Here is a 288,358-nt window from a genome sequence, read left to right on the forward strand (position 1 = left end):
ACAGCAAAAGAGTTTATTTTTCATGGCTTGCTCCATGTTATTCGTACTTTTGTTAACTGAAGGCGCCTCTTCTTGGTTCAGAGATATTTCCTGTGGTATCATCTTAGTTCTTCTTTTGAACAGGTTAATAGACACATACAACTTGTGGGTTACTGTGTATAATGCTAATTCCTTTGTACATATATTGATTTTCATTATTTTTCTAGATAGTAATTTGAACGGTTTGCAAAAAGGGATGACATCTTCCATGCCACCACTGAATACGCTACCTGTTCCTCGTCCCTTCTGGTTTCCCCTACAATGTGATAGTTATTTTTCTAATAACCTCAGTTCAGCCCAATGGGGAAAAGGGGGACCCTTTATCTGCCATCACCCTTGCACAGTGACAAAATATTACATTACAATCTGTGACCAACAGTTAAGCTGCTCAATGCAACCACACAAGGTCTGATGTACAAACATTTTATTTGCAAAAAGTGGTATTAAAGTGCACACCGAATTTTTAAGAAATGAAAACAATTTTGCAAACCAACTTGTCTTCTAATAGGTCGGTTTACATAATCATAGTGGGTCACAATCTGACCTACCTCACGAGGTATGGGTCGAGAACTGCAACTCGCTACAGGTGGCCATCGTCACAAAGATGGTGTCCTACTGGGGTCAGCAGACCACCAGGTATGCAATCACATATGTTATATGTATATATATATATATATATTCACTGAAAAAAACATAGGTTTCCGGGGCGTTTTAGTTAGTTGGACATTTCACTCGCACAAAACAGCATTCTACATGCGGCCAGCTCGCACCCAGCACATTTGATCTCCAGCATTCCCTATGGGGAAATGTTGCGATTGAGACGAATTTGCAGCAATCCCCGAGATCTGGAACATGCGCAAAAAGAGAGCGAAGCTCGCTTTCTTGAAAGGGGTTATTCAATCCAAGTAATTAGGAGTGCCATACAAAAATCAATGGTCCTATCGAGGGATGAACTCTTGGTCAAGAAATCTGAACACCAAATAACATCTGTTGAGAGCTCTCAAGGTGAGAAGAAACCAGGGGCAAACTGTTTTAGAATAATAACTGGCTTTAATAAACAGCACAAACAGATTCGTAAAATATGTGACAAACATTGGCCTATCGTTACCAAGGATAACGTTATAGGCAAAGACCTCCCCAAAAGAGTATCACTCACGTTCAGTAAAGCGCCATCTATGCGCGACCATATAATGGTAACCAATTCAGAGCCTTATGCAAAATCCCCATGGTGGCAGGAAAATAACGGTTTTTACAAGTGCAAAACTTGCAAAGCCTGCCAACACGGAATTAACACCAGGAATTACAGAGACGGTTTCACTGATACACAGCACACAATAAATCAAGTGCTAACATGCAAATCAGAATTTGCAGTGTATATTTTACAGTGTCCCTGTGAAAAGAAGTACGTAGGCAGCACCAAGCATGCTGTGCACAGGAGAATCCTCCAGCACCTTCGCGCTATTAGCAATGGGGACAATACCTATCCGGTGGCTCGCCACTTTAGGGAATGTCACCAGAGCAACAACACCAATCTTAAATATTGGGTGATTGATGCGATTATTAACAGCAGAAGGGGAGGTGACAGGGAAACCAAGTTAAGGAGACTGGAAACCAAGTACATTCTATTACTTAACACTAAGGCCCCAATAGGCCTCAACATCACGGAGGACCTCTATACTTGCTTGCCCTGAATCCCATACTATTCATGTCTCCTCTACATGGGAGTCATGCGCGAGATGAACCCGGCTGGGAGAGTCTTGTGCAGGCACCATGAATTGGCTGCGACAGAATAGATGTTCCTAAACATGATCGACTTTAGCTGCTGCTTTCTGATGAGCCACTAACAATGATTATAAGAATCCACTATGCACTGGTTAACATTGTTTAGTTTATTTATTTTTTTGGTTTTAGTAATCACTATATTTTTTCTTTAGTAGCATGCACTGTGTTCATATTGCTTTTTTAAATAATCTACAAGTAGTAGAACTACGATCAGAACATGAAGGTTGAATCTGACTTTGAAATATAGCACTAGAGTAATAACCAATATGAGTGGAAAAGGTATAATGACAGTAGGTTTTGACAAAGTCTGACTACAGAATATGGGGGTTAGAGTTCCATTAGTAATATTGGTCCTTAGGAAGAGAACAAATAGCGTATTTGCACATATTTATTGTAGATAGGTTATTGACATTCGCTTCATTTTGCACATTTCATGATATTTGCACATGTTATTAAAATAATCAATAATGTATATATATAATGAACTATGCATTTGCACTTTATTTCTTGTATTCTGCCTATTACCCTCATATGTACAATCATAAGCAGACTTGTCATCTCTATGTATTTTACAGTGATTATTGTTGCCATTAAGGATTCGCTCATATGAAGATGTGCACATATATCTATGACGTTGGTATCTACTTAAAGTATTTGACTGTTATGCAATGTATTTTATAAAAGTTAAATGCTACCATTTAGTAGCTGGAAGTATATCTTCAATGTCTATGCTAAGAATATTCACAGGTGATACTCATTATTTATCGTCACTAGCACTTTAAAAGGGCTGTCCCACTATCAAAACGTTGTCATGTGAACAAGGCTCCGTTGAGCCGAAACGTCTTTGACAGTACCTCTGCAATAAAAAGAAAAGCAGGAGCCCATTTGGTCCGTGTCCGAGTTTCTTTTGTTGGCTGGCGAGAATCGGTGCAGCGCAATTTGAAAGCGGCATTTCTGATATATATATATATATATATATTCACTGAAAAAAACATAGGTTTCCGGGGCGTTTTAGTTAGTTGGACATTTCACTCGCACAAAACCATAGAAATGTCCCTGTTATAGTTAGTTCAGCAAACTATAACTCGCGCGCCCGGAATGCACTGCTGATGACGTCACACATTACATCACTCATGACATGGTAAGTGCCATACCTCTTGAAATCTCAATTGACATTACTGATGACATCATCCAGTGAATGTTTTTTTTCCCTGACAATTAAATATGTTTTATATATGTATATCTCAAGGTCGATGGAAGAATAAATGGGTATATAAGTGTCTAAATGGATGATTTTTTTTTATTGATTGTATAACTGAGTGATTAAGTGTATCTTAGTGAATACACGGGTTAGTGAATAATGTTTAAATATGTAAATATCTGTATCAGTCTCTCACTTTGTGTATAAGTGGCTGCATGGGTTGGTAAGTAGCTACATGAGTGTCTATATGGGTTATCTAGCATTTTTAAAAAACCTTAGAAATTCACTTAAAAAACCCATAGGTTTCAGGCACCGTATAGTTAGGAATTAGCATTTTAAAAACATTTGAAATTCACTGAATAAATCATAGGTTTCGGGTACGTTAGTTAGAAATTAGCATTTAAAAAACCTTTGAAATTCTCTGAAAAAACCATAGGTTTCAGGCACGTAATAGTTAGAAATTAGCAGTGAAATAAACCTTAGAAATTCACCGAAAAAACCACAGGTTTCAGGGGCGTTAAAGTTAGTTGGACATTTCACTCGTAGAAAACCATAGAAATTTCCCTGTTATAGTTAGTTCAGCTAACTATTACTCGCGCGCCCGCATTGCACTGCTGATGACGTCACATATTACATCACTTATGACATGGTCAGTGACATCTCAAATGACAACACCGATTACTTCATCCTTGTGATAGAGTGGAAAACCTCCTCTCACCCTGATCTAACCTTTGATACACACACTCAAAAATAGAAACTAACATTTTCAAAACAATGGACACACCAATACCAGTTACAACACACCTATTCAGTAATTCCAAGATCTACACACATATTCACTAATTCGCCAACAGTCCTATACAGTCACTCGTACATGTACTCACTGATCATATCTACTCATATACCTATACATCCTGTTACACACCGCCACTCTTCCATAGTTACTAACAGTCACACATGCAAACAAAGTATCAAACATCCATTTACTTGCATATACGAGTTATACACATACACCACCACACTTACTTCTACAGAAATTACACATAATCTCTTAAACAATCACTTATAGAAACACATACTTATTTTATACAGGAACTCTCTCACATATACTCACTTATATACACCGATACTCACATATACTACTTTAAAACATATGTATTTACTCATAAAGACACTATTGAGACAGTCATTCACTCACTAACACACCCATACACACACTCATCCACCCATACAGTACTGCACACGTTGTCTTCAACACATACAAACAGTGAGTCACTCATTCATGCATCTATGCACTAAGTAATACCCCCCACTAAACCATACAGACACTCATACTGATCCTCAAAAAACCAACTATTTCTAACTATGCCTACAGAGGAGAACATGTGAAGAAAGAAGAAAAAAACGCACAGAAAGGAAAAGAAATGCAGAAAAAAGCACCAGAAGTCCTCGAAGTCGAAGAAAAGTGCAGGAAGAAGCAAGACGTGCAGAAAGAACCAACAGAGGTGCAGAAAGAGGCCTTGTTACAAAATTATCCTGTACCCTCAACTTTTTCAGACAGGTACTGGTGATAACTAACCAGGCCTAGAGCCAGTGGTATGCTAAAAGACACTTAGAATACAGTGAAAACAGCTACATACACTAGGGAACACTATGCGTTGGGGTACCGCTGTGATTAGAATGACCTCCTCTGAAAGCCCCTAGTATATAATAGGGCAGGAGGATTAAAACTACCTCGTAAAATGCGCTACAGGGTGAGTTTGCCCACTGGTTAAGGGAGGGACGGCCTGAGATGACATGTGTGCAAACACGCCCTGTGGGAGTTTTAAGTTTGGGGAAAAAGTCCCCTTGAATCCTGAGGGTCAACTAAGCCACCAGGTATGTACAGTAAGTGCCACAGAGTTGCATTGCAGAGAAATGTAAAATGGGGCATGGCCTCGGACCACCTCTCTGCAACGCAGCTCTGTGGTGCTTACTGGAGATACATGGTGGGCTAGTTGGACCCAGGGTCTCTCAGGATTAAAGGGGACTTAATTCCCCACATATGGCCACAGGGACCCCATCCCCCGGGGCCGGCTCTATCCGCTGGGGACTGTGGGGGGTCCCCGGTCCCGCCGGCTCCCCGCGTCCTGCGGGAGCCGGCATTGCTTTTCCACACGGGGAACTGCTAAGATGCAGCTCCCTGTGTGGAAAAGCAATTGTCTTTGGTCTTTGGAAGAGAGAGCAGGATTCCCTGCTCTCTCTTCCAAAAACCAAAGCAGTGTGCTATGACAGGGCGGGAGCCGCGAGGCTCCTGCCCTGCCATAGCAAACAGCAGTAGTCAGCCCTGGGGGTTGGCAGTCCCCAGGGCGCCCCTCCCACCATTTACAAAGCCCCGGGGAGTGGTGGTCCCCGGGGCTCCGTCACAGACCCCCCCCCCGATGGCGGACCCCGGGTGTGTGGGGGGCATTCAAGCTGCAGGGGAGGGCATGAGCCGCCGCAAATATTTTAAAAAAGCCCCAGGGCTTTGAGCCTCCACCCTTTTATTTCAGACCTGGGGATGCAGGGGGGGGGCATGTGCCCCACCAATAATTTAAAGAAGAAGCCCCGGGGGTGGCAGTCCCCGGGGCTTGGGGGGCCTTTGAGCCCACCCCCATGTATTAAACAAGCCCTGGGGGTAGCAGTCCGCGGCGCCCCTTTGGGCCCCCATTATAATAAAACCATTGACCCCGGGACTTGGCCCACCTGGGGGCTAATTTATAACGAAGCACGTTTTTTAGGTTGAGCCTGCGTATGCTGCGCATGCGCAGTCTCGCTAGCGAGATCCTATGATCTTGAGAAGCTTTCACTAGCGGGCTTTAAGCCCCACCCCTCTTTCCCATTGGCTGGCGTCACCGTTTATGCTAAACGGTGGCCAGCCATTGGGAAAGAGCACTTGGTGACGTACAGTTTTCTCTATTTTTGCCGTCCCACTTGGACGGACTGACCTGACTTCCTCCTGGCGTAAAAGGTTTGTTATTTTTATGGGGCTAAACACATGGCCCATAAAGATAATAAAAACCTTTTACGCCAGAAGGAAAGCAGGCCGTCCAAGTGGGACGGCAGACAAAGAGAAAACTCAGCATCATGGCGACCATCTTGGTTTCCGATGGCCCTGCTCCCGGGGTTATCATTACAGCACTCTTCGTGTCAGGCATGTTTTCTGTTGTTTGCCCAAACTCGAGGCATTTCCCTATCCACACTTCTAATTTACAAAAACATCTGCCAAAAAGAAAACTATTACATACGGTAAGGCAGAAATCGCAGAAACCATAGAGGAGGAGTCCTGTGCCCTCGCAGTCTGCAGACCTTGGGAAGAGGTTCATGCATCTTGTGATTCTGGATAAACCAGTTGATTTCCTCGAGCCTATTTTTTTTTTTATGAATGTGTCCATCTCTAAAGCCACAAAAAAATAGACTGTACATGCATGCATTCCCAAACACAGTGCAGAATCAGTAACTTTGGAGTCCTAATACACACAAAGAAGTCCCTGTGTGCAAGTTACCACATTAATCGTCCCTTCCTGCCTGCCCCTCCCCTGCGATCCCTGAAGGGTGGAGTCAGTGCCTTCACCAAGTTCCTTCCACGCTCTTCATCGAGGATACTTCAAGCAAAAGCCACTAATGCAAATGTGCGCTTTGTGCATAAGTGGCGCCCCTGGTGCTTCAGCCCCTAATTGGCCACGCGAGTCCGGCCCTCCGCCACACCTCCTGGTGCTGCCCCCTGGCTGCGTGTGCGCTCCTTTAATCCACAGCCTTTTCTTCAGCTCTTGTGCTCCTACTCCGCATTCCGCACTCTGCTCCCTACACTCAATACACACTACTCCCTACTACACATACTAGTCTACTTACTACTACTCCCTCCTACATACTCTACTCCCATTTACACTACTCCCTCCTACATACTCTACTCCCTCCTACACACTCTGCTCCCTCCTACACACTCTGCTCCCTACTACACACTCTGCTCCCTACTCACCCTACTACACACACTACTCCCTACTACACACAACTCCATCTATACAAGTACAAATATAAATGCATGCATACATATGCATGTTATGTACATGAAAGTTTGAAAAATACTAATAAAAGCAAAGCTAAAAAGCCACCTAATTACAAAACAGAATTACTTAAACGAGGGCGAGACCTATTGCATTTTCAATGCTTGTTTTTTTCACAGCCAGATCCGTCGCGCATATTGCCCTTTTTAAAAACAAAATCTTTTTTTTTGGTCCTGGGGGTCCTTGTGGGACCCCCCTAAGCAGGCCTAGGGGGTCAGGGTGTTTCTACCCTGCCCCTTTTTCTTTTTTTTGGCGTTTGTTTTCCTGATTTCTTGTGCCTCAGTTCCAAGGCACAAGGAATCTTTTTTTTGGTCCTGGGGGTCCTTGTGGGACCCCCCCTAAGCAGGCCTAGGGGGTCAGGGCGTTTCTACCCTGCCCCCTTTTCTATTTTTTGGCGTTTGTTTTCCTGATTTCTTGTGCCTCGGTTCTAAGGCACAAGGTGGCTGCCAACACTTCCTGATTTGGAGTGTTTACAGCCAATTCGCATGAAGCTCGTGCTCGGGAGGGTGCGCGCATCCTCCGCGGCCATAGATATCGAAACTTTTTAGGTCGAGCTGGTAACAGCTGGAGACCTAATGTTGCCTGTCACGAGGGAAGGAGGACAAGAGGGTGTTACCCGCTTTTCCCCTGGATTTGGGTGCGCGAACGCGCACGTCGCCTCCGTCCACGCGTGCGCACAAAGCCAGCCACCACACAGACTGAAACACACGCGCGCTGTTTACTTTCACTTTACATCCCCCCACCAGTCATCGGATCTTTTTACACACGCATGCATGCATGCATACATACACACACAGACACACGCGCACACACAGGCACAAACACACACACACACACACAGACACACTCGCACGCACACACGCGCGCACATGTCCCCCCCCCCTCCCACCCCACTCACCGAGTTCTTTTCGTGTGTCCCTCTCTCCTTCGGCAGGCAGCGGGTCATCCTCAGCAGCAGGCGGGGCTCTCCACGAGCACGGGAGCCCCGCTAGCGGACACGCAAATCTTCCGGCTGACGGGCACAGGAGCGCTTCAGCACAGGAGCGCGGGGTAGGCTCCCGTCTGCTTCCTGTCTTTTTGCGGCCCCGCCCCCGTCCCAACACAGGTTGCCTGGCTTCCTGTTCAAGCCGGGCTGCGGCGGTGAGTTTTTATTGTACTTGTTTAAGAATGGAACAAAAAGAGAGAGATCTCACACCATTTAAAAATCCGAAAGGTGCTAATGAAACACTTCCAGCTGCGTGCTAACTTGAAATGTAAAACTAGACATGGCGAAGGGTCAGGGTGTCGTGGAACTCGGGGTGAGAGGGGGGCCTTCTCGAAAGTCCTTCTCAGATAAATAATTGAAAGTACCGAGTACGGTAGCCTAGAAGGCCATACTTTATGCGTTTGACATATCAGGAAGGGACACACGCTAAAGGGGTGACCCCTTTTAAAATCACCTGTTTATTACTCTGTGACCAGGAGGCCCGCCGGCACCGCCTCCCTGTGTCCTTTTATTCTAAGAGCATTATTAGCCATCAAACAGCCCCCCATGCCCCGCGACTCTCACGTGCGGCAAAGATACGAGTTTTCGACGTTGTTGTACTCCGTGCTTCGATAAAAGTTGTAGCAGCGACTAAATATTTTATGCCCGTCTGGGAGTCAATTATTCATTGGTTGTTGAATCTCACCGGGCTGAGTGTTGATGAATATGTATCATATTTCTAATTTGCAGTGTTACTGTCCCGGGAATGTAAAGTACAGGTACCGGCCCCACAGTACGCCCCTGTCGGATGAGTTCAATATATGTACCGCTGTCTTTCTGGTCCCCCCCGGTAATTCTTTTTGAAACCAGAGATATTTAGCGGGAAACGGGCGCTTACTCAAGGAAATGCGCGGCCGCTCTGTCTGTGAGCTAGGAAGCAGACAGTGAGAGCAGTAAATGTCCAAAATGTAAAAAAAACAACAGTAAACACACACAAGCTTTATTTCCAAACACATAGAATAGTCCTGCAAGTACTTAGTCAAATACCTACAGGTCAAGGACTCCCGTCTAAAACAAAAACAGCAGTGACGTTCCAACTCCTGGACCATTACTAACATCTTTTGTAATTGATATACTGGCCCGGGGACAGGGAATCCATTTATTCTTCAACCCCCATCCCAATTTCTAATAATCACACTGTGGATACTTTTACACCTTGTAAGGCCTGCCAGACCAGAATGGTATGTTTGGCAATCATGTATTTTATTGCATTTTTAAAACAGTAGCATAACTTACCTGCAATGTTTACAAAAGGGTAGAAATATTTAAACATTACCAGTTTAATAGAATAATTATGACATTTTAGAGAGGGTGCCCAAAGTTATTTTTTGGGTCAATGGACAGGGCCCAGCGTTAAAAAAGTTTGCGAAGAGCACACTGGTTTCGAGGGAAGCCTGCAACACCCAGCACCCGCAGGGTGTGCCATCCATGGGGAGGAATGGCAACTTGCAAGCTGGTGAACCAGTATGAATTTTTCGAAACACCACTTATAAATCAGGGACACAGGAATTATATGGCAGTGGAGGACTAAATTATGTGGCAGGATTGACTAAATTATGTGGCAAGAAAAGGCTAATTATGTGGTGTAAAGTTGTACAATGTGTGTCTATACCACTTTATCATGTTGTCCTCTTTAGGTCGAGCTGGTAACAGCTGGAGACCTAATGTTGCCTGTCACGAGGGAAGGAGGACAAGAGGGTGTTACCCGCTTTTCCCCTGGATTTGGGTGCGCGAACGCGCACGTCGCCTCCGTCCACGCGTGCGTACACAGCCAGCCACCACACAGACTGAAACACACGCGCGCTGCTTACTTTCACTTTACATCCCCCCACCAGTCATCGGATCTTTTTACACACGCATGCATGCATGCATACATACACACACACACACAGACACACGCGCACACACAGGCACAAACACACACAGACACACTCGCGCACACAGACACACTCGCGCACACACACACACACACGCGCGCACATGTCCCCCCCCCTCCCTCCCACCCCACTCACCGAGTTCTTTTCGTGTGTCCCTCTCTCCTTCGGCAGGCAGCGGCAGGCAGCGGGTCATCCTCAGCAGCAGGCGGGGCTCTCCACGAGCACGGGAGCCCCGCTAGCTGACACGCAAATCTTCCGGCTGACGGGCACAGGCGCGCTTCAGCACAGGAGCGCGGGGTAGGCTCCCGTCTGCTTCCTGTCTTTTTGCGGCCCCGCCCCCGTCCCAACACAGGTTGCCTGGCTTCCTGTTCAAGCCGGGCTGCGGCGGTGAGTTTTTATTGTACTTGTTTAAGAAGCCTCGTATTTCAATTCTGTTTATCAACTTGATATAATTTTACAAGGCCACTACTCTAATCTTGTAGGGCAGAAGGCTATTGGCCTTATCTCACTCCTTGTAGTAGGTTTGATTGACATTGTTTCTGGACTGCTTCTTTCATTTGAATTTGTTCCAGTTCCCTTCTCAGTCTACCAAAATCTTCGTTCTCGTCGAGCCCCCTTTTTAAATCGGTTCTTGAACCTGGGAAATTCGAGTTACTAAATCTACCTTACGTTGTTTGGCAAGGTGTTCATTTGTCGTCATGTGGTATGTGAGTTCCCCAAGAAAAAAAAACTGACGCGTCCTAGAGGGTCAGGGGAGATACTGCAACATTGTCATTTTCAACTAAATAACATTAAATTATTTACCCAATACATTCCCTTAGGGTTGGATCTCTTAACCTGATTTGGTTTACAACCCAAGGTTTTGGGTATGGCTTTTGTGGATGAGAGGTGTTCAACAGTCAGACCAGACCGGTGCATGATCTGACAGTAATTGGATGTCAATGGTCGAGTCTATTAGTCTGGGTAATAAGATCTGACAGATCAAGAAATAGTCAAGGTGTGGGTATGTCAAAGGACGTTGGAGTGAAACTTGTAATCCTTTTTATGTGAGTGGTGGGAACTCTACGTCCTCAAAGTCTATATCTCATCAACCTTGTAACAGCGTGGCCAGAGAGTGGGGCTTGCCATGTCTGGGGTGGGAGCAGTCCAACTCTACATTTAGTGGGGTAATGAAACCCCCTCCCTTTATGATGTTGCCTATGGCAAATTGAGAGATTCCAAGAAAGAGGCAATTGAAATAACTTTCCCTGTCCTAATTGGGGCCACAGAGGGAGATAATTATTGGAATATAGCCTAGTGTTCCCCATATCCCTACTTGATGACCCTCGCAGTCTGTGTGTGTTGTCTATATGAAAACACAGACCTTTGCGTAGGATGATAGCTACCCTGTGAGTCTTTGCGTGTATATTAGGAATGGTACTGCACAGGGAACCAGTATGAATGCAGGCGTTTAGTGTCAGCTTTGAGTAGGCGGGTTTCATGCAATAGTGCCATTTGCACCTTTTTCTGTTTAAGGCAAAGCAATAAGGCCTGGCGTTTGATCTGGGAGTTCAGGCACTGCATTTTAAGTTACACCATTTTGAGAGGCATCATGATAGCTAGTGTGAGTGTGCGTGGTCATACGCTGATCCTGTGCATGGTGCCTCATGGCCAGTGTGTGAGATGTCTGGAACATGGAGATCCAGGAAAATATTGAGGGATGAACAACTACCTTTAATAAGGTGGATAAGATTAGGATCAAAACCCCACACCCGACCAAGGTGTTAAAAGTCTATTAGGTGCACAGAACTTTAGGTAAAACAAGAAGCAGGGGTAGGCTCCTAGGTCGGGTGTGGGAGCCCTATCCCCGTATGCCAGATTCCATGAGAAAAAGCAACCCATACCAGCAAAGCCAATGTTCAAAATCGTAGTCACCAGTGTGTTTACCTTTGCATTATTGTCCCTTAACAATCTCGAACACAAGTGCTAGACACATGCGAAAATAGGCTTTACTACTGCCTAAGTATGACAATAACAGCAATTGATGGGTCTGACATAGACAGGGTTACTGTTTTCAAATGAAAATATGGAACTGTTAAATAACTTGCTAAATAGGCTAAGTTAACTCACAGATTGTGAGTGCAGATTGTGAGTGCAGAGTGCAGATTGTGAGTTCAGAGTGCAGATTGTGAGTGCAGATTCAGAGTGCAGATTCAGAGTGCAGTTTCAGGGTTCAGAGTGCAGAGTGCAGATTCAGAGTGCAGATTCAAAAGTTTAAGCTATTGCCATTATAAATTACAATAACTTTTAAGTATTAATTATTTTAAAAAAATTAAAAGCCATTGTTATTTGTAATATCAATACATCTAAGTCACGTAAATGCAACACATATTGCATTACAAATGCTATCGGTGTCACATTTGCAAAAGTTAAAACTATTGGCATTGTAAATGACAAAGCTATTAATTTCGCTATTTTCAAAACCAACACATAAATAAAAAATGGGTCATTTACAATACCAATAGCTCAAACTTTCCTAATGCGAGACCTATTGCATTGCAAATGCTTGTTTATTTTTCTCAGCAATGGTTGGATTTGTAGAGGCCTTCCTGGTCATGAGAAACGAGCCTGTCGCTACAGCGGATCCTTGATGGTATTCAGATGGTGCTGTCATTAAAGGAGTGAAGGCGGAGCTGTAATCTTGCAGAGGAGGCCAGCTCCGGTGCCCCGGTGAACAGCACGCAAAGCGGGGCAGGTGCAGCCCTGGAAGATTGACTTTACAAGGCTGATTTCTCCATGCAGGTGTGGAGGCGCGCCCACTGTGGATTATTAGGAGAAGACTACATCACCCAGCAGGCCTCGCATGAGGCCACGCCTACCTGAGCAGGGGATGAAAGACGGAGTGTTCTCCTGTAAGCGGCTTCAGCCGGCATTTGCCAATTAACGCCACTGATGAAAGGCACTTTGCCTGAAGCGCGTCTGGCGGCTGAACTATGGACACTTATGCTTCCTAAATGAGCCTGCTGGCAGGCTGTTTGTTACCAATAAAGTGGGCTTTACTTTACCTTCACGAGGCTTCATTTTTAAATGGGATTCTGCAATGGTTGGATAGATATAGAGATATAGATATATATATATATATCTATCCTGTATACTCATATATATATATATATATATATATATATATCCTGTATACTCTTCTCCGACTCCTAATCCTTGGAAAAGACGAGGCAAACCCAATTTGCAGTGCTCTTTTCTTTTATTGTTTGCCCAGCACTGCTGCCATTACGCGTTTCGATCTTCGTGAGACCTTGATCACATGACACGTTACTAGGTACAATATCTTTTTTTTCTAAAACTTTATTTATACTTTTTCAGTGATAAACACAACAATTGACATGCTTCTTGTGATCCATCTCAGGAGGCGTATGACATTGTATTTTTTTACATTCCATAGGCAAGCTGCCCCTCCCATCCTTGACGACACCAATGGTGACCTGTGCCCTCCCGGTGGGATTGTAACTTCAGCAATACACAGTTAACCACACCCATTGAACACAATAGCATAAGGGTGGCTCCGCAGTCTACAACCCTTTAAACAGTAATATATGGGACTTTACAATTGATACATAATGTGCTAAGGCAGGCACATCGGGCATTCAATGCCTAGGTGGGCCCAGACATTCTTCCCCTATCCGCCAGGCCCTAAGCAGCATCTTGAGACATCCCCACAGCATCAGTGTCTCTTGTACGTGTGAGATATTCCTGTAGAGGACCCCATATGTCGCTAGGCCTCGATGCGATTGGTTGAGTCTCGGCATATAGCATATTTTGTTCTTGACAATATATAGCATCTTGCAACCATTCCTTGAACTTTGGGCCTCTCCCCCAGCCCCATCGACATGCAAGCCGTCATTTAGCCAGAAGCAGCAAAATATCCAATAACTTTCTACAACCTTGGGGTATAGTGGCAGTGTAACCTAGCAGTATTAGCAGCGGATCTCTATCAATGGTAATGCCGAACACGTCTTCTAATGCTATGTGTATCTGTGTCCAGTAATCCCCTACACCCGGGCATTCCCAAGCGAGGTGTAGAAAACCAGTTCCGGGGCTCCTGCATCTTTCACATCTGTCATGATCAGCTAATGGAAACCTATATTTCCTTGCCGGAGTGTAATATATCCGCTGTAGATACTTATAATGAATGACCTTAAATCTGCAGCTAGCAGAGATAGTCCCTGTGAGTCCACAACAGTATGCCCATTGTTTGTCAGTGATGTCTCTCCCTATATCTTCACTCCAATGTGATCTAGCTGTCCCCTCTATTTCCTGTCTACTCGTTCTTACACTATTATATAAACTTGATACGAAGTGTTTCCCATCTGCAGAATTTAGCATAAGCTGCAATGGCGCCATATTGACAGGCTCCTTAGGAAAATCTTCCAGAACCTCCCTCATTCCTTGTCTTAGCCGTGTGTAATATAATACATCCAGGGGAGTAGGAGCCATATCCTTAAAAAACCTGGGCATGGTGCGAAACACTCCATCTAGAAATAAGCCCCCCCCCATGTAGCTATTTTGACTCATCTGCACAAGGCCCAAAACCCCGCCTCCTGCAATAAAACCATTTTCGGGTGATAAGTGAGAGGCAGTCGTGGCGAGTACAACAATGTGATCTGCAGGAGCCTTGCCATACGTCGCCATGCATCAACCGTGCATGTGATTGTGGAAAGCTGCGTATCTATTACCTCCACCGGGCCATGTATGATGCCGTTTAAGAGGAACGGTCGCGCCAGCCAATCCTCCGCCACCAATTGTGGCATGAACGGGGTGGGTGCCATCCAATGATACGCATAGTGTCCCTGGAAGGCTGCGTATCTATTACCTCCACCGGGCCATGTATGATGCCGTTTAAGAGGAGCGGTCGCGGCAGCCAATCCTCCGCCGCCAATTGGTGCATGAACGGTGTGGGTGCCATCCAATGATACGCATAGTGTCCCTGCATGCTCATATAATAAACTTTGACGTTGGGTATATCGAACCCCCCCTTATCATAAGGTTGTGTCATGACTGCCCATCGAAGCCTTGGCTGCCTCCCACCGCATACCAATCGCATCAGTTCTGTACGTACCGTTTTAAAAAAGAAAGCTCCTGGATAATACGGGATATTAAGAAATAAATATAAGAAACGAGGCAAGACCACCATCTTAATAAGCGAGACTCTACCCGCCATTGACAGGGGAAGGGAGATCCACCAAGTCACACTGGCGGTCAATTTAGTAATGGCAGTCCCATAATTTAGTCGAAGTGTTTCTTCTCTGTTCTTAGAGACCTGAATACCTAAATAGCGAAGGTCACTGTGACACCATTCCAATGGATAATCTAAGGAAAAGTCTGTAACTGCTGGCGTAAGCAGAAAGAACTGCGATTTCGTCCAATTTATATGCACTCCTGACATGCCGCCAAACATCAGAAACTCCCAGGGCAATGGGTTCAGATTCCGTTGAGGATCTACGACATATAACGTGACGTCGTCCGCATAGAGTGATATCGAGATTTGGCGTTGGAAACATTTAAACGCACTTTCTCTATGTGGCTGCCGCAATTTACAGGCCAGCGGCTCTATAGCGGTAGCAAAAAGGAGCGGGGATAGTGGGCAACCCTGTCTAGTGCCTCGTTACTGAGATTGCTGTGGAAAGATGACCGTTGATGAGTACTCTAGCGGTAGGTGCGTTATATAGTAATTGCACCCAAGAGATAAAAAGCGGAGGGAAACCCATGGCTCGTAATACAGCAAACAAATATCGCCATTCAACAGAGTTGAATGCTTTGGATGCATCAAGGAACACTGCCGCAACCGGGAACGTAGGGTCCACAGTTTGCATTAAGGAAAAGAGGGTATGCAGATTATTTGTAGTAGCCCTACCCGGCACGAATCCCGATTGATCTGGAAGTATTATCTGTGTCATTAGGAGTGACAGTCGGTTTGCTAGCACTTTGGCTAAGATTTTCACATCGCAGTTTATTAAAGAAAGTGGGCGGTATGAATCACAGACCTCAGGGTTTTTACCAGGCTTTAATAAGGACGTTATGACGACCTCGCACATTGACCGAGGCAGCACCCCCACCTCCAGAGACTCCTCGAAAACCTTTAGCAACACCGGGCCATGACGTCTATATAACATTTAAAAAATTCAGCAGGTAATCCGTCCAGCCCTGGCGCTTTACCATTTTGCAGGGACATTATCGCTTCTCTAATCTCGTCCAACTCAATCGGAGCACTCAAGAACGTCCTGTGTACATCACTCAACCAACAAAGGGCAACATCTCCCATGTAGGCCTCTACGTCCACCTCCCCAGCATTCTGTGTTGTACATAGTTGGGTGTAATGTGCAGTAAAAACCTCTAAGATGCGCGCAGTGTCTCTACATGTCCCCCCCACCCGGTCATATTGCCACAGAAGCGTGGGATACAAGTAATCTCCGAGAGAGCCTTAGCCGGTCTTTCACCTTCCCCGTAAGCACGTGCTACCCAGTGTCGGCCTCAGAATTTCGTTTCTCTTGCGGCCTGCTCCTCATATTCCGATAGTTTAAGTCTAAATTCCTTATGTGCCTGTCCTACGTCACTCCCTGTCATTCGCCGTTCCAACCCTTTCAGTTCCCGTTCTAACTTACTCATCGTCTGCAGTATGTCCTGCAGAACCCCGAAGCTTTTAGACATGCAATATCCTCGCACTGTGACCTTAAAGGCCTCCGATATGACTTCAACAGTCTCCACTGAGCCTTTATTGCATGGGAAAAAATCTTTTATCTCTTCCTCCAATTCCGTTTTAAAAACCACATCTAAACGGACAGTTGGTTGAAGGCGCCATGTTGGCCTGGGCCTATTATAACCAGGTATCTGCAGTGTACCTACCAGTACAATGATCAGAGTACGTCCTGGCCAGTTGTGCAGCACTAATAAGTCCGGTAGCTAGCCCCCTAGGTAACAAACAATAGTCCAACCTTGCCCATGTACCTGTATATGAAGTAAAATGAGTTCCCTCCGTCCGCCCAGGATACAGACTTCTCCAGCTATCCACAAGACCTTCCTCCTCTACAATTTCTCGCAACACTTCCCGAGCGCTACTATTGTACTGCGCCACCCCATCTGCCCTATCCAGAACGGGCACCATAGCAACATTAAAGTCCCCCCCCCGAGTATATGTGTAGAGCCAATGTTCACTATTTTGCCCCATAGCATAGTAAAGAATTCTGGCGTATCTACATTAGGGCCATAGCAGTTAGCAATAGTCACTGAGTCAGCCCCTAATCGCCCCCACATAATGATATATCTTCCCAGCGGGTCCAGAATCTGTCCTAGAAGTGTAAATGGGACATCCTTTTTAATCAAGATGGCTGTACCCCTTGCGTATGAGGAATAAGAGGAGAAGTTCCTGATGCCCGCCCATTTACTAGCAAAAGTGGAGGTAACATGGAGATGTATGTGTTTCTTGCAATAGTGCTATCTGCACCTGATGTCTATCTAAATAGGCCAACACCTGTCTGCATTTCCTCGCATCCTTAAGTCCTTTAATATTCCAAGACATTACCGTTAAGTTCAAATCAGGACCTTGCATAGCCATGGTGTGTCAAACAATCAACATCGCATTTCTGCCTTCTAGTAGGATAGAGCAGCCTCTTCCGCAGTCTATGCCACATCTCAGTGGTACCAACAAGTTGCATGTCATAACCATCCCTGCCCCCCCCACCCACTGACACATCCCAATCATGCCAGTCTCCCCCCAACTCCACCCTCCACCCCCCCCTTCAAAAAACTAAAACACAGTACTCCCCCCCCCCCCCCCATTATCCCAACCCGAATGCAGTAGGGGTACTCCGATTGGGGTATCACACCAGGTAGCGCACGCAAACCTTGCCTCTGAACGGGAAACCAACTATTACCGTCAGCGACCATTCATCGGCAAGGGTGTCCGGTGCAACTCAGAAATGTGTTGCTCAGTCCAACATGTACATAATAAGCATTCAACACAGCTCTATAGTTCCAGGCCAGTAGGCCAAGCAAAGTTAACGTTCAAGTGGTACATATCGAGAAACCATATCAACATTCCCAATGTCAGTTATTAGTGGATCACACAGCAATGCGTCTCGCTCCCGCACAGCACATCTCATCACTCCACATCAGAAAGTAGTAGCTCATCTGCATTCTCCTGCGCGGCAGCTCTCCTCGTTTGACTTCGTAGTGTCTTCAGGAATTTTTCCACAGATTGGGGCGACGTGTGGATAGTCCGTTTCCCTTGATGCGTCACCCTTAACCTCGCGGGGTATAACAAAGCATAGTCCACTTGTTCTTGTCGAAGCTTCTGCTTTACATCAATGAATTTCTTCCTCTCTTCTTGCACCCGCATGGTAAAGTCAGGGAAGATGGTAAATGTAACCCCCTCCTAAGTGAGTTGTTTCTTCTCGCGGGTCGTCTTCAACACTACATCTCTGTCTCGATGATTCAATAGACGAGCGATTATGGGTCATGGGGTTGCCACAGGAGGCGGCCGCGGGACCTATGCGCTCGCTCCACTATGAATTGAGATGAGAGCAGTCCTTCATCTGTCGTCGCAGTCAACATTCGTTCAACATAGTGCTCCAGGCGTATTGGTGCTCTCCGGCACGCCTAGGATTCAGACGTTGTTACGCCAACTGCGAGATTCTATATCTTCGTTCTTGTCGTCAATAACACGCATAAGTTTATCCATTTGCGTCATAGCCTTTTTTAGCTGTTCCGTGACATCTTCAGTGTCAGAAATACGTTGTTCCGCCTCCTTAAGCCGATTTTCATGAGCTTCCAACTTATGGGCAATAGAATCCATTCCTGTGGTGAGGGTGTCTACCTTATCAACAATTGTGGCAAACCCATGTCACATTTGTTAGAATGGTCTACATATCCGTGTGTGGACCCTGAGCGTTATCCGCCATATGTCCCGTCTCGTCCCTATCAGTGTCCACTTGCGCCTGTTTTGCTCCCCTTTTGGTCTCAAAGGGGAGGCGCGGTGGTCGTGCATCCAGGTTTTCCCATGATGCAGTACCACTGTGCCAAGGGGAATCCCTCCGGGTCACTAAGATTTTAGCAGAATTTAATGATGCCCAGTCAAACGTGGATCAAGCCGGCGAGGCTCAGCCTCCTGGTCAGAGATGGCGCAGCGCGAGCTCCGCTACTGCCTAAATAATGATGTACCTAGAGGGCAGAGGCCCTATAACGCCACAATGACAGCCAAGTCAGCCCCAGTGCTGTGCAGTCCAGAGGTTTCTATCCCAACGCAGTCACAGGGACGGCTCCGCACAGTGTGCAATGCGTGGTTGACAGGCCGGTCATCCAGGGCCCAGAGCACATGCCGAACCACGAAGCCGATACTGTCCTTCCAACTCCTACAGCGTGTGCAATAAGGAGCGACTTCAACAAGACCAAGGCATGGTATCAGCCCCCCAGCGTCGCGGCAGTTGTGGGCAGAATAAATGGCACAATCTCGCAGTTGTGCTCACTAGAAGGAGAGCATCCCAGGCTCGGGTCTCCATCGCGGCCATCTTGCCATCCACATGGGAACCGGCACACAGAGCCACGGCTTAAACACCATGGCAGCCGTTCCTTATAGCCTGCAGGTCCCCACACAATGCCGCCAGAGCTCTCGCTATCTGCCACACAGTACCACTGTAGTGCTCACGGTGCAGCCGTCTCCGCAGTGCGAGCGCGCGCTCTTCCGCGCGGCCTGTCCGCCTCGTGGGGACCCCGGCACTCCCGTGAACTCTCCAGGCTCCACACCCCAGAGTGCCGCACCCCGCAGGGAGCCAACAGTTCTCGGCCCACCGGCAGTACGAGGGGTGGGAGGCTAAAATTCCGTCCGCTGCTTCCCCCAGTTGTCCTCTTCACAGCGGCGTCATTTGCAGGCAATTAGTAAGGCTGGAAACACAGGATAATTATAGGATTTAACACCGGACGGCTCACGTCGCCGCGGCCATTCCGCATGTGCGCCACCACAATATCTTCTTTTTAAAGTGAAAGTGCTTTGAAAAAACAGTGCTTAACCAAAGACATAAAAAAAATTGGATATTTTATAATGTTTTGTTTGGCAAAGCAGTTCTTATTGCTAGTATTGTGCAAAACCACGAATAATAATAGTATAAATACGTTGATCACTCGACCCTCTCAGAATGAACTTGGAATAAATACAAGTCAAACCTGATAGTACTGTCAACATTATCATCAATAGGCCAGTCTAAGGAATTAAACAACCAAAATATCACATATATGTACAGTTGTTTAAAAATAGTTATATGCCTATGCCATAAAAAGATATAAAAATAAATAATATCCTTTTCTCATCATGAATGATGTAGCAGCATTAAACTTTTCATATTGCACAACAAGAACTGTAAACAATGCCACAATTAGACAGTGCCAAGTAAAGCCCAAGTGGGCAATGAACCTATAGACCAAGTCTACGGATAAAGTGCTAGTGCATAAACAAATGTGTCACCTAAACATACCTAATGTGCAAAATATGACAAAATTGGTATGAAAACATGGATTTCAGAAGCAGCAGCATGGAACTATGGATACTTGCAAATATACACAAACTGAAAATGAGATATTATAAATGCGCATATAAATCCTCACTGGAATTTAACCCATTGGGAGTCTATGAAAACCAAATACATTTTTTATTTTTATTTATTTCTTTATTTCGGCCAAACGGCCATAAAAGACACACATATATACATACATTAAATCATATATCATAACAATATACGTGCATCAATTCATTTAAAACAATAATTTCAGTAATGGAGTGCAAGTTAATACATTTTAGAAATGGATACAGTTTTCTCAAGAGTTTCACGGTCTCCACCTCTTATCAGAGAAATTGAATCCACCACAAAGTAACGCAATTCACAAGATTTTTTGCCATGCATTTCATCAAATTGACGGGCAACGGGATAAGCCACATCTCCATTGTTGATTGTGCTGCAGTATCCTTTGGTGGATCTGCAGCCTAGTGCTGCCCACAAGGACACTCCAGCACATACACCGCAAACTCCGTCTTACAGGTGAGTTTTTTATCAATCTTGGTAGGCCTGCTCTTAAATGGTGTGGTGAATTATGTCTTACTCACACCATGTTTGCATGCTTTACAGACTGCACATCTGACAAAGCCTGTACTGCCTAGCAACCAAGTTGTATTTAAAGCACCTCGGGACTACTTGTGACTAGTGAGTTGCTCATCGAGCGGGCTTTTCTACATGTTAAGTTAGGGGACCTTGTTAATTTATCACCAAGCACAGGATCATTCCTTACTACTGCCCAGTTTTTATTGACAATTTTTCTGATAGTATGATGTTGGTTGCTATACGTCAAAATGGGTCTAGTGGGCTGCTCTGTGCCTGGAAGATTGTCTTTAGGTATTCTACTGACCAATGCCTGTGCTCTGCCCTGCTCATTAGCTTTGGCCATGGCTTTATCCACTACACTAGGAATGTAACCTTGTGAGAGGAACCTTGTCCGGCATTCGATCTGTGCTTTGATACATTCATCATCTGTGCTACAGATTCTTCTGATGCGCAGCAACTCCCCGAAGGGGATGCTGCGGATCAAATGCACTGGGTGAGGACTCGCTGCGTGTAGCAGTGAGTTGCTAGCCGTACCCTTCCTGTGTAGTCTAGTGTGTAGCTGTGTATTTTTAATGAGAATCTCAACATCAAGAAAGCAGATCGACTCGCGACTTAACTGGCCTGTGAATTTCAAATTCAAATTGTTCTCATGGATATGCTCAATAAACTGTAGGGCCCCACTCTCCGTGCCCTTCCAAATAATGAACAAATCATCTATGTATCTGTACCAACGTATTAAGTGGTTACTCATGATTTCCTCATAGGCGGACCTGTTCCTCCCACAGCCCCATATGCAAACAAGCATAGCTGGGGGAGAAACAGGCCCCCATGCCACGCCCCTAATTTGTTGGTATACCTGTTTTTTAAATAAGAAAAAATTGTTTTCCAGACACATAGAAATAATGGCCATTAACATTTTGTTATGTTCATAAAAGCATATGGATTGTTTGTTTAAAAAGTACTCTACAGCCTTAAGTCCATCTCTGTGATGGATGCTCGTGTAGAGCGACGAGACAGCCAAAGAAATAAGCAAAAAATCCTCATACCAAATAACATCATCCAATTTCCTAAAAAAATCCCCTGTATCAAGTATAAATGAAGGCAATGACCTCACATGTTCTTGTAAAAAGAAATCCACGTATTTACTGGTGTTTTCCATGAGGATGTTGCAAGCCGATATTATTGGCCTACCGGTTGGCACTTGAACATCCTTATGAATTTTGGGTATGAAATACACTTCCGGCATCACAGGGTGATCGTTCTTGAGGAAACGAAATTCATCTGATAACAGGCCTGTACTGATATATATATATATATATACACACACACACACACGTATTTTTTGCAAAGTTTGAGAGCTGGCAGTGTTTCCCTGAATCCAACGCTTTTTTAAAAACATTTACTAGACAGAAGAGGTCCATTTGTGACCTCCTTTTCTTTTGCAAAAGGGTTACCATCCCAACACGGTAGCCGGTAACTCTTTATGGTTTTGCAACCAGTTTAGTTTCAAAAGATTGATACATCTCTTAACAAATCGTTATTTGGAACGGACGTGCAAAACACACACCTTAAAAAGTAGTGATTTGTAACCCGTTAGCAAATTGCAAAATGGGTTTAATGCATAACAATTAGCCATTTTGTGGGCGCAAACCTAATGATTTTTTTTAATTGCAGGCTTTTCAACAGAAATTGCTTTGAACACCAGGGCCAATGTTCCTTAATTTCATGAGTTAACTGACTGGTAGAACAAAGATCTTTCACACAGGCCATCCCAAGGTCGATCATGCCCACTCAGTATGATCACTTCACCGATATCCTCCTCTTGTTCAAATGACTGGCAACTAAATCAACATACATTTTCTAAGGAAAGACACCACTTCAAAATCTGCACTGGGTCCCAGTACACAAGAGATGCAACTTCGAGGCTCTGCGTTTGGGTCATAAAACAGATCATAATACAAATCAGATTACTTACATGGCCACTTATTCATGGTACATCCCTTCTGGAGACTTACTATCCAAACTTTGTCCGGACAAAATCCCAACATTTTGAAAAGCCAGACAAGGAGGATAATCACTGGACATAACCTCTAGAGGTTGGAACTCCCTACCACTATCTGCAACCAAATTGTCTTGCCATTAGGTAACAGCTTAAGACTTTCCTGTTTACCCATAATCTTTGGAACCCAAAGGAGATAGGTCTATGAAAACATGGTTAAGGCTAGACCCGTATTAGGCATACAACATGAAAATTGCCTCAACCACTCTTACTTGAACGAAAAAACGTTTTTATGTTAGAAAAATATTTATTACATCCCAACCAGGCATACTTATTCAATGCCAATTATTTTTAAATTTTAGAAATATATTTTAACATCAATAGACAGAAATAAGGACTGTACATTCAATTTATATACAAATGGTTTGATACACATAGAAACAAAACAGTGTCAAAATAATATTTAAAAATCCAACATCTACAAAAAAATTAATACATAACAGAAAACTAATATCACATACAAATAGAATCAATCCTTCATTGATTCTATATGTATGTGATATTTATTTTATGTATTAATTTTTTTGTAGGATGTTGGATTTTTAAATATTATTTTGACACTTTTGTTTCTATGTGTATCAAACCATTTGTATATAAATTTAATGTACAGTCCTTATTTCTGTCTATTGATGTTAAAATATATTTCTAAAATTTACAAATAATTGGCATTGAATAAGCAATGGTTGAATAAGCCTGGTTGGGATGTAATAAATATTTTTCTAACCTGAAAACGTTTTTTCGTTCAAGTAAGTGGTTGAGGCAATTTTCATGTTGTATACCCATAATCTTTAGCATTTGACAGCTTCAATTACTGACAGTGCCTACCTAGCATTGCTGTTCGCCAACTTAAATTCTTCTTATAGTATAAGGACACCTGAGGGATTTTTTTGTTACTTTTCATTATAGCGATGTACCACTTTGTTTGAAGTCGCTGTTTGCCCTTTATAAATGGCTTCAATCGGGTTCTTCTCATCACCAACAAGAATATCAATTACACCAGACCCAGCTTCAACAAAAATATCAGAGATGCACCTAAAAAGGGTGCTCTTGTTAGTCAGAAAACTTTTTTTTCAGCCGATCATGTCCATAAAAGTTCAGAATGATAAAAACATTTCATAAATATCACATCTCAAGGTTCAAGAACACATACATGGTAGTGAAGTTATATTAAAAGTTTAAACGGGGTCAGTTCTTAGAAAGACTTATGACAAAGGGTAGGCAAATTACACTGATCCCTATCAGTTCCTGACCAAACCCTCCCCCCCGGCAGACAATACGCCCCCACCACCAGATAAACATTCTCATACTCTCGCCTTAGCAGTTGCTCAAAAGCCTCCTTAAGGAAATTCATGTTAAACGAGCGAAAGAAAGGACCAAAAATCGCTTTCTGGCATAAGCATACTGAGCGCAAAATACAACAAAGTGCTATGTGCTTTGAGTGGTAGTAATATTGCACGGACATCTAGACAATGGTTCTCCCCAAGCTATAGTCAAGGAAAGGCAACTACAAGGTGCAATAGGCTTATTCGGAATATAATTAAATGACACCCAAGGTTTCAATTCAAAAACCAAGAAAGGCAAGGCTCACACCTATGTCAGATTCATTAGATTGTAAAAGCGGCTCACATGCGATTTGTTAAAGGCTGCTTGGTAAGCTCTGCCCTGCTTGTGCCTAAAAGCCTCCATTGCTCTGGAAATAGCTTGGGTCAACACTTGCCAGGTTTACAGCGTTTTCCTGCAGACCCAGCTGTACGAATGGTTTCCTTATATAACTAAGCCAGGGTATAATAAATGCATTGTCCAATTAAAGACAATCCTACAAAACATCCATTGATAGTTGAGCATCAGAGTTCCCCCAAATCCTTAACCATAAAAGCAGTGGTGCAGACATTCTTATCCCCTATTGGTACCAGACCCAACTCTAAAAAGCACATAAACGGAGGACAAGATTAGGAGTAGCCAACAACCTACGGGAAAACTTATTTTCTACCTGCTGAATCGGCCCGGTGCCCTTATATATATATATGTCGCCACGGAAACACATTTACTCCGATACATCTCAGTCAATTCTTTGATCTGTGTATGACCCAGCCTTCTTGCAAACATGAATACAGCCTCCACAGCTCTGAGTATAAGCAGCCCTAAATTGATTTAGACACTGCCAGGTCAGGCTTTGGTAAAAAAAGAGCCCCAGATTACTACAACACTTCTCTCTATGGATTTCTATTCCAACAGAAAGTCCCCGTTTTCACATAATAGGGCCTAACCTCATTGTTAAAGAATTTTGTAAGTTGGGTTTAAGATCAAGTGTTTTTTCCATTCTAGCCAATTCATTCCTGCGCTTCAAGAAATTATATGGTAATGGCACCTTCTTCTTGATGTAAACAGCCACGCTCTGGAACGTACTGCCATCAAGCATTAGGAACATCCATGGGAACAAACACTGAATTCAGAATGTCTAAATAAATCTGGCTATTCTCAAAGAGATGACTCACTTACCCATGGACACGTCAAGATGACGACATCACTTGCCCATCCTAGCATCTCAACATTTCACAGCTCAGGAGTGTGGAACTGTATAAAATATCCACTTGTGCTGGGTAGGGGATGCTTATGAAATCTACTTATCCTATAAAAAACATAGTTATCAGTTTTGGGGAAATACAGGAATGCGACAAATTGCAGCAACATTGTATTAATACTCCAATAATAGCCTCTCTGTTTATATCTAGGACAGGAAGTCTAGCTAAGCTTTTATATTACAACCTTTCCGCGAATTTACAAACGGGGTTTGGAAGTAGGTGAGCATAGTAGTTCCAGCGTTGCAACATCTTATGAGTCAGTGTGCAAACAAACTAACATACCCAAGGGTGTTCAGTAACTCCTCTCCAAACTCTTCTCACACTGGAAAAGGTGCTAAATTTACTCCTAATATGGGCAAGAGTAATCTTTTTTCCAAAGTGGGGAAAAAAAGCAGCGTAGAGAAAGTGCATTTGCAATCGCCCAGCAGATTTATGCTTGGGCACGTAAACAAATGGGTATCAACTCACACAAAAATGTAGTACATAAGTTAGTTTGTTAGGAATACAATTTTTAGGGGTGTCAGTAAATGCTTAAGAATTAACGTTGTACATGTACACCAATGCAATGACCTGAATATGTAGGTGCACTTTTCAGACTTTTCGCTCCTTTTAAGACTTGGGCCACTGATTTAGTTTCATATTGTCCATAACGGTTTTACACTGTTTAGGTATCGTTCTTCTTTTGTTTAGACTGGCATACATCAAAATTGTTTTACTATATGATACCTCACAGAAATTATTCTTGAAGTGTTGCAAAACACTTTGTTAAAAAAAACTATTTCTTTACTTTTTACGCAAATGCGGCACCCACCCTTTATGTGGCTTTACATGTTTAGAGATCAGGTGTGGGTGATGTGAATAATTTTCTCTTTTTAATCACAAACCCAATTTGCAACTAAAATGAAACAAGTGGAGGGCGTGGCTTGGACGCCGAGAAAGATGGCGGTCTAGAGCGTCTCTCCTCCCGTCAGGAGCCTTTCCATCGGGAATTGGGACGCTTTTTTGAGCCTGCAGCATAGATGTGACCAGAGATCCGAACACTGGATCACTTCCTGAATGCGGTGAGCTGTCCTGCGTGGCCGTAGCTGCAGCAGATCAGGAGTTGTACCACAAGAGGCTCCGGACATTCATGGCGGCAGCCCAAGCAGAAGAGAGGAAACGAGGCACGGAGTAATCCCAAGCGAAGCAGTGAAATCCGCCGTCACAAAGGAGATTGAAATATGTGGAAGCAGCAGCGCTCAGCAATGTTTTTGAGCTGCAGGACGAGGACAATGATCGCGTGAGTAAAGTGCGATCGGCCATGTCGGGGCTTCCTTCACCTTAACCAAGATGGCGGCCGCCACTCGGTAATGCCTGAAAGTTCGAGAAGTGACTTCCACACTGCTTTCTGTCCAAATTAGCCTGAATAAAACGCCAGGCAAGCAATGCTGGCAAATGTACTGGGGGGAAAATAGGGGCACATTTCTAATCTGGCCATGGGGCCTTCATGTGTGCGCTGGGTGCCTGGACTGCCTGACATCAGATCACGATGAGCTCTCCAATATCACAGTGATCTCTCCACAGTGATTTCCAATCTGGTCATGGGGGCTTAATGTTGCTGCGGAGCGCTTGGATTGCCTGACATCAGACCAAAGTGAGCTCCCCAAAGCAATAGTGCTATCTCCAATGATAATAAGTGCCTGGGGTACCTGACATCAGACCACGGTGTTCTCTCTAATGACACAGCGACCTCTCCATAGTGTTCTCTCCAATGACAGTGATGAATGTATGTTTGTGACGCCTGTACCTCCGGTCCCACTTGTTGAAGGGATATAGCTACCAGTGAACTGAGATCTGGCCGACCACTCTCTTCTATAGATCTGTGTTGCCTAAATCTACCCCACGTACTTGCCGAGAGGGACTTTCAGGGCTCCGTTCTAGGATCTAAGCAGATCTAGGATCTAAGCAGCCATGATGGAGACCAAAGACCAGGGTACCCTTAAAAGACTTAAATCGGAGCACTCGAACCCGGGATCACCGAATAAACCAAAGAAAGTCACTCCGGACACACTTGATATGATATTGAATAGGCTAGATGAAGTGAAGGACCTAGCCACGGTCACTAAAGAGGAAGTGGTGGCAATCCGTCAAGATATCAGAGACACTAATGCGCGTTTGACAGAAACGGAGTCCAGGATTAGTCGTTTGGAAGATATAGAGGTTAGGACCTCAACGGCACTGAAACACCTGCACATCTCCTCTGACCAAACTACTAGGAAACTAGCTGAGTTGGAGGATAGAAATAGAAGAGGGAACCTGCGCATTTTTGGGGTTCCGGAGGGGTCCGAAGATTCAGAAGGGTCGTGTATTCAGTTCTTGGAATCATGGTTTGCTAAAGCCACAAACCTAACTTTTGCCAACCCTCTGGAATTCGACAGGGCACATAGAGTGCCAGGAAGAATCACTAAGACGCAAAAAGGTCCAAGGCCCATCGTCTGTAAGCCACTGCGCTATCAACATGTGGAGCAAATACTTGCCTTTGTTCGGAAACACTATCAAATCCTGTGGAGAGACGCAAAGATCTATATCTCTCAAGATTACAGTAGGGAAACTGTAGAAATCAGGAAGGCCTTCTTAGCCCTACGGCCACTACTAAAGTCGAGGGGATACCAATTTGGCTTTGTGGGCCCGGCAAAGTACAGGGTAACAATACGTGGATCGCCTCACTACTTCACAGATGTGTTGTATGTTATGGTTTGCATTTTTACTTTTACTTCCTCTTTTTTCTTTGCTTTTCCTTTCTCTTCCAATCTATCCCTTTTCTCTTGAATGGACAAGTTGTATCATTCACATGCTGTATCTGTATATCCGGTCTTGGATTACTCATGTATCATACCTGTATGCCCAAACGCCTGCTCATGGTTTCAGTCAATTTAGCCACATAGTGGTTAAAACAGGGTACTCCTCATATAAGATGTTGTATGGCACGCTACTGCTTGGGATTTATAATGCACTCATGATACATGTAATAATATAAATGTTACACCCTACGCTCACCACTCCGCTTGGAACGACCTCACTTGACCAGCTAAAAATTCTGTCTATGAATGTTAAAGGTTTGAACCAACCCATAAAAAAACAAAAGATATTAGACTATGTGCGTAGACAGAGAGGGGACATTGTTCTGCTGCAGGAGACCAAACTAGACACTAAACAGTTTTATACTTTACGTAATAAGTTTTATTCTGAGGTTGTTGGGTCAAGTGCACTTGGTAAAAAGAATGGGGTTCTGGTATTATTATCAAAACGATCCAAGATAGAACTATTGTCTTCATCATCAGACGAAAAGGGACGCTGGGTCACAGTAAAGCTCGCCTAAGACCACACAGAATTCTTTGTCACGAATATCTACGCACCTAACACTAGTGATCTAAATTTTTGGCAAGACTTAGTCAAACAGATTGAAACGATACCTGACACGGCGGTACATATACTAGGGGGTGACTTTAACCTTCCACTTGATCCTGTCCTGGACAGAGATTCGAAGTGTGTGTTTAAACCGACCAAATCACATAATGCTTTCATTAAATTGTGTCAACGCTTTAATCTGGTTGATACGTGGAGAATACAAAACCCTACTGACAGGGATTACACTTTTTATTCTTCCCCTCACGATTCGTACTCTCGCATTGATTACATCCTTATTACACAAAATGGAGTTGCAAGGATAGAGGATACTTCAATAGAACCGAGAGTACTGTCAGACCACTCCTGCATTTCCCTCTCCATCAGCAACATTAAACCCTCCCCTAAACAGACATCATGGAGACTTAATGAAGAAATTTTAAACAAAATAAGGCTGCCATCCAAACAGCCATCCGATCATATTTGGATATAAACAGGAGAGGGGACACCTCAGATCTGGTGAGATGGGAGGCATTGAAAAGTACCTTAAGGGGTGTGTGCATCAAAATCCGCTCGGGAATGAACAGAGATTGTAATGCAAAATTAGAGGCGTTGGAAACAGAGATAGCTAATCTAGAAAACAGGCACCAATTGACAAGGGATCGAGAGACGCTTAATACCATGACTAATAAAAAATACGAATATAACAAGCTAGTAAGCGAAAGGGCGGGAGTGTGGCTGACCAGAAGGCGAAATTTTAAACTCTGCGAATCTAACAAAGCTGGTAAAAGCCTGGCTGCATATCTATAATTCAAAGTGCAGAAAAATTCTATTAATGTCATAAAGGACTCTACGGGAGTAAACCACTCTGATCCCCAAAAAATAACTGAGGTCTTTAAAGACTTTTATGAGGACCTGTATGCTAAAAATGACTTGGTTGATGAGGATAAAATTCAAGGGTACTTGCAGGAGAGTGATCTGCCAAAGCTAAGTCCGGAAGAACAACACAGCCTCAATGAGCCGATCTCAATTGGGGAGGTGGAGAAAGCAATCAGAAGGTTGAAATGTGGGAAGGCACCTGGCCCTGATGGCTTTACAGCTAAATTCTACAAACGTTTTGCAACAGATCTAGCTGAACCTCTTCTGCATCTTTTCCATGAATTCACTGAGTCAGGTGAAGTAAGGGGTACCCTGGCAGAGGCGACTATCGCAGTTCTACCAAAGGATGGCAAGGACCCATCGTTACCAAAAAATTATAGGCCAATTTCCCTGATTAATTTAGATTGTAAGTTGCTAGCCATGATTCTAGCAACCCGGCTACAAAAAGTTCTCTCTACCCTCGTACATCCATCCCAAGCAGGTTTCTTAAAACACAGACTGTCTAGCGATAACACCAGAGTATTAGCCCACGCCTTAGAAAAAGCAAAACTTTTGAGTACCCCCACAGTGGCAATCACATTAGACGCTGAAAAAGCCTTCGACAAGGTAGATTGGACCTTCCTTGAGGCAGTTTTACACAAATTTAATTTGGGGACGACATTCACTTAACTTGTAATGGCTCTGTATGCCGGACCTACAGCTAGGGTTAGAGCGGGTGGATCCTTTTCTTCATCCTTCTGCTTGAAACAGGGAACAAGACAAGGATGTCCATTATCACCATCTCTGTTTTTACTAGCGATAGAACCTTTCCTATACCATATCCGGAATAATGAGGCCATTGCTGGTGTTCCGTTTGATGACTGCACTGTGAAATTAACTGCATACGCTGATGATGTGCTCATTTTAACGGAGAAAGCTGACGAGGCTATCCCGGCTTTAATGGACACAATTGGCGAGTACTCTAAAGTTTCAGGGTACAAGCTGAATAAGGACAAAACGGAAGTCAAGCTGCTAAATAACATCGGGAGTAGAGAAATACTTGGTTCATCTGGCCTCACCTGGCAGCCAAAAGCTTTTAAATATTTAGGCTTAGATTTTGAGAAAGACTTAATAACAACCCTAAAGGTGAATGAGGGCCTAACATGAACAAAGATCTCTACGTTATTAGATAGCTGGTCGCCCAAGTTTTTGTCCTGGTGGGGTAGGGCTGAGACCCTTAAAATGATGTGCACGCCTCTGGTTAATTATCTGGCTTGCATGCTCCCAATGACTTTTTCCGACGAATTCATCAAAAAAGTAGATAGACTGTTTGGAGAGTTTCTGTGGCGAGGGAAAAAAGCCAGGATATCATTGAAAAAGTTGCAATTGGCAAAAGAAAAGGGCGGCCTGGGCCTACCCTCGTTCAGGGACTACCAGACGGCTTTCCTTTGTAAGCAGGGGGCTCTTTGGCTAGTTGATTCTCCATCCTATACTCCAGTATGGCTATCTATTGAGCGATCGTTAATGGCTCATGCACCCCTCTCGGCTCTCCTCAGCATGGACTTGACCCATTTACCTCACTCCAAATACATCCTATTAAATACCAGAAGGGCGCTCCTCAGGCTTGACCAGTCCCATAAAACTGATTCGGTGATTAAGAAATCCACCCTAGTCTCGATATGGCATAACCCTATGTTTCGGATAGAGGGGAAAACCCTTTATTGGGAGTTGTGGGCTAAACATGGTATCCATATGGTGAATGACCTCTATGAAAACGGTATGCCCATACATTTTTCGACACCGCAAGAGAAATTTAATTTGCCACCCATAGAATTCTACCAATTCTTGAAACTGAAAGCCGCCATCTCTAGACGTGCCCTCACTACTGGTTCACCATGGCTATCGACACGTCTCCGGCTACTGTACAATGCTGACCATTTTGTATCCAGAATATATAAATTGCTCCTCCCCCTGCCCAAGAAAGCACATAAATTAACTGAAAGCAAGTGGGAGTCGGACCCTAACTCGACAGGTATATCGATTGATTGGGAGGTAATACACAAAACTGCACTATCAAATAAGGTGTCCCCAATTCTATGTCAAACGAAATACATGTTGTTGAACAGAGTGTTTTGGACCCCTCAGAAGCTGTTTAAATGTAATCTGAAGGATATGCCTAATTGCTGGAACTGCCAGGCTGCACCTGGAGACCTGGCGCACATGCTTTTCGATTGTTCCCTACTAAGATCATTTTGGAAAAAAATATTTGCATATATTCAACAAGTATTTGGAATCACACCCGTTCAGGAATTTGTATATGTCATTTTGGCCCCTTTAGAAGCACAACTACCTGACATACATGACCGACAACTGCTAGATATCATGTTGACATTGGCGTGCAAGGTCGTCCTCTGTAAATGGAAGAATTTTGCTGAAGTCAACTTTAAAATATGGCTGGAATGGCTTTCCTTCTTGAGAGGGGCAGACAATCCGGCACTACAGTCAGCCACATGGAAGCCTTCTAACAAAAAACTGTGGTCCTCCTTGGACGCGTCATCCTCCCACTTTGAGCCTCCGTGATACAAATCTCAACAGACTGTCTGCTTTTATAGACTACAGTGTCTCTGTTTGGCCCCATATTTTCCACGTTTAAATGCTCCCCATGCCTGAATGCTTACTGTATACTTATTGTTACCTGCAATGCGTCCCATGCTTCTGTAAACCGATTGCTACTGATATATTGATACATCTGTCCTCTTTCTCTTCTTCCTCCTTTTTCTCCTATTCCTCCTTTCCCTATTTTTTCTCTGTTCAGTTCATTATTGTAGGCGTCATTGTGCCAATGGTGCATCCATCTATGTACTGAAGGATTTATTGTATTGTCTTTGCTTTCATTTTCTCCAATCTTCAATAAAAACGATTTGAATAAAAAAAAATGAAACAAGTGTAAAACGTGTTTTATTGAAAACTAGTGTGGGGTAAGCAAAATGGGGTGACGGGATAGCTACACTAGACCATCTTCTAGACCTTATAAATTATCTGAAGACAAACATACTTCGGAAATGCAGTTTTAGAAAATGGCGACTGGAAAGAATCCAAAAGCAAAGTCTGCAGCGGGTTAAAATAATCCTGTCTGTAGCGCATGCTTTCACTTCTAAACATTTCACATTCATGGAACTGAAGGGGATGGAATACCCTCCCCTTGGCAAGAGCAAGCGGAGACGAGAAGCATGGGGAGCACTGTTAAGTCTTTCATTCTACCAATAGGAACAGCCTGTGATCTGCGGCGTATTCTCTCACTACCCACAGTGCAAGTAATATAGCAATTTTATTGGGCCAGTCACATTATATGAAGAAAAAGGTAATAGGAAAAAAGAATATTTTGTTCTTGCCAGCTCTGGAGCCTTTTTTCTCGTTCCAAAATTGGCCTTGGATAGTGTTTGTTGAAATGGAAAAGAATGCTTACTAGACCATGATTTTTCTTGATTGCTAATTTGGCTTATGAGGAGTCCTTGACGGTGGTATTATTTTCGATTTACACATGATTTAATTGTGATTATTAAATGTCAGCCTATGTTTCAACATACACATCTAAGGGAAAGCTGCACTTTTAGAAAAACACGTAACCTACTTACATTTAGTAGTTGAAATTATTGTAAATATTAAAGTTTGTCATACCCCGCATGCACCACAACACAATTTCGTACGTCCTCCATAAACATTCACTGCGATGAACATTCGTGTTAAGTTGTCCCTTGAGCCTACGACCTAATATATTTCATCAGACCAAGCATTACATTGGGTATTACTTTGTTCCAGTAAGCATTAAGCACTGGCAGTTATTTTAACAGGGGAGAGGTTTCCCATGTTTATAAGCAATCTCTGACCACAGAGCAAAATGAGTTTGTAAAGTTTGGGATCACCCCTCACTGTGATTAACAGGTCTTTATTGTTCCTGAATAAGTGGTACTGAACGCTTGCTGGTTGAAGTCCTATACCAAAATAAAAGTCTGGCCTGGCAGAATGTTTGCATTGCCAGCATTCTGTCCATTTGTTTGCTGTAACACTTTTTGCCCTAAGTGGGATGGGGATGCCCAGACGTGGGTCCCTTGCTCACTGTGCCACTGGATTCAAGCTAGCCTGGCTGATGAAGGGTGACATACCCTGCAACCGGTCCGAGGATGCTGGGGTGGCATAGTGGGCAAAAGAACGATGGATTAAACAGATCTTTTGACTGAGGGGAGAATGTTTGCATTGTCAGCATTCCGTCCATCATTTGTTTGCTGGAACACTGGCAGGAAGCAGAGACAACACAGTAAAGGAAGGGCAGATCAACTTTAGCTGCCCGGCAAAAAAACATTGGTTCCAAAGGTAGTGCCTATTTCAAGCAGATTAACATTTAAGGGAGTATTAGTGAGAAACATTCTTCTTTCACAGAAAAGTACTGTGGTAATCTAACAAGCAAGGTAACCGGTTGGTCTGGAAGGATGTTGGACCTACTTAAGTGGGCAAAAATAAATGACAAAATGTTGTCCTTGTACCCAAACAATAGGATTTGTACGCCGAGAAAAAGAAAAATCCACCTATTCGTTGTTGCTGCAAATGTAAAGCTTTCTGCATCCTTTATGAACCTAGTACGGGACATAAAGCAACAAATAAATGAATAACCCTGCATAAAAGGAAAGTTACCACAAATAAACACCTTTTTGCGCCCGGTGACAACTTCCACCCAATGTTCATGTATTACAATAGAGAACTACTTACTGGCACTCGTTAAAAAACCCAGACCGTACATTGCATACAACATTATAAAAAACCCAAAGCGGATTAAATTTGCGATCTCCATAAACGCGAAACCAGTTGCACCCTGTTCACGGATGTTAGCATTAACCGCCCTCTCTGTTAGCTCCAAACTCAAACAATATTTCCATTATACATCAGTGGAGTAGTGCAAAGTAAGCGCATGCGTACAAGAACCATTCGATTCCCAATTTCACGGCCTATGAAAAGTTTAACAACGCGGGGAACGCGCGCGGCCAAGGAAAAAACACACCACCGCTTCTCGTGCACGCGCCTCGCTCCTCGGCTTTTATCTTGTGCGTCAGCAACAGGGCGCGCGACACGACGGTGCTCGGGCAGAGACCGGCGTCCACCGAGGTAAGCGCTGCGCGCCTTCTTGCTCCCGGGGCTCCTCCCCAACGCTTCCACCGAGCCCACGCTCTGCCTCCCCCTGCCCCTCACGCACCGCGTCCATCCTGCGGTCCCTGCGGAGCGTGAGGACGTCGCGGCGCTGAAGACGACGACGGCCAGGCGGCTGCGGCGTAAGGACGGCGCGAGACGGAGCGAGGTGCCGCTGTGCGTCACTCGGCAGCCGACGTGCTCCATTGCCCTCCCCCTTCTTGTCGTCTCTTGAACGTTTTGTGCGTGTGGGGTAACGGCTCAAAGGGGGTGGGGGCACACGTTCGGCCAACTGTCTCATGATCGTCCACAATAACGTCCGTTGAGGAAAAACGCCCGGGTTGGGCGGGTTTACGAATTATGTGGAAAACCACTGAAGGAGGGATTTCTGAGGAGACACATTCCCCGGGCGCCCTAAACGGAAACGTCGCGCCCTGCTTTCGGGTTGGACTAATTGGCTGTCGATTGTCCTTTAATATTAATAAAAAGTAGATTTTTCTCAAAAAACTATGCGGATTGTTGAAAATCACCAATAACACCTTGCTTGATGTGTAGTAACATGCCTCTTCTGACCCCCCTCCCCATTCCTGGTTCTTTAGTCGCGCCTTGCATCCTGGGAATTGTTGTTTTTCGCACACCCCTTCAGAAAACACAACAGCTTTACTACTCGAATGCGAAGTATTTTTAACAACACAACATTAGTTGTTACATGGGGTCGCTTCTCATCGACATTCCGTCAAACAAAGCTAAAACATTGTCCATGCGTAGTTTAGGTTTAACTGAGTTACCACCCCAGGATAGGATCTTCGAAAATTATCAAGTTGTTTTCAAATGGAAACTTACCTTTGGATTCCTATTTACATGCCAGAAGGATCTCATTAAATGCAATACTTATCAAGTTGCGAGCTGTGACTTTTTTGTGTGGAGATGGGTCCAGGAGGACACACTTATTAACTGTCTCACATGGATTAATCAACCTATATGAACAGTATAATACGGACCCCACCTATTTTTTATTGTATTTTTAAAGTTTTATATAGCGCTAGCTTAACCCGTAGGTATCAGCGCTTTACATACACACAGTAAAACAGCAGAAGGACATTACATTACATAGTAGGCCGGCAGTAAGGAAGCAAACCAAAGAAAAAATACAGCATGGGAAATAAATATGCAGTGCAGCGGAGGGGGAGAGAGCAATAAAAAGAAAAAGGTGAAAAAGACATAGTCCGGTCACCCACTATCCTTGAATGACCAGGGAGAGAGGAGACAACTCTGATATAGTAGGCTAGGTAAGTTGACGTTGGTCATGAAAGTATTTGTTTAGGAGATGGAGTTTCAGGTCCCTTTTGAAACATGAGGAGGAGGGGTTGCATCTGAGGACTCCAGGGAGAGCGTTCCATATCCTAGGAGCGTTGCCTGAAAACGATAGGTATTGGGTGGTTTTCTTTTTCATTTTCGGAGGAATTAGGAGTGAGTTGAAGCTTCTCAGCGTTCTGGATTGCCCTGCTCTTATCAGTTTGTTATTTAGGTAGTTGGGGGCAGGAGAGTGAAGGGTTCTGTGTGTGATGCGGCCAGTTTATGTATACATCTCCCTTCCATGGGAAGCCAATTGAGGCGGTTGAGAGCTGGAGTGATGTGTTCAAATCTTTTAACTCCAGATACGAGTCGAGCGGCCATGTTTAGCACTGCTCTTAGAGGGGCTAGGTGAGCTTTTGGAGTCCCTGTAAGGATGGCGTTCCCGTAGTCGATTTTAGAGAGAACTAGGAATTGGACTACTGTCTTGAGGTCATCGTGGGGTAGAAAAGGTTTCAATTACTTGAGGTTTTTCCTTACTACAACCATGTCGCAAACATACTGAATGGTAAATTCTGTTATATTCCGATACATATTGAATCGCCCATTTTGCAGTTACGCATTTTCTTTATTAAAAAATAAGTAGAGTGTGGAGGTGAATACATATGTACTCTTCTCGTGCTCCGAATGTATTCCTAAGCCACTCTGTTTTTGTTCATCAACAAACTCTACATTACAATATTTTGAGCTCATACTCTATAGGCAAAAATAAACTAAACGTGCCAGGATGCTTAGTCGTGTTGGCTAAAATGTACACTTACGAAGTATAACCATTTGACAGCTAGGTAAGTTGTGTTTATATCATGCACAGTTGCCTACAGCAATGTTGCAACGCAGTAGTCGTACATTTTCCCTCACATTTTACTTCATGAAAAATCACAAATGAGTGAAATGGACACAACAAGGTGATGAATAAAAAGAATCACTTTCACTCACACCAACCTGGATTCTTGTGTTGATTTCAAGCATGGAATTATCATTTTTGATACGAATATAACGCTGGAAAGGAGGAACACCTGTTCACAACCCCTCCTACAACTTTTTATTCAAGGCTGTTCAGGTCCCGAACCTTGAGCAAAGTTCCTCCACTTACGTTAGGGATTCATATCCAGTATCAGGATCCCTGGGCCATTCACCCTCCCTTTAACATCATACCTGCGAGAGAGTACATGGTGTTCTTAAAACAATACACCTTTAGTGTGTCTTTAGTCCATAGTGAAGATAGGCTACTCAGACGCATGACATCCATATCGCACTTCTTTTTTCCTGAGACATCCAGTACACAGCACTTACATATCCAGTACAATTCATGAAAATAAGGCCCAGGTTGCCTATTGGACAAATCAAAGCACCATATTTGCCTACATTTCATATTCAGCACTCCTTCTCTCAAAGTAGTAGATCAATCTGTGACTCATAACCCCTTAAGCCCTCCAACCCACACCTCTGCTCCTGGCACCCCAGGTTTCTGTGAAAAGAAAAAAACGAGGAGCCAGAACTGATAATAATAACTGATAAGAACCGCAATAAAAGTGGCAATATCCAATCTTGATTCCACACTGATAATTCTTATTTATACAACAGAAACAGATTCAGGCTCTTAACTGGAGAAAAAATGTATGTCCATGGTACTTATCTTGTGAAAATGCGTACCAAATGAACATACGTAGGGGGCAGTTTGCCCCTGGATTAATCAAATTACATACCAAAGAGACCATAACGAGGTGCCACTTTAATAGGCAATAAATGGGATGGCACTAAGTATGCCAAAAGCAACTCTTTATCTCCAACAACAATTTTATAAAGATGATTTTCAGTGGTAATTATCTACAATTTTCAAAACTTTCCCTGCGATCTGCAAGTTATGGCCCACTGCAGTTTCAACAATTGCTACAAAAAAGTTGAAGCATCAGAAGAACCATATTTTCAATAGGGAGAACCTGATTTTACAAAGTAAATAGAGATTTGCTATGGGCTGAAGGAAACCTTTTGGATTCGGTTTACAGGAGGAGCAGCCTGACTAGGATGACAACAAAACAAAGAAAGGGAGCCACCAGGGAACTACAAGGACATTTAAAGAAGCCCAGCTCATCATGATCAGATAGACTTTTGAATAGCATGTTAATGACTGAGATGTAACTTTGAAGGACTGTGCCTGTAGCAAGATTTCACTGACCATTGGCCCTTGTGGGAGCCTGTATCATCACATTTCCTTCTGTTAGAGGAATACTAAAGGCCATATTACAATGGCTGGGGGGTCCGCAGTGGACAGAAAGACCGTCCGCCGCTTTTCCGCAAGTGGACCGGGCGAAAAAGGGTTCAATATGGTGGTGTTGTTCTAAAGACACAGCCAGCCATATTACACCATGGAAAGGCATGCAGAGTCTGCTTGCAGGGGCCCATTGCGGACCCCCAGGGACTCGAGGGGGGGGGATGCACATGGGGGGTATCTATGGTACCCCCCTGCCTTTTAATTAACAACGTGGCCGGCACTGCGCGGTGCCTGTCACATGCATTTAGACGCACAACCTGCCTTTGTGGCATTGCGGAGGGCGGTGCTCTCTGCACCGCCCGCCGCAATGTTGCAGATGCGCCATGCGCCCGCCAGTGTGGCGGGCGCATCCTAATCGGGAGTGCGGGACCGCCGCACCCTCAGCGGGCGGTCCTGTTTCCTGAGGGTACCGCCATACTAATTGGGCCCTAGGTGTCTACCCTTTCAACTATTACTCAGCGGTGCTCCCTTGTTTGAGGCTGCTCACACTTATTCTGAATGTTTGAAGAATGTGTACTATTCAAATTCTCAGCCATATTACCTTTTGAATGTGCTGAACCTTAAATACAAGTTATCCAGTTGTCTGCAAGAACTTTTGTCTACCCTACGTTCTGTAAGTGCACCAGCTAACTGAACCGTGGACACATAACCCCAGTATGTGCTAGGACCCTTTGTGTTTTTAGTTTACCTTACACAACCACAGACCCTCGTTTGCCACTGGAGTGCTCACCTTACAACTGCAAAGTATCCATGGACCTGTACAAAAGACATGGATTTAGGGAGCTAAGCTTTTTTAGTTAGCTTGCATGTTATTTACAAAGTATTGTAGCCAGTGGGAGAGACCTTGAAGTGCAGTTTTGCCATTAAATTGCAGATGGCAAGCAGGACTGTAGGGTAATTCATTTCCTAATCCTTCACATACACCCTTTTCAACTTAAATATACAGTAAAACCCACAATTCGATATTAACGTGAATTACAAGAGAAACGTTTACAATTTTAAAGAAGCTATTGATGACAAGTACTCCGGTAATCATCTGCATAGGTGAAAATGGACGGTTTTAGTTAAGGTATAAACCAATATTATAACTGTTGTAAAACCTTCATGCAATGAAATGCTCTTAATAAATGGGTATTGCTTGTCTTGGTTTAGGAATTTTAGGTACCCGTTGAAGAAGACCCACTTGTCTTTGATGAGGAATGTTAACCTGAGCACACACAGGACAAGTGAGAACACATGATTTAATAAAAAAAAAGGTGATCCAGCTTGAAAGTAGAAGAACATCCTTTATTAGTATCAACCAAAGACTTATTACCTTATTAAAGAAATTCTTCCTGAAGCATCTTTAAAAACAACCAGGTCTTATTCTTTGAAAAAGGTTCTTCTGTCTGGGGAAAATTTAGGAGCTACACTGGTACCAGTTATCTAGCTCACGGAATATAAGTAGGAACATTTCAGCCCAACAAACTTAATTGCATGTAAGCATTGTTAATTTTATAAGATTTTTCTGCCTGCACAACAAAGATAAATCAATGACCACTATATGGATAGAGTTTGAAAGTAAAAACCCTGGTATATAGAGGTAATACAACTTTATATTGAAAATAAATTAAGCAAGTCCAATGTGCTTGTCTACTATTACAACACCGAACATGATATAGTTCATGCAGATTTGTGTCATCTGTTCATAGCTTACATTAAAAATCAAGCTTCCAGTAACATATACCCCCAATTCAGCTCAGTCAATTTTGTTGGCATGTTGTTCAAAAAGAGAATCCTTTTTATAAACCAAAAGTCTGTGAGGAAAAACAAAAGTAGGCTGCGCTTGATGAAGTATCAACCTCAACTTGCTATAGGGAAGTGCCAGTAGCTTTGCCAGGAGTGTCAGCCCTATCATGATTTTTTTAGTATGTTCAGGATGAAGAAGAGCCCAAGGAGAGGCAGATGCAAAGACTTATTGGGGACATTCAGAAGGCTTCCCGGGGAATGCAGTCTATCCATTGGTTATTATTGGCTTTGTGTTTGTTAACTCACAGTTGCTTGCTTTCAATTTGTTGGCTTTGTTTTAGACCTGTCAGTATGTCTTTGTCCCTCCTGTGGAGCATAGCTTCTTTACAATATTCTTCCACAAGTGCTCACTTTATGTAAATCGGCCTTTGCATTTTTTTCTTATCTTTTCTCAGTTGCTGTGCATTCAAAGACAGAGGTCAAATATTGGACTCTATCTTCTGAGGGAGCTTGTTGTTTACTTTTCTTTTTCCGACTTCAAAGTGAGAGGATTTATGTGACAATCATGCTGGGTACTGGGGGTGTGCTGGAGGAAGCCTGTTTGATGATATTTGTTTGTAACACACAACAAAATATAAATATCTGTACATGAACTGTGCAAATATTTCAGAATGTATCAGAATTATCAAAGCACTAATGAAGCAATTTTTTTGTAATTTGAAAATGGGGTGGAAAGAAATATTTTAATACAATCAAAACTGATTAATACATTAGTTGATGCCCGTTCCACACACTATCATTTGTACGCTGGACTTATCAGTAAAACTGAACGTCCGTGCAAATGTAATGGTTGTTTCAATTGAAAAATTGTTGTCTGTAATGGCAGTGTGCTACCTCACCCACTACCCCACTCCACTCCACAACACTCTACTCCTCTTAATACAACTACTCTACGCTATTCCATGACACACCACTCTACGACTCTCTTCTCCACTCTACTTTATGCCACTCCACTCTATTCCACTCCACGTCAATCTAGGACACTCAACTCCACTCTGCCACTCCACTCTCTGCCGCTTTACGCTACTACACTCTACAACACTCTACTCTGACACTCTATGACACACTACTTGATGACATTCTGTGCTATTCCACTCTACAACACTCTACACCCCTGTTTACCTCTTCACTCTAGGCCAATCTACACCACTCCACTCTTTGGCACTCTGTGCAACTTTAGGATGCTCCATGCTATGCCTCTCCTCTCTATGACAGTTTTCTCCATTCTACAACGCTCTACTCCACTCTGTGATACTTCACTGTACTCTACGCTCCCTTACTCTGCACCACTGTACTCCACTCTAAAGCGCACTCCTCTCTATGAAACTCTACTGTGATATTTTATGACACTCCACTTCTCTCCAACCTTTTCCAGTTGTTGGAACACCCTTTGAAAGGGTAGGGATGGACATTGTGGGGCCACTGGATCCCAAGACAGCCATGGGCAACAGGTACATCCTGGTCTTGGTGGACCATACTACCCAGTACCTAAAAGCAATCCCTCTCAGGACAACGACGGCGCCAGTGGTGGGCCGGGCGCTAATGCGGATCTTTTCCCGCGTGGGGTCCCCCAGAGAGGTGGTTTCTGACAGGGGGACCAATTTCATATGAAGTATATGACATCCCTTTGGAAGGAGTGTGGTGTAACCTACAAGTTCACCACCCCTTACCACCCACAAGGTAACGATCTGGTAGAGAGATTCAACCAAACCATGAAGGGCATGATTTAGGGTCTAACAAAACCCATGAGGCGTAAGTGGGACGTATTCTGGAGATGCCTTCTCTTTGCGTACAGGGAGGTGCCACATAAGTGTCTAGGGTTAAGTCCCTTTGAGCTTCTGTATGGTCACCCTTTGAGAGGACCTCTGAGTTTGGTAAAGGAAAGCTGGGAGGCAGCTCCCAGGAAAGCTTCCCAGGGTGTGTTTAGTTACATGCTGGCCTTCAGAAACCAAACTGCCCGCTTCAGGAAACTTGCTCAGGCAAACCTGGAAGCAAGCCAGGAACAAATGAAGAAGTGGTATGACCAGAATCCCCCTCTGGTCGAATTTCAACCTGGGCAGAAAGTGTGGCTCATGGACCCAGTGGAACCTTGTGCCTTGCAGGACAAGTGGACTGGGCCGTTTGAAGTGATGGAGCGCAAAAGAGATGTCACCTACCTGGTGGATTTGCGGACCCCAAGGAACCCTTTGAGGGTCCTCCACGTGAACCGCCTCAAGCCACACTTCGAGAGGTCCGAAGTGAGCATGCTCCTGTCGACAGATGATGGGGTGGAAGAGGAGAGTGAACCTCTCCCTGACCTCCTGTCTACCAAGGAGCACGATGGGTCAGTGGAAGGTGTGATCCTCTCCCATACACTGACCACAGAGCAGCAGAGCGACTGTCACCAATTGTTGGGATCGGTTGCCCCACTGTTCTTCCTGACCCCAGGTGTTACTCACCGGTGTACCCTTGACGTGGACACCGGTTGACAGCCCTCCTGTGAAGCACAAGATTTACAGGTTAACTGACCGGGTCAAGGCCAGCATTAAAGAGGAGGTCTCTAAGATGTTGGCGTTAGGGGTGATCGAGCCTTGGGCCAGCCCAGTGGTCTTGGTCCCAAAGGCTGCTGCACCCGGTGCCACTCCAGAACTGCGGTTTTGTGTGGACCAACGTGAGCTCAGTGCAGTCACCAGGACTGACGCGCACCCCATCCCCAAAGTTGATGAGCTCATTTATCGGTTGGGAGCTGCCAAGTTCCACAGCACGTTTGATTTAACGTCTGGGTACTGGCAGATTACCTTGACCGATAGGGCCAAAGAGAGGTCCGCATTCTCAACCCCATAAGGACATTATCAGTTCCGGGTGATGCCATTTGGATTGAAGAATGCCCCTGCCACCTTTCAGAGGTTGGTCAACCAGGTGTTGGCTGGACTGGTGATTTCAGTGCCGCATACCTGGATGACATCGCAGTGTTCAGTTCCAGCTGAGAAGAACACTTGCAGTACCTCAGGGAAATGTTGAGGGCGCTGCAGAGGGCAGGCCTCATGATCAAGGCCAGTAGGTGCCAGATCGGGCAGGGTTCTGTGGTGTACTTGGGACACCAGGTAGGAAGGGGCCAGGTGGCGCCCCTACAGCCCAAGATTGTCATCATTCTGGCTTGGGAGCCCCCCAAGACCCAGACAGAGGTGAGAGCCTTCTTAGGTCTCACCAGGTACTACAGAAGGTTTGTTAAGAGCTATGGCACCATTGTTGCCCCCTTGACAGAGCTGGCTTCCAGGAAGCAGCCCAAGAATGTGATCTGGACTGAGTCCTGCCAGAAGGCTTTTGATGCCCTGAAGGCCGCCATGTGCACAGCACCCATGCTCAAGGCACCCGACTTCTCCGAGGAATTAGTCATACAGACTGACACTTCAGAGCATGGTGTGCGAGCGGTGCTCTCAACTGAATGAAGAGGGCCTAGACCAGCCTGTAATCTTCCTTAGCAGGAGACTACTCCCCAGGGAACAAAGGTGGAGTGCCATAGAAAGGAAATCTTTTACTGTGGCCTGGTCACTGAAGAAGCTGAGGCTCTACCTGTTTGGGACTCACTTCCGGGTTCAGACAGACCACAGGCCCCTCAGATGGTTAATGCAAATGAGGGGTGAGAATCCAAAACTGCTGAGGTGGTCCATCTCCCTACAGGGAATGGACTTTACGGTGGAACACTGTCCTGGCACAGAACACGCCAATGCAGATGGTCTGTCCAGGTTCTTCCGCCTTAGTGAAGAGAACTCCCAGGAGGGTGGGTGGTTCTCTCTACTTTCAGCTGGAGGGGACATGTGTTAGACTTGGCATCTTTTGGCGTGTTTCCCCTGAGTTTTTGCTTTCTGACCTCCCGGTTATGACTCTGGCTTAGTGTTTCTGCGCACTTTTCTCACTGCTGATCAGTGGTAAAGTGCAAGTGCTCCTGTGGTAAAATGTGTTGTGGATTGGTGTTTCCATGATTGGCCTGTTTGATATATGTGTCAGTCCCTAGTAAAGTGCACTGTGTTTGCCAGGGCCTGTAAATCAAATGCTGTTGGTGGGCTGCAGCACTGGGTTGTGCCACCCACCCAATCAGACCGTAAATGTAACTCCAGCCTGCCATTGCAGAGCCTGTGTGCAGTCTGGCACTGCCATGTCGACTTGGCAAGTGCACCTACTTGCCAGGCCCTCACCTTCCCTTTTCTTACATGTCCGTCACCCTGAAGGTAGCCCAAGGTAACCCTATGGGCAGGGTGAAGTGTATGTGAAAGGTAGGACATGCCCTGGTGTGTGTGGCATGTCCTGATAGTGAATTACTGCCAATTTAGTTTTTCACTATTGCAAGGCTACCTGTTCCCCATAGGACAGAATGGGGAGGTTATTTATAACATCCTATAAACATAACTGGCCCCAGGAACCAGGTAGGAAAATTAAGTTTAGTATGCCTGAACTCAAAATCTAAAGATGCATCTTTTAGTGAAGGTGATTTTTAGGTCTCGCCTACGCAGCGCGCATGCACAGCATAGGAGACCTTTAGCTGTCGCTCTGGTCATTTTCGAGCACACACTCGTGCTTGTGGCGGCATCCACCTTCCCGGAAGCGAGCAGGGGCGCGCCACAAGCACAAGTGCAGTGCTTGAAAATTAGCAGACTGCGCACGCACGCATGCACCACTCCTTCCCGAAAACAGCTGCTGCTTGTTTTCCCAAGCACCAGATTCCGCACTTTACCTTCACTTTACCTTTAACTGGGGCGCACCGCTATTAAAGTGATAGCCAGGAGCGAGCTCAACTTCTTTCAGCATTTTCTGCCAGCTTCTGTCACCGTCTCTGCGATTGCGTTCCCCGTGCGTTTTTCCCACGAAGTGCTACTTTAGTGCCTGCTTTCATTAACCCAGACAAGTCAGTCCAGTCTTCCTTGTAACCCAAATGTGCCTCCCCATTACTTGAGCCACAGCATTACGTATCTCTTGTAACTCCCTCGGACTGTTGCTCGTCCATATAATTTAGCATTTGCTGGCCGCTGTCGCTGCTGCTGGTCAGTGCTTGTTGTAAATTGCATTAGCTGTCCTCTCGACTCTCCATTAATGAGGTCCCACGACGGCGGTGTCTGCCCATTGATCACCCGCCTCGCGCCCTGGCAATTAGTGGCAGGCGCCGTGTCGCTGCCGCAAGATGTCAGGGGTGGTCACCCATTACATCCGCACCTCCGTGGCACTCCAAGCCCTCGCTTACTTCCAACTCAGCCTGACAATTAATAACCTGCTATTTTTATTTTCTTAATTAAATGAACTTGAATCAGTTTTTTTAATAGGGGCTGGGTGTATGGGCACACGCAGTTGCTACTCTTGCCTTCCCAGAAAATTAGATCGTTCAGATAGCGCCCACTGTGAAGCGAGCAGCCTCTTGACGCTATGCACTTATTGGCTGTCCTTGACATTCCAGTAGGGATAAACCTCACACTGCAGGTTTCGGATTGGCTCTGTGTCATAATGTTGTGATAAGTAATGCTGTGCTGGTGCTTCTGACTTCGTTCTGGTCCATTCATTCATTCATCTTTGCGCCAAATACGTTTTGCTTTTCTCTTTCACACCGTGTTGAACAGGGTGGAGGGCGATTCCTGCCCAAGGAAAAGGTGCATGTCTGTTGAAACCAAATGTCATCAGCAAGGGGATGGGTAGTCAATGCTTTAGTAGGCAGCACCGAGGCATGCAAACTTTTGAACTGCAGCATTACACTGTGTCATTTCTATAGCATGTCATGATGACATCATACCTCATGTCGGGCCCCTGAAGCGCCTTGCAGAAGAGGGATCGGGGTTCCTCTTCTGAGGTTCTCGGATAAGAGGGAGGTGATGGTAGCTGTGCTATCAGGTCTTGGTGGTAGCATGCATGTGATGCCCAGAGAGTGCTCCAAGCTTGGCGCAGTGGCGTTTGATCACCTTCTACGCATTTATAGTGGAAACAAAGACGTGTGAGTTTAGCAGAGCAAGTAACATATATCACCCAGTTAGGGCTGTACCCTTAGAGGTAGCCCAGTATTACATTCTAAAAAGAGACTGGACTTTATATCTCTTCTGAAATTCAAGTGAACCTGGGTAGATCTGTTTTTTTTGGGGGAAATTATTCAATAGTGTGCATGTCTGTATGAACTGTACTGCCTCAAATGCAGGTTTTATGAACTGTAAGACTTATCAGCAGTAGGGCATGGGTCTGACTGGCTGTGGCGGGCCCCGGACATTTTCCCGATGGGCCAGAAGGGTGTGGGCTAGTTTTGGACCGGTGGGGGCGTTTTTAGGTCAAGCCTGGGCAGCGCATGCGCTGCTCTGCGAGACATGCTGTATTCAAGTATGACTTGAAGCTCCGCCCACTCTCCGCCCATATTTTTCATTGGCTTGTGTCATTGTCCTTTGTAAATGCTTGCTTCTGATTCGTTAATAGGCTTGTTACTCCTGCCTTAGTATCGCCTTGTCTTTATTTGTAACCTCCCATGAGGAATGGCCCTTTTACTTCTGTTGGTACATGCTATGTCTGTAAGCACTATTTTCTTTAATTAGTTTCTCCTACTGATGGCATGACATGCTTTCCTGCACTATTCAGCGCGCCATGCGCACGTTCACTTTCCAAGCAGCCCGGGACAATGGCTGCAGCTTCTTTGAAATTAAATAGGTCTCGCATTTACAAGAGTTTGAGCTTTTGCCATTGCAAATGACAATGCCTTTTATTTATGTGTTAATTATTAAAACAGATAAATGAAAGGCATTGTCATTTACAATGCCAATATCTTGAACTCTCACAAATGTGAGACATATTGCATTGCAAATGTTTGCTACATTCTGTGTTTGAAAATAGCACTTTTAGAAAGTAGGTAAGTTCTTGCCTAACCATCCAGTGTGCCTCTGCTGGGTTTGTGGATTGACTATCTGGGTTTTGGATGACAGGGGCTGGGGAGCAGGAGTGACTCCGGATAGTCTAAGTGGGTCAGGAAAGGGGGAGGAGATTTCCTTGCAACTGAATGGGCCTGGACTGCCTCTGATAATGCCGTCTCCACCTCCTGCCAGGAAGCCACACCAGAGAAGGCAGGACTGGTTTTGGCTGGGCACAGACACTCTGTGCCTAAGAGATCAATGGATTTTGGAATATAAATATTGGGGCCCATACCCCTGAACTTTAGAACTCTTTTGGACCAAGAAGACTGCCAAGAAGAAGAGCCAGAGAAGCAGTGAGGAGGAACTACCACTTTGCTGTGTGCTTTCCTACCTAGTTACCAGGGCCAGTTATGTTTATAAGATGTTAGAAACAACCTTCCTATTCTGTCCTATGGGGAACAGGTAGCCTTGAAATAGTGAATTCCTACCAATTGTGTTTTTCACTATCAGGACATGCCACACACAGCAAGGCATGTCCTACCTTTCACATTCACTGCACCCTGCCACAGGGGCACATAGGGCCTACCATAGGGGTGACTGACATATAAGAAAAGGGAAGGTGAGGGCCTGGCAAGTGGGTGCACTTGCCAAGTCGACATGGCAGTACCAGACTGCACACAGGCTCTGCAATGGCAGGCCAGAGTTACATTTACGGGCTGTTTGGGTGGGTGGCACAATCCAGTGCTGCAGCCCTCCAACAGTATTTGATTTACGGGCCCTGGCACACTCAGTGCACGTTAATAGGGACTGACTCATGAATCAAATGGCCAATCATAGAAACACCACCCCACAACACATTTTACCACAGGAGCACTTGCACTATACCACTGATCAGCAGTGAGAAAAGTGCGCAGAAACACTAAGCCAGAGTCATAACCGGGAGGTCAGAAAGCAAAAACTCAGGGGAAACACGCCAAAAGATGCCAAGTCTAACAACCGACTGCTACTGCAAAGTGTCAGGAGCCAAAACACTAATTGATCTTCCTTCTGCTTCCAACACAATACAGCAAGACGAAAGACTGATAAGCTGCCCATGTCCCTTGTGTTAGAGAGTGAGGTTTCCATCTATCAAGTATTGTGCTGTTCTCCTTTTTGATAATCAGAACCTGCTAGATAACCACTAGTCTCATTTCCAAATACAAAAGCACTAGCGTAGAACTTCGGTACATACATACAAACTGGTGCAAGGCTGCCATTAGACAGCCAAGAACCAGAAAGAGGATGCTTTGGTATAGATTCATTTATGAACTGAAAATATACTACAGCTATCCTTATAAATCTCAACTTGGCAGGAACTAGGGTGAACCATAACCAGCCAGGCCATGGTCCCCTGCAGACACATTGCTACGGGAAAAACCAACTTAGACAGACTTCACAAAGCTTCTAAATTCTAAGATGGGCAATCACTAGGGCCCAGATGTATGAACGTTTTTAGCAGTCGTAAATGGAGATTTGGACCGTTTGTGACCACGAAAACTGCTTTTGTAATGTACTAACCCTATTTTACAAATCGGTAACCTATTACTGACTCGCAAAAACGGCTATGCCAGGCGCTATTATGAAAGGGCATGCCAACACCGGAATGCGGTCCCAAAACGATTGCAGTTTACCACCTACTTCTACTATTTTTTGTGTTACACGTCAGGGCTATCCCCTCTGGCCCTTACTATTCCTGCTAGCCTTGGAGCCCCTAGTACAACATTTACGATGCGCTATGACAACATATGATATTCCGGTTGGCTTGGCAAATCACCCCGTGTCGCTCTATGCCAACGATATGTTATTGTACTTTAAAGACCTACGTATGGATATGCAACCTATAGCCTCTTTTTTTCAAGCAATTTGGGCAAATATCCGGCCTACATCTCAACACTTCAAAATCTGTGGCATACTCCTTTTATGATACTTATACTTCACCCAGTCTCCAGTTCGGTCAACTGCAGTCAGGGTAGAACCAATAACTTTTAAATATCTGGTCATCCATATTTACAGAACCACTTCTGATACCATAGATGGAACTGTGGTCCGAACGCTAAAGTCCCTAAAATTTCAAGTGGTGTTCTGGAACACCTTCCCACAGATGACCGCTAGTCGACTGGCTGTATCTAAAATGGTCATGCTACCCAGACTCTTATACCAATTTGTTAACCTCCCTGTAGCCCTTCCAGCATGGATCTACAAAGCACTCTCCACATTACTAACTTCATTGCTCTGGGGACCGAGTCGACATAGATTGTCCTTGCCAAAATGCAGTTGCTGAGCACCGAAGGGGGCATGGGGGCTTGGGATTATAAGGGATACTGTTTAGCCGGGCAATTACAATGGTTGGCGTACTGGCTGGCCGACCATAACTTATTCGAAATAGGTTTCTCTCCTGAGCACTTAAAATTTGTATCATTACAGACATTACTATGCCCCTGTGCAGGACGGGTAAGCGATCCTACCTTCCTTCTCTTTATAGCACTCCCATTACTGGAAGCTGGCACTGAAATATTCCAAAATGCCCACCCCATATGCCCCAAATGTTCCGCCGTGTGGCCTAATAACCTTGCGGGGAATGTTATCAACTACTAAGTTGTGGAGTTGGGTGGAGGCCGGAGTTGAAACAGTGGTGGATTTACTCCTAGACCGTAATGTAATGCCCCATGATGAGTTTACACAAACTAATGCTGTTCCAAGTACACTGTTCTTAACTCGCGCTGCAATTACACATAACATATGCTGGCACTGGTTGGTGGACCAGAAGGAACCCCCTACCTTCCAACTACTGCAAGCACTACACATAATGGGTTATGGGAGCCATCTGGTTAGATGGTTATACCGGGGGATACGTATAAATATGGGCATTTCACTATTGTCCCTTCACCAGAAGTGGCAAACTGCGATAGCCAGGGAATTCACTGAAAGAGAATGGACGCAGATCCTAGAACATCCCAGACGAGTCTCCCGCAATGTCCAACTTAAATCTATACAGTCGCTAATGCTACACAGGGCTTACTTAACACCGCAGGTAATACAAGGCTGAAAGAGAGATGCTGCAGCGCGAGGAGTTTAAGGGACTGAGGAAAAAGACGGTTTCAATGTAACGGGCCCAACTTTTAGAAAATGTCAGGGTACATACCGTAGCCGAACCTGAAGATTGAGGGACTAGCAGGGCCCCCCCTCCCCCTTTGTGTTTTCAGCCTGTGCCTAATTGCCTGGGCACCTGTTAAAGATAAGCATTATGTATTGAATTGATCATGTACCCCCTCCCTTGACATGTATCCTCTCTCTCCCTACCTCTCTCTACCCCTACTGTTCCAGCTCAGTCACCCCGTAAGGATATATTATAATACTCAGGCACTCGGAACATAGCAGCATCGCTTTAATGTTTTTGTAAGGGATTTATATTTTGTGGGAGGGGGTTGAGGGGTGAAAGTTGGAGTTATGAAACCTAATCACCTGAAAAGCATATCCAGACAATTGTATGTAACCCTCTCATTATGCACACAAATGTGAAAAATCTACTGTGATGACTGGCTTAAATATGTGAAGGAGTCCTTTGAGAAAATGGGATGTGTAGACTTATTCACTAATTCTTCTAAAATGAGCATGCAGGATAAGGCCTTGGTCAAGGATCGGCTCCTCAAGTACGCTTTGATGCTTAGGGAAGACAGAGAGTTAGCCAAACGGTCGGTGAGAGAACACCTAGTAGTTAAGTCTTCGAAGGGCATTGAACCATACCTGTCTTGCTTAAGCAGTGCCCATGATAGATTCTTGATGACCTGGTACAGGTTAAACCTCTTGCATCATGTACTAGCAGAGCCGGCAGGGTTGACATCGTCAATAGAAATGAAGGGGCCCTGTGGCTGCAACCACAGGTCTCCAAAGGACACCCTTCATTTCGTTTTATTATGCACATTTTATTCATACCCCAGAAGTCTTTTTCTGGAGGGTATTTTAAAGAAAGCCAGATTTAGACAAGTGCGTGTGGCCTTGTTATTTTTGAAATTGGCCCCAGATGTTTTTACACTTTTTTGTATCCTTAATTTTTAAAGGGCTGCATCTAGATTAAGGATCACAAGGGGCAGCGGAAGCCCATAGATTTCCCGCTTGCGTTCTACCAACACTGTGCCTTTTTAAAAACATTTTTCCTTTCTATCCGTAACTTTTAAATTATGGTGTGCTATAGGCCCAAACCAAGTTTGAAGATGAATTAGAGGGGTGAGGGATAGGTCATACGTGATGTGTAAACGCATTACTTAATGGTTGAAGTTGTATTATGCAGAACCCAGATTGATGAACTGTATTTTAAAGTATGTACCTGTAACCTTTTTATTTTTGATATATTGTATCTTTTATGGTATTGATATATTGTATCTTTTATGGTATTTCTCCATGCCAAATAAAGACTGAATTATTATTATTACTGCGATGACTGAGTCTGTTAAACATGTAATTGTACCAAATCTTGAAATTATTAACCTTGCAATTTGTTAGTCAGAAGATGTAACCACTGACAGATGTAATGTGTTTATACATAAAATGAATAACATTTGTGTAAAAAATATATATATTGATGAGGCAGGTCACTTGCGACCCCCATTGGGAATCGCTAATGTGTCTGAGACAAATTAGTACATTTCATTTTGTGAGTCTCTAATTTCGAGTCACAAAAAATTGCAATTCGAGACTCCCAGAATGAAATGTTCGTACCTCTGGCCCCAAGAGGCTAAGGAACTGGTGAACACTGTGCTCTCAAAAAACATGTAATGTTACATAATAGCTTAAAACTTGTGGCTAATATTATAGGAAAAATATAATTGTTCTTCCCTGATCAGAAGACTTTCCAGAGAAAAATATGAGTATTCTTTCCTGATTACAAGACAGTAAAGTGGAAGGTCTTTGTGTTGTTCCTATCTGCAGCAATAAACTCCTCTAAGACTGAATGTATGAAGAGAATTGTATAGCCCAGCACTATAAGTAAATACCCTCAAATCATTAACCTTAATACTTTAGTCACATCTTGAATCGTTGACTACATGGAACACATGGTGCTTAATCATACTACTGTTAAAACAAATATATAACTTCATATCCTCACTGCTCATAATTTAGCACTGTCTTTCAGTGATCATAAGGGCACACTAGTCTTGCACACAGTGTGCTAGAACATCTCTTGTCACTTATTCCTGCTCCTCTTCCTCCCCTGTAAATATTGTGTGAAACTGTCCTGCACATCTGTACCAAATACTTACAAACCACAGAGTATGTAATCCACCTCAGTTTCACACAGTTGATATTAGGATCACTACTTTCTTCCATAGGACATGCATACTTGTAATTGGTAGAAGCACTTGGGAAGATTAATATATATATATATAACCTCTTGATATGTGTTCCTACTGGATTCAGAAACAACAGTTGTATAGAAATGGTAAATGACATCAGCAGTTGGTCCATACACACATCTTTAAAATGCTTCTTTCTGGATTCAGGGGATTGTTCCCCATCTAAGATCCAGTAAAACAGAAATGTTATACTATCAATTGTTCTTGCTTTTTTAATTCAGTGGCCAGAGAGAAGATTGGCTGGGTGGAAAAAAGCATGTACTGAATATTCTGCTTAATTAGGCTTCTAGGAATCCACTGACTGTACCTTGTGCATAATCGGTTGCACAACTGCTACTCTTATTCCCATATTTGTTAAGCATTGTTGCACATTAACCTATACCTGGTGTAAATTCCCTGCTCCATGACAAATAATATTAATGTATAGTTGTTGGTATTCATTGTACCAAATTTGCACTCATGTAACTGAAAAAGAAATAGCATGCAGAAACAGTAATTGGCATGCAGTTACTATTTGAGCACTGGTTTGCATGGGCAGTTGCCATCAGGCATAACTGATAGTAATTGCCCATGCAAGCTTGGAGCGAATGCTAGTGGCATTTATTTCCTAAAGGAAGCTAATATAAACCCAATTGCAAATTGGATTTGCACCCCGTTTACCATTAAACGGACGGGTCTAAAACCCCCCTAAAAAGTTGTCACTTCACTTTCACCCATGAGGTGACTGTACATGATACAATGCCACCGACTCATTGCCAGTAATAAACAAACATTGCTGAAGATTCTGTAACATCTTCAATTCCCTTAGGATGGGTAGAGGTGGTATGTGTGATTTTGTCTACATGTTTTGAGCATCTAATTATGCGTTAGTGTAATTGGCTACAGCTGTGAAAGTGGGGTTACAAACTTTGTATGTGATTGAAACCTATTTTACTGCTGTTAGAGTAGCTGTCCTTCAGAACAAACCCACAGGGTGACCCCTAATCATAGGCATAAGTTGCTCCATTTTAAATTCATTCATAGAATCATGTGACCCTTAGCCATATTTGACCCTTCTAAGCAAACTAATTGCCCCAAGTGTGACGCCTTGAATGCCGATTTTGCTCATATGTCCTGATCCAGCCCCTACATTTTAACATATTGGCAGGAAGTGTTTGCTGTGTTAGCTCAAATAATAGAAACGCCTCTGGCACCCTCGCCGGAGTTGGGACTGCTGGGGCTGGTTCACCAAATCAAACTGTGCTACAGGCGCTTTACAGCGATTGCCTGATTACTGGCGAAGTGCGAGATAGCTACTCTCTGGGGAGCTAGGGCTCGCCCAACCAGGTCGGCCTGGCTCCGGAGTATGGCGTATTGCAATGTTCAGTCCGAGATCTACGCCTCACTCCAGCCCCTCTGACATTTGGTGCATGTATCGCACACACCTGCAGCGCACGCTTCACTCGTCACAGGCTGCTTCCACACCACCGGTCCCCCCTCATGCTGAGCAGATTATAGTCAGATCTTCTGATGCACTTGATAGTTCGATGCTCCCCTAAGTGCATCTCTCACGGCTACAGGATGGCTACCGCATATGCACTATCGACACCGCCAATGGTATTAGACCGGTACTTCGTACAATGTTGCTCACGGAATCCAACTAACTCAATGAGTCACAAGTTGTGTATTATTTTTTATAATTGCATATAAAGTTATATTTTATTTCCGATCTGCACGGTATGACTGTCTCTCTGCACTACTTTAACATTCTCAGTACTGCTTTGACCCATTATACGCTCCATGATATGCAACGCTGTAGATCTGTCATACATTTGATTTGATGTTAGTGGTGTCCTTGTGATGATATGTCATAACTCTTTATTTTCCAATAAAACAATTAAAAAAAAAAAGAGTAGCTGTCCTTGCTTCACTAACATCTTTTCTTCACTTTGTACAGAAATCCAGCTGCGTGACGCACATTGTCAGCGCTGTCACAGCGCTGACTAACCATGGCTACCCCCGACGTCAGCATGCATGTGGAGGAGGTGGTGGTGGTGACCACACCCGACAATATGGTTGATGGCTCAGGGATGGAAGATGTGAAAACTGTATTGGTAGCTACGAATATGACGCAGCACCGGTGAGACACAGTCTTTATTTTCCTGCATAGCTTGGATTGGGGAACTTAATCAGAATATCCTTTGCCGAATGAGTATGCACCTCATACCATGGCCCACTCTGTCAAAATAATAATGCATCCTGGATTCATGTGAATAAGACGCGTTACAATGCAAACTTTTACAACACAGTTTTTACATCGCAACATCCATTACAACACATGGTTTTACAACGCATGCCATAACACATTTTTAGAAACTAAATTTACAACGCATTCCATTACAACGCATTCCATTACAACGCATACCATTACAACACATAATACTTTTAGGGCAACAGTAGTGTAAGTGTTGAATGTGTAGTGGTAAAAATGACTATTTCCGCTCCAGTGAGTGCAACAGTAGGGTAAGTGTTGGATAGTGTAGGGGTCAAAATTACTCTTCCCACTCCAGTGAGTGCAACAGTAGGCTAAGTGTTGCATAGTGTAAGGGTAAAAATTACTATTTCCCATTACTTACCTTTTAATGCGTTGTAATGGCATGCAATGTAAAAGCTGTTGCGTTGTAATGACTGCGCTATAAGATAGTGCGTTGTAATGGTTGTTTCCCGAATAAGAGCTTCTATGGTTGTTGTGAGGGAATAATTAAATGTTCATAGTATGTGTGAATTATAAATTATTTGGGCTACGTGTTTAGAATTATTAAATTTCCTTTATAAACAAGAATATGCCTCATTCTGGTGCAATTTATCAGATAACATTATATGCTCTAAGCACTGTATCCAAAAAAGAAGTGTCTGTGAGCAACAACATTGTGCATTATTGGCCCCTTTGAGGTTAATAAAATGCACTGCATAATTGTTCAGTATATCTTGTAGGTCGCTGTAGTTGATAAGAATGTTGTCTTTTGTGAACCACTGTTTTGGAATAATTAAATGTGCTGTACAACTGAGCGGATTCAGATCCGATTAATCAAATGCTCCTGACAAGTGAGTGTGCTACGTGCAGTATGTTTCACATTAATTAAATGCACTGAATAAGTGAGAATGTTATCATCGGAAGATCATTTCCAACCAATGCGGTGGGTGATGGTGAGTGTGCCGCCATGGGTGTGGAACGAACATGCGTTTCTTTAGCACAGCAAATCGCACAGAAAGGTAAAAAATTGCTTACACTTTACAGAGCCCTACTGTGCAAGGATGCACTGACACATTTCCAACAATCCATCCTAGCTAATTTTAATATATATTGGCATTTTACACCTGGGACACTTAGAAAATGACTTGCAATTTATGTTTTTGCAAAAGGGCGGGAGGTTTAAAGAGCTAAGAGAAACATATTGAATGGCTTAAGACAGAGATTGAGATGGGAGAAATACACCTTCCACATGTATGGAAGGAAGCAAACCCATCTTAGGGAATCAGTGGCAGCTAAGCAACAGGACTGCTTTGTACAAATGGAGTATAAATATAGGCATGCCTAGCTCTTGGTATTTCTACCTAGGATGCAGTATGGCTGCATCTAAGCAGGTCCTGGTTTTTTCCCACCTGCCACTTCCGGTAACACTCGCTGAGTCCACACAATCCATCCGTGCACGTGTTGACGCCCTCTATCAAGACTGGGAGGTAACACTCTGATTAGAGATCCTTGCACAGAAATCCCTTAAATGGCTTTTGTATCGCAGACTTAGAGCGCCACTACATGCGATTCCTGGGTTTCCGCCACAGACTCCGCCCTCTTGTGATAATATAATATTGAGGGCATTTTGTTCTAGTCTGTCTCAGCTTGAGTGGCAGTTTCAAGTTAAGTGAACTCTGTCCATGCCTTTTTGGTGTCCGAGAGGTCTCCCAAGGGCGTTAACGGGTTGCTTACACATGTCTTAGGGAGGTAACATATTTCTCCAGTGTCTAGAGATAGTTTAGGTATGGTGCTGTTGGCTGTCTGGATGTTTGTGTTTGGTGTGGTTTTGTGGTGCATGGTTGTGTGCAACATGTTAAAACCCCATCTGGCAACCTACCATTGTGTGTGTTGGATGCATGTGTGGTGTCGTGTCTAGTGTATACTATTGAACGTTTGCAGGTGTTTTTGCATAGTGGAATTGTTTTAATGTTTTGTATAGGATTTATCAACAGAGTGCAACCCAAACCAGAAGGGCAACAAAGCACTGATGATGTATGCACTAAAAGCTTGTAATCATCCCCTTAATGTCTATAGTGACCTCATCAGAAGGCTCTGCGACCTTTTCAAGGCTAGGCTACAGCGTCTGCTCTACGCTTACACCAGATTGGTGATACTATAATTGTAACAGTAATCGCAGTAAGTCACATGAGCAGGCCCAATATAAAACCTTTAAACGTGTAGATTTTACATGCAACCATGGGCTAAGAGTGACCAACTTTGGCTAAATCTCACAGTTTCATTTTTAAAGTCGTGTGGGTTGGTCTGATACTAGGAAACAGAGCAGAGCTGAAATACTCTTGTTAAAAAACAAAACACCATTTTTAAAACTAGTTATGCTGAATCATATGTGTCTGACTGCTTGCTAGGAGTGGCTGCTTTAAGGTTTTTTTTTCCTGTGCCTATTTCTAATTGCAGTTCTGCAACAACATATGCTGAGAAGCGAGCCTGTCTGGATATGATATGAGTCAGGCTGATTAGCTTTTCTTTTTTTCTCTCTCCATATTTTATTTGTTGGAGGCGGAGTGAAAGAGGCTTTGGGCGGAGGTTTGCTTGTGCATTGCGTATGTCTTTGGAAAAGCTTTGCAGGCACATTGGGCGCGCTCTGCACACATATCGAGGCGAAGAGCTGTATGATACAAGACTGAATGATTTTGTAGGGATTTCTCGTCCCCAAGGACTCTGTGCGCAATCTGTACACTTGCTCCTGTTTCATATTTTTGGTTTTCATGAGGAATAACTGGTATTTAGGGAGTAGTCAGTGTGCATGGTTGTATTTATGTGGTTGGAAAACGAGAGGAGAAGATCTTGCCTAGAGGTATTGTTGTTCATACAGACTGAAAAAACTGGGTAGGGCGTCCATTGTAGCGCTAAGATGGCTTGCCAAAGAGGAGTTGTCAGTCTAGCATGCTGGTTTCACTGGGTAATACCCTCAGAGACCATAGATCATGCTGATTACATTGCTTTACTTTGTAAATAGGTATGATGTCATTATGTTGTGGATTGTCCTTCTGTAGACAAACCGCATCTCAAATGCTTTAAGAGTGGATATGCATACACTCACTTTAAATGCTCTAGATATTGTCCTGACCCAACATCCCCAGGGGAAGGACCCCACCGTCCCTCTGAGGTTGCAGACATCACACCTCAGGTTGGTCTTGGATGCGTTGAAATTGTTTTAGCGGGCGTCTTTAGAATTTGGGTCTAATTATATTCTGATCCGCCAGTAGTAACATTGTATATTGAACCAAATTTGGAAATTCTGATACTTCAGCAAATGATTGCAGGCCTTGTCCACTGTATAACTTGCACTAGTTTTTATCTCCGTAGCTAATTTCAACACCCTATGTGCTCCCACTCATCTGGTTTAGCGTAGCAGTAATCAATATTTTTGTCTGTCTGCGAAATAATAATCCTAGGACAACCTTTGGACAACACATTTTGACAGGAGACCTGGAAAAATACATATTTAAAACTCGTTTTTCAGCCAATAAAGCATGTATACCTGTTCACCTGTGAGGACCCTGATAAGGCCTACATACAACTTGCTTCTTGGGTTCCCAAAAACCTAGACATGTAATTTTCTTTGAAGCCGAGTGTTTAAACAAACCCAACCGGTCTTGGTTCATTAGCTCATTTACAGTGCACTGATAACTAGGCTAGCTGAAAGAACTTGTCAAAGTCCGTGTGATCAGTCTAAGAAAATGTAGTATAACAAAGTTCATAGTTTGTATGAAAAAGACCACTACACAAACAAGCATCGGCAAAGGCAATTGGTCCAGACTTCGGGACCTATTGGCTTTCACAGTTGTTTATTAGTGAAGCTGTACAGCATCCCTAATGCTGTGCGGCATAGCTAAAGAAAAATAAAAGAAGCCCATGGCACAGCTGCTTGCATAATTTTGTAGGCATGCCACCCATTCATACGCATCCCTACCAAATGATGCAGAAGCCTTTTTAGGTCTCGGCTATTATATCCCGCAGGGATTAATAGCCAAGTGTGTAGAAGGCGAAACAAACTCTTGAACAAGCACGGATTACGTGCAGTTCATGTGATGCACTCGTGTGAGACGCGCGTGCACAAACCCATCAGCCTCGCACCGCAATGGAATGCTGCCTCCCAAGCTGCTCCCCCGCCTCCCGCCATCAGACTTCATTGCAATGCGCTCCCGCCCGCCCCCCTACAGCAATGCCAAGAGTTTGTTTTATCGCGTTCCCTCCCACCGACTTCAAAGGAACGCCGCTCCCCTGCTCCCCGACCCCCCACGCAATCCCGAGAGTTTGTTAATCGAAATTTTTTTCTGTACAAATGTTAACCTTTTTTTCTGCCAATACTTAACAATAAGAAAATAGGTCAAAAGTGCCAGAGGAATACTGTCTTATTTGAACTTCCCAGGCGGCTCCAGTATCACGGGACCACTTTCTGGTCTTTTAAAAGCAAACACTTTTGGTTTCCCATTGCGCGGATGCTCCTGTAATTACGCTCTTGTCTCCGATACTAGAGATAAGAGATTAACCTCTTCCATGCGTCGGACGGCCGGCGGCCGTCCGACGTCACGGTGGGCGTGTGCGGAGGACGGCCGGGGGCCGTCCGAACCACGCCCATGCCGTAAATCACCCGCACCGCGGCAGAATTTTCACCGCGGTCAAGGGGTTAAAGAAGGACACCGACTCTGGCGCCCCTCCTGGACTCGAGAGACATCCTCTGATGCGCGTTTTGTTCATTGACGTATCTACAAAGCACTTCCCTTTCTACCAGGGTGTCTCCACTGATTCCAAAACAGCATCACAACTGCAGCATATAAGGGCACTGTGTCTGTGCAGGAGGCAGCCAGCGTCAGCTCTAATAGCCGTCACTGTCCCCTGTCAGCCGCCACCGTTTCCTATCCGTGGGAGTAAACTTCAATGATTCTAATAATATTCAGTAATAATACCTCCGCCGTTTCTCACCTGAAAGTCGCTCTTCACTCAGACGAGGGGCTGTCTCAGGCTGGCTTATAATAACAAGCTATCCCCTAAAGGATAACTGCCAGGCCACAAAAAGTATTTTAAATTAAGTACAATTGTATTCACTTCCCACTATTTTCCTTTGTCTTGAAAATGTCCGTGAAAGCAGATATAGCCACCTGCGAACGTTGTTAAACAGGGAGCGTTAAACACTTCCGAAATGTGCTCAAAATCTCGGATGCCGCTCGAGATTCCCATTGAAGCAAAGTCACGTGGGTGAACATATGTGAGATCACCAAAAGTCAACACATTGCTAAACATTATTGAATGGGCAACAGCATTGTTTACACTCGGTGGAATACTGACTGCAGGTTCTGCCCCTCTAACTTGGACACTGTATCATTGCAAAATGAGTAGCAACCTCATGGTTTCTGCAGAAACGTCTTCAAGAGGGTACAAGACAGTGCAGATACAGGAGGCTCGATTCGCAAAAAAAAAAAATCATTTATGTACACCCATACATGTTCTCCTATGCACAATGGTAAATTTTCGACTTTTTGGGAACTCACAGAATATGCCATCCACTCAAGAGCCATATTATAGCCCAGTCAGGAGCCACAGGAGGAAGTATACCACTAGAATAACTTTCTTCTGCATTGGATAAACTTTTGAACGGTCTTCCTTTTGAAGAAGTTTCAGAAGTCGATTCATGAGGTGTTAATGCTTAGTTTATGTATTTATTTAAACTATTTTGAAAGGACTGGCTTTAAGTATATGTCCACTTCAGAGCACTAAACTTTTCAGAACCAAATAAGCTTCTCATGTGGGGTCAGCTGCGACAACGAGTCCATAAGCTGAAAGTACCTAGGGTCCAGCACCATCTTAGCCAATGTCCAGAGTCTCCACCACATTGCCTCGATACTCACGGGCCGATGACATTTGGGGGCCTTTCAGGGCTTACACTCTGGCTAGCCGCCCAACTGCCGACTCTCAAGTTGAAGAGGGCATTGTTCTAGCCCGTGTGGGATAAATACTCTTTGCACCACACTCACCTATTTCGTTACCGCCTACAGAATTGCTTTCTTAAATGCATGTATGTGCCTGGATTAGATCGGTTGGCGGGAGGGATATGCGTGGGCAGTTGGGGACAACCTATGTATGGAGCATACATGCCATCTGGACTACACCCTCACACCCCCTCACCCTCACACCCCTTCACCCTCACACCCCTTCACCCTCACACCCATCACCCTCACACCCCTCACCCTCACACCCTCACACACACCCTCACTCTCACACCCCCTCACCCTAACACCCCCTCACCCTAACACCCCCTCACACACCCTTACTCACCCTCTCACCCTCACACACCCACTCACCCTCACACCCTCTCACCCACCCTCACCCTCACACCCTCTCACCCACCCTCACCCTCACACCCTGTCACCCTCACACCCCTTCACCCTCACACACCCTCTCACCCCCACCCTCACACACCCTCTCACCCACCCTCACACACCCTCAGCCTCAAACCCCCTCACCCTCTCACACCCTCACCCTCACACACCCACTCAACCTCACCCCCTCACCCCTCACACACCCCTCACCCTCACACCCCCTTACCCTCCCACCCACCCTCACCCCACACCCTCTCACCCTCCCACCCACCCTCACCCCACACCCTCTCACCCTCACACCCCTTCACCCTCATACACCCTTTCACCCTCACCCTCACACACCCTCTCAACCACTCTCACACACCCTCACTCACCCTCACACACCCTCACCAGCATAGCATAACAAAACATAGCATAGCATAACAAAACACAGCATAGCATAGCATAACAAAAAAATCATAGGCTAGCAAAACATAGCATAGCATAACAAAACAAAGCTTAGGATAGCAAAACAAAACATAGCATAACAAAACAAAACATAGCACAGCAAAACACAACAAAGCATAGCACAGCATAACAAAACACAACAAAACATGGCATAGCATAACAAAACAACGCATAGCATAACAAAGCATGGCAAAACAAAACATAGCATAGTATAACAAAACATAGCATAACATAACAAAACATAGCAGAACAAAACATAGCATAACATAACAAACCATAGCATAACATAACATAACAAAGCATAGCATAATAAAACATAGCATTGCAAAACAGTAAAACGCAACAAAACATAGCATAGCATAACAAAACATAGCATACATAACAAAACATAGCATAGCAAAGCCTAGCAAAACATAGCATAGCATAACAAAACCCTACAAAACATAGCACAGCATAACACAACAAAGCACAGGATAGCAAAACTAAACATAGCATAGCATAAGAAAACAAAGCATAACATAACAAAACATAGCATAACAAAACACAACAACACATAGCATAACAAAACATATCAAAACACAGCAAAACATAGCATAGCTTAACAAAACACAACAAAACATAGCATAGAAAAACAAAACATATAATAGCATAGCAAAACATCGCATACCAAACACAACACAAAATAGCATAGCAAAACAAAGCATAGCATAATAAACCACAACAAAACATAGCATAACATAGCAAAACATAGCATAGCATAACATAGCAAAACATAGCATAGCATAACAAAACACAGCATAGCATAACAAAACACAGCATAGCATAACAAAACAAAACATAGGATAGCAAAACAAAACATAACATAGCATACAGCATCACTCAACACGACCACAGCATCACTCAGGGGCACCACAACATCACTATGCGCTACCACAGCATCACTGAACGCCACAGCATCACTCGTTCGCCATCACAACATCACTCAGCCCCACCACAGCATCAATCTGTGCAACCATTCAACAACACCTGGTTCAAATATGTTCTCTCAATGTTTCAAGCTTTATTACAAATGTAACAAAAAGATGTTAATATTTCACTTCTGTTCTTGGATTGTCGTCACAATAAAATACACTGAACATAATCTTCACAAAAGTTATTTACAAAAGTTTAGGCTATTGCCATTATAAATTACAATAACTTTTATTTAAGTATTAATTATTAAAATAAAATAAAAACCATTGTTATTTGTAATATCAATACATGTAAGTCACGTAAATACAACACATATTGCATTACAAATGCTATAGGGTCACATTTGCGAAAGTTATAACTATTGGCATTGTAAATGACAAAGTCATTAATTTCGCTATTTTCAAAAACAAAACATAAATACAAAATTTGTCATTTACAATACCAATAGCTCAAACTTTCCTAATGCGAGACCTATTGCATTGCAAATGCTTGTTTCTTTTGTTTACTGATCCAAGATGAATTAGTAAATATAAAGGAAAACATGCAAAAGTGTTTCTTTTTTTAAGTGCAGTGGGCGTAAGCAAACCGGTGACGCAGAAGAAATATAAAGGGCTGTGGGTGGAAGCAACAAAGGTTTTCGGGTGGGGCAAGCAACTTAAGGATCCTGAAAGGGAAGAAACGTGATGAGCAAGGGAGCAGAGAAAAAGCAAACAGGTGAGAGAAGCAGATTGGCGAGAGAAAGCAGCGTTGAGCTGGGGGGGGGGTAAAAAAGTGAGAAAGCAATGCGGGGGAGAAGCACACACGGGTGAGTGCAACATTGATATGGGCAGGGGAGAATCACACTAGTGAAAAAAAGCACCACGGAGGGGGAGAGAATCACACAAGGGTACCATCTAAAAAACACATGCTCTCTCATGGAGTGCTTAAGACAAAAGAAAACAGTAGTTCCCTAAATGGGAGCAGTGGAAAGTCACAAGCAAAATGACAATACTCCAGGGAAGAACAAACACAAGATGGAAAAGGCAAACTAGAGTAGAGTATAAGAAGTAGACAAATGAGGGGGGCGGTAAAGCTAACCAATGGTAAGCAATGCGCAGGCTGCAAGCCTCTCTGTGTTCTTGATAAGCCCACAATATGTCTTTTGCAGTCAGACAACTGTGCTGTCTGGTAGGCTTGATGTAAAAATAGCTACTTACCTAACAGAATATTAGAGACATTGAACAACCAAAGATACATTTTCTTTTTTCTTCAAGAGCTCATACCCCCCATGGTTTCACCCCTCTTCAGCCAGGATAGCTTGATTACAGTGGCACAGTGGGCCCAGGACCCACCTCTGGGCATACCTGGCGCACCTAGGGGGAGAAAGCAAAAGACACACAATTGATGGACGGAATGCAGAACAAATCAAAACATTCACTCCAGTCAAGAGACCTGGGTTAAATCCATCATTCTGCAGACTGGAAGGGTAGTGGTAAGACTGCTAATTCAACTTTGCCATGTAAACGAATGGCAAGCCCCCATCTCCCTACACAATGTATGTAAGTCTCCCCTAAGGAAGGCCTTTAAAGCCCCGAGACAGGGAGCTGTATATTATTAAGTAGGACATGTTTTTTTTATATATGTCTTAACAGCAACACTTCTACATTGTCATTTTTCTGTGGAAAGGCTAGTAGCCCCATTGGCTAACACAGGGTTACCAGCTGACCCATAGGTCTGGCTTACATATGAGTAAGACTACCTTACAGTGCCCACACTGTAAGGTATCAAATTACTTGTGGCATTAAACCCGACCTGATGCTCAGGTCGAATTTAATACCGCTATTAAACAAATGCAACTTGTAGAAAGTTGCCACTCTGTGACCCAGTTGTCCAGTAGCCTTTTACAAGGCACTGGCCAACAGACCGCATTTTGGGGAGTACTGTGAATGTCTTCTAGGCTTAGGAACAATAGCAGCCTGCTACAGGGGGGGGGGATTACCTCCCCTTCCCAGGACGCCTCCCCGGGTGTTAACCAAAAAGATAAGCTTCAAAGGCGAAGCCGCCTTGGGGGCAGATGGCATTTACACTGCAGATGGGCTGTCATTTGTTCAGGTAGACAGGCTGGTGGCAGGGACATAGAGGGAAACCCAGTACCCAATGCGGTTTTCCTCTGGGTGTGTAGCCCTCAGGTAGCCACGCCTCTAGGGTTGGCTACCAAGCTTCTGACATCCAGGGTCCTTACATCTTGAGAGGGGACTTTGGAATTGCTAGATGTCACACATAGCCATGGAAAAGATGTGCTCCAACCCAAAAAAGTGACTCAAAGTAACAATGAACTGACCCCCTGGAACCTGCACCAGAGTTAGCACAGCTAAAGTAGTCAACATCGGCAAGTTTCTAGCCCCCGCAGAAGATTTGATGCTAGCTGCCGTTGGGCACCCCCAGCGAATGATCCTCAACGGCCAAAAGTTGCACCTGAGTCAGCCGGACCCAGGAGTGTCATCGGAGTCCAGATTAGTCGCGCAAGAGAGGCACCAGCCCCCACCAAAGAATTTTGCGGGGGCCGCTGTACACGGAGATCGGTAGCCCAGCCACAGCTGGCCTTCTATGGTCTCAAAGAGGGCTTCGAGGGACCCCAACTTCTGTGGCCTAAGTTGCCCAACCTGACCCGTCGACCGAGCAGTTACCGCAAAGGCATCCCTGCCGACTGCACATCACCTGGAGCATCCTTGAGTATGTTCATCTTGGATAGCCTCAGTACCAATCCATTATTGTCTATGGCGGTCATGTTGTAAAGTGTGGAACTAGACTAAAAATCACCCTCCTCTCAGATGATCTCCCTGTCAGATGTGGTCGCTGTGCGCCCAATCCAGGTCGGAGTAGTCTAACTAACTTTTACAAACTTTTCAAACTTTACAGTTACCAATGCATGTTTGTGTTTGGATTAAAAATTAAGATTTGGTTAAAAATCTGTATCTCAGGAACCCCCCGGTGGTATTTGCTCATCTTGGACTCTAAAATCAATTAAAATATAATCTACTTTTTTAAGTTGGTGTTGTATTTCTTTCATGTTGCGTGGCTTTCTCATGTCAGTGTTTGACACTGTTAAATGCTTTACACTAGTTCTTTTGTTTAAACCTTGCTGTTCGAAGCCATAGCTACCCAGGGTTGAGCTTTAGGTTGTACGGATGGGCCTGAGTGGCCGCAAGACAGTTTTTGCGAGTGTATTCCATGGTAAGGTTTAACAGCCATACCATAATACACCCAAATCCTCACACCGTGTCAATCAGGTTACAGAGCTCAAAATATAGCCACTCAACAGGAACCTTTTAGCAACGCTGTCCTGGGGTTTAACCTCACTTTTGAGCGTGTAACTGAGCACACCCCTTTAGCACTTGACCCTCAAGGGTGCAGAGGAAATGCTCTAAGATTCAAAGTGGACATTTTTCTCCTCTCCTCCACACCCAAAAGCGAGACCTGTAATAATGAACACTTGGAATGTCCAGCAGGGGACTTCAATTCATATCTGTCAGGTAAGCTCTTTCTAACCCTCCATCCTGTGCACTACTTGGATGCTGCAAGTCCAAAATGGGTTCCAGTGTGGCTATGGTCACTAGTGTCACACAAGCTCAACGTACATCCTATACGCACACAGATACGTTTATATACATGACTTCCCTGTCCCACATGGATGGGTGCAGGAACCAGTTGCAGGGGACTGGAAGACCACTTTAAAAATGTGGGAGAAATACCACTTTAAAAAATACGGGAGAGGTTGGTAGGCATCTCTCCCAAGAAGGATCAGGTAAAAAGACCTGCCTTGCCACTGTAATCTTCTCCATATCATCACTTGCATTCATCTACATCCTGGTGAGTTGACCATAGTCCTGCTCAGTAGGTAGATTGCACATAGTGTGCCCTTCCACACCATAGAGAACCACTCTGGGTCTCCATCCGTGTGACAAATGCCGTAGGACAGACGCTTGATCATTGTGGGGGTTGAGGTAGGGGGTCAGTTAATCTACATCTTGCTTTGATAAACTCGAGGAAGGAGTGCATCTTAACCAATCCTTTTAGTGGTCCTTTCTCCATCACTTTTTGTGGTTCTTTGTATTTTTTTCATTGGCACAGTGAGCATCACAAGCTGTTGTAAACCACTTTGTTTGACCCACTTCATCAGTAAATAAAAGTGACACAATCAGAAACACCCAGGGCTACCACAATGGTGATTGCCTGCTTTTTAATACTATGGACCAGAACTTGTGGGTTGTGGAGGCTTCCATAGGGGTGATTTACTAATATTTAAAAGGGATTTTTTACCTTTCAAAAAAGGTCATTTTGACAGGCCGCGGTGCATTTTTTGCACTGTTACAGTTAGGCTACAGCAGTAGGTCTGAAGCCATGCTTGCTCTGCCACTGTAATGGATGGCAAAATAGGTACTGCAAAATAGGCATGGCAAAATAGTCCTGTGTATCCATCCACCCATCCCCATGTGCTTTGCGTAATTAGTTAAAAAAAAACGTAATAGTAATGGACCGGGTCCCAACGTTTTTTCTTGTGAGCCATCCACCAAAGTTGCTGGATAGAGGATTGACAAATACTAAAGCTGCCTATTCTTGATTCCACCTCATGTCGCTTTTTTCTACCACTTGTCACTTCCTATCTCTTTATCTTGCAGGTTTTTTAATTCTGCCTTCCATGATGGAAAGGAAACCCCTGTTCCCAAAAATTGGTGCATGTGCCCATCCCCTGCAACCACCTAAACACATTAGGGACTTTATATGCATCCATATTTTACCCACACCAGCACATGGCCCCTTCAGGTACCCTGCAGGGGGGCCCCTCAAGGTTCGTTACGCCACTGTCTTAAGGATTTAAGGGGCCCGGGCCAAACATAATTTGAAGCCCCCTGCTTGGAACAACTCTGAATTTATTATCCATTTTCAGCTCGTTCGAACCTTAAGCAACTATGGTCTGATCATCATTGACAAACCTCTGTCATTCAGGGGGGCCCCAGTCAGTGCAAAGCCTTTGTATATTTATGAGATATTGGACACCAGGGAGCCCCTTTTCATATCGTGAAGGTTGCCCCATCATTTTTACGCTATGCTACTGTCTGGGACTGTCCTGAAAGCCTAATGATGGGGCCCCTAGAAGGTTGGTGGCCGTGGGCTAGAGCCTACTTTGCCCATGCCTTAAAACATCTCTGGACAGCCATCCATTTACAACCATCCACCTCATGCACCCGCAGTCATCCAACACCACGCAGCCTTCGATCCATCCATCCATCCATCTATCCATCCATCCAATATTCACTTGTTGTCTTGTGCCCTTATCAATGTGTCTTGTATCAATGCACATAGATGTGTGGAAGTGTACCGGAGTGCATATTGGGTGTGTTTCTGTAAGCGTGTGCGCACGTCTGGATATGTCTGTGCATTTAGGTTCCTGTTTGTGTTCTTTCTGTTTATGTTCTTTCTGTTTATGCAGCCAAACCCATATTACAAAACGATAAATGGCCATTTTGACATAGAACACAGATTCCTAAAATTAGCAGACCTATTGGCTTTGCCAATGCCTGTTCGTTCAACGAGGTATTGGGGATGTGAGGCATGTTTGCAGAAGAGCCAGCTCGGATGCCGCCCACATCTTTGTCATGGCAACCGGGCACTGGCCTGTCAGGAGGAGGACTGGTTGAGCTCCCTGCTGGGACCTGGCCAGTGGGCGGCGCAGGATCCGTCTCCTGCTTTTCTCGCCTCCTTCCACTTTCTTTACTTCATCGCGTCTTCCTCTTCCTCCCTTCTCTTTTTACTGTCTCACGTGGGCAGGGCGAGAGAACCCCACTGTATCCGAGGAGTGCACATACAATTTCATTTAATATCTGTGAACATTTCTTGGTGTGCCTACGAACAGGGCCAGATGTAGGTAGGCTCGGTATATACCGAATCGGTAAATGAGATGTAGGAAGCACTGTAAACAGTGCTTCTGGGGCTAGATGTAGGTAATTCCGATTTACCTACTCTTAAATACCGAATTTTACCGATTCGGTATTTAAGAGTAGGTAAATAGGAAGGAGGCAGATGTAGGTAATTTTAAATTCAGAATTACCGAATCTGTAACATTCGGTATTTACCGATTCTGTAAATACAGAATCGGTATTTCCCATTGATTCCTATGGGCTTCAAGGCCCATAGGAATCAATGGGAAATACCGATTCTGTATTTACAGAATCGGTAAATACCGAATTCTGCAAGGGTGCAGGGGGTGTCACTTTGACACCCTCCAGCACCCCAAGTACAGGCTTGTGTGACATGTGGCACACATACATGCCCTAAGGGCATGTCTGTGTGTCACATTGCACAGGTGTGCATGCACAGATGTGCATGCACACCTGAATTCGGTATTTTACCACCCAATAGGATTGGGTGGTAAAATACCGACTCTTAAGGGCCTGTGGCACTGTAAACTGTGCCACCTACATTTGGAATTACAGAATCGGTATATTTACTGATTCGGTAATTTACCGAATCGGTAATTTTACCGAATCGGTAAATATACCGATTCTGTAATTTTCAGCCCCCTACATCTGAAAACCCTATTACCGGTCGGAAACGGCCGAAATCGGCCGTTTCCGACCGGTATTAGGGCTCCTACATCTGGCCCCTGGGCTTTAAGAATTCGTTATTTACCACCAACTATTAGTTGGTGGTAAATAAGGAATTCCTATGTAAATGCATAAATGTGCATTTACATCTGTGCCATGTGACAGACATACATGCCCTTAGGGCATGTATGTATGCCACATGTGCACACCAGCACTAATCAGGGGTGCAACAGGGTGTCAAAGTGACACCCTGCCACCTTTGAATTTTTCGGTATTTACCGAATCTGTAATTACCGATTCGGTAATTGACATTCATTCCTATGGGTCTCCAGGCCCATAGGAATGAATGGCAAATACTGAATGGGTAATTACTGATTCGGTAAATACCGAATCTTAACGATTCGGTATTTTTTACTGATTAATTACCTACATAGGATTTACCGATTCTAAAATACCGAATCGATAAAATTGGGTGTTTTAGAAACGGTGAAACCTATTTACCTAAATCTAGCCCTATGTTTTTGTTACTGCTAATCTTAATGTCCATGTGTTCGGAAAAAGTGCAAAGAAGGGAAATAATACCCCCCCTTTATGGATAGCCTTTAACACTTGCAATTTCAATTTACCGAGAAGAAACAAAACTGTACGTTTTTCTACTTCAAAGTACCGTCCCCTGCCCCCTGGCGCAAATCCCTCTATGTAATATCCGGGCTGATATGCACAGGAAACAGCGTCCACCTTCAAATTACGTCGTGATCGTGTGCAACACTTTTTGGCACCAGTTCCAAATTTAAAGTGGTTTAAAGAGCCTGTGAGTAATGTGTAATAGGAAGGGTGAGTTCCACTTAAATGACTTGAATTGCACAGGCCACGCAGGAAGACAGACCGGAAACCTCGGAAATTATGAAGTACCAAAAAAAGGATTTCTTTCTGTACTGTGCTGCAACTCAACACTTGCAAGAATTTGCTTCTTGCACAGATGTTACTTTTTTGTTTTGGAAAATGCAGAGCCCAGTGGTCCTCAAGAAAAACTGGGAAACATCCTTCAAGTTAGAGGAATTGTTGAATTGCCCCAAGGGAATCAGTGGAATTTTAGGCCGCTGAATAATTTTTCAGAATCGTGGAAAAAAGCTTTCTGTTGGCAAACTCCAAATCATCATGAAATGTCTTTCAGCTTCTCACTACTTGTCTCTTCACATAGTTGGGGTTGGTGCTGTTTTGCATCAAAAACATTTGTAGGACAAGACCAATGTAAAAGTCACATTGTGTACCATACCAGTTGGACTATCCAATTGTTGGTGCAGAATTGTGCTAGTCTAGTCTCTACCCACCAGATATGTACGTGCCAAATGCCGCCAGCACCAGTGCAATCCCAGTGGCTCACCCCCTTGGGCTCAGGGGATGAAGGATGCCTTGGAGACCCATAGCCTGGTTTTCCTTTGCTTCTCAGTTTGTTCCAGGGCAGGGTTTTTTCAAGGGACCAGAAGAGATCACAGAATCCACTTATTGCCAAAACAGGGGGTTGAACTCCATTGATCTGCGTAAAAAAACACTGGCTTTCTTGGGTTTCCTCAAATCAGCGACACATGCAGCAATGATCTTATTCAGGCGGTAGGCTCCTGATTCTTGAAGCCAAAAATGGCTTATCAATGTAACGCAAGATTTTCAGTGACGGGCGTTGCACGCTTTTTGATGTAACAGCTTAAAGCAAACCCTCTGATGTGTCAAAATCCAAGATGGACAGACTTCTCGAGTGGGCCTCTGTTAAATGCGAGGAACCCTCTAGTCTTACATTTTTGTTGACATATTATATGGATAAAAAAATGTATGTACTGTTGTAGACAGTATTCAGATAATGGAGGTGCTTTCACGTTTAGGTGGTGCAAGGAGCCTAAAAAAAGGAATACCCTCCAACTAGACTACCCATATTTAGGACAACATAAGCCAAAAAAATAATCCTTAACGGGTGTCACCATTTCAGTCTGGAATTCATCACCCCTACCCATAAGGAAACAACACACTCCTATAACTTTCAGAAAACATTTTATAACTCGCTTATTTTACCAGTTCTTAAACTAACTTCTTTCATGATATAAAATGATAGAAAGTCTGCCTAGTCCGTCTGATGATCATGCTCTTTTCTATGTTATTCCTATATACATTCGTACAGAGTGTGTATCTTTGCCTGCTTGTTTTTCATATGTTCTATTGAGTTTTATCTAATGTTTCCCAACACCTTAGTGCCAGGTTTGCATTGCAAAATAATAAGTAAATAATAAATTACATTTTGGCTGGACTGTGATTGCTACACATGCGGATGCACCAACATCATATTGGGTAATCTGAAGCCAGCTGGATACAGCTATGGAACTGAATGGGCTTGTATGAGTGAAAATAAAAAAAAAACTTGAAAAACTTTGACTGCTAGAACTATAAGATTTGCAATTACGACTTAATCTAGAGGTATACTCTTGATTCACCATCCCCACCATATGCATCTTCCTGAGAAATCCCTTAATCTATTAATGGTGGTCTTCATATTAGCTATCTTGCACACAAAAGGAAGAGAGGTAAAGAATCTTAGGAGTACAGTTATGTTAGAGAAATTATCTTAATTTTTTTATGTTGGTTTGTTTTACGAAAATGTAGGATCTAACTGACTATAGTTAAGTATTACATAGAGAACAGCAGTCTTCATGGCTATTTACCCCCTAAATGTGGGGTTTGTGGCACTTAATTAACCGGAGAGTATAGGTCCTGAAGAAGACCGCTGACCTTATTGGGCATATGTAGGACAGGGATACTAAATTCCTCATATTTATATATTTTGAATCCTTACAGGGCATCCACTAGTAAAATTAGTATATTAGGATAGTTCTAGGCAGTTTTAACGTTTTTCTTTCTTCATATCTCTGGTTGACATGGAGTATATAGTCCATTCTTGAAAACTATTCCTAAAACAAAAACCCTTGTTCCCACACCTCGTGTGCTAGATGCCACCTTGGATTTAGTTGCGTCTAGGGTGTGGAAGCCCGATGGAGAAGCATGCCACATCTCGATGTGGGTGAGGGCCCTGCTTTTCCCAGAGATTTCTACAACCACATTAATGAGATAATTTCAAAACCCTTTTAATGTGTGTACACTTCCTATTAGCTGGCCAAATCAGTTTGATATCCTCTTATTCATTTTATTGATTTATTTATCTAGCGGTTTTATATAGTGCATGCCACATCTCTATAGTATTGGAGTGCTTTACATATTGGAGATCTTTTTAACGTTAAACAATAATGGGTCCAAACATGCAAACATCAAGGTTACAATATAAGAGTCTGTGTAGAGGAAGGGGATACATAATTTGTCAGTTTCTGAATTTCTTAGGAAGATTTTAAAATGTAGAGTTTAAGATGTGTGACAGTAGGGTGCAGTGTGAGGGGCTGAGCACCAGAAACACCCTTAAAGAATTGTAGTTCAAATGGGCGTATGTGGGGTAAATGATGGAGAGGAGGTGATGTGGGAAGTAGTGTTAGTTTATGATGAGCGATTGAAATGGTGGAGTTTTCAGTTCTCTTTTGAAGGACTGTGTGTGTTCGTAACTTTAGTGGAAGAGAGTTCCGAAACATTACAGCACTTCCAGTGAAGGTTAGAGCAAATGTTTGCTGTTTCTTAGCGAGAGGAGTTTCTAAGTCTAATGAATCTGTGCTCATCAGGATCTTCGATTTCCAGATGGAAAGATGTTTGATGTTTAGGGGCTCCAATGTGGAGTGCTTAGTGGACTATTCATCCCATCTTGAAGATGCTTCAGTACAGATGTGACATGTTCAAAGTGTTTGGTGTTTGAGACCAGCAAGGCTGAGCATAAAGCGTTGGTTGCCTTTAAGGGAGTAAGATGCAGCTTAATAATTGTGAAATGTAGGGAAACCCCAAAATCTAATTAGGAGAGAACCAGGCTTTGAACCACTGTTTTACAATCACAATTCTTGTGTTGTCTGTTCATGGACTTAGCCGTACTCTTCAATCTTCATAAGTGTCATTAAAGTCAAAGCTTACTAGTGTAACATAAGCATTTGGCAGCTACACTGATTTGCCTTCTGACTTTTCTTCTTATCTTACCCATCTCCTTTATTTTTTTCATAGTTCGCTCTATTCATTTATTTAATGTGTTTATATGGTGCTCCCGCACAGAATTACTATTATTATGCTTTACATTTCAACAACTGATCTAGACATGAACAATGCACATTTATATTTTAACAACCTAATACAGACATAAGCACAACAAGATCTGTCGTATGAGAGAGCGAGAGCTAAAACACTGTCAGAGAATCAATCAATCAATCAATCAGCAGATTTGTAAAGTGCGCTACTCACCCTCTAGGGTCTCAAGGCGCCTCGGGTGCTGCTACTGGTGGAAGAGCCAGGTCTTGAGTTGCTTCCTGAAGGAGAGATGGTCCTGGGTCAGCCGAAAATGTGTGCGGGGAGGGAGTTCCATGTCTTGGCCGCTAGGTAGGAGAAGGATCTTCCCCCGGTGGTGGTTCTGCGAATCCATAGGACAGTGAAAATTCTTGCTCCTATTTTAGGCACAACTGCAAAACATTAGCTTTTTAAATGTCACCTAAATGATATGAAGGAAGGTTTGGTCCTTAGATCTGCTGGAAGAGGATTCAAAAAAGTAGTTGCAGCTTTTGAAAAAGATTGCTGTTAATCTAGGGCTGTTTTGGATTGAGGTACTTCTAAGAACTGGGAGCACCTGCTCTCTAGACTTCTTTGTTCGACCGGTAAGAAAAGATTACCTAGATATGAAGGTTTAAGTGTAGAGTTTTGTGGGGGTAAATATCCAATTTCATATTTTACTCCTGCTTCAAACAGAAATCAGTGTAGTCTGGGAAGGCTTGGAGTGATATTGACACACTTTTCTGGAGAAAGGTAGAAATCTGGCTGCAGAGTGAAATCTATCCTTTTCCTATTTCCTCTTCTTGAGCCGTCTTGTGACTTTATATAAATCTCTTGGTGTTTCATACAACTCATATTAATAAATATACACTCTGCAGTCACCCTCACTCTAGACCTAGCCAACATCATTACTCATCAAAGCCTTGAGTCACCCTTCAGCATGATACATGGTTTACACCTACCTCTGCACACACCCTAGGCATCCGCCTCCTTAGAGCAAAACATCAAACAGACACACGGCATAGACAAACCAGGAGGGAGACATGCAATCATATAGAATTGTATATATATATGTGATAGTTATATAGCACAAAAGTAACCGAAAAGCAGCTGATCGCAGTAGGGTCTAAAGCAAAGGCAGAGTCAATATGTGATTAGAGAGGTAGCTGATTTCTAAGATTGAAAGTGGACTCTCACTGCACCAATATGTAGTATTGTTTTGAAGAGGTGTGCCTTCAGGAGTTACCTAAATTGGAGTACTACAGGGGCACTAATGATGGATACAGTGACATTGTTCCAGATCCAGGGTGCATAGAAGAAGAAAGCCTGTTGCCTTGTTTTTTTCATTTTTTGCCCTTCTTTGTCTCCAGTTTAATGGTGTCCTGGCTGTGGGTGTGCCAAGAGCTACCAGAGAGATGGTGAGATTGTCAGCCAGAAAGGCAGGGGTATTAATTGTTATAGCTTTGTAGATGATGAAGCTGATCTTGAAGATAGTGCTGACTGGCAAAGGCTGCCAGGGAAGTTCCCTCAGGGCGGGGATGATGTGGTTGTATTTCCTAAGGGCCTTGATAATGCATGTTGCTGTCTATACCATACCCTTAATTGGAGCCAGTATGGAGCCTGTGCAGCCGCAAAGTAGTCAATTCCTGTCATCCATACGTGAGTACGATGGCTTGAACAGAATTCTGAAGTTGCTTTCTCTGAGAAGTTGTCTCACCTTATAGTAGAGAGAGCTGCTACCAGGCCATTTCAGTTGACCTGGCAGTGTCTTATCTGAGGATGAGTTTGGTGCCCAGAGTGAATCCGGGAGACTTGGCATTGGGTGAAAGTTGGGGTTCATATCTGTTCATATTAGTGTAATTGAGGCAGGTTTGGAATAGTTGTTCCTGGCACTGCACACTTACTGCACAATTCCACCTAAGTCACTCAAGCTTCTCGCCTTTCACTTCCTTCCCATAATATATGGGACAGCCTCCTTTCATAGTCTACAGACCACAGGCACCTACGAAGAACATAATGAGAAAATATCTAACCTCAACACTTCAGTCTTCTTCCAATACCGGCACCCCATATTCCTCTGTTACCTTCCACATATCTTGTGACTTCAGTATGAAATCCATGAAGGAGGCCTTCTACACACTAATCAACATGATAAAATTCAATCCACATATCAACAATCAACCTCACCTTGCATGGGTATTGACATTGTATCATAACATCTTAACCGCATGCGTGCGGGCGGAATTCCGCTCGCACGCTGAGATTTTTAAAACCGCACTTTACATGACGAGCTGGGCTCGTCATGAGCGTGCAAGGAGGCTACCTCATGACGAGCCCAGCTCGTCATGAGCGTGGAAGGGGTTAAAGACATTGTACTAAACTTAAGCTTGGGCCAAAACTGTCTTATCCATTAGTGACAATTTGCCCACTTGAACCGACAGCTGGTGTCTTTATGCTGTGGTAAAAATGTTTGGAAAGTGGATGGGTGCATAAATGGGGAATGATTATTTGAACCTACAGACTGTACAGGATCTATTCTTTCTGTATAAACTCTGCTGCCACTCACAAATAATCATAGGGGTGAGAGGAACTAACCAGCAACTAAAAAGTCTCAAGGACATTTTGCCCCCCTACTCTAGTTAGATAACTAGGTTGATCTTGGAAGGGCTTTAATCTTTTGCATATTGAACTACTGCAACACAGTCTTTGCTGAACTATCCAAGAAGTGGATCACAACATATCCCCAAGATACAATTCAGAGCAGTAAAGTAATGCTTAACCTTGCAAAATATGACCCTAAAACACCCTTTCTGAAAGCACTCTATTGTTTCATCTTCAACAAAACATTTATTTCACAATCCTATTCACACTGCACAAAGCTTTGTAGGTGAATGGACCCTTTTGAGTGAAGGTAGAGTCCTAGTTGACCCCAAGATTAGTCTAGGGCTTCTGATGGTTATATTAGGGGGAACAGTGAGGGTTAATCTGGATTTCTGCAAGAGCTAAGAGGCTATTTGGAGCATGGCAAAGCGCAAAAAACAGTAGTTAATAATCACCACAGCCTCCTGTTTGTCCATGATATTTTTCATGACACCTTGCTAAAGGTATAGAGGTGGTGTTTGGATACCCAACTAAGTAAAAGTAACACAAAGAGACAAGTACCTTGTTTTGTCTCAAAGCAAAGATGCAAGGTTGTTTCTGCATAAATTCGAGGGTGAGTGGGTTTGCTGAATACTGTGGTGATGGACTCCCTGGTTCCCAAAGTTTTTACCTTTATACAGATTGGGCATAGGCATTCGTCCGCTGTAGTTGGGGTCTAGTCCTCAGTACTTAACTAAACCCCTCATCATACTCCACCTCAATGTTGATTTAAAGTTGTTCCTTCTGCCTGTCTCACTCAACTATATGCTGTCTCTCTCACCTGTCTACTGTCTCCCACAACTGTCTGCTGTCTCTCCTAAGGGCTTGCTCACAGTTAATGAGTTTGGAATTGCTTTGTTTATTCCTGAGACTTAACGAAACATTTTATTATGGGAATGTGTTGGAAGAATTCAGGCAGCAAACTGTTACCTTCATTTGGTATTATTTGATCCTATTTTATCATTCTTGAATTTCAATAAAAAATATTAAACAGAGAAATATATGCCCTCTTCTCCCTGTCAGGGTCTCCGGAGGAAGGTAGTCTTCCCAAATCACCCAACAAACAGTCAGGTGGAAAATTCATGGCCGGGTTTCTGATTCTAGACCACGAGAGTCTTGTTCCTTACATGGATCAAAGCACCAGCATCGGTCCATGCAGGTAAGCGCGATGGGGCGGGGGTGGGGGTTGTCGACAGATGACAGAATAGGAATTATTTATTTAATTAATTTTCCCTATTCCGTCGACTGTCAATTTCCCTACCTCCCGCCCCAACCACCTGCCTCCTGCCCCACTGCGCCTACCTGCACAGACCGCTGCGGCAAAGCACACCGGGCGAGTTAAAAATGCATCAGTCAAAACGATGAACCCAACGTCTCCTTGCCCTCCTATACCACACAACTTCTGTTTGTTCCTACTAGACTGCAAGCCTACTTGGAACGTAAAATCAAGCCACTAAAAACCTGGCTGTGAGAGTAACTCGCGTAAAAACTATACATTTTAATTCGACCTCTAGCAAAAACAGGCATAACTAAGCCTTTTTGTGTAATTTAGAAATGTAATTTGTATTTAGTTAAATAGTATGCTACCTTCTTTCAGGCTACAATTTAGATCGGAGTTACAGTGCTCTGGTCTCGAAGGTAGGGAGTGAGCTTCCTTAATTTCTTTTACTGAGTCTCTCTCAATCAACCACATATCCCTTCATATAACTAGATTAGAATACAATTATATCTAGTGCTAGAGTTAACTCTTATGCTGCTATTTTCGATGTTTAACTTTTTCCAGTAATAGTCAACCTAGCATGTTGCAAGATTTCCATGGCAGCCTTTTTGACCTGAACCATTCTGCCTACTCACCTCCACTAAGCTGGGCTCTGTGTTGTTTCCTGCCATCCCTAACCAGTGCCACTTTGTTTGTCCTGCAGAAGTCTACTGGAAGAGAGTCTGGAATCTGAAAATGCAGCTGATGGCACAGCATACAGCGCTTCAACAGAACTGAAAGAAGCGGTTTTAGGTAGGGATGAGGCATTTCTTAGTTTCTGTGCAATTTGTACTTTTGAAACTACTGTTTTCTTCTACCTGTGACTGTTTACATGTTTCTCATGGTTTTCCCCTATACTGTGCTAAGGCCTCTAGAATGCAACCCTCACCAGCGCCGCATTTTAGAAGCAAAAAAAAAAAGAAATACACCCCAGACCCTAACCGGAGTGTGTTTAAGAGACTGTTTAATCTGCTTTGTGGTTTAAATTGTGTTTGGAGAGTTTATGTAGCACCTATTGTGGCTAGAAAAACTATTTGTTTAAGTGCACGAAAACCAGTATTTTTAGTGGCTTTAGATTTGGGCCTTACCTGTAGGGTTGAACAGGAACTACAAAGTACGGATTGAGCCTGTCTGTATCCAAGGGGATTCTGACTTCAGGAGTACCTCCCTGCCCCCTACACACCAGTTTATGCTTTACTGATTGGCCCCCAAGCTTCTAAGCATCCCTGAGTCCTTCACGCGCAAATGCACAGGCCCTTAAGTTTGTGGAGGAACCCCAAGGCAGTCACCTTCTTTTTATAGCCCCAGCTTCTCTTCTCTGAGTCTTAAACAGCCCAGGGAGCAAAGGCAAAGCGGGTGGTAAGAATACTGACTTTGTGCTGTGTATTTTGAAACTTTAATGCTTCTCTTTTTCCTCTACCCATGACTGTTGAAATGTATCTCTTGGTTTATGTACAATTTGTAATTTTAAAACTGCTGTTTTCTTTAGCCAGGACGGTTTACATTTCTCTCCTGCTTTTCACCTATGCTTTGCTTTGGCATCTAAAAGGCAACCCCCCTTTTTTCACAAGCTAAAAAGGCAAAATACACCCCAGGCCCAACCAGAGGACTTTTAAGAGACTGCTTAATCTATTTTGTGGTTTAAATTGTGTCTGGAAAGTATATGCATATATATATATAAGCAAACAATGGTTCGACAATTGTCTAACAAGATCCCATCAAAAAAGGGAGGGGGTGAGAGCGTTTAGTAAATTCACGCTAAGGAGCTAATTGCATGGGGATTTTATACAATGTTCATTTATTTATAATTTTAGTTTTTCATAGAAAAAGTTTCAGGTGCTCTCATAGGTGACAGTGTGCAGAACGTGACATAAGTGACCAAAAGTGAAACAAGACATCACATAATAACAAGATAGATCCACATAAATATATACAATAAAACAGGGGAATTTTCTTGTATTTGTCGACGACGTTTCGATCTATATTAATCTAGATCATCATCCGGGCGGAAAGGAGCTTCCTGAAATCAGAGTTTTTTCCTGACTTGTAATCATGTTACACAAGGAACTTCATGAATATTTACATTGACTGTCGGAAGTTTGGCGCAAATAAATTGAAGACTGCCCTGTTTTTCACTGTATTCACAAGGGAGCAGCTCGATTTCTCAGTTGTAACTTGTTTGTTCAAGTGAAAATTAAAGCCGCAACGGAGCCATAGTCCTCCGGGCACTAATCTCCCTCGATGGGGGCAGCACTTTGGGGCCTCAGTCCAACGGCGTCTCGCGTCCGCAGTATGCGAAGCTGAGATATCCTACTTCCTGGAAAGTATATGCAGCGCTTGTTTTGGCTTGAAAAAGTGATGTGTTGAAGTGTGCAAAAAGCAGTATTTTAGTGGCTTTAGATTTGGGCCTTACCTGTGGGGTTGAACAGGAACTACAACATGTGTATTGAACCTTTCTGTACCCAAGGAGAATTTGACTTCAGGAGCACCTCCCTGCCCCCCTGCACACTAGTTTGTGCTTTACTGATAGCCCCCCAAGCTTCTAAGCAGCCCTGAACACTCCCCTCACACCTGATCAAGGTGGAATACGGTATAGACAAACAACATTATGGCTATCTTCATACAGTTAATACAAACACTAATACTATCTCTAGACTGACTACTAATAAATGCTTGATCACTCTCTAAAAACAAGCACCACATCTACGACACACAACCTGACTTACTCTTCATAAATGAGTCATTGTTGTCATTGTTGGGAAATGACATGGCTCCAGTGTTGCATGAAGCCGTTTCTCCAGGCTATCAAACTGTCATGCAAAATTGCATAGGCAAAAGAGGAGGTGGACTAGCTGTTATATATATATATACAAGAAAACCAATAGATCTAACCAAAACTGAAGGCAACATTCCCGGGCACATTTCTAAATACAGTTTTAAATGTTATGACACTACACTCCAACCTATGCATCCTTGGTGACCTAAACATATGGTTTGACAAACCCAATATGCCACATCCAAGAACTATCATCACTTGCCTAGACACACTGAACCTACATCAGATCGTCCACAAACCCACACACATCGCTAGACACATCCTATATGTCTTTTTTGCTAATCCAGAAATAGTTGCCTTTCAAAGAATTACACCAGTCTCATGATCACAGCACCATCTGGAAGCTTTCTAACACAAAACATCACAAATAAACATACCTAAGCCCACCATAAATGCATCCACTATCGACCGCAGAACAAACTCAATTTTGAATACTTAGAAACACAACTAACTTCCATCACGGATAAATTCCATTCAATAACTTTGAATGGTTCCAGGAAGCGTGTGATATCTAATACCACTAACAACAACAAAACAGGACAAAAGAAAGCAAGCACCATGGAGAAATGTAGAACTGAAAAAGATAAAACAACACATTTCAAAACTGCAGAGATATATTTCAGCTACACAAATTTAGCAGAAAATACAAGTCTTTAATACAGAAAGCTAAAACAAAATTACTATTCAGACATAATTCAAAATGCTAAATGTGTAAATCAATTTTATAAAATTCTCAAAGAATTTCGTAAACCTAAATGCATAGAAGTCACTCATCCCATGACTCAAGAATTTACTAACAAACTGCCAAATCATTACACAACCAAAGCAGATCTGTTGCACTCCTATTTAAAAGAAAGGACAACCACCAACCCGCTTCCAACAATCCCCTCCAAAAGTAGGCTATCCCAGCCTCTGCATTCCTTCAAAGTGAATTTATGAATCAGGGGTGGGAGCTGACCCCACACCTGTTCAACTTGTTCGTGTTAGCTCTAACACCACGGCTGGACCAGACCAACTCCCATCCACCACGCCTGGGCAAAATAACCATATCCCATCTCTCATACGCAGATGACGTGGTATAAATAAGTGTTACCTAAGTTGTCCTCCTGAGGTCACTGGCTGAAATGCATGAATATGTCATTGTCAACAACTTGGAAATTAATATATTAAAAACCAAAACCATGTTTGTTCAAAATTGCTCAGGGCCTTTACTGAAAATCTGGATAGCCAGAAAGCTGCTGGAAGAAGTAACCAGCTACACGTATTTGGGAGTTTACATAGACAAAAGACTAATTTACCATGAACAGAAGAATTACATGTCAAAAAGGGCAAACGCGCTAGCATTCACTTTAGGCACATTAGCCAAAAACCTGGAGGGTCCTTTAAAACACTGTTGTCTGTAATAACAGCAATATGCTCCCAAATACATCCTACACTAGCATTGTCTTACAAGGAAAAGATTTTACACTTCTGAATAAGTTGCAGGTCACAACTTACAAACGGGTCTTTTAACTATCTCAAAATGCATCACAAGCACAGGTGCGCTTAGAATTCGTACTATAAATGAAACAGTAGGGAGAATGCACACAACCATAAAAAGCTGGTACAAAATAAAACTAAACTCAGTAAATTCGCCACTCTATAAGGCTCTATGGTCAGAAGCCGAAAATGATAGAAAAAATCCATATATAATCAATATCTTTTTAAAGCTTTGTCATCCACCAGTACAGTTGAGTTGTGGAAGAAGTACCTATCTTTTACAAACATGTTAGAAATTAAGCAGCAAAGTTTCACTCTCTGTTATTAGATAAAAACCGCTTCAGCCAATGAGCATACACCAGGATGGTGATTAAAAACTACAAGAATATAAAACTGCACCCTACTGAAGTCTGACCTTTCCGGCATACCTAAAAAAAAGATTGATGACACTTTGTTTTAGTCAGCTACCGTCAACAGCGGATCAACAGCGGATCAACAGAGCTGGAAGCAAAATGGAGCCACAACATGCAGACTTTGTGGTCACTTAATTTGTATATGCCCTTGTTTATATACAGCACAAGTCACTTTACTAAGGAAATATTTTATTGCCAGAGAGATCAGGATATGTAGGGCAGCTATTATACAAGGCCTTGATCTGTCAGATCCTCATTGGAATTGTAAACTGTTAAAGTACCTCAAGGCTCACAAACTGGCACTTAAAAACCATAGTCTGGCATGAACTATCCCTTTTACTATAAATGAAAAATTGTATTTGCTACATTTTATAAAGGAAGGGAATTATGCTACTTGATTATACTGAGAAGATGTAAAGACCTATTGAATGGAATAATGTTATGAGGAGCTATAGTGTATTTTATGAACTACGGGTTTCATGAATACTTAATCAAAGCATGAACATATGTAACATTGTTACCTTTTTAATTAACCAAACAACAAAGCTGTTGATGAATTTATTAATCTGGTCAAAGCAAGCAGGCCAGCCGGCTGCCGCTCTGACCCTTGTCCACCACATATCTTCAAGAACATTCTTTTAACTATCTCTGCTGCCACACCAGTAGGAAAAATCATCAATAATTCTTTAACTACAGGAATCTTACCAGAAGACTCAAACAAGTCATACATGCACCCATTATTTAAAAAAAAAAAAAAAAAAAACGGGACCCAGGTGTCTCAAACAACTACAGGCCTGTTACGAATGGACCTCTTCTGGGTAAACTGATAGAAAGAGCAGTATCCCCCCAGATGTCACAATTCATTGAAGATAACGCCATTCTTACTGACTTCCAAACAGGATTCTGTCCAGTAAGAAGCACAGTATCTGCCCTCATCCCCATTTGGGGTAATCTTAAAAAGACAGTAGACCGGAACTGGGTCGCTGCACTATTTCTCTTGGACCTCTCTGCTGCCTTCAACACAGTTGACCATGGTACGCTAATCCAAAGACTCTATGAAATCAGCATAGAGAGGACTGTTCTCAACTGAATCACATCCTACCTTCAAATGCTATAATTATGCAGATGACACATAAAAACGTATTGAACTGGAAAACCCCAAATACATTGGAAACTCAAAAATCTTCAGTTGCCTCAGAACCGTTGATCAGTGGATGACATGGAGTCACCTCAAATTGAATGCTTCCAAAACTGAAAAACTCACATGTGGAGATTAGAAAAATTATGACCCACTCTGCTCCTGGCCTGACGATCTGGGTCCACCTGCTAAAGTATCTAAGTAAGTAAAAAACCTTGGAATTACCATAGCCTCCAAATTATCAATGAAACTCCAAGTGGACAAGTTAGCAAGATTATATTCTATACTATGAAAACTCTGAGACGCATCTTCCCTGACCCTAGAATTTCCACACAAGGTCCAAGCTACTATTTCTTTAGTCTAAGCTTGATTATGCCAATAGCCTCTACCACGGATCATCTTTATTAATTATGAAAGACTTCATCGAATTCAGAACTCTCCACGAGCCCATATCTCCCCTGCGTTGAGGGCCCTACATTAGTTATTGGTTACCAGAAGATCCATCTTCAAGCTGCTTGGTATCGCCCACAAAGCAATACATAGAACAAGACTTGTTTTTTTCATCGGGAATAAAATCACCACATACATACAACAAAGGAACCTCCGCTCCAGATTGGCACCTGACCTCAAAACCCCAGCATATAATAAAAAAAACATGGGTGGTACAACTTTCTCTGTTAGAGCAGCCAGACTATGGAATACATTACCCCCAAACATGAGAGCCACGGATAACTATCTTGCTTTCAGAAGACTACTGAAGAGTTGGCTCTTTCCTACATGACCACCACACTCGAACACAAACGTACAGCATATGCCTATGCATGTAAACATGTATATTTTAATTATATGTATATATTTAGATATGTACATTTCTTTGTACAAATATATATACTACTTATGGTTTAAAAATATATGGATATTCTTTAGGTGTGCTTAACAAATGTATATATTACTTATGGTTGGAAAAAAAATATATACATATACGTGCCCTGTCTTGCTGGCTGTCACCGTGATCCAAACCAAAGGGCACGTCGTCTCATTCAGAATCAGCAATAGTCTGTAATTTCTCACCAAACCCTTTGTAAACAACAAGGATGACAATGCTTCCAGGAAAGTTTAAAGTGCATAATGCTGTGCGATCAAAAGTTTTTCGGTGGCTCTGCAGCTTTGTTCACCAATGGCGATGTGCCATTTTGCTTCTGTATTTACATTGTTTACTGCATGGCGTGATAACATACATTGAGAACAGACTCTGTTATGGTCAGAATGCTTAATGTCCATTCTGCCTTAAAATAAATCGTAATATTTGCATCAAGTATACTATTGCAAATTCATTTCTTGATGAAGCATATTACATCACAGCAATTCATATTGAGCGTCGTCATCTTTGTTTACGAGGGGTTTGGTCATATATGTATATATATTTATACATTATTTTATGCTTAACATGCATATAGGCACTGCATACTTTTCATATAAGTTATTTAACTAGATACTTATGGGTCTCTGTTTATTTTATTTATATATCACAATCTGTAAATATGAGCATAATAATTGCATCTAATAGTGCTTCACTATTTAAGTATTGAGGAAACATCCACAAATAAATTCGCTTTCATGTACAGCAACACCTGAAAATCTGAATTTCTAACTCTCTATCCATACTTGCACATATGGAACTTTATACAATACAATTTATTAGCTCTTTATTATTTTTCGTATACATGTACATACATTCAATGTAGTTCTTTATCTATATATTTATTACTTTACTCCTGCTGTTGAAAGAAAAAAAAGCCTTCCAACTCCCTTGATGCACTACTCTGTCTCATCCTATCGCTCACTCAGTATATCCTCTAACTCCACTCTCTTACTCATCCTAAACCTCATTCTACTACTATGATCTCCCTAAAAACCTTTCTTGAATGTTCCCTCCTCTATCCCTCCTTGACTCACCTGGAACCTCAATCGACTACTATGATCTCCCATATAACCCTTTCTAGACTCTTCCCTCCTGTGTCCTTCCTTTGACTGATCCCAAACCTCATTTTAAGACTATGATTTCCGTAATAACCCTTTCTAGGCTATTCCCTCCTCTATCCCTCCTTCAACTCATCCCAAACCTCATCTAACTAATATGGTCTCCCACATAACACTATCTAAACTCTTCCCTCCTCTGTCTCTCCTTTATCTTTTTCAATCAAACTTACAGACACATGTCCACCACTACTTGCTGAAAAGTGCTTCAACACCTCGTATTGGGGTAGTACGTGCTATATAAATATGATTACAATTTGCCTCTGCTGTTTACAATTTCCAAAAAGGTATTGTAGATAAACTAGTCTTATTGTGGGACTTTAAATTCTGTTTTCATTCTGTAACAAAAATTATCTGTCACACATGTAGATCAAGACACATATCCTGAGCCACGCTTAGTAACCAAATTGACAGAAGGTAGTAGCGTGGAAAGTTGATTCCACTGAACTTTCCTAGTCCTCCGCCCAAGCCTCAAAAAGGCCGCAAAGTAAAGGTAGAGTTGAGCTGCATGCAGTGGTTTGGCATTAGCAACACTAGAAATCTAAGTTTTCCTGACATGTCAGTGCCTCTGAGAGGCCATTTGGCTTGGCCAGTAACATTCTCATGTCAGACATTACAAAGACACTGTTGTGCCAAGAAATGCCTTTTTCTCTTACTGGCTAGTCCACCTCTTTGTATTGAACCTTTCCTTTGCATGCAGACACGACTCTTGGGATGATGTTCTATATTTCTGAATATTTGAGAGAATGTTCGTGGAAAGGAACTGAAATTGGAGAGCGAGATAAACTAAAAGGATACATATCCTAGGCACATTGAGCAGCATTTATGAATCAAAATGTGCTTTATATTATGTGTGATGCTACTAGCAGTAAATGGATCCTGTTCACACTCGTGTTACGTACTTGGAACATTAGTGTGAATGATTTTTTTTGTGAAAGCCCCTTGTGAACTGTATGGGCGTGAAAAGACATTTTACCAAAGTCATTTTCGGTTCAGTAGTAGGCTGGTGGTTAAAAATAATGTTGATATACAAAACCAGAAATAGCAGGTTATAATTAGTGACTAGCATTTTTGTGATCAGTAAAGACATTTAATAACCAAAGTGTGTACTTATAGATCGGACGGTAAAATTATGATTTTTAGTGTGTTGTAATCCGACCTACTGCATGAATATGAGGTGGGTCACGAATTGTGACTCACTTCGATTGGTGGCCGTCACTGGAATGGTGGCCTGCTGGAGTCAGAAGACCACCATGTGTATGATTGCATTCAAAACAAAAAAAAGTTTACTTTATTAAAAGGCAGACTGTTTTCCTTGAAGGAAGTGCTGTATTTGAAAAGAAAACATATTTGGTAAAAAAAAATGTTGAGAGTTGCCAGTGGTCCCTTGGACCACTGCATACTCCCCAACAAACTTTTTCTCTGTTTACACTCCCTTCTGCGACTGGCATACCAGCGCAGTAAGGGAGTCAGGGATTTTTCAATGATTTACTTTTAATTTTCGGTCACAAAACATTGATACATCTCTTCTGATTCAGTATGTGGAAGGGGCACCTATAACCCTCTCTATCCAAATACCGGATCTATAAGGGGGGGCCACAATCCTATTTTGGGAGTCAATCTAGGGGCTCCCGTTTCTTCCACATCAGCTCTTCTTAAGAAATCTGCTTGTTCTACTTTTGTTCCAAGGAGAATATTCTACTTTCAGAAACCAAAAATAAAATATTGACTGATTTCAAGGAAGAAACTAATGAGGTTGGCATACAATTGTTCTCCCACCCTCACAACTCGCCCATCTCGATGGAAGACAATTGGGCTGCCTGTGACCCAGACCCAGTTCAGTGATTCCAAACTAGCCTTTAACTTCTTAAGAGAATTCAGTGTTAAGGCTCTTTCTCAACTGGTTCTTGTTATACAGAGCAATAGTTTGACACCATTTCTATTCTGTTTAGACTGAATGTAAATTACATGAACATTGAGAGATTGATTCCCTTCATCAAACAAAACATTACTTTGTCTTGAGAATCATGGGAGTGAAAAGGGGACTTTTAGTAGAGAGGCACACACTGCAAATAAATAGCGTAGAGGCGTAGGAAAATGTAAGGCATGAAATTAGTGCCTGTGGAAAATGAAATGCTCGACAGTTGTCCTAGCTTCACTGAAGGTAATATAAGCAGCAAATGGACTGGAGCTGGTCTCTCTTGAGTACAGGGTCCTGGGATGGGGCACGCCCAGTAAATCCTTGATGGCACAACTGCATCAGCTGCTATTCAGAAGACTTCTGAAAAACAAACTGATCAAACAAGCCTTCACATCATTCTTCATACCATAGAACTAAGTGATGAGGTGAACTCCCTACCATTTCCAAGTGCAGTCTCCTGTTGGGAAATTGAGTGAGTGTATGAACCTGTTTTATATGCGCAGTTGAATAAAAGGTCTAATGCGGATGATTTTTGATGACTGTTCACCTTGGTTGATTTACGAATGTGAAATCGCCAAGTTCTCTATTATCTACTATCTTTTATAAGAAAAGTAACAGTGGGACCAAATGCTTCTCTCTTCAGCTGGCATCATGTGATGTAGGTCATTGAGAGCATTGTAGCCTGTACAAAGGCCAGCCATGTAGCCCATTCAGTTTTGTAAAAGTAAGCAATAAATCCCAAAGTTAATGAGACTTTTGTAGACCTACTGGATACATGTTGCAAGTTTCATCAAAACATACTGTTGAAAGTTAGGCTGAAACCGTCAACATTATCGGCGCCCTCTTGCTCTTCTCGAACCCTTTCGTGCACGTAAACAGCCGCCATTTTGAACACCATGGCTTCCCTGCCCTTTTCTGATAACCAGCGCGTCTCTCCCTCTCCTAGCCTCGCAGGCAGCCCCCACATGCCGACAACCCCCTGCTTGCACCTGCCTTGAGTCATAAACCCCTCTTCGGCGCTGCTCTGCCCCAGGCCCTCATCCTGTTCCCAGCGCGACACCTCCCTTCTTCCCTTTCATGATCCCCGGCCCTTAGATGCAAACCCCCTTTTCCCCGTGTGCCCGTTTGTCTTCCCCGTTCCCAGGCCGACACCCGGCTCTGCCGATACTATCCCTTGCCCCTCCCCGTGCAATAGAAAGCTTCCCTCATCAAAGGACCCCCGAGTTGATCAAAGCCCCCACCCCATGAGATCCGATCGAACCCCGCATTCCATGAATTGGCGGAATATCCAGCTGCGCGATAGTCATCACCTGCTGTGACCAGGGTGGGGACTTCTACTGTAGATATGTGTGGGAACGGGCCCGAAGGGGGATTCCGGGAATGTCTTTCCGTACATCAAAGCTTTATCATATGTATGTAAACTGTAATAAAAACCACAAACACTGTATATAAGGGGCCAGGCCTCAAACGTAAGTTAGAGCACCTCAGAACGATACCTGCTGTCCAACTGACGTGTTTCTCCTCCGGAGAAAATAAAACCTTGTTTCCTGCCTTCCAGTCTCCAGCGCCTGCCTCTTCATTTGTTAAATATCTTGTGGGTTCAAGAGGCGACACCGCCGGGCAATACTTAAGAACCTTATATTCTGGTTGGTAGCGTTTGACCCGTTTAGAATTGGCGTCCCAAGCGTGGGGCCCATCAGCGACTCGTGGATCCAGTGGGAGAGGTCCTGACGACAGAGTGAACGACTGCAACGATCGGGAGCGCGCCTGTCCGATAGACCCTCGTCTGACAGCCGATCATCCGAACTTCACTGGTTCCGAACAGACCTCTCTCGAGTGATCTACGGTCCTGACTGGGAACCATCAGGAGTGCCGCGAGGATAACGGAGAAGAGAGGACGATCGGGCGCTGGATTCGGAAGACAAGAAACTGTCCATGCGGTCCGGGTAAGGTCGTGTAAACACGACAAGTTGCGAAATAATTGCTTGACTGTTTAGGAAATACTAGTATTGCTCTTTTTATTTATTTGGAGATTCGCTGTCCGCAAACGGAGAAACAACAGGCTCTCTCTTTGCAAACAGTGGAGGATAGGTAAGGCAGCCGTCGTGCCTATTTTTTTTCTCCCCCACTGAATAATTACTTGAAACTGAACTGTTGTTCGCAAAACTATTGTTTTCTGGAGATTCTCTGTCTGCAAACAGGGAAGAGACCTCCCTTTTTGCAGATAGTGAAAGGGGTAGGTAACGCAGATCTTTGCGGACCTACTCATTCTCCCCATTGAATATTTATTGGTCTTTTTGTTATTTGATTCATGAGGTATTCACTGCCTGCAAACAACGTAGAATAGAAATATTCTGTCCAGTCTTTGCACACAGTGATAAGATAGGCAGTGCTGACTTTTTGTCCCTCGTTACGAGCCGTCATGTCTGTCTTCTCCCCACTGATTAGTAGCCTGTTTAGCCCGGACCGCCTATTAGAGATGGACCATCCAGCCCCACTGGAAGGCACCCCTAATAAGGACATGTTCACAAAGCATGGATTGATCTCTATAGCCTATAGCAAACTATGGCATAAATACACGAAAAAGGATCGAGAAAGCCAGTGGCCACTGATAGGATCCTTCGATGATGATAAAATAAAAGCGCTAGAAACAGCCCTTGGTAAAAGCAAGACAACACCCACTATGCTTGATAGTTTCGGCATGTGGCGCAAAGAAACTGAACAACGTAAAAAGAAAACTGAGAGTAGGTTGGGAAAAGAGCTGCGAAAAGCAGCCCACCTAGCCGCCCAGAAACTGGAAAAAGAGATAAAAGAAAGAGAGAAAGCTAAACAGAAACTAGAAATGGAAACATCGAGCCAGTGTCCGGTTAGAACTTCCTCCACGCTCTACCCTGATTTACCCTCGAAACAACGAGCCAACGAGGATCTGCTGTTAGGTCCTCCTATCATCTACATGCCCCCTCCATATGCCCCTTCCCAACCCCTAGCGCAGCACGCACCACCCCCAGGTGCAAACGAAAGTACCGCCACAGCTTCGGCCCCCATTGCCTCTGTGCCTGCCGAACCCTTTGTGTTAAATACTGCATCAACGACAACGTTAGGCGACCCTGAGACTCGAGGGGCTGGCCCTGCAAGAACAAACAGACTAAGCAAAGATGAGCGAGCAGGGATCGACCGGATAGCAAAAGCACTGATAGGAAGGAAGGAAGGTGAGGAGCACATCACGGATGTGTTTAACTCATATACTGGGAGTCACAGACGACATTTTACCGTACGACTGTGTTACCATATCTTGAATGCATACGAGGACCGATATCGAGACAAAGGTCCCGAGAACCTAACGGCTCTGTACCGGAAGGTCGATATCGGGGAAGAGGGCGAGTGTGATGTGTCGGACCTCCTTACGCGTACGCTTGAGGTTTTCCGCCACCTCACTGAACGAGAATCGGGGACTAAACCCGCGACACCCGTAGCAACCGAACCTCAAACTGAACAACCTAACACCATGATGCCAATACGAGAGGCTGCCCCTTACTGGGTACCACCCCGAGGTTCAGGGACTAACGATGATGCAAACCACCAGGATGCAAAAGGAAGGGTAGTGTACAACTGGGTCTACCAGCCCTGGGACCGGCAAGAGATTCTGACATTCCGGAAATCTCTGCCCGACCTACGTAAAAACCCCACTGCCTTTTATACTGAATTGGGTACAGCCCTGGGTTCAACGATTATGACCCTGGCTGACATCGACTTGTTCTTTGGGTTATGTCTACCAGCTGATGTATGGAAGCAAATCCGGAAAGTCGACCACCTTGAGCTGTTTGGACATACCTGGTCACAACTCGATGATCTGGATAAACAACGGGGACCAGGACAAAAGCCTTTGAAATCCATTCTAGACCTTCCGGATAGAATCGTAGAGAAATTAAAAACCCTGATTCCAGAAAAGAAAGTGGACTGGTCGATAGTAACAGCCTGTCGCCAGAAACCCCAGGAGGATGTATCGGAATACTTCTCCCGGTTTGAAACGGTGTTCTCTGATTACAGCGGCCAGGACATGACCACTGCAACCGGACACCATCTGTTTGTCCAGAATTATGTTAAGGGTCTGTCATCGGAGATCTCCCAGAAACTACAGGCCAGCGAGAGTAGTTGGGCAGCCTCCAAACCTACAGCTATTCTCCAAATGGCCCAATATTATGAACATCAGAAAAATGAAAACGATAGGGCAACAGAGAAAAAGAAAAAGGACCTGAAAGAGAGGGTGATGATTGCCAAACTGCAAGGGGTGACTATAGGACGAGACCAATATCGGGGAAATTACCAGACGAACGTCCCTAAGACTACATTTCCCCAGGACCGCACTCTGACTTCCTACAGTGGACGCACAGACCTTAGAGAGAACCAGTGTGCTTTCTGCAAAGGAACTGGCCATTGGAAATCCCAGTGCCCAGTTCTTTTGGAAATAATCAAAAACAGAGACCCCAGGGACATAGCAAATGGACTGAGAAATAAGGGACAACAGCGAGGGCCCCCAAATGACACGACTAACGACAGATCAGGCAGACCAAATACGTTTGATCGACCCAGGCAGAACCAATATCAGCAATCCGACTATGAGGACGCCCACGACTTCGCATAGGACAGCCAAGGGCAAGGGAGGGATCCAGTCGAGCTCTATGTTGACCAGCAGGGCCCTTACGTCACTGCTAAGGTCCTGGGTACCAAGTCTCCATTTCTGGTAGACACTGGCGCAACCCGTAGCGCGTTATCTAAACGACTGATTCCAAGGGCACCCTTGTCTGGCTCACTCATAACATCGACAGGTTTCGACGGAACGCCCTCAACTAACCCTTTGTCTGCCCCGATTCTCTTTGACGTAGAAAACAACACCACTGACACCACGTTTTTGCTCTCCTCCAATAGCCCTGACGCCATTATGGGACTTGACTTACTAAAACACTTCCGAGCGACGATCAGATGTTCTCAAGATGGAGTTCGGGTGTTTCTTTACGACAACCCCGTTCTGCTTAGACATTGCTCTCCCCAACACATGTTTTCCATCACCGACACTGACGCATCCCTGCTTGACACTCTGCCTCCGTATCTGTGGGCCAAAACGGATTCGGACGTAGGACGTATGTTGATTGACCCAGTGCACATTACTGTCCGACCAGACGCAACACTCCCAAAACTTCCACAATATCGGATATCGCCCGAGGGCGAGAAGGCATTGGTAAAGATTATCCAGTCACTGATAGACGCAGGAGTGGTAGAGGAAGTGGTTAGCAACATTTGCAACAGCCCTATCTTGCCCATCATCAAGAAACAGGGAGAGGGAGATGAGAGAGCATACCGTTTTATCATCGACCTCCGAGAGATCAACAAAGTGGTGGTACCTCAGTACCCTGTGGTCTCAGACATCACCACCATCCTGACTTTGATTCCTCCTACTGCCACCACCTTCACTGTCATCGACCTCAAAAATGCATTCTTTTCCATCCCCATCCACCCAGACAGCCGATATCTCTTCGGCTTTACCCTAAAAGCCCGCTCATATAGGTTTTGCCGAGCACCCCAGGGCTACACAGAAAGCCCTAGCATCTACAGCCAGGCCCTAAAACGACAACTGGATCAAGTCCAGTTACCCGATGGAGTGGTGTTGGTACAATATGTCGATGACATCCTTTTGGCAGCTGACACTACCCCATTAGCGGTTACCGCCACCATTCAACTCCTACACTTCCTTGCGGAAAGTGGTCACAAGGTCTCCAAGAAGAAGTTGCAATTCTGCCAACCCCAAGTCACTTACCTAGGCCACCTTTTGTCCAAAGAAGGAAGGAAACTCACTCCCGACCGGATCCGAACCATTCTTGAAACTCCTGTCCCTAAGACCCAGAAACAGGTTCGCTCCCTACTGGGCCTCACCTCCTTCTGTCGACAGTGGTTACCAAACTTTAGCCTCATTGTGAAACCGCTGCTTTCTCTGCTAAGTAAAGACATCCCCTTCCCTCTCCCTTGGACCCCTGAGTGTCAGACCTCCTTCACTGAACTACGAGATGCCCTTTGTTCGGCCCCTGTCCTGGGTACCCCAGATTACAGAAAGCCCTTCTCCCTTTACACTCACGAAAGGGAGGGGTGCGCTTTGTCCGTCCTGACCCAGGCCACTGGCCCGAGACAACGACCGTGCGCTTACTTCTCTGCCACTCTTGACCCTGTAGCCAGGGCCTTACCTGCCTGCCTTCGAGCCGTGGCTGCTGCTGCAATCTCTATCCGACAGAGTGAGGGGATCGTACTCTCGAATTCCCTCACGGTATTGGTACCCCACGCAGTCGACACCCTCCTGAACCAAACCAAGACGCAACACCTGACGAGCGCACGACTGACCGGATACGAACTGACTTTGCTTGCACCCCATATCACCCTGAAAAGATGCACCACACTGAACCCGGCAACTCTGTTACCCTTACCAGAGAACGATCCCAATGTTCACCCTATACATGACTGCGTGACTCTCACAGACGAACAGACTAGAAGTAGGGTTGACCTCAGAGACACGGCTTTCCCTGACCCCGACGGGGAGCTGTGGGTGGACGGTTCTTGCATCAAACTCCCCGATGGCACCACTTCCGCTGCCTATGCAGTCACCACGGCTCGAGCTGTAATCGAGACAGCCCGCATCACGCAACGATCTGCTCAGGCAGCGGAACTAATTGCCCTAACACGAGCTTGCATCCTAGCAGCAGGAATCACAGCTAACATCTACACCGACAGCCAGTATGCCTTCGGGGTGGTTCACCATTTCGGACTCCTTTGGAGGGAGAGGGGATTCTTGACCTCACACGGCACACCCATTCTACACGGGGATCTAGTCTCCGCCTTGATCGAAGCTGTCCTTCTCCCCAAAAAGCTTGCGGTCATCAAATGCCAGGCACACAAAAGGGTGACGGACATTATTGGACAGGGAAACGCGCTAGCCGACATCACTGCCCGAACGACAGCTGAAAATAGGACGACCACGCGTATGTACGTGACCAGGTCACAAGCAGAAAACTGGACTGACGCTAAGGACACTATCAGAGACATTCAAACGGCTAGCACACAACACGAACTGACTGAATGGACACGGGTGGGAGTGAAAGATGACGAAGGCTGCTGGCGGACAAAAGCCACAAACAAGTGGTTGCTACCTGACTCATACCTGATTCCCATTCTGACCATGGCACACTCCCCTGCCCACATAGGGTCAGCCCCCATGATCGAACTTGTCTCCAGAGTTTGGCACAATGATAAAATCCCAGATTCCGCCAAACGCCTGGTCCAACAATGCTTAATATGCCTGCAACACAACCCCGGGAAAGGAACTGTAGTACCCCGGGGGGGATTTGGGGTCCCAAACCACCCATTTGAAGTCCTGCAGATGGACTACATCCAGCTAGACAGGTGCCAGGGCCTAAAATATGTACTTGTTGTGGTGTGCGCATTTAGCAAGTGGGTGGAAGCATATCCAACCCGTGACAACACCGCTATGGCCACTGCAAAGGTACTGTTAAAGGAATTTTTTCCCCGTTACGGCCTCTGTCGTATCTTATGGAGTGATAATGGCCCCCACTTCATAGCCGAAGTTATCCAGCTCATCTTAAAGGGATTGGGCATAAAACAAAAATTTCATGCAGTCTTCCACCCCCAATCTGCCGGACTTGTTGAGCGACACAATGCCACACTAAAGCTTAAACTGGCCAAGATAGTGGCTACCACGGGTCTGAAATGGCCAGACGCCCTCCCACTGGCATTACTATCGATGCGCTCTACTCCCACCCGACATCACTTAACTCCTTATGAAGTTGTCTTCGGTCGACCCATGAGTGTCTGGTCTGCCCCAAAACCTACCTCCATTCATGACGTCCCGGACGTCCTAATGTCTGATTACCTGTATAAATTGACTGAAACTCTGTCTGTCATTCATCAGCAGGTGCAGCAGGCCATCCCCGATGCTTCCAGGGGTCCGGGCCACACCATCCAGCCTGGGGATTTCGTGCTGATCCGAAATTTTCAGCGATCGAAGAGTTTGGAACCCCGGTGGACGGGCCCCTGGCAAGTGTTAATCACCACCCGGACGGCTCTTCGTGTGGAGGGGAAACGGCACTGGCTGCATGCACACCACTGCAAGAAGGTCTCTCCGACCCTAGCCACGACGGAAAACATCGACAACCAAGAAGAGCTCCTGAACAAGGACCGACCGTCACTGGCCTGCTATCCGGATACTGAAGCGCTTGAACTTTCAAAATTCTCTGATCCCACTGTGCCATCTAGAGAAGGGTATTTCCTGCGTCGAAAGGAGGGAGCTTCGGCTAAGTAGGCCACGGACCGAGTTAAAATCTCAGAACGGTGACCTAGACACAACCAAGGGTCACCGGGAGAGAACTAAACAAAGTCTGTGGTTCTGCCCGCTACCGAGCACCTCGAAGATGATGGAAGCGCCAGATAAGAAGATGATGGAAGCAACAGGAAATACCCGCTACAGAAACCCAAGAACAGACAAACTTCACAGCTCAAAGACAATTGTACTCTTCATCACAATCCTCTTCTGCTTTCTCCTCATGACCACGCTCTGGATTATGGAGGAACATGCACCTGCTCACGAAGCATTCCTAACCACTGCTCAGCCTACCACCATGAAGGAACATTATCTGATTTCGCTCTCTCCTCAACTAAGAGAAAGGCGAAAGGAGTTCTGGAATAACTCTTTCGTGCAGCTACTTCACCAACACAATCTTGCCACCAATGCCACCAACTGCTGGATCTGTGGGTTGCTACCCCACGCCACTGGACACTCGATACCATTCATCCCTTCACCTTTCTCTGTTCACGGCTCCTGCCTTGCTTGGCTGATCCTCCTGCAAGAAAGCTATAAGGACAATGCCACCTCCAGCAGAACCGCAGCGCATTTTTCTCACGGGGTCGGGCGGAACAAAACAAAGACACACTTCTGCCCGCTGACCCCCCACGACTCAATCCACGTGGACATCCCTGAAAAGGAACGAATCGAAATGCAGGTGTTTAACAATCCATCCAGACCCACCTTCTCTTATCTGCGGAAACGAACGGCTGCCACTCTGACTGTAGCCCTGTCGGTCATCAACGTCACAGGCCACATGTGTGTAGAAGGACTTGGGACACAGCTGGTGGGCCACAGCGCCTGCCGCTTCACCAGAACTTTGGATTCCACGGATCCACCATCCTTTGTGTCATCCCCAAACATGTACTTCGTCTGCGGCACAAAGGCCTACACCTGGCTCCCCAGAGGCTGGGGGGGCACTTGTTTCATCTCCTTCGTCCTTCCCCCGACTTATGTGGCCCCAGCGGATCACCATAGACAAAAACGAGCCAAAGACATTGAGCAAGCCGACTCAACAGGAGCGCAGTTCCTCGATGCTATGAAAGGACTCGTCCCCCTCTGGGGCCCGATGGCGAACAGCCGCGCCATCCGACATCTGACTCAGGCAGTTGAAACAACCATGAACATCACAGCTGGTATCTTTGCTAACAACACTGCCGAGCTCCAAGCGGTCCGTCTGGTGGCTCTTCAGAACCGCCTGGTTCTAGATGTGGTTCTGGCGGACCGTGGAGGAGCATGCCGCATTATTGGGTCCAGCTGTTGTACATACATACCGGACAACTCACCCTCAGTGTACAAAGCCATCGAACACCTTCACAGACTCTCTTCGGAAGTCCACCAAGAACAAGAAGAATGGTCGCTTGGTGGTTGGTTCTGGGACACCGTTAAGAACTGGGGCTGGAGACTGCTCACCATTATCCTGATTCCTGTAGTTGTAATATGTGGTCTATGCTTAGGAATTCAATGTCTGCCACCTCTGTGTTCTTTATGTGCAAGTTGTATTTTCCCCAAAACTACGGACTTTGGAAGCGAACGCGTGAGGGCATTGTATGATACCGAGGTTAGGAATTTGATGAAAATTGACATTGAGTAAGCAAGTTGGCTAGATATGTTGAAAAGGGAGGACTGTTGAAAGTTAGGCTGAAACCGTCAACATTATCGGCGCCCTCTTGCTCTTCTCGAACCCTTTCGTGCACGTAAACAGCCGCCATTTTGAACACCATGGCTTCCCTGCCCTTTTCTGATAACCAGCGCGTCTCTCCCTCTCCTAGCCTCGCAGGCAGCCCCCACATGCTGACAACCCCCTGCTTGCACCTGCCTTGAGTCATAAACCCCTCTTCGGCGCTGCTCTGCCCCAGGCCCTCATCCTGTTCCCAGCGCGACACCTCCCTTCTTCCCTTTCATGATCCCCGGCCCTTAGATGCAAACCCCCTTTTCCCCGTGTGCCCGTTTGTCTTCCCCGTTCCCAGGCCGACACCCGGCTCTGCCGATACTATCCCTTGCCCCTCCCCGTGCAATAGAAAGCTTCCCTCATCAAAGGACCCCCGAGTTGATCAAAGCCCCCACCCCATGAGATCCGATCGAACCCCGCATTCCATGAATTGGCGGAATATCCAGCTGCGCGATAGTCATCACCTGCTGTGACCAGGGTGGGGACTTCTACTGTAGATATGTGTGGGAACGGGCCCGAAGGGGGATTCCGGGAATGTCTTTCCGTACATCAAAGCTTTATCATATGTATGTAAACTGTAATAAAAACCACAAACACTGTATATAAGGGGCCAGGCCTCAAACGTAAGTTAGAGCACCTCAGAACGATACCTGCTGTCCAACTGACGTGTTTCTCCTCCGGAGAAAATAAAACCTTGTTTCCTGCCTTCCAGTCTCCAGCGCCTGCCTCTTCATTTGTTAAATATCTTGTGGGTTCAAGAGGCGACACCGCCGGGCAATACTTAAGAACCTTATATTCTGGTTGGTAGCGTTTGACCCGTTTAGAATACTTGTCTCCAGTTTATCTACCTGTAATAAATGTTGCATGGCTTTAGATTCCAAAGCAAACATTTTCTATAATCAATATACAGAATTGAATCATAAAGGATTACTTTTTTATAATGGCAATGATACGTTATTACAGTAGTTGACTTTTTCTTTCTCTCTTGTCCACTCTGACATCTTGCCTGCATGGTCACCGAAAAGTGAAAATGGAAGAGGAAGAGGAGACCGTGGAAGCCGAGCTTGCTTATGCTATCACTTGTGGAGATAGCAAGGCGAACCTGATTTGGAGCAAGTTTGTGTGTCCTGGAATCAATGTGAAGTGTGTACAGGTGACAATGAGGGACTCTTTTCATGGGGAAAAAAATGTGGGGTGTGGTTGTGTAGGGGCTGTTTTAGGCAACATTTGCTGTGGTTTACAATGGCAAGACTATATTTGGCAAGGGTCTGTGCCCACTGTATGACTTTTGGCTCTGTCAGTTCAGAAGGTTGTCCTTAGAGAGAAATGGCATGTGCATCAGATTGAAAGTTTGTCTTTTGTAAGAGGCTGCCATTGTGTAGATTTGAAGGTTGTCTTTCAGAAATGGTTGTGATATTTTAGATGAAGCTTACATAAAAGTATAGGTATAAGGCGCTACTGAGTAAGAGTTTTAGGTAGTGATGTTGGTGTTGGAATGGTTGACACTAAGAAGAGGTTTGTAGATGGGTTGGATGAAATAGCTTTACTTGAAAGAGTTTTCAATAGGTTAAAGAGATACATTCCTTGGAGGCCATCGTAGTGGTGCTATATGGAAGAGCTGGTTTTAGCAAGATTATAAAATACTGTTGGGAAGAAATTATTAGTTAGCAATGCCTGTCAAAAATGGTTGCAGGTGGCCAATTAGTTTGGCTATCTAAGGGAAAGATGCATGTTTGGGGTGAAAGGATCCACTCTGGGAACTAATTGTGGAGGACGTAAAAGATATCCATTTGTTAAATGTTTACTGACATGAGATAGAATGGTCCACTTTGGAAAGGGAGTTCTTTCAGCAGAGTCTGAGAGGATGCTGACAGTAGAACTATCTGTGGGAATCAGCATGGTCTGGTGTGTTTGTTGTAGTGGGATAGAAAAGCTGTCCCTGGACTTTTGTAGTGGCAAGGTGAAAGTGCTAGCTTTGTTAAAGGTTATTGGTTTCAGGGGCTGAAATGCTATCTTTTGAAGAGGTCATGGTGTGAATGTTTTAACTTCAGAGATTGTAGTAGTAGTATAGGGCAGGAGGGATGTTATTCAGAGGATTTCAAGGGACTCGAGTGTGAATTGTGCATTATGGAATTGCCTAAAGAGCGTAAAAGTTGGAATTTGAAAGATACAACAGGCTTTGTTTAGGAAGCGTTTGTTGTTGTACAATGTGAACGGACTGTCTTTAGGACTGGCTTGTCTTGTGTGGTTTATGGCCATTCTTAAGGAAGGGTAGCTGATTCATCTAAAAAGCTTTCTTTTAGAAAAGGTTTAGGGGGCAGAGATCAATACAAATGTATAGTTTAGATCTGTTGTTGTGTGTTTGTGAGGAGGAGGGTGGCACCCTTTGGTACTATTAGATTTTTATATAATGTTTATTGAAAACTATTCATTATTAAACCCAGTCTTCCTTTACTTTTCAGTACAATGAGCATCTAATCAGTCCCAAAGAATTTGTCCATATAGCTGGCAAGTCCACTCTGAAGGACTGGAAGAGGGCTATTCGAATGAATGGAGTGATGCTCAGGTTTGTTGCTTTGCTATTCTCTCACATTCTTTTTATCCCTCTCTTTTTTATTTTCTCTTTCCTTTGCTTTCTCTTAATCTCCTGTGGAACCGTCCATCACATGGTGTTTTTGAGGAATTTGATAAAGCGCTCTTACCCCATGTGGATCATGGAGATATACGCTGTTGGTTTCATTTGGCTAGACACGTTCCAATCTTTCCTCATAAGTAGTGTGTTCTTCGAATGTATGTTTCCAAGCTGGCCCCATAACCATGAACCATTTGTCTCTTTGGCTGGAGCCAGGGCCAGTACTTCAGCTTCATATGTTAAAAGATGAAGTTGTCACTAATGTAAGTACCCACATTCCTAGTATAGGATATGTTATGACTTCCTTTTTAACCCTTATGCTGAAATATAAGCTCCACTAATACCCAAAGCTATCAACCCAAAATAAACTGTCTGTGCGCCTAGGAGAATGATAGTATCAAAATATCAACCTACATGTTTTGCTTCTAAAATTGTTCATCCAATTGTTGCTGTTGTTGGAGGATTTCATTAACATGAATAAATGAGGTTTATTTCCCTCTATATTCTAAAAGTGCTAAAATGCTTTTCTAACATGCTAACTTTTGGAGACATTTTAGAAATTAAACAACCTATTCTAGGTTTGACAAATATCCTCTCAAGCCCTAACAGTTATTAAATGACACCAAACACAAGGTGTTATTTCTTCAGAAGCAATCCAAATGGTTAAAAGTTTCATTGTCCAGCACAGTGTTGAGTAGAAATATCTGAGGAACATTTTTCCCTAGCTCACTGGCTAGTTGGCGTTCAGCATTTTGTTGCTTATACAAAGATGATCTTCCTGTCAGGCAGGGTCAAAACGAACTCACCTTTCCCACTATTGTAAATTTCGTTCCAGAATTTCTCTCTTGCAGGTCGGGGCAGTGTGATGTTTCAGTACTTCGTACAAGTTGTTTCTGAGTATTGTCGCTCACTATCAGGACAGGGAATTGGTAAAGATTAAAAAGGAAGAATGCCGTGCTATTGGGCAGAAAGTAGGTTTCCCATCAAGCTCTAGTAGTGCTGCATGTAATGCAACTTTGCAGCGGTCTCTTGCTGTGGCTGATGTGCAAAAGCCTTTGATGGCGCGTGCTAAACCGCTGGAGCTATTTACAGTGCTATCTGAGCCTACCCATTACTTGGAGCCTTCAATACTGTGCATGAAATGTGTTCCAACTGACACATTGTCTACAGTACAGGTCCTGAGAGTTGTATTGCAGATGTATGCAGTGCTGTTTTTGAGGGCCCATAGCAGGTATGTTCAGGATCTTTATTGAGGCGTGCAATGTTGGACCTGAGTGTGCTCCTGTTTTTCCATTTTTGTACTGTGGCCTTGCAGCACTCTTTGAATGGATGCGATTTGAGTTCTCAACTTTAAAAACCTTTAATAGATTCTCCATGCAGAGGAAAACTAAATTACGCGGAGGTTGACTTTTTGTATGTTGTTGTCTGGTACACTGATGCTTTTTCCTTTCACTCCCAGGAAGATCATGGACTCGGGGGAGCTGGACTTTTACCAACATTCCAAGGTGTGCTCCAACACATGCCGCAGCACCAAGATCGATCTGTCCGCAGCCCGCGTCTCTCTGAGCAGCCAGTCCTCTACGGAGTATATCCCCATCACTCCTGTCTCCAATGAAGGTATGCTATGCACAAGACCCCTGGTATTATGCCGCAGCAAAGGACCAAATTAGGCTGCAGAGTTTACTAAATTATGCAGTAAGCAACGAAACATTATGCGGCACTTACATAGCACTAGTTTCATTCAAAATAGATCTGCAAAATAACTTGGTACATTTCATATTTATAATGTGTTTGCTTCACTAGGTGGTACTTCAGGATTCAAGGCACAAGACCTTCAAAAGAGATTGTGTATTTGTGATTCTTCTAAAGTCTAACTGCCTTGTTGCTTCAGCTTTGAAAACAATCTCTGTGATGTGAGCATGACTTTCTGTTAATAGTTAAAGAAACACATCTTGGCAAAGAGTCATTCTATCCACCTTAATTAAATTACATTTAAGTGTTTTGGTTTTTTTTACAGACAGGTCCCCTCCTTGGTCCATCAAATGAAGGTGTTTTCAGAGCAGTTTAGTCACCACTACAAATGTCTGGTTACAGCAGTCCGCACCTGAATGGGATCTTTTGTAAAGTGCCTGCTCTGTGTGATGCTATTTCAGTAACGTTAGGTGTGTCTGAGATGCAAACCAATGTTTTCATCAAAATATAAAAAGTATGCCACAGATTATGGATTATGTAGTGAGTGCGGTAAATTCATATTTCACCATGGTTGCACAGTCCTGTTTTTTTAGGGAGTTTGGCTATTGTCTGCTTGCGTGGTTTCATATCATTTTTAAAATTATTCAGTATTTTTCACTTCGATTGTTTTCATGTGTATATTTGTTTAGAGTTTTAAATTTGAGTTCATAACAATCATGGTAAAGTCAACTTGCTCTACTATCTGGCATCAAACATGATGTTCTGATCAGTGCCTTAAAAACAAAACTATTTGCTTTGACGTTTGAGCAATTACCTTTACGTTATATTTCTTTCTGCTCCCATGCTACGTGGGCACACTTTTCACTCTGTCAATATTAAAGGGAGAGCATTAACAAAACGCACACGTTTTTAAATGGTGCATTTTTTTTAATTACATTATAACAAATCAAAAATGAAACCTTACAACATACATTTCATATGAAAAAAAGTCTCTATTCTCTGTCAATCTGTACACCAAAGAGACCCCCTGATTTTAGTGTCTCATTTGAACCTCGGGGAAAGGAGGCTTTAAGTGAGGAAAGTGAAGTGGATGACCACTGGCTAGTTCCCCAACTTGACCTGCTTCTAATCCATAAATGATCCCAAGTGGCTATACAACTAAATGCCATCACCGTGGGACATGAATAGAGGGCCACAAATGGGCGGAGCAAGTCAGATAAATTAGGTGCTAACCCTTATCAGATCTAAGGGTTTAAGCTGCATCGACTATTTTTCACTGGATCTGAGGCGATGGCCACTGTTGATAGACATGATCCATGGCACCACTGTAGACAGTGGCCACAACCCATTGTGTATGAGTCTCATATCTCCCTGCGGTGAGACTTTCAATAGGTTTAAAGACCATTTAGCAAGTAGAGAACTCCTCATAGCGAATGATAATCGCCACCTTAACTGGCGAAAGGTTATTCACGATGAGGTTAAGCTTCAGTCCCTCAACCAAGAACTGATGGAGTGTGTAGTAGACTTTAGGGCCATCCTCGATAATATGGAAGGGTTGGAAGATATAACACGCAGACACTCCAGTTTTTTCATTCGCCTGGATGGGCATTTTATTGACTCCTCGCCCCGCCCGACGTTCAATCCGTAGGTATCCCCCCAGACTGCCTGGTTCAACTAAGAATGTAGGCAGCTAAGACGGCAACTGGCTCTTGCCATTAGATACCACTCAACCAATTTAGTAAGAGACCTGAGAAGGTCCTGTAAAAAGGCACATGATAGAGCTAAAAGGGAGGTGCATGAGAACAGGTGGAGGCGAATTGGAGACGCCTGTGCCTGCCAAGATTCTAAACTGTTTTCAGTTCTAGTGAGAGATGCTTCCAACTAGTAATATTGCAATCTCGCACTGGTATGACCACTTTAAGCTTCTGTTCACAGGCACTTCAGACATAGACTCAAGAATATTCCAGCTCGATCACCCATTGATTTATTCTAAGGAGCTCTTTACCAGCTGTGAAATCCAGGCCTCTATTAAATCAATCGCACAAGCTATGACCCCCGGCCTGAATGGTATTTCTGGCGCTTTGTTCTTGTACTATGTCGACAACTAGGCGGCATATATTCTGATTCTAGCCAATGCCATTGCAGGGGCCACCCCTGTCCTGGAAGGGCTCTGAGGTAATTCCTATTTTTAAACAAGCATTTGCAATGCAATAGGTCTCGCATTATTTAAGTTTGAGCTATTATTATTGTAAATGGCAATGTTTTTTGCTTTATGCTATAGTTTTCTTATGTACATAAAAAGCTACATATAAAGTATTTGTTGTTAAAATTATTTATGCAGTATTTAAATTTGTTTGCATAAAAGAATTTTTTTTTGCAGTAGTTACATTTTGTTTTTATAAAAAGGGACATATAAAATATGTTGCATATTGACATATAATGATGCAGCCCACCTATGACTTATGCAGCAGCAAAATGGCGTCTTCTGCATGATTATAGCCCCTCCCCTCCACATAATTCATGCCAAATAATGTATCACTTGCCACATAATTCATCGCTTGCCACATAATTTATCACTTGCCACATAATTCATGACACATAATTTATCACTTGCCACATAATGTATCACTTGCCACATAATTCATCGCTTGCCACATAATGTATCACTGCCACATAATTCATCGCTTGCCACATAATGTATCACTTGCCACATAATTCATCGCTTGCCACATAATGTATCACTTGCCACATAATTCATCGCTTGCCACATAATGTATCACTTGCCACATAATTCATCGCTTGCCACATAATGTATCACTTGCCACATAATTCATGACACATAATTTATCACTTGCCACATAATTTATCACTAGCAAAATAATTTATCACTTGCCACATAATGTATCACTTGCCACATAATTCATCGCTTGCCACATAATTTATCACTGCAGGCACAGCCGCACAGTGCTAACACGGGACTTTAAATTGCCAAAACTAAGTCCGCGTTTGTGTGCACTGCATGCAGCAGCAGCCTGCAGTTACCGCAGCTAGTGATTAGTGAAGCAGGTCACACTGTCACAGAGGCTGCCGCATAGCTGCCAAGGTTTCAGAGTGCTGTGTGTGACATTTTCATAATTTCAGTGTAATTATGAGTGCCATTTGAAAGACTTTGAGTGACACTTTCTTGCGAGCCAAATCAAGCAATGAAGATAAGATAAAACATATAAATATCAGAAAGTACACCCGTCTGAGCAACGAGAAACTTTAATACCTTAACTGCTGCAAAGTACCAGAAATGGAACGGCACTAACATAGTGCCCTTATAATCTGAAGTGGCATTTGAGCTCCATTGCACTGACTGGTGATTGCTTGCCTATGATGCAATTTAGAGGAAGACTGCAAACAGCAGAAAACCGTCATGTAGAGATGGCAGGTAATGGAACATCCACCAAAAACTGATGGCTACAAAATCTGTCTTACCTCTCAGCACCCCCCAGTCCCGCCCCTCCTCATTCAGAGGTTGGGTACCGTACATCGGTGTGTTCGATCATGATTGTGAATTGTGGAGTAGCTCCATCGTCACTGAAGCCTAGCAGGAGTGGTGTGGGGCATCAGCTGCTAGCCTGCTACAATTTGGTATGGCATTACGTAAGAAGGCAAAACAAATCTGTTGTTTTTTTCTGCATACACGATGCAGAACATGGTGGTGCTGGTCATGGAAAAATGATCAGTGGCTGCTGACTTTGGCACTGGGAGCCAGGTTCCAAACTCGACTAACCGGCCCAAAATATTGTGATTCTGGGAAAATAATTTAATTTCCACGTGCCAAACAGCTAATGAACTTGACCTTGTAATGAAACTGTGGCGCTAGAATAACCCTTCAATTATACCATCGGGTCACCTTCGCGCCATATAAAAAACACTGCAAAAGAAAGCACGCCCTGGGACTAACTTTCCAGTATGTGTGGAACCCTGGCTGAATAGTGGACTGAATAAGGCCCTGCCCTGCCTGAAACCTCCTTCGCACTATTTGTCTTGTGAAAAACCCGGGTGGCACAGAACGTTGGGGAACACTGAAAAATGTAAATTAAGTACTCACGTAGTTTGAGAGGTGAAGTAAAACTGCACGCAGCTTCAGGGTCAGCGATACCAGGTCCTCGACGCTCCAGTAGCTTGTCTGAATGAGGGCGTATTTAGTTTATAATTTTGAAATAGTAAGGGCGGCTGCAATAATTCGGCGGGGAGTAAATTAACAACTGAGCAACAGGCAAGGCGATAGCCCGGGTCAGTGCGAGGTGCCTGCAGCAGTATTGTGAACGGCGCCATGATTCAATTTGCGGCGCCACCAGCAAAACGGCCAGCAGTGAGGGGCGGCACCTTCCTGAATGTTCCCGCAGCCCGGCTCGAACAGGAAGCCAGGCAACCTGTGTTGGGACGGGGGCGGGGCCGCAAAAAGACAGGAAGCAGACGGGAGCCTACCCCGCGCTCCTGTGCCCGTCAGCCGGAAGATTGCCGGAAGATTTGCCTCGTGGAGAGCCCCGCCTGCTACTAGGATGACCCGCTGCCTGCCGAAGGAGAGAGGGAAGGAGAGAGGGACACACTAAAAGAACTCGGTGAGTGGGGTGTGAGGGGGGGAGCGGACATGTGCGCGCGCGCGCGTGTGTGTCTGTCTGTGTGCCTGTGTGTGCGTGTGTGCCTGCGCGTGTGTCTGTGTGTGTGTCTGTGTGTGTGTATGTATGCATGCATGCGTGCGTGTGTAAAAAAATCCGATGACTGGTGGGGGGGGGGTTGCAAAGTGAAAGTAAGCAGCGCGTGTGTATGTGCGCATGCGTGAGTGCTGTGTATGCGTGTGCCTGTGATGTGCGCATGCGTGAATGTTGGTGCGCGTGCAAGCAGCTGAATCCAGCCGGGGAGAAGCGCGTGACAGATTTTTGTCCCTCATTCCCCCGTGTCAGCTCGCTATAGTCTCCGACCCTGGACTGACGCATCCTTCGGATGCTATTCCAGGGCGAGACCTAAAAAGGTGATAAATACTCCCCAAGTAACTATAGACCAATTAGCCTTATCGACTCTATCCAAAAGGTTGTGAGTTGAGCGCTCCTGGCTAAGATATTGGCATGGACTGAGGGGAGCAACATTTTATCTCCATACCAAGCAGACTTTAGAACCAACATGGGTATAATTGATCAGGAGTTCCATTTCTTTTTATTCTGCTCAGTGCTGGTCCTAGGCCTTCTGAGGCCCCGGGCGAAAGGGAAGATGTGAGGCCCCTCCAAGTGACATCACAGAAAGTGACTTCGCAGGACTTTTGATCTTAGTTATTTGGCATCAGTGAAGCAAACTAATGTGGATATCAGTAACATGGACAAAAAGTAGAGGCAATGGAAAACAGGTGAGCAAATATCCATGAGTGTAACACTTGCCGTCTCCTTGAATGATTAGTTGGACATGCCCCCAAATTCCAAAGGAACCAGAGGGTCAAGAAAACAGCAAAATAGAGACACCTTCAGTGTAATAATCATTGCGCAATAGGTGATTGAATGGCATAAGCACCATAAAGTCACAGGATCATGATCAGACACCACCACCACCACACTTCAACTCATACTAATGCAGACAAAGTGAGAGAAGACCTCACTGGCGGAGAAGGTGAGCACACATGAAAAGGAGGTGAAGAAAAAAGTAACACTACAGGACATATCTGACTAGGAACACGTCCCTTTGTGACTCATCTTGTTCATAATTAAGACTTTCTGTTTTTCGTTTTTACTGATTTTGACAGATAAATACAGACAGAAAACATTTCTTTTCTTGTCTGTATTTATTAGGTCGAGCAGACTACTCTCAATGCGTGAGCATTGAGAGTCTGCTACAGACCTAATGTGGCCCGTATTCAGGAGAGTGGACAGCTACCAGACGCGCGCTTTGACGAGGTCAGATTTCACCTCGGGAGCGAGCGTCTGGTAGCTGCGCATGCGCAAATCAAATCCCTTGCTCACACACACACACAGGCAGCCCCCACCCCTCTGCATGCACGCACACACACAGGCGCGCGCATGCACACGCAGGCATACGACACACATACAGGCACACATACAGGCACACTATCCCCTACCTCGCATTCTCTCTCAATCACACAGTCACGCATGCGCACACACATTCCCACACGCGCGCACACTCTCCCCCTCCCCCACCCCTCCCAGGCATACACACAGGCACGCACGCACTTCACTTCAGCCCTGGGCCCCACTCACCGACTGCGCTCTTCCGGCGGGCTCCTCTCGCGCTCCGCGCCTCACGGAGCATCTCGTCTCCTCTTCACAATCGGGGCTCCCTCAGGTCCGAGGAGCCCCGCAACAGGCGCAACACTCCTCCTTCTCCCCGGCCCCCTCCTGGGGACCCGGGCTGATTCGGACAGGCAGGGCGCTCCATGCGCCGGCAGCTCGCGGACCTCGGGAGGCGGGACTTCCGGTCGGCCGCGACCGGATTGGCCGGCCGGCCAAGAGCTTCCGGGTCGCCGCGGGACTTGTATTTAATATACAGTCACCCTTCTTCCCTCATTGTCGTCCCCCTCCCCCAGCTGCATGCCTCCAGGACAACATACGCAGTAGATCTTGGATTTTGGCAGCACATTAATCATGTGCATCAGATGATGGCTTAGCGCGATAAGCTGAAAAACAGGTACGTGTGTGCTTGTTTTTATCAGCGATTGGCTCACTTGACTTACTGGTGTCGCAAAAGGATTCTTATCTTTATGAGCTCCGGCGGGATCCTCTTTTTCTTTTTTTTTTTTTCTTTTTCGAAACAAAAGAGCTGCAATAAATCATGGCCCGCCCTCCCTGTCTGCATCAGCAGCAGTCCCTGGCCCCTGCCTCTCCCCTGAGGAGAGGTCTTCCCCGCCTGACACCCCGTGTCCCACTCACAGCCACTTTAGCACTGTCTCTTGAGGTGGTGCCCTACGGGCGGGTTTCCCTTTCTCCCTCTAGCGCACGTCAGCCTCGCTCCATTGCCCCGGCTTCACCTCGTCTCCATGACAAAGTAGGATGTCCCTGCCCTCCACTACAGCTCTGCCTTGTTCGCGTTCTGGCACTAGTACAACCCCCAGCACACCCCAGGTTCAGCTGGATGTATTCCCGCACTGCTGACACGCTCTTCTTGGGGAACAGCCCTCACGCTGCGTGCCAAAGTTAAGTAAAGCAGCCTTTCCTCCCGGGACCTCCGGTAGGCATGTGTCCCACCTCCCGTAGTACACCCCTACCCAGACAGCTGAGTGTGGCGCCTGTCCCATCTCCTCTTTCGAGGAGTTCCTCTGCGTGCTGTGTGCTCAGTGCTGCGGCCAGCACTGCACTTCCTCATGAAACTGTTCCTCTACTTCCCCACTCTGTCCCGTTGCGCTTCTAAAACTCCATTCTTACCCTCAGCACTCTGTTTCTTTCACAGTTCTTGTTCGTGGTTTTCCCGTCTCTGTCTAGTCTAGCCCCGTTTCTTATTCGCTCAACCAATTTCCCTTCGCTGTTATTTCTATTTTCCATCCACTCTATTTTCTTTTTTATTATATTTATTTTGCAGTTGTATATAGCGCCAACTCGGCCCAAGGGTATTAAAGCCTTTTACATGAGCTGTAGTTAGATTATGACCGAACACTGCCCGAGTTCCGCACCTCATGAGGAACGGAAGGGAAAACAAAGTGAACAGGCCCCACGAGTGTTTTACGGGGAGTCGGCAGCTGTGCAACACACAGCTCCAGAGGTGAAAGGGCAAACGAAGCAAGTGTCTGCTTGGAGAAGGGAAAGGAGACTGGGAGAGCGTGAGAAGCTTTACATGTGAGACGAGGTAGACTGCACAGGATACACAGAACATGCTCCGAGGACAGAGGGGTAGAGAGCAGCGGGTAGAGCGGTAGCTAGATTGGCCGGCAGCCATATGGTTGGGTTAATCTGCTGCCTGTCAGGTTAATCTGCTGCGTGTCATGCATGGGCGTGAGGTAGGCGAAGGGGAGGCATGAACCAGGTGACAGCGGCACTAGTAAGCAGCACTGTGACACCTAAACACGGGGTTAACCACTGGTTTTAATCTGCCTGTCCAAAAACCGGTTCCCTTCCCAGAAATCCCGAGGCCCACTCTCTCCCAGCAGCTTCTGAGTGAACACTGCGTCCTGGTGCCGCACCAGTTTGCTGCCATTTCTGAATCAATTTGGGACTGCAGAGATACTGAACGCTGTGTTTGGAAGCGACCACTTCTACTACGAAAGGGTGGCACAGGAAAAAGTAGGGGAAGAACTATTGCACGGTGTATTTGCACACATTTCTAGGAATGAAACTGTTAATGAAAGTAGTTGGGTGTCCGAATGCAGCATGTAACTGTGCCTGCCTCCGCCCAGCTGCCTGCAATGGATATGGGTTTCAAGTCAGTGATCCCCTTTCTGTAATGTTTCATTAAAATGCCGCCCGTTATGTTGCATCCTCTGCGTGGTTCCCAGACGGAGTAGGAAGACGCTACCAGCAATCCAGAAGGATGCAGCTGCTGTCTAGTTTCGAAACTCTAAGAATAAGCACCGGCAGCCTGACTGTGATGCAGGCGTTTGTTTACACGCATCACTGAGGAGAGGAGCGGTCATCCCTCACTGCTCAACTCTCACAGTTTTAATTCATGCTAATAAAACCCTCCCCTCTGTCAGCCAGAGATTCTTTTGGCCAAGCAGAGAGGGTATAAAAAAGGTCTCTCATAAAGCTGTTTTATCATCATCTGTGCTTTTTGGTGACAGTGGCTAATTTTTAATTGAATATTGTAAGAAATGAGATTTGTTCCCCTGTCCTCTGTTTTGATAGTAAAAAAATACCCAATAATTAAGGTACAGAGGGCCCCTCACAGATCTCTAGGTTTCGCTGCCACTGTGCCTGCTGCACTAGTAATATCTACACTCCTTTGCTGATGGCACGCGACGCAGCTATAGAATTGCTGCAAAATGTTTAAGATGCGATTGTCAGATATTCCTTTTTATGACGGGCACATGCTGGTGAGCTTTGCAAGGGACAACCGGGGGTAACAGACATTGTCATTTACAACGCCATTACTTAATTAATGCTTCAGGAAGGGGAAAAAACAATAACATTTCAATGCCAATAGCTCAAAACAATGTCATTGCGAGACCTATTGCATTGTAAATGCTTGTTTTTAAATGTGGATAAAAACGGAAAGTGGGTTGCTTTTAGAGTAACTCTAAATACTGTCTGCCATGGCTGCCAGGCCTGTGGATTGATAGGTTATGGGGCTAAAAAAGAAAGGAATTTTAGTAAAGAGCCTTTAACAGAAGTAGATATGCACAAGGTTCATTTTTAAAATAGCATATTTCCTTTTAAGTGCATTGTTTATTTATTTATTTATGGGATTTTTAATGCGCAACTAATACCCTAGGGTGTCTAGGCGCAATGAGATGCTCTAAGATACACAAAATTCAGAACAGGAACTTATTGATTAAATAACCAAGTTTTCAGGGCCTTACGGAAGGCAATGAGTGTTGGTGCTGTTTTAATATACAGGGGGAGTGTGTTCCACAGTATGGGGGTCGCTACCAGGAAGCGTCTATCTCCCCATGTGGCCGTTCTTGTTCGGGGAACATGCAATAGGTGGCTTGCTGCTGATCTTAGATTCTTTCCAGGTATGCACACCTGAAAAGCTTCCTGTAAGAACTTTGATTTATCTTTTGCAGCCAGTGTTTACAGCATTGAAACATGAAAGGCATTCAATTATGACAGCATATTTACTGGTTAAATAAATGTGGAAATATAGTAATTTCAGCCTCATTTTTCCACAAAACCATAAATAAATATGGATAAATACAGATAAAATTGGCCACAAATAAATGTGGATAAATACAGACGGAAATGCCCCAAAAAATAAATACCATAAAACCGGAAGCCCTATTCATAATGTACCACATCTTACTGTAGAAAAACACACCTCGCACCATACAAATTGTATTTGTACCTTTCACTGTAGTTATCAGAATTAAAATACACATCATACCCTGTCAAATACCCATCCATTGCAATATACTTCCTTTGGTGGAAACATCAGAAAGTGGTTACAAGAAAATGAAAGGGGTTCGGGTCATACTTCTGTCACATAAAAGGCTTTTTTGAGAGATTTTGAAAATGTAGTGCCTGGCGAAAGGAAAAAGAAGGGGGGAAACTTCACTGATCTTTACAATACCTAAATGGACTTTATTTCTGGTGCTCCCTAGTACAGAAACAGTGGAATGTTCAGCTCTGCTATGCTGGGATTTGCATGAATGTGTACCAACCTATAGTTACTTTCCTGGAAAAGGCCTGTCATTCAAACCTATAATTTTTGTATATCACAGCAGTTCTATTGATGTACCCTCTCATCCGTTTTTATTTTGTTTTAATCATTGCAGAAATTGATTTAACCATGTCACCTTCCGTGGCTATTATGTCATCTTCCGGCTATGATATATTCATATAATTAGGGTATTCATATAATTAGGGCTAACGACCCTTGACTCTCAATGATGAATTGAACTGAAGCAGGTCTCTTACCTTAACGTAGACACATGGACTCAACTGGTGGGGGGCGCAGGGGGGGCGTGCAGGCGTCTTTGCGTGCGTGCGCAGACAGTGTTGTTCCCTGTATTGTGCAGGAGGTGCTGATTTAAAAGTAGCAGCAGGCTCTGCTCAAAGATGGGACGCAGAGACCCTAGGTGAAGTAAGAGAGAGAGGGGGGGCCCAGGGGGCAGTGATGCCTAATGAATAATGGCTGAATGAATACAGAGCTCTAAGCTCTAAGAAGTCTCCTCTCGCACTTTCTTTGCAGCCAGCAGACACCCTTGAATTGAATATCACAGAAATGCCGATTGTAGGCACACGCATCAGAGAGGCGGTAACAGATGTCCCCAATGTCAAGTCAGAGGCGAGGCAGACAAGGACGGTCTGGAAGTAAGTGAGCGATGTGTTCAGTCAGGCACTTCGACCTCGGGCCACGTGCATTAGAGTGTGGAGAACGAGGCCTGGTAACTGTCTGCAAAATAAACACACTGGATATTATTGGACGGAAGAATGCAGAAATAAATCTGAACCTTTGATACCAGAGCTCCGCCGAAGCAGCTGGCCCTCTCTACCTTCAGCTCCAGCCATCGTTCATAATAAAGACTGGACTAGCCTGTCCTAGGGGCCTCACATTCTATGCCCCTATCTTTAATACCAGAGCTGGACACGCCTGTCCTAGAACCTCGGATCACTGTTCTCCCACTGCCTTCATAACCGGAACATTGACTTCTCCCAGGCCTCCTTCCCTGCCTTAATTAGTTACTGCCTGCAGCCTGCGGGCCTGCGGCCCGGCCCCTGCACGAGTGCTGTGCTCAATGCCCAGCACTTTTCCCCATCATCATTTATTTATTCCAGCAACTGCGGGGCCGGCGGCGGCCCCCCCCTGAGCGCGAGGCCCTGGGCAGCTGCCCATACCGCCCATGGCTAGGACCGGCCCTGATTCTGCTGGAAGACTGTGATCATGGGCTGGGGGAGTTTATACGTGGCCTTCATAGACCTTATGACTGCGTTTGACCTCATCCCTAGACATAAATTGTGCCAATGCCTCTCAGATATGAGGATGCTGCATGAGTTACTGTCCTTGGTAACTCGCCTTCATGCGGCGAACTTTGCCAAAGTCCGCTGGGGCGACCAAGGACAGCTTACTGATTCAATAGACGTCAGTAGGGGCATCCGCCAAAAGTGTGTCTTGGACCACCTCGCTCTACTCTCTTTACATAAACAATGTTGTGCAATATCTGCAGCGGGACCCCTCCGACGCGCCAATGCTGGAGGGAGAATAGGTTGTAACGCTGATGTTTGCTGGGGGTCTACAGAAATAGCTCACACGATTTAATACTTTCTGCAACATTTGTGGTCTGGAAATCAATACCTCTAAAACAACATTTTGGACAATTAACCCCCATAAGTCATATAAGGGTATACCAGCTCTGGGCAGTACCTCATTGGAGAGAGTTAACCCCTTCGGTTATCTGGGAATTACTGTAGCTGATAGTAGGTGTTGAGAGCCCCAAGTAGCTAAATCTATCTTGAGGCTCTCTCAAATAGCTGGGGCAATGAGCAAAGAACAAGGATCCATTGTAAACCAGTGGCGGGGTCTCTCCAGATTTATGAATCCAAAGCGATGAGTGCAGTCTTTTATGGTGTAGAGCTGTGGGGTTTCGAAAGGTTCGACGACCTCGTCAGAGTTGAGAACAAATTCCTGTGGAGTGTAGTCCAGCATTCCCAGAGTGCACGACTCCATCCCCTAAGGGTTGATTTGGGGAATAAAAAGATTAACAATAAGGCTATGCTACACCCACTGCTGTTTTGGCAGAGGATTTGTTCAACCCTAGAGCTATCTCCCTATGCTAAGGCCCGAGAATAAGTTATTTCAATAGATAAGCAGAATAAGTTAGGGTGGTTAAGGAACATCAAACTTCTATTATGCCAATATAGGCCTAGAGGATCTGTGGGCAAAAAGGGATCCAGCCTCATTCCCAAGCAAAGACCAAATAAAATTGAAGTAGTAGGGCTGGGTAGCCCAGACAGCAGCAACTCAGTCAAACGAAGGTCGGCTCAGTTTAGAATTTACAGATTTTAAATCCATCTTCCTCCTAGAACCTTATCTAGATACTATCCAGATCCCTTTGGATAGGAAGCTATATATGTGCAGTACAGGTTCGGTGCGCTTGCCCTAAGTGCACATACTAGTTCATGGAGTAATTCCACAGCGACACCACAGTCGTTCCCTCTCTGCATTACTACACTAGAATCCCCTGCACATGCATTTTTTGCCTGCCTGCTTATATTCGACCCAGAGCACAGTGGCTAACACCTTTATGTAAACAACTGGGGACACGTGACCATACTACTGCTTTACGCATACTTAGATCCAACACTAGAGAAGTGATAGTTCATGCAGTTGCCAAGTTTTTGGGCTATGTGTGGGACATAAGGAGGAGACTGCTGAACAGAAGAGGAGAATGATTACTATCCATCTTATCTGTCTCTAAACCCATCTAATGCTTCTGCCTTCACTTTCCTTATGATGAAAATATCTAAGGACAAGATGATTTTCAGGCAATGTAGTGGACACAGCCTGAAGCCTCTACCTCTTTGAGGCATAGCCGTATAGACCGAAGCAGTCTTGGGGATGCCCAGTATGTGAATAATATTGCAACTTATACCCCCGGGCCTAGTGATGAGAATATGATGTATTAGCTATTTTCTTTATTAATTACATATGGATGAATTATATCCTTTTAGCATGTTACAAACCCTAGGCTTAATCTTAAACATTTTAATCAGTAGTGTAGGACTAAATTGCACATGGCACTATTATAGTTTTTTGACAGGTTAATGTTTGCTGCTGCGATGGTTATATTATGTTTTTATTGAACCAAAATAATTACAGGTTTTTAATATGTGTTCTTTTAAAAATGCTTTTATGGTTTTTAACCGAAATAAAACAAATGAATTAATGATATCTATATCTTACAACATATTTTGTGTGGGTGTTGAAAAGAAATACAGCAAATACCTTCAGATCATCAAGGGAGAGATCACTGCTAGTTCAAGGTTCTATGCCATAAGTGTTTACTCGTCTGTGTTTCCAAATTTCAAAGGAAGTAAAGCTCTGACATCTCGAGCTTTCCCAGATCAGGAGTTAAATGTACAGTGTGAACTGATTTTTAGCTCTCATCACGTTCTATTCTAGTGCTTTTTAACAAGCATTTACAATGCATTAGGTCTCGCATTACAGAAAGTTTGAGCAATTGATGTTGCATTATTATTTGCAACGCCAATAGCTCAAACTTTCAGTAATGCGAGACCTATTACATTGCAAATGCTTGTTCCTGATGTGCTTACACACAGGGTCCAGCTGACCCTCTGGTTAAGCACCGAGCGCTGTAGCTGCCTGCAAGTTTCAGTCCTAAATAAAAATATAATTTGTACGCCTCTCACATCCGCGGCTGGTTCTTTCTCACTGCTAGACACTGAACCCCAAGACAAGAGTACCTCTAAAAATGCATGCATGACACAAACCACTTCATACATAGGACAACTAGAACAACACTGCCACTATTATGTGGTTGAGAGAGGAAATTAACGTTGGGGGTTACTGAGAGTATGTTTTTGTCATCTGGATGGTGGTCTCGAGCAGGCGAAAAAGGCGGCCGCAGTAGAAAAACGTACTTATTTTCTAAATGAGATTGCTTTGACTGATAGCAGTGTGCGAAACTGTGGGGTGCTATAACTCACCTTACACGAAGCATGACTTTTTACAAAATAAACACAGCCGGAAAGAAGTGTGCGTCAGTGAAAACTCTTTTAGGTACGCAACAGGTATTTAAAATTTTGAAGCGGCAGTGGGGCACTGAAGAGATTCAGGAGTTGCAATACTCTCAACCCACAGCGGAGGCAAACGTTGAGTATACCAACCGGCGCGTCCTTCTTAGGAGATTTTTTATCTCCGGCTCGGAGACCAAGCGATGCTAAAGAGGTAATTGAGGCATGGTTGGGCCCAAGTAAATTCAGTGGCATTTGGAAAGAAAATAAGTCCAAATAAACTTACCTAGTTTATGTGTTCAGTGAACGTTAGCAACAGACTCGGAAGACAAGCGGTGGCTCCTGTATTTCGACAGTGTTGCTCTTCATAAAATCCTCAGCAGCAAACTCAGAGGAAAAGGAGCAGCTCCCACCTCTAACTACAAACAGTGGTACAAGCGCACCACAGAGGAGCGGGGGCGAGGGAGCACTGCAGCGAGGTGAACGCGCGCTGCTGCGCGTAACTGACACCAATAGGAAGTGGGTGGAGCAAAGTCGGGACATGCGCCCGCCTTTGCCCAATTGCGTGCTGTATGTTTTTTTAAAAAGGACGCTTAAGCGAAATTGCACCCAAGCCTGTGGTCAGCTTTCAGAACCCCCTACATGAGGTCTTGCGCGTGCAGTGCTGCGCACTGCAACACTAGGCGCGAGACCTAAAAACTGGCTTTCACTGGCTTCTACTAATAGTAAGATGTTCAGCTAAATTTGTTAGTCTAGGCTTATGTAGCCAGTAACATGAAGGTATAAATCTATGTATGTAATCTTTCTTGCAGGGAGCCTTTACTTAACCAAGAAGAATCTAATTGATGTATACCCCTTAAGATGCTTTCCATTAGTAGATTAACTAGTCCGGTACCCTTTAATTCCCCTTTAGAGGTTTTCTATTGGCTGGTATAGGTAATTATTGAGGAAATGTCAATGAGGAACACTATTCCACCGCAATGAAAATACACAATCCATTGACATCAAGGTTCAAGCCTAACACTTGGTTCTGTAGAATGGTCTCTTCCTAGCTCTTCCTATTCTTAGGCCTCGTCTTTTCATGATTTCTAGGCCTTTAGTGGCTGTGGTGATTAGCACACTTTATACATTTCAATATGCATAACTAAAATTAACCCAGAATATGTGATCATAGAAGCCTGACTTCTGAAAATGTGCATTAAAATGTCTCACTAAATTTTATGTTCTTGGTTATGTTCTTGGTTAAGGGAAAATCCAGCAAGTATTTTTTTTATCTAAAACATTCCATACAAACGATTACATTTTCTAAACTCCAAAGTGAAAAAGCTTAGGTGCAAATAATGTCTCTGTTGACAAGTGAGTCAAGCTATTTTCTGTTGTAAGAGGAGAGTTTCGACTGACTCCTGAACTAAAGCAGGAAACCAGCCTTCTAGTGTAGGCAACATACCTATAGAAGTGAGCAAATCCACAGAGCTAACAAAGTGGAGATAGATCAACTTCAGCAACACAGTCACAGATGGAGACTTGGCAGCACAAGCGGGTAAAGCATTTTAACGTAACAATACCTTGTCAGGTTGAAGATATTTACCTATTATATTGCAAGACTTTGACTTTTAATCTGTGCCCCTAAATAGACAGGAGTGAGGATCCTAAAAGACCCCTCTCAAAACATATACAGACTGCCACTGCAAGCTGCCTGTCTTGGTTCAGACAAAAGTGAAAACATGACATGGCACATATCCCTGTGTGCCACGTCTACAAACACTGCATGCGGTATAGGTAAGCCACCCCTACAGCTGGCCTTATGACCCTAAGGCAGCGTGCACTATACCACATGTGAGGTCCTATCTGCACAAGCAGATAAGCCCCTGTGCTGGTTCGCTGTATTGATGCCAGTATAAGTGAACAGGGGGGCCAATTTGAGTACATGTGCTGGACTCTGGTGAAAACTAGTTTCCCAGCTACATGAAGGCTTCTCTGAAAATAGGCATGTTTAGTATCAAACATCTTGTATCTGATAGAGACATCTTGCCTCAGATTCCTTACCTTAGAATTTCCCAGGCGCCAGGCTGGATCCGGAAGACTTATGCTGAGCAATACCCTTGCGTGCCGGTAGGTGACGTCGGGCAGCTCCGCATGATGTAGTCGGCATTGTCTGTGATGTCTACGTTACCTAAATAAGCGCCACCTCAGCTAGCGCAGATCCGTGAAGAGAGCTATTCTCTGTCACTTTTTTACAGGCTTTTTTTTACGTTTGTCTACTGTTTTTGGATTGTAGGTTTTTTCCTCTGTGTCAAAGAAAACTTCTGGATTCAAACCATGTGGCACCTGCCATCGCACTATGTCAGTGACTGATCCACACTTAATTTGTCTCTGCTCCCTGGAGCACGACCACAACTCAAAGTTGTGCTCCGACTGCCGGGCAATGGCTCCGAAGGCTTTGAGGGAGCGGTCCCCAAAGCTGCTTGCGGGCCGGCGTTCGACTCCACACCATTTACCATGGAGGTCTCGTTCCCAGTTGAGAGGAGTCCTAAATATTGTGCTTCCGCTGGAATTCGCAGGTTAGAGGCATAAGAAACACAAGAAGTTGGAGCGTGTTCAACTTCTCTCCACCCATCGGTCGACGTGACAAAGGAGTGTCAACGCTAGAGGCCCCCTTCTGCGGAGCAGGCGTCTTGGTCACCTCCGTACTTCTGTTCCTTTCCAGGAGCCGGAGCGACCCCCACCCAGCTTAAAGAATTCTATGATGCTGTGTGCCTCCTGTTTGGGCAACCTGACCCTCCTGACATGTCTTCTGGCCTCGGAGGCTCAAAGGGGGCTCTATCAAGATCTGTGCCGGCAGCTACTGCCCTGGCACTGATGGATCCGGTGGTGGATGCGGACTGGCGCCGGTCGTGCCCTTTGCAAGATCCCTCCCTGGCCGCCCCTGCCAACCCCATTCTTATCCTGATGAGCCTGATTGGCGCCTACAGATGCCGAAGCCTGCGACGATGGCACCCTTGGATCCTAGGTCGGTTCCTCAGCCTTATGTTGATGGGCTAGGAATGGAGGAAGATTGGAAGGGATCGCTCGACCCTTCACAAGACCAGCTTGAGCATGAAATGGACTGGTATCAGGATTTGGTGAGGCCAATGGACTGGATACCTCCCCAGATTCTGGCCTGCTTTCTCCCCATACCATGGCTATGCAGGAGGGAGCTTCATATGATATGGTGGTGAGACTGGCAGCCGAGGTCCTGGACCTTCAGCTCCATTCGGTAGAAGTCAAGATGAATATCTTCACAGAAGTCCTGCAGCCAAGTGTCACCTTCTCGAAACCCCTCCTGCTTTTCAATGAGACCTTAACTGATGTCCTGGGAACCTGGCTTTTCTGGGGATGTGCAGGCTTCCCTTATGGACATGCCCTTTGATGGCACCCCTCTTCGGGGACCAGGCAGACAAAGCCCTGGAGCGCTTTAAGCACTCATGGGCTACGGCCAAGTCCTTGGACCTCTTGATGGCCACCCGTTCTCCCATCTGCTCTTTACCCTGTTTGTGGACGCAGGAGGGGCTTTCAGCCATGCCAGCCATATCCCAGTCACAAGACTGCAAGTTCAGCAAACTCTGAGCAGCCATGGGCGCTGTTCATTTCGGCCCGTGGGTCAGGCAGTCAAAGGTTGAGTCAGGCCTCTTCTCTTTCTGCAGCCTCTAGACCTTTCTAGTCCGGGCCTTCAAGATCATGGGCGGCCGGTTGGTGGCAGGATTAGCCATCACGTCCACCACTGCAAAATATTACATCAGATGAGTTGATTCTTCAGGTAGTCCGAAAGGTCTACTCCCTCACTTTCAAGGCTACCCCTCCCCCATGCCTCTGGCTTTAGACCGGCAGACGGAGGACCACCTGAACTTGCTTCAGGAGGAAGTCGGATCTCTCTTGGCATCAAGAGGGTTCTGGCACCAGTAGTAGGCTGCGGTTGCTATTCCCACTACTTTCTGGTCCCGAAAAAGGGCAAGGGCCTTCATCCTACCCTAGATCTGCAAGCCCTCAACTACTTCCTCAAAAAGGATAAGTTCAGAATGCTTAGTCTGGCTGAGGTCTTGTCTGCCCTAGACCCCGGAGACTGGATGGTAGTGTTGGACTTGCAGTAAGCCTATTTTCAAATTCCCGTCCTGCCTGCCCATCGGCGCTACTTGCGGTTCACGGTAGGCAATGAGCACTTTCACTTCACAGTGCTCCCCTTTGGCCTTACCAGCCCCCCTTGGGTGTTCACCAAGATGAGGGCCGTGGTCACAGCTCAACTGCCCAGATCAGGGGTGTCAGTCTTCCACAATCTCGACGACTGGCTGTTGAAGGAGAGCTCACCTGAGACTCTCCTCTCCCACCTCCAGAATACGGCGAATCTCCTGCTTTCGCTTGGGTTCACTATTAACTTGCTAAAGTCACACCTGACTCCCTCTCAGATATGCCCTTTCATCAGAGCTGTTCTGGACATGGTGCAGTTGTGGGCTTATCCTCCTGAACGGGAGTCCAGGATATTCGAGCTATGATATTTATATTTCAGCATCTACCCTGGGTTTAGGTGAGACTGATTCTGAAGCTGCTGGGCCTCATGGCCTCCTGCATCCTTCTAGTGAAGCATGCCAATTGGCATATGCGGTCTCTGCAGTGGGGCCTAAAGTTCCAGTGGGCGCATCTCCAGATCTCAGAGGGCACTGCAAAAAGATCTGCAGTAATGACTGACAGACCACGATTGGGTCAGCGACAGACACCTCTCCCTTACCCAACCATTACTGACGTTAGTGACAGACACTATACTCCTGAGATGGGGTGGCCATCTGGGAGAGGTAGAGATCATAGGACTCTGGTCTCCGGTGAATCCAGACTCCACATCAACCTGTTGGAGATCCGTGCAATCGGATAGGCATTGAGAGCTTTTCTACCCTCCATCAAGGGAAAACTGGTGCAGGTGTTCATGGGCAACACCTTGGCCATGTGGTACTGCAACAAACAGGGCACTGTGGATTTTTGGGCCCTCTGTCAGGAAGCTCTGTGCCTCTGTGGTGCAACGTCCCTTTCAGCAGTGGGGAAAGCCTTGGTTAGATCTGTTCGTCACTGCCAAGAATGCACAATGTCAGTAGCTCTGCTTGTTGGAGTTTCCAAGGCGGCTCTCGTTTGGAGAAGCTTTTCGTCTCAAGTGGAGCTTTGGCATTCTGTACTCCTTTCTGCCAATACCACTCCTGTCCAGTGTTCTCATGAAGATTAAGTAATGGCTGGACCCAAGTCATCCTTGTGGCTATGAACTGGGCTTGGAAAGTCTAGTATCCCAAGCTTTTGAGCATGTCCATCGATCCTCCAATCAGGCTGACCCTTTGGGAGGATCTTCTGTCATAACATCAGAGGAGGTTTCTTCACCCGAACCTGTCAGTGCTCCGTCTTCTGGCGTGGAAATTGATTAGCAATGGTGGACAGCTTTTGACTTTCCCTCCAGCAGTCTGTAATGTTTTCTTGGCAACTCACCGTCCTCCACCAAGACAATATATGCCGGCCATTGGAACAAGTGTGTGGCATAGTGTACAGCAAAACAGGTTCACCTTTTATCTGCACCCCTTTCCCAAGTTCTTTTGTTTATCTTTACCCTAGCACAGAAGGGCTCTGCCTTGGGCATACTGAAGGGGTATTTATCGTCTATCTCCACCTTTCTGCAGCTGCTAGATCAGCCCTCCCTCTTCAAGTCCGCTATTGTAAATCTGTTCGTTAAAGGCCTGCAGCACGTTTCCCCCAGCTCGCTTCGTTATGCCTCAAAGGTACCTTAACTTAGTTCTTACCTCTCTAATGTATGCTCCTTCGAGTAGCTTCATACCTGCCCTCTTAGGCTCCTCACCACCAAGACAGCCTTTCTGGTGGAAATTACATCTTTCCAGAGCGTCAGTGAACTGCAGGCATTTTCATCTCAGCCTTCGTACATCTCTTTTTTGTCAGACAATTTGGTCCTTCAAACATGAGCATCCTTTTTGCCAAAGGTGGTCACCCAGTTCCACGTAGGCTAGTCCATCACCTTTTACGCTCCTCCTCACCTCAGGAAGAGGAGAGACTCCCCCGGTTGGACCCAAACAGCCTTGACACTCTACCTTGACCGCAGAAAACCATTCGGGGTGAACGATCATCTCTTTGTGGGGTATGGAGGGGCCAAGAAAGGGAAGGCTGTTCCCTGCTCTTAGCAGGAGAGCAGCGCGGGGATTGGGCAGGGAGTCGGTGATGTAGCCCCAGTGTCTGCTGGGACAAGTAAGAACCAACGACCAAGGTGCGAGAAAGTAGGTGTCCGGCAGCAGGTAATTATTTTTTATTATTATTATTAAACTCTCTACCCCCTCCCACCCTGTGCTCCCACTCCCGTGCGTCCCCGACTCCCCATTTTTCAATGTGGTGGGCGCCACTGCCAAACCCCTGAGGGCATGCGTGCTCATTGTACCAGAGCAAAGGCTGCAGCCACTGCGTTAGCATGTGGAGTTCCAGTCCGTTCACCAAGCACTGCTGCCTAGGCAGTCATGTCCATCAGGACAGGCACTTTGCCCGTTGGGTCCTGAAGGACTTTCTGGTCTAAATCGAGTACGCAGACCCACCCTCCTCCGGGGAGGTATTGCCTGGGTATCAATTCTAAGGTAAGGAATCTGCAGCTAGAAGTCTCTAGCAGATGAACAAGTTACTTACCTTTGGTAATGCCTTATTTGGTAGAGACTCAGTCTAGCTGCAGAATCCTTTCGGACCCACCCAACATCCCCGCTCTGCAAACCGATTTTTAGGTACAGGGCTATTCCCTTTTCAGTGCCCTAGTTCTTCACACCAGTGGTCTGTGTTCTTCGCAGCTCCGTGCTTCTGGCGTGAAAAGTCGCATCAAGAAACTGACATCCACACACTGGGGTGGTGCCTAAATAGGCACTGCGCACGTCACTTCTGGCACGGACGACACCACGCGGAGCCGAATGACGCCACCTACCAGCGCGCAGGAGTATTGCTCAACAAACATATTTGGATCCAATTTGACGCCTGAGGTAATTCCAAGGTAAGGAATCTGTGGCTATATAGAGTCTCTACCAGATAAGACGTTACAGAAGGTAAATAACCTGTTCTTCCCTTAGTTAGACACTAGGGGCCACATGTATCAACCCATTTTGCTTATGCAAATAGTGCAAATCACTAAATTCTGCCGTTTGCGAATGCAAAACAGCCTTTCAAGATGTATGAAAGGCTTTGGCAGTGGATTTTAGGTAATCACAATTTTTTGCGATTATCTAAAATTAGGACTACAAATAGGGAATCGCATTTGCGATTCTCTAACAACATGTACCAAGCATTTTCTAAATGCTAATTTTTGCATTCAGGAAATGATGTTATCATCGACTCCAAGTTGATGGTAACCATGTGCAATTTTTGAATATGCAAAAATAATGTTTTTTTCAAATTGACATGTAGCGCACTCTGGTCCTAGGACACGTGCACATTTTTTTCGAGGGTGCTTTAGATTGTTCTTAGGCCCCCGTACACCCTTGGTTTTGCATTACCTAATATGCGATTACCAATTAGGTAATCGTAAATTAGCTAATTCCAAACCATTCGCACCTATGGGCCTTTAGGGCCACAGGAACAAATGGAGCTGAATCGCTATTTGGTAATATTAAGAAATCGCTAAATCTTTAGCGATTCCTTACATACATCGCATTTTGCGACTACTAAATAGCGATTCAGTAAAAAAAATTATACATGTAGCCCTAACTGCTATCTAGCGAATATCAAACATGGTTTTGAAAAAGAAAGAATACAATTATTTTTCTTGGCCTTGCATCACAAGCTGTAAGGGGATCCGGTGAAGGCAATGGGTGAAACAGTACAGAGATATATTTTGTTCTGTATGTGAAGACCTGTCTAGCAGTCTTCAAGTAAGATGAGGTAGGTTCTGTATGTGTCATACAGCCTCCAATACCAGATGTTGTTTGATCATATATGTAGGCTGTATAGGACCCTGTTCGGTGTCTGCACAATATTTACTCTGACTGCATTGTGTTACTGGAAGCTGCTTCTGGCAATTATAACAAATATAAAGAAGGGTTCCTATTCTCCAAGCATCATGGCATAACGTTGACAGTACATTTTCTGATCTACGCACCTAGTATCGCTGAGTGAACCATTATATGTTCTTTTATGTGGAATGCCCTTTAAATAGTAAAAATACATTGGAAAAAGATTCTTAAGTATCTTATACTTTCCTGACAGCCACACCTCAAATAGTACCAATGTACCAGAAAATGCTGATGAGGTGACCAAATTGTCATTAAGGAGTTCACCTCAGTGGCAAAAAACATTCTAGAACTTCTTCAGAATCTGCATTAGGTGATTTTTGATCATCAGAAAAGCTTGTTTAGGCTTCCACTTTCAGTCCACTTTAGACGCTTCCAAGAATGTTACCTATAATAGCCAACGAGAACACGAGTTGGGTTATTCCCACTGTTCTTGTTTGGGAAGCATGATATTGAAATCCTAGACATTGAGGAAGACAAAACCATTAGAGGGATCATCATTGAGTCACTTCATGGAGAACTATGTTTACAAGAAGCGATTTTTCAATATTTTATGCCCTGGAACAAGCACATAGTCAGACCCATACTTGCTTTTCTGATCGGTTTAATTCTAAAATCCTTACAGTTCCAAAGTATGACAGTAATCATGATCATGGGAAGTCAAGAATGTACAGCAACTAATTCAACTCAGAGTGAATTTGAAAGAGGCAGCCTTTGTTACCTGTTTTGTTTCTTTCACAGTGAATGGATCACCAGCAACCATCACCATAGAAACGTGCGAGGATTCAAGTGAGTGGGCGGCAACAGCTATTGCAGGTAAGAACTGCACAGAGCAGAACAGGTGCATTGTTACTGGTATTGTACACAAATTTGTGTGAGTTGCTTCTCAACTGCACTGTTCACTTGTTCCACAAATAAGGCTTCACTGTCTTAAAGTGCCCTGTTATCTAAAGAGATTGAGAGCAAATTGACCACAATGTGGACGATGAGATATTTCTGTGAATAACAGTGAGCTCATATTTGACCTCTCAGTATAATCAAAGTTTGCTTTGCTCAAATGATTGAGTAAGATATCTACTATTACAAACAAGATAAATATTTATTTTTTCTCTGTATTTAATTATTCCGCTCATACTATATAATGTAATGTGTACCAGTTAGCTGTGCAATATTAAATATAAGTGCAGCTTCAAAAACAGTTAACAACAGTAAATCTCCATAGATGGCTAAAGAGTTTGAACAATGGTTATGTTCAAGAAAACTTTTCAGTCGATGGGAAACTGGGGCTACCCGGGCGGGGGGTGCTCTATGGTTCGTATGATGCAGAGACGTTTTTGCCCCAGACACTCACCGTGGCCCGGGAGTGAAGGACAGCCTCGTAATTCCTGGGTTGGAGGGAGAGGCCCATTGAAATGACTCCACTGTGGTGCAGTGATTCCCTTAGTCAAGTCTGCAGGTTATATAGCTTCAGGCCATGGAACCTCATAGGCATATCCACGGTGGGTGATGTGTGGGAAGACGGAAACATGCTTACCTGGGCGGAAATGAAGGCCCAATACGATCTAGCCCTCACTGAAGCCTTCCGATATATGCAACTTTGCCATGACTTCAGAGCGCACATCCCAAATCGCACCTCTGTCCCGGAATCCTCGCCGCTAGAGGACAGCGTCCTCTCGGAGGTCTTACCCAAAAACACTGTTTTGCTCATTTACAAGAAATGACTCAATAACTCAATAAACATCCTCCCCACACTTAGGAACAAATTAGGAACGAGACATTGGAGATTGTGAGGACTGGGACTGGGAGTGGGAGTGGGTGGAGGCACTGGGAGCTTTTAAGGAGGTGGCCACTAATACACAGTTTCGCCTGGTCCACATACGGATCTTACATCACTCATATTACTCCTGTACTGCGGTCTGGGCCAAGGGTCTCTGTTGGACGGACCACTGTCTTCAGGGTTGTGGTGAAAGGGGCCCCTTCTTCCATACTCTGTGGTCTTGTCCAGTGGTAAAAACCTATTGGCTGGAGTTCCAGAGGGTAATGGAAATGGCACCTCCGGACACGGCGAAGATATGCCTTCTTCACATATGGGGGGGACGATCCACCACAAAGACATAGCAAATTGTGGCTCTCACTGGACCTTGTGGTAGCCAAGCAAAACATTGCACATTTATGGGGTGCTAGAGAGGCTCCAACTGTGGTGGGGTGGGAAGGAGATATGGACTAGTGTATGGCAAATGAAAAGTCGATCCATCTGGGCTGGGGTTGTCCACGCAAATGGGAGAGAGTCTGGGCCGGATGGCGCTACTACAGAGGTTTGAATACTGGCTCTGATTTGGATCACATTGACCTCGACGAGGGCTCCCCCTAATACAGTGGAAAGCTCCAGATAAGGTGTGGGCTTTACTTAATCTCTTGAAGTCATGATGCTTTACATGTCTCACTTGTAGGGGGTCCTACTCCAGAGTTGGGACACAAAGGTGTTATGCAATGTACTTGCTGCTCTATCTCTGTTGTTTAAAAATTACATAAAAAGATTATTTTAAAGAAAAAAAACTTTGCAATAACTCCAGGAATAAACGTAATAGATTTCGAGCTGCTATCAGGTGATTAAAGGTAGGCAAAACACAGTCTGAAGTTGATTCCTAATGAAAAACACAAAGCTAGTGCAGGCCACTGATATGTTTAAGTTATAAGATTTATAACTGGAGAACTGCATGGCTTCTCATGTCTTATGCTGTCTACCAGATGACTTGGAGGCACCAATTGAATGTCTTTGTACAAAAACAACAAGCACAAAAATGCTCCCGAAGTAACCGTTTAGTATAACCAGTTGTAGCAATTCAGAAAGTGTTGGTATCAAAAGAATGCAATCTACTAATAGAAATGAATGAAGTATAAAAACAAGTGTAGAAGTTAATAACAACATACCATTTGTCAAATGAAATGCAACATACTCTATTCAGTTTCAGTTTTTCAATGCTCAATATTTTCTAATACTAAAATATGTGTGTATATATATATATATATATATATATATATATATATATATATATATATATATATATACACATATAGGGGACAAACACCACACACCGACATATGCCAAAAGGTTCATCAATGCAGAATCCATCAAAATTAGTGTAAAAAACCAGTGTAATTCTGCCTGAAAAGGAATAGCTTCCAAAAAGAATCTTATCTTATACAATGCTGGCACTCTAAAATGATACCAAAATAATGCACAATTAACGTAGACACTTCGGACTCCTGTTTCATCTGTATGTGGTATCATCTTCAGGACCTTATGTCAAGATGACAAAATGGCCAACTCCTGACACCAAAATCCATGATTTGCTGCTACACATTACAACAATTTGGTAGACAGCAGTTGCCAATGTCAACACAAGAAGCAGAAAACTTGGCTAACTACTCTGAATTATCTTGGGGAAATGGGCTGCCATACAGGGTCAGTCCTAAATGGCAATCACTTTATTAAGCAGGCTGTAGAAAGAACCCAACACTACAAAATGATACAAACAGATACTGACATGCAGCCACCATTCAAGCAGTCAACACCTTGAATCTCTGCTTTCAAGGTTTGAGTGTGGAGTTTGTCAAATCTTGTGATTGTGACCACTGTGCAGAAGTTCAGATAAAAAGATAAGTGGCCTATATACTGCATAGTGGTATTGAATGGGAAAGTATTTCATTCTTGCACATCCAGAATTGTGCATCTATCTCATAGAAGATAATCATTACAACATCACTTACATATGTATTCATACCTCTGTCTAAGCGCTGTGATAAACTAATGGTTTTGCCTGGACTCAAATTTGTAGCCTGCTAATTACGTGAAGGGCTAGGTTTTATAATATGAACACATAGATGCACGGCTGACAGTGCTGCATCGAGAGGCTGACCAGCAGATTCAAGCCCCCAGTTCGTCTTTCAGTGCCCAAAACTACCAGTTCGTTTTTCAGTGCACAATATGAGGGATCAGGATTTCCCTTTCAGGAGAGTGTAATGTGTGGCTACACCTGCACTTGGGGGTGCCTTAGGCAATAGTTAGGACCTCAGTGCAGCCTCATAAGGGGTGCCCTGGGGGGAAGGGGGGAATTGACTGTGCACTACTTCATATGTGGTATACAACAAGTGCACCTCCCTTAGACCCATTTGTCTTGTTCTTTTGTTTATAACACAGCACAGGCACTGGGCAAAGGCATTCCCTCATATGGGCTAAGCTATGGCCCATGGACCTATGCAATGGAGAGAGCACTTCATTTCTGATTAATCGGGTGCAAAATGTGCACAATAGCAAACCAAATTACAGAAGTGGCTGTACAAATGTCTTTTCCCTTAAACAGAAATTACTCACATTTCTATGCCTTCCTGCTCTGTGTTGAATGAGGGCATATCATAATTTAAAGCCGAAACTTGTACTGCATGGACACTGCACCTCCTCCCATTTACATCAACTATATATCTCTTTTTTATGAATGAAGATGTATTCCTTATTGCAAGTCTAGTTATCTGCAAATTCAGAAATATTATATTGTCCCTGCTTAGGCTTGGGTTATTAAAAAGATCCCAAGAAGAAAACATGTCTATGGGAGGCAGCAACTGTGGAGGAAAGTGCTGTATGATCTTGCATGATACACTGCATAATAGATTTGGCCAGCATGAAATCAGTAATGTTCTTACAATGGGGTGGGCTAGTGGGAAAGGGCACTGGACGCCACCACTGTTATGGCCAGCTTTGAGCTATAAGGACAATCTTTGTGTGTGATGTTTCTCTACTTCAGGATAAAGGAATAGCTGGAAAGCATAGAGGTATATTCCTTACCTGTCTATAAAAATATTAGGAGACTTGGAGTCTGGTTCTAAGTTTCTGGATGCCACTACTTTGCCTCTTTTCTTTGGTCTCGATGATGAATGGCAACACTCTTTGTTCATAGAAGACATCTCTGAGACTTTCCTGAGACAGCACCCTCTTGTTCTCCTGTAAGAGATACCTTCTTATGTCATCTCAAAGGATATTCTGAAGCCCCAAAAATGGACTGCATTGACTTAAGGTCGTGAGAAGTATATGTTTAAAGTGTTCTTCATGATTGCTTGGATTTCATACTTGGATAATCCATTGTAACTTTATTGTCTGAGTGATCAAAATTAAATTTGACAATATTGATACATGGAACGTCTTTAAAGTCAGTTAATTTAGTCTCTCTACAGCAACATATGTAAGTGTTCCAAACCTTCTCTGGTCAGCGACTTCCCTTTCACTGACAGTTTACCATGGTACGCTTCATAATACTGCTGTGCAGCCTCTATAAGAGACAGTGGGGAAGAGACTTCTTGATGCAAATCCCCTTCAATATGTTCCTACTATGGCACCACCAAGGTAACAACTGATCCTAATTGCCTTTTTCATGACAAAATTGATCTTCTGGACATTTTTGAAGAGATCTCTTATGAAATCTCTCATCCAAGAGGCTTAAACCACTTGACACCATGCGGCACAAAAGTGAGGTGATACATCTGGGTGTTGCATAAAGAAGTTTCTGAGATGATGAAGTTTTCTGAAGACAGTCTGTACTTGAAAGATATACTGATGCAAAATTCATGTCTAAAATTGCACATAAGAAGAGGATGATTTCAACTGGCTTGTAGTCAACGTTTTGTAGTTCCTTTGCAGCCCTAGAATGAGGAGACTATTGGTTGCACCTTTAGATTTTGCAGCTCCTTCGAACAAGTGTTATATTTGATCAGCCTGTCCTTGCATAATATACACATGATTTCTAGAACCTCAGAAAAGCGGACACCACTGCCATAGACTTGAAGATATATAAATTCAGGGGTTTTGTCCTACGGGACCAGGCAGTACACAGAAATTTAAATATTACAAAGGCGCCTGGTCTCGAGTTTCATTCTGCTTTTTAATTAACATCAAACTTTGAGCTTCAAATTAATTATAAAGCTTATGTGTCATTTCACTTATTTTTAACAAATTTCATATTTACTTTCCTTTTTCCATATAAGAGGTTCTAACACATCCTAACAGAAATTATAAACACATTGTGCCAAACAAAACATAATTTGATACAATTACATGCATATGAATAAATCAATACAATACTATCTTTATCAAAACTTTACACGAAGGTACACCAGAAACAGTTGTATTTCAGTCCTGCCTACTTATTTCTTTATATGTTTCAGGACTGATTTTCACCATGGGCTTCTTTTAACCTAATGTGTCCAACAACCCGGGACACCCTTTTATTTTCTGCCCTTGGTGAGTTGGAGAGACGAATCTCCAATAATTTATTCATATGCATGTAATTGTATCAAATTATGTTTTGTTTGGCACAATGTGTTTATAATTTATGTTAGGATGTGTTAGAACCTCTTGTATGGAAAAAGGAAAGCAAATATGAAATTTGTTAAAAATAAGTGAAATGACACATGAGCTTTATAATTAATTTGAAGCTCAAAGTTTGCTGTTAATTAAAAAGCAGCATGAAACTCAAGACCAGGCGCCTTTGTATTATTTAAATAGACTTGAAGATGGCATGTGTGACAGACCGTAAACTATTAAAAACAGAACTTTAAGTTGGCACCATTGCTTGTTGACCCTGAAACAGAAAATCTAAAAATGTTCCCCAATTATTGGGATGTGGAAACTGTCTTATAAATATGTTGCTCACATCCCACCCTCCTATTGTAATTGCAGATGGATTTAGAGGATCACCAGGAACCTGAATTTTCCCTTTTCGCCTTATTGTTTGCTTTTTTAAGGCATAATATAGGTGGAGATTACTAATTGGACCTTTTCCTTAAGGGACACCTCCAAGCCATACCATAGCAACAGTCATGAACAGAGACCACTGCTGAGCTGCTGGTGGAACTAAACATTTGGTTTGAAGTGATTATACCATCTTTAAGTATACTCTTTAGTCTGTAACCAGTGGATCTTCAAACTGTGTGATCAAGTACCAAATAGCACGGGAACAATGGCCGAGGAGCTCTAAGGAAATTAATGCTCCAAGCAATTTTGCTGCTGCCTGCCAAATTTACTTGAAGTGAGTATCTCGCTCTCCTTGTCTGGGTGAGTAGTAGATGGTGGGTGAGTGCGGAATCTGTTGTAAGCGGTGCAGACTGTCAATGAATTGCAGGGGTATTCTCTCTAATAAGAGGAACAGGGTTCTCCCTTAGAAATAAAAGACCAATAGAAGACTGAATCAGTTTGCAGGTTTCCTCTTTGGCATGAGAAACTCCTCCCTGACTGAGAATGTGAATTTGATGTACACAGGGTTTGCGCCCAAAGTACTGAAAATAACAGATGCCTGTATGGGGAAGAGGTGTTGATATTAAGCTTCCTTACGGTCCTGTTATTAACCTATTGAACTAGGACTTCTTCCAGGGAAAATATTGATTGTAGCATTTCAGGTAACCAGGGTAATATGCTTAACAATCAAGGACTATACAGCAGTTTATTTTATCATTTGGCCTGTGATTTCTCTTCGTCTTGAACACAATGGTGCCTCTTGTATGACGAAGATGGCCTCTCGTGCGTAATCTGTCTCTACAAGGTCAGCTGTCCTAAGTCTGTAGAGCATATGCCCATGGACATTCCTATGATATTAGAAGGGCCACAATAAGCTAGATCTTTGGTAGTAGGTGCTACAGGGCACTCTACATGATGAATCAGAGGCTGGCCATCTGGGGCTAATCATGCCCTGAAAAATTAATGTTTGTGGTTGTACTTTTTCCCATTGTTGAAGCTGATCTTAGTGGGGAGCATTGACATGAGCGTCATATTGAAGTGAACTTTGACACTGAAACTCTAGTTGCTAAAACCCTTGATGCTGTAGACGATTCTAGTGACGAAAGGTATCTCAAGCAATTTAAGGACATTGAGAAACACCAAAACATTGCTTCAAAAGCTTCTTTACATTGAAAAATAGCCGAAGTAAGAAAAAGCGTGGAAAAGTGAACTTCTTAACTGACATTGCTAGTGCTTTGTAGGACATTAAAGCTTCTTGATTATTCTATTCTGCAATTTTGTATATCTTTTCTCTGATTGTATAGAGTACAAGCTATCATCCAAAAGGGTATACTTGTGTGACTAAATCTAGCTAAGAAGCATAGATTTAGGTGAAAAGTAAGCCCTTAGTGAGAAAACCATGTGTTCAGTGTCACAGAATGCAAATTCGTTCTGCAATAGTGTGGGGAGAAGTGTGTTCTAATGTTTGACTGATAAGACTGAAAATGGGCGCCCTCCAGCCTTTGAAAGATGAAATTTGGGAACAGTAAGAAGTCTTTGTGACATGGATCGAAGTGTTCTCATAGGCGGTACTTGTGAAATGATGAGTGTTATTGCAGAGGGCCTAGATTGTCATATACTTGATTTACAAGACCAAGAGATTTGAACAGATGCTCTGTAAATCTAGGAATTCAGTGGAGTGATGACTTGCAAGGAGATAGGTATGCATGCCTAGTAAGGAAGAACCAGGTCAAAGACTTTCTTCGGATGCTCACCTGTTTAAGGCAAGCTAGTAGCATTTCATGGTTTACTTTATCAAAGTCTCTGTGACGTCAAGTAGAACAGAGCTGCTGAATGCCCTGATGTACCTTTAATCTAATGTTTTCAAACTCTGAAATCAAGTTTGTGTCCGTACGATGAAGTGAGCGTAAACCTGATTGTACGAGGTCAGGAACAGAGCTCATTTCCAAAATAGAATGTGGTCATTAACTGATTATTTTAAGGATTTTAACAGAAACAGGGATCAACGTACATTGAACAGTAGTTACTCAATATATTGGGATCAGCCAACGGTTTCTTTAATAAATGAAGAACCATGACTTTATTCCCTCAAGAGGGAACAAATTCTTCTCTGAGAGATAAATCACATGGATTAATGAGCAATTGAGCTGCGGAATTGGTAACAGAATGTAGAATTGAGGCAGAGTAGGGATCAAAGGGAGAGCACGATTTAGTGGTCAGATATGTTTTTTGCTAGTACCATATCGTATTAAACTAATTATGGTGCATTAAGTGATCAGTGTCATAATTTGGTTGTTGTAAAAGGTAATCCATTATCATCCATTATGTGTTTTTTCATGAGAAGTTAAAGCGGGCTTTCAGTCAAATGTATGTTATAGCACAAAATATTTAATAAGAAGTGACTTTTTAAAGATAAACTTTTTTGTTCTATAGGCTTGTTGTTTTAGGAGAAAATTTAAAATAATGTTAAATCTGAGATTAGGCACACACATTTATGAATATCAGAGGTTCTCATGATAGAGAAGTACTGTAATAATTGCTGCTCCAGTGATACCACATCCAACTTGAACTGGCTTGGTCTGCACGTAAAAAGCACCATGCAAAGCAGAAAAGTGCAGTGCATTTGAATAATGTTCCATCATAACTTTCAAAGCAAGAACATCAATTTTTTATAGGTGCCTGATGTAGAGAACTGGGCTTTTGTTGCAGTTGCCCCCATTTGATGCCCTCTTTTTAGCTACTAGATGCTGATTTTCGACTCTTGACAGTGCACTGAGGCCTGCTAGCCAGACCTCAGTGCCAGAGCTTGTTCCCTAAAACAAGGTGTTGTCTAATTGTGTTATGAGCGGCAAGGGATTTTAGCTCCCTAATAAATGGTAAAAGGTACTTGTGGTACCTAGTGTAGGGATACTCAGCATATCTTATGCCACCCTAAGGGACCCACATACAGATTCCAGACAGACTGCCATTGCAAGCTGCGTGGCATGGTGCAAACTGTGAGGGAAAACACAACATGACACACTCCTGTGTGTCATGCCAAAGTCACTGCATCTAATATATGTAAGTCACCCCTACAGCAGGGCTGTAAGTCCTAAGGCAGGGTGCATTATATTTTATGTGAGGACATATCTGCATGAGCAGATGTACCCCTGCGGTGTCTGGTTCTATTACTAGATACTTTGCTGGCCTGTCTACTGCACCCGACCTTCGTGGAGCAACTAGTTCACCCTGCCACTGTGCAGAACCTCAAGAAACCCAGAGGGCTGCCAGCGCTTTGGAACTCCCTTGGAGTATTAGAGCTACTCCCCTGTAGCTGCAGGCACCAAAGAAACGAGACCGGGTACACCGACCAGCCACCTAAGGAGTCTACGGTTGCGGCAGCTGCCCAGGAAGAGGTAGCAGTTCTCCTACAGGTCAGATCCATCCTCCCTTCAAGTGTGGGGATGCCAGGACCGACCAGAGCCGCACAGCACCAACCCTTGGTGCACTGGACCCCTTGCAGCAGCCAAGACTTGTTGTGCCAAGACTGGACACTGACACAGAGGACGAACCAAAGAGTGTGTCTGTGACCTCAGCCATCCGATGCTTCAAAGCACCTATGCAGAGCCCAAGTCCAGGGGAAGTGATGATGCTAATGGGGTCCCCAGACCCACAAGAGCCAAGCCCACGCTTGGGTATGCCCAGACTCAACTTCCAGTCACCGTCTGCTGCCTCTTTCTGCAGGCTTGCTCCAACCGCGAGAGACTCCTGCACCAAAATCTAACGTCAAAAGACACCACTGCATCCGACCCCCACAGCCTGAGGCAAAGTGGACCAAAGGCAAACCCCACTTGCTCAAGGATCTAAAGGGTCAAGCATCTTGTTGTCCTATGTTAGTGAATGGGACACCAGATGCACCCGGACACCCCCGGAGCCTCCCGAGGTGACCTGTTGGTGTGGCCTTGGACCTTGCCCCCTACTCGCCTCAAATCCAGAACAACAGTCCCGTAAGTCACTGGCAAGTGTCAGAATGCAATACATGTCTTTCCTCAATAGGTTAATATTGCCGAACCAGAAAATGCTCTGAATAAATTTCTGAAAACTGTAAAAATTCATAACCTGATTCTGTTGATCTTGGTATCTAAATGAATATAAAAGTATGTGTCTTTTATAAATTGCAGTTGGATTTCTTTATTGAGTGTGTCTAATTTACTGCCTTTGTGTGTGTAATAAATGCGTAGCACTACCCTCTGATATGCCTAACTGCGCATCCACACTATTACAAACGAGAGCATTTGGGGTGTAATTTGTTCCTCCGTAATTCATTTGCGATTTGCCTGGACTCTTTCAACAGGATACCTCTTTTGGTATACCAGCTTCCTACAGGTGATATTGAGACTCGCATTCACAAAACATTATTCATTGGCTGTAGCAGTGGTACATTATTGAACAGTTTCCTATGGACATAATATGGTTTTTAATGTTGAAATTGGAAAGGACCAGTCAGCACATTGTAGTATCTACACATGGGCTCCTCACTGTCATGACCATCCATTCACCAAAATGTCTTCGATGACAGAAGTGCACCTTTGTCTCCTCCCCGCAGCCGCTTACCTTGCAAAACCTCTCGCCTGGGGAGACACGTCCCTCAATGTAATCGCCAGAATGTACTACCTTAAGTCCCTCCACAGCCTCCTCTTAAAGTCATGATTTCTGCTTTTTATAGTGTAGTCAATTTCCAAGAGAAGTTTCAGATAGACCAATGGTACACAAGAGGGAGCATCTCCTTTCCCTACTAATTGGCATAAAAGAATATTATGCATGTTTTTGCTACGTACAATGTAGTAAATATCTATTTTCACTGTCTGGCTAGGGTTCATATCTCTACCTCAAAGAGGTAACAATTTTAGTGTGTTTGGTTTTCTTGCTACCTCGATTCTATTGTTACAGCTGGTCACCTCTACTCAGTCACTGACTTTATCTTCATTTTTCTTGCTGTCCAGATGATACCTTCAACTTCTGGCAGGGTCTGAGGGATGCAGGCCTGCTCGAAGAGGTGATCCAGGAGTTACACCAGGAACTTTTGGAAACTATAAAGGGGATTCAGTTGCGGTTACAGGATCCACCCCTACAGGTCCAGGGTAAGAAACTGAAGTACAAGGGCTATACAGATGTACGATTGGGATCTGGCTACCCGGCCATACTGAGGTAGCTAAGGAAAAGTGTGATTTATAATTCTTACAGGTTATTAGTTTCAGAGCATGTTCCTTCTCGAATTTTGGCTGCGCAACAAATCCGTTTTTTTCTTACTTGGCACAGAACACCTGTCTTAATTCCTCCTTACTAATGCTTAATAACCAATTTGTCCAGGTTGGATTCTCCATGACTAATCACCTACCCATGATGAGCAGAATTTGGCCTTAGCACCAAGTCTAATAACTAGGACAAGCATCTCCATCCATTTGACATTCAGTTATACCTTTGAATGTTTTCAGTGGCCGGAGGGACGGTCTCTGAGTCATAGATGACAGGATGTCCACTCACACTTTAAAACTAAATCACATACAATTAAGTGTTTTCTTATTTTTTTTCCTCGTCTCTATCCACTAAGGATTGGCATTTCGTTCTGTGTTCCTAGCCTCACCTCTCCATTAGTGTCATCTGTTAAGTCACTGAGCTTCCAAATGAATTTCTAAACTTTTTTTTTTTTAATATATTAATTTCAGAGGTAGAAAAACAATCAAGTAATGCAAAGTGGTACAAAGTGATTAGGTCACATAAATCCCCCCATTCCCCCTCGCCCCCAGGCAGAACAAGATCATAATTCTAGTACATTCAGAATATACCTGTACCTCAATAGACGGTTGTATGCAAGGCAATAGCAATGATGGCAATAGATAAGCTCTTACATGGAACCGGTTACTATAAGCCGGGAAAAACAACACCCAAGATCCAAGGTAACATTCAGGGGGCGGCATAGGCCAGAGTAGCGGGCGGGCACCTCCACAGAGTCCGTTGAGCTAGGGATATAAGGGGTGCAACAAAGCTGGAAATTTACAGTAGGTCTGGGTGGGATAACAGGTAAGCTGTAAACGTGGCCCAAATGTCTTTGGGACGGGAAGTCTCTGGTAACTCCTCTTCATATATCTGTAGCTGAGTCCTGCAATGGATCAGGTCGCGGATCCACTTCTTCACTGTAGGAACTGTCTTGGCACCCCAACTTTACGCAACTGCCCTTTTCGCAAATAGAGTAGAAACTGCGACAATTGCAAGGTTTAAGGCATTTAACAAAACCCAGTAAGCATATTTCAGGCGTACAGTGCACAGGTTCCAACAGTATACCGGTAAGCATTTTCGCCATAGCAGTCCAGAAAGCAAATACACCCGCACACATCCATGCCATGTGTAAGAAGTCTGCATCTGCCATTCCACAGCGCACACAATTCGCAGTCTCTCGCAGAACGTACTTGTGAATGGGAGTAGTACACCTGATGTAAGAATTTGAAGTGAATAATTCCGAAGTTGCAGTTAGCTGTGAGACGACCAGTGACTTGGCAGCATGCCGTCCAAACCTCCGGCACAATAGTAGTACCTAACGCCGCCTGCCAGCGTAGACAAGAGGAGTGATCACTTTGTTCTCGCTCGCGCAGGGAAACAATATAAAGTTTAGTGATTAACCCCTTACGCCCCTCTCCCGACAGCATCGCCTGCAATGCCCGTAGAGTAGTGTGTTCCACAAGGTACCCTGGGTACACCGTGCGAATGGCCTGATGGACTCGGACGTATGTAAATCCACGTTCTGTGACATTCTGCACCTCCTGCAACGTTTTAAATTGACTATTCTTATAGAGGTCGCCGAGTTATACCCACTGCAGCCAGCTCTCGTAGGGCCAGCTTCTCACGTGCCGTAAAGATAGCAGGGTGTGAAACTAAAGGAAGCAATAGAGCGTATAGATACGATAACTGAGCCTGTGTCGCCAGCATTCGCCATGCCCCCACCGTGCACAGTGCAGGGTTTATTTCAGTCCATGGGCCGCCAGATCCCCCCGACAGGGTTGCAGCCTGCAGTGGCATTGGCAGGATAGCATCAGATTCTATAGCCACATGAGGCTGAAAGCGCTGGGGGAAATGCCAATAATGTGCAAATTGCACCAGTGCGCACATGTAGTACAAGCGAAGGTCAGGTGCCTCGAAGCCACCCTGGTCAAAGGGCTGAACCAAAAGGTCCTATCTACATCGGGGTGTCTTACCTCCCCATACGAACGTTAGCAGTGCCGATTGCAGAGTGCGGAACATTGCCACATTCAATTTTATAGGAATGTTTATAAAGAAATAAAGCAGTTTAGGAAGAAAGGCCATTTTCACAACCGCTATCATGTCTGCCAATGAGAGGGGCAAGTGTGCCCATCTCTCGGCCAGTTCCGTGATGCGCGTAACCGCATGGCCATATTTCTCAGTGACAACCATATCAGGATCCCTGTGCAACCATACGCCAAGATATTTCACGTGATCAGACGTCCAGGTCAGTGGATATTCCATCTCCACCTCTTTCGTGTGCGCAGTGAGGGAAAATACCACCGATTTTGACCAGTTGATCCCAGGGCCTGAGAATTGTTCAAACCGGACATACTCCCGGAGAAGCGCAGACAGGTATATAGCTGGTTCGCAAACATATAGCAACATGTCATTTGCATAGAGGGAGACGATCAATGGTCACTGCTGAAATCCTAGGGCAGCTGCTGCGTGCTTTTGACGTAATTTGCAGGCAAGGGGCTCCAAGGCAAGCGAAAAAAGCATAGGTGACAGGGGACACCCCTGTCGTGTGCCTCTCTTAATATGGAACAATGATGACACCCACCCATTAACCCGAACCCTGGCCACCGGAACACTGTACAGCACCCTGAGCCATTGTAAAATAAAAGGAGGGAAGCTCATCCTATTCAGAACCGTGAACATAAAAGGCCATTGCAGTGAGTCAAAGGCTTTTGCTGCATCAAGCGGCACTGCGGCCATTATTTTATTGGACCTCAGTGCCGCCTTCGACACAGTAAATCACGACATCCTTCTACAGAGGATCTCTGATCTAGGAATTAGTTCAATCCTTTCTGTCAGACCGCTCTTTCCGAGTCTGCGAGGGTAATGTTACATCGCCCAGTAAACCTCTCAGTTGTGGGGTCCCTCAGGGCTCCTCCCTGAGCCCCACACTGTTTAATATATACATGCGCCCCCTTGCTGAGATCATCCGCCCTTTCGGTGTCCAAATTATATCATACGCTAATGACACCCAGCTGGTGGTAACACTGAATCACCCTTTAACCCAGCCAAGTGATCTAAAGGGCTGCATGGAAGCCGTCTGTGCTTGGATGACTCAGTCATATTTAAAGTTAAATGGAGACAAGACGGAGCTAATGATACTAGGTAACTCCCCGTTAAAATCCATCGACTCCATCTGGCCACCCTCATTGGGCTCTGACCCCGAACCAAAAGACACCATTAAAAGCCTGGGAATTTGGATGGATAAAACACTCACATTCAATTACCAGGCAGTAATACTGTCAGCTACCTGCCTAGGTATTCTCAGGCTTATCCGCAAAATCCTTCCACTCCTCCTTCTAAAGGCAAAACCGATCATGATTCAGGGCCTTATTCTCTCTCGGCTGGATTTCGGGAACGCCCTCTACCTTGGAGCACCTCAAACAACCCTCAAAAAACTCCAGGTAATTCAAAACTGTGCCGCCCGCACTCTCCTGGGCATCCCTCGTCGCCAACCCGTGAAAACTGAACTTAAAGACCTCCACTGGCTACCCATTAGGGAAGGAATCGAGTTCAAAAGCCTGTGTATTGCCCACCGTGCTTTTTGGAAGAAAGGAGCAGCTCTAAATCACGCCCTGGTCAATCCATATATTCCCACCAGACAGCTTAGATCGGCACATGCCTTCCGAGTGAGCAACCCCAGGTTTCAAAGAGCGAGATGCGGAGGGCGAACCTTCTCTGTGAATTCAGCCAGACTTTGGAACTCCCTTCCCCTCTCACTCCGCTCAGAGCCCAATCTTCTTCCCTTTCGGAAAAAATTGAAAACTCTCCTCTTCAGCAGATAAACACAGTTTCCTCCTCACACACACTTGTTAATTATTAGCGCTAGGACGCCTGCGGGTAACTATCGCGCTTTATAAAAACTTATTTCAATTTAATTCAATTCAATTCAAGCAGCACAGCCACCGCTTGGAAGTCTGGCTGAAAGTAATGTAGGGTGGAGAAGAGCGTTTGCAAGTTGTGGGTCGTGTAGTGCGCCGTAACAAATCCAGATTGGTCTGGCAGAACCAGAAGAGGAACTAGTGGTTGTATCCTGGTGGCTATCATTTTGGCCCAAATATTTGCATCAATATTGATGATTGAAAGAGGCCTGTAGTATCCACACTTATTCGGGGGCTTGTCTGGCTTTAATAATGTGACAAGAAGAGCCTCTCGAAGAGAGGGTGTCAGCCGAGGGGCCAGACATGAAGCATAGGCCTTATAAAATTCCCTGGGCAGCACGTCTAGCCCTGCGGCCTTACAGGTTGGTAGGGCCATTATGGCCTCTTTAACGTCCTCTTCATCAAACGGTTGTATTGGGTATTCTCAGTGAGAATTGGACAGCCACCTCAGCGCAACATCGTCCAGGTATGCATCAATCTCTGCGATCAGCGAGAAAGCCCTGGAAGCATATAGACGGGTGTAAAACGGTATCGCAGAGCTCCGTTGTCGAGTGATGGGCTACCCCATATTCATCTATGAGTTCTGTAATATTCTCCTGGCTACGCAGCTCTGCCAGTTCTTGCGCAAGGGAGCGGCTGGGGCGCCTCGCCATAGGACCGTGCTATTTTCCTTCAGGAGCAATCCAATAACTCTTGGTCTACCATCTCATTATGTTCCGTGACCAGGTCTCTTATGGCAGCTAGTTTAACGGTGGAGGGATCAGATTCATATTCACGTTCTTGTGTAGAAATATCGGAAGCTAATTTTTGTATCCTCCGTCAAAGAACACGCAATACACCGGACATTGGGCCTCTGTGCAGTCTCCTCTGATAGTAACTTAAAATGCTTCCCATAACTACGCCCAAATAAGATTTGGAAAGGAGGGAAAACTCACAGCCCCAATACCTGTCAAACGTGGTGTACGCCAGGGAAGCGTCTTAGCACCGACGCTATTTAGTCTTTATATCAACGGGCTTCCCATAACACTCCCACGCTATCCACTGATCCCTTGTTCTCCCTAAAAAAGTTTTTAATCGCCTCAGCGATAGTCTGCCTGAATCATTAAGTTCCGAAGGCTGGAGTCTCCATGCAAAGGGTGATCTCTCACAAGTAGGAATTTGCAATTCAAGGAGTACATGGGAGTGGTCAGACAGGGTGCGTGCCTCGTGTGTCACCGCAATTACCCCGGCACAAACCATGTCCGACACGAGCCAAAAGTCTAAACGGGACCAGGACCCATGTACAGATGAAACCAATGTACTCTCCCTGCCAGCGGGGTGACGACTGTGCCAGATGTCATGAAGTGGCCTGCATCTATTAATCCCATTAGTACTTCCGCAGCTTGTTTAGGCCGCATCTCACTACTGACAGCCCTGTCCATGGTAGCATCCAGGCAAATGTTAAAATCACCCCCCCAAATAATTGCAGCAGGAGGGAATGTAGATATTCTACGCCACACACATCCAAATAGAAGGAAGGGTCATCTACATTGGGGCCATACACATTTACAAGCAACACACTTTTTCCACCCAATTGCCCATGCAGAAGCACCACTCGTCCACAGTCATCAGTTTCAGAGCGAACAACAGTAAAAGGGACGCCCTTCTTCACCAGGGTCAACACACCAGTAGAGTAGGATAAAGCAACTCTGGCACCTGCCCAGTGCGTACCCACTTTATTTGCTGACTGTCGTTAAATGCGTCTCCTGTAATAAGGCTATTTGCACTCCCATGCGGTCCAGGTAAGCAAACACAGATCTTACTCATTCAGCCTGCCCCAAGATAATCCCTCCAACCCCGCCCACTTCAGCAACCCCAACATGCCAAAGCCATCCCAGAACCCCGCCACCCCCCCCAACATACCCAACAACATCAAAAACAATAAGCATTTGGGGTACTCCCATTTGGGGGGTGCAGAGTGCTTCTGACCTCCCACAGTGTAGAATGTGGCCGAGCAAGTCTAAGTTGAGCTAGGATAATAATGCGTCAATATCAGACACGTATTATAACAAAATGCACCATCCCCCTGGGCAGCAAAACATCTTCATGAAAGTGTTGTACACAGATCTCAACTAAATCCAGAGCAAGAGTACTCAGTGGTGAACAGCCAACATATGGAAAAAAAAACAATGTTACGCAATCTCAATATCATAATGAATTAGGTCACCCATGGCATCTCCGTTAGCAGTCAGTGCATACATCCTGTTTTGATAGTTCTACATGCGCCCATCAAGTACCTATGGCGGTTCATGTGAGCATATAACACATCAGGAGCAGTACGAGACGTCATATGTGTGGGTAAACATATAGTAAGCTTAGATATCCCACTACTACTCCTCTTCATCTGGTGTAGTACTGGCCTGACGTCTCCTGCGCTTTAACTGTTTGGTATGCTCCAGTGCAGCCTTTGGAGATGTAAAAATGTTACAACCCCTTCCGCCCCTATGCGTAGGCGAGCAGAATACAGCATCGCATACGGGAGCCCCTCCACTTGCAGACATTTTTTCAAGGTGCCAAATTCTCGTGTGGCCGCCTGTACAGCTACCGTGAAGTCGGGGGGAAAAAGCCAGTGTGTTACCTTGGTACTGTATAGTGCCCTTTGCTCTCGCCAATCTCAATACGGTGTCCTGGTCCCTATATTTCAAAAGTCTAGCTATGATGGGGAGGGTCGGGGCCCCCGGCACCGGCCTGGCGGCAAGAGACCGGTAGGCGCCCTCCACAATGAACATGTTAGGGAGTTGATCAGCGCCAAAAAGATCGGATATAAGGTTCTCTATGTAGGTTTCCATTTTTCCCACATTGGTGGATTCCGGCAGCCCGGGACCGCGCCTCCAAATCCTCATTTTTGGCCTGGATGAGGGCTAGTACTTTCTCCATATTGAGGGTCTTGTCAGAAACTGCACTCAGGCCATCCTCCGTAGCGGACACCCTCTGCTCCACCTCCCCCATGCGAGCATTTTGTTTTTCTAATGGAGAGGACATGTGGTCAAGTCGGTAATTGCTTACCGCAGCCATTGTACCCTCAATCGACTGTAGACTGCACTGAATGGTCAGTAACGTGGATTCCAGCGAGGGGGGGCCATCAGCCTCCGAGTCAGAAGCAGCCTTCTAGAGGGTTTTAGATGGTTTACGTGTCTCAGAATTAAGGCGCGACTGTGACTTATCAGTCCTCCCCATGGCTCCTTCGGTGTAAGACAACCCCAGTGGCTAGTAGCAAAGAAGGAGCGTAAGGGGCAAAAGAATACGCAATGTCACCCGGGACTCACAGCCTCCTTCAATGTTATCACGGGTGCCGCTGCAGCCCCCAGCCTGTGCGTACCCAGCCTCTGAATAGAACAGCCACCGGCCGAGGCGCTTCAGTTCCCCACAGTTAGCTGTGTTCTGCCAAGGTGCAACCAGCGTAGGCCCCAACACAAGCAATCCTCCACTCCTCGTTATAGTGAGCTATGCAGTGCAAGCAAACACATTTACTCTGGTGTTGGCAGCCAATTGCGGGATAAGAGCACTCCACACTTTGTAATTTTAATATTGGCTTATCAGATGCAATTCACCACCCAGGAGTGTGATTCGTCAGTCCCCAACGACGATACAATCCCAGCTCTGTACCGCAAGTCTCTCACTCGTGCCCGCCGCCTCTCAGCAAAACCTGGACCTCCAAATGCTGCACCCCGCACCAGCCACAGCTCGCAGGCCGCGGCCCCAGCCCAGACCCCAGCCTGCCTCCGCAGCCAAAGCCTGGGGCAAGCCGCGTCCCCACTCACCGCAGCCGGTGCTATCGGGTGCCAGCAACGTCGGGCAGCAACAGCAGATCTCCTCAATAGGGGGCCTTCAATACAGCCAGGGCCCGAACCTCCAGCTCCGTCTGGGCACAGCAGCTTCCCTCAGCAATCGGCGCACAACTCCTCACGTTCCTTCACCAACGCGATTGGCTCCCAGCATTGCACTACGGCGGGGGTCTCTGGTCAGTGTGCTCCAGACGTGCCATTTCCTCTGCAGAGTCGGCAGGTCAGCGAAGACCGCAAAAAAACACCCACTCAAGAGAATTTTCAGGGCGCCAGTCACATCCAGCCTGTGCCGCAGGGGAGTACAGCATCCTACAGGTGTCCAAAGGCCTTAGATGCTACTCATTTCAGGCGGATAATGGACGAATTTGAATTCGGCCAGGCAGAACCTCACGCAGGTGCAGCCATCTTGCCGCGCACCCTCTAGCGCCCCCGAATTTCTAAACTTATCTCAAAAATCACATTTATGCACTTTCTAAAACTTGTTTTTTCATCTACTAATTCTGAAGAAAGTAAACCATTTTCTATGTTCTTCAGACTTTTGGTTTGCAATGCTACGTTTAGTTTTTTTCTCGATTGTACAGTGCAAATTAACCTATGGTTGGCTAATCGGCTTTTTGTTGGCCGCCTCCTAAGTGCATACTCCTTACACTCAGACATCACCCAACATAAGCAATGGGAGCACCACAACTTTGCTAGATGTAGTTATAGATATTTTGGTGGTGGCGTTTCAGGCCTTACATTTTAGGTTGACACGTGTTATTCTGCCTCTTATTTCTTAGGAATGCCACATTTAGTCTACCATCTTGTTATCAAAGGGTACTCAAGTACCAGAGTTTGGTCCATAATCTCTGCAACTGTATACCTTGCCAACCTTTCAAACGTTTTGCGAGAATTAAACTCTTGCCAATAAAAAGCAGCAGGAATGCTTATAAAGTGTCATGAGCCTCCTAGTACTAAAGAGCTATAAAAATGTTTGGGTTAGTGTCTTGACCCTACAAGGTGCTAACACCTTCTGTTTTTTATGCATAACTTAATTTTAATTCCTATATTTTTACAGACCTATTAAACACCTATTCATTTGTTAAAGTAAAGCACTGAGTGAACTTTGATGACCCCTCTATACTGAGATAGTTCAGGGGATGAAGGGTGTAAATTGGCTATTCAAGTTGAGTGCACCGGTTTTGTTGCCGCGGAACACAGGTGGTAAACAACAGTACCAAACCTGGATACTTTTTAGTGACTGCTGACTGTCCCATGATCCCAAGAATATTGGCTTTAAAACATTTAGGGTGAGATGAGCAAAGGGTTTTAGCATTCACAAACCTCCGAATCTGTAAATCAGAGGGTTTGCAAATGCTAAAACTCTGTTTCTAAAGTACTAAATGCATTCAGTGATTCAAAAAAGTATTTCCGAATTGCTAAATTTGTTTAGAAATGGATACTGAATCAGTATTTGGAAGGGGCGTGTTGCAGGTATCCCTTCCAAGTACCGAATCAGAATGCTATGTATCAATGTTTTCAAACAAAATCCTGTTGCACAACACTGATATTTTACTTTGTGACCTACTTCATTAATATTCATGAGGTAGTTCGAACTTCGACCCAAAATGAGTCAGTATTTCGCGAACCAACCTATTAGTACATAGGTTGGTTTGTAAACTACCAGGGTGGTCGCAACAATACAGGTCGCAAAGTGCTACTAGTATTTTGCAACCAGTGTTTAATACGTCTGGCCCTTACCCTTTTAGTAGGAGCACTACCCATTAAGGTATTCTTCTTCATTTGGGAAAAACTCATGTGTGAAGGAACTAATGGCTAGAAGTATTCATTCATACATTTCACCATTTCTTCCATTTTCCTTTTTGTTGACAAAACGTTTTACTTCATCCATGTGGAGATGAAAGGAGCAAAGTGAGAGAAGAGGGAGTTAAGGTTGGGAGTAGGTCAGTCAACCCACTATGAGGCTAGTCTTCTTGGCCTTTGAAGTGTTATATCTGATAGAGACTTCTAGCTGCAGATTCCTTTCCTTAGAATTATCCCCAGGCATCAGACCGGATTCAGAAATGTGTGAGCAGTACCCCTGCGCGCCAATAGATTGCATCGATCGGCTCCGCATGGTGTTGTCCTAGCCGGAAGTGATATGCGCATGGCCCTTATAGGCGCCACCTCAGCATACTGTCAGTTTTTTTGTTTCCCTGCCATTCAGCACTGATTCAGAGAGCTTCCACTAGTTACTTTTTGACTAGCTATTTTTTTACTTTTGTCAAAGCCTTTTTGAGAAGTTTTTCTCCTGGAATGGAAGGAATGTCATCTAGGAAGGCTGAATTCAAGCCCTGCAATGCCTGTCAATGACGGACCCTCACCATGTTTGCCTCTGGTGCCTGAAGAGCGACCACGCCGATAAGACCTGCTTTGACTGCTGCACGATGAATCCAAAGGCCTTGAGGGAACAGTCCCTCAAGTTTCTGATGCCTCGATGTGTGGTGCCGCGATGGTCTCAATCCTTGGTGAGAAGAAGGTCTTGAAGTCAGAAGCAGAGCCCCAAGTTTTCATTGCACTCTAAGTCTTCAGGACACTCGGGTAAGTTCCACTGCTAGAAGAAGAGTAAGAAGTCGAAGCGGTCTTCGACTTCACCTCTACCGTCGGCCAACAAGATAAGGGAGCGTCGTCATTTTAGGCCTGGCTTTGCGGTTGAGCCAGCGCCTGGGTCGGCTCCACACTTCCCTGAGTTTCCAGGAGCCGGAGCGACCTCTCCAACTTCACGATTTTCATGAGGCCATCTGCTTCATATTTAAGCGGCCGTTCCCGCCGCCATGTCTTCAGGCCGTGCGGGTTTGGGATGGTTACCCAGTCCTGCACACACTTGCGGCTCTGGCATCAATCAGGCCCCTGGTATCTACAGATGGAACCGGACTGGCACCGGTCATATCACCTCAACCTTCCCTGGCGCCAGTCCCTGTGCTGATGCTCCTGGCTTTTCCGTCCCCATTCTGATCCCGACACAGTGCCGGAGGGACGTCGTCCGACGCCAACCAGAGCCATGCCTTCAAGGATGGAGCCTGAGCCCTATTTCTGTGGGCTAGGATGAGGGGAGGTTTGGGAGGGCTCACTGGACCTTACGAAATACCAGCATTTAGATCCTTAAATGAACTGTTGTGAGGACTTGGCGTAGGCCAGTGGACTGGATATTTCTCCAGATACTGGCAATTCTTTCTCCCCCTACTATGGCAATGGAGGAGGGAGCGTCTTTTGCAAAGCTGGTAAGAAAGGCGACTGAGGTCCTGGACCTTAGCTTGTCCTCTGTGACAGTCAGGGCTAACTTAATTACAGAGGTGCTTCAGCTAGGAGTGACCCCCGCAAATTTCTTGTCCCATTTAAGGAAGCCTTTACTGACGTCCTGATTGGGACTTGGCCCAAGCCCAGCACAGGGGCTCCTGTCAACAAGACACTTGCCCGCTGCCACCGCCCTGCCCCAAGGGACCCCAATTTTCTCACACAACACCCCAACCCGGAGAGCTTGGTGGTCCAAGTCTCTACCTCCCATGTAAATCCTTGCTCATTCCCTACCGCCCCTCCAAATATGGAATACAAGAGGCTGGACACCTTATGAAAGCGGATGCTTTCTTCCACCAGCCTGGCACTGCGGTCTGTGAACACCCCATGCTTTTTGGGCTGTTAATCCCATGCTCTATGGGACTCGGTTGCGCAGGTGGTGCCCATGGTCCCGGAGGACACAGTTCCTTACTCTCCCAGGCTGTGGCCGACGGGAGAGATGCAGCTATGTTCACAACCAGATGTAGACTGGATACCACCGACTCACTTGGCAGAGTGGTTAAATTGGCAACGGCCTTGCGGCGCCACACCTGGCTGACGACCACTGGCTTTTCAGGTGATGTCCAAGCATCTCTTATGGACATGCCCTTTGATGGCTCCCGTCTCTTCGGAGACCAGTACAGCAGGGCTACAGCCAAGTCCTTGGTCCTTTTTATGGCCCCTCACCACCCCCAATCTGCCTTTGGCTCCTTTTGTGGCATCAGAAGAGGCTTCCAGTCATGTCTATACCTGCCCAGCCACCACAGCGTGCAAGCTTCCCAGGCTCTGTGTGGCTGAGAACGTGGTACCCACAGGCCTCATGAGTTGGGTGGTCAGAGATTGGGCCTGTCTACCCCACTCCCCCAGCAGTCTCAGCCTCCAAACCCTTAAAGTTTCCGTGCTTACCATCATGGGTACCCAGTGGGGGATAGATACGCCATCATCTGCCCCACTGGACTACTATAATACCAGACCGATGGATTCTGCAGATTGTCCGCAGAGGCTCCTCCCTCCCATTCAAAACTACCCCTCCACCCTAGCCACCTGCTTATCACAGGCTGACGGAGGACCATCTTACCTTGCTCTGCCAGGAAGGGACGGCTCTGTTGGCCAAGAGATCCATAGAGAGGGTGCTGATGCCTGAAGTATGTTATGGTTGCTGTTCCCACTTCTTTCTGGTGCCCAAGAAGGATGGAGGCCTTCATCCTATCCTATCCTAGACCTGCGCTGTCTAAATTTCTTCCTCAAGAAGTTCAAAATGCTCACGCTCTCTCAAGTCTTGTCTGCCCTGGACCCGGGAGACTGGATGGTGCGGTTCGCGGTGGGCCACGAGCACTTTTAGTTTACCACGCTCCCCTTTGGCCGTACCAGCGCTCCCTGGGTGCTCACCAAGGTGGTTGCAGCTCATCTGCGGAGATCAGCAATGCCAGTCTTCCCCTATCTCGCTGATTGGCTGTTGAAGACAGGATTGCCCCAGGCTGTTATCACCCATCTCCAGACTACAGCGGACCTGTTGCTTTCGTTGGGGTTCACTATCAACATTCCGAAGTCACAGCTGTCTCTCTCTCAGACGTGCCCTTTCATCTGAGCTTTTCTGGACACTGTGCAGTTTCGGGCTCATCCTCCTGAACTGAATGTCAAGGATATTCGGGCTATGATACAGATGTTTCAGCCTCTATGCTGGATTTCGGTGAGACCTCATGTCCTCCTGCATCCTGCTTGTGACACATGTCCGCTGGCATATGCAGGCTCTGCAGTGGAACCTGAAATTTTAGTGGGTGCAGCATTATGGTCCAGATCTCGGAGGGAACTGCACAAGACTTGCAGTGGTTTTTAATGAACATGAATGGGTCAGTGGCAGACCCCTCTACCTTTCCCAACCAGATCTGACAGTTGTGACAGATGTGTCACTCATGGTATGGGTTGCCCATCTGGGAAGGGTGGAGATCAGAGGACTCTGGTCTTTGGCAGAATACAGACTCCACATCAACCTTCTGGAGCTCCAGGTGATCCGGCTGGCATTGAAAGCATTTCTACCCTCCATCAATGGACTAGTATGGGTGATAATAGAAAACCCCACCACTATGTGGTACTACAACAAACAGGACAGGGTGGGGCTTTGCCAAGAGGCCCTGCATCTCTGGACATCGCTTGAACAGCAGGGCATATCCTGATGGTTCAACTTCTGGCAGGCTCTCTGAACGGCAGAGAGGACAAACTCAGCCGAGGATGTCTAGCCGATCACGAATGGCGTCTCCATCCACAGGTGTTGCAAGGTCTTTTTCAGCAGTGGGGTGAGCCTTGGTTAGAGTTTTTCGCCACTGCCGAGACCGTGCAATGTCAGCAGTTCTGCGTGCTGGAGTTTCCAAGCCAGCTTTCACTCAAAGATACTTTTCATCTTGAGTGGAGCTCAGGCCTCCTGTGTGGCTTTCTGCCTTACTACTACTGCTCAAGAGTTTCCAAGATAAGGAACCACTAGGCCCAAATCAATCTTGTGGCTCTGGACTTTGCTCGGGAGAGGTTGGTACCCCGGGCTGTTGAGCTTGGCCATTGGTCCTCTGACCAGGCTGCCCCTTCGGGGAGTCTTCTGTCACAGCAGCAGGGGAGGGTTCTCCACTTAAACCTGTCAAAGTTTTGCCTTCTTGCATGGAGATTGAGCGGCGATAGTTGACATCTTTCGACCTTCCAGCCGAATTCAGTAATGTTTTTCCGGAAGTCAGGCATTCCTCCACCAAAACTGTATACGCCTGACGTTGGGTCAAGTTTGTGGAAAGTTGTGCATAGAAACATGTTGACCCTCTTTCTGCTCCCCTCTCCGGTTCTTCTGTTTGTTCTTTCCCTTGCCCTGCAGGGCTTTTTACTCTGGACACTGTTGAGGGCTACCTTTCTGCTAGATCAGCTTTTCTGCAGTTGCCTGACTAACCTTCTCTCTTTCAATACTTTATTGTAAGTAGGTTCTTGAAAGGTTTGTAACATATGTTTCCTCCTCCCATCATTATGCCTCAGAGGGACCTTAATCTGGTCCTGACATTCCAGAAGTGCGCTGCCTTTGAGCCCTTGGAAACCATCCTCTCAAACTCCTTACCATCAAGACGGCCTTCCTGGTGGCAAGAACATCTGCCCAGAGGGTCGGGGATCTTCAGGTTTTGTCATCCAAGCATCAATACCTGAACATCTACCCAGACAAGCTGGTTCTACAAACTAGAGCTTCCTTTCTGCCAAAATTAATCTTTCCCTTTCATGTAGGCTGGTCCATCACCTTTCCTACATTTTACTCTCCACCACATCCCTCTAAAGAAGAGGAGCGACTTCATCAACTGGATCCAAAAAGGGCGTTGTTGTTCTACCTTGACTGCACGAGAGAGTTCCGGGTGGATGACGAACTCTTTGTGGGGCATGTCAGAGCAAAGAAGGGAAAGGCCATGCAAAAGTGGATCTTCTCCAGGTAGATCGTGCTCTGCAATAAAATCTGCTTCACATTGGCCCTTATCAACCCCCTGAGGATTTGAGGGCTCATTCCACAAGTGCCAAGGCTGCGACCACTGCGTTAGCACGCAAAGTCCCTGTCTTGGACATCTGCCAGGCAGCTACTTGGGCCTCTCTACATGCGTTCTTAAAACACGACTGCCTGGACAGTCGGGTCTAGTCTGGATGGGCACTTTGCCTGTTCGGTCCTGCAGGACTTTTTTGGTGGGACACACCTCTGGGAAGTTATTGCTTGGGTATTTATTCTAAGGTAAGGACTCTTCGACTAGAAGTCTCTATCAGATAATCAATTTGTTTACATTCGGTAACTCCCTATTTGCTGGAACCTCTATCTAGCTGTAGATTCCTTACTAATAGCTCTGCAAACAGATTTCTATGGACAGGGCTTTCCCATATCAGGGCCCTTGTTTTCCATACCAGTGGTCAGTGGTGTTCGTGGCTCCGTAGTCCTGGCGTGGAAAGTCGTGAAAAGAAACTGATGTCCGCACACTGGAATGGTGCTTATATAGACTTCTACACACATCACTTCTGGCACTGAGGCCGACGCCACGCAGAGCCGATTAAGGACACCTACCGGTGTGCATAGGTACTTCTCACAACAAATTTCCAGATCCAGTCTGACGCCTGGGAATAGTTCGTAGGTAAGGAATCCGCGACTAGATAGCTTCAGTAATGCCTTATCTGGTAAAGCCTAAGTAACTTGTTCTACACCGACTATGATACTCGCCTTTGGAAGGAAATCTGTAGCCTATGGATTGAGAGTACTTCGGTGAATAGATGTTTCTTTCTTAGCCTTAAGAAGAAATCATTTCTGTGTATGACTGTCCAGCCTCGGTATTAAACGGTCTCTTCATATATTTTTTTTTTTGTAGATGCTATCTTGCTGAACAACATAGTACAGAACTTTGGAATGCTGGATTTGGTCAAGAAAGTGTTGGCAGGACACAAGAGCCAAATGGATCGCTCAAGGGAGCAGTATACAAGGGATTTGGCAGGTTTGTTTCATATATTGTCATATTTGGAATCTTCTATTGGTCTGGTTCCAATCGAGCTCTGATCTGTTTGTAAATGTCTGTGTACTCTCTTGTGTCTACTTGCATGTCTGTGTAAATTGTATACTTTTTTTGTAATTTATTACAATGATCTCAATCATCTAGTGCTAAATACATCACACGTTTCTGGCTAATGGACATTGTCAGGCAATATATTTATGAAAAATAGGGTACACTATTGTTAAGCCATTTTCTTTGTTTTGCTGAGAAAGTTCCCAACTGGAATTCACATGTAAAATTGTACTTTTAGGTACCTCCTTCACCAACTATTACAATAGCTGAACCCCCTACACCAACAGGACCATTTTTTTCTAAACTTACCAAAATGAAAGCTAGCAAACGTATGTATCTTGCCAGCCTTAACTACAGAGGTGCAAATACTGCCTACGTCATATAGATAGATAGATAGATAGATAGATAGATAGATTACAGAGCAGCTCTTCTGTATACATCTTGCTCCCTTACCGCTAATCTTATTTTTTCATATTTTCTACCTACAGTGGGGTCATCGTTTTTCACCTACTGCCCTATAAAAATGCTTATGAAGTCCAGGACTGAAGCCTGGACAGAGATTTTGCCAGGTAGTACAATTACTGCCTTATCTTTTAACAGCTTGTTTTTATCTCCTGTTACATACTTGTAACCAGCATTAGAGCTGGGTGACTGATGTAACTTTAAATTGAGCTCACCACTTGAGCTTGAAATGTTTAATTCAGTAAGAACAAAAGGCTGCTAATTTTGATCTTGTTTCCTGTGAATGTTGTTTATGGGACTTTGAAGAGCCTCATTTTCACTTATGTGAGCTTTTCAAAATTAACACATGCTTGTTTTACATCATTGTCACTGCAGATATTTATAAAACTTGGAATTTTTCTTTTAGTGAAGTATTTTTCTCACCATTCTCTCAGTAATTTAAGTGTGTAACTTTGATTTCACATTTTGTGATCATCATGCTACATTCTAAAATGTTATACTTGCCCTGGAATATAAAGGAGCCTATTTACAAACTGCGCTTGGTTGTATGTTTAGTTGTACTTCAGACTTATATCTTAGATTCTGCAAAATGCTACTCACAAACCTAAGTGGGGAGACCTCTGCTTCCACCTCTCTTCTCTTTTTATGTTTCGACCTCAACCAACATGGCGGAGATTTCCACACATGTAAAATTACTATTGCTATAATACTATGTAAGGGTGGGTAGAGCCACAAGCGGTAGAAAATGGAAAATGACTGCCAAATAGGAGATTTGGGAGGGCTATGGAGGGGCTTATGAAGGGTGTAAGGAGGGGTTTCAGGGGGACATACACATACAAACACCCACCCCACAAAATAGTAAGAACATTGCAAAATAAAAAAGTTCATAATTTAATGTTACCTACAATATTTTTTAATTAATTGACTATAATGTTAAGGTCAATTTAAAGGTCTTTTATTTATTAAATATAAAAAAACAGAGTACCTTCTCCTGGGTTCAATATGAATCAGATCTCTTACTATTCATAGAGGCATTAAATAACTGCGCAAGGGGTTGCAGTGTTACGTCAGTTACCAAATTTACACTTTGGTGAAAATGGTGCCTAAAAGTATCAACAATGACATGAAACAGTGGTGTTGTATATAAAAATATTGATCAATCATTTATTATAAAACAGAATAAAAACAAATTAAAAATAAATAGCGACATGTACAGGGTGGATGTCCAATTTATCATAAGATTTTCAAACACAAACAAAAACATACATCATGTTTAAAAGATTGCTATTACATCATTATACCATCATTTTTACAATAAATTTTATAAAAAGAGATTTGTCATTGGAACGAAAAAGTGTCGACGCAGCGTTTCGGTGCCTCTTTATTCTGCACCTTCTTCAAGGACTCGTTCACGATTCAGTTATAATACTCTGAAAACATACAGTGATACATAACATTAGGCCCATGTTTTCGTACATTTGCACATAGATACTGATAACATTTCTAGATTTATACTAATATTTGGTAACTGTGAACATCAAAACAACGACCCTACAGTTCCTCAACATTCATTTTGTTAGAGAATGCCGGGGATGGGCTACACCACAAATTCTATGGGGGGGTCTAATTCCTGTTATATAGACACCTCATGTTCTACTGCCTATAGGTTTTAAGTAGAAGAGTAGAAAAGTCGTCAGGCTAAGTTCTCTTATTATCTTAACCTCAACCTGATGTGTTTGACTTACCCAGGTTCAATTTTCCTGGTGATATTTCTTATAATTCTAGCTGAGCACGTTTGTTCATGCGCTCGCTATGTTTCCTTGTCTCCTTTCTCTAAAAGGAATTGTATCATATATCACATTAGATGACTATGCTTTTATTCCATGCATCTAGACTTTGCTTATCAATTGTATGATCTTATGTTAATTTTTACCTTGTACAAGCACCTTTGGTGGGGCGTCACTTGTTTTAGGAAAGATTGGGGACACACTTCAGTCCTGTTAAAAGGATGTATTTTAGTTACAGCACTGGTTTTCTAGTGGATTTATTACAACATTTAGCAATTTTTTAACTACAAAGCCTATTTGTAGCTGTCTAGAGGCTGTGTCATTCTAGTTGTAACATAACATGTCTTACCGGTCCACTTCACTCTTGATCTTTTGAGAGTTAAGGAGGACGCCTCTGGGAGCTACCTCCTGTTGATTTCGTCAACCAATTTATTCTGCGGAGTAATTTATTATGTTTATTACTCTTATAGGGTTTTATATGTCACTAGAATACATTTTATATGGAGAAATCATTACCTGTATGGTCAAAACGAAAATAGCTTGAGTTTATTTTCTTCTCCTTATAGATTCATCTTAGTGGGGCTTTTTTAGCACATTAGCGGTCCACTCTGCGTGAGGGAATCAGAATGTAATGACATCGAGATTTAGTATAATATTTACTCTTTCTACTTGGCTTTCAGTTTTACTTTACTTCGTATAAACTGTCTGCACTTGGTTCAATTCTTAGGGAATGCCTAAGCCTAGCCATGGGGATGAGAGTCAAAGCAGCATTCTCACTCACTCACCTTTAAAAGACAGCTGAACTGCACGGCGTCCTCCTCCTTCCTGGGCTTGTTTAGAATGAATTGTTACAACTCTTTACCTCCGTATTTATACTCCGTCTTATTGGGTGATTACTGTCACCTGTGTATCATTCCTCCACCAGTTGTATTGGGTGGATGGTTTTAATCCAGTGCACTCGTCGCCATCTTATAGTGTACCTTTTATTACAGATGCACTATCTATTATTTCCCTTGACTTGAAATCTGGATGTTCCGAGTGTTTTAATCTAAGTTTTTAAGTTATCATTGCCATATTCCGTTGGATTTTAGTATTTAGGTAAAAAACGGAAAAACGGGAAAACATTTTTAGAACCTATTCTATTTCACAAATCGTTCGGTATCCTTTGCACATTTACAATATTTATGGTCGTGGCAGCCACTGCTTTCCTGGGAGTCGATCTATTGACGCACAGGTTATAAACTTAAAGGATTTTTCGCGATGTTATTCCGAACTGGGTCTCTTTTCGCCCGCCATTTTGGAGTGGGAACGGTTAAACGCTATGTTTCATAAGTCAAAACTTTCATTCTTGACTTCCTGTTATATTGTTGCAATTCCTATAATTATTCCTATACGGCCTTTTTACCACTTTTTCGTATTTAGCGCTCTGAGTATGGTTATTTACTGTATTTACGTGATCTATTGTTTATTCGGCGGCCATTTTGGGTTGGGAAGAGCTGCCTTATGCACTGACTCGTGTGTGGGTAGCGCTAACCTTCCTTTGATGTATCCTTTCCACCATATCTGATCATTAGTGCATATCGATTTGGTTATATACTCGCAAATTTCGCAATTCATGAGCGAGATGTGAAGTTATTTGAATTAATAAAATTAATTACTCAACACAAGCTATATTTAAAAAATCTAATTATTTGCATTGGTTTTCGAGATTTCATCCATAGGGGTGTATTCAGCTTTACTGGGGGTGCACATAAATATGCGTCAGGGCATTACTTTATCAATTCTTTCGTTAATGTCTGTATATTAATTCCATCTACACATTTTTTGTATTACCCTTCTGAAACAGGTTATGGCTACTACAGCGTATTACAGGATTCTTTCCCATTCTTCTCTATTGTTTAATCCAGTTTTGTAGCTGTTAAACTTGGACATATAAAACTGTTCCCTTAGTTTACGTTTCCTAGTTATATCTCCCCCTCTTTTATTTGTGGTTATTGCTTCTAAAACACACCATCTCAGATCCTCTACTTTGTGGTTATGTTCTAGCCAGTGCGTTACTAGGGGTGCAGCTGTTTTCTTTGTACGGATTGCTGATCTGTGTTCATTTATCCTCAATCTGATTTCTCGTTGTGTCTCCCCAATGTACATTTTCTCACATGGGCATTTTATCATATATATAACATTTTGCGTCTTACAGTTGAACAGAGATTTATGTGTATGGGTTATTTTACCACATTTCATACTCGTACCTGATATTATTAGGGGACAGTTTGTCCAGTTACCACAGGCTACATTACCAGTAGGTTTCGAGCCATCTATAGTCCTAATCATATTTATATTATTTCTATTAGGGTATGTTTTTACAAGGCAGTTTCTCACTGTTCTATTTCTCCTAAAGGCAAATATTGGCTTTGGCATCGGTACTTCTCCTGCCTCATTGATTAATTTCCAATTGCTGTTGATGCACTTTTTTATTTTATTAGATATACAGGAGAAATTGGATACAAAAACAATGGGTTTTGTTGTTCTGTCTTGATTCGTTTTTTGTTCAAAAAGGCTCTCCCTATTATAGTATTTGGCCCGCTTGTAGGCTTTTTTCACCATCGATCTAGGGTATCCTCGCTCTAAACATTTATTGAACATGCTACCCGCATGTTTGTCATATTCTATTTTTGTGGTACAGTTGCGTCGTATTCTCAAAAATTGACCAAAGGGTATGTTATTCTTTTGGGTCGCAGGGTGATGGCTATTGAAGTGGAGCATAGTGTTACGGTCAGATGGCTTAGTGTATAACTCCACTGCAAGAGTGCCTTCCACATTCTTTATTGTTATATCCAGGAAGTTACACATCACATTACTATATGCGGAGGTGAACCTTAAATTCTCCTTTTATTTATTAAATACATTGCTTTTTAACAAAAATAATTATATAGAACTTATAATTACAAAATTAAAATCAATCGGGCAAATCAATTTAAAAATACTGAATAAATACTATGCGTATAGTGATAGTGAGGGTGGGATTTTTAAAGAAATTTTAAATATGAAAAGTTAATATATTTTATGTATTTAATTAGTTACAAAACATTAATTGAAAGTTAACATGCTGTGACTTGTTTTAGTTCTACGTTAATAATAATTTAAGTTAATTTATATTTTACATAAAAATATTAATTATTTTTTTAATAAATATTCAACATTATTATTTTGCCTCCGCCTATGTGTCAAAAGTTAGCAGTGCTAACTCTCCACTTGCTAATCCTGCCTACCAGGCTATACCATCTTTTCTAAGGAAGGTAATTCATGGCAGTTTGCACTTGGTAGTAAATATTTACTCTAGAATGGTAAATAGGAAACAATTTAAATATATTCCTAAGTTGAGTAGTAGTTTTGCACATGAGTAAAACTATATGTGTACATTTACCTGTGTGATTTGGACCCTTCATGATGTGTATAAATTACAACTTAATTTAAAAAACTTCTATCATATGTTATCCTCTCAGAAGAATACGTGCCCTATGAACACAAATCTCTCCATTCATTACCTTATTCATTTGTTTTTGTGTGTGTTTTTTTGTAATATCAGCAGATACGTTGATAGCTCTAGAGTCTTTTCCTCTGCAAAGAAAACTGCTTTTGATGGTGTTTTTTTGAGAAGGTCCAATTAACATATGTTTTAGAGGAGTTTTAAGGTGATCAGTTTTACCCAAATCACACACTGAAGCCTAGATTGTGTTTCCTCCAGTTCACAGGCAAAAATAGGTCAAGCCTCTTTGTCGGCCAAGACCTGGAAGTATATTTGTGCATTTTTTCACTATTTTATCCTGCATTAAAAAAATGCCCTACTTTGCCCAACACCCAGCCCCCTATATAATCTTGCTATTATATCTAGTTTATGAATATTGATGAAGATCCCATGACAGAGAAGGACATGTTATATACCTGTATTCCTATTTCTCCATCATGGGTATCTCCATTAACTCCATATCAATGCCCCCTTCTACAGTCAGTAGAAGGTATATTAAAATATTGATTTAGATCTTTGCCCTTACTCAGGGCCAACTTTCTTGCAGCACTGTGCATTATTTTGCACTGCAATCAGCCTGAACCTTTGCACAACAAAGGTTTTATGAATCATTCATTGCACACAGTGAGTTGCAAACTGATTCCTCATGAATTGCTTCTGGGCTAGTTGCACGCAATTGTGAATGCTTAGACCAGGGCCTTCAGCATCATTTATTGTGCCATCATTGCAAACCCTGTATCTTTATGGGGAAATAGTCACAATACCCTTATGAGGGGCACATTACAAATGGGACTTCAGTGACATATGTAAAGGTCCATTGCACCACAACCCACTCGTCCTAGGAGGGACACAAAGAATGTGTGCACAATCTTCCAAGTCTCAATGAGAAATGATTACCCTTTTGCTGGCCCTTCCCTTCATGACTCACAAGGACTTGCAGTGCAATCCACAGTGGCAGCTGTGCATGTTGTGTATTGTGAATTTGTATATTGTATTTCGAAAGTAGTAGGGCTGGCTGTGTGAATCTTTTGTGAATTACTTTTGTTAACTTGGCCCCTTATCTGTTGCTTTCTTGTGTGTCAAAATGAAAAGACACAGACTGTCACTCCATTCCGTTTTGGGATGTTTCAGGGGCCTGATGCCTTAAAGGGTTCAGTTTCCTAGGAGTTCCAGAAACTAAAAGAGTGCTTAACCTGATAAATGGTTGAGTGTTCCTTATAACTGTACTTGCAGTATTGGAAAGACAGTAAATTTGGACTTCTTGAAAGACAATGTTCTCTTTGAAGCAAGCTCGTTTTGGATCACGTGCAAGGGAGGGTGAGTTCAGTGTTTTAAAAATGTAACGAAGAACCGTATAAAGGTAGACTAAGATTATAGGTACTCAATTTTTCATGTGACCTCTCTGGCATAGTGGACCATGAGCACAGAGGCATTTGTAGGTTAGACATTTTGCAGGTCCCTGGAATGTTATTTACTCTTCTGTACCTAAATTATATATAACTGTGAAACCTTCTGCAGCATCTTCCTGAATAAGAATAATTTGAAATGTACATACACATATCCAGAAATGTCACATTACGAATAGTTATTTCTTTGCAGAAACTGGCCAAAGCTTTACATTTGCCACATCCACATGCCCTTGGTATCCGGTCTTCTAGTTGACCTCTGTGACTTACATCAAATTGTTGCCCTCAACGCAGAACTTCCACTTTGCCTGCACTCATTTGCTCTTGATGTTCTCTTTGCAGCGCTCGAACAGCAGTGTGACGAACACCGGCGGCGGGCTAAGGAACTGAAAAGCAAGTCTCAGCACCTCAACAACGTACTCATGACTTTAACACCAGTGAGCATGCCCACACCCGTGAAAAGGCCCAGGCTCTCCAGGGCCACCTCCGGACCTGCTGCGATGACCTCACAGTTCTCTAACCAGTCAGCACAGTTCACCCTGGCACCGGGTTTGCCCATGTCTCAGCTCACCAACATCCCTATCAGTAAAGTGATGTCAGGCATTCCTTCTTCCATGCTCAGCAAGGGCTGCAGCCAGGTAAACTCGCCAGCCTCTCAGTTGATGGGAGGATACACAGTGCTTGCATCGTCAGGCTCGGGCTTCCCTAACACATTAGAAATCCACCCAGATTCCTCCAACCTCACAGTACTAAGCACAGCAGCCATGCAGGATGGCAGCACGGTGGTCAAGGTATTGAGCCCCTATCAGCTGCTCAACCTGGCAGGACTTGGTACGACCATTCAGAACCTTTCACAAATTACATCTGGAGGAAATACAATTGTGGCAATGCCTTGCAACTCCATGGATGGCACCACAACAGTAGATGAACATACCGCAACTTTTGAGGTGACCACACTGACAGAAGAGCAGGAACAGAAGTGAATCTGGAGGAACTTAGAACCAGGACTCACCCAGAAATGTGTTCCTCCAGGGCCAACAGAGCCGGAGTTGGCCTTTCTCTGTCTGTACTGAACAGTACAGTTTCCTTGAAGGAGCCAAGACAGGCCAGGCTTTCAGGTGGGTTGGCAAAAAATGGGAAAGGAGAAAGATGAACCAAAGAGCAAGGACAATGCTATAAAAGGAGCAAAACTAGCAGACAGAGGCTTGTGAAAAGTCTACATTTGATGTTTCCTCCACTGTCGACTTCATTTTCAACTGTGGCTGGTTCTTTGCTCCATGTTCTGTCTATGCATGCCTTCAGATGAGACCTCATTGAAGAAGAAGGAATTCTTATGGTAATGTTTTTGAGCTACAAAAGAAAACAGAGGTCGAAGTGAAAACTATGCATTAGTGTGGAATAATGAGGCCTTAATGTGAACTGTGCCTTGAATTCTGGAGTTTTATGGTTTCGACAAGGGGTGGTAGGCAGTGGAGTGTAGTGAATCGTTGAGAAAGGGCAGCTTGGAGTCGCAGCTCAGGTGGGGGATGCATCGATTTGTTGAAGCAAATAGGGAGGTTGAAAGTAATGGCTTGCAAGGTGGCCTACTTGAGCTGGGTCAGTGGATGCTGAAGCTGGGCATCGAGGATGAGGACATTTAAACGAATATGAGAAAAGAATGTGGGAAGCGCTGCATGGATGGAACATCAAGAAGGAAGAGCGAGTGGTGTGTAAAAGAAGAGTGTGAAAGTTGGTTGCGAAAAGAAATTCTGCGATTTGTTCACAGGGGTGAGCAAAGGAAGTCTAACTTATGCTGGGCTTGAAGTTTCTGCAGTAAGGTAGCCTCCGTACTAAGGTGCTACGTGAATGCGCTTCGCTAGCAACAAAATATGTTCCACATTAATGTGAGGGCAAGAAGGCAGGTTCCAGACTGAAGCTAGTGAAGTAAGGACCACTCAAGAATAACATAAGGGCAAACAGAATGGTTGAAGAGTAAAGTGACTGAAGTCTGTACTTAGTTGAGGAGAAGGAAGACAGACTCTTAAAGTAATTACAAAATGGGGAACTTCATTCTCAGGTGATTGGAAGCAAACAACACAAACTTCCAGCTCTGTGTAACAGAGATACTGTATTTATTCTGTGTATAGTTTATTTTTTGTTTGTTTGGTTTTATACTTTTGGTCTCTTCGAGGCATGCTGCATTTAAACATGCTGGTCTTATGGAGATTAAATCTAAATTAAAATGGGATGAGTCAGGGTATTGGGAAGACTGGCATTACTACATAATATGCAGCCTTGGTGTGGCAGTGTGGCTCAGAAGAACAGAACGTTTATTTGACTAGACAGCTGGATATCGGCTCATTGGGCCCCAGTGTATAGCCAGATACAGCAGAGTTGGGTTTGGTTGATACCTGGACCAAGGATTGTGGTGCAGAGTTGAAAAATGTTACGGCAATGTAGAATTGAGTTTAAAGTTGGGTACTGCGATGACGCGTTGGTGGACAATTGGTCAAACTACACATGGTGGAGTTCTTATGTGGCTATGTGTGATCTGGTACGGATTTGTTAATTAAGGAACACAGCGGCAAGGCCTTCTTCATATCTGGTAATCCTTAGTGTGGTGTAGTATTGGCAGCTGTGTACGGAAATGTAGGGGCTGAGTTGTTCGATAGGAACCAGCATAGTACTTGTTAACTTTGACTACAGTCAGGCCCATCAGACCAGGGACCGTGTTGTTTGTTGCGTACGGTAATGTACAGCCAACTTCACAGTGGTTCATGGTAATGTTGCGACGTGTGCATCTTGGTATAGACCTGTACGACTGAATGGGCAGTTAGACACAATAGGGTGTGACCGCGTTGAGTACACCACAGTTGGGAAGGCAAGCCCTTGATTACAAGGAAGTGACATTGCGATGCAGGCGCATATCGAAAGGGGTGTGACGGCAGAAGTGGGCAACAGATGCAGATGTTTAAACACCAGAATGCATCATTTTGAACAAAGCTAGTGACCGTGGAGGTTCTGAGACTGGCACAAGGAGAATGAACCGATATTAATTGTTTGTTTGACCAGAGTCCTGCTTTGCAGTCCCTCTCACCTGTACTTTATGTGCTTAAGTCCTCTCTGTTCGTTTACTTTCATCTTTTTGACCTTATCCCGTGCACTTGCTGCTGGAAAGACATTAGTTGCACAAAAATAAAGCAAGGCAGTAGCTAATTGTGTTTGTTGTCCGTTTCATTATTAATGGAATGCCAATGGATTTTACTAATATTAGCCCAATAACCACAGTCCCAGGACAGTTGCCTACAACTTAGAGGACACACTAGAGTGTTCAGGTTATTCCCATCAAGGTCATCAGCGTAACCTGTGCTAATTACTGTGTCCATGGGCCTAGCGTATGCCATTTCCATATCACTCTTGAAGAATTTTTCACTTTGCTCAAAAAGAAATGTAAAGAATGTTACTTTGTTTACATGTGATAAATTATTTGTAACTGTGTTGGGCTTCTCAAAATGAGAGCTGTAACTTTAAAAATGTTCAGGTCTGATGTATGAAACACTTTTGTACTTGCAAACCCTGCAACTGGCAAAATTACAGACTTTGCCACCACAGTGTTTTGAGATGTACTATGCAACTTTTGTGAGTGGGAAAACATTTCTAACTGGCTAACGAGGTGCTGTAACACTTTCCAAATAAAATTATGTGTGGTTCTGAAAGGGTCTTCCCCTCCTAAATGGGAGTTGCAATGAAATGCACTAGTGGGATGTATGATGGTACAACGCGGGTTTTACTCCGCAGTACCATTACAACAAGGGTTTTACAACGCAAGTCGTTACCACGACTTGCGATGTAGGGTGCTGGACTTAGGAATAGTAAGATTTACTATTCCAACACCAGCCTACGTACAGTAGGGAAGGTGTTGGAATAGTAAATCTACTATTCCTTAGTCTAGAGCGCCCTCCAGCGCAAGTCGTGGTAACGACTTGCGTTGTAAAACCCTAGTTGTAATGGATGTTCCACCACTAGGGTCAAGAAGATTCAGTGAGAGCAGAGATTAGCTCAGAGGACCACTTTACTATTCCCTCTGTCTTCTCTGCATGTCAATATTTTAAAAGCATTACTTCTCTCCTTGAGGGACCACTGCGGCTTTTTAAAAGCATTGAAATACAGGGAATACAAGTACAGGAATGGAACTCTGCTGTTCCTCACAAAATGCAACCTTGCCTCATTAATGTTCAATTGGCAGGAGCTTTGTGGATATCCATTTTGTGATGCATACATCAAATTGCGAAGTGAAGAACAGTTTGCAAACCAGTTCAGATCCTTGGAGCTTAAGTAAGAGCATCCCTTGATGGGACTAGACCTGCTTCCTAACCACGCATCATGAAACATGCCCACCAAATGCCTACTTTTTCCACCTACGGGCTGGACTCTGAAGTGAGCTTCTATATAAACGTCAAGTTTTTGGGATATTGCATTCTTCTTTTGCTGCTGGTACTTCTTGGAAGGGTGATTTTTTAAATTGGAGGTTTGAATTAAGCCAAGACCTTTTCTTACTCAAAATAAAATATAGTCCATATATATTGGTACTCCTGAGTAATAGAGCGCGCAATAAAAGGCTTTATAACATAACATAACATAACATTTATAACATAACATTGGCTTTGGGCCTGCCTTCTTCAGCTGTTGATAAGGTATGAATGCCTTCAAGGGATTTATTTCGCAATATTTTATCTCTTCTTAGAGAGTTTCAACTTATTAGGGTCAAATGAATGGACACCTTTCTTTTGGGAAATGATTCCTGTTATTTGTGCCTAAGTTTAGCACCATAAAAATTTAGTAGCGTCTACGTCTATGTCATTTAGTTTACTACAACAGTGTATTAAGTAAACTCACACAAAAAAATCTTCTCTTCTATGATTTATTTTGAATTAATACTTTGAAGAAAGGTGTTCTTTAATGTCACAGTGAGGTTACCTGAGTAATAGTGTCACCTATCTGTTTCATCTGTGTAATTGTTTATATTTGTACCCTGAAATGTATTTGACCAAGATAAAATCATCTATTTTTCTATATACACCCTCTCAGCTTTTTCTTCACCTTCTTTGCATGATTTCTTTGATAGTATGTGTGAGTTTACTTATTACACTGTTGTAGTAAACTAAATGACATAGACGTAGACGCTACTAAATTTTTATGGTGCTAAACTTAGGCACAAATAACAGGAATCATTTTCCCAAAAGAAAGGTATCCATTCATTTGACCCTAATAAGTTGAAACTCTCTAAGAAGAGATAAAATATTGCAAAATAAATCACTTGAAGGCATTCATACCTTATCATTCATTTTGCCCAAGCCCTCAAGGGTTGTTTGGGTTGCCCATTTTTCATTTGAGATCTTCAGCTGTTGGCTTCTTTAGTTCGAGACCCTTCAGCGATTGGCTTCATACATAGTCAGTCAGATCAGCCCACGGAAGTATTTTAATCTCAACTTGTTTCCATTGACTATTTGAATCCTTCAGACTCTATTAAGATGCATAAATGTATATTTTACATCTGAAAAGTACTGTCCATACACGCGTTTTGTCACATGCTTTTATTTGTAGAACAATACCTTTTTTTTCACCATAGCATCCATTTTCCAGATGCTTTTGTAAGTGGTTATGAGTGCGGCTCCCGCAGCCTACGTGTCTGCTCCTTCCAAATGTGGTGGCCATCTTGGAACAATAGTGTACATATTTAGTCGTTGTTTTGCCATTTCTAGATGGCCCCGCATTTTGTTGAGTGAGTGAATGGTGAATCAGTGCTCCCTGAAAGACCAAAGTATGTGGTAGGGCGTACACATAGTCTCATTAAACCCTGGACTGGAGATAAGGGTATTTCAAAGAAATGATGCTGTCCATTTTAAACCGGTAAACAACAAGCAATGATGCTCTTCCAACCAGACTACAGTAAGGTATGTGCCAGAACAAGCAAGAGAACAGTGTGTGTTTTATTAAGGACACATAATCCTGTGAAGAGGAAGTAAGCTGAGTTAACTCTGTGTTCAAGGAACTCACTGAAGAGTGTTTGAAGAACAGTCTCCATGGGCTACGTGTGGTTCAATGCAGAATACAGTAAATCCCTACAGATCATGGCATAATGCATGTTCTAAGATGTTTGAAGTAGTCTGTATCAGGCCACAGAAATAAAAGTTCTGTTACATAAAGTTGTATTCCATGCTCTTCACAACATTTTAAGCAGCTTAAGTGCAGGGGTTGTGATGTTCAAGTCCTCGCACTGCTTTCAAAGTATGTTGAAAGTAAACCATATATCCTCCTAATAATGGCTGTGAAACCCTCTGGTTCTCACACCACCGGGCTTCCCTTTATAGACCACACAACAGGATATGGAGGAATAGCTTCACCCGCTGTCTGACACATTTTCTTTTTTTTTGTGAATGGCATGCTGGAATCATCACTTCTGGAGTTAAAGTAGAAGGAGCCCGTCTACTCCCTATCTCTTCGCTGTGCTCAGTGTTTAGAGGTAAAGTTCAGTCCCTTCAAGCACTGACCCCAATGGGAGGGCTAATGCTGGAAATGGTAGGATCTGCCCTTTCCAGTGGTACCTCCCCCTAGATCCTTGGATGAGGACGATCCGCAGACAAGGAACCACTCTCTAAACACCAGGGAGATGAAAGGAAAGGGGTAACCCTTCCAAAGGCCATCCACCTAGGCCCCCACCAGTCTTTCTGCCCCGCTGAGGTGGGCATATTGTAGTCTACACCTCCAAACTACTCACCCCAGAAATGCAGAAGGCCTAATACACACCAGGTCTTTCTTTTATTGAATAAACAAATAGGGTGGTGGCTAGCCTGGCCTTATATGACGTATAAGGCGGCAGTTTCAGGGATTTACCTTCAATCTGCCCCCTTCTGAAGGCAGAGAGCACACTAGACACCATGGCTTGATTTAAAAAAAATAATAATAATAATAAAGAATATGGTGGTGGCATCCCCAAGCGTTTATTGAACTGCATGCCTCAACTGCAGAGCAAAAGCAGTCTTTCTGCATCCTCCGTTCTGACGTTTACTCTCTTTTTATGTTCTTCAAGGGGGTAGAAAGCACATTAGACACTAGGAGCCATATTACAGGTGTCCAGTGGTCCAATGGCCATTTGCATGCACGTCTCACATCCCTTGGGTACTTTGGTATTAAAGAATGCCCGCAGATGCTTCAGTAGTCTCTTCTATAATATGGATCGCAATGACACACATCTTGCACAGGCATAGTCTCAAGGGAAATTCACTAATTTTAATGGCCGGTTAGCCACATGTAAAGGAGGGGATGTATGACATTATTTTTACAACGCATAGTGCTTTGGGGCGCTGGGTAGTGAATAGTTCAATTTACTATTCCAACTCTAGTCCCCGTGGATAGTAGGGAAGGTGTTGGAAAAATAAATTAAACCTATTCCCTATCCTAGAGCGCCCCCCAGCGCAATGCGTTGTAATGGTTTGCGTTGTAAAAGTTGCGTTGTAATGGTTTGCGTTGTAAAAGTTGCGTCGTAAAGGCACTGCGTGGTAAAAGTTGCGTTGTAAAGGATGTTTCCCAAAGGAGGGAATGTTTGATCCATGTCAGATTACAGATGCAGGTACAGAGGCACAAAACCAGAAATGGCATTGACTGTATTTCTGCCCCCATGGGTAGGCAGAATTGTGAATCTACCTCCTCTCTTTATATCTGTATGTCAAAGTTACAACCAAAGAAAACCCAATTTCTTCCAGTTGCCATGGGGAATGGCTGCAGGATTTGGACTTCGAGCCATTCGGCACCCAGGGAACCCTACCAAAGTTTTGGTATTTCTGAAACCTACAGAGAATCCATGAGGGCGTGGCATGCATGGATACCAGCCCATTAGCCTACCCAGAATTCCCAATGAACATCAGAAATAAGCCTAAAACCATTTAATCTCTCATTCCACAGTGTATGACTGCAACGTTTCGGCCCGGTCCACTGGCAACCAGGGATCCTTACCAGCCTTCGATACTTCTCAAACCTGGACACCCTCAGGAATTTCTGGGTGCACTGGCTTCCGTGGAACAACATTTTCTTACCCAGAATACCCTGCTAATGTTAAATATATTCCGAAATGCTATATTTCTCTTTTCTTCCAGTGCAAAATTTCAGCCTGGGTTCGGCTGGCACCCAGGTTCTCCCTGGACATTTCTGAAATCTAGAGACCCAGTGGAATACTGGGTCATGTGAGATGCTTGGATAGTAGCACATTTTCTTTAGCCAGGTTCTGAGCTGGGATGGGGCAGTGAGCTAAATAACGGTGATGGATCAAGCCCTGATCTTTGGACTGGGTAAGAGTGGCCTGCTTAATTCAGACACTCTGTTCATCACCACCCCCTTTTCTGAATCGTTTTTGGCCACTATAGGTGTGGCAGGGTATACTCAGACATGAGTCCCTTGCTCACTGCTCCATCAGGATTCAAGCAAGCTGGGCCGACGACGGCTGTAATGCCAGAAACCGGTCCCCGGAAGCTTGTCTCCTTTCTGGTGAAGAATTGGCTTGGTAGTTTGGTCTCCCCTGTTCCCATGATGCACTGGGCCAGGGACAGACTAATTTGCATATAGCCAGGTTCTGAGCTGGGATGGGGCAGTGAGCTAAATAACGGTGATGGATCAAGCCCTGATCTTTGGACTGGGTAAGAGTGGTCTGCTTAATTCAGACACTCTGTTCATCACCACCCCCTTTTCTGAATCGTTTTTGGCCACTATAGGTGTGGCAGGGTATACTCAGACATGAGTCCCTTGCTCACTGCTCCATCAGGATTCAAGCAAGCCGGGCCGACGACGGCTGTAATGCCAGAAACCGGTCCCCGGAAGCTTGTCTCCTTTCTGGTGAAGAATTGGCTTGGTAGTTTGGTCTCCCCTGTTCCCATGATGCACTGGGCCAGGGACAGACTATTTTGCATATAGCCAGGTTCTGAGCTGGGATGGGGCAGTGAGCTAAATAACTGTGATGGATCAAGCCCTGATCTTTGGACTGGGTAAGAGTGGTCTGCTTAATTCAGACACTCTGTTCATCACCACCCCCTTTTCTGAATCGTTTTTGGCCACTATAGGTGTGGCAGGGTATACTCAGACATGAGTCCCTTGCTCACTGCTCCATCAGGATTCAAGCAAGCCGGGCCGACGACGGCTATAATGCCAGAAACCGGTCCCCGGAAGCTTGTCTCCTTTCTGGTGAAGAATTGGCTTGGTAGTTTGGTCTCCCCTGTTCCCATGATGCACTGGGCCAGGGACAGACTAATTTGCATATAGCCAGGTTCTGAGCTGGGATGGGGCAGTGAGCTAAATAACGGTGATGGATCAAGCCCTGATCTTTGGACTGGGTAAGAGTGGTCTGCTTAATTCAGACACTCTGTTCATCACCACCCCCTTTTCTGACACATCTTGCACAGGCATAGTCTCAAGGGAAATTCACTAATTTTAATGGCCGGTTAGCCACATGTAAAGGAGGGGATGTATGACATTATTTTTACAACACATAGTGCTTTGGGGCGCTGGATAGTGAATAGTTCAATTTACTATTCCAACTCCAGTCCCCGTGGATAGTAGGGAAGGTGTTGGAAAAATAAATTAAACCTATTCCCTATCCTAGAGCGCCCCCCAGCTCAATGCGTTGTAAAAGTTGCGTTGTAAAAGTTGCGTCGTAAAGGCACTGCGTGGTAAAAGTTGCGTTGTAAAGGATGTTTCCCAAAGGAGGGAATGTTTGATCCATGTCAGATTACAGATGCAGGTACAGAGGCACAAAACCAGAAATGGCATTGACTGTATTTCTGCCCCCATGGGTAGGCAGAATTGTGAATCTACCTCCTCTCTTTATATCCGTATGTCAAAGTTACAACCAAAGAAAACCCAATTTCTTCCAGTTGCCATGGGGAATGGCTGCAGGATTTGGACTTCGAGCCATTCGGCACCCAGGGAACCCTACCAAAGTTTTGTTATTTCTGAAACTTATAGAGAATCCATGAGGGCGTGGCATGCATGGATACCAGCCCATTAGCCTACCCAGAATTCCCAATGAACATCAGAAATAAGCCTAAAACCATTTAATCTCTCATTCCACAGTGTATGACTGCAACGTTTCGGCCCGGTCCACTGGCAACCAGGGATCCTTACCAGCCTTCGATACTTCTCAAACCTGGACACCCTCAGGAATTTCTGGGTGCACTGGCTTCCGTGGAACAACATTTTCTTACCCAGAATACCCTGCTAATGTTAAATATATTCCGAAATGCTATATTTCTCTTTTCTTCCAGTGCAAAATTTCAGCCTGGGTTCGGCTGGCACCCAGGTTCTCCCTGGACATTTCTGAAATCTAGAGACCCAGTGGAATACTGGGTCATGTGAGATGCTTGGATAGTAGCACATTTTCTTTCCCAGATGCCCTGTGATCCTCATGGAATGGGCCTAAAATACTATTTTTCACTGATATATGCGACCTCTGACCCTGCCCTCAGGCTAGGTTGCCCCCACGCCGCAGCTGCCTGCTGCTGCCCACTGCCTGCCTCAGCGCTAATCCAGCGTTCGCTCTCTCCCCCTGCCGCTCCTCCCGCCCTCCCGCACTTTCTCGCCGCTGCCTCCCTGCGGCCCCGCCCCCTCCAAGCCCGTTCGCCGCCCCGCTTCCGCCACCCAGCTGCTCCTCCCTCCCGGTTTCCCTCTTAAGGGGACCGCGCGGCGACGCAGGGAGCGACCTCTGACCCTGCCCTCAGGCTAGGTCGCCCCCACGCCGCTGCTGCCTGCTGCTGCCCACTGCCTGCCTCAGCGCTCGCTCTCTCCCCTGCCGCTCCTCCCGCACTCCCGCACTACAGACCCCCGGGACCACGCACACAATTCAGCGAGGCCATCGCAGACTTCATCAGCCCGCACGCCCTCACCTCCTCAGACTACATCCTCCTAGGGGACCTCAACTTCCACCTGGAAAACAACAACGACAACAACACCACCACCCTGCTGGACAACCTCGCCAACCTCGGACTCAAGCAACTGGTGAACACCCCCACCCACTACGCCGGCCACACGCTTGACCCCGTCTTCTCTTCCAGCAAGCACATCTCCTTCAGCCACTCCACCGGACTACACTGGACAGATCACAGCTGCGTCCATTTCAACTTCAGGAGAACCACGACCCACCACCACCCGCAACAGGCTCCCCGAAGAAGCTGGAGCAAGATAACCACCGACCAGCTCACCACCTCCCTTAGCCAGAACCCGCCCACCAACACGACGGACCCCAACGAAGCAGCCCGCAACCTCACACAGTGGCTCACCAACTGCGCCAATGACCTTGCACCGCTGAAGAAACCTCCCAGCAGACCCGGCAGCAAGAAAGCCTCATGGTTCACCAACGACCTCAAAAACTCAGCGCAATCCTGCCGTACCCTCGAGAAAGCCTGGCGCAGCGACCAGTCAACAGAAAACATGACAGCCCTCAAGAACGCCATCCGCAAACACCGCCAGCTGATCCGAACCACCAAAAGGACAACATTCAGAGAACGACTAGACAACAACACCCACAACAGCAAGGAACTCTTCAGCATCGTTAAAGAGCTCTCCAACCCCTGCGCCTGCAACAACGATATCGAACCCTCGCAAGACCTCTGCGACTCACTCGCCTCGTTCTTCCACCGCAAGATCGCCGACATACACAACAGCTTCGGCGCACAGGCCACGCACCCAACCACCGAACCAGCGCCCCCCACCACCACCCTCTGCACCTGGACCCCGGTCAGCACCGAAGACACCACCCGCATGATGAACACCATCCACTCCGGCTCCTCAACCGAACCCTGTCCACGCCACATCTTTAACAAAGCCGACTCCATCATCGCCCATCAACTCCGGGACATCATTAACAGCTCCTTCGCATCCGCCACCTTCCCGGAGAGCTGGAAACATGCCGAGCTCAGCGCCCTCCTGAAGAAACCCACCGCGGACCCCACGGACCTCAAGAACTTCCACCCCATCTCGCTCCTCCCTTTTCCTGCCAAAGTCATCGAGAAGACCATCAACAAACAACTCTCCGCCTTACTCGAGACAAACGGATCCCTCGACCCCTCGCAGTCCGGTTTCCTAGCAAACCACAGCACCGAGACCGACCTCATCGCAGCCACCGACGGCATCAGGTCCCTGCTTGACAACGGGGAAACAGCTGCCCTCAGCCTCCTGGACCTCTCAGCAGCCTTCGACACCGTATGCCACCACACACTAATACAGCGCCTCAGCAACAACAGAATCCAAGGGAAGGCCCTAGAGTGGATCATCTCGTTCCTCTCCGGAAGAACCCAGAGAGTCCGCCTCCCCCCCTTCCGATCCGCGGCCACCGAAGTCATCTGCGGCGTTCCTCAAGGATCCTCGCTCAGCCCCACCCTCTTCAACGTCTACATGAGCCCCCTCGCAGCCATCGCACGCCAACACAACCTAAACCTCATCTCCTACGCTGACAACACCCAGCTGATCCTCTCCCTCACCAACGACCCCGTCACCGCCAGAGCCTCCAGGATGGAATGAAAGACATCGCGGAATGGATGAAGCTCAGCCGTCTGAAACTGAACTCAGACAAGACGGAAGTCCTCATCCTGGGACCATCCCCCTCTGCCTGGGACGACTTCTGGTGGCCCCCTGCACTGGGCACCGCCCCCAAGCCCACAGACCACGCACGCAACCTGGGCTTCATCCTGGACTCCTCCCTCACGATGACCAAACAAGTCAACGCCGTCTCGTCAACTTGTTTTAACACCCTGCGCATGCTCCGAAAGATCTTCCGGTGGATCCCCACCGAAACCAGGAAGACGGTCACCCAGGCCCTCGTCACCAGCCAACTGGACTACGGGAACACCCTCTACGCCGGAACCACAGGCAAACTACAGAAAAGACTCCAGCGCATACAGAACGCTTCTGCACGACTCATCCTGGACATCCCCCGTCACAGCCACATCTCTGCCCATCTGAGAGACCTGCACTGGCTCCCCGTCAGCAAGAGGATCACGTTCAGACTCCTCACCCACGCACACTAGGCTCTCCACGACATGGGCCCCAAATACCTCAACAGCCACCTCCCATTCTACACACCCACCCGCCATCTCCGTTCCGCCAGCCTCGCCCTCGTCACTGTCCCACGAATTCGCAGAGCCACCGCCGGAGGAAGATCCCTCCCCACCCACCTACAGCTGACCCAGGAACATCTCTCCTTCAGGAAACAACTCAAGACCTGGCTATTCGAGCAGTAGCGCCCCCCCCCCCCCACTCCCCCCTCCCAGCGCCTTGAGACCCTAGCGGGTGGGTAGCGCGCTCTACAAATATGTTGATTGATTGATTGATTGATTGATTGACAGAAATCTCTGGCTAAAGTCTTTCCACTCTGTGTTACAACACTCCTCCCAATTAAGACTTTGACTACCATGTGGGGTGGACATAATACAAGTCATAAGAACGAATCAAAATTGTAAACTTGTGAAGATACTTTGACAGTACATTGACTTTACACAGTCCAAGTTTTAAATACTGTCTGTCCCAGGTGAATGACCCACCCACGTAAATGTAAACGTAAATGTAAATTTAGCCGTACTTGTAAAAGCGCACTGATACTCCTGAGTGTCCTGGCGCTGTACTCATACCGCTAGGGAACCCTTCCTGGTTTTTCCCCGTGAAATGTCCACTCCTGGGCATCCCCAGGTTGCAACCAGGCATCCCTAGCGCTGTAGGGGGCCGTTGTGGAGACTGAGCAAGCTATTGCCCAGAGTTGCACCGTGGGACCCATGCTTAGAGTAGGCAACGAGGTGAGAAATCAGGTCCGAGGAATTATGAGCCCAAGATCCGCCGAGACCAGCCAAGGCAGGAATTGAACCCTGGTCCCGGGCCAGACCTCTGCATTAGGGTCTGTCGCTCTAACCATTGAGCCACACTTCTCCACAATGAGGTACATTAACAAGTGTGGATATGCTGGGTGCTGGGTGGGAGGACTTTCATCAATCCCAACAGATTCCACAACTTTCCCTCACCGAAAAGTGAGCAAAGTCAAAGTGTGACATTCGCTGGGCATTCTGGATATGAAAAAGGAGTGGGGTCCACATTAGCTACACCATGCTAGCATCCCCCGGATATCAACTTTTCAGAAATGTCTGAGGCTCGTGGGCTTCCTTGGTTGGAGTCTTGTGCTGAGGCCAAATTAAGTGACTTTCCACATCGCTAAGATGGATAAAGTTCAATGGAAACGCCATGATGTCTACACATTGCATTTTGGTGCCTCTCCTGTAATGAGTTATAGACGCACCAAAACAAGTCAGGAACCGTTTTTATCTGTGAAGTGTGGGAATACTGAGAGGCAGAACTTCGTCAATCCCTGCAGATTCTGGAGCTTTCCTTCTCAGAATGGTTTAGAAAATCTATTATTCTGATAGAGACTTGTAACTGCAGATTCCTCACCTTAGAAGATTCCCCAGGCATCAGTCTAGATCCGGAAAATCTCGAGCAGTACCTCTGCACGCCAGTAGGTGGCAACTGGCAACTCTGCGTGAACTTCGTCAATGTTGAAGGGAACGTGCGTAGTGCCTTTATAGGCGCCACCCCAGTGTGCTGACCTCAGTACCTTTCTTTCACACCAAAGGCACAGATCCAGAGAGCTACCTCTGTCATTTTGTGACCACTTTTTCTTATTTACCGAAATGTCGATTCATTTGATTTTTGCTCTTGTGTGAGGGACCATTCCCCCAACAAACCCATGGCATTCAAACAGTGTGAGTAATGTCACAGAGTCTGGCTTTAACCCACAATTGGTCTGCCTGGGGTCGAAGTAGGACCCCAAGGACTGCGCCAACTGCAAGTTGATGCGTCCAAAGTCAATATGTGAACGGGCAATGGAGCTCCTGGCAGCATGGTAGAAGAAGGCTCCACACCAATCCTGAGGGAGATCTTTAGCCTGTTTTCAGAGCCATTTCTGCAGACGATCATCATCCCACTGCAATTCGTCAATGTCTGGTAACTTGAAGAAGCACAAGAATAAGTTGAAGCGCTCTTTGGCTTGCCTTAGCAAGCACCAAGCTTCTAGGCCCACTCCAACACTCCACCAACGGTGCCAGAGGCGAAGTCCACTCTTTGCTTCTCTGAGCACCATGGAGCTGGAGCTTCTGCGATGCCATGCACATCATATTTGGTCCAACAACTCCCTCTGGAGTCCCTTCAGGCCTCACAGAGTCACAAGGTGCCTGTGTTGGGGTAACACTGGAGGTTTGCTCCCTCTTCTGGGTCCGGACTGACACAGGTGCCAATCCCAGTTGCCTCAGTGCTGTTTCCGGCACTACCGATGCCACTGGAAAAGTAAGCTATCATCCTCTCTGGCTCAGAGATGCTGCCACCTCGAGGCAGTTTGTACTTGAAACCAGCTCTGCCCGACCGTGTCAACCCACCCTGAACTTGATACCCCTGGACAGACCAACTTTCACAGAACGGGGTGATGAGGAAGAGGTCTTTAGCTTTCTGTAGGATGACTTTCCAGGAGAAAAACTGCTAGGATCATCTGAGCGATGCCATTTGCAATTAAGACCTTACCACCGAGGTCAGCTAGCTTCCCAGTCCTTTCGCGGCCAGGGGTGCAGCTCCCACAGAGGACAGGGAACCCATACACATAGTAAAGTCCAATTCTCGCCCCTCTAGCGTCCGCAATTCCAACCTTCTCCCCATGCCTGCAAGCTTCCTAGTTATTTGATGGCCTGAGACGCAGCTCCCACAGACAATGCAGAACCCACACAGAGCGTACTGTCCTGTTCCCGCCTGTCCACCAGTTTTATGGGTCCTCAACACAGCACTCTTATCCTGTTGGCAGAATCAGGCCCCACCTGCCCCAATAGCAAGCAATAACCTTCAACAAGCGGGTGCTCGAAATTGTGCAGTTGGTTATGCCCTTTTATTTCTGGAAGTCCCGCCATCCTTGCCACAATCTCCAGAACAGCTAATGGAGAACCTTCTCTCTTTACTCCGTCAGGAAGTGCAAACTATGTTGGCCAAAGGAGCTACAGAGAGGGTACCAGCATAGAAAGTAGCATGTGGTTGTTATTCCCCCTACTTTCTGATCCTGAAAAAGTATGGAGGCCTCTGACCTATATTAGACATTCGTATTCTAAAGGTAAATTCAAGATGCTCACTTTGGCTAAGGTTCTGTGTGCTTTGGGTCTTGGGGACTGGATGGGAGCATTGGACGTCCAGGACAAGTATTTACACATTGCCGTCCTGCAGACCCACAGGTGTTACCTGCGTTTCATGGAGTGCCAGTAGCATTTCTTATTTGGTGTGCTCCCCTTTGGCCTCAACAGTGCCCATCGGGTGTTCACACAGGTGATGGCGGTGACTACGGCTCATCTGCGGAGGTCAAGGGTTCCAGTCTTCTCCTATCTCGACAACTGGCTGTGGAAGATGGGCTTGCCCCAGATAGTCGTCACCCACCTCCAAACTATTGTGAACCTTCTGCACATGCTGAAGTTCCATAAATATGCTGACCTGGAAGTACATTTTTGGCTTTAGAGGTTTTCCTCCCATTTATCAACAGAAGGCTGCCACAGATGTTCATGGACAACACAACAGCCATGTGGTACTGCAACAGTCAGGGCAGGGCAGGGTGAGGCCGAACCTGTGTTAGGAGACTCTGTATCTCTGGGCTTGGTTGGAGTTTTGAGACATCTTTCTGGTTGTACAGCACATGGCGGGATCTCTAAATGCCAGGGCAGATGAGCTTGGCTGTCAATGACTTGTGTATCACAATCAGCGTTGCATCAGAAGGTGCCGCAAGATCTATTCCGAAAATGGGGTGAACCTTGGCTCGATTTATTCACCACTGCCTGGAATGCACAATGTCAGCACGTTTGTGTGTTTGAGTTCCCAAAGCAGCTCTCCTCAGAGATGTGTTCAGCTTAGTCTGGAACGTGAGACTACTGTACGCTTTTCCATTGCCACCACTCCTCTCTGTTCTCCTGAAGATGAGGACTATCCGGGCCCAAGTCATCCTGGTGGCCCCAGACTGGGCATGGAGAATTTAGTATCCTGAACTCCAGAGCATGAGCATCTGTCTTTCGATCAGGCTACCCTTTTGTGAGGGCCTCCTGTCACAGCAACGGGGAAGGGTTCTGTTCCCGAACCTGTGCACACTTCACGTTCATGCGTAGAACTTAAGCAGCGACATTTGAATGTCTTTAATCTTCTTATTGAGATTTGTGATGTCATCTTGGCAGCCTGGTAACCACCAACAAAAATTATATACGCCATCCATTGGGACAAATTTGTGGATTGGTGCTCCTTGCCTCTCGTTGATCTACTTTCAGCTCCCTTGTCGGAGGTTTTGTTGTTTGTGCTGTCATTAGCCTGCCAAGGCCTTGCTATGGGCACCATTAAAAGTTATCTTTCTGCCGTCTCAGCTTTTTTGTGGTTGCCAGATCAGCCTTTACTGTTTGAATCACTTTTTGTGATACGTTTACTTTAGGGCTTGCAACATTTGTTTCCTCATACCCTTTTTGTCATGTCCCAATGGGATCTTAATTTGTTTCTGATGTTCTTTGTGTTTTCCCCATTCGAGCCCCTATAGAGCTGTCCGTTGAGGTTCTTGGCTCTGAAGAGCCAGAATACTTTCTTTGTGCCCATTACATCAGCCAGGAGGGTTAGTGAACTTCAGTCTTCTTCAGTTAATCCAATATAAACCAGCTTCTACCCATACAAACTAGTTCTTCGCCCTCGTCCCTCCTTTCTACAGAAGGTGGTGACCCTATTCCACATCGGTCAAAACATTACTCTGCTGACATTTTTCGCTCCACTCCATCCTTCTAAGGATCCGAAAGAGCTTTGTCCTTTTAAATTGATAATACCAAAGACCACTGGGTGGATGATCAGCTCTTTAATGGTTTCACAGGAGTCAAAAAAGGCAGGGCTGTGCAGAAGAGAACCATCTCTCGATGGATTGTACTTTGCTTTAAGATCTGCTACACACTAGCTAAGAAGCAGCGTCTTGACTGCTTGCGGGCCCATTCCAACAGGGCCAAGGCTGCTGCTACTGATTCATTAGCATGCAGTGTAGCTGTTCTGGACATATGGCAAGCTGCTACGTGAGCGTCACTCCACCCATTCACAAAGCACTACTGCTTAGACAGTCTGGTCTGCAGAGACCGGCATTTTGCCCACTCTCCTCTGGGGAGGTATTGCTTGTGTATCTATCCTAAGGTGAGGAATCTGCAGTTAGACCATTGTATCAGAAGAACTAGTCACTTACCTTCGGTAACTCATTTTCTAACGGCTGATTCCTTACTGACCCTCCTATGCTCCCGTTTTCTGCGGTTAGATAGAGTCGCTACCAGAAAAAGCATTTCCAAAGGTAAGTGCTTGTTCTTTTTGGGAAAAGTTTCATATTTTCAGGGAGTTCTGGGTATTGAAATCCACACCACCCTAGACTCTCCTGTCTTGCACAGAAATGTCTTCGGTTGGTAGGTTTCCCTGGGTGTCGGCTGACCAAAGACCCATATTCCACAGTTACCCACATCACCAGAATGATTGAAGTTTGAAGGAAAGCTCTTTGTTTCCATGTTGTACTTTGTGGAATTTCCTGTCTCGTAAGTGGGGTACTATTTGTATAAATAGAAGTGTGGGAACACAGACTAGTCAGTGAGGCATATTTAGGAAAAGAAACTCATCATTCCTTTAACAGTACTGTGCCATTTCTCCACAATAAAACCTGGCCAATATTTTGGTTGTTTCCCGGTTACTTCCATAGGAAACCAACAATTCTAAATAGGTTTTGGATCTCCAACATCTGGGGGGAAATGGACACATATTTAGGCAAAAGAATTATGGCTGCAGGGGAGCGAACTGCCTTAGTTATTAACTTAGCAGTGGAGGTGGGACTTGGGGAAAGTTAAAGTCTCAGCACTTAAGGGGTTAAGAAAAATTAACCTGTTGGCTAGGAAAATATCTAAGAATAAAGAGCCCTCTACGGTTCTAAGCCTTTCAATTAAAGGACAGCCTGTCATTGTAGGTAGGTTGTAGTACTGCAATGTTAGTGGCAACCTCTGTGATGATACTGATCTAAAATGAAATCCATTGAAAATTATGAAAGAGCATGACAGTGCTAGATCTTATGAATGATGTAGGATTGAATGCCTCTTCTTTAAGGAATCCTGTAAAGAATAAGGCAGGGTCCACAGCATGGCCCAAAACTGTTAGGAAGCAATGCCTTGTGATATCCTAAATTCTCTTATCCCCATAATGTCATTGGAAACTATGTGCGAAATATGCCGCCCGCCTTTAGCTGGCATTAATCAGTAACACTATTATCATGAGATGCTGTAGTATTACTGTGACTAATTAAATAGGGCCTCGCACGTATACTGAATACTATAGCTAGATGTAACGCTACACTTTTTATACCTTCAGGGGGAAGCCGCCTACAACAGCATTCACGAGGGCAAAGTTATTACTAGTGACCTTGCACATGTGGGTGGAGATCTTTGCCACCCTGGCAGAGTTTGTCCATGGCAAAGTATATGGAAAATCATTAAAGTTTTTAGAAAATATACTTGAAATATAATGTACAATATATATATGCAAATTAATGTCAAATGTTTATTAGGCTAGAGATAAAACATATAACCGCACATTATCTCATAAAATTAAATGGCTATTTTATAATTAGCTTAAGTATATTCATTTCATGTATTAATAATTTTTAAACAACAATTTTGAAATACTAAAACCCTCACTGATATCTTTATTTTTAATAGGTACTACATTTTGTTAAGTTATATGCTAATTTAATTTGACCTATTTAGAATTTTTAATAAAAGTTTAAGGCCCCAATTTAATATTTGAGGGCACAGTATTCTTCGTTGACCTGGCGGAGGAATTAACGCCCACCAGGCTGAGACTACTCCGCCTGCCTAATTTAGAAATGACTGCCAAACCAGCGGTTATTTCCAAAGCATTAGCTGGAACAGCTGTCACAATGGTGCCTGTCAATGCTTTTTAAATGTTGATGTATGGCTCCTTCAACATGACGGTGTTCTCTGTCAAGCAAAAGTATTTTTATTTTCAAAGCAGAATTTTCTTTTTGAAAATTAAATAAAAATACCCCCCTCGCTAAGAGAGTTATCTCTCACAGTGAGTGGGGGGCAGCATTAGACAGTTTCCACTGCCCCTTATCGCCAGGGTTTTCCTAGCGGTGACGGGCAATGAAAGGTGACCTATATGTCTGCCCATCTAAATTAGGTGGAAGGGACAGACAAGTCAACCTCCGACAGCCCTTACTCTATCGGGCCGTCGGAGGGGTGTACCACTGAGTAGACTCCACCGTGATTACATCTTTAGCCCACCCACATCTAAATTCAGCAGACGGATCATTATCTTGGAGTAAGGATCCTACGACAGGCGACATAGTATCCTTATTGGCAAGATAAAAATCAGGCCCTCATTTTTTGTTTACATTTATTGTTTCATTTTAATAAAATAAATATTTGCATTTTTTTCAAAATTAAACGAATTCTATATATATTTAAATGTGAATATAATCAGTTCCTGTTAGGGTGTTATTTTATTTCCCTACCTCCATTTGTTTTCTACTAGAGTGATTGCAGTACCTATAAGTGGCCATGTGTGGTGCTTGACTTACTCCAAGGCTATCCAGGAGGACATTTTGACCTGTTATGATGCCTTTTACCCTAAAGTAACTTTAAAAGCGTAGTTTGTGAATTGCAATGGACTTACCCTTTTGTGGGTTGTTTTTGTATTAGCAAGGCCCTCCCTAAACGCATCCTTAAATTCCCCCAAACACCTCCCATTTAGTAGTAAGTATTCCTCATTTTCCAGCCACTCCCCCTTGTCCCGCTCATATTTACTACAAAAACGTATACCGCAGAAATGATAAAAGAGGCAGATATCTCTACCAGTAGGTTTACAAGTATCATTTGTAGTATGAGTGTAGTACTACTGTAGTACAACTTTAGGTACTACATATTGCAGTTTGTAAATAGGTCCGATACCGTGAAGCAGCAATAACACGACTCGTTAAACAAACGTTATACTGCCCCACTATCATCCCTGCCAATCTTTAATCACTTTCTACTGTTAATCAGTCACTAGAATGATGAGCAATATAAATTAATGATCGCTTTGTGAGATATCACTCACTGCTGATATTTGTAATCCTACGGTGTCCTGCAGTTCATAGTTTGAAATTGTGGCTAGAACAACTGAGTCTCTCATTCTTCTGAGGTTCTGAAGGAGTCCAGTTTTAGGAAGCATTTACTGAAATTGCTACAAATTACTCCCAGCCTTCCATTTATTCTTGCTACCAGTCTAAAGAAATTAGAGGGATAGCCATCTACAGACCCTTGATGTATTGTTGAGATTGTTTTGGCCTGCTATAGAACTGTTATAGAAATTGTTTACACGAAATCATGAACTTGGAAAAGGACTGCATCTTTCCATCGCTACGCCACGTCACATCTTGGAGGAAGGTTTTGGGGCATGAAATTCTCTTCCTTGGCCTCTCCTCTATCAATTAGGGCGACAAGAGAAAACCTGAAGGGTGCTTATTTGGCATTTGTTCTGGAGCAATGGCACAGGTATGTGAAAAGAGTTAGCCTTACCAGTAAGTTTATGGCTATCAAGTCTGTCCCTTCCTTTGAACCTTATAGGGATGAAATCCTTCACTACCAGTTCAAAAGCCTGTATGGTAAATTCGGGTTGGTAATTAATTAAAACGTTTACACGCAAATGAAAGCACATGTCAGTATTCCAACCCCCCCCCCCTACTCTGTCATTATCTGTATTATATTGGAATGTCGCAGGTCTCCGTTCAAATATCAACCTTAAATCTTGGCTGGACCTAGTAAACACCCATCAGATAGTCTGCCTACAGGAGACCTGGGCAATTGAACCAATACACGTACAGGGCTATAAAACTTACCATACCTCAGCCAGTACCACCATGCATGGAAGGTCTAAGGGAGGTTTAGCTGTGTACATCTCAAACAATTTGTCAGTAAAGAAAACTACTGTTCTTCATACCACTTTGAATTTTCAAATCATAATGGTTACTTTTAACAAATGTATGTCATACTGTTTTATTAATTTTTACAATAATTTATCCCCTGTAGACTGTGTGAAATGTGTATCTGAAATTTCTTTTCTTATAAACGAGCAACAAAACAACCAACCATTGCTTGTCTGCAATGTGATCTGGGGGGGGGATTTCAATGTTCCCTTGTGCACCAATTATAAGAAAGGCATATGTGGGCTTCTAGATGAAGAGGACTGTCCATTCCCCCATTTTTCGCACACCCATTTGGGTGATACTTTGAACGATAGTCTCTTTTCACTAGAACTGTCGTATGCAAACGATCTAGTGGACCCCCCTGTTGAATTCAGTTCTACATTCCACGGTAGGGGTTTGTCTAGCACTATAGATTTTATTTTATGCTCTTATACCTTAAAGGGCGAACTTCGAAATTTTACTACAGGTATCGAGTGACCACTTCCCAAACAGTATTACCCTCCTGATCATCATGGACGATATTCATCCAAATAGGACCAGTTTACTGTCCCAGCAATCTTTGGCCATGGATAGAACCAATGGTTTTTCTGTGAAATGGTCAAAAATTGATCCCGAAATAATCACCAGTAAGGTAATATCTAAAGCCCTTCCCTGGATTAATATCTGTTTGGCAGATGAGTCCCCACCTGAGCTGATTTTATCTAGTTTCCAAGAGATTTTAAAAGTTATGAGGGCCGAATTACTCCGTCACCATAAACCTGGAAACTTGTCATCCCCTAGATGGTTTAATTCGGCCTGTCGCAAAGCGCTATCCGCCTTAAAAAAGGTTGTACATAACCCAAACAGAGATAAATCTTTGATAGCCAAACTCAGAATAGAGTATAAAAAGGCTCAACTTTACTGTAAAAAGGATCTAAAGAAAAATCTATGGGCTAAACTACACGCGAGCTGCCAAAGCAAGGACGCCTCTCAGTTTTGGCACATAGTAAAATCACCATTTCTGGCAGAAGCAAATACCCCCCAGCACCTAGATGTGGCTGTGACGGCGGACGAGTGGGTGACCCACTTTTCTAAGATCTTTGGTGGTTCCCCTGAGGACGCCACAACACGGGCCACGCAGCCAGCCGACCCCTCGACGAAGCAAGTATATCCGATTGATCTCCATTTCAGCTTAAGTGAGATCATATACGCTTTAACGTCCTCAAAAACCGGAAAGGCCCCAGGCCCTGACGGAGTCCCTCTTGACATTTTTGTTACCAACATGGAACTGTGGTCTCCCATCGTTACCCAAGTGATGGCGGCGGTCTCGAAAGTTGGTCTTTTACACTCCTGGTCTTCTTCCATCTTGCTTCCTATTTTTAAAAAGGGCGAGCGAAATAACCCAGCCTGTTACAGGCCTATCTCCCTCCTGGACTCCTTGGGGAAGGTCGCGGGACGACTAATCCTGGAACATCTCCAGGACTGGGCTTCGGAAAACAACGTCCTGACCGACCTCCAGTATGGATTCCAGGAGGGACTTGGCACTGTCGAGCAGGCATTAAATTTAACCCTCCTAATAGGCAAGTATGTCGGGGCAAGAGGAGGTAATTTGTATCTAGTATATGTCGACCTCAGTGCAGCATTTGACTGCGTAATACACTCCAGGCTGTGGTCCATTCTAGATGAACTGGGTGTTGACCCTCCACTTATTAAGTTTTTACGAGAGCTGTATTCCGATGCTACGGCATGCGTAAGATATGGGATCGGTGGCGAACTTTCGTCCTCCTTTCCAGTTACAAGAGGAGTCAGGCAGGGCTGCGTCCTGGCTCCTTTCCTGTTTAATTTATACACTAACGGGCTGGAAACAGCCATGTTAGTAAGGAACCAGGACCTACCTTTTATTAACCATCGCCCTATTCCTGCATTACTCTATGCAGATGACTCCGTCATATTAGCAAGAACGTTAGTCCAGCTACAAAAACAACTAGACAAATATTGCCAGTTCATGCTCTCTCTGGGGCTTAAAGTTAATAAAAGCAAAACCTTTGTTATGTATACAGGTCCCAAGGTAAAAAATCCCAAGCCTATTTATATCGAACAAGTCAGATTGGAACGAGTAAGGGAATATCCATACTTAGGTATTTTAATTGATGACCAATTATCCTGGAAACGAGCGATGGTAAGCAAGAAGTTGCTTTATCAGAGAGCAACCTCGGCTCTTGTTTCCTTTTCAAGGAAATTGGGCAAACCAGCCCCATCTGAGTTGCTTAAAATATATCATGCTAAATGCCACTGTATAGCAACCTATGGTGCAGGCGTTTGGGGCTACGTACCTGCAGACGATTTACAAAAAGTCCAAAATGGTTTTTTAAAATACTTACTGGCACTTCCACAAAGTGCTCCAATTTACGGATGCCATATAGAGTTAGGCATTGACTACTTAACCGATAACATCAAATGTCAGCCAATTCTCCTATGGCACCGTATTTGGAACAAACCACAATGCCACTTAACTCGCTCCCTGATATCCGACTGTCTTTCTCTGGAGTGTTGGAATAAAATACCATGGTTAACATATGTTTATAATTTTTTAAAGGACCTGAACTGCTCATCCTACTTCACGGAGCCTTCCTCCCTAGCTGATATCAGCAGAGGTGCTTTGAAAAATCTTTGTTTAAACCATCTAAGGGAATTGCGCCTCTCTTGTGAAGTATCTAAGCAAACTAATGTGCAAGTATTAATGGTCCAAGTTTTCCCTGGTATCCAGCCTTATCTTACCTTTTACCTTTCTAACTACGATAAATATGTCCTAACTAGGTTTCGTTTTAATATATTTTTTCGTCTAGTTACTTTCCCCACTGAGTTAAACTGGTCTCACGATCTGATTAAATGCCCGTGCGACGGAGTTTCTCCACAATCGACTATCCACCTTACCCTGTTTTGCCGATACTACGATCAATTACGTAAAAGATGGATCATCCCTCTTCTCCGACAAATGGGGTTGAGGACTTGTCGGCCAGCATTTCCGGCACTTCAGCTGCTTGATTCACAATTTGTAGCTAAAAACGTAGCTCTATTTCTAAAATCATGTTTGAAGACACGTAGTAAAATCGGGCTACAGTCCCATTGATCCTACGCTTACCAGAATTAACTTGTAATTTGGTGTTATGTAATGAATTTAAGTGACATTTTGTAATGTAATAATTGCGTTTTATGTAAATTGTATTTAAACTGTATGATGTACTTTTTATGATTTACCTAACCGGTAATCGAATAAAAGCTTTGAAACGAAAAACGAAAGCACATTCAAAATGACCACGGAATCTGTAAGATGTGTACCAACCTTGTAGAGTGCAGACCAGGTCCTATTTTGCTGTCTGGGGTGTAAAGCAGCAAGAAGAAAGTGGATAAGACCACTGTGTATACATTTGAGCACTACACATCATCCGACTGCTTTGAAGTCGTTTTGTATGACACCCTCACACTTTTTGTTTTCGGTCTGTCCATATTTTTATATACTGTATGGGCTTTAAGGAAGTGGGAAGGGCTGCTTTTTTTAATATGCAGGCTAATTATAATTGTTCTCTAATAATGAATTCCTGATTAATTTTGTGCATATTTTATGTGACTAGTAATTTACTTGATTTTACTATATTTTTTTTATGTATGCTATGTGCTTTATGGTTATCCCAAAAACGAACATCGATTGATGACGATGATAATGATGAATGTTTTGTTCAAGGGAATAGATAATGTCCGAATGTCTTTTGATGATATCCTTGACTTTGGAGCATAGAGAAAAAGCATAATCCTAGTTTTGGCTGAAGTATTAAGGATTTTGAAGGAGGCTGGTCTTACTTTACACAAGGACAAATTCCATTTCCTATTGGAAAAATAGATTACTTTGGGGGTACCCAGTGTCTGGGCTAGGTGTTAAGCCAAAGGAACACCTATTAAAATCAATAACATTAGCACCTTAATATCAAGGGAAGCACCAACTATGATCATTTATGGGCTTGATCAAGTATTACCCAATTTGTGGAAACCTTCTGGAGGACACTGAATTCTTAAGGGAACTGTTGAAGAAAACAAAATAGTTTGAAAGGAGTGAACACGAAGAAAAACACTTTAAGACGATCAAGGAGGAAATTTCCAAAGGAAAGTTTTTGTGCCTTCTTGACAATACTTATAAAAGTATTTTAACTGTTGATGTCAGTGTTCACGTGTTGAGAGCGATTCTTTCCCAGATTAGAGGTGGGGTAGAAAAAACAATGCACTTTGCATCATGGTCATTGAATGCCGCTGAACACAATTATTCCGTAACTGAAAAGGCTGCATAGGTTGCACCTTGGGCAGCATGTTACTTCCAAACATATTTGTCGGGTTTACTTTTAAGTTGAAGACAGATCATAAGTCATTAGTAATATTGCAGCTAGGCTAGGCAGTAAAAGTATAACAAGGCTGGCAATGTTTACATAGAGGTTTTTAGGAATTTCGGTACAAGGTGGAGAATGTGGAAGGTTGGAAATGTGTACAAACTGATTCTTTATCTAGAATGGTACTAAGGTGAGAGGATGACAAAGTGAAACTGGTAGGAGGGATTCTGACAGAATTTTGGCGACTAGTGTAGGGGATGTGCTGAAGACCAAGAATGGAGCAGTGTTATGCGAAGAATGGAAGAAGGCCTTTTCAAGGGATCCTGGGTTGCAAGAAGTGATAAAATGCATAATGTCAGGTTGGAAGAAAGAGGGTGATTTGAGCCCCATCATGAGATGTTCAGGAGACTTAAATCTGTTCATGAGAGCAGAAGGACATGTGTCATGGCAAGAGGTGAGGAGAAAGTTGATAGAATTTGCATATTTTGGTGAAATGATGACGAAGAATGATTGCAAGAGAAGTTCTGGGCCCAGGATTGGATGAAGATGTGAGAGTATTAGTGGAGACATGTAGTTTAAGGAGTGCAAAGCCATTTTTGGTGAGAGGTAGTCCAAGTGGGAAGTTATAGGGTTCAGGGGAACCATGGCCGAAAATTTGGTTGGATTTATATCTCCTATGGAGTACTTAAGAGTCTGCATGATATGCAATAATTGTAGGGGATGTAGCATCTAGGGGGTTGGAGTTACAGTTTATGAGGGACATAACCACAAAAAACATAGTCTGAGTGCTTCAGAAGATATTCCGTAAAGAGGGATCCCCTTCTTATCTTGTCACTGGCAATTCAACGCAGTTGACCTCTCACTGAATGCAAAGTTTTTTGAGGGTGCATTGAAGTGAAGTATGTTAGAACCTTGCTAAACAACCCACAGGCCAATGGTATAGTGGAGAGGGCAAATCACTTGATCAAGAGTACAATACAAATGGCTATTAGTGGACACAAGGGTGTGAATATGTCGATTACATTATTTGCATATCGTATTGCACAAAATGGCACTACCTGTAGGACTCTAGTCAGAGTTATGAGAGGTAGAGAGCTAAAGACAAACATGTTCCACTGGTGGATGTCTGAAAAGAATACCATGGAGGTAAAGAGGACAGGTCCAGGTAATTGGCTGCTCGTTTCAACTAGCAGATTGGGTGAAAATCAAATCAGGTAGGAAAAGTGGAGGGGTTAATAATTGTTTGTGTCTAATGGAAGTCGAAAAGGTGTATGAGTAGAATGTGGTGCTGAAAAATGTTTAGAGGTGGAACAGGAGGTGAGTTGCCTCTTTGTGTAGGCAAAGCGGAAGAATGTTGAAGGAGGCTGATGCATAGGAAGGTTTAAGGGTGGTAGAAGAAACGGATTGTATTAGCTTTATGATGATTAGGGATGCAAAGCTATGGAGATATTCGCAAAGCTCATCCCGAGAAGTAGAGAATGGTGGAGAAGGTTGTATGGCATTACAACGCAGGCTTTTACCCCGCATGCCATTACAATGCGGGGATTACAGCGAAAGTCGTTACAACGACTTTCGCTGGAGGGCGCTGGATAGTGGAATAGTTTAATTTTCTATTCCAACTCCAGCGCACGTTGACAGTAGGGAAGGTGTCGGATAGAAATTTAAACTATTCCCTAACCAACAGCGCCCTGCAGTGAAAGTCGTTGTAACGACTTTCGTTGTAATCCTTGCGTTGTAATGGCAGTGCAGGGTAATCCCCGCGTTGTCATGGCTGTTCCCCGTGGAGAAATGCGTGGTGGTGATATGAGCAAGAGAGGTATTGCGAGTGTGGGACTGAATAATGAGACAAGCGGCACCAGACAATTTGATTGCAGGGCTATGTACTGATGTAAGGTCCTGGTAAAAATGTCTTTGTGCAGTCCTTCTGTAAACGTAATATACTGTTGTATGTAAATCATTTTGGGCAGTCTTTCTTCTTTCCATATTATCCCTCCCTTTCTGTCTTCATCTAGACGTATGTTTTCTTTTGTTGTTTTGGAAGAAGAAGGTAGATATATTATACTGCTGTATGCAATTCACGTTGGCTGGTGCATCTGTCCGAACCTCTGTATGTTATCACCCAGAGGGAACTAATAATGTTACTGTGTTCTGGAGGTTCCTGTCAGTTATCTCAGGACAAACACAGGGAACTCTACAGTTTAGCTGGGCATGTCTTATAAAGAAGATTTAGTCTACTATAGTGTGAGAAAGACTGTACTTCAGTTTCCCTGAAAGTCTTTTATATGTTGATGCGGAACTACAGGCATTTTGACCTCTGGCAGTGGGAATCTGTTAAACAGCTCCCTATTGCCTGCACCCTTTTCTCTACATGGAATTCAAATGTATTCTTGAAATGGCATTTTGTATATTTTTGTAAGTCTGTTGTAAAATGTGCATAAGTAGAGATTTTGAAGGTTAGGACACAAGTCCTATGTATTGTATTGTATTGTAATTGCATTTGTATAGCGCTTACTACCCCTGACGAGGCGTTGAAGCGCTTTTTTCGGCGAGTAGCATGCTACTCCGGAACCCATAGAGGATTAGTGTTGAATTATTATAGTGAAACATGCAAGTAAATTTTAAGTGGTGGATAGGTTAGTGAGTTATTTGGATTCAGAAGGATAGCGGAAGGATAGAAGAAGAAAAAAGGTGTATATATATATATATATATATATATATATATATATATATAGTGCTTGTTACCCCTGGTGGGTTGTTCAAGCACACTACTCCGAAAACCCATAAAGGATTAGTGGTGAATTAGTATGGTGAAATATGAAAGTAATTTGAGTAGTGGATATTAGTCAGTTATTTGGAGTGATAAGGATAGCGGAGGGATAGAAGGGGAATAAACGGTTTGAATTCATATAGCACCTGTTACCCTTGATGGGTGTTGGAAGTGCTTTTCTGGCAAGTAGCACGCTACTCCGGAACCCATAAAGGGTTAGTATTGAAAATTAGTATAGTGAAATATGAAGTAATTTGAGTGGTGGCTATGTTATTCAGTTATTTGGATAGAGAAGGGTAGGCGGCGGGATAGAAGAGGGAAAGAAGTTTGTATTTATTGAGCGCTTGCTACCCCTGATGGGGCTTTTGAAAATGCTTTTTTGGGCGAGTAGCACGCTACTCTGGAACCCATAAGGATTAGTGTTGAATTAGTATAGTGAAACATGAAATTAATTTGAGTGCTGGATATGTTATCATTATTCTACATGTTTATACAAAGCAATACACACAGATAGGTACATATCTAGAGAGAAAATGAATGCTTATATACAAAGGGATATGCTGTAAATTTCTGTTTGTTTATGGTGCTTATGTGGGGAAGAGCCAATCTAACAATGGAGTCAATGCCCATGCGCACTATCACTGAAAGGAGGAGCCACATTACCTCGTGACTGGAAAAAATACTTTTTTTGTTGTTTTTTTGTTTATTTAGTTTTTTCAGAACTTAGCAAAACAGAAGAGAAAGACAATCAGCATAATAGTGAAATTCCATGGATAGATACATGCATTACAGCCACATCTAATCAGTGAATTTATACGATGAAAATTCCAAGAACAGGAAAATAATAAAGATAGCGGACATTTCATAGCATGGGGCATCTTACGCAGGTCTCGCATAAAATTGATAACACAAATAAGAGTAGGATTAAAAAGGAATCAATACATCCAAGTGTAGAGACATCACACAATACAATCAATATTCAGGCGGGAGGTCCAATATTTGGTGGGGGGTCATGGATCATCTCCGGTCTCTGCAGGGTGCTCCAGGAGATATGATTTGAATGTGCCCCAAATATCTCGGGGACGTGACGAGATTAGAAGGAGGTCAGCGTATATGTATGTTTGGTCTTGCCAAAACGTCATGTCCCCAATCCATTCCTTGAATTTGGGCGCTCTGCCTCTACCCCACCTACAGACCACCCGCATTCTGGCCAGTAGCAAACTGAATGAGACAACTTTACGGTGTGCCACTGCTATCTTCTCTGTGTACCGAGTAATGCTAGGAGAGGAGACAGTGGAAGTGTTCAGGACGTCATAAGTTCTAGCACTACAATCACCTGTTGCCAGTAGGTAAGGACCAAGCCGCATTCCCAAGCAAGATGGAGGAAATCAGCAGCTTCCACCCGGCATCTGTCACGCCCCCCCAGTCTGCAAAGGACGGGGCTTACAGTGAAAAATGGGGAGCGCTTGTTCCTCTTATAACGTATCGTTTGCTACCTCTTCTTGTATCTTGTTTGCTTTTAACGTAACTTTGCTTTAGTAACATGCCCACTTGTAATTTTCCCCTCATGTAACGTTACTGTTCTGCGGGGCTGCAGGCGGGGTTTGGGAGAGCCTCCCGGACTCCGTGGGGCCTCTCCGGTCTCTCCTCTTCCGCTGCTGGTCCCACGGGGACTCTCCCTCACTCCTGGGAGCCACCATGGGTAACGCCGGGTTTCTTTCGGTGGCGCAGGAGCACGGGGTGGGCTCTCGTCTGCTTCCTGCTTTGATTCTCGGGGCAACCAATGGCAGCGCGGCCCTCCGGACGAGCCTCCAGGCTCCGGGCGCGTCATCCAACGGTGCGGTGAGGAGACACACCAATTCCGCGGTCTCCCCTTCATCCCCCCCCCGCAGAGGGAAACTGCTGAAGCGGGGCTGGATAATTAATACCTCTTGGGTGGCCAGGGTGCTAATTATCTGCTCCTCTCGTCGCCTCCTCTCCCCCCAGCTGCAGGGAAGTGACCCGGCCCGGCAGAGGAGGAGCAGCAGCAGCGGGAAGCCCAGCCAGCGCCACATCTTGAACAGCGAGCAGAGGATGCTGGGGTTCACGTTTCACGGCATCAGACAGTACCAACACTGCAGCAGGCAGTAGCAACACGGCAGACGTGCCTCCAACTCATCGTAGAAGTAGCAGCTCTCGGCACAAACATAGAAAACCTCGGTGCCAAACCTCTCCCTGCTTCCCTCTACAACTGCATCAGCACAATAGTTTTTAATAAGAAAACTGGCACTGCGCCTCACGAGACACTTCCACCCCAACTCCTGTAACGCTCACTTGTTAGTTGTTCCCTTTCTGTAAACACATTATACAAACCAGGGATGCAAACAAGGATGGAATAGCGGTGCCTGACTTCAAAATGGCGCCCACACCTCGTGAGCTCCCGAAACCGTGTGTGGCTGGCTCTGTGTGTGTGGCTGGCTGTGTGTGTGTGTGTGTGTGTGGCTGGCTCTGTGTGTGTGTGTGTGTGTGTGTGTGTGTGGCTGGCTCTGTGAGTGTGTGTGTGGCTGGCTCTGTGAGTGTGTGTGTGGCTGGCTCTGTGTGTGTGTGTGTGGCTGGCTCTGTGTGTGTGTGTGTGTGTGTGTGTGTGTGGCTGGCTCTGTGTGTGTGTGTGGCTGGATCTGTGTGTGTGTGTGTGGGGGGGGGCTCTGTGTGTGTGGCTGTGTGTGTGTGTGTGTGGCTCTGTGTGTGTGTGTGTGTGTGTGTGTGTGTGGCTCTCTATGTGTGTGTGTGTGTGGGGGGGCTCTGTGTGTGTGTGTGTGTCTCTCTCTGTCTCTGTGTGGATGGCTGTGTGTGTGTGTTGGGCTCTGTGTGTTTGTGTGGCTGACTGTGTGTGTGTGTGTCTGGCTCTGTGTGTGTGGCTGGCTCTGTGTGTGTGGCTGGCTCTGTGTGTGTGTGGCTGTCTCTGTGTGTGTGTGTGTGTGTGGCTGTCTCTGTGTGTGTATGTGTGTGGCTCTTTGTGTGTGTGGCTGGCTCTGTGTGTGTGGCTGGCTCTGTGTGTGTGTGTGTGGCTCTGTGTGTGTGTGTGTGGCTCTGTGTGTGTGTGTGTGTGTGTGTGTGTGTGGCTCTGTGTGTGGCTCTGTGTGTGTTTGTGTGTGTGTGTGTGTGGCTCTCTGTGTGTGTGTGTGTTGGGCTGTGTGTGTGTGTGGCTGTGTGTGTGGGTGCATGTGGCTCTGTGTGTGTGTGGGTGCATGTGGCTCTGTGTGTGTGTGGGTGCTTGTGGCTCTGTGTGTGAGTTATGTTATGTTATGTTAAGTGCAACTTATAAAGCGCGCTAACACCATAGGCTTCATGGCGCTTTAAGACTGAGTGAGTGAGGGAGAAGCGTGAGTGATGGAGTTTTAACCAAGGGGTGGGAAGAGGTGAGTTTTAAGCAATTTTCTGCAGTTCAGAAGGGAAGGGCTGGATTTGACGGAAAGAGGGAGGAGATTCCAAAATCCGGGGGCTAGGTGGGAGAAGCGACGACCACCGAATTTCTTGGTTTTAGCTTTGGGGGTGACTAGCCGGTGGAGGTAGGCTGAACGAAGGTTACGCGTAGGTCGATAAGGAATAATTAGGGATTTGGGAAAAGCGGGACCGGTGCAGTGAAGGGCTTTGAATGTGAGGCAGGCCACTTTGAAAGCCGCCCGTTGGCCTATTGGTAGCCAGTGCAGTCTGTGAAGTAGAGGCTTTGCCGATTGCCATCTAGGGGTTTTATGAATGAGGCGGGCCGCTTGGTTCTGGACAACCTGAAGGCGGTGCAGCAGAGATTGTGGGAGACCGTGGTAGAGGGAGTTGGAGAAATCCAAACGGGAGAGTACCAGCGAGATGACAACTTGGGTAAGTGCTGCGGGTGGAAGTAAGTGGCGAACTTTGCGGATCTTCCGGAGCTGGTGCATACAAGATGATATGACCGCACCCACTTGAGCTTTGAGGGACAGTTCGGTGTCGATAATCACACCCAGGCTCTTCACTGATTTGACCGGGACTGGGGGGGGGGCTAGCTCAGAGGGCCAGAACTGCGGACCCCAGTGAGCATGGCTGAGTCCAGGGAGGAGGAGCTCGGTTTTCCCGGGGTTTAGCTTCAGTTGATTCAGGTTCATCCAGTGTTGGATGTGGATCATGACAGTGTGAAAGGTATTGATGGCATGGGGGGAATTGAGAGGGAGGACAATCTGTAAATCGTCAGCATAGTTGTAAACAATAATGTCCCATTTCTGAAGTGAGTGGATCAAGGGCCGGAGGTATAAGTTGAACAAAAGCGGTGAAAGGGAGGAGCCCTGGGGGACTCCACAGATCGTGTTTTTTTTTTTGCGCTATAGGGGCCCAGGCGGACGGCCTGTGTTCTTCCGGTCAGGAAGGACTCGACCCACTTAAGAGCGGTGCCCTGGATGCCTGCCTGTCCGACACGGTGGAGAAGGATGTTATGGTCCACCGTGTCGAACGCGGCCGACAGGTCCAGGAGTACAAGGGCTTGGGGGATCCCCGCATCCGCGTTACTCCTAAGCGTGTCCAGGACTGCCAGAATGACGGCCTCAGTAGAGTGGGCTGGTCTGAAGCCAGCTTGGTTGGGCTCAAGATGGCAAGAGGATTCAATAAAATTTGACAGGCAACCAGTGACGTGGGCCTCCATTAGTTTGGAAAAGTAGGGAAGGAGGGAGATGGGACGGTAATTGGATGGTTCCATGGGGTCGGCGCCAGGTTTTTTGAGGAGGGGCACTAGGATGGCCTCCTTAAGAGAACTAGGAACGATGCCACTGCTGAGTGAATCATTCAGCAGGGGTAGAATACAGTCAGGTAGATTGAGGCAGATATTCCGTAAGACAGATGGTGGACAGCAATCATTAGGAGAGCCAGATTTGACACGGGTAGCGAGTTCTGCTAGAGAGGTGGGGTTCAGAGCAGGGAAGGTAGTAAGAGTCAGGGGGTTATTAGAGGAGGTGTCCGATGGATGTGGCTGGGGTGGGGAAGGGATAGAGTTTTTGATTTTTATGATCTTTTCCACAAAGAAGAGGTTGAGAGTGTCACATGTCTCTTGAGTAGGAGTCTGGGCTGGGAGGGTTCTGTCATCTGTGGTAAGTTCGTTCATGACTTTGAACACCTCCTTTGATTTATTAACCGCAGACGAGATCCTATTGGAAAAGTGTTCCGATTTTGCTAGGGTGATGGCCGTTTTGTATACTCTGCGTGCAGCCGTGTAAGACAGCCTGGCTGAGTTAGAATAATCGCGTCTCCATATTCGTTCCAACTGGCGCGTTTTTAACTTATGTTGCTTGAGGTCATCAGAGAACCACCTGTGGGAGTTGTGCTGCCTAGTGCGGGGAAATTTGATAAGGGGGGCGAACTGGTCGCTGGCCGACCTCAGCCAGGAACCGATGTCATTATCTAAGACGTCGATGTTATCAGTGGGATTGAGGACTGGGCGGGTGTCGGCCAGGGTCATGAGAAAGCCCTGGGAGTCATATGTGCTCCATTTTCGTGAGGAGCCACCAGCCATCAGAGGAGCAAGGATCCGGCCGTCGACAGTAATGGAAGTGTTGACTAAGTGATGGTCTGACCAGACGCAAGGGGATATAGCTGGCTGGGACAAAGCCAGATTACAGGTCCAGATCTGGTCCAGGATATGGCCCTTGATATGAGTGGGTCGGGTGACCTGTTGAGTGAGGTTCAGGCTATTGAGAGTCTCAAAGAGCGCAATAGCATGGGGACCGGTGTTGGTATCATTGAACCAGTAGTTCATGTCACCAAAAAGGGCGAACCTAGAGTGCTGCGTTAATAAATTGGACAGCTGTTCGCTCATAATGGTAGGGAAGGAAGGCATAGGGTGTGGAGGCCGGTATAAGAGGAGGAACGTGAGGGCACCGGTATCAGTTTCCAAGCTAACAAGCAAGTTATCTACCTCGGGAAGAGGGAGGGAATAAGAAGAAGTCGAGTTCAGGCGCTTAGATATGATGGCTGCCACCCCACCCCCGGGCCGGTCACCAGGGCGATCGGCATGAAGAATGTAATAGTCAGGGGGGAGGGCCGCCAAAATATCTGGGAGGGACTCTGACTTTAACCAAGTTTCCGTTAGCAGGAGTATGTCAGGGTTGTTGTTAGACAACAGGATGAAAATGTCTTCGCAGTGCTTTACTAGAGAACGGGTGTTCAGATATGACACCCTGATGGAAGTGGCGTTCCTGGTCGGTTTAACAGATGGTGTGTGGCCGTATGGAGAATTTAGAGCACGGCACAAGAGGCCGGCAGTGTGTACACGGCTATAGGAATTGGGAGACAGTGGGGGGGCAAGGTGCTGTAGCTCTCTGGGAGATTGTGAAGAGTATGAGATGGGATAGCCGGCATGGCTTGCCCCAGGGCCCGACCTGGTGCGGACGGGCGCAGACGGGCTTACCTTTGGCGCGCAGACGGCACGCCCGCTGCGCGTCCTGGAGATACACATGATTTATGGGTCTGGAGGGGGCGTGGCCTCTGAAGGGGGCGTGGCCTGCGGCCTCGCCGAGCTGGCGGCAGGAAGAGATTGTTTGCTCTGGGGGCCGCGGCAGCGCTAGATCCACTGCGCGAGCACAACCGGAGCTCAGTAAGTGACTAGTGCAACAAGTTAAAGTGACAATCAGATTTCAATAGTTAGTTTTTTAAAAAACAGGTAAAAACGCTCTCGGCTTCCGCCTCAAGAGCTCAGTGCAGTCTCAATGAGCGACGCTAGTTTTCAGCGTCTATTAGTAGGGCGGCGGGGGTGTGGCCTCTGAAGGGGGCGTGGCCTGCGGCCTCGCCGAGCTGGCGGCAGGAAGAGATTGTTTGCTCTGGGGGCCGCGGCAGCGCTAGATCCACTGCGCGAGCACAACCGGAGCTCAGTAAGTGACTAGTGCAACAAGTTAAAGTGACAATCAGATTTCAATAGTTAGTTTTTTTAAAAAACAGGTAAAAACGCTCTCGGCTTCCGCCTCAAGAGCTCAGTGCAGTCTTAATGAGTGGCGCTAGTTTTCAGCGTCTATTAGTAGGGCGGCGGGGGCGTGGCCTGTGGCCTCGCCGAGCTGGCGGCAGGAAGAGATTGTTTGCTCTGGGGGCCGCGGCAGCGCTAGATCCACTGCGCGAGCACAACCGGAGCTCAGTAAGTGACTAGTGCACCAAGTTAAAGTGACAATCAGATTTCAATAGTTAATTTTTTTAAAAACAGGTAAAAACGCTCTCGGCTTTCGCCTCAAGAGCTCAGTGCAGTCTTAATGAGCGGCGCTAGATTTCAGCGTCTATTAGTAGGGCGGCGGGGGCGTGAGTGCAAATGCAATAGGTCTTGCATTTGAGAGAGATTAAGCTATTGGCATTGTAAATGACAATGCCATTTATTTATATGTTTTAAAAACAAAAATAATGTCATGAGCAATGCCAATAGCTCTAACTTTAACAAAGACGAGACCATTGCATTGTAAATGCTTGTTTTTAATTCCTATTTGTGTTTTTTTAGTTTTATTTAGCATGATTTTGACCTGAAGGCATTAGAGCACTTTTCACGAGCACCAGTTGCATTACACAATGTGCAGTTACATTCCACAATGTCACTTTAATTTTTTCCGGTTGGTACCTCGCAAAGTTTGTTATTTATTTATTCCTGCTCGTTACTTCATGAAGGGAGCCTTGCGCTACTTAATGTGATATAATATTAGATTCCGATAAAGCCTCTGCTGGTATCACATAAAGGAGACAATTTAATTAAGATCATTTCTCTGGCAATTATCTTTACAGTGGCGGCTCATCCGTTATGGCGGAGGAACATAGCCTCACTGCTTTTAAGCAGTGCCACGTAGAAACATAAAATGATAATAACTTAGTTATTATCATTTTATGCTTTGTGTCCAGCTGCTTTGTGGGTGAGCGGGCTTTGTTGGGCACAGCTGCTCTTGGAGCAGAGGAGTGGTTTGCCCAATCCTATATGCCCAATTACTGTTTGGTCGGCCCTCTCTGGCTGCCCAAACCAATCATGCACACTTTCCCCGCTCTCCATGCAGGCTGCATTACAGCCTGCATGGAGAGCATGCCCACCCCTCCAGCCACTGGCTGAGCGCTGTGTCACGGCGCTCAGACAAATCACAACGCTTCATTGCAGCATTGTGATTGGCTTTGGGGAGGGAGCCTGGCTGCCTTCTTTCTGTTCCTGGAGCTGGAGGCAGGAGAGCAAGAGCAGAGACGCGGGACCCGGCCTCAAATTTTTTTTTTTATTTCCCCCGTGACACCCCCGACCCCCTCAGTGCCTACCCTACCACTCACGAGCCATGCCAGCTGCCACTGTGTATACTGCTTTGTCATGTGCATAAATCTGCACTCCCGGAATCAGCATAGTATGTCCCCCCTACACAACCACCCATGTACCGCCCCCCATTATCCCCTCCCCATGACCCCCGCAACACCTCCCCAGCAACACCCTTCCGCGACACCACCCCTGCGACACCTCCCCTGCGACACCCCTGCGAACCTCCCACAACAACTCCCCCACAACAACTCCCCGCAACACCTCCCCGTGACAGCCCCCCCGCGACATCCCCCCCTGTGACAGCCCCCCCTGTGACAGCCCGCCCTGTGACAGCCCCCCCCTGTGACAGCCCCCCCCCTGTGACAGCCCCCCATGCAACAGCCCTCACCCTACCACCCACGAGCCATGCCGGCCACCACTAGTTTTAAACCATTGTCACTTCTAAGCCCTTTCAGTACAGTTACCCAGTCATTTTTTATTATTCCAGAGGGTGAAGGTGTTTTTCATTTCTTCCCACATTGCAGGGTGGGTAGAAACGCGTCGCCAAAATATGTCAGGTTGAATATCAAAAACTTCATAATCCTCCGTTTCATTTCTGGTTACTCAGGTACAGATGAACTTCAGCTCTATGTTATAGCTCTCACCTGGCCACCCTTAGCATTTCCCACTCTCTGCATTCTTTATCAATAGTTATGTCAGTAAATTCCCCATGTACGTCACAGCATTCTTAAAACACTAGACCGCAACTCTAAAGAGACCTTGCTTCCCATGGTGGAAAAGTAGATTTGCTCCGAAGGATGGGATTCTTCTGTGATCCTTGGGGTTCTGGAGGGTGCAGGGTGTATTTGAGGAACGGTGGCATGTGAAAGATACAGGAATATGACCAGGGAGGTGAATGTCATGTCGTGACCCCAATAACGACATACACTTGTGGTTAAATTCAATGGAGATTTATTCTCTGCTTCCATGCATGTCCCAGTCCCTACTCTAACTGCCCTTTCCTGTTCATACTCCGCCTCTTCCCCCAGCCCCGATGCTCCTCCCATCCCAACTACTAGACTGCACAACATCACATCTCCCCCTTTGTTAACAAAAAAAACTTGAACCGCTTCTAGTCCATTTCTTCGATCAATCTCCTTGGTTTGACAATGTCTCTCCGTGGTCTGACACATGGTCCACTGTCAATCATCGCATTTCCTTGCGACTGGTCAGACCTCAATGACGGGCTTGGTTGAGTTGCTTCACTCATGTCTGGTTGCACTGTGTCTTTCTCAAGTATTTCCTTCATACCTGGTGTGCATTTCTGAAAATGAGATGCATTGCAAATAATTCTTCTTTGCTCTGACTCAGCCGTGATCATGGTGCCTTTGTGTTGGGTAACAGTGAGAGGTTCATCTTTGAACCTGCAGTCTGTCTTCTTGGTCTGTTCCTGTTTGACCACTACACAATCTCCAGTTTGCAAGGAAGGGGGTTTGGCATGCCGTCGGGCATCAGCGTATATTTTCATTCGACTCTTCTCCGCACAGTCAGTCTTAGCAGTTTCGTGATGAATGCGTGTCGGGGACACCGGTGCCAGAGCTCCTTCCAATGTAGGAATCCTTGTCCTGATGGGCCTACCTAACATGTGTGGTAGGACATTTTCCAGTGGTCGCGTGGGGGGTGGTTCGATAAGCCCTTAGCACTTCATTCAGAGCCACCTGCAAATCTTTCTTTTCTAACGTAGCTTGTTGGAAAGTATTTTTCAAAGTGGCCATGAATCTCTCAATGGTGCCGTTTGCTTGTGGCCACAAAGGGGTGACCTTCCGATGTCGAAAGTTCAGGTGTTTCGCAAACTCACTGAATTCATGGCTATTGAAAGGAGGGCCATTGTCCGTTTTGAGTTCCTTGGGAACACCCCACACAGCAAACACTTCATCCAGTACCGCTATTGTGCTGGATGCATTGGTGGATGATACAAATTGAGCGATCGGGAATCGCGAGTATTCGTCCATGAGTGCCACTACATACCGACCAGATTGGAGGGGTCCATAGAAATCCATGGCGAGTTCCTGCCATACTCCATCCGGCAATGGGGTCATCTGAAGTGGAGCTGGAGGATCACCTGATTTTACCAGTTGGCATTGTGGACAGTCTTTCAGCGTGGAGTCCACTATTTGATCTAGTTGCGGGAACCACACTCTCTCTCTTAGGGTTCTCTTGGTGGCAACTACTCCTCTATGACCTTCGTGTGCAAGGTTAACCACTCCTTGGCGTAGTTGTCTAGGGATGACGATCCGGTGGTCCCTCAGCAAGAGCCCTTCTGAGGTGGTTGATAGCTCATCCCTGACGTGACGGAAGGCTTGCATCTCATGATGTATCTGTGAGTCTTTCATTTCGTCCTCACTCTCATGTCTCCATCGATGTGTGGATAACCGACGCATTACTTTCTGGAGGATGTTGTCTTGGGCCGTCACCTCCCTGATTCCCTCTATAGGAACTGCGGGCGGTCGGGCTACACTTACCACAAAGTGTATGTACTCTTCAGCCATCGATGGGCGTGATTCATGGGCTGTCTGTGGATGTCTGGACATGTAGTCCGCAGGATTCTCACCCTTCCCGGGTTTGTGAATGATTGTGAAGGTGTATTCCTGCAGTCTCAGACCCCACCTCTCAATGCGAGGAGGCATCTTGGCCTTGGGGTTGCCGAAAATGGTGACAAGAGCTTGGTGGTCTGTGACCATGGTAAAATGTTTGCCAAAGATGAACTCATGGAAATGTTCACAGGCCCACACGACTGCTAGGCTCTCTTTCTCAGGCTGCGAGTAGGCTTTCTCAGTGTCTGAGAGGCTGCGGCTGGCATATGCCACAATGTAGCTTCGCTCCGTGTCGTTGTCATATTGGGCCAGAATGGCGCCTAGACCAACAGGACTGGCATCCACAGTGATTTCCGTCTTCCTTTTTGTGTTGAAATAGGCCAAGTTATCCGCTGACGCCACTGCTTGCTTGATTTCTTGGAATGCCCTCTCACACGAGGGGCTCCACACAAACGGTTGTCCTTGCTTTTTGAGGGCACGAAGGGGATGACTGATCGTTGCATAGTCTTTAATGTATCTGGAGCAGTAGCTGGCCATGCCCAGGAATGACCGGACGTCACTGACATCTAAAGGGCTCTTGGTGGTATTGAGCGCAGTCACTTTTTCGGGATCAGGCTTCATCCCAGCTCCTGAAAAGACGTGACCAAAGAACTTGAGTGTTGATTGATGGAACTCACACTTGTCTTTGTTCAATGTTAAGTTAGCTTCCAGAAGGGCATGACACACGCGGTCCAGAGCCTGATCATGTTCTTGAGTGTTTGATCCATACACCAGTATGTCGTCACTGTAGTTCAGTGAATTTGGGATGTGCCTGATGGTTTGGCGGATCACCTCTTGAAAGATTTCCGCTGCGGAAGAAATTCCGAAACTTAGTCTTTTATAATGAAATAGGCCCAAATGTGTTGCGAATGTTGTGATGTATCTCGATTTTTCATGTAACTCCAATTGATGATATCCCTTATTGAGATCTAATTTGGAGAAGACCCGGGCTCCATTAAGCGCTGCTATCATGTCGCTCAGGTGAGGCCCTGGATGTCGTTCCCGTTTAATTGCAGTGTTGGGAAGCCTCATGTCCACACATAGTCTCACTTTCTCAGGGGTGCCTTTCTTGGGGACGATTACTACAGGGGACACCCATGGTGTGGGACCGTCTGTTTTTTCAATAATGTCCGCTTGAAGCAGTTCTTGAATCTCGTCCTCCACGGCCTGTTGTAGGTGAAAAGGGACTTGCCGTGGATGTTGAGCAATAGGACGCACCTGGTTATTTATGTGTAAACGAATCAGGCATTTGTTTGTCCTTGGAAGAGTTTGGGAAACTTCCGAATGATGTCAGGATTGTCATGGACTCTATACAATATTTCGACCAGCCTGAGTCTTTCAGCTGTGGGCAAACTGAGGAGACAATCAGCCTCCGGTCCATGAATGACATGAATATAAGCTTGAATTGTTGTGGACTCATGCTTAAGTGTTGTAGCGAACTTGCCCAGACAGTGAAGTGGTTTTTTCGACATCCAGGTGAATACTCTGACGTGCGCAGGGCTTAAGATGGGCTGCAGTCTCATCTTGTTGTATTCGGTCACTGGCATGTAGTTGAGCGACGCTCCACTATCAAGTACAAATTTGGTGGCGTGAGTCCCCACTTCGATGTCCAGCGGAGGATATTTTTTTAGTTGATCCGGGTCTGCCACCATGCAGACATATTCATTGGTGTATTTTGTCTCTTGAGAGGTCGATCTTGAGTCCCTAGACGTTGACCTCCTAGTCCAGTGCGAGTTGTGAGACTCTCTGCTGGAATGTGACGAGCCAGAGGACGACACTGCCCTGTCTTGCACGGCCTTTCATGGTGTCGCCTTTCATCAGTTCAAGATCTGGTCTTCTCACTCTTCCTCTCCGTGTTGTATTCTCCACACATGATTTCAAAATGGTTCATGCGTCCACATTTACGGCACTGTTGCCCCATCGCTGGGCAAGAATCAGTGTGTGGAAAATCATACCCACATCGATAGCACTTCCTCGTACGTTCTGGCTTCCTGGTGTAGCTCGATCTCTTTCCTCTCCTTCTCGAGTCGGGGCGTTGATTACTTTGACGTGGGTGTCTGGACGCTAGGTGAGACTTTCTCTGGTGGTCACCCGACCTTCTCTGCGGGCCGGAGCTGTGAGTCCAGTACGCCTGTTCCCTTTTTTCGCCACGTCCTGTCTCCATGACTTTTGCATGTTCTTCTGCCTGGTCATGCACTCTCGTCATCTCTTCAATCTCATCGAGATTATGACTCTTTCTCAGCAGTCGCCTGCGAAGGGTTTCTGAATGACATCCATCGATGACTTCAATCGGATGGCATCGTCAGTTGAAAAGGAGTCAAAATTGCAATATTGTGACAGTCGGCGCAGTCGTGAAATGAAGGTGCTCATCATTTCTTCTTTATCTTGGCGGGCCTGATGAAACACATACCTCTCGTAGTCCACATTTCTTTTATGTACAAACTTTTTGTTAAGTGCTTCACGTACTTTATCATAGGTCCCTTTATCATCTGTCGGTAGTTCTTTGATCACTTTCCCAATTTCTTTGCCAACTAGATTGCGGAGTGCAATTAGTTTTTCCCTGTCGCCGGCGACTTTCGAACCTTCTAGGTAGTCTTCAAAATCTTCCAGCCATTCCTGCCAGCGAGGACCCATACTTCCACCCGCCACTAGTGTCAATGGCTCCGGGGGGCGTAGATGAGAAACGATGGGCACAGCAGGAGCAGCCACAGCCGCGGCTGCACCACCTCCATTTCGAGCGGGTGAGGTTGACATGGCTGGGCTGACACGATATCACCACACTTGTGTTCTTTGGGGCGTTCATCTTGCCCTGCTCACTGCTTGTGTCAGCTATGGTCGCCGTTCTATCTCTTCCGGGTTTTCGCTCACTTTCGGCCTTTACTCGTGTTTGTTTTCTATTTTCTTGCCTTAACCAATGCTTGTTGGATTTTCACCAGTGTTTGTTTGCGGGTATCAATGCTTGTTTTGCATGTACCAATGGTTATTTCTTGAATTCTGACACTGCCTGACCTTAAAATGGCCGCCAGCAATTCACACATGGAAAATGTCCCACTGGCTGCCTGACTTCAAAATGGCCGCCGTTACTGAACTCTCATCTCCCACAAGGTTTCATCACAATTCATTCTCTCTTCAGGACTCACCGCCAGCCGGACTCGGGGGCAGCACTCTCCAGCTCTCCAGACCTTTTCAGCACCTGCCACATTCAGGTAGGGTTGGGGTGGGCTCCCACCTTGCTTCGCTAGGTCCCGTGCTCACTCGGCGACAACTTGCCGAACCTCACGCATCGGGGGTGAGACTCCGATGTCGGGGCCGCTCGAGCTCCGTCTTCCTCCGCGCTCGATGGCGCTTGCCAGCAGGCCTTCTTGGGGGCAGTGTCCACCGCCGGGGCAATCTTCTACACTTTGGGGTGACAGGCAGAGTCGGAGTGGGCTCCCGACTTCTGCTTTTTCTGGCGCGTGCCAACTTGCACGCATCAGGCGTGAGTCACGTTTTGGCGCGATCAGGCGTTTTTTCTTTTAGACGCCCGGGCGCTTGTTCTCTCGGCTCCTCTTGAGCTCCCCACAGTCGCCTGACTTGGGAAGAGGGTCACCTGCTTCTGGCCTCTCGATTCAGGCGGCAGCCTCACTTTTTACAGCAGCACTTCTCTCTTCGGACGCTGCTCGGGACGGGACGCTCCTGCAGGGTTCTGTGGGTGAGTTTACCATTCATCCCATCCTTGTCGCCAGTTGTCATGTCGTGACCCCAATAACGACATACACTTGTGGTTAAATTCAATGGAGCTTTATTCTCTGCTTCCATGCATGTCCCAGTCCCTACTCTAACTGCCCTTTCCTGTTCATACTCCGCCTCTTCCCCCAGCCCCGATGCTCCTCCCATCCCAACTACTAGACTGCACAACATCACAGTGAAGATAAACACAGGCAGGTCATAATGAGGGGTGAAAGCAGGGAGAAACGAAGGCAAAAGGTGGAGGACTAGTGCAGCACAGGTTGACGTGGCAAATTTGAATCTACTCCAACGATATATATGTGTTGTGTAATAGAAAGCGGTATGTAAATAGAAACAGATATACATACATAAAAACGAAATTAAATAAAAGGAATGTCTGACAAAATATCGAGAGACAGAAAATCGACCTACAAAAATATCGAGACAAAAATATCGAAGTCAAAAATATCGACATTATATCTACATAATGGTAAGTACAAAAATATCGAAAAAATAATATCGTAGTACAAAAATATCGAAATTTAAAAAATATCGTTTTTTTAAATGTATTAATAATAATGTAAAAATAATTTTAAAAAACATATAATTTAACAAATATTAAATAAAAACATTATAACATAATTTAAAAATTAAAAGTAATACATATACATTTAAAATAAATTAAAAACTTAATAATTTAATGTAATTTTTTTTTAATTTCATTTAATTGATTTAAAATAAATTTAAATTTATTTTATTTTTACCCTGTACGCCTGTACCCCAAAAACCCAAAACTGACCCTGAACCCTAAAAATACCCCTGTACCCCAAAAACCCAAAACTGACCCTGAACCCTAAAAATACCCCTTTACCCAAAAACTGAAAACTGACCCTGAACCCTAAAAATACCCTTTTACCCAAGAACTGAAAACTGACCCTGAACCCTAAAAATACCCCTTTACCCAAGAACTGAAAACTGACCCTGAACCCAAAAAATACCCCTTTACCCAAGAACTGAAAACTGACCCTGAACCCTAAAAATACCCCTTTACCCAAAAACTGAAAACTGACCCTGAACCAAAAAAATACCCCTTTACCCAAGAACTGAAAACTGACCCTGAACCCTAAAAATACCCCTGTACCCCAAAAACCCAAAACTGACCCTGAACCCTAAAAATACCCCTTTACCCAAAAACTGAAAACTGACCCTGAACCCTAAAAATACCCCTTTACCCAAGAACTGAAAACTGACCCTGAACCCTAAAAATACCCTTTTACCCAAGAACTGAAAACTGACCCTGAACCCTAAAAATACCCCTTTACCCAAGAACTGAAAACTGACCCTGAACCCAAAAAATACCCCTTTACCCAAGAACTGAAAACTGACCCTGAACCCAAAAAATACCCCTTTACCCAAGAACTGAAAACTGACCCTGAACCCTAAAAATACCCCTTTACCCAAGAACTGAAAACTGACCCTGAACCCTAAAAATACCCTTTTACCCAAGAACTGAAAACTGACCCTGAACCCTAAAAATACCCCTTTACCCAAAAACTGAAAACTGACCCTGAACCCTAAAAATACTCCTTTACCCAAAATTAATTAACATTATTTAATTACCAATTAATTATTAATTAACAATAAGACTAAAGTAAATATATTAGCACATTAGCTATAATTAATTTAATTTACTAATTAATATTAATTAATTACCAATTAATTATTAATTAAAAATATGTCCAAAATTATATTAATTAATTAACTAATTAATATTAATTAATTACCAATTAATTATTAATTAAAAATATGTACAAAATTATATTAATTAATTAACTAATTAATATTAATTTATTACCAATTAATTAATAATTAAAAATATTTACAAACATATATTAATTAATTAATTATTATTAAATTACTTCCCACCCTATTCCCCTATAAACCCACAACCCGCTCTAATACTAAAACGCAAAATGTTAACAAAATTACTAATTTTCAAACATACATTTCTAAACATATTTAGCAAACATATAAACAACAAAATAAAATACATAACACTAAACAACAAAATTTCGATATTACTAACATACATACCTTAATCTCGATATTCTGTCTGTCGATATTATGGCACATCGATATACTATACCATCGATATTAAAACATCGATATTATTGCATATCGATATTTTATTTTCGATATTTTGTCAGCCTACCAAATAAAAGGATGTGTTGGTCAAAATAATACACTGTATGCAAAAAAACATGTTTTTGTTAAAGGTGTGTTTTCCAAGTTGATTTTTGCAAAAGATATTTTGTAAAATAATGTTATCTTGTATTACAGACTTGGACCTTAGATAGTGAAGTTATCCTTCTAGTTAAATCGATCCTATAGGCTATGCTGTGTCCTGACTGGCGCTACTCCGCTATGGCGGAAAAGCGTCACCCCACTGCTTTTAAGCAGTGCCAAGTAGAAACATAAAATGATAATAGCTTAGAGTTATTACTATTTTATGCTTCTTGTCTTGCTGCTTTGTGGGTGGGCGGGGCGGGGCAGCTCTGCTCTCAGAGTAGGGGAGGAGTGCTTTGCCCACTCCTAAGTGGGGAACATCCTTTACAACGCGGATGTTACCCCACAGTGCATTTACGACGCGTCTTTTACAACTCAAGTCGTTACTACGACTTGCGCTGGCCGGCGCTGTGGGATAAGGAATCTTGTAATTTTATATTCCAACACCTTCCCTACTGTTACGGGGACTGGTGTTGGAATATAAAATTATAAGATTCCGAAATCCGCACCCTTCAACACAAGTCGTTGTAACAACTTGCGTTGTAAAATCTGCGATGTAAAGTACCGCGTCAAAAACAACCGCGTTGTACTGACATACATCCCTTCTAAGTGAACAATTTGTCACATACACTTTCCCAGTTCTCCATGCAGGCTGCATTACAGCCTGCATGAAGACCATGCCAACCCCTCCAGCCCCTGGCTGAGCGCCCTGTGTCACAGCGCTCAGACCAATCAGAATGCTGCATTGCAGCGTTGTGATTGGCTTTGAGGAGGGAGCCTGGCTTCCTGTTCCTGGAGTCGGAGGCAGGAGAGCAGGATCAGAGATGCGGGACCCGGCCTCAAAATAAGATTACTTTTTTTATTCCACCGCGACATCCCCCCCTGACACTAGACCCCACCCACTGATCCTCCGCACCCACCCCACTACCCACAAGCCATGCCAGCCGCCACTGTGTGTCCTGCTTTGTCATAAATCTGCACTCCCGGAATCAGCTCGGAAGAGCAATGCCAGAGTGTTTCATATCTAGTGATGTTGCGTCACGTACAAGTAGGTTGCCACCTAGAACTGCCAGGAGAGAAATCCGTGCTCCTTGTTATGTCATTTGTGCAAACCGAGTGCATTTATCATTCATTTGCTGGGCACATTCTGGTGTAGCTTTAGTGACCAAGTTTAAAGGCCTTTTCAGACTAGGTGACCAGACCCCAAGAAGCTGCTTTAACCCCTTCACTGCGGCGGCTATTCCGTCGCAGTGCTAAGGGGGCGGGGCGGAAGAGCGGCAGGCGCATGCTGGTGACGGAACCGCTCCGTCACCAGCGTCGGTTGCGCTGTGCTTATGACGGAGCGGTTCCGTCATGGCCCGCCCCGCTCAATAGAACGCTCAGCGCAGGCGCGGAATCCGCGCCGCGCAGGCGTGCCGGGCGGGCCATGACGGAACCGCTCCGTCATCAGCACAGCGCGACCGCGGCTGATGACGGAGCGGTTGCGTCATCAGCAGGGGAGGGGTTAAAGATGTCATATGTCCCATTAGTGTAGAGGTCTTCAAACTGTGGATGTGGTCCCAGGGATGTTGAGGGGGCTCAAATGGGTCTGCAATTACATGTAAATGAAGATAGCCTGGAAGCACGAAAGGCACGTTTCTAAGCTCTCTTCGTTTAGATGCAGCAGTTAAAACCCATAATAAAGTGTGAGAATGGTGGTACTAAGAGGCATGGGTAAAGGTCAGCAAGTGTGAAGTCGGGGGCTAAAAATTGTTTTTTTTCCACCTTCTGTTAACTGCATATAAAACATGCATACACCTCAAATGAAGAATAAATTCAAGTTAAACGAATCAAAGGGAAATATACTTGTTTACCTAATGGAACCTCAGTTGGCTAATGGGATCACTGCAGATGTCTTCACGTCTGACCAGAATTAAATCTTGATTGGTGCAGTGAGGAATAGTGACTTGTTTAAAGTGCTACGAGGCCCCAGTCTGTGACAGAGAGCACTGTGAATATCATTATTTTAAACTGGTATTACACTGTATGAAACAGGCCGCTGCAAAATACTATTTAAGATAAAACAAGTGCTTTAAAAATATAAATTTTAATGATGAGCATTCAGACTACATTGAGTGTAAATATGTTTATATGTGTCGATTAAAAGGACGTTCTCCTTTTAACACGTATATTACCTCTCAAAAAGAATAAATATTTGTCACCATGAAGCTGAGTGACTCCATTAATTATAAGCTACACTGGCTCCAAAGCAGCCTTCTTATTTGGTGATTAACTATTGCACACATTTACATTTCTTTCAGGTGGCTGGCACCATGGAGAGGAGGCATGTTTCTTGCTTAGTTCTCTACTATCTGTTTCTTGGCACAGGAACCCCTCAACCCCCACCATCTACGAGTGGGCACTGGATCCCGGTTATGGCAGTTTTACTGTGAAAAAGAACATGGGGGGCATTTTCCATGCTACCATTAGGGCCAAGGTCACCATTGCTGTGCAGAGAACATGGCCCTAGCAACAAGGGAGGAGGGGGCGATAAATGTGCTTTTTTGTTGTCATGTTTTACACAAAGTGGCAGAAAGCCTGCTTTGGGAATATGGCCTAGACGTAAAGACAAAGTTTAATGGCCAGAGTAGACAGCCCGCTTTGCAGCGCTGTAAGTATCATTGTTGTTGCACTTGCAGTGCATACTTGCTGTGCCAGTGTTTCTTTGAGCCTTGGAGCAATGGTACAAGAGAGGGGAAAAATTAAGCAGAGGAGACACCTTAATTTTGCATCAGAGAGAATAGAAGGTAAGGGACGCTGAGAGATGGGAGAGAGAGGTATGGTGTGAGATGGAAGCCCAGGCTGGTAACAAAGGTCAGAGGCAACAACAAGGCAGTACCTATCATTAGTGAAACAGGTGCAGTGACACTTTTGCTGAGGGTCCCACTGCATCAGAGTTATTTATGTTTTACAATAAATTGTGGGCATGGGGGCTCATTTTCCTTGCTAGCATTAGGGAAGATGGCGCCCTTGGCGGAAAAAAGGGGGCAGCATGTAGTAGCAGATTCGCTTTCAGAAAGAGACCATACTTGTTTCAAGATTGAAGTGATAGACATGGTGGGGAAGGATTGGAAAAAGGAGATAGCCTGCTTCTCAGGGCTACAGTCCTCATTAGTGCAGCAGGTGGAGAGCGCACTGGGGCCCACAGCACCCCAATTATGGGCAATAGTGTCTATGGTCAGTTCTGCTCTTGTTTGATGCTGTTGCTTTTTTATAAGTCTCACATTTAGTGTGGAGTTCGAACTATAGAAAGCACCCCTGAAATGACCTCATGATCCCCGCCCACTGTGATCATCACTCCACCTCCCCAAATCCTTGCCATATAGTTTTGAAGGGGGGCCCAACTTCAAAACAATTTGCATAGGGTTGCCCAGAGCAAAAATGTTTGACGACCTCTGCATTAGTGTCTTATACTACCATTCGCCTTAAAATGCGAGGAAAGGGAAAATTATTTATTTTTATGTTCTTTGCATTCTTACTCCCTGCATTAGAAGTTGGAAAGAGGGTAAACTTTTCAACGCTTTGATGAGGGCCACTGTTGGGACAAAGGCCTCCTTTAGGGATTTTATTTTTACATTTGGCTCAATTTCTTTAGCATGCAGGTCTATGCTGTGTTTGTCTTACCAATTGGCCTTGAGGTTCATGATCCTGAGTGGCTTTGTGTGATTTTGGTGTGTTCATGGTGCTAGATTCTGTTGGGCTGAGACATACCCAAACTATAGCTTCACCCAATGTTAAAGATGGCTACTGCCCCATTCTTAACTATGAGGAGACTGGATGTGGTTGACAGCTGATGCAGTATACCAGTAGCATAGACATGTTACCACGTATCTTTTGGATACTTGGTAAATATACATATACCCACCCCTTTGTTAAAAATACATACAGTTCCCATGATGGAGGCCCTTCACCTCCTCCTCAGTATGTGCTCTGAGAATGTATTATATATAGTATTTTTGCAACCATGTGTAGTAGGATGGTTTTCTGTTATAGAACATTGTAGTCTGCTCAAGGACTATTCTAGTTATGCGAATATGGTCAGTACCGTCTCTAGAAGTATGTGCACTTACTGCAGCAACCACTTCATAATATCACCTAGGCCCTTCCCTCTTTTTGTGTATCTTGATGCTATGGGTATAAAACAAGTGGCAGTGGTTTTACTTTCTCAGTTACTCTGAGAGTAAGTCAACCTGAGTATTGCTACAAAGCTAAAATAAAACTGAGGGTATGTATCAATGCATATACCTGAATCCATGAACACCAAAAGCATATTATAAGCTCATAAACCGCTAATGAAGTGTCTTCATCTACAACAATATTTTTACACCCTTATGCAAGTTGTGTGAAAACACTTACATATGCACTACTTATCTGACCTCTGCAGAGCAATACTATATATAGACACAGTTGAACACAAAAAAGCAACAACCAACCTACATTCATAGTTTAATTCAAGTAAAACATGAACTCAATATGCATTTTAATGTTAAAGTGCATCAGCTTAATTAAATGCATTTACATAAACAGATGCCCTAAAATGATAGCTGGCCTAAGTGAATTATAAACTGACCTAAATCTAATACGCATAATTTAAGACTGAGTTGATATCCACTTGTCTTAAATTCTGTTGATGAAGATAACTATTGATTTTCCCTTACTTCGCTCAGGCCTGTTGGTTGTTTCCTGTGTTTTAAAACTGAACCTTTAACATCGTTTGTTTGTCATTTGAATTATATTTAACCTGTAGTTGTATATCGCTTCTTTGTTTTGTTACATTAACAACATTGTAAAACATTCTGTTCTGTGACTTTCAGTTATGATCTGTAGCTTCTGTACACACTTGAAACATATCTTTCAGACATTTCCTACATAAATAAACAGAGCACTGTGGCATATTCACTATGCAGACTCTTTAAAAAGAGTCTAGTGTACCTGATTAGAAAATGCAATTATTTTCTTTACGGAGCATTCATAAATGGATTTAAATAAAATTAAATCTACTTTTCTCTTGTCGTCTTGAAGTTTTCCTTTGTTCCTTACATGAATGTTGACTCTTTGGTCTTGGTTAGCAAAGGAGGCCAAACGAGGCAGCCCCTGTGCTGGCACGCGCCTTCGCATTTAGGTCCCCATTAGGATGGCGTGCGGACTTTGCCCGCCCGCCATCCACACAGTACTAGGGACCGCCCGCCATAAGGGCGGGGGTCCCGTGCATGGCATTAGGATTCGCCTGCCACAGTGGCGGGCCCATCCAGTATTCCTATCATTGTGGTGGGTGGTGCACTCAGCACCGCCCGCCACAATCGCAGGAAGGCATGCAGTGCACTTCCATGTGCATGGAACTGCTGGGAGGTACCATAGGAACTCCCCATGTGCACCCCCCACTCCCCCTGGAGTTCATGGGGGCCCGCATCGGCCCCCCAATGCAGACTCTGCATGGGAAAGGCATTTAAAATAACCCATCCTAATATGGCTGGCGGTGTCTGACAGACACCACCACCATAGAAACCCTTTTCCGTGCGACCAGGGCGGAAAAGCAGCGAACGGTATTTCTGTGCGCCGCGGACCCCCCAGCCCTACTAATATGGGGGGGCGGTCATTCCAGGACGGTTTTGGGCAGATCGCCCCCGTCAGGCCGGCGGTGGCTACCGCCGGCCTGGCGGGGGCGAACCGCCCGCCATCCTAATGGGCCCCTTAGTGTTGACTGATCACAGAACAAGCAAGGTACACTGTTTTCCTTTAACCTGAGACGGAAAACCTTATCTTAATTAAAATGTAAACATCATCATCAGATTCTTTATTTCGGCACAATGGCCATAAAGAGCATGTTAAAACATAGTACATCCTTCCAAAGCTGTAGAAGCCTAATTGCGATAAACGTATCTTGGTTGTGCACGTGTTGATGAAGCGTTCAGTAGAGACAGACCGAAGTAACTAAAGGAGTAGTCGTAGTTCAAAAGTTTTGTTTCCAGTATCCTAGCAAGACTGCTAGGATATTTGAAAAGAAACGTCTGTTACTTTGGTCCGCAGCTAGTCATTTGAGGTGGGGAGTATTGAAGTTTGTGACTTAGGGGTGACTATACTGGGTGGTTCAATAAGTTGTGCCCTGCTGCCATTCTTTATCCCCATTTCATCCATGGAGTTTCACATCAGCTCTCTCATGCTCAGTGGTTTCAACAACTTATTAGATCTTAAGGTCTGCAGCAGTACAAAATATATACACCCCTCAGTAGTACGAAACATGTACAGCCCTCAGTAGTGAGAAATATATATACCCCTCAGTAGTACAAAATATATCCTCCCCCTTATTGTAATCTCTTGACTTCTACATTTTCACACAGCTGGGCCAAGATGTCATCCTCTCAGCAGGAAGACTTGGGGCCATATGTAGGTAATTTAATTTTACCGATTCCTAAATACCGAATTTTACCGATTCAGTATTTAGGAATCGGTAAATTGAATGTAGGTAAAAATTCGGTAAATTTTACAGATTCGGTAATATTCCTTAATACCGATTCGGTATTTACCGATTTGGTAATTCCCATGGACCTGAAGGCCCATAGGAATGAATGGGAAGCCATTCACTATTACCGATTCGGTAAATACTGAATCGGTAATAGGGGGAGCATATTCAAGGGTGGCAGGGTGTCACATTGACTCCCTATTGCACCCCTGAATCGTACATGAGTGCACATGTGGCACACATACATGCCCTAAGGGCATGTATGTCTGCCACATGGCACCTTGAAAAAAGCAAATTATTGCTGTTTCAAAGGTATTCAGTATTTATCACCAACTTGTAGTTGGTGGTAAATAACAAATCCTGAATGCAAAAATGCACTCACTTGAGTGCCTCCTACATAGCTTTTAGGGATTCGGTAATTTACCGATTCCTTAAAATAAGGAATCAGTATTTTACCGATTCCTTAAAATAAGGAATCGGTAAATTACTGAATCCTTAAAACCTGCCTCCTACATCAGAAAATGCTAAATACTGGTCGGTAACGGGATAATTACCAATTTTCGGCCGTTATCGACCGGTATTTAGCTAGCTACATATGGCCCTTAGCACCTTACCAGCCGTACTCATATGTATGGACTTAGCCTTATATTGCATCCTTCTCTATTAAGGTTCCTCCTAAAAGGCTGTACAGACTAATATCGCTGCCAGCAGCTCATTCTGCTGTTGGAATACCTTAGACAACTGCAGGTTTGAAGATCTGGCAATGTTGGCTGCAACAATGCAATTCTCTACATAAGTGACTCACTCAAAAGCTTTCTCCAATCACTCATGAATGGGCTCAAGTTCTTGACAGTGCTGAAAACAAGACAGAACTGCACTCATCATCAAGGCCTTAAATGGTTCCTAAGCGATTGTCTGTAATTCAAAATATCGTGTACTGGAATGGCAGCAACAAGGACTTAACAGGCAAACGTTTATAGAAATGACAATATAGACACTCAATAAATCAAATAATGCAAGAATTACTTTGCAAATGTCTTGCAGATTACAACTGTCCAAAGATCTCTTCATGGTCCTGAACTCCGCAACATAAAAGTGAGCCCAGAAGAACCTGCTGCATCTAAACTATTCTTAAATGTACCAGTAGGTCACTTCAATAAGCAAAGCTACTGATCTTAAATCTACCCTTATCAAAAACGGACCTCTCACCACCAGAGTGAGTATTTGTCGATGCCAATTCTAGACTCCATTCGTGATTATCTTCTCCATCAAACTTCATTTCTTTCCCAACTAACCAACTTCCTTGAACTTGTTTCTTCCTGACCCAAAACTGACTATCCGGCTGGCCTCTGCCCACTCGCCATTGTTAAGAAACTAATTTCCCAAAGGCTTCTCATTGGTTTAAACCACCCGCAATGCTTCATTTAGTGAAGGAAACTAGTTAGGTATTTTAAAGACAACCACATCAAGCCATTCTGTAACAAGGAAAAACTCGATTCAATCAGCCTAGACAACCACAGGCAATCACAGATGGAACATTTCTGGTTAACCCAACAAAACAAACTATGTTCACCCAACTTAATTACTATGATGAGGGGGCCACCTATCTGGGCCGCCACCTTCTCCGCTCATTATCACAAATCAAATTCTTATCCAAAGTGGATAAGAATGTTCTCTGTTCTATCTCTTCAAATTCTGTAATGTAATCTTCCACAGCTATGCAGATGACACAGAGATTGTGTCAAAGTTGGAACCCTACTTAAACATGGAAGGCGTGACGCTGTGGTCCTGCCTCTCCACAAACTTTGTCTGGATTACCAGAAACTACCAAAGACAAGAAATGAGGAAATCCTTACCTTCAGATTTCTGCAAATTAAACCAGCAATTAGATGGCCCATGGATCTAAGCATCAAATCCTGCCTAGTTTGAGCACTAAAACGCCGTTCCGCGATCTTGGTCTAAACATGATCATCAATACTTATCTTCATTGAGTTAGAATCCTGAAAACATATCTCTTCCCAGGTTACCAAAAATAATTACTCTTTATGTTGTCTTCTCTAGGCTGAGTGAAACTAAGCATGCCTGGGCTACTACTTTTCAGGATTCAACATTTCCAGAACTCCTGCACCTCTGCATTCACATGTTCACATAAACCTGGCCCTAAGTGCCATAGTCTGGCTTTTAGTTGTTGGAAGCACTTAGAGACTTCTGCAGTGCTCACAGAGCATTACATGAGACAGGATCCAGTTTCATCTAGAAGAAAATTGCTCATACCTCCCCAGATGAAGTGTGTAACAGAATTGAACTTCTACCGTATAACAAATTACAAGAATATAGGTCAGCCGTCTTATTCAAGACAACAATACTTTGGAATATGGTGGCATGAGTATTTTAGCTGAACCTAAAGTCAAGGCCAAACTTTTGGGAAAGTAAATATTGAAAACAAAAAAATCGGGAAGACAGGTAAGTAAAAACGGAGAAGGTTGAGACTATTATAAAAACGTACATAAACACACATACGTACAAACTCAAGTATATAAATGTATATTTTAGAAATATACATATGTTAATGTTGATATAAACACATTAAGAATAAGGAAAATAAATTAAAAAGGAGTACAAAATACTTATAAATAAATAGACACACAGACATGAATAAATCCAGTTAACTGGGGAAATTCAGGCAGAAGCAATTCATTATTTGTATGTCAGTGTGCCCTTTAACCAAGGGAAATAGAAGGCATCATTATTATCAAAAACCCTCAGATAGAAACAATCTGCTACATGCACAGAACCATCAACCAAGAGGTCTAATTGTGAATTTACCATATTATCAGTTATTAAGGGTCAAAAGGGTTATAACCCAAAGGAATAGATGGAGCAGAATCCACAATATTACACAATACAAAAAAGAGGATATGGAGGAGATACACGTATGCGAGAACAAAGAACCATAGAAAGAACTGCATTAGCAAATGCACAATAAAAGAGCTATCAAGGAGAAAACTTGTGCTTGTGAATACATTCTCAAAACAAAGTTATAAAATTAAGAGAACAAGTCTTATACATTGGACGTTGATTGAGAATGATGAAGACATTTAGAAAACACAATTTATGCACACGCCAGGAACACAAATTTAAAAGATATAGGGGCCAGATGTACGACCACATTTTGCGGTCGCAAATGGAAAATCAGCCTGTTTGCGACCGCAAAATTGGTCTGTCCCATGTACAAACTCTATTTTGCTAGTCGGTAACCTTTTACCAGCTCGCAAAATAGGGTTTGCGACTCGATATTAGGGAGGGGCGTGCCAAGGGCGTCCGTCCATAATAGCGAATCGCACTACAATGTACGATTGTTTTGAAACCGCAATTACGGTTGCAAAACACTCGCAGTTTACCACCTACTTCAAGTAGATGGTAAGCCACTCGCAAACGAGAAGGGGTCCTCAGGGCACTCCTTTCCCTTTATGAGTGTGCAAAAATATTTTTTGAAGAGCAGGAGTGGTCCCATGGATCACTGTCTACTCTTAAACGTTTCATTTTTCTTTTTTAACCCGTTCATGGCGCCCATCGGCCAACGGCCGTCGCGAGCACTACCTCCGTAGTGCTGTGCACGTCCGTTGGCTGACACGGCCCCGCCCGCGCAAGAAATCACCGGCGCTGCAACGGAATCTACGCCACGGTTAACGGGTTAAATGCATCCAATTTCTTTTGAGGAAAACGGGCTGCATTTAAAAAAAGACTGCTTTATTGAAAAAGCAGTCAGAGACATGATGGTCTGCTGACGCCAGCAGGCCACATCCCTGGGAGGACTAGCCATTCCTAATGGGGTCACAAACAACACCTGCCTCAGGAATATTAATGAGGCCGGCAATTTGCAACCCCATTATGAATCGCTAACAGTGTCTGAGAATGTTGTGAATTACATTTTGCGAGTCGTAAAATGATGCTATTTGTGACTCACAAATTGTAAGGGTCATACATTTGACTCATAATCATGAGAGCGAACCAAGGAGTGCAATAGCACACATTCAATTCTCATCTCCAAAAAAGCACATTTCCTAGTTTGAAATGTGTGCAATGTGGTAAAGGTCCATTTGTGAGTAATACATTTACATGTGAAAAGGAAAATCTCAGACAATTTACTACATTTAACACTACAAACCACATTTATACCAGGTGGAAAAGCTGATTTTGGTATAAGTGCATACAAAGCGTAGATGAGATTCACAAGATATGAGTAATGTAAAAATATGAGTTAATACTTTGGGTGTATGGTAGTCCACCAGAAGTAATCAAATCTGACAAAGGTTTCAATAATTTAACTCCGAGTTCAGCCCTGAAGCTATGGCACATATTAAGCAAGTTTAATTTAGAGAAATTGTGTAAAGCATAGGGAATACAATTCCCACTCCAATTTCTAAAAATAGAGACAATTTTAGTAAATAAATTGACAACAAAATAACAAAAATCCAATAAAGGGTTCTGGAGATAAGAATTTTTGAAGATTTAAGAGAAAAAGCTCCTTCAAGAATAAGTAAAGGACCAATCAGTAATAACTGTTCAATGAGAGTGCAGTTTCAGGCTGACTACAGTGGAGCACGGATCAGGTACACAAAGTATGTTCATCCTGGTCAAAGATTTTACCTTCTGACTTAGTCTCTGAAACGGAAGTCTGAATCCGTCAGTGAAGCAAAGCAGCAGGCTGTGTCCATCAAAGTCCCTATGAAGTAGGACAGGCATTGAGCGAAGTACCACGGAGGTTGTTGGTTTTGATGAGAAAAGCTGTAAGTGGGAAGCCAGATCTAGTGGCACCCTTGCCGGATCTAGATTTCTATTTTTAGATTTAATCTCTTTTTTGGGAGCTTGGGTACCTCCAGCTGGGCAAGGCAACAGGTTGTATTAGAGAAGGGTGCACTGAAGATAGATACGCTTGCTTTGAGGTTCCGTGAATTAGCAAAAAGGCCTGAGCTGGACCAACCTGATTTTCATACTCAGCAAAGTCACACCTTGGGTGGATTGGCTCGAGTCACTGCGCCCAGTCCTCCTGAGGTCTGGAAGTCCAAATCCTTTCTAAGTACAAATTTTTCCAAAATCTCAGGGCACTTCTGGACACTACCCAGGCTCCCAGGATCCCAGGGACAATACTTTTGAGTCAGGCCTCACTCCAGCTGAGGCCATCATCAGGGTCATGTCCTCTTCCAGTTGCAACTGGTCTCTGGTCCCTTCACTAAAAAGGCCTATTGCGTTTTGTTTTCTCCCTGTTGCCACACAGAAGGTCAGCCAACCAAACCTTGGAGTCCATTTCTTTGGCCTGGGTACATGTGGGAGCAGGTCCAGCCCCTTAAGTCTCCTCACGGTGTCAAACAGAAGGTGCAGTCCTTCTACTGTTCTTCCACTGGTCCAGAAAGTGTTCAGAGAAGTTGATGGTGAGGTCTATTTTTGTAGTTTAGTAGCCATTGGGTTGAGGGTAACTGCTGCAGACTCTCAAATAAATGTGGGACAAAGTTCCCGAGGCAACCTTGTCCACTTTTACAGCACATCCAATTTGGTTTACTGCAAACCTGCCCAGAATGTACTATTCTAGAAAGGATCCAATATTGCTCAGGTCTACTGCCCTTGGAGGTAGCATGTGGTTCAGGCAGGGGTGTGTTTAGAGAAATGAGCAGTCTCCCCTTCTAAGCTACGCCAAACTGATTTTTGGGCCAGCTCTCCCTTCAATTGGACTAGTGCCCGATCCGCAACATGGGGCCTAAAGATCAAAGACTTCCCTTCCCCGGGACTCCCCTTTTCACTAAACTGTGAATGGATATGCTGCACATCTGCCCCTTTCAAATTAATGAAGTTCCTGAAACAGCCCCAGCTGCCCCTTCTACGCTGATATGAAACACCAGCCACACACCCCGCCAATCCTGTCACCAAGCCTAAGCCATTGTTCTGCTCTGGGAGCAATTTTCACACCTCATTAAAGTCAAGCACTGATGGAGCAGCTACAGAGAGGCTAATGGACATTAAAGTCCATGTGCTTCAGGCAGGAAAAAGGTAACCTTTTCAAAGGCCCCTTTCCTAAATATTTAGTGAAAATCTAACTTTACCATTGAATTGAATTTTACAGGGCCTATATATGGGTAACATTAATATTTAAATTAAGATTTTTCTCCTGACAAAATGATTATTTTGACAGGCCAGAATGAAGTTTTAAACTGCAGCAGTGAGGCTACATTGGTAGGCCTGAAGCCATGCTTTCTTATCACAATAGGCGGCATTTAACTTTCCATGCTATGAGTGTGGTTTCTACACCATATACTATTGCCTTTTAGTAAAGTTAAAAATGGCAATCAGGGTTAGCCATGTTTTACATGTTTTTTTAGTCGAGGTTCATGCACTGGACACTGGATAACACTGCTACAATGTGCAGGCTATAAAAAACAGCAATACAATTTAGCATAAAATGGGTGACCATGATAAAAAGGGGTATTTTCTCATGTAGAATAAAAACCACAACCCTAAAGCGCCAACAGCAAAGCGTTGATATAGTGCGGGACACAGCATAAACCAACTAAGGTTTCAGATTCTGGAACAAGTTACAATTTCTAATACAGGAGCCAATGCTTGAATGCTACAGGATTAAACACTTGAATATGCTGGCACATTTTGCACTCACTGACATAAATGAACTGAAATGTTTAATTTAATAAATACAATTGCCTATATTATGTTATTGTTCGAGAGAAAGCAAATTGACACATCATGTCAGCATGTCAAAGCATGAAATGCATCAAAATATAAAGTGCCCGGGTTTATATGAGTTCACTATGAAATGTGTTTTCATCCACATGTGGCATTTGGTAAGGTGTAAAAATTGCAAAACAATTATAGAATATATTAGCTAACTATGACACCATGATGATGTTGAGGAGTCTTTGGTGTTATGGATAAACACAGAAGGAGTGAAGCTGTTTGGGTACCATGCAACAAAGAACTGCAAGAGACTTTGGGTTCAACATATGGGCAGGCTTAATGTGTGAGAGGAGTGGGAGAAGAGTGACGGGCTTGACGCATGAGCATAATAGGAGGGGGTTATGATTCAAGCCATATGAGATGATCAATCTACATTTACATGAGAAATATGTTAATAAATAAGCAGCAACTAGTGAGAACATAATTCACTATTTCTACCACAATGTAGAATGCGATGCGAGAGACAATGAGACCAATTGCACTCTTCCAGCAGAATCAAAAATCACACCCAAAAAGCAACTAGAATGTTTTACGAATTTGGGGAAGAACTCCTTATGAACCTTATCAAAATGGTTCCTCTTTTAACATCTTGGATATCTAAAGATATTGGAGTAGACGCCTCACTCACTTATCGTGACATGCTTTGTCAACGGCGCCTATCCACACCTTGGTGGGATGGTACCACCAGGGCGGACTCAAACAAACATAGAACGGGAGTTCCTAAATTAAAACAAACTGGATAAGCAGGAATGAAGATGAAGATATACTGTTAAAAATACCTAAAGTTATACCCAAAGTTAGCCTTTATTCATAGGGTACATGGGGTATGGATACAATTGTTTGTTATTGACTATAATTGTTCAATTAAACCTCCTGTATTTGTGCCAGCATGCTACTGCCCTCACTCTGAGCCTGTTCGGGTCTAGGGCATTTGTCAGGGCTTGTTAAATATATCTTCATCTGGATCCCTGCTTATCCGGTTTGATTTAATTTAAGAACTCCCATTCTTAGGTTTGAGAGAGAGGAACTCACAGTTAGTCAATCAGTATACTTTATCTGCCTGACGTAGCCATAAAAAACGAAACACAATAAAAATATGCAGTTAAAATGTGAGCAGTACAAACAATGCATCAATAAAATAAGACAAAGGTACAATAAAAACAAACAGAAACCTACAATTCAAGTACGAGCAGTGAAACAATACAGCAATGGTGCAAAAAAGGCGCAATAAAAAGAGGTCGACACAAAACATTTACGGAGATCTGTAAGTCTCTCCTAATCCTAAAAGAGCAGGATATGTAACTAATTACAGCATGGCAGATACATTTGGTGTTCAAACACTGCAGAAATTTAAGGCTCAGCTGATCTGGATTTATTAATATGTAAAATGGGGCATAAAAATTGGACTCTGGGGGTAATGTAAAAACAACATAAAATGAATGAGAGATTGGTGGCTGGTGATATCGCGAGGACAACAGAGCAGAGAAGAGAACCAAGTGCTGTGCTGTGGGAAAGCGGCCAGAAAGTGAACTGTACTCAACCTAAAACGAGTTAAGTAAAATCTTGAGGAACTCTCAATAGAATGGTCCTCAACCAGTGGATATGGGTCAGTGCAATTTCCAAGGGTTCAACGGAGGGAAGAGAAGACTAGAAGGTTCTTTGAATCCCAAGGTGATTATTTTTCAAAAGTGTCTCATGGACGAGGCACTACAAGAAAGATTGTCAGTTGAAAGACCCTGTACCATCTGCATCCATAAAAGTGAGTGTTTTGACTAGGTGAAGGGACCAGACAGTGCCCTGTTGCGCTCGACCTGGCAGCAACGGCCATTTGAAAAAGGGACCCAGATAAGCAGATACCCACTAACACTATGGGGGTTTGTGTTGGAAGCTAGTGTCAATGGTACGAAGGTTTCTTCCCTGAGGGATACATGAACATGACGCTTGAATCACAGGTCGATAAAACGGTGGGGAGTTGTTTTGCTACTATTAGAGCCCTTCGGAAAATTCTTCCGATTCTACCAGTCCAAACTCGAGCATTGGTTGTACAAAGCACCATCCGTAGACTAGATTATTGCAATGCCTTGCTGCTGGAATCTCCGAAATATCTAATAGAGAGGCTACAGAGGATACCAACAATAGCAGCCAAACAAGCCTTGGGGAGGCCAAGACGCTCATCTACCTCTTTGGCTCTTCTGGAGCTGCATTGGCTCCCTGTACAGCAAAGAGTCCACTTTAAGTCCATCTGCATAGTTTTTAAGGCCCTGCATGGGTCTGGACCGAAACTAATGAAAAGGAAATTTGCCTGGTTTGTCCCGGGTAGGAGCCTGCGCTCCTCCTCAGCTAGACTGGTGAAGGTGCCAAGATTTAAAAAAATAAAATCAGGAGGTAGAGCCTTTAGTACCTCTGCTGCCCGATTATGGAACAATCTTCCATTGGAGTTGAGACAATTGGAGGATCTCCAACCATTTAGGAAGAAATTAAAAACTTGCCTCTTCCCCAGTGTATAATCTGGTCATTCTGGTAAAACCCGATAGCATTAGTCGGGGGATGTGTTCACATATGTTAGCGTCAGGATGCCTGCAAGGTGATAGTGCGCTTTACAAGTTTTTGAAATAAAATAGATAAACATACATGACTATGGTTGAGAGGAAGTATCTCGAACCTGATGAGATTCTCCCTGCTACTAGTGGCACATGTTTGGTAGTCAGTGTGGAAGAACATTGTACCCAATTGCCCGATCTGAAATAGAAATGAATGGCACGTCGGCCATGGTAATGTAGGGATGAGAGAGAAGCAAACTGCTAGATTTCTCGTTGCCACTTATTTTATTGCCCCTGGTTCAGTACCAGGACCAGAAGCCTTTATGTCTTGGAACACGTCAGCAGTATTGACCAGAGAACAGAAAACATATTAATCTCAGGAGGAAGCTATGACCATATCAGGCTTGCCTAAACCAGGATAAGGTAGTAAGTGGTTTTCAGCATACACTCCTGCTTCAGCTGAATAGGAAGAAAAAACACTAGAAGTAGACCAGGCGTTAGAGTCTGGGCCATTGCCAGAGCTGTAGTGGTTGTTAGCTGTTGAAAGACTTACCTGGGAGGAATTCCTCAAGGCACAGATGGAGTGCCCTAAACAGGAACAGGTCTGCAAAGGAGAACTAATGTGTGGAAGGCATTATGGTGGATGTGGTGGGATTTGACTTCCTTCCAGTAAACCTGTGAATTCTCTGAAAGTGGTGCTCGTTACATTTGTGCACAGGAATTTCCTGTTGTCGCTGGCCCGTGAAGTGCCCTTGGCAGGCAACCTGGACATTAGAAAGACCCAGGATAGGTTGGACCCTCTGTTCTACTGGCCAGGGATGCACAGGGCTTATGAGAGGTTTTGTAGAAACTGACCCACTTGGTAATTGAGTGGTATGACAGGAGGTAAGACCAAGGCAACGTGTGTGGTTCTGCTAGTTTTAGGTGGTCCATTTGGGTGGGTGGTACTCAACATTATTAGTCCATTTGACCGTCCCTCCCCACCCCAGCATAAGGCTACCATCATGCCACCAGGTATCCGTAGGTTGTTCCTCAAAGATGGTAGGTAGGGCACTCATAGGGATCATTACTACGGTTGGATTTCCTAAGAATGTGGTTTCTGAATGTGCAACCAACTTTTATCTCCTCATATATGACAGAGATGTGGGAGCAGGCTAGTATGACTCCCACTGCTCCACGTCATAGCACCTGCAAACTAGTGGATTCGTAGAAAGAGTCAATTGTTTATTATCAAACAAATTTTCGTGCGTTAATGATTGTTTGCTGTTCCTGCGTAAAACTGTATGTGGTTAGTACCAATCGCCAACTCAATGTGAGAGCCTTCTAGGGCAATCGAGAACTAGCTTTTTTAAATATACAATGGCTGAACGATTACATTAACAACAAAATGGTCAGCTGACAATCATACACTTTCTTGCAGTTAAACATGTGCCCACAGATAATCGACGAGGGAATGGCGATTTTACGAAGACAGAAAGAAGCAAAATGTATCATTTGGCTTCCAAAGGCTACATCCAACAAGGCTAAATCAATACATTGCGTTTTCAATATTTTTTTATATATGTAAATGGTGGATTTAAAAATGTCATTTTAAGAGGTTCAATCAAATGAGAGAGTCGTTTGAAGTCGAATAAATTGTCATTTTAACAGCCGTTTCATAGCGATAGAAAATATTAAATTGTTGTTTCACTATATGGCCAGTAGATGGGGCAATTGATTGAGCAAAGTTACTGAAAAAATAAAAGTACTGCTTTTCTTTTTAAACTACCGGAAACCTTGAGCTCTGGTTCATAATCTCAGCTACTGTGTTAGGGAGTCTTGTCTTTCAACATACCTGTCCTGCAGTGCTTAATTTGTAAAAAAAAATTAAGTGCCAGGGCACTCACCTGGAGGCCACTGCAGCCTACAGGCTACGCCACCCATTGCCCCTGCCAAAGACAGTAACAAACCAGCTACTAACCATCACACTCCCGCAAGTGTGACAATTCAGACTATTCCAGGTCCCCCACGCTTTAAGATTAGCATGGGCGGCAGGTAATAGTCATTTCTAATGAATATTAAATTAATAAATAGCTATTGTTGTTCTCTCTCTAAATTAGACAAACAGCCCACAATGTGGCAAACTGTCATAAGTGCTGGTGGTGCCAATGCTGAGCACCGGAAACCACTGGCTCAAATTAAGCACGGCTGTCCTCATGTAAAGTCACACTCTCCTTCTAACTCTTAAACTCACATTGTCCTTTCGTGCAGTGTTTTTCTATTTCGCATGAACGGATAGTGTGAGAGCACACAATTAAACCAAAATATCATCATATTTCCATGGGGCGGTATTCTTGTAGCTCTGTGACCGCACACTGATGCGCGTTGAGTTTGTGGGTGTTTTTACCGCGCCCAGTGCTTGTGGTAGGAAGCAGGTACCACCATGCTCCTGCTTCATACTTGTTTCAGGTACCACCTGTTTTCTTTTATTTCTTTTATTATTAGCTGAGAGGCAAGCATCCCTCGATGAACCTCTCACTGCGTTGACCACCTGAGCTGACCTTTACAGCCTAAGTCACAAACTGCACTTTTGAGTAAGTATACACTTTTGAGTAAGTAAAACATGAATTATAAATTAATTTTAAAAAAACATAAATATAGTACAAATGTATCATATATTATTTAATAACCTATTTTAGGTCCATATTTATTTATATATTTTTATTTTTAACTATTTTAAATAATTTAATTTACTTTAACATTATTTCCTATGGGGATTTATTTTAAGTCCCCACCTCCATTGTTTTTTTATGGGAGGGTGTTGCAATGCCAGTAGTTGGTGATGTGCACAGAGGGACTTGCTACTAAAGTGTAAGTTAATACAAAAGTGCAATTTGTGAGTACCATTAAGAATTAAACTTACTCAGAAGTGTAAGTTACCTTTCTGAATCAGGCCCTATGTGTATTCAAATAATAAGAAAATAGTATTTTCATACAGAAGCTTTTCTTTGTACGGGCACCGGATACTACCAGTGTTGACGTTATAACATTGGTTTAAATAAAAGGTAATACTTTGATATGTGCTTTCTGAGGGTAAGACAGGTATTGAGATCCCTACAGCGTAATAATGAAGTAGTGCAGATAAGATAAAGGGAAGGAAGAAGGAGGAAGAGGTTATACTGTTAGTGGGAGGAGAATGACATCCCTTTTACTCACCCCAAGCCTCCTCCTACTGCTATGACCTCCAAAACAAACAAACAAAAATCAAATGTCTAAATCCTTCCCTCTTCTATCCCTTTACTATCCTCTCAATCCAAATAACAGACTAACATCTACACCTCTCAAATTAATGTCATATTTCACTATACTAATTCACCACTAATCCTTTATGGGTTCAGGAGTAGCGTACTACTCACCAAAATTGCTCTTCAACACCTCATCAGGGGTAGCAAGCGCTATATAAATGTAAACCTTTTTCCCTCTTCTATCCCTCCGCTATCCTTAATCCAAATAACTGACTAACATATTCACCACTCAAATTACTTTCATCTTTCACTGTACTGATTCACCACTAATTCTTTATGGGTTCCGGAGTAGCATGCTACTCACCGAAAAAGCACTTTGACGCCTCGTCAGGGGTATTAAGCGATATATAACAATACAATACAATGCTCATTATGATTTGTACGTTTATTGGTAGTACAAGGACTGCTGCTTTTTCCCTTCTCATTCCTACCCCTCTTACGGCCCACTGTGAATGTAGCACTTGCTCCACTTCAAATGTTGATGCAGTCAGATTTCATAAGAAAGTAATGGCAAATGTGTGGAAAAGTTGCCCTTTTACAAAGTGCGAAGTTGTAGCCTCTATAAAAAGCTTCACTGATCTTCTATTGTGCTCTTTCACATGAATAAGGCACAAAAACATAGACAACAATAGCTCAAAAGGTAGAGTGGCACCATGGGTGTGAGGGGCACAAAACATTCAGTAGTGGTTTTAAGCAGGAGCAGATCCTCCGCTATGGTGAAGGAGCATCGCCCCACTGCTTAAAGGTAGAAAATGAAAAATAAATGATATTTAAACAGTTTTATTATCATTTTATTTTTCATTGACTCAGCCAAGTCTGGAGCGGGGCGGGGCAAAGTCTGGGGCGGGGCGGGGCCAGGTCGCAGTGTCACCAGCATGGAGAAGGGGAGTATTGGGCACTCAAAGTGAGCATTTTGGTTTGGCCGGCCGTCCACGGTCGACCAAACCTACATGTGCACTTAGATATCTCCGGGCTGCTCCACGGAGATATCTGCAGAGCGCAGGAGCACAGGTTCCCAGTCCCTGCTAGAGCTTGAAACGGGCCTGCTCCGCCCAATCCCAGCGCTTCTCTCATGCTGGGACTAATAGTATGAGAGAAGCATTGGGATTGCGTGGTGAGCTGGGAGCCTGTGCTCTTGGGAACTACAGTGCGTGGAACAGGCAGGCATGGCATGGAAGCAGAAGGTAAATGTATATTTATTTATTTTTCCCCATGCTGCCCCACCACGTAGAAAGGAAGACCTTGGCTGGCATTTCGGGCTGGACTGTCCCCATGAGGATCAGGGTCAAGACTGATTTGCCTATAGCTGGGTCTAAACTGGAATGGTGTGGAGTGCAAAAAAGTGATGTTTGATTAACTCAGCATTCCGTCCATCATCTGTTCTTTTTGCATTTGCCACCACGTAGAATGGGCAGCAGTCACAACTGTATTCAAGGGGGCATTTTTCCTGCTTGTACTAAGGCCTATGGTGCCCCTGCCACACTACGTATCTCTGTTCACACAAACCTCGTATGAAAACAACATACATACATACACTGCACCTGCTGCACCAGTGATAATGATCAAGTGATCGCAGAATAATGTATATTCAGTGGCTGCTCCTCCGTATAGTGAAGGAGTGTCGCCCCACTGCTTTCTTGAAGTGTGAGAAGCAAAAACATAAAATGGTAATAAATGTTAGTTATTACCATTTTATGTTCATTTTTGCTAGCGGGTAGGTGGGCGGGGCTGCTCTGCTTACGGAGCAGGGCAGGGGAGGAGTAGTTTGCCCACTCCTGAGTGCACTATGACTGTTTTGTTGGCCCTCTTGGGCTGCCTAAACCAGTCATGCGCACTTTCCCCTTCTCAATGCAGCTGTCTGCTTGGAGAACATGCCCACCCCTCCAGCCCCTAGCTTTGGGCACCGTGTCACAATGCTCAGACCCATCACAATGCTGCATTGCAGCATTGTAATTGGCTTAGGGTTGGAAGCCAGGCTGCCTGATTCCTGTTCCAACCTGGAGTTGGACCTAGGCGAGCAGGAGAGAAGACACGGGACCCAGCGGTGGCAGTAAGGTGAGTGTTATTATTATACATTTTTTTAATGCAGCCCACTGCTGACCCCCCTCGCCCCGCCCGCACCCGCAAGCCATGCTGACCGCCCCTGTGTATATTAGCAAATAACCATTCAAGATGCATTTGAGCTAAGGGCCGCATGATCCCTCCGCTACACCTGGAAAAAAAAAGGATTTCCCCCTGAATGCATGGAGCAGGGCAGTGCTCTAAATGGTCCGGTACTGAGTACCTGCACTTTTTTTGTTAGGAGAGGAAGAGTACCAGCACTTCTCAAGAGAAATGTAATACCTTTGATTGGAGAGTCCCAGCACTTCTCAGAAACAAGCTGGTACTCTGGTACAGAATACCTGCACTTCTATTTTCCATTTCAAGCACTGGAGCAGGGTGCCCATGAATACCAGATGGGAATGTCTTTAACATTACTTGATGAAAGAGAAAGGCCTTTCTTCAGGGGTGATCTTGGCTCAGGGGCCTATTGTGGGTACCTGAGGACTGTAGGGCCCAGAGGGAGAGCCCATGCGGTAGTCTCCGCCGGCCCGGCGGGGGCGATCCACCTGCCATCCCTGCAGCAAAGACCCCCGCCATATTATGATGGCTGGGTGGTCCGCAGCGGATGGAAAGACCGTATGCCGCTTTTAAGCCCGGTCGACAAATCGACTGGGCAGAAAATGGTTCAATATGGTGGCGATGTCTGTTACACACCGCCAACCATAGTACAATGGGGGCGGAAATATGCCCTTCCGTGGCGGCATTGCCGTCACAGAAAGGCATGCAGAGTTTGCTTGTGGGGACCCGTTGCGGGCCCCCAGGGGCTCTGGGGGGTGGGGGGCTGCACATGGGGGTTACCTATGTTACCCCCCTGCATTTCAATGTACCACGTGGCAGGCACCGCGCGGTGCCTGTCACGTTGTGCATTGAAAGGCACATCTTGTCTTTGTGGCCATGCGGCGGGTGGTGCTTTCAGGACCGCCCGCCACAATGTTACAAATGCGCGATGCGTCCACCAGTGTGGCGGGCGCATCCTAATTGTGGGTGTGGGACCGCCGCAAGCATTGTAGGTGGTTCCGATTCCCGGGGGTATGGTGGGCGGACAAAGTCCGCCCGCCATACTAATGACCCCCTTAGTGTCAGTGGCCTTCGGCCGAGGGAGTTATGGAGAGTTGCGCTCATACCCGCTGCTATGTAACGTGCTAATACGTTACTAATTATGTGCTAAAGGATGTGGCGTTGGCCATCCTAAGTTTTGCATCTTATACCATACTGTAACCTTGTACTCGCAATGCCTCTTCAGATTCTGTATTTTATGATGAACTTTGATTAATAAAAAGAGCCATAAAAAATTGTACAAATCACCAATCTTCGTTCACCACTGAGGACTTGGTGAGAACATGAGGGGAAAAGAAGAAGGTCAAACACATTTAGCCCTCATATTTTCCCTACGTACACCTCAATTCCAAATATAAATGAGTGACTGTGTTGTCACCTTAACACTGCGCGACATTTTACAATGAACTGCTAAAAGAAGTTCAACAAAGAAGAACTTTAAGCAAACACCAAAGGATTAATTAACTCTTCAGAGTGAATGCTTGGGTCAACAAGGAAGTTGGTGTCTGTGTTTATGCATAAGTGTGTGTCCATTACTGCTAATCTTATCAGCACCACAGTATCAAATTTGAATCACCGGCTGCAACGAGAGTTAGTGAAGTACAGATAATGGTAAAGTGTACAAAAGCCAGGGTTGGTACAAAGTCCAATAAGACCTCAGAGCATGATGGAAATTCTTCCCGATAAATGGGATCATCACCTGTCATGTCTCTTGTCGCAGACAGGGAAATTCTACAGAAAGCTGTAGGTTTCAGTCCAGTTGAACCTCATTTTGGGTACCCAGTGTGTGGCCCATGGGAAACATCCTTTGCAACGCAACCATTACATCGCACTACACTTACAACGCAGTCATTACATCGCAACATCCTTTACAACGCATGTCACTTCAGCACAGGCATTACAACGCATATCATTACAACGCATGACACTACATCGCATGTCACTACAACGCAGGCCTTACAACGCATACCATTACAAGGCATACCAGTACAAAGCATAGTACCCCTACACTATCCAACACTTACCCTACTGTTGCACCCCCTGCTGTTAGAATAGTAATTTTTTACCCCTACACTATCCAACACGTACCCTACTGTTGCACCCCCTGGAGTTAGAATAGTAATGTTTACCCCTATACTATCCAATACTTACCTTAAATGCAATGTAATGGTAAGCGTTGGTCAGGTATAATGCGATGTAATGGAATACATTGTAAAGGTAGTTTCTAAAAATGCGATGTAGTGTCCTACGATGTAATGGAGTGCGTTGTAAAGGATGTTATGCTGTAAAAACTGCATTGTAAAGGCCTGCATTGTAAATGTATGTGTTGTAACATCGTACATTCGTGGCCCACTCACCTTTGATCAGATAAAGGTGAGAAGGAACTTCTGACTCACCTTAGAAGGATATGGTGGCCTCTGTGATTGGCCTCAGGAAGTTGACGGCCAATTCATGGCTAAGGCAATGAAAAACATTCAGGCTAGAATGAGTGCGCTAGCCAAGAGCTGATGTAGGAGTAATGTGACCAGAAAGCGACACTGGCTAGGTTTGGTGCTGAAGCCATTTGTCACAGAGCTTTGGCGAGTAAGTCGTGTGGGCTATACAAGGCAGTGCAGAATGTTTCTGAGTGAACATCTTGGTGGACACAGGTGCCACAAGGAACCCAAGAGGGTGTGCCACATGAACTGGCGTAAGGCTTACCTCTCGAGCGATTACATGCTGGACCCCAAGGCTATAGCAGGAGAAGCTGAGTAAAAAAGTGAGCCTCTTCCAGACTTGCTGCACATTGACCTGGAGGATAGATCAGTGGAAGGGGTCCAGCTTGCCCCCTGAGTTGGCGCCTGAGCAGCAGAAAGAGTGTAGGAATGTGCTGATATGATTTTTCCCTCTGTTCTTGCTGACTCCAGGGTTACTTCATTTCTGTGTCCATGACATTGACACAAGAGATGGTCGGCCAGGGAACAGCAAGATTTATCGCATGGCTAACTGAGTCTAGGAATTTTATAATAGTGGAAGTGGCCAAGATGTTGGACTTGAGGGGTGATTGAGCAATCATGTTTGAGCCGACCCAGTGGTGTTGATGCCCAAGTAAGAATCCACAGACTTACACGTTTGTGTGAAATACAGGCCCCCGTAAAGTCACTAATAAAGATGTATAACCATTCACCACTGCTGATGAACGTGTGGACCGGCTGGGTGCTGCAAAATATTTGAGCACTTAAAATTTGACCAGTGGCTACTGGCAAATTGCTTCAGCAGCTAGTGCCAAGGAGAAGACTTCATTGTCCATGCCAGAGGAAAAATTCCAGTTTAGAGTAATGCTAAAGAGTGTCCCTGCTACTTTACAGTGTCTGGTGAATATGTTCTGTTAGGGCTAGAAGAGTTCTTTGTGGCCAACATGGATGACATTGTGGCCTTTAGCAAGTCACAGGAGTACCACCTAAAGTACCTAGAAGAGGTGATGGTCTGGTACTTGGTGTGAAATTGACCATCAAAGCAACCACAAGAGGTAGGTAGGGATAGTCCTCTGTCATCTACCTTGGTCATCAGGTGGATAACAGGAAGCTTTGCACATTGGGTGCCAATATTCAGTGTGTGTTCAAGTGGCAGGTGCCCACCAACCAGACACAGGTGAGTGTTTTTTAGGATTCACCAGGTATTACATAAGCTTTGGGACTAACTATACTATTATAGTTGCCCTGTAGACACCTTTGACATGGAAGAAGAAAATAGCCATATAGGGTGTTGTATAGCGTTTTAGGATCCGAGTGAAATTTCCCAATTCACGACCTTATATAGGTACAATTCATGTTGCCCTAATATAGGCATAGAAATCATACCCATATTTAGACATGGCCCATGCAGTCCAAATACAGGCATGGCTACTTCCACCCGTACCAGAAAGCCACAACGATTTCTTGGAAAATCGGCTTAAGCAGTCAGGGACATCCCCTTGCCTGAATATTGATTTGTCCAAGAACTCATGGAGTTTTCAAAGAACTACCATTCCCTTGGGGTACTTTACTGACGTTATTATGCCCGACTTTATGTCAAACTAGGCACCTTCAAGGTATAAATATGCCTTCACTTGCTCTAGCAAAGACACGGTGGTTCGAAGCAACTTGACTATCTACTTGCCCGACGCAGCTCGCTACAGCAAGCGCCGAAGGAAGCCGACCCTCCAGCTGATGCACTGATCGAGAAGCTGTCCTTTCTCTCGCCAAGAATCCAGCTCCTGTGTTTCCAAGCTCCCCTCGTGGGGTGTTGGGAAATCGAGTCCCGAGACAGAGATACCAGACCTCCTTCATTCTAAACTAAGGTATGGAGCTGATTAGACCCTAAAGAGAAATCTTGGATAGATTCTTGGCAAAAAAACTAAACCTATGCTACACCATACTTACTTCTTCCCTCATACTAGACTTAGGTTAGGTACATTGGCGTAGGCGTATTTTAGAAGCACCAGTTGAGTACTTTTAGCCTTTTTTATTTATGTATGTATTTATCTAGAAACCGTAAGATGCTTTTACAGTATTATTTTATAATACTCTTCACGCTGTACGCATTATACTTTGCAGCCTGTATTATGATTGTAGCAGTTCACTTTACTTGCATGAGAAAGAAGACTGTTCAATAAATCCTTTTATTGAAAATGCCCGTCTCTCTATTTCTCTGCACCTCTGATGTAACGAAGCATGCACGATTGACTGAGTAAAATATCTATCTATTGTTTCCACAACTCTGAAGATACGTTCTTTCTTGGGGAAACAAAGTTGTCATATTTATGCGGTTGTCAGAAACGAATCCCTTCTTGTTCATTCGAGAAAGTTTCTAGTGACCTCTGAGCTAGCTGGCACTCACAATTAAGTTTAATATATTCGATAGAGACCTAGTCGACCCAAGTCCTACGTCAAATCTATAGGATATATTATTCCAATGCGCAGAACCTATTGGGAAACATATGAACTACACTACAGGGTGATATGGACTAAGGGATGTCAGAAGGCTTTTGAGGAACTCAAGCGAGCACTATACAATGGAGCTGTACTGAAGGCCCCTGACTAGCGTCAACCCTTGATCGTCCAGACAGATTCCTAAGATAGCGGAGTTCGAGCCATGCTGGCTCAACCCAGTGGCAAGGGTAGAGAATGTCTGGTGGCCTTTATCAGTCATAGCTTATTTTTCAGAGCACAGAACTGTGTGGGCAAGGAGAAGGTATGCTATGCCATAATGTGATTTCTAAGAAGGATCCAGGATATCCTGCATGATATATGCATGGTGTGTGTGAGCCAGAATAAACGATCCATCTTGGATACCCGTGGCCTTGGTGTTGCACCAAATGGACGTAAGGCATGTTTTCGCAAACAGTGGAAGTGTATTGCTTATATTGCTCATATTCCTGAGGAAGGAGGGTCACTGCAGACCATAAAATGAAGGAAGGGGGCCTATAGCTACCTTAAATTCAATTACGGCTTTTAGTTGACATGGAGCTTCTCATTAGTCTTCCTCAACACTGACATTTGGAGAGGGGTGGGAATTCAGACCCCTCTGAGCCAAGTGAGGAAACCTGTTGGCGAGGCCTTCCCTTTAGTCTTATCCTGATTACTCATTTATTTTGGCCGATGACAGCCAGGTGCAGAAATCTCACACCTCTTGGTGTCTCTGTTGTGGGTGTTCAAAGTTGGGGACTACCCTGCTGTGAGAGGCATGACTCTACACAAGAGATGTGTTTGGAGAGCAGCCTAGAAAGGACCCTTGAAAAGAGAACCACCTCAAAATGTTCTACAGTTGCAGACCATTGACACACATCCCGTGTCCATTTGTGGTGTATACAACTGGGACCCACTACCCCGCATGTTGTTCCTGTGCAAAGTTCCCTATAGCCAAGGAAGGGAAGGCTACACAAAGTACTGAGAGGACTGTGTGCAACCAGGGCCAGATGTCTGCCTGACAGCCAGTCTCCCAGAGTTGAGGGGAGTCTGGATCTCCTGCCGAAAGAGCTGTATGCCTGTTGTGACATGCCTTGAAGCCTGCCAACCTGCTGGGACAGTGAAGGAGCCTGACAACTATGCAGAAGGAATGACTGTCCAGAAGACACAATATGTACCTATACAAAAGATATCCCCAACTCCCCTAATCCCTCACCCAATCAACTGCCTTATGGAAATATATATATATCCAAGGCGAACCTTTGACTGATAATTTATTCAGATATTGGCAGGGGGCTCCAAAATGAGCATATAATATTATGGGAATCACAGCAATTATTTATACCCTGATAATGGGTATAGATAAAGTGCCAAATATCGGAAACACAATTTCAAGTGAAATAATCGTAGGGAGTGAAATCATAGAGAAAGATCATCCTTTTTGCTATCAGTTTTGAGCTCTTCCACCATGGACCCAGGAGTGGGCTATAAAGTGCCTTCACTATCCAGCACATTTTTGTCCGCGCAGAAGTGCACTTTCAGATTGTAACCAAGGGAGCAGGACCAGGATCCATGTATGCACAAAAGGGGGGACTGGATTTTTACAGTGGATGGTGATGTTCTGTTTAGCCACAAGTAAAGCAAGGTCTATAAATTTGGTGGAGGCCTTCCCCAGTTTTGAATGAGAAAACAAACCCAAAAAAACACCCTCCAATGAGTTTGCCTGAGTGCGACTGTTGATCGAGTTAACATTGTTACACACTTATCCCAAGTTGGAGGAGAGGAATCAGCAGAATCAGAGCATATGTGTAAGGTCAACATCAGATGGATGACATTGAGTATGTCCCTGGACACATTTTGTTAATAAGTCTCTAGGGGTCAGATGAGGTCTATTTATTGGCTTAGATGTACTTAAACCTGGCATATTGCTACACCTTAGGCAAATTTTCCAGATTTTTAAGCCACTTGGCATCATGAAATTGTCTGGCCACGTCCGTCTTCCATAAGTGTGTTCTATCCTGATCCCAATGCTGTACAGAAGCTCCATAAATTCTTTTTGTCTGAAACCTAACTATCTCCGTTTCAGGAAATTGCTGAAAACCTTTCTCTTTCCCTGAGCAGTGAAGAATGATTAGGTGCTACCAATGCGCTGGGATACCCTTGGGTAGCCATGCGCTATATAAATGCGTATTCATTCATTCATTCATTCATAAATCCACTTAATCAATGTATTTCCACGTCTCTTTGTATACAATATCTGATACACTTCATGTGTGGTAGGTTATGATACCTGAATGCGGAACAGATCTTGAAATATCTTTTTTATGTGTGATAAGGTCGGAAAATAATCAGGGTTGAATAAGTGTCAGGAAATATAACAAGTCCCCACTGACAAACAAATCCCCTACTGTGGTGGACAAATCCAAGTCAATTCAGGAGCGAACTCGACCAGGGTGGAGTTGCCTAGTCTGTGTGGGAAGTCCTAGCAGAGGAACTGCCGGGGCATAGGGCAAAACGGGGTTGGTGAGCACACAAGTCCGATTAAGACATGTTAGTGCTATGCGTAGTAGTGTGCGACTGCACAACTGAAGACGACTGGTGGAAAAAAGAAAAGAGTGCAGTGAGCCATCATTGTAGTTAGACAGATGAAACCTATTAGCTAATCCCCCACGACCACAAGGTATGCGTGGCCTGATATTTGTTGCAATGGCGGTTTTTAGATTATATGTGGCGTCAGCATGGCTCGACGCAAATGCTCCAACCTTTCAACAATGGAGATCTAGATTGCTGGCCACTTGCAGTTTTTAGGTAGCCATTTACAAAAGAAAATGCTTTAGTAAACGCAAAAAGGGGATAGCAATATGGGATCCTATATTACAGTGGTTACAAATACAGAACATTCAGGTCTAGAATTATATTTGGATATAAAAGCTGTGTGAGTTTTGATTTACTACTTGACCTCGTTAATATTTTGCTCTCCGATTATATATTTACCCGAAATGTAATGTGTATAAAGAAGATATCTTGTAACTAGGTCTGGTCTGCGCATCGGGGTGGGGGGCGGGGGGGGTGGACAAGGGGCGAAAATCAGAAAATAGGACAGATGTAATGTATGGTGTTAATACAAGTCATTTTATCATGGTGATTTGCACTGTTCAATAAAAACTTTTTTTTAAAAACAAAAGGACGAAACCCTGTTTCAGCAAGAGATCAGCCAGTCAGTCATAGCAAAACCCATTGTAGCTGTGCAGCTAGATAATATCGGTCAAAATCTAGAAGACCTAGGCCCGCTGCCTCTACAGGTAATTTTAGGGTAGATAGACTCACCATACTGCATTCCGTCCCCAAATTAAACTACCAAGCAACTTATCTCTATAAACAGGAATGGGGTATAAGTAATGGCAAATTAGTAAAGTGATATAATAATGGGGCAGTACCCTAATTTTAATAAAGGCATTTGGATTTGTACCCACCAGAGGAAGAGTAGACCAAAACGTAATTTGTCCATGAAGAGCTTGTACCGCTCTGCCCAAATTACCATTGACGTAGGTCTTCAGGGGAGTGGTAGATATTGAAATGATACCTATTCATGTTTTAACCTGGGGCCTAAGGGCTTGAGGGGCGGGAGATTATCGCCTGAATGTAAAGGAATATGACATAATTTGATCCCATTCACACAGAGACCTCAGCAAATTAATTCAGCAGGCATGCAATAGAGGGCAGGTCAGCCTTGGCATCTTTGACATACAGCACCAGCTCATCGGCATATAACTATAGTGCGTGATTCACCCCACGCAACTGTATCCCCCACTATGCTTTCAAAAGTCATAATTGAGCAGCCAGGGTCTCCATCACCATACCTAAAAAATAGTGGGAACAGGGGACAATCCTGATGAGTGTGTCTGGCTACGGCCAAGGCTTCTAATATACATTGCCCTGTATTTACTTTACTTGTCGGATTAGCATAGAGAATCTGAAGTCATTTACACCAAAAGAGGCCTAGCCCAAATCGAGTCAGGAGCCATGCATGTATTCCCAATGAAGAGAATCAAAAACCTTCGAGGTTAAGCAAGATGCAGGCCGCCTTTGGAAATAATTCATGTGCCTCACACTTGACTTTCCAGAGACTATAAAAATAAGGGGGCATATTAGCAAGAACCTCGTTAAAATTATTGCCGTTTTAGCGTCAGGAAACTGCTGCAAAAATGGCGATAATGGGCTTGCTAATATGAGTTATAGAATTCCAATAGAAGACCAGGTTAGATGTGCAGGACATCTAACCTGGGCTTCTATAACGCATATTAGGAAGCCCATTATCGCCGTTTTAGCGGCAATTTCCTGCCACTAAAACGGCGATAATTTTAACGAGGTTCTTGCTAATATGCCCCTAAGAGAGGTATTACGCCCAGGAATAAATCCAGCATGGTACTCATGTTTGAAATGTGGAAGCACAGGTAATAACCATGCACCAAATTTAATGAAAAAATACAATAGATACTATAACATTATTTTTTTTAAATGTAAAGTGTTTTTTCTTCAACAGGTTTCAGTACAATGTTAAATTATGTCCTGCTTTCAGTGACATTTGTTTAAAGTTTCTGATTCTAAAGAAAACTGCATTAGAAATACTACCGGACACTGCCTGGGGTGCTTGGCATGACTCTGTTTTGTCTTGCAATTCCCATGAGACGAGACCTAGGCAAGAGCATGACTTTTGGCTTGAGCCAGGATCAAGCTAAGCCTGGTTTGCCTGTATTCTCTAGGGATTGCTGGAGACCAAACCCCGATAAAGGTGAAGGCCTTGCGTCAGCACTACATATGCTCTTCACTCCCTCTGGAACTACCCAGAAATAGCACCAGAAACATTCAAGACTTTGTTTCTATCAGCGGGCCACTGAGAGAACGGACTAAAAAGGGTCATAAATTACAATGGTCTCATCGTTACCCAAAACACACAAGATGATGGACGGAATGTTGCACAATGGCAAAACATTCACCCCCAGTCACAGATCTGGGTTTAATCCATCGGTATTTTGTTCACCAAGCCACCCCAGTTCTTGTGTGTTTTGCTCAACGTTACCCAACCAATTTTGGTGCCTCAAAGGTTGCTTTGCAGAAGGTAGCAGCATGTTTCTGTACGTTGAAGTTGTCATCATTGCCACTTCATTTAGGCTTGGCCCTAGTCTAACTTAACCTGGCGTTGTCTCAGTTGCCGTGTCCAAGATTGTTGCCCAGACCTGTTGCAGCCTGCATAAGTGACTTAGAAATAAAATTCTCACATAGAAAGAGTCACTAGCATTGGATTTTGCTTGTGAACATTTTCACTCATTTCTATAAGGAACATTTTCCCCAGTTGTCACTGATCATCAGGCATGTGTTACCATCTTTGAAAACCATAAGTGAAGATGCCACTGAGAACAGACAGATGGATTGTTTGTGGTCAAGATTGCAACTTCCAATCTGTGCACAAGGCAGCGAACGATCTAAACATGGCTGGTGTTCGGTCAGACGTTCTGATACTCATGGAAATTCTCTGTTGCAGAAGAACACCTGTGCTTTGTAGCTGTGCAGGCCCAGAAATAGCAATTAATACAGACACCATCATTCAAGCTACCTCAGATAACCCTACAGACATACCAGGGGGTGGAGTGTGCTCTTTGACTCAGCAAGGGAAGATCCCCAAGAGTCAAAGACACACAAAATATTCTACATCATAACTACTTTCCCTTAAAAAAAACCATGAAAAGCAGGCTTTGCATTAGTTAGGCCGACAGATAAAACATATAAATACCGCTTACTCCTAAGTCATTGAAATGACAGGTGGTTGACCTCATACACAAAGGTCATGGAAGCATTATAGTCACTGAGACTATTGTACCAAAAGGTTTAGTTCCCAATTCTTAATCAACTGGTGGAGGCGTCTGGCCAAAGACAGTAAACAAAGCGAACACAAGGACTGCTCCTCATGGGAACAGTCCAGCCCGAAATGCCAAGCCAGGTCTTCCCTGACCTGAAACAAGCATCCTGGGACCGGTTTCGGGGTAACACCCCTCATCAGCCAGGCTAGCTTGAATCCAGTGCAAAGTGAGCAAGGGACCCACGTCTGGGCATACCCTGCCAACTTAGGGCGAACAAAGCAAACACAAGCAGATGATGGACGGAGTGCTGAAACTTTTAAGACATTCACCCCCAATCACTATTAGATCTGGGTTGAATCCATCATCGTTTTTTAGCTCACTTCATCACCCCAGTTCAGACCTAGCCATATGCAAATCAGTCTTGACCCTGTTCCTCATGGAAACAGTACAGCGCGAACTGCCGAGCCAGGCCTTCCCTGGACCGGAAACAAGCATCTTGGGACTGGTTTCGGGGTAATACCCCTCATCAGCCAGGCAAGCGTGAATCCAGTGGCAAAGTGAGCAAGGGACCCACGTCTGGGCACACCCTGCCAACTCAGGGCAAAGAAAGCAAACACAATGAGATGGTGGACGGAGCGCTGAAACTTTTCAGCCACTCATCCCCAGTCACTATTAGATTTGGGTTGAATCCATCATCGTTCTTTAGCTCACTTCGCCACCCTAGTTCAGATCCATCCATATGCAAATCTGTCTTGACCCTGTTCTTTATGGGAACAGTCCAGCCCAAACTGCCAAGCCAGGGGTCCTCACTGGATCGGAAACAAGCATCCTGGTACCGGTTCGGGGTAACATCCCTCATCCTCCAGGCTAGCTTGAATGCAGTGGCAAAGTGAACGGAGCGCTGAAACTTTTAAGACGCTCACCCACAGTCACTATTAGATCTGGGTTGAATCCATCATCATTGTTTACCTCACTACGCTACCCCAGTTCAGACCCGGCCATGCAAATCAGTAATGACCCTGTTCCTCATTGGAACAGTCCAACCCAAACTGCTAAGCCAGGTCTTTCCTGGACCGAAAACAAGCATCCTGGGACTGGTTATGGGGTAATATCCCTCATCAGCTAGGCTAGCTTGAATCCAGTGGCAAAGTGAGCAAGGGACCCACGTCTGGGTATACTCTGCCAACTTAGGGTGAACAAAGCAAACACAAAGAGATGGTGGACAGAGCGCTGAAACTTTTAAAACACTCGACCCCGGTCAATGTTAGAGCTGGGTTTAATCCATCATCGTTCTTTAGCTCACTTCGCCATCCCACTTCAGACCCAGCCATATGCAAATCAGACTTGACCCTGTTTCTCATGGTGAACAGTGCAGCCCGAACTGCTAAGCCAGGTCTTCCCTGGCCCAGGAACAAGCATCCTGGGACTGGTTTCAGGGTAACACTCCTCATCAGCCAGGCTAGCTTGTTTGCAAAGATAGTAAACAGCTTCAGATGTCTACTTAATGGTATCTGGGAAGAAGTTGTCAATTACTTTTTTGGCCCTATTCTCACTGGTCAGTATCTGCTGGCTGGTGCAGACAAATATTCCAGGTTTGTAGGTCTAGCCTAGTGCAGCGTGCATGCGCTGCTCTATGGGAGGCTTCTTGTAAGCACTCCAAACGTTCCCCTACACTTCTCTGTGTGGGTCTGGCAACTCCTAAACATTCCATTGGCCTTTGCGTGCGGCTTTCAATAATGAAAGCACGCAATTGGCCAAAGACGGGTGCATGTCCCGCCTTTTCTTTAAATGGTCACTAGGTCTCGGGAGCTAGCAACGGCGTCTCAGGAGCTAGCAGCGGCGCGCGATGTGGGAGCTGTATTCCTCCCTCGTCATGGATAATTAAACACAACGCGGTAGCTTTCACTTTAGCGGCCGCGCTTGTTTTCCTTTGCTGCTTTGCTTGTTGTAGGTTTGTCCTGCATTTGCTTCTGATTCTTGTATGAGGTGTACTTCTTTCTGTTAATTATCTCAGCCACAGATGTCTTGTACACATGTTTCTCTTGGAGACTCCTTGTTTCTAGCCTTTATCTCATACACATATATCCACAGCTCAAATCCGTCCGTTTTCCGAGGAACCACCATGGGCTTGTCCTGACAATATCCCCCTTTCCAACTAATGGTTCTTGCTTTGAGGGAGCTCCACCCCACTAAGGCACCCCATCACTGGGGTCATCAGCTGCGTGCACGTATGAGTAAACAAGCAGACGACGTACAGACCCAGGCTGATCAGTGAAGATTGGAGCTAGGTAGACGAGAACATGGCTGTATCCAACACACATCAAAATTGGACACTGACAAGATATCCGAAAAAGAGCAGGACCCTCTCTAACTTCAAGTGAAATTTGCTCAACACACTGCAAGGACGTGTAACGGGGTTGCAAAAAAACACAATCACCACAGGATTAAATACAAATAGGGGTCTTGGATAGGCACTACAGAATGTTGTCAACAAGGAACGGCAAAACAAGCCAGCAGCACCTTCTAATGTGGCAGATTAAAATATAACACAAGTCACAGCCCAATACAGTGATATGTACGTGGGCTACTAAGAATATCCCCAATTCAAAGAAAAAAAACGATATCCACATGGGATAGAAAACCCATCCCGTGGTCAGAGGAAATGGGACATGCACTCCACACCTGCTGGCGTGTAGCTTCATTGAGGCCACCCCACACAAATCAGATATCACAGCTGTGCTCGAATACAACATATGCCAAAGCAAAATTAAGAAACATAGGAATAGTTTAAACTTGAATGCTCAGAAGTGAAAAACACAATCATCCAACCCTTTAAGAACCCCATTCATTCCCAAAGGACCCTGCTAAAAAAATTTAAAGTACAGCCCTCATCTCATCTGAACTATGCCAAAGGACAATAGCATGGAGTATTTGCAAACACGTCACGTGTTCTGAAGGGTCAGTACTTGCAGCCTGGTGCCAGATATCCATCCTGAAACAATTGTATATAATGCACAAAGCAATGCACAGGAAAACATTTTTTTGTGAGAAAACTCAAGATACAAGGCCATAAAAGGACGCTACGCTACAGATTGGCCACACAATAAATTGTTTCACCTTCTATTAAGAAAACTGTAGCTGGAACTTTATTTTGCGTCCATACAGCTAAACTACAGAATTCACTCTCAACACACGCAACGGGCAACCAGAAATTAACTGAAGTTTAACAGTATGCTGAAAAAAGTGGCTATTCCCAACTTGACCCTCAGAGTATAAAAAACAAGCATTGGCATAGCCAATAGGTCTCGCTTTTGGGACCTTATAAGTATTTTGTTATGCAGCACAATATCCTTGGTGCAACAACATCAACTGCTGCATAGCTAAACACTTATAAGGTCTCAAAGGCGAGACCTATTTGTTATTCCAATGCTTGTTTGTAGTTGTGCCAGTTCACAGGATAGCGGCTACAGAGTACTCCCTCCATCAATCACGATATTTTCACTATATGAAATACATGGGGCTTCTGAAGTCCTCCATTCAGTGGAAAAGCATGATTTCACAGACTATTGGGCTGATATATATTTTGGTGGATGGATTGTACACTGTCAGTACAATTAAGTAAATTACACCTTCGCCCTGAGGGAGCGCCGGCCTTCCAAATTTAGAAATGTCGGTAAGCACAATGGACACTTCTACCATTCAAAGTAACCGCCATCAAGGCAGGTCTTGTGAGTATATTGGAACTTTGCTGTACATATCTGTCCAACATGATGAAGTCGTATGGTAAAGTTTCTAAACTTTTTTAACTTTACATATAAAAATAAAACCCCAAAGTGGGATTTTGGATTTGGAAATTTAAAAAAAAGTTATGCCCTCCTTGCCATGGGAGTCCTCTCCCATGGCGAGGGGGGCATTTTTAGTATTTTACTGCACCTTACAGCCAGGGTTTGCCCGCCGGCGGACAGGCAGTAAAAAAGCGTATATATGTCCGCCCATCTAAATTGGACGGGTGGGCATATAGCCAATTCTTCGAGGCTCCTTCTCTGTCAGGCCATCGGAGAAGAGTGGGCACTGCGGAGATGGAGTAGTCCCTGCTGTGGTCAAACTGTGACAGAGTATGCTTACCACGTATAAATAAATCAAGGCTGAATGTGTGCTTCTGATAACACAATAACACTTCATTATTGCCCCAGAATAAACCCTCAAGGTACCATACCCGGCTCTAGAATTTAATCTTTGGATGGGCTGTAAGAAGCATGTGTGGGCCATGAAGATGAGTGGGTACTGGCCAAAAAACAACAAATTATTTAATCGATCTGATATTTTAGGTATTGGCATCTGTTCGCTTTTAACATTGTTTACACAATAATCAGCACCCAAACAGCTGCTTTCTCTGAAGTGCTTCTGGCTCTGGGGAAGGTAAGAGATGCTGCTTGTCAAAACTTTAAGTCTGTAGCATTCTCCTGGTTATGTGCAGCAGCAGAAATATTTCTGCGGCCATACAGGGCCACTTTGCAACTTTTCATGTTTTAAAAAAAAACTTTGGCAGCTTTTTACTTTGCAAAGCATTGAAGTTTTAAAGTACGATGCAATAAGCCCAAAATCATAATTCAGGTTTTTGGATATCCATGCTGGTCATTTGTGCACCAGCACAGCTAATAAACTGTGCTGACTTAACATCTGTTTACAGGCTAAAAGTATCCTAGGTCAAACGTGTTAATCATTAAAATAAACAATAAGGGAGATTCCACGGAGAAACATTAAGGTGAAAAACGCTTGTTTTTCAGTTCTGATTTGGCCTTGGGTGGGCCAGTGTTTCCTTGGGTGGGCCTGTCCCACCCTCTAGAATCGGGCCTGCGTGGTACTCAGAAACTACGAGTTAAATTTTACAAATAATCATTTGGATTTTGTGTCTATGTAACCTTCATTTTTAGTCTCCTGTTTTTCTTTGTAATGTTTTATTGTGTTCCACTGGTCTCTTGTAACATAACTGGCTCTATTGTACAGCGTTCTGACAACTTCGAGTAATGTCCGTGCTTTATAAAAATGCACTAAATAAATAAAAAAATAAAAATAAAAAAATGTAGGACCTTGGATGGATACTCTTCAGTCGGGCAAAGAGGTCTGCACAAAAAACAGATAGGACAGCAGGCCTATCTTTTTAGGTCGAGCCTGTCAATGCGCTTGCGCATTGAGCTTGGGAGAGATATTAGAGCTTAACCAGAGCTTAACCATTGGGCGATTTGATGATGTGCCCGTGAAAAGCATGGCTCAATGCGCAAACGCATTGACCTAAAAAGCGCGTGCACATCAAAGCCACCAGCCTCCCTCCTACAGGCATCCCCCAGCGTGTGCTGTGCACATCAAAGCCACCAGCCTCCCTCCCACAGGCATCCCCCGCCGTGCGCTGTGCCTCAGGCATTTCTCCTCCCCTAATTTATTCACTGCCCACGCTTTCACTTTGACGGCCGCCAGGCCGTCTCTCGCCTCACGCTTATCACACCCCCCCTTCTCTCTAGCACGCTAACACTCATTCCACAGCCTCTCTCCCATTGGCTACTCTCTTAGTGCACGCTCTTTTCTGCACACAGCTGTCATAGGAGGGATGGCTACCTTTAGTTAAACATACTCGTTACTTCTGAATTCCCCGATATTACTGCAGCATAAAGGAGGTGTCTGTCACACACAACCATGAAGGTGCTCACTCATTTTTCCCTTGTTTAACCTATCCCATACCCTTACTGTTTCTTCTACCCTGTCCCTGTTTTTCCTGCCACCTCCTCTCCGTGCCCCACCCCCTCCCCCACTACAGAGCGCCTTAAGCAAAGAACCATTTGCCACTCCCTCCCTGCTGCTGCTCTTCCCAGCACGTGTACTACACCCCCTTATCCCAACGCTCTCAGCTCCTTGGCGCAGGTCACGGCTGAGCACACAAGCAACAGACCCTCTGTATTGTCCGTTTGATGCTGGCCTCTGACTTTCCGTCTCATTTGTTTCGTATTCCTGTCCTGATAAGGGGAGATGCTGCAAAAGGAAGAACCTGCTGCCCAGAGGCAACTTGCATGCTGCATTCGTTTACTTTCACATTCGTACGTTTCTGGACCATGAATAATTGTAAGTTAAAAGAGAAAGTCTTCCTTTCTAAGGCACGATATTGTGTGCACGTTTCTGCTCGTCAGCACGTTATGGGCCCTAGTACTGTGCTAAAATAATCCTTAGTTGTAAAGCGCGAACATATCACCCCTTTAGGTTTTAAGGCGCTGTGGGGGCGTAGGGGAGATTAAGTGAGCTGTTGTCCATAATCACTGGATGCTGATCTGCCACCAGCGCCGGGATCGAACCATGATCCCTCGCTCATAGTCAGCCGTTCTGGCCGCTACGCTACACCTATCACTAGAAGTGACCGGGATCCTATATGAAGAAACTGCACAGCACAAAAACAGGATTTGCAAATCTATTCTTAGTTGCAGAAATTATCAGTAAGAGAAGCAGCCATAGCCTCTCGGTGAATCCTAAAACTGAACGCAGAAAGAGTTCGCCGGCCTCTTCCTGATGACTGCTGACGACGCAACCGCCTCAAGTGCATTTTCTCATAAGCACGGCCCTCCCCGCCTTCTGTCGGTAAATCTTTTGCGTCTCTCAAACACCTTGAAATCCTCTTTTTGCCCCAGCTGGCTGAAGCTTCATTATTTCATGTGCAATGTAGACTGCACAAAACTGCCATTGTGCAGCCAGGTGTAGGCACAAATATGCGTGTACTAATCTTGTAAGCCTTTCTTTAGCGCTTAAGCTTCGAGCTCTATGTTTGGAATGTGTTCTTTCACGGCCGCGAGGCCATGCGTGCTTCAAAGGGCTCACTTCTCCTCCCCCCTCTCTTCAGAAAGCGTCTCTGGTGTCAGTGGGTTGTTACATGGACTGTCTTGACATCTCTAGAGTGTGCCATAAATTTTGATGTTTGTGCAGCCAGGTGTAGGCACAAATATGCGTGTACTAATCTTGTAAGCCTTTCTTTAGTGCTAAAGCTTCGAGCCCTATGTTTGGAATGTGATCGAAGAGAAAGTGAGGTATGAGTGTGGTAAAACAGGGTCTTGTTCAAAGAAATGTGTTGCCTATTACCCCACTTCCCGCTGTGCGATCACATATTTTTTATTTTAAAGCAGTTTTTACATTTCAAAGGTGTTGGTGAAAGCTCTACAGTCGTGTAAATGATGTAGGACTCGCCAATAAGTAATTCCAGGAGTAATATCCACATTGGGAGTAGATCTGCAGGTGTAAAATGTGCTATATTTCAAATGTAAATATTTAATGTTATTTAACATGTTGTTCGGTTTTACCTTACCGCTCTTGTCATCTGACTCATGACACTAAACCTCATCCCACATAGGCTGAACGTCAAGCACTTAACCCGCCGGGCTACCTGTGTGGGTGAGCACCTTGACACCCCACGGAGAGGTGCTGTGCTCTGGAAATACTTCGTTACGACTCAATGCGCTGGCTTGTTAGTGCACAGGCCCCCTGGGCCTATTGGGTCCTTTCACGAGGGCTTCACACTGTGATATCGGCTATGAGTGTGCAGTTTAAGCACTGCATACTTCTAGGGGATTTCAATATCCACATGGACTTGCCAGACGCAACCGACACCATCAAGTTGCTAGACACCACCAAACCTCTTGGCTTGCTACCTTATGTGGCTTCCCCTACTCACAACAAGGGGCATATGCTTGATCAGATCTTCTCCACATCTTCCATCACAGTTGCGCTTCCTCGACCTGTACTGTGGTCTGACCATTTCTTGGTCAATTTTGATATTCAACTTAAATCAAGCCTTTCGTCCAGAGGGACGGGTCCTATCTCCCCGCCTTTGTGTGCCTTTCACAAAGTCTCTCCTGATATGGTCGCGCAGTATCTACTGTCACATCCGTGCCAGTCTACTGGCGACTTGGAACAGGACCTGGATTTCTTTCAAACGTGGTTAGCGCAATGCCTTAAGGAGCTGGCCCCTCCTCAGCGGAAGCTCAGGAACTCTCAGCGCGCCTCGGCGCCTTGGTTCACGCCCATGCTTAATGCTAGTTGTAGGCTTTGCAAGAAGGCCAAACGAGCTTGGCGCTTAAACTATGACGAGCCCCTCAAGGAGGCTTATAGGCAGTGCGTTAAGGGCTACCACAAGGCAATTTTTTGGGAAAAGAAATCGTACTTTGCCAGGAGGATTGAGGAGGCCTCTAATACCAGCAAAGAGATTTTTCTGATTGTAAAAGAATTTACCTCTCCAGCCTCTATCACTCCTAAACGTTCCTTTTCGAAGTCCTGGGTTACTCAATTGGCAAGTTTTTTTGCTAATAAGATCATCAGTATCCAGGCAACTTTCCCTCTAGTTGCTGGGGCAGCATCTTCCATCCTGGCTCTACCCGTCCCCCAACCTGTGTCAGGGCAGCCCATGCTTGCTAATTTCCCTCCTATTGCTCTACAAGACTCGTTCGAGATTCTATCCAAGATGCGATCGGGATCACCTCTTGATCCCTGTCCGGCCAAGCATCTCGCCAAATTGGCACATGTGATTAACCCTATGGTCAATCCAATTTTGAATCTCTCCCTTGAGACAGGAGTCGTGCCTCCATCGTGGAAGGAAGCCTTGGTCCTTCCCCTTTTAAAGAAGCCGGCATTAGATCCAGCCATCCATGCCAACTACCGTCCTATTTCGCTGCTTCCGGTTCTGGCTAAGGTGACCGAGAAGCATGTACAGGCGGTCCTGGCGGATTTTGTGGAATCTCACGGCATCCTCCATTCTACCCAGTCCGGTTTTCGTGCTAACATGAGCATGGAGACGGCACTGCTTGAGGTGTCGGAAGCGATCAAGGAGGTCCAGGATAAGGGAGGAAAGGCACTGCTGGTGTTATTAGATCTGTCGGCTGCCTTTGACACCGTTCCTCATGGCCGCCTCTTGGCTAGACTCTTGGAGATTGGGTTAAGGGGAACGGTGTTCAGTTGGTTTGAGTCCTTTCTTTCAAATCGACAACAGACAGTCTGGGCCCCGCCTTTCACAGCCGCAGTACCGCCATTGAAGGTTGGAGTCCCCCAGGGGTCGATTCTAAGTCCCACCCTTTTTAACATCTATATGTCCCCTTTGGCGGTGCTGGCGGAGGCTTGTGGTGCCCAGATTGTCTCTTACGCCGATGACACCCAGCTTCTCTTCACCTGTGGCAAGAACAGGGACTTTGATGGAGAGCTTATTAAGAACTGCTTGGGTGCTGTGTTCGGCTGGTTTCATATAAACCAGCTGAAATGCAACCCAGATAAATCTGAGGTCCTTTTTTTTGGGTGTCCTCCTGACCCCTGTTGGAGGTCCTGGTGGCCGGCCGATATTCACCCCCCTTCTGCGGAGACGGGGATGGCAAAGAATCTGGGAGTCAAGTTGGACACCCGTCTGTCCCTTAAACCACAGATCCTGGGCCTGGTAGGACAATGCTTCAGAATACTGAGAATGCTTAGGAAATTCCTTCCTCTTCTATCCATTGCCCACAGGAAAAGCACAGTGCAGGCTTTGGTAGGTTCCAGGCTTGACTACGCTAACATACTCTACCTTGGCCTCCCTGATTATCTTCTCTCTCGTCTGCAGGTGGTGCAGAACTCGGCCGCTCGTGCCATCTTCGGCCTCGGCCGGAGGTCTCACGCTGCAGGCCTGCTGAAATCCCTCCACTGGCTTCCGATACGGAAACGCATCGAGTTCAAGACGCTGACCTTGGCATTTAAGGCACTTCATGGCTCTGGTGCAGGTTACCTAAGGAAGCGGTTGGGATTTCACATCCCATCCAGAGCACTTCGCTCGGCGTCCCTTTCACTGGCTACTGTCCCGGCAGTCAGGCGCGCTCGTATCGGGGGTCGCTCTTTTGGATTCCTTGCTCCCCGAGCCTGGAATGCACTGCCACTGTCACTTAGGAAATGCGTGACCCTTTTGTCCTTTAGGAAGGAGTTGAAGACGTGGTTGTTCTGTAATTAACTCCCCTCGGCCGTGATGGTTGTGTTATGTTGGGTCTGATAGCGCCGGGACTCTCGGTCCGAGTAGCTGAGCGCTTAATAAAACCTTTATAACATTATAACATTAACATTATTAACAATCGCATTTATTTTTGCGGTCTAGCCTGGGAGGAATTATTCAGACTTCACTTTACACTTCGCTCTTTTCCATTTTTACCACTACTATAAGCATTACGTCAAATAATGACGCTCTGGAAACAGATGACAGTGCGGTGGCTCTAATCGGGCTGTAGGTGGCAGTGTTGCAAGGCCAGCTTGGTTCTCTGACTCGTTTGACATTAAGGTAACTTATTATTTACAGTACATTACACGGGCAGGCTGATTCTCACAGTATGACTAATGCGGAAGTTTACTAGAAAGATCGTTCGGGGATAGCAGTCCACAGCAGACACATTAAGTAACACTCGCTGACAGAATCTGGAATAAAAGGAAAGACTAATACAATTCCCCTTTATACTTTTCTAGCAAAGTACAAAGAATAAAGGAAAATAAACTGTTAATTGGAGTGGAACTGAGAAACCGAATGCACATTCTGAACTTTCTCTTAGACCTTGTCACTTCCGTTTAAGAATCGTATTTGCTGTGAATTATTCTGGCAGGCACTCTGACATTGCATGCATTGTACGTCCCTTCCGCAGCTGCTTCGCTGCCATCGCTCGTTTCACTTTTGCGCATTATTTGAGTTATGTATAGCGCCCAGCACAACTCCCTGGTCTCTACTCTTCTCCTGTGCTGAACTGCTGTTCTCTTACACCCGCCTCCTTCTTTAACTCCATGTTATCTTCTCCTGTGCTGATCTGCTGCTCTCGTCCACCCCAACTCCTTCTTTAACTCTGTGTTCACTTCTCTTCTCCTGTGCTGATCTGCTGTTCTCTTTCACCCCGGCTCCTTCTCTAACTCCCTGTTCTCTTCCCCTGTGCTAATATGTTGTTCTCTTTCACCCGCTTCCTTCCTTAACCCCTTCCATGCTCATGACGAGCTGAGCTCGTCATGCAGTACACTGCTTGTGTGCTCATGACGAGCTGAGCTCGTCATGAACAATGGAATTCAAGGATCTGCAGCACAGAGGATGAATTGCTGTAGCATTGATGTGGTTAACTCGCTGTTCTCTTCTCCTGTGCTGATCTGCTGCTGTCTTCCAACCCATCTCCTTCTTTAACTCTATGTTCTCTTCACCTGTGCTGATCTGCTGCCCTTTTCACCTCACCTCCTTCTCTAACTCCCTGTTCTCTTCTCTTCTCCTGTGCTGATCTGTTGCTCTCTTCCACCCGCCTCCTTCTTTAACCCTTCTGTTAACTTTTGCTGATCTGCTGCTCTCTTTCACCCACCTCCTTCTTTAACTCCCTGTTCTCTTCTGCTGTGCTGATCTGTTCCTCTCTTCCACCCACCTCCTTCTCTAACTCCCGGCCCTGCCCTCACTCTATCTTTCTGTCGCCCTCACTCTATCTATCTATCTGTCGCCCTCACTCTATCTATCTATCTGTCGCCCTCACTCTATCTATCTGTCTGTCGCCCTCACTCTATCTATCTATCTGTCGCCCTCACTCTATCTATCTATCGCCCTCACTCTATCTATCTATCGCCCTCACTCTATCTATCTATCTATCGCCCTCACTCTCTCTATCTGTCGCCCTCACTCTATCTATCTATCTGTCGCCCTCACTCTATCTGTCTGTCACCGTCACTCTATCTATCTATCGCCCTCACTCTATCTGCCTCACTCTATCTATCTATCTGTCGCCCTCACTCTATTTATCTATCTATCTTTCGCCCTCACTCTATTTATCTATCTATCGCCCTCACTCTATCTATCTTTCTATTGCCCTCACTCTATTTATCTATCTATCTATCTTTCGCCCTCCCTCGATCTATCTTTCGCCCTCCCTCGAGCTATCTATCGCCCTCCCTCGAGCTATCTATCGCCCTTAGTCTATCTGTCTATAGCAACACCACAGCATCACTCAGGGGGCACCACAGCATCACTCAGGGGCACCACAGCGTCACTATGCGCTACCACAGCATCACTGAACGGCACAGCATCACTCTACGCCACCACAACATCACTCAGCGCCACCACAACATCAATCTGTGCAACTATTCTACAACAACTGGTTCAAATATGTTCTCTCAATGTTTCAAGCTTTATTACAAATGTCACAAAAATGATGTTAATATTTCACTTCTGTTCTTGGATTTTCGCCACAATAAAACACACTGAACATAATCTTCACAAAAGTTATTTACTAAAGTTTAAGCTATTGCCATTATAAATTACAATTACTTTTATTTAAGTATTAATTACTTTAAAAAATTAAAAACCATTGTTATTTGTAATATCAATACATCTAAGTCACGTAAATACAAAACATGTTGCATTACAAATTCTATAGGTTTCACATTTGCAAAACTTAAAAGTATTGCCTTTGTAAATGACAAAGCTATTAATTTTGCTATTTTCAAAACCAACACATAAATACAAAATTTGCCATTTACAAGACCAATAGCTCAAACTTTCCTAATGCGAGACCTATTGCATTGCAAATGCTTGTTTATGTGTGGACTCTCTGCCCACCACCTCCTGATTCTATTCTCTCTTCTCCTAGCACACTCTATCACTCTTGGCCAACCTAAGAGGGCTACCTCCTGGTTCCGTGACGCTAAAAACATTGACACTGCTTCCCTCTGTGAATCAGCTTTGCTGTCACTTCCAAGGCTAGACCCGAACCTAGATGTTGATGATCTCACTTCACAATGCCTCTCAGTCCTTGCAGTCGAAATCAATAGCGTTGCTCCTCTCCAAAGCAAAAAGAAAAGGCCCATTCCCTCAGCACCCTGGTTCAGCAAATCCCTATATGAAGAAAGGAAGCACCTAAGACGCCTGGAGAAACATTGGAGGCAAGCACCCTCCACCGATAACTTGGCCACGCTTCGTTCAGCAAGATCCGAGTACCACAAGCACATCTTCCTTGGGAAAGCATCACACTTCAGAACCCTCCTTGACTCAGCCAAAAATAGACCCAAAAAACTATTTGATCTCATCAAGACCTCCAACTACTCTCCCCCAACCTCCAAATTGGAGGATTCTACAAAGAAAGCTGCTGATTTCGCTGTATTCTTTGACGAAAAAGTGAAATCACTTGTGGTTCAGGTCGCTCATCCTACCCCTTCAGAGGAGCGCAAATCACTAGTCATCTGGCAGAACTTCGACCCCATCTCTGAAGATGTCCTCCTCAAGTGCATCCTCGAAACAAAGCCCTCCAACCACTCGCTCGACCCCATCCCTAGTGCCATTGCCATTGACTTCTATACCCTTTCTCTTCCCTATTGGACCACTATGGTCAACCTCTCCCTCTGTCAAGGTTCCCTCCCTGTTCCCTTCAAATCTGGGCAGGTCACCCCTCTGCTTAAAAAACCCACTGCGGATGCGAATGACCTCAACAACTTCCGCCCCATCACTAACCTACCCTTTCTTGCGAAGATCACAGAAAGATGTGTTGCGAAACAACTCTCACGTCATATCAAGGAAAATGATCTTCTTGACAATTTTCAGTCCGGCTTCATCCAAAACTGCAGCACTGAAACTGCCCTGCTGCAAGTGATCGATGACGCGCTGAGAATACTAGACTCGGGGGGGTCTTGTCTTCTAATTCTCCTTGACCTTTCGGCAGCCTTTGACACTGTCAACCACAACACCCTCCTCAACACCCTTCAACAGAGAATGGGCATGGAAGGCACCGTGCTTAAATGGTTTGCTTCTTTCCTTTCTGATAGATCCCAAATGATCAAAATAGAGGACAGTCTCTCACCTCCTTTGGCGGTGGGTCAAGGTGTTCCCCAAGGCTCTATTCTTGCTCCCACATTGTTCAATCTCTATTTGGTACCTCTGGGAAATCTCCTAAGTAAATCTGGGGTCAAATATCACCTCTACGCTGACGACACTCAAATCTACCTCAAGGTTGCCTCCACGCACGATCTCTCTGTCCTAAGCTCTACCCTCGACTCCATTCATAACTGGATGTCAACACATCAACTGATCCTGAACCCCTCCAAAACTGAGTTCCTCCTCCTCTCCTCCTCACTCTCTCCTCCCCCGGTGCAATCATGGATGGACCAGATGAATCTGCTGAACACTAATCCCATCATTGTCGACAGCGCAAAATCCCTTGGTGTCATACTCGACACAAAACTCAATCTACTCTCTCACATTAATTCAATTGCAAAGTCTGCCCGATACCAACTGCGCCTTCTTTGGGGGATTTGTCGCTTCTTCCCGGTGCATGACCTCAAAACCCTGGTCCAATCGCTGGTCCTCTCCAGACTGGACTACTGCAATTCTCTTCTGACTGGCCTCCCCAAATCCCACCTATCCCCCCTTAAGTCTGTTCTACATTCAGCAGCTCGTTTCATTTATGGGGCCAAAAGAAGCGACCACATCACTCCCATGTTATCCTCCCTCCGCTGGCTCCCCATCGAGGCGAGAGCTATTTACAAGACTGCCCGCATCACCCATAAAGCCTTGCACTCCTCCTCTCCGCGCTACCTGGCGAATAAACTGAAACTCTCTGGAGGCTCTAGACCATCACGAAATGCGGAAAATCTACTGCTTGAACCTCCCACTTTCAAGAAGGAGAGATCGATGGCCCAATCCTTTTCAGGCAGCGCAGTGAGAATCTGGAACTCACTTCCGCCTCAGCTCCGGACCACCTCCTTCTCCCAAGCCTTCAAATCTGACCTCAAAGTTCTCCTTCTTCAAAGACATTTCCAAATGTAATTCATGCCCTCTCTGCTATCTGAAGGAAGCCCTTCAACTACTGAAAAACCTACTTTATTTGACTATGGAAGTGTCTTCCAAGTGTGTTCTTGTGGTTTGAAAGTCTGCCTCTTATTGCAGTATTGTCCTTCCTCCTGTGTCTGGGACTCGTGGGTGACTTGCACCCGTCACTCTCTCCGGTAACAAACTGTTTTCTACCTCCTACATTTGTTTGTTTCGACACCTGCACAAGTGCCACCAGTGCCTACGTAACGTTTGTTCTTGTGCTGGAGTGTCCTCCATATATTGCAGTATTATACCTCTATATTTATTTTGTACGCTTTTTGTAACCTGCACACGTCACTTTTTCCTCCTGCAATGCACCGTTTGCTACCTCTTGTATTTTATTGACTCACGATTGTCACTTTTGTAATGCACCGTTTACTACCTCTTATACTTTGTTAGCGCACAATTGTAATTTTGCTTCATTTAATGTAACGTTTGCCTTTGTATTTTGCTCACTTGTAATGTTCTCATGTATCAGTTCTGTTCCTTTGTGAAGCGCTCTGACACCTTCGGGTAAAGTCTGCGCTATATAAAAATGCATAAATAAAAATAAATAAATAGAAGTCTCCACATTCGTAAGATTACTATTAACAAAATAAAACTTGTACTTAGTGAATGCCAAAACGTATAAGTTTACCTTAGTGAATCAGGCCCAATGTGTTTATTTCTTTCCCATCATCTATTAAAACTGCAGTGCACGTTTTATTGAACTTTACTTCAAATCTCAGCGTTTGAAAGCTAAAAGAGTAGCACTGTTTTTTGTTTGAACTACTGTCTCGTTGCTATGTCAACACGAGATGAAAAAAAGATGTCTAGGTCACGTCCACAGAACCCGTTTCGTGAGTCCTGCGACTGTGAGTCAGCCCGAGGAAAAGGAAACCGAAACTGCCTTTGTTGCGTTGGTGATGCTGCGGTGGGAGGACACCACAGCTCGCCCCCTCCCTCCACCGCCCCTCCCTCCCTCCACCTACCACTCCCTCCCTCCACCTACCACTCCCGCCCTCCACCTACCACTCCCGCACCCGCTCCCATTCTGTTCTCCCGGTTTCCATCTCAGCCCCACGTGCTGTTTGCTTTCCTAGTACACGTCATCAATTTGGCGCCATGAATTTACGGTAATGGCGTGGCAGTGCGCCGGATTATACGTATTCTAGTCAGGCGGCTGTATACGTACCACAAGCTAAGTGCATGCAGGCAACAACAGGTGTGCCGTTGTCAAGGCAACTGTGGAAACAACTAGTCCAGCGTGAAATGTCACAAAACAGGGAGGACAACACACGATACAGGCAAAATGTTTGCTGGAGCAAAGTGCACGTACATCAGTAAACAACACGAGTGATGACGAAAAGCAGAAACGAAACCTTAAAAAACAAGAGATCAATCACTCGTGGAGGGAGGCAAAGGACAGTACAAATGCTGCTATCAACTGGTTTATTCGAGCGGTTCTTAAACTTCAGACTTCTGTGGACACTCATTGGAAGCCGGGGACCCCTCCTAGACAATTTCAAACCATTTGAAACTCAAAAATTACACATGACTACAGAAAACAGTTTAAACGAAGAAATACACAGAGTGTGAAATTATAATGTATTTAATTTTCAAACAAAAAACCCCCCAAATAATATACTTAATTTTTAAACAAAAAAAACCAACAAAATGTTCACTTTAATGGGAAGGCAGGAGCTTTCTTTCTAAATGTACTTTTATTTGTAAAAGACTGAAAGACAAAGCGATACCTATTCTCCAGGATATTGCTTTGTCTTTTTGGCTCTCTTTTTCATAGCATTCTAGAGCTTCAGTTGGGGCCCCAATCAGCCGTACTTGATTCAGTTTGCTGTTCTACTCGATCAAGCTAAGGATACCATCTTAATTTTTAGCCTCAATTCAAATTCCTTCACATTTACAGAGCGTTTTAACATTAAAAAAATATTTTATATGTATATTTACATCATTAATCAGCTAATATAATTTAATATTCTAAAAAGTCTCGGACCCCCCTGAAAAGGCATTGCAGAACAACGGGGTCCATGGACAACACGTTAAGAACCACTGGTTTAGCGTATGAAAAGTAAGTGAAATACATATATCCACATATTGCCTGTACTACATGACGTCACACAATAGAGGCAGGCTTCTTTTCCTGGTAAGACGTTGCCATGGTAAACAACAAAGCAGAATGACTGTTTTAATTATACCCGAAAACCTTCCATTGCTTTGAGCACTATCATCAGTGGCGTAGCAAGGGGGGGGGGGGGGTCTGTCCTGGGCGGCATGAGATTTTATCTGAGGCAGTCGTGGGGCGGCAAACGCAGGAATCGTCAACACTGAATGCTTTTAGATGCGGCTGCCACGTGTCTGGCATGGAAGATGGGAAACCTTGACCTGTGTTCAAGTCTACCCAGAGAGCAGATGCGAGGCACTACCCCTGATGGTCTGGAGGCTGCCTGGGCATGATTGGCATATCTGGTGGACATTATAGAATGCATGCCAATCCCAGGGAAACCAGAGTAACTGCGCACCTATTGGAAGCCGGTGTCCATGGAGCACTACAAAAAATGCACCCATCACTGCGCATACTCAAACCATTACCTTCCTCTTGCCTTCCAACTCTCGTTTACCCCCTGCATCTCTCAAGTGGGTCTCAAACTGACCAATTTCCAATCACTTGAAAAGTTGTTAGAACCAACTGCCACCAGAAATACCTCTGCATTAGCTAGGGAAGCGCAACAACTTTTTCATAACACACCACATCTGGAGCAAATAAAGATCCATGCCAAAAACAGATAGATGCACTCCATCCTTCCTAAAAAGTTAACAATCTTGTACCTAATGTCAGGATGTTTGAACAAGAAAATCCCCTTAACTGTGCAAAACCTCCTAATTCCCAATTAAACTTCCTCAGAGCCCTGTCAATAGCATGGGCTACTTGGCACCTCTCCACTCTCTACATGGCAAAAGCTCAGTCCAAACCATGGTGGTCCCTGCCCACAACCTTTTTATTTCTAAAAGGTCCTCTTTTGCACAGTTAAATAGAGACAAACGTTTCATGTTCACAAGATAATTCTCTCGTAAATCTATAATTGATAAATGTGGGCAAGGGGATGCTCTCGTCATCAATTCCAACTTGGGTTGGAGCTATGCCAGAGCATCCCACCTTTACCAAACCATTTTATTTACACCGCCAGATTTTCAAACTCTGGTTGCTTCCCAAATTTCCATTGTTCTGCATGATATGCTGCTCATATTATGAAGGAATATCCGAAAATCTAGGCTTCTTTGTGTTCATGGCCAGGACCTGCAACGCTTCCTATAATATTCTTACCTCCACCTCCCCAAATTCTGAATATCCGCACAGGACCAACCCTGAAAATCTGCCTCCATTGCCAACCCAACCAAAATGAGTGGATACCAAATTCTTGCCCAGGTAAACCCATTGCAATCATTGCATTCCTCATTGCTCCCACAACCTGGGATGCCAAGCGTTTCTCACCATTGGCATGCCGAAAAACCTCCCCATGTCTGTTTGCCCCTCGTGAAAACTTCTCCCACCAATGCAGAGGGCAAATCTTCTCATCTGGGTACCTCCGTAAATTGACAAATTTCCCTCAACCACATTGATCCATCTTCAAACACCCTAATGCCTTCTCCCTTAAGTCCCTCCTTCCTCTTGAAACTCATAACCTCTGTCATTTTAAATGCAGCAAAAAACAACAACACCATGACCACGGAGAACAAAAAACACTCCTGCCCATCTACACACACCTTCGGAAACTTTCTCAGTAACCCCTTCAAAATGCACAAAGTCACTGATTCCGCACCATGTTCCTTCTTCCACTTTCCGCACCCAACTCTTCAATATCCACTTCCCCATTTTACCTACAGACTGATCGTATCCCCAAAACAACTTCCCAAAGAATGACAAGCCTGCCGACTTGAAAGCGATGGTCATTGCTGACAAACCATGCTCTATTAACAACATAATTTTACCACACCCTTCCTTCTCTTCTCTTCACCCTCGTTGATGCTGGGCCCTCGAGCCCCTGATCCAATGTCTCTTCCCATTCCAAGCCTGCCTCGTGGAATCTGATAGAGAACCAATGATCAGCAGAATCATGTGACCCCTTAAACCTGCCACATATGCCTCAATATTGCTGTCTTTTGTCCGCCCCTGGAATAAGCCTACAGAATCTCTGTCATTGCGAACGAGAGTGAGCATCCCCAGTGCTCTAGCTGACTGTATATTGACTATTGCCAAGTTGTCGATGTTGAAGAGCACTTTTTTTAGGCAAAATGGCAGCCCCATAGACAAACTGTTTACTAATGTATTTAATTCCAAAAAGGGGCTGCTACGGCACCTGCCTTTCCAATACTCAGGCCACCATTCCGCACACCAATGTCCTTGCCAAAAAACTCTGAACCCAGAGTCACCTGCAGCATTCAAGAAAAGTTCCAGAGACCATTCAGCCTTTTCACCCATCCTTGCCATGGGTGTATCAAGAAAATCCTGTAGAAAGACCTTCCGAACTTGTACATCCCCTTTCACTCCTGCAGTCAATTGAACTCTGTGGTGGGACAATGAGTCCCCTGACAAAGCCAAACCTAGACGTCGACAAAAAGTCCTCCCTGCCTGTAGTGCTGTACAAACGAAATTGAAATATCCCAGAAGCACTTGTATATCCCTGACCTAGACATTGTCCTTGGCCAAACATCTCAACAACTTCCCTTTTTTGTCCACAGGCAATCTCATTTCCTATATTTGGGAATCCATTTCATGCCCAAAAACGGCACACCCAGATCGTGCATCAACGCCTGAAACTCATGAAGTAGTTTATAACACTCATCCGTAAGTGGCGAACCCTCTATAACATCAGTCATTAAGATAATGTGTCAAGTTGTCGGAATTTGTCACACACGGGAACAATTTCTGAAAGAAAGTACTAAGGGTCTGCTTACGAGTTCGGTGGGCCATGGGCCGCTGCACCCGTGGTCTGACTGCTCAAACTCGGAGGTCCGAATGCCAGATAACGAGATGGTCGGATTGCAATTGCAAAGACTGCGGCTGAACCGCCAACACAGCCAGCACACCGGTGACCGTCAGAGTCATGGTCACGGAAAAGCAGCTGCCATAGGGTGGTACTGACGAGGTTTACCGTCATCCGTATTATGAGTTGATTTTCCGACAAGCTGACCGTGATGGTGGGACCACCAGCTTCGAGTCAGCGGAAACAAAGGATTTGGGGTGCATACTCACCCTTCTCCTGTTCTACCCATCATAGTTCGATGTGGATTCCTTTCTCTAGGTACCCCCTTCACAGCAGCATCTTCACCCCGAAGAATATCACCCTGTTTGCTGTGATCTACAGGTAAGTCCTTTTTGTACCATATACCCATTGCCTAGACTGGCCACCTATGGGATTGACTCCTGCAATGGGCAATTTGTATTTTTCCACATGTATCATGCACATGTGTATATTCGACACGTGTAGTCGAAATGTACACACATGCATTGATAGATATGGAAAACCATGCCTACCACCACACCACACCACACCACGGGCCTCGAGTTTAACTTATAATACGGTGGTCTAAAGACCACCAGCCCTGCGCTCTACTGGCTGTCCCAGGCGCAATGTTCAGGTGGTAGGTCAGCCAAACTTGTAATCATACCCTAAATGTCTCAAAAAAGGAACATGAAATAGAATAGCCCATAGGCAATGCTTTGTCAACGAAAAAGAAACCTGAAAACTGCACATCCAACAGTTGAAATCCAAAGGGTGAAGTTGTGGAAATCGATAAACCTTAAGTATACATAAGCGGCGTTCATTTATGTTCGACACAGCCACTGTTGAGAGCAAAGTGAAGATCGTGAAACATTGCCTGCACCATCTTGCGTAGTAAGGGCCTCTGCGTGCGCGTAAGCAGCAACCATTTTAGATATCGCAGCCATTTTAATTCCCTGCTAGTCACCTATGATTCACCCTGACCTCGCAATCATCCCCAGCACCCTGACCAAGCTTGAACACACGTACTAGGGTCGTAAAACCTTGTCAGCCTGACAATGCCCCGGAGTCACTTCCCATGCCAAGCCCAGCTGTCCTTTCATCCTCCATGCACAGGCAAGCCCCCTTTTATAACCTCCTTCCCTGCACCTGGCCACTCAGTCCGGTCCCAAGCACTAACCGACCCCTGTGGACATTGTTTATTGCCTACACACGGCAGGGCTTGTTTCACCAACAAAGGGGCCTGACTTAATCAATAACCCAAAACCCTTAGATCTGACAGATCCCACGTATTTTTAGATCCTGTCGGAATGTCCAGCTGCGAGATAGCGATCATCTGTTACATCTAGGTGGGGTACGACAGCTGCTGGGTCTGTGTGGGAACTAGCTTAAGGCGGGAATTCCAAAGATGTTTTAACTGTGCAATAAACTGATGTCAGGAATGTTTGACCATGCAATAAACGGACGAAAACTTGTATAAAAGGCCATGCCACAGAGATGCAGGTAGAGCACCTCCTGACGATAGCCCCGGTGTCTAATGTGATGTGTTCTCCTCCTGGAGTAATAAACCTGTTCTTCGTTCTTCATTTTCCACTTTCCAGCGCCTGCCTTATTATTTTGATATCTAATATTAAGGTGAATTAGAGGTGGTTTGCACCAAGCGGCATCGAAAGTCTTGGGAGTCACAGCTGCAGGCGGACTTAATGTCACACTTTGCCATTTAAGTCCAAGGACCCAGTCTACTGATCAGCTCTATGGCTGAATCAGCTGAGGCATAATGAACCCTACTCAACCCTTTCACAATTAAATGAGTCACAGGTTGCCCCTCCTGCCGTGAAAGGTGCTGGATCATTCAGAATTCCCTTATTTGCTTCTTCAGAACCACCCCAGTAGGTGAAACAAGTTTGGCAAATGCCAATCTGAAAATGGGCTTTCCATTCAACATTCATGAACTTCTTTCGCAAGCTTGGTCCATACCAATTGCTTATGCCTAAGCACCAAATGAAGTTTTTTTTGCCCATTGCCGTTTTAATGGCTCTTGGTATCTTAACTTGAAATCAAATTCAAAGCCTTCCAACCAGGGACAGCTGGTAGTAAGGGGCAAAGTGGGGGTTTGCCCCACTAACAGTAGGAAAAAAAAAGAAACAGGAGTTGCTTTAATGAAAGGCTCGGTGGTGCTTTGTTTTAGGCAGTAAATATTCAGAAACACTTTTTTAACAGCTGGAAAAGTGAACACAGCTGAGCATGTGCCAGTCTGGGTGATAGGTTACTCACCCTGGAGGCACAAGGCAGTGTTGTGTCGGCAGGGTGGTGGGTGTGGCATTTTTCAATGCCAGTGTATTGCAGAAGACAAGCTGGAGGAGGAGCCCGCAGTGGATTTGGCAAATGACAGACATGAGGAAAGAAGTAACGGGTGAAGCCCATGTTGTTTTGTGCAGAGTGCAGCTTTATCTTAACATTGTGCGCTTTGCTTTTGCCACAATCATTACCTCGAGCAGCAGGTTCTGTTGCTGGTAGTCTGCTGAGAAACAGAATTATGCCAGGACCACAGGACTTCAGAATGCAGCTGCGTATCAAGGGAGGGGGCCGGCATGAGTTTTTTGGGGCTGTGGCCTCCCATCACTCTTACCTGCAGTCTCAGGGCAGACACAACCCCCCAGACTCCCTTTTTAATTGAATCGCCTGCTGCGGGGCAGCAAACGAAACAAAGATGTTGCCAGCACCCCCTCTTGCCCCGCTCTTTACTTCGGCCGCCGCGGGCAGCGAACTCAGGGACCGCCATGGGCGGCCAATGGCATAGCTACACCATAGTCAGTATGGGGGGACTATGTCAACACACCACATGTAACCGCCAGGAAAGGCGATGCCGGACCCATTAGGGGCCCGGGCCAAACGCCAGCCGGAGGCGGGAAGCTCCTCCCCTGCACATACACAGAGCCCACTTGAAAGAAGCGACCAGGATTGGTCACACCAGGGCAAGCTCGAACCCCCCAATCCGGGGAGAGCTGACAAGGCGAGGGGGGATAAATAGGAGGCAACAGGCCCAAGTAGACACAAACCCGACCTCGCAGTGAAGAAGAAGGAATCACGGTCGGTCAAAGCAGGACGGACCTACCAGAAGCTGAGTGTGAAGAGACTGCCTCATGGACCGACCCGGATCAGACCAGCGGAAACCCATCGGCTTTCCCCTTCTCCTCTCTTCAGCCTATCCGCTTGCTGTTCGTGGCGCGGCGGGAGCAATGAGGAGCACTGCTTGGTGCGGAGACTAGCCAGCTTTCGCCTTCTCCTTTCTGCTCCCATCCGCTCAACTGTTTTTGGTGCGGCGAGGAGCAGAGCCTGCGGTGTGAAAAGCAGAGAATCTCCTAAGACCCCCAATGCTGCCCGGCACAGGGTCACCTTTAATTCACTGGTTTACTATAAAAATAAGGAGGCAGGTGCTGGAACTGGAAGACAAGAAACAAGTTTATTTCTCATGAGGGGAACCTGTCAACAGACACCGTGGTAATCTGCTGAGGTGTTCTAACAACAGCTCTCCTGCAGGTCACTTTTATACAGTATCAGGACAAAGTAATCTTTATGATCAGTGTCATGTAAGCTTGGTATCCCAGCCCCGGACAGGTTGTCACACAAGCCAAACATTGTTTCATCAACATGGTTGCACAAGCCCAACAGTTATTCTCCTCCCACCCAGGCCAAACAGACAATTTTATCTTGCAGCTGGACCTTGCTTCAGGGTCTAAAATATGTGAGACCGGCCAGATCTAAGAGTCCGTTCTGTTGATAAAAAAACAGGTCCCATTGTTGGCAAAAACAAGTCTTGCTGTGTGCAGTGCAATAAACCATGTTTACAAGAGTCTGTTTGGTATTTGGAACCTGTTTGTGTAAGGGTGTCCATGGGTTTGCCTGTAAACAGAGATGAGAGGAAAAATTAATTTGTGGCAGCAAGTGGTGTTGCTGTTTGTCGTGGCGATAGTTTATAGCCCCCAGCTCACATACCAGGTTGGTCAGAGGGATGCTAGTATGGGTAGGGTGAAACAAAGGTGACCAACGGAATACAAAATAGCTGCGGTGGTCAGAATGAATGCAGTCTGTGTGCGCGGAGGAACTTCCATCAGACAAGATGGCGCAGATAATGTTCATGATTGTCGTTTTTGCTTTTAACAGTCGCCCCTTTGAACATAACTAGCCAGCTTGTCAGTCTATTTCGATCTCCATAATGTCCTGTATCTCTTGTTCATACATTACTCTCATTTTTGTTAGCTGAGTGTCCATAGTCTTGGGCGCAAGGTACTTATATAAAGAGAACACAAAGGTGTAATACAGTGTACACCCAAACAACAACCACATATTGTCAGTACTGGGACCAAGAGAAACATTGATATTTTCCAACCCCGGTCCTTCAAGATGCCCCATAGCTAAACATGTAGTTCGGCTGATCATTGTAGTCTTTGGTGGCATACAGGTTGTACAGGCAGATGCACAGACAGTAGGAGAAGAAGATCGCTATCAGTACAAACAGCATTGTCAATAACCTATGCAGTGAATGTAACAAACTGGGAGATAGTGTATACAAAAGGGTATTTGCTGTCCCACAGTTTAAACTTGGTGATGAGCATAATTCCTAGATGATGCAGTAAATTCATTGTAACACAAAAACGAGTTTATCATACTAATTGTTTTGTAGGATAAGGACCATTACGTGCATTATTGAGAACTGGACTGTGGGGGGGGGGGGGGGGGGCAAACCAATAAGTATATTCATGAGGGCAACTGGCGTTGTATAATCCTTGTGATACACAGTGTACTCTTTCTTCCATATGGTATGATATTCCTATGCTATTATTAATACAATGACACTATGGATGCAATTGATGTAGAATTTCAAATAAAAACCTTTTTCTTGCCTATTTGGGGCATAATGAATACAAGGTGATTGGGAGAGAAATTTAACCTAATATAATAGATGGTCAGGGCATTCGTTTTGTTAAAGCTCTTCTTTACAGTGTCCTTTACAGTGAGCCATCACTGGTAGGCCCCCATTGTTCATCTAGCGTTGGCGCTGGTGAGCACCGGCGATGGAGCTATGCGTCCAGCTCGGTCACCTTTAATTCACTGGATTTACTATCAAAATAATGAGGCAGGCGCTGGAAACTGGAAGACAAGAAACAAGAAACAAGTTTATTTCTCATGAGGAGAACCTGTCAAAAGACACCGTAGTAATCTGCTGCGGTGTTCTAACAACAGCTCTCCTGCATGTCACTTTTATACAGTATCAGGACAAAGTAATCTTTATGATCAGTGTCATGTAAGCTTGGTGTCCCCGCCCCGGACAGGTTGTCACACAAGCCAAACATTGTTTCATCAACATGGTTGCACAAGCCCAACAGTTATTCTCCTTCCACCCAGGCCAAACAGACAATTTTATCTTGCAGCTGGACCTTGCTTCAGTGTCTAAAATATGTGAGACCGGCCAAATCTAAGAGTCCGTTTTGTTGATAAAAATAGGTCCCATTGTTGGCAAAAACAAGTCTTGTTGTGTGCAGTGCAATAAACCATGTTTACAAGAGTCTGTTTGGTATTTGGAACCTGTTTGTGAAGGGTGTCCATGGGTTTGCCTGTAAACCGAGATGAGAAGGAAAAATTAGTTTGTGGCAGCAAGTGGTGTTGCTGTTTGTCATGGTGATAGTTTATAGCCCCCAGCTCACATACCAGGTTGGTCAGAGGGATGCTAATATGGGCAGGGTGAAACAAAGGTGACCAACGAAATACAAAATGGCTGCGGTGGTCAGAATGACTGCAGTCTATGTGCGCGGAGGAACTTCCATCAGACAAGATGGCGCAGATAATGTTCATGATTGTCGTTTTTGCTTTTAACAGCGGTGTCGTGAGGGCGGCTCCATCGGCACCAGGAAACAAAGAAGACTATGCGTCGGAGGACGGGCACACCCAGCTGCAGGGTGAGCCTCCTCCTTAAAGGCACTTGGCCTCTTTTTTAATGCAATCCAGCCCTGGAGGGCAAAGCGGGGTCTTCGGGCTCCGAGCCTGCAATGGAGCACGCTCCCTGGTGGCGGAGGCATAGAACAAGGCCTGAGGCCAGCAGAGGAGGTCTCCGGTTACCGCGTGGGAGCGGGAAAAGGCGCGAACAGCACTTAGCGTATTTGTCTTTGTTCTGGTGTGCCGGGGTTGCTGGGTCTGCTAAACAAGGGCCAGAGCCTTGAAAGGAGACAGTTGGTGGACCCCATTGGCAGACACAGCCTGCAGCAGGAGCAGGCAAGCCCCCAGAGGCCCCAGTGGCACAGGAAAGGTGAACAATGGAACAAGAGAAGCCAAATTGGAGCATTTTGGGCACAATCTGCGGCTAGCTGAAAGACATTGAAAGTCACCAGTAAGGCACTAGTGCACAAGGTTGTTTTTTGGAATGGCAAGCAAGCGTGTGCAAGCCGGGAGCAAGACACGACTCCCAGCGCGCTTCAGGGAGGACCAGGAGCAGACAGGGGCCAATGGGAAAAGTCTGAGGTGCAGAGGGGACTCTGGGCCCGATCTGGATGACGACTTGCAGGCAATGTTGGAAAAAGCCAGGGCACTGATGGTCCTGAAGGGTGCGGCTTGGATGGACAAGCAGATCCAAGACTGGGCGCGTGGGAAGAGGCCACAACAGGCACCCCCGACAGAGCCACCCACCAGGAAACCCGGGGGTGGGGGGCATGCAGCCAAAATGGCGGCCCCTGCAGCCACCAAGATTGGCACAAGAAACACCTGTGCCAAGGGTGGGGAGCGAAAGGCAAAAAAGCCCCCGCAGGCCAGGAGCAAGAGGGCTGCAACTCCAGAGCTAGTGTCTAGCTGAGAGACAAAAGGGAGCAGCGATGATGAGGGGTCTGTAGCCAGCATGGCGGCCTCTCAGAGACACGCGGAAGGTGATCCGACGCGATTGACAAGGAGAGGGATAAGACTTGCGCGCAAAGCGGAAAAACAGGGCGCAGCAGGATGGGCCAACAGAAGGGCGACCAGGGCAGAACGTTAACATGGGCACGCAGATGGGGGTGACCAATGTCCCATCTTGACCCTGATGAAAGGACTAAACATAAGAACCTTATTACAGGATATAAGGCCGCAATTCTAGCTGCCAAACAGCTATATTTTACCAATCTAACTACTTCCCTTCGCACTCCCAGAGATCTCTTTAATATTGTGGATTCCCTGTCTGTTATTCCATCTCCTGACCCCGTTGTTGCATCACAAAAACTCTGTGATGAGATCTCCCTATTTTTTCATACTAAAATTGGAGACATCTACTCCGACTTGGAAGCCCTTAATTCTATTCAGGACTCCCCTTTGTCATCCGATCTTTCTCCAGGATCTAGCCTTTCCCTGACCCCGCGAGGACATTTATCCGATTTCCCCTTACTGCCCCATGAAGTGCTTAACGGCCTGCTTTACAACCTCAAATCGGGATCTCCCCTAGACCCCTGTCCTCTTAAAGTTTTGAAAAATTGTAGACAGGTCCTACTTTCCCCTTACCTTCATGTGATGAACCTTGCAATCTCAAATGGTGTCTTCCCCGTAGCCTGGAAGTTGGCCATTGTCAAACCTCTTTTGAAGAAACCCACCCCGGATCCTGGGACTCTTAAAAATTTCCGTCCCATATCCCTCCTCCCAGCCCTGCAACGATGCTTGAGGCCCACCTGAATCAACATCTCAATGCCTTCCTGGACAAAGCTAGCCTGCTAGATCCCTCTCAGCATGGCTTCAGGAAGGCTCACAGCACCGAGTCGGCCTTGACAGTGGTAGTCAACAACATCCGTGCTAAGGTCGACAGGGGTCAATCTACCATTCTGATCCTGCTCGACCTTACAGCCGCGTTTGACACCCTGTCCCCCTCCATCTTGGCCACGCGACATGGTGAGATGTGAGTGGAAGGATCAGCTCTGGGTCTCCTGACATCCTTCCTTAACCACCATGCCCAAAAGGTCAAAGGTCAAACTGGGTGACTTCCTTTCTCCGGCCAAGTCTTTGCATTGTGGGGTCCCGCAGGGCTCTTCCCTGAGCCCCACTCTTTTTAACATTTATGTGGCCCCACTTGCAAGACTGGTTAGATCCTATGGCCTGGAAGTCCTGTCGTATGCTGACGACACTCAGATAATGGTCTCCTTATCCCATTCTGTGGAGTCCTCGGCCTTGAATTTTAAGAACTGCATGGAAGCCGTGGCAGGCTGGATGACCTCGAATTTCCTCAAACTCAACGGGGAAAAAACTGAGGTCCTCGTCTTTGGGGGAAAACCGGATCTTTGGTCAGAGCAGTGGTGGCCTCCTGCTCTTGGCACCTGCCCCAAGCCTTTCCTCTCTGCTCGAAATCTGGGGGTAACCATTGATACTACTCTTGCTTTTGATAAGCAAGTAGGCAGGACCGTCTCCACATGCTGTGGGGTTTTATGGATCGTCAGGAAACTCGCTCACTACCTCTCCCCAGATGCTCGGAAACAGATCTCAGTGGCCCTCATTTCCCCTCGCCTGGATTACTGTAATGCCCTTTACCTTGGCATAAACAAAAAATTGATTCATCGCCTCCAAATTGTCCAAAATGCTGCAGCCAGGTTTGTTGTGGATGCCCCTAGACGGGTTTCCGTCTCGGAGATTTGAAAAGATCTCCACTGGCTACCAGTACAGGCAAGGATCAATTTCAAGGTTCTTGTCCTCACTTACCGTGCCCTTCACGGTCTGGGTGCTAAGGACATTGGATCCCTTGTATCCTTCTACACTCCCGGCAGGGACTTGCGCTCAGCTCATAAAAACCTTCTGACCACACCTCGAATTGCCAAGGCAAGGTGGGGAGGGAGAGCTTTTTTCTCCCTTGCCCCCAAACTGTGGAACATGCTTCCCGCTAATCTTAAGGCTCAGCCGTCTCTTGTTCTTTTTAAAAAAAATCTTAAGACCTGGCTTTTCTCAGAATTCTATCGGTAAGCTGTTCTCTTCTGGGTTGCTTTTTTGATCTTTCAGCTTGTTTTCCACCTTCTGCGCCTTGATGCCTCCGGGTTAAGTAGCGCCATACAAATTTATCTTCATTCATTCATTCAAAGATTTCATAGACATTTTCTCACTGTTGGAAGTGCACCAAGCAGGCTTAGACTTAGCGATGCAAGACAAAAAGGATAATGACAGGAGGGAACCGCCTACCGTAAGCCCAGAGTAGAAAGATCAATAGAGAATTGGCTGAAAGCCTTCAGAACATTGGCATGCGTTTTCATTGAGAAATTTCCACAGAGCGCAGCTGCACTAATTTAATACGAGCAAAAGGTACACGAGGCGCAGCAGCAGTATCAGGGCGATGCCTGGCTGAAATACAATGAGGGTTTCAGAGAGATGATGCAGGTGTGGCCGATAATGGGGTGGGATTGTCAAGACATGGAAGGGTTCATGACACATATGGTGGCAGCTAGGGAAGGTGTCAGCACAAAAGAGAGCAATTTCCGACCCTCCAAGAGTAAGGGCAAATATGAGGGGCAAGGGTTCAAAGGAAAAACCCAGGGTAATAACAAACCAGGCAAAATATGCTGGATGTTTGATGAAGCTGATTGTAAATGGGGGGCCTCGTGCAGGTTTCGGCACGCTTGCGGGTCATGCAAGGGAAATCACCCTGCCATCCGATGTAAGCGGGCCCCAGGGGCAGGGGCCCACAAGGAAAAGACAGGCGCAAAGAAGTGAGGTACAGGCCCTCCCAGACAGGGGCAGCGGGGGCAGAGGCGGGGGACAGCTGCTTCCAACCCCCATAAAGGCCAGCAGGCTGTTGCATTTGTTGAAACAATATCGGAAGGTGAAAAACAGACAGCTTCTAGCAGAGGGCTTCACACGAGGTTTTACAATCCCCTACAAAGGATCCAGGGGTGCCTGGGAGAGCCTTAACCTAAAATCAGTTAGATACAACCCCGGGATGGCTAGGCAAAAGGTAGAGAAATAAGTCCTACTGGGGCGGTTGGCAGGCCCTTTCACTTCCCCCCCACTAAAAGACCAGGTGGTATCACCACTTGGCATGGATCGCTAAAAGGAGGCGACTGGTTGGAACAGGGGGAATGCACAGTGGCATACGCATCAGTGGACAACGCTGTGGACCTGATAAGGCAGCAGAAGATGGGTGCCCTGGTGGCAAAAACAGACATAGAGTCAGCCTTCCGGTTATTGCCGGTACACCCAGACAGCCACCACCTGCTAGGTTTCAAAGTGGACGGCCATTACTACTATGACAAATGCCTCCCCCTGGGGTGCTCAATATCATGCGCATACTTCGAAGGGTTCAGTGGGTTCCTGGAGTGGGAGCTGGGGACACGGGTCCCAAAAGGGGGACGGGTCCACTACTTAGATTACTTCCTTTTTATCGGCAGGGATGGCACGGGGATTGCGCCAACCTATTGCATAGCTTCTTGGCGTTGGCCCAGGAATTAGGCATGCCCTTAGCCCAGGACAAGATGGAGGGCCCAACCACAAAACTGTCCTTCCTCGGAATAGAGCTGGACTCGGTAGCAGGGACATGCAGATTGCCGCCCGACAAGGTAACGGAGCTAAAGGGAATCATTGGAAGACTGAGGCAACAGAGAAAGGCGACACTGGGGGAAGTGCATATGCTCCTGGGGAAGTTGAATTTTGCTACACGGGTGATCCCCGCAGGGCACACCTTTGCAAGGCGTTTGGCATGGATGACCAGGAGCATGACACAGAAACACCACAGTGTCCGCATGCCGCAGGGCGTGAAGGAGGACCTAGGACAGTGGGCGAACTTTCTGAGAGTTTTTAACTGCACCGTCATATGGAGGGAGCCTTGGGTGCAGGCACACCAACTCGAGCTCTACACAGACGCAGCGGGGTGTTCGGTCTTGGGGCCATCCTAGGGATCGCATGGACAGTGGGGGCCTGGCCAGAATCCTGGCAGAATGCAGGGCTCACCGCCAACATATCCTTATTGGAGCTGTTTCCAATTGTGGTGCTTTTCACATTTGGGCCCAGCGGTTACCTAATAGGCAGATAACGCCATGGTCTGACAACCACGCAGTGGTACAAGCAATTAACATAGGGTCGGCAAAATACCCAGCAGTGGCCTCCCTGCTATGTAAGCTGGTCGACTGCCAGCTGAGATCAAATATCGCGCTTAGGGTGAGACACATCCCAGGGGTAGACAACTTAGTAGCCGATGCCATTTCTCGTTTTTAGTGGGCGGAATTCCGAGAGCTTGCCCCGGACGCGGACCGAGGGTTGACCCAGTGCCAGAAGAGGTGTGGGCATGGGTGGACCTGGGTGGAAGAAGTTACTGGACAATGCACCATAAACGTTCGAGGAAGAACAGGACTAATAGGGGGTCAGCAGCCAAGCCAGGAGGAGTTCTTAGACTTCATCGAGTGGCCTTTCTTGTCAGGCAGGACCAAACCGTGGGCCCAGACACACTTGAGCGTGGTAGCATATTACACAAAAATGGCGACAGGGGAGGACCCAACCAGGGCCTTCCAATGCAGGAAGGCCATGAGAGGTTGGGGCAGGCTGCAGCAAGCACGGAAGGATGCAAGGCGGCGACCCATCCACTTTAGAATAGTGCAGAGGTTGATGGGGGTCCTGGGGGGAGTATGCTCCTCAGGACAAGAAGCTAGGTTCTGTAATAGGGGATCTCTGTGTATAGTCATAATCTAGTGAATAGTCCCGCCCATGTGCGTGGACCCCGGCAATCAAAAATAATCTCTTAAGTTGTCAGAAAATTGCAGAACTGCAAAGACACTTAAGAGAGAATTTAAAGACAGATAATGCAGCCTATATCCACAGGCTACACTGTCCAGTACTTCAACTAGAAATTCCACCAAAAGAACACACAAATAGCACAGCCTGCCCATTTTCTTCCATAGAGAAACTTGCCTCTAACAGTAAAAGCCTCTGGAATGATAGAGAGGAAGGTATGGACAGACAAGCCCCATAGGCTGCCATTATGTCGCTTAAATAGGATACTGTGCCTTTAAGAGAACTTTACAGAACTTCTCCCAGTATCCCAGAATGCACAGCAGGTCCCTCTTACTTTCAGTTCTTTTTTCCGGCTCCTGCTAACAGGACCCTGGTGCATTGAGCTCTCCCTTTTTCAATGGTTTATTGGAATTTTGTGCACTTTTTGCTTTAAAAGTGTTTTCAGTTGATATACTTGGTGTTTCCCTTCTCTCCTGTGTATTTGTTCAGGCTTTTTAGGGCTCTAAAATGCCTGCTCTATTCGACAAGTGCCCAGCATGTGGAAGGACGAAGGCCAAGACTGATCCACACGACGTCTGCATACTCTGTCTTCCTGAAGCACATGTCCCTGAAGAATGTGACATCTGTCAGACCTTTACATCAAGGACCCTGAGGGACAGGCTGAAGATTATGCTTCAAGGCCTAGAAGAGAGACGACTGCAGGCTGCAGGTGGGTCTGGACAGTCTGGGAAGGCTCCCTCTGCCTCTGCTGAGGCCTCTGGGGGGCTCCCCAGAGGCAGGAAACCCAGCAAACGGTCCCGGTCTCCGTCGATTGCCTCGACGATGACGTCGAGAGGGATGACGACGGTGTGTTCCCCATCTCCCCAGGGCTCCGGGTCGAGACGGCGTGAGAAGTCGACGTCGAAAGGCCTGGGTAGGCCGCCGTCGAGATCACCGTCGACGGCGTCTTCGTCGTCGTCGTCGACGTCAGCGTCGACCCATCGACGTCAAAGAAGAAGGCATCGGCGCTCGCCGTCAAAGCGACACCGCCGGTCGACGTCAAGGGGCTCCTCGACGTCGAGGACCTCGGACAAGCGATCGGTGCCGAGAAGGAGTCGACGCTCATCGTCGAGGACTACCCGTTCGACGTCACGTAAGAGGCGCTCGACGTTGGGGAAGAAGCGCTCGACATCGCGGAGGCGACGTTCGACGCCGGAGTCGCGGAGGCAACGTTCGACGTCGGAGAAGCGACGCTCGATGTCGAGAAGAAAGAGGTCGGCGTCTCTGAGACTTTCCAGCTCTCCTAAGCGGCGCAGAAGGATTTCTGACGCCAGAAGTCACGCTGGGTCTGGTGGAGGACGCCGGAGACGGCGATCACCTACTGGAGGGGCTGATTCGCAGTCACCTCCCCGAAGAAGTCACCGGGCTCGGTGTACTCGATGGTTTATACACCATCGCGGCCTAGGACGCCCCCGCCTCCTTTGCCTAGAGAGGATCCTCTCATCAATCCTCCTCTTCCACCACTTCCTCCCGCAGGACAACCACCACTGCCGATTCCGCCACGTGGGCCTGCTCCTCGGTCGGAGATACCCATTCCTCCACCGAGGTCGGTGTCACTGCCTCCGCTCCCTACACCGCCTAAAGGGACTCCAAAACCTCGACCCCAGGATAGGCCAAGGAAGACGCCTCCGCAGAGGCCTGTGGAGCGTCCACGAGCTGGGAGGTCGCGCTCTCGCTCCAGGAGGAGGGAACGATCGCGTAACAGGTCGTCCACGAGGTCGAGACGAAGCCACAGGAGGCGCAGGTCTCGTTCCCAGACGAGGTCCTCGGGGACCAGGGACTATTCTCCGACTTTGTTGGAGTCACCGGAAACAAGGGTGTCTCCGGTTGATGATCTGGTGTCCTTTCAGGATGTCCTTCTAAGAGGTGCAGCGAAATTGGGCATCTCGTTGACGGTGCCCACGCCCAAGACATAGGTGATATTCAAGACACTTCACCAGAAACATCTGTCTCGTCCATTACTACCACTGGTGCCGGGGCTGGAGGAGCCTGCCATGGACCTTCTCCTCACCCCGGCAGTGACTAAGGCGGTCCCCTCAAGACTGCAGAAAAAATACCGGGCTCCCGACTCGGATCCGGCTTTTCTAAGAGTGGAACCCCCTCCGGACTCTGTGATAGTGACGGCAGCTCGGAAACAGCATGCCACCACTCCGTCATCCACTGTCCCACCAGATAAGGAATCTAGATGGCTGGATTCGGCTGGAAGAAAGGTTTGTGGGACGTCGCCGACTTCCATGAAGGCTGCGAGTGCCCGACCTTGTTGGGGCGGTATGACCGAGCCCTCTGGGAATCCCTCCAGCAGTTTGTGGAACACCTGCCTCGTGACAAAAGAGAAGATTTCCAGGAGGTGTTGAATGAGGGGATGCTGGTGGCGAATCAGGTCATCAATGCTGCAGCCGATTCTTCCTTACTGGCGGCGCATGGCTTCTGCCATGGGATTAACCAGCGAAGACACGCCTGGCTCCGCCTCACGTCACTAAAACCTGTCGCACAACAAAGGGTTGCCAATCTACCATTCTCTGGCGAAACCCTGTTTGGAAAACATGCTGATGATGTAATGGCCCGCATGAAGGCGGAGGCCGAAACGCTCACGGCGGTGGGTCTGGAAAAGCCCAAGGATACCAAGAAATCGTACCGCCCGTTCCAGAGACGGTTCGGTGGACAGGGCAGAGGGCGTGGCCAGGCTTCGGGACAGCAGCAGCAGCAGCAACAACAGCAGCAGTTCCGAAGGCCGTTCCAGAAGCGTCAGAGAGGCAGAGGCGGCCAGCAGTCGGCAACGGCGACTAAAGGCCCGGCCGGGTCTAGGCCCTGAGCGCTTACTTCCCCTACATCCGTTACCCACTCCGGTGGGGGGAAGCGTTCAATTTTTTCTGGCAGAGTGGAGAAAAAATTACTCAGGACAAGTGGGTGCTGAATATTGTTTGCCATGGATACAGTCTTCGGTTCACCAGCCTGCCTCCAGCAATTCCACCGGTCAGCTCGCAGTTTCAGCTGCGCGAGCTCCAGGCGGAGGCCGATATCCTGTTAAGGAAAAGGGCGATAGAAGACATACCTCGGTCTCAAAGAGGAAGAGGTCTGTACTCCCGGTTCTTTCTGGTTCGCAAGAAGGACAAGAACGAGTTCAGGCCCATTCTGGACTTGCGACAGGCAAACAAGTGGATTCGCAGAGAAAAGTTTTGCATGCTGTTGTTGCATCAGATTTATCCTCAGTTGCAACAGGGAGACTGGCTATGTGCTATAGACCTACAAGATGCGTACTTCCATGTGCCCATTGCACACAAACACAGGAAGTTCCTGCGATTCCAAGTCGGCGCCAATCATTATCAATACACAGTACTGCCATTCGGGCTGAAGTCTGCGCCGAGAACATTCTCGAAGTGCATGGCGGTGGTGGCAGTGCACCTGAGAAAGAACAAGGTGTTCGTCTACCCGTACCTGGACGATTGGTTGATCAAGGCCTCCTCCTTCTCGGAAGCTCAAGCACACTTCCAGAAGATGTGCGTTCTCTTGAACAAGCTGGGGTTGCACATCAACATGTCCAAGTCTGTCCCGACTCCGGTCCAGTGCATACAGTACTTGGGAGCCTCCATCAATACGCTGTCAGCAAGCGTGTCTCCTTCGGAGGAGAGACGATTATCACTCCTTCAGAAGGCTCAGGCTCTTTTGATCACTCCATCTACAACAGTGAGGGCGGTGTCTTCTCTACTGGGATCGATGGCCTCTTGTATCTTCCTAACGCCACACGCACGACTGCACATGAGACCGTTGCAAGAGTGCTTGGAGGACCAGTGGGATCAGAGGAAAGGATCTTTGGACGACAGGATACGTCTGTCTCTGCATGCTCTTCAGTCTCTGAAGTGGTGGTGTTCAGCGGAGAATCTCCTCAGAGGGGTCCCCTTCCACAAGGACATTCCCACTCAGACTGTCGTGACGGATGCCTCTCTCTAAGGCTGGGGAGCGCACTCCGGAGACCTAGAGATTCACGGAACGTGGTCCCCGGTGGAGGCCACGTATCACATCAATTTCCTGGAACTCAGAGCTGTTCACTTGGCACTGAAGGCCTTTCATCCGTCCTTTCAGACCAACTCTCTGCTTGTACAGACGGACAATACGACCACGATGTATTACCTCAACAAGCAGGGGGGCTCGAGATCGTGCACCCTGTCGCAGGAGGCGCAGACGATCTGGCATTGGCTTCTGGCCCGAGGACTGACGGTAACCGCTACCCATCTGCCAGGTGTGCAGAATGTTCAGGCGGACGCACTGAGCAAACTGCTCCAGGAAAACCACGAATGGGTTATAAACGAAGAAGTGCTAGGAGAAATTTTTGCAAGGTGGGGGACGCCAGACGTAGATCTGTTCGCCACCGCCGAAAAAAGCAAATGCCGAGAGTTCGCCTCCAGGTACTCCCAGCGGGGGACGCTGGGGAATGCGTTATGGATCAACTGGTCGAACAGCTTTCTGTACGCTTTTCCACCCATTCCCCTGATTCCGGCAGTACTCATCAAGCTGGCCCGGACCAGGGCGCGGATGATACTTATTGCTCCGGAATGGCCCAGGCAATGGTGGTTCCTGGACCTGCTTCACCGGTCTCTCCTTCCTCACATACGGCTGCCGTGCAGGCCGGACCTTCTCACGAAGTTCGGGGACAGATGTTGCACCCCAACCTCTCGTCTTTGAGTTTGGCGGCATGGCTCCTGAGATAGTGCAATATGGTCATTTGAATCTGCCAGAAGATTGCATGGACATACTAAAGGAGTCTAAACGACCTTCCACTCGGACTTCCTGTGCTTACAAGTGGAAGAGGTTCTGTATCTGGTGCCAGTCCAAGAACTATGACCCTATGACACGCAAGGAGCATGTCATTCTTCCTTACCTTCTACATTTGGCGCAGTTTGGACTTAATGTTCATTCCATTAAGGTTCATCTCGCTGCTTTGACTGCCTACAGGAAATGCCCTTCACAGACTTCCTTCTTCCAGATCCCTGTGATCAAAGATTTTCTGGAAGGCTTGAAGAAAGTATTCCCTCCTGTCAGGCTTCCTTCGCCTTCATGGGAATTGAATGTGGTGCTGTCCAGATTGATGAAGGAGCCTTTTGAACCTATTCATAAGGCTTCATTGCAGCACCTGTCCTGGAAGGCGGCGTTCCTCGTGGTCATTACATCGGCCCGCAGGGTGAGTGAAATTCAGGTGTTGTGTTGCCATGAACCTTATACTGTATTTCATGCTGCTAAGGTTGTTATGCGTACTCACCCTAAATTTTTTCCCAAGGGTATTTCTGATTTTCATGTCAACCAGACGATAACTTTGCCTACGTTTTTTCAGAATCCTTCCTCTCCAGCGGAAAGGTCCCTGCATTCCCTGGATGTTAGGAGGGTGTTGAAATTTTATCTGGATAAAACCAAAGATATTCGTAGGTCAGACCAATTGTTTATCAATTATGGATCGGTCAGGACGGGTCTTGCGACCTCTAAGCAGTCTATCTCTAGGTGGATTGTGTCCTGCATACAGCTATGTTACCAAAAAGCTAATAAGACCTTAGGAGGTAAACCTAAGGCTCATTCCACCAGGGGCAAAGCTGCCACGACTGCTTTGTTCCGTAATGTCCCTATTGCAGAAATCTGCAAGGCGGCCACTTGGAAGTCGGTCCATACCTTTGCTAAGCATTACTGCCTGGACACTGATGCCAGGGCAGACGCTCAGGTTGGGCAGGCTTTGCTGCGAAATCTGTTCGCACAGTAGTGGTGTTATTTCTCTTTTCTCCACCGCCGCTTTGGTGTGGGGATGGACTTGCCATTCTATTCACTAGATTATGACTATACACAGAGATCCCCTACTACAGAAGGAGTAGTTTCTGTCCTGTAACTCCAGTTCTGTAGTAGGGGTATCTCTGTTATAGTCATAAGCGCCCTCCCGCCTCCCTGGTGGAGAAAGATATTCATGTAAGGAATGCTACAGGTCTGGCGTGTTACGCCTTCAAAAAGAACTGAAAGTAAGAAGGACCTGCTGTGTATTCTGGGATACTGGGAGAAGTTCTGGAAAGTTCTCTTAAAGGCACAGTATCCTATTTAAGCCACATAATGGCAGCCTATGGGGCTTGTCTGTCCATACCTTCCTCTCTATCATTCCAGAGGCTTTTACTGGTAGAGGCAAGTTTCTCTATGGAAGAAACTGGGCAGGCTGTGCTATTTGTGTGTTCTTTTGGTGGAATTTCTAGTTGAAGTACTGGACAGTGTAGCCTGTGGATATAGGCTGCATTATCTGTCTTTAAATTCTCTCTTAAGTGTCTTTGCAGTTCTGCAATTTTCTGACAATTTAAGAGATTATTTTTGATTGCCGGGGTCCACGCACATGGGCGGGACTATTCACTAGATTATGACTATAACAGAGATACCCCTACTACAGAACTGGAGTTACAGGACAGAAACTACTCCTTCTTTAGGACAGCGTTCGCGATGGCATTTTTTTGGGGCTTACAGGATCAGCGAGTTGGTAGCCCCATCAGTCGGTGACCCGGGGACAGCATGCATTAACAAGGGGGACATGGTGATAAGCGAAGGGCACATGGACGTCCTGCTACGACGATCCAAAACAGATCAGGCAGGCAAAGGGAAGAAAACTAGGATAAAATGCATCAAAGACAAGGCCTGCTGCCCAGTGTGGTTACTGCGGGAATACTTGGGACCTGGGGAATACGGCCGCAGGCCTCTCTTCAGGCACGTGGACGGGTCGTTCCTCAGCCGTTTTCAATTCATAGCTGGATGAGGAAGACTCTAGATGCAGTAGGGCTCCCTCCTAGGGTGTTTTGGTCCCCCTCTTTCAGAGAATAGGGGCAGCTACCACGGCTGCAGGGCTAGGGTTGGATAACGATCAAATCAAGGGGATAGGGCACTGGGGATCAGGCGCATTTAAGCATTACATCCACCCAACCATGTACTGAGTCCGGTTTCTGTCAACACACCACATTAGCACCTGTGACCCCAAATCCAGACTATGTAGCTCATAATGCCTAATTTGCTCTCCTAACCTTTCCAGAGAGACAAGTGAATTGGTATCTCAGAGCACAACTCCAGCCTACAGGGGACCGAGGGAAAACAGATCAGTCCCTTTTGTATTTCTCACTCATGCATCATCCTCAATAAAAGAGAAAAATAAGTGAGAAAAGTTCATAAGGTTTATTAACTCTGTCGTGCTCTGCTATGAAGCTGGTGTGCTGCTATTATTAGGCATATATAAATCAAAAGAATACTGAACAGGGCCAGCAGGCCACACAGAATAAAAAACCTTACCATGATAAAAACATACTTTCCTATTCTAATCTCCCTACTCGTAAATAATACGTGAGCTCAGTAATTAATTAAAAAGATCTCTGGAATTGCAGCCATACAGAACAGGGCAGCCAGGCACGACTTTCCTGCTCTCCAAGAAATCCTCCTCTGACTCTCACAGAACAATTCTCGTGTATATGATTTAGAAGTGCTGTGTGAAAAACAGCAGCTGGATTCTAGTGTTGTGTCTGTGCAGCTAACCGATCACTGGGAAAATGAAAGCATGGTGTTCGTTTGACCTTGTACACTTTGTGCAGACTCACTGAGTCTCACGCAGCTGAACTGAATATAAAAACATGCATCCTTTATTTCTGAAATAACATCACAGTGAAGGAATAAAATGTGTAACATGTGCAAATGAGAAGCAGGTTGTTACTTGCACTCAAGCTAACTTAAGGGAAAATCAGTGGGCCCTGAAGGGAAAACACACACCAGTTCCACAGGTATCAGTGCTGCCCAACCCTTCTGGGGGTGCGAGGGCCTTTGTGGATTGAGCCAGGCTGCAGCCCCAGCCCTCACAACTCTATTGCTTTGCTGGCTGTCTTGTGGGGGAGCTGGGCGTCTGCATTAGATAGGAAAATAATAAGAGCTAGCAGTTAAAATTGTGTGTACTTCCAGAGAGAAGTCAAAAGCAGGCAGCAGTTACATAACCCTGTGCTGTTTTCATGGACATATGCAGAGTTATTGTGTATGGTGAAAAGTATGTAAATTCAATTCCATTCCACTGGGCCAGCTCTCTGATCCATACACAAGTAATGTACATTTATTGGTTTGAGAGTTGAATGGACCGCGCTGATGCCCAGTGGCACACTGACCTCTTGTACCCGAGCAAAATGAAAGAGTGAGTGCTGGATCCGGGGCAGACCCAAGTCTTTATCCTCTGTCATCCGAAGTGAGTCTAACAATGTCCTGTTCTCCCTGCACCTACGCCTGGACATGTAAAGAGAAGCTTGCAGGAGTATGAGTGCAGGGTGAGTGGAGATGCTGTATGAGTGCAGGGTGGGTGGAGGCACTGTGTGGGTGCACAGTGAGTGAGAACGCTGCATGAATGCAGGGTGCATTGTGTGCCTGAATGAGTGCATGTTGATTGTTGTGCCTGAGTGAGGGCAGGGTGAGTGGGGATGCAATATGAGTGCAGGGTGAGTGGTGTGCCTGTGAGTGTAGGGTGAATGGTGTGCCTGTATTAGGGCAGGGTGAGTGATGTGCCTGTTGAGTCCACAGTGAGTGAGGATGCTGTGAGTGCAGGGTGAGTTTGGACACTGTATGAGTGCAGGGTGTGCGGTGTGCCTGTGTATTCCACTCACAGCTGTCTGCCTCACCACTTTTAAAATGCACCAGCCGCCACTGCTTCCAACAACAACGGTCTCCCTCAGGTCCCAACTCCAAGATGTGTAATATTGTAACCTGTCCAGTTTAATTGTCATATTAGCCTTTTCCCATGTTGTTCTGTCCTCCCCTGCCGCTGTCACTAGGGGGCTGCCACTGTCCCCTTGTACCACTTTGGGTCCGTCACCCCCTACTTGCGGTCCGCACTGTGTAACTTGGTGCTTTAAGACCCACCAGGTCAACATAAAACTCGAAATATTAGGTGACTTAAAACAAATTACACTCGGTAATAAGGAAGAACACCCAACGCCACAGGCAGGCCATTGCAATGTCCCAACAGAACGGCAACTATTGCTAATCCCAGAATACGATTCAAAAGGGCCCCATGACATACTGAATAGAGGGAACATATTGCAGCTAACAGCAAATATCCCGGCGTTAAAATACTTAACGTCAGCGAATCTACTGTTAGTGGAATTCATAGGAATGGAACACCAAAAGAGTAGGGAGCAAACATTGACCACCTGGCTGACCGAAGAAGATACGCAGCACATTATGGATTCTAAGGATCAATTTGAAGCCTGGCCCCCTAAATAACAGTCTCAACCGTAGCAAAGGAAAAGGTCCAAGGCGAAACGACAACACACCAAACGTTCAAACATTTCTCAAAGGGGCAATTGGCGGCAGCCTTTCTAAAGCACAGAAAGGTGGGTCTCAAAATGATCGGGCAAACGGAAGGGACGGGACTAAGGACAACTGGGGATGGCTGCCAGGAGTACTAACTTCGAAATCAAGCCTCTGACCAACGGAAAACAATCTACCAACTCAAGATACAAGCAACATACAGATGCTCTCATGGAACATCGTGGGGGCAAAAAAATGGCTGGAGAACGGAGAACTCCCAAAAAAATGGGAAAATTACAACGTAATAGCCTTGCAGGAAACCTGGGCCCATTGGCAAACTACATCCACTATACAGTTCCAGCAATTAAAACCAAAACCTTTGGTCGTCCAAAAGGGGGCTTGGCAGTCTACATCTCTTCAGAGTTAAAGATTGAAAGTGAACAAATGGATTCAGAAGGACCAAATATTCAACTGATCAAACTGACATTAGGGCCTGCTAACAGATCAAAAATCGTCCTCTTGATGAAAACATACACACATCCCACGGCCCAAAAAAAATTGGCCCATAACAAACAACTAATCGGAATCATTACCAACATCCGGAGTACTTTTCCCTTGTGGGACTTGATACTCACAGGGGATTTTAATTCAAACTTAATTTACACTCCGGACGAGGACGAATCTATATCAGCAGACAACATATTTTGGTCCGTCCCACATCAATTCCAGCCAATGAGGCCAAAAGTGGACCGAGTAGGACAAGGGTTGGGTAATGCCTTAGAGTTTCTTGGGCTAAGAGTATTGAACGGTAGAACCCCAGACGACTTCCCCCCGAAGTTTACATTCCACGGGGGGAAGTCAAGGTCAAGACTGGACTACACAGCAATCTCAGTATCTCTGATGCCATCCCTATTGCACTTCTCGATAGAGTACACAACCAGGAGTGACCATTCATATCAGCTGATACATCTTAGGACAAAAATTGCCAAACATCAGGTAAATACATCTATTGATGGCAACCTACACACAGTGGACCTAAAACGTCTAAAATGGTCAAACGTCACAATTGAAACATTGCAGTTAAAAATAAAAAATTTGCTAATTACTAGCAAAATTGGAGCCCAGGACTAAATTCAAGCATGGGAAAATTTCACAGTTGAGCTAAAAACATTAATGCCGTCAGGACAAAAGCAGCCCAGCGCCTGGAAAAAAACAACAACGGCAGGTCTGCGAACTCTGAAACGCAAACTCAAAAAATGCATAAGGATGCTAAAAAGAACAACACCTGACACAGCAGCATGGGATAGTGCAAGACAGCTCAGGAAATGTTATAAAAAAGACCTCTGGGAAGAAAAAAGAAAGAGTAACGACAAATATTGGGCCGAACTCCTCTGTAGCTCAAAGAAATCCAACTCAAAACAGTTCTGGACTATCATCAACAACTTGAACCGACCGGTTACAGTGTTATCCTCAAACATACAAGAATCTGAGTGGGCGAAGTTTCTATCCGGGAGGTTCTGGGAAGCTCCCCTGCAAGAACCAATCGTGGGAAACACCTATGATTGAAGGGCAGTTCATGTAAAGCATACCGCGTTCTTAGAAACCACCAGCCCAGAAGACGCCGCAACTTCAAAAGAGAAAGAGCAATTAAACGTAGTCACAAATCCAATAGAGGAATACGTATCCCCGATTCCAGCCATAAGTTACTCGTCCCCTTCGACTGAAGAAGTTAGACGTATAATTAAGAAAGGCAGAAACGGCGGCGCACCAGGCCCCACGGAATCCCCCAAGCAATCTTCAAATACGATATTCCGTTTTGGGGCAAACACCTTTCTAACTTATATCAAGAAATAGATAAACTAAACATCATACCAGTCAACTGGCAAGGTTCGATTCTGACACCTTTATTTAAAGGAGGAGACAGAGCAAATCCGGCTCACTACAGATTGATAGCCCTGCTGGACGTAGAGGCCAAATATTATGCCTCCCTGGTACTTGAAGAGCTTAAGGCATGGTCTGACGACCTTAACCTAATTCCGGAAAACCAGACGGGCTTCAGACAAGGCCTTGGAACGACGACGAACATTTTAGGTCTTTCGCTAATTGCAAACAAGTGTAAGCAGAGGAAACTGCAACTTTACCTCTGCTTTATAGACCTAAAAGCAGCCTTTGACAGTGTTGATCGCCATCTTCTGTGGAAAAAGCTGCGAGCCTGGGATATCCCTGAAAGGCTTTTAAAAGACATTCTGTTATTCTATTCAAACACCTGGCTAAGGATCAAGATAGGCGATGGGTCCAGACTCTCAAGGAAGCTGTCAACCACCAGAGGCTTAAAACAAGGGTGTGTTCTGGCCCCCCATCTTTTTAATTTATTTTTATCCGACTTCTCTCAAAGTCTGGACTGTACCAACTCCCATCCACCAAAACTTGGTGAACAGAGACTTTCGCATCTCTCATACGCGGATGACGTGGTGTTAATGAGCCAAACAAAGATCGGCCTGCAAAGATGCCTGAACGAAATGTCAGTTTACATTTCAGAAAATAAACTTGAAATAAACACATCCAAAACGAAAACTTTGGTGATTGGGACAAAACAGCTAAGAAAACAGACAATCTGGCTTAACGGTATCCAACTCGAGGAGGTAAAAAAATACAAATACTTAGGTCTTTACATCGACAACACAAGAAACCTTACGGAGCATAAAAAATATATGTCTCCGAGATCAAGTGCACTAACATTTGCCTTCAGCCTATTAGCTAAAAAGCTGAAGAGCCCCTCCTACAAACCTTTGCTCGCCGTAATGAAGGCAAAAACCCTGCCAACTCTTAACATATGCCAGCGCGGCCTTCCATGGCGAGGATGGAGAGCTCCTAAACAAATTGATAGCCTCCATCTACAAAAAAGTATTCCAGGCTCCAAGATCAGCTTCCCCAGCCCAGGTTCGTCTGGAATTCGGCCTTACAAATGAATAAGTTGGCAGAATGTACGCGACGGTGTAAACCTGGTACCGCTTCAAGCTTAACGCTGATACATCAAAAATCAATGAGGCAATCTGGACTGAATTAAACCATGACAAATCTTCTCCTTTCAATCAATACCTTTGCAAATCCCTTTAGGCCACATGTACGACGGAATTATGGAACAAGAACTTGCCGTACCAATCGTTTAAACAAGCTGTCAATAAAGCATCAAAAACCCATTCATTGCTACTGGACAAAAATATCTTAAGATCAAGGTCACACACCTGGATGGTGATAAACCATTACAAGTCCCTCGCACCGGCGGCTTATTTAAGCGAAAGTTACTCGATCAACGTAAAAAAACAACTTATGGCACTGCGTTTTGGATCACTACCATCCCAGGCTTAGCGGCACACAGGCCCTAAATCATGTCGGCTGTGCAATCATCACAAAGAAGACTTCTTCCATATAATTTTTACATGTAAAAAACTGCGGGCTGAACATGTAATCCTTCTAAAGACAAGTTTCAACGAAAGAGGAATTAGATTCTGCAGAGCCGCAATAATAGCGCGCCTAAGCCCCTCAGACCCCCCACTGCATGGCAGATTGATCAAATTTATTAAAGCCTTTAAAAAGCTTTGCTAAAAGGGTCGGAAGTTGGGCAAACAAGGTCTAACTCACTACATTGAACTTTTAGGAAACGAAATGATTTTATAGTTACATTTCTGCTTTTTAACTGTTTATTGTAACATTGCATTTTTGCTACTTGTTTTAAATTGTTATGGTTTTAACTAACTAAACAATAAACATTACTTACACAAGTAATATACATTTATTGGTTTGAGAGTTGAATGGACCACGCTGATGCCCAGTGGCACACTGACCTCTTGTACCCGAGAAAAATGAAAGAGTGAGCGCTGGATCCGGGGCAGACCCACGTCTTTATCATCTGTCATCCGAAGTGAGTCTAACAATGTCCTGTTCTCCCTGCACCTACGCCTGGACATTTAAAGAGAAGCTTGCAGGAGTATGAGTGCAGGGTGAGTGGAGATGCTGTATGAGTGCAGGGTGGGTGGAGGCACTGTGTGGGTGCACAGTGAGTGAGAACGCTGCATGAATGCAGGGTGCATTGTGTGCCTGAATGAGTGCATGTTGAGTGTTGTGCCTGAGTGAGTGCAGTGTGAGTGGGGATGCAATATGAGTGCAGGGTGAGTGGTGTGCCTGTGAGTGTAGGGTGAATGGTGTGCCTGTATTAGGGCAGGGTGAGTGATGTGCCTGTTGAGTCCACAGTGAGTGAGGATGCTGTGAGTGCAGGGTGAGTTTGGACACTGTATGAGTGCAGGGTGTGCGGTGTGCCTGTATATTCCACTCACAGCTGTCTGCCTCACCACTTTTAAAATGCACCAGCCGCCACTGCTTCCAACAACAACTGTCTCCCTCAGGTCCCAACTCCAAGATGTGTAATATTGTAACCTGTCCAGTTTAATTGTCATATTAGCCTTTTCCCATGTTGTTCTGTCCTCCCCTGCCGCTGTCACTAGGGGGCTGCCACTGTCCCCTTGTACCACCTTGGGTCCGTCACCCCCTACTTGTGGTCCGCACTGTGTGACTTGGTGCTTTAAGACCCACCAGGTCAACATAAAACTCGAAATATTAGGTGACTTAAAACAAATTACACTCGGTAATAAGGAAGAACACCCAACGCCACAGGCAGGCCATTGCAATGTCCCAACAGAACGGCAACTATTGCTAATCCCAGAATACGATTCAAAAGGGCCCCATGACATACTGAATAGAGGGCACATATTGCAGCTAACAGCAAATATCCCGGCGTTAAAATACTTAACGTCAGCGAATCTACTGTTAGTGGAATTCATAGGAATGTAGCACCAAAAGAGTAGGGAGCAAACATTGACAACCTGGCTGACCGAAGAAGATACGCAGCACATTATGGATTCTAAGGATCAATTTGAAGCCTGGCCCCCTAAATAACAGTCTCAACCGTAGCAAAGGAAAAGGTCCAAGGCGAAACGACAACACACCAAACGTTCAAACATTTCTCAAAGGGGCAATTGGCGGCAGCCTTTCTAAAGCACAGAAAGGTGGGCCTCAAAATGATCGGGCAAACGGAAGGGACGGGACTAAGGACAACTGGGGATGGCTGCCAGGAGTACTAACTTCAAAATCAAGCCTCTGACCAACGGAAAACAATCTACCAACTCAAGATACAAGCAACATACAGATGCCCTCGTGGAACATCGCGGGGGCAAAAAAATGGCTGGAGAACGGAGAACTCCCAAAAAAATGGGAAAATTACAACGTAATAGCCTTGCAGGAAACCTGGGCCCATTGGCAAACTACATCCACTATACAGTTCCAGCAATTAAAACCAAAACCTTTGGTCGTCCAAAAGGGGGCTTGGCAGTCTACATCTCTTCAGAGTTAAAGATTGAAAGTGAGAAAATGGATTCAGAAGGACCAAATATTCAACTGATCAAACTGACATTAGGGCCTGCTAACAGATCAAAAATCGTCCTCTTGATGAACACATACACACATCCCACGGGCCAAAAAAACTTGGCCCATAACAAACAACTAATCGGAATCATTACCAACATCCGGAGTACTTTTCCCTTGTGCGACTTGATACTCACAGGGGATTTTAATTCAAACTTAATTTACACTCCGGACGAGGACGAATCTATATCAGCAGACAACATATTTTTGTCCGTCCCACATCAATTCCAGCCAATGAGGCCAAAAGTGGACCGAGTAGGACAAGGGTTGGTTAATGCCTTAGAGTTTCTTGGGCTAAGAGTATTGAACGGTAGAACCCCAGACGACTTCCCCCCAAAGTTTACATTCCACGGGGGGAAGTCAAGGTCAAGACTGGACTACACAGCAATCTCAGTATCTCTGATGCCATCCCTATTGCACTTCTCGATAGAGTACACAACCATGAGTGACCATTCATATCAGCTGATACATCTTAGGACAAAAATTGCCAAACATCAGGTAAATACATCTATTGATGGCAACCTACACACAGTGGACCTAAAACGTCTAAAATGGTCAAACGTCACTATTGAAACATTGCAGTTAAAAATAAAAAACTTGCTAATTACTAGCAAAATTGGAGCCCAGGACTAAATTCAAGCATGGGAAAATTTCACAGTTGAGCTAAAAACATTAATGCAGTCAGGACAAAAGCAGCCCAGCGCCTGGAAAAAAACAACAACGGCAGGTCTGCGAACTCTGAAACGCAAACTCAAAAAATGCATAAGGATGCTAAAAAGAACAACCCCTGACACAGCAGCATGGGGTAGTGCAAAACAGCTCAGGAAATGTTATAAAAAAGACCTCTGGGAAGAAAAAAGAAAGAGTAACGACAAATATTGGGCCGAACTCCTCTGTAGCTCAAAGAAATCCAACTCAAAACAGTTCTGGACTATCATCAACAACTTGAACCGACCGGTTACAGTGTTATCCTCAAACATACAAGAATATGAGTGGGCGGAGTTTCTATACGGGAGGTTCTGGGAAGCTCCCCTGCAAGAACCAATCGTGGGAAACACCTATGATTGAGGGGCAGTTCATGTAAAGCACACCGTGTTCTTAGAAACCACCAGCCCAGAAGACGCCGCAACTTCAAAAGAGAAGGAGCAATTAAACGTAGTCACAAATCCAATGGAGGAATACGTATCCCCGATTCCAGCCATAAGTTACTCGTCCCCTTTGACTGAAGGAGTTAGACGTACAATTAAGAAAGGCAGAAACAGCAGCGCACCAGGCCCCAACGGAATCCCCCAAGCAATCTTCAAATACGATATTCCGTTTTGGGGCAAACACCTTTCTAACTTATATCAAGAAATAGAGAAACTAAACATCATACCAGTCAACTGGCAAGGTTCGATTCCGACACCTTTATTTAAAGGAGGAGACAGAGCAAATCCGGCTCACTACAGATTGATAGCCCTGCTGGACGTAGAGGCCAAATATTATGCCTCCCTGGTACTTGAAGAGCTTAAGGCATGGTCTGACGACCTTAACCTAATTCCGGAAAACCAGACGGGCTTCAGACAAGGCCTTGGAACGACGACGAACATTTTAGGTCTTTCGCTAATTGCAAACAAGTGTAAGCAGAGGAAACTGCAACTTTACCTCTGCTTTATAGACCTAAAAGCAGCCTTCGACAGTGTTGATCGCCATCTTCTGTGGAAAAAGCTGCGAGCCTGGGATATCCCTGAAAGGCTTTTAAAAGACATTCTGTTATTCTATTCAAACACCTGGCTAAGGATCAAGATTGGCGATGGGTCCAGACTCTCAAGGAAGCTGTCAACCACCAGAGGCTTAAAACAAGGGTGTGTTCTGGCCCCCCATCTTTTTAATTTATTTTTATCCGACTTCTCTCAAAGTCTGGACTGTACCAACTCCCATCCACCAAAGCTTGGTGAACGGAGACTTTCGCATCTCTCATACGCGGATGACGTGGTGTTAATGAGCCAAACAAAGATTGGCCTGCAAAGATGCCTGAACGAAATGTCAGTTTACATTTCAGAAAATAAACTTGAAATAAACACATCCAAAACGAAAACTTTGGTGATTGAGACAAAACAGCTAAGAAAACAGACAATCTGGCTTAACGGTATCCAACTTGAGGAGGTAAAAAAATACAAATACTTAGGTCTTTACATCGACAACTCAAGAAACCTTACCGAGCATAAAAAATATATGTCTCAGAGATCAAGTGCACTAACATTTGCCTTCAGCCTATTAGCTAAAAAGCTGAAGAGCCCCTCCTACAAACCTTTGCTCGCCGTAATGAAGGCAAAAACCCTGCCAACTCTAACATATGCCAGCGCGGCCTTCCATGGCGAGGATGGAGAGCTCCTAAACAAATTGATAGCCTCCATCTACAAAAAAGTATTCCAGGCTCCAAGATCAGCTTCCCCAGCCCAGGTTCGTCTGGAATTCGGCCTTACAAATGAAGAAGTTGGCAGAATGTACGCGACGGTGAAAACCTGGTACCGCTTCAAGCTTAACGCTGATACATCAAAAATCAATGAGGCCATCTGGACTGAATTAAACCAAGACAAATCTTCTCCTTTCAATCAATACCTTTTCAAATCCCTTTCGGCCACATGTACGACGGAATTATGGAACAAAAACTTGCCGTACCAATCGTTTAAACAAGCTGTCAATAAAGCATCAAAAACCCATTCATTGCTACTGGACAAAAATATCTTAAGATCAAGGTCACACGCCTGGATGGTGATAAACCATTACAAGTCCCTCGCACCGGCGGCTTATTTAAGCGAAAGTTACTCGATCAACGTAAAAAAACAACTTATGGCACTGCGTTTTGGATCACTACCATCCCAGGCTTAGCGGCACACAGGCCCTAAATCATGTCGGCTGTGCAATCATCACAAAGAAGACTTCGTCCATATAATTTGCACATGTAAAAAACTGCGGGCTGAACGTGTAATCCTTCTAAAGACAAGTTTCAACCAAAGAGGAATTAGATCCTGCAGAGCCGCAATAATAGCACGCCTAAGCCCCTCAGACCCCCCACTGCATGGCAGATTGATCAAATTTATTAAAGCCTTTAAAAAGCTTTGCTAAAAGGGTCGGAAGTTGGGCAAACAAGGTCTAACTCACTACATTGAACTTTTAAGAAACGAAATGATTTTATAGTTACATTTCTGCTTTTTAACTGTTTATTGTAACATTGCATTTTTGCTACTTGTTTTAAATTGTTATGGTTTTAACTAACTAAACAATAAACATTACTTACACAAGTAATATACATTTATTGGTTTGAGAGTTGAATGGACCGCGCTGATGCCCAGTGGCACACTGACCTCTTGTACCCGAGCAAAATGAAAGAGTGAGCGCTGGATCCGGGGCAGACCCACGTCTTTATCATCTGTCATCCGAAGTGAGTCTAACAATGTCCTGTTCTCCCTGCACCTACGCCTGGACATTTAAAGAGAAGCTTGCAGGAGTATGAGTGCAGGGTGAGTGGAGATGCTGTATGAGTGCAGGGTGGGTGGAGGCACTGTGTGAGTGCACAGTGAGTGAGAACGCTGCATGAATGCAGGGTGCATTGTGTGCCTGAATGAGTGCATGTTGAGTGTTGTGCCTGAGTGAGTGCAGGGTGAGTGGGGATGCAATATGAGTGCAGGGTGAGTGGTGTGCCTGTGAGTGTAGGGTGAATGGTGTGCCTGTATTAGGGCAGGGTGAGTGATGTGCCTGTTGAGTCCACAGTGAGTGAGGATGCTGTGAGTGCAGGGTGGGTGAGGACACTGTATGAGTGCAGGGTGTGCGGTGTGCCTGTATATTCCACTCACAGCTGTCTGCCTCACCACTTTTAAAATGCACCAGCCGCCACTGCTTCCAACAACAACTGTCTCCCTCAGGTCCCAACTCCAAGATGTGTAATATTGTAACCTGTCCAGTTTAATTGTCATATTAGCCTTTTCCCATGTTGTTCTGTCCTCCCCTGCCGCTGTCACTAGGGGGCTGCCACTGTCCCCTTGTACCACCTTGGGTCCGTCACCCCCTACTTGTGGTCCACACTGTGTAACTTGGTGCTTTAAGACCCACCAGGTCAACATAAAAGTCGAAATTTTAGGTGACTTAAAACAAATTACACTCGGTAATAAGGAAGAACACCCAACGCCACAGGCAGGCCATTGCAATGTCCCAACAGAACGGCAACTATTGCTAATCCCAGAATACGATTCAAAAGGGCCCCATGACATACTGAATAGAGGGAACATATTGCAGCTAACAGCAAATATCCCGGCGTTAAAATACTTAACGTCAGCGAATCTACTGTTAGTGGAATTCATAGGAATGGAACACCAAAAGAGTAGGGAGCAAACATTGACCACCTGGCTGACCGAAGAAGATACGCAGCACATTATGGATTCTAAGGATCAATTTGAAGCCTGGCCCCCTAAATAACAGTCTCAACCGTAGCAAAGGAAAAGGTCCAAGGCGAAACGACAACACACCAAATGTTCAAACATTTCTCAAAGGGGCAATTGGCGGCAGCCTTTCTAAAGCACAGAAAGGTGGGCCTCAAAATGATCGGGCAAACGGAAGGGACGGGACTAAGGACAACTGGGGATGGCTGCCAGGAGTACTAACTTTGAAATCAAGCCTCTGACCAACGGAAAACAATCTACCAACTCAAGATACAAGCAACATACAGATGCTCTCGTGGAACATCGCGGGGGCAAAAAAATGGCTGGAGAACGGAGAACTCCCAAAAAAATGGGAAAATTACAACGTAATAGCCTTGCAGGAAACCTGGGCCCATTGGCAAACTACATCCACTATACAGTTCCAGCAATTAAAACCAAAACCTTTGGTCGTCCAAAAGGGGGCTTGGCAGTCTACATCACTTCAGAGTTAAAGATTGAAAGTGAACAAATGGATTCAGAAGGACCAAATATTCAACTGATCAAACTGACATTAGGGCCTGCTAACAGATCAAA

General features: G+C 45.0%; 1 protein-coding gene across 5 annotated transcripts; it reads left to right on the forward strand.

Moving 5' to 3' along the window:
* Positions 1-35,109: 35,109 nt before the first annotated feature.
* Positions 35,110-162,163, forward strand: GMEB2 (glucocorticoid modulatory element binding protein 2). Of its 5 annotated transcripts, none has more exons than XM_078651690.1 (11): positions 35,110-35,180; positions 54,789-54,971; positions 78,204-78,292; positions 98,459-98,586; positions 99,896-99,999; positions 101,525-101,682; positions 124,886-124,960; positions 135,911-136,048; positions 151,596-151,718; positions 152,276-152,356; positions 159,311-162,163. In XM_078651690.1, exons 2-11 carry the CDS (start codon positions 54,841-54,843, stop codon positions 159,949-159,951), a joined length of 1,668 nt encoding a protein of 555 aa, XP_078507816.1. In that variant the 5' UTR covers positions 35,110-35,180; positions 54,789-54,840; the 3' UTR covers positions 159,952-162,163. The 5 variants fall into 5 exon arrangements, with proteins under 5 accessions (XP_078507816.1, XP_078507820.1, XP_078507818.1 ...); XM_078651692.1 differs by lacking the exon at positions 35,110-35,180 and adding an exon at positions 35,362-35,443; XM_078651691.1 differs by lacking the exon at positions 35,110-35,180 and adding an exon at positions 35,479-36,490.
* Positions 162,164-288,358: the final 126,195 nt, after the last annotated feature.

Source organism: Lissotriton helveticus, chromosome 7, assembly GCF_964261635.1.
Source record: "Lissotriton helveticus chromosome 7, aLisHel1.1, whole genome shotgun sequence".
Lineage (NCBI taxonomy): Eukaryota > Metazoa > Chordata > Amphibia > Caudata > Salamandridae > Lissotriton > Lissotriton helveticus.

What these genes read in the sequence shown, in the direction of transcription:
- GMEB2 (XM_078651690.1), top strand. Translation starts at nt 54,841, where the DNA reads ATGGCTACCCCCGACGTCAGCATGCATGTGGAGGAGGTGGTGGTGGTG. An exon ending in ATGAATGGAGTGATGCTCAG is followed by an intron (nt 100,000 to 101,524) that starts GTTTGTTGCTTT and finishes TTTCACTCCCAG; the next exon opens with GAAGATCATGGACTCGGGGG. An exon ending in GGCGGCAACAGCTATTGCAG is followed by an intron (nt 124,961 to 135,910) that starts GTAAGAACTGCA and finishes CTTGCTGTCCAG; the next exon opens with ATGATACCTTCAACTTCTGG.